This window comes from Anticarsia gemmatalis, chromosome Z (genome assembly GCF_050436995.1).
Source record: "Anticarsia gemmatalis isolate Benzon Research Colony breed Stoneville strain chromosome Z, ilAntGemm2 primary, whole genome shotgun sequence".
Lineage (NCBI taxonomy): Eukaryota > Metazoa > Arthropoda > Insecta > Lepidoptera > Erebidae > Anticarsia > Anticarsia gemmatalis.
In genome coordinates, this window is record NC_134776.1 from 9,287,389 (window position 1) to 9,562,444 (window position 275,056).

At 35.5% G+C, this 275,056-nt stretch overlaps 12 protein-coding genes across 25 annotated transcripts; 4 read left to right on the plus strand and 8 right to left on the minus strand.

Moving 5' to 3' along the window:
- The first annotated feature begins 10,269 nt into the window (after positions 1-10,269).
- LOC142986337 (discoidin domain-containing receptor 2-like) lies at positions 10,270-153,969 on the plus strand. Its single transcript, XM_076134791.1, has 18 exons — positions 10,270-10,447; positions 92,251-92,559; positions 108,985-109,096; positions 110,095-110,326; positions 111,273-111,420; positions 111,579-111,767; positions 112,224-112,360; positions 112,621-112,828; positions 117,130-117,448; positions 118,272-118,375; positions 120,006-120,100; positions 135,565-135,732; positions 142,401-142,519; positions 142,637-142,795; positions 142,918-143,010; positions 143,093-143,234; positions 143,316-143,420; positions 143,611-153,969. Exons 2-18 carry the CDS (start codon positions 92,256-92,258, stop codon positions 143,812-143,814), a joined length of 2,838 nt encoding a protein of 945 aa, XP_075990906.1. The 5' UTR covers positions 10,270-10,447; positions 92,251-92,255; the 3' UTR covers positions 143,815-153,969.
- LOC142986338 (uncharacterized) lies at positions 135,941-142,128 on the minus strand. Of its 3 annotated transcripts, none has more exons than XM_076134792.1 (4): positions 142,035-142,127; positions 140,957-141,059; positions 136,627-136,746; positions 135,941-136,248 (listed from the first exon to the last, which is right to left on the minus strand). In XM_076134792.1, exons 2-4 carry the CDS (start codon positions 140,982-140,984, stop codon positions 136,064-136,066), a joined length of 333 nt encoding a protein of 110 aa, XP_075990907.1. In that variant the 5' UTR covers positions 140,985-141,059; positions 142,035-142,127; the 3' UTR covers positions 135,941-136,063. The 3 variants fall into 3 exon arrangements, with proteins under 3 accessions (XP_075990907.1, XP_075990908.1, XP_075990909.1); XM_076134793.1 differs by lacking the exon at positions 142,035-142,127 and adding an exon at positions 136,993-137,145 and having other exon boundaries at positions 140,957-141,047; XM_076134794.1 differs by lacking the exon at positions 140,957-141,059 and having other exon boundaries at positions 142,035-142,128.
- Positions 153,970-160,337: 6,368 nt separating the features above from the next.
- Pgant35A (polypeptide N-acetylgalactosaminyltransferase 35A) lies at positions 160,338-177,821 on the minus strand. 2 transcript variants are annotated; one of them, XM_076134782.1, is made up of 11 exons: positions 177,417-177,821; positions 175,384-175,569; positions 174,290-174,431; positions 172,887-173,304; positions 172,561-172,801; positions 170,587-170,732; positions 167,936-168,088; positions 166,909-167,126; positions 166,116-166,245; positions 165,490-165,624; positions 160,338-165,070 (listed from the first exon to the last, which is right to left on the minus strand). In XM_076134782.1, exons 1-11 carry the CDS (start codon positions 177,511-177,513, stop codon positions 164,939-164,941), a joined length of 1,998 nt encoding a protein of 665 aa, XP_075990897.1. In that variant the 5' UTR covers positions 177,514-177,821; the 3' UTR covers positions 160,338-164,938. The 2 variants fall into 2 exon arrangements, with proteins under 2 accessions (XP_075990897.1, XP_075990896.1); XM_076134781.1 differs by having other exon boundaries at positions 175,384-175,668.
- Positions 177,822-179,515: 1,694 nt separating this feature from the next.
- LOC142986401 (cytochrome b-c1 complex subunit Rieske, mitochondrial-like) lies at positions 179,516-180,671 on the minus strand. Its single transcript, XM_076134889.1, has one exon. It carries the CDS (start codon positions 180,371-180,373, stop codon positions 179,549-179,551), a length of 825 nt encoding a protein of 274 aa, XP_075991004.1. The 5' UTR covers positions 180,374-180,671; the 3' UTR covers positions 179,516-179,548.
- Positions 180,672-181,771: 1,100 nt separating this feature from the next.
- On the plus strand, positions 181,772-187,463 carry LOC142986599 (uncharacterized). The gene is made up of 5 exons (XM_076135122.1): positions 181,772-181,929; positions 184,717-184,975; positions 185,231-185,371; positions 185,946-186,077; positions 186,764-187,463. The coding sequence occupies exons 1-5, from the start codon at positions 181,793-181,795 to the stop codon at positions 186,845-186,847; spliced, it is 753 nt and encodes a 250-aa protein (XP_075991237.1). The 5' UTR covers positions 181,772-181,792; the 3' UTR covers positions 186,848-187,463.
- LOC142986600 (uncharacterized) lies at positions 181,968-184,705 on the minus strand. Its single transcript, XM_076135123.1, has one exon. It carries the CDS (start codon positions 184,112-184,114, stop codon positions 183,611-183,613), a length of 504 nt encoding a protein of 167 aa, XP_075991238.1. The 5' UTR covers positions 184,115-184,705; the 3' UTR covers positions 181,968-183,610.
- A 1,402-nt stretch (positions 187,464-188,865) lies between the features above and the next one.
- On the minus strand, positions 188,866-204,647 carry DUBAI (Deubiquitinating apoptotic inhibitor). Of its 3 annotated transcripts, none has more exons than XM_076134419.1 (13): positions 204,532-204,647; positions 204,181-204,416; positions 201,187-201,359; positions 200,938-201,090; positions 200,573-200,796; positions 200,333-200,488; positions 200,084-200,254; positions 199,101-199,288; positions 197,572-197,751; positions 194,723-194,854; positions 194,313-194,383; positions 192,586-192,982; positions 188,866-192,440 (listed from the first exon to the last, which is right to left on the minus strand). In XM_076134419.1, the coding sequence occupies exons 3-13, from the start codon at positions 201,341-201,343 to the stop codon at positions 192,029-192,031; spliced, it is 2,241 nt and encodes a 746-aa protein (XP_075990534.1). In that variant the 5' UTR covers positions 201,344-201,359; positions 204,181-204,416; positions 204,532-204,647; the 3' UTR covers positions 188,866-192,028. The 3 variants fall into 3 exon arrangements, with proteins under 3 accessions (XP_075990534.1, XP_075990532.1, XP_075990533.1); XM_076134417.1 differs by having other exon boundaries at positions 188,866-192,455; XM_076134418.1 differs by having other exon boundaries at positions 188,866-192,455; positions 204,122-204,416.
- A 268-nt stretch (positions 204,648-204,915) lies between these two features.
- On the plus strand, positions 204,916-214,473 carry LOC142986268 (uncharacterized). Of its 2 annotated transcripts, XM_076134681.1 has the most exons (9): positions 204,916-205,266; positions 206,067-206,264; positions 206,844-206,960; positions 208,510-208,653; positions 208,891-210,173; positions 210,350-211,637; positions 211,890-212,011; positions 212,129-212,519; positions 213,101-214,473. In XM_076134681.1, exons 1-9 carry the CDS (start codon positions 205,110-205,112, stop codon positions 213,301-213,303), a joined length of 3,903 nt encoding a protein of 1,300 aa, XP_075990796.1. In that variant the 5' UTR covers positions 204,916-205,109; the 3' UTR covers positions 213,304-214,473. The 2 variants fall into 2 exon arrangements, with proteins under 2 accessions (XP_075990796.1, XP_075990797.1); XM_076134682.1 differs by lacking the exon at positions 206,067-206,264.
- A 1,276-nt stretch (positions 214,474-215,749) lies between these two features.
- Positions 215,750-221,440, minus strand: LOC142986321 (uncharacterized). Its single transcript, XM_076134769.1, has 4 exons — positions 221,280-221,440; positions 219,182-219,413; positions 217,836-218,689; positions 215,750-217,434 (listed from the first exon to the last, which is right to left on the minus strand). The coding sequence occupies exons 1-4, from the start codon at positions 221,304-221,306 to the stop codon at positions 217,006-217,008; spliced, it is 1,542 nt and encodes a 513-aa protein (XP_075990884.1). The 5' UTR covers positions 221,307-221,440; the 3' UTR covers positions 215,750-217,005.
- A 688-nt stretch (positions 221,441-222,128) lies between these two features.
- On the minus strand, positions 222,129-249,885 carry magu (SPARC related modular calcium binding-like protein magu). 6 transcript variants are annotated; one of them, XM_076134622.1, is made up of 12 exons: positions 249,619-249,885; positions 242,147-242,336; positions 241,321-241,539; positions 232,568-232,621; positions 231,637-231,839; positions 230,788-230,914; positions 227,800-227,901; positions 226,596-226,711; positions 225,749-225,941; positions 225,095-225,188; positions 224,447-224,703; positions 222,129-223,975 (listed from the first exon to the last, which is right to left on the minus strand). In XM_076134622.1, the coding sequence occupies exons 2-12, from the start codon at positions 242,202-242,204 to the stop codon at positions 223,896-223,898; spliced, it is 1,503 nt and encodes a 500-aa protein (XP_075990737.1). In that variant the 5' UTR covers positions 242,205-242,336; positions 249,619-249,885; the 3' UTR covers positions 222,129-223,895. The 6 variants fall into 6 exon arrangements, with proteins under 6 accessions (XP_075990737.1, XP_075990733.1, XP_075990731.1 ...); XM_076134618.1 differs by lacking the exon at positions 249,619-249,885 and adding an exon at positions 246,680-247,104 and having other exon boundaries at positions 226,596-226,696; positions 227,800-227,868; XM_076134616.1 differs by lacking the exon at positions 249,619-249,885 and adding an exon at positions 246,680-247,104 and having other exon boundaries at positions 226,596-226,696.
- Positions 249,886-253,269: 3,384 nt separating this feature from the next.
- Positions 253,270-263,408, plus strand: LOC142986259 (palmitoyltransferase ZDHHC16). The gene is made up of 5 exons (XM_076134658.1): positions 253,270-253,433; positions 253,517-253,664; positions 254,253-254,444; positions 255,020-255,275; positions 257,618-263,408. The coding sequence occupies exons 1-5, from the start codon at positions 253,387-253,389 to the stop codon at positions 258,118-258,120; spliced, it is 1,146 nt and encodes a 381-aa protein (XP_075990773.1). The 5' UTR covers positions 253,270-253,386; the 3' UTR covers positions 258,121-263,408.
- A 136-nt stretch (positions 263,409-263,544) lies between these two features.
- Fer2 (basic helix-loop-helix domain-containing Fer2) lies at positions 263,545-273,587 on the minus strand. Of its 3 annotated transcripts, none has more exons than XM_076134659.1 (6): positions 271,594-273,587; positions 271,147-271,328; positions 266,482-266,602; positions 265,567-265,687; positions 265,093-265,183; positions 263,545-264,532 (listed from the first exon to the last, which is right to left on the minus strand). In XM_076134659.1, the coding sequence occupies exons 1-6, from the start codon at positions 271,644-271,646 to the stop codon at positions 264,414-264,416; spliced, it is 687 nt and encodes a 228-aa protein (XP_075990774.1). In that variant the 5' UTR covers positions 271,647-273,587; the 3' UTR covers positions 263,545-264,413. The 3 variants fall into 3 exon arrangements, with proteins under 3 accessions (XP_075990774.1, XP_075990777.1, XP_075990776.1); XM_076134662.1 differs by having other exon boundaries at positions 265,567-265,684; positions 266,497-266,602; positions 271,594-273,585; XM_076134661.1 differs by having other exon boundaries at positions 266,497-266,602; positions 271,594-273,573.
- Between the last annotated feature and the right edge of the window lie 1,469 nt (positions 273,588-275,056).

A 275,056-nucleotide genomic window follows, 5' to 3' on the forward strand; every position in this document is an offset into this window, starting at 1 on the left:
GTGCATGTATAAAACTGTCACTAGTATACTGAAAAACCGAAGCAACGAAAGATGCAGACTAAACTAAAAGAAATCATGCTGAGTTTTAATCAAGGAAATGCCTTGAATATTGTAAAATATTTTTTTATATTCTGCAGCAGTTCGCTTTCTACCTTTTATACAAAATTAATATGTTTTTTATACGTCAATATTGAGCACCAATGTCCACGATTGTAGGAAAACAATAGTTCTGTTTTTTAGTGATGAATGTACCAACAATGTATCAATACTCGTTTTTATTAAAAATTTCCATTCTCACCTGCGGGCAACGATAGTATATTTTTATTTAACTGACAGACCGTTGTGAAATATATGTACGTATTATTTATTAATAAAAGTAAAGTAAAAGAAAAACATGTTACTACAGAAAAGAAAATATCGAATGTTTCGACAAATACCTTGGCTTATTCAATTTCACTAACCACTTGAAATACTTTTTCCCTTTCAGTGTCGTACTATATTAGTACTGCAAGGAAGCCAGAGAGACTGAGGAGTCATTTTTAACGTACGTATGGTATTTTTGCATACTACGAAGGGCTACGCGGCGCGTAGATTAGTCGGTACGTCGTAGCCACTCCGTAGCATTTGATTGTAAGTGCGTAGCAAGATAGCAACGGACACCGCGTCCCAAAGTAAATCACACTTACAGAGAAAAAAACACACTTGAAAAGCTTAAACACAATTCTTACTAGTGACTTTAAATCACACTTATTTGGAATGAAATACACTCTAAAAGTTTCGAAACAATTCCTAGTAATACCCATCGGTCGCTCACTTGAAAAATCGTTGAGTTTCTTCAAGTATAGTGATCTCTCCGAAGGACTCTTGCTCCAATTTTCTAATAAAATTATTATCATTGTGATTTGCGTCTTGGTTCACTTGAGTGAACGTGAATTGCAGCACGACTATAATCGGAGATATTAAATCCAGGGTAGATCGTTCCTCAATAATTTAATATATTTGTGATTGAGGGAACTCAATATTGCTAACCTTTCGAAAATGTAAAGTGAATTTGAGGGTGAAGGGAGAAGTTTTATATACACGTCAAATCTTCTCTATTAAGTTGAACGTATTCATCTTTCCATTCGATTTCATATTAATATGTTATCTACAACTGACTTCATCGTGGTCGCCACACCACTGCGTCAGTAAGTCGTGAATTTGTTTCTTACACAAAACATTTTTTTTTTCTACAACTACAACTAATCGTTATTCCTGTTTTCTACAAAATTGATGCATCCAAATGAAAAAAGCGTGTCATTTTTTTTACACCTAATTTTCGTGCCAAATCTACAAACCTTCAAACCATGGAAAGATAGAAAGATTGTTTGATTGATGATAGATTTACTGAGGTATGAGATGATTTAGCAAAACTCTAAACAATATTATGTTATTACAATATCAATACAAACTATAGGACTACACCTAACCGAGTCCAAAAAGAAAAAAAAATACAGAATGCCATCTTTCTCAAAATGCAACGACAAATCATTATTTAAAATATTCTTTTAAAATGTGTATGTATTAATTTCCCCAACACCTTATCTTTGTAAGGAATACATTTTTCGATGATTTCGTTATGATAATAATGTTATCTGGTCTCGACAGGAAATAGAATCTTGTCATGCGGATATTATACTGGTACACCTTTTTTGAAAGATGAAAATTCTAAATAAATATTTTGATATTTGAATGAAGTATTGGTGTATTGAACGATAAGACTGATATAAACTAGTTAAAGTATGTAGTTACTTTTAAAAACTGCGATTACAATTTGTTTTAGTGATTTAATATTCGTTATGCATTGATATGAACAATGACTAAAAGTCTGTTAAAATGCGGTCAATTCGTGTTTTGGTCAATATTAAGCAACAAAACCAGATCCGCGAGATTAGTCGACAATCAAACAAGATAAAATGTATATACTAAATTATTTACATAACGTAATTATTTAAGTGTATAAGTTAAATTGATATTAGTTAGATCTGTAGGCAATTTGCCGTAGCCCCCTCTACGAACACTAGCAGCTTCGAGAACGTCGTAGCACATTCGTAGCACTCGATCAAAATATAACATCTTAAATTCTGTAGTTTTACCGTATTGAATCTTTAGTTCTTTACTCAATAATAACTTAGAATTGGCTTAGTTTGATGCGATGCTATGATAGTCATTAGTGCGCCAGTAAGTTTCTTGCGAGTGTTCATCTCATTATAAGGTCTACAGTTCAGAACCGCACGCCAACTTCGATGCCATAACTTTTAAGGATCATGATATTCCGATGCAATTTAGTATCAAGCCATTATTTTCTTAGAAGTTTAGGTTTTAGTGATCGTTATTGGTGCAAAATATTGGGTGAAATTATTTTAGAGTTTAATTTTATAATGAAGCAATCATATTCCGTTGCACCTGTTTGAATCTTTGTAGATATTGTTATGCGAAAAACTGTTGTGGTTAGAAATCTGTTTGTTCTGGTTATAAAAATACTACGCAGACTTAAATATGATAGCGCAATACACTGATATAATGTTTCTTTTGTTTTCTCAGAACTTAAGCTCACGGCTGCTAAGAACACTCGTCTGTGTATGTTATAGTTTGCGAATGGCTATGCACTCCCATCTTATTAACTCTACCTCTAAAGCCTTTGAAATATTCAAAACAGAAATGTGATTTCCTGTTATGAGAATATAGTCGTAAAAGATTTTGCTAAGCGAATGAAAGCCTTGGAGTAATGTAATACACATATTACCTTTACTTAGTGAATACCAAGTAATATTTATTAAAGGAAAAGCACTCCATGCATTTCCAAGATTCTGTAAAGCCTTTGCGTAGAACACATTCGATTAAAATAGTTGTCTGCCATCTTGCTTTTACAAGCTTTCTTATTTTCATATGGTCGTGAAGAAACAGCAAAAGTGCATTTTTATTAGATTCGTTTGACGTTCAAGTTTAAGTGCGAGTACATTGAATTTTATGTTTTCTGGGATATGAATGTGTTGGTAAGAGATATTATAACTTTTGAGATTTGAATATGTAATTCTTTCGTATATTTTATGATTACAAAGTAGTCAATTTAATAGCAATATAATATAGCTAATAAAATGGCAAAATACTCTCGTTCATTCCTTACTTTCGCCAATATACAAATAATAAATAACAACGAATGAATGAAACATGTGACCGATATTTCACACAAATCGACATATCCGGGGCATCACATAGAAGTCAATAAATTCCATGGTATGTTCGTATTTAAGCAACTTTCTAGATGCTTTCCGACTTTAATGCAGCATGTTTGTGCGGAAAATTTTTAATATATTAGAAAAGTTTACCGTACGGGACGAGCCGGTTCGAAGCGCGGGCAGCGACTTTAAAATTTGTTGCTCTATACCCTGTTTTATTTTTATTTTAATAGGATTAGGAGAGCTTTTAATGCGGGAATATAAACAGTTGCGGCTTTAAGAGTTGGCTAAGAACAATCGTTAGGATAATGTTGGTAGTTCATTAGCAAGAGTAATTTATAGGATGGGCCATTCCAGCAATTAAATAGACAAATGCTATGAAGACAGATGGGATTAACATTGTAGCGATTTTTGGAGTTTATTTTGAAATAATGACGGAACGCAAGAATGATTTACGTTCATATACCACTCGATTAGTGAGCGCGTATCGATCGTTTATTATGTCTTTTAACAAAATAAAGACTATACGTATTAATTCCATTTGATACACCAAGGTAGGTTACAAATACACATGATTATAAGACTCGTCAATTAATGAGATTGTAAATTGACTGCTTGTTGACCACCTGTGCGTACCTTCATTGGTCAATTTACATGGTCATTTATTTTAAATATTTTTAGGTATATGGTTATTTCGCCGTCTAGACAAGTAAGGTGGATATTATAATACCCACGCGCCTTATTTCTAAGAAAATAATTATAAGTTCGTTTGTAGGGTCTTTCCAAGTGGCAATCTCTGCTCTCGGCCTATCTCTGGAAGAAAATAGCGTGATTTTATGTAAGTATGTATAAAAACCATGCCTGCATATACCATGTACGATAGTCAACACTATCACGAAATTAGAAATAACAAGATCTAGTTATATGAACAATTTAGAAGCAACACCGATATAAAAAAGTGTATTGACTGCTAGAACATATTAATAGTACAGTCAGGTGCATAGGTGACTACAAATTGCATTGATCTCAAATAACTTGAGCGCAGACATCAATCAAAATGCGCCGAATCTATCTCCGGGACAATATTACTTGTTCCTGAATGAGTTTTACGCAGGCTTTTCTATTACCTGACTGAAAAATGAAAGAAATGTTTATTATATGCTTGAATCAACAAGACATAAATACAGCATAAAAAATAGGTACTTAATCTTAAAATTATGATAATCATTAAAATGTCTTTATATGATAGATGGTTACAATAACACTAATCTATAAACAGTAAGGTTAACCGATAACAAAAGCAATCCAATACTCGTAGGACGCGCTCAGGTATTTTAATAGGCACACGCGGTACGCCGGCTACTAATAATTGGAGAGACTTATTGGATATTCCCATTACACCAGAACTAATCTGTATGCAGATGACAATGTAATCTAAGTTCAATAATCACGTGGCGTGCAATGCTGCCGTGCATTTTTGATTAAAACAACATTCGTGTGGCCAGTGCTCTGTAACCCTTTGATCGTCACAGCTCGGTTAGCCCTTGTCGCACTCCGGTATGTCAATCGATTGTGTTGACTTCAAACGCAGCCTGAGCTGTATGCACCTCTCATTTTTCCTCTTATTTCACTATTTTTACACACCGTATTGTCGCCGACACGTTGGAAATGATTTTGCTTTTACCAACTCAGAGAATTAACTGAAGCTTATTCGTTTCGCTTGTAAATGTTGTTTTTCCAACCCTTTGTCGCCTTTGATCTCTTTTGACATTTTATTGTGATGTTTAACATGGCGTATATTTTAATTCGTATGGTTGATTTTAAAATTGCCGTAACGCGTCGCATGTGTCATTTGCGTTGCTCAAAAGTATTCCTTTAAAGAGATACATTTATATTGTTCTGCAGACTTACACAAAGGTTTCGATTAATTGTTATAAAACTTGTATTTCAGTTTTACAAATCCGTGTCAGATTAAGTATTCATTTAATAAATAATAAACTTTCATGTTCGGAAGGCATTTGTCTACTTAAAACTATCTAACTAAAGTATTTATCAATAATTATGAACTGGAAAATTTACCGTTGTTCTGGAAAAGGTACTTTGGTGTATATTTTATGTAATTTGCGACTTTCCAAACTAATTTATTCCGTTGTCTTGTTCAGGATTCAACTTCTTCGGAGTTTCTTGGGAGAATTTTGACGAGGTAAAATATTACTTGTCAATTTATCGGCCCATTTTAATACGAAAATACGCCTATAGAGAAAATATTACTCAATAATTTTGCGATAAAGAACTTGTATTGAGCGGTAACACAATACAGATTGTGGACGTAATGTTTTTTAATAAAGTATCTCATTTAGGATTTATCGCTGTGATTCTACGAGAAATAAATGTTGTACTAGTTTATAAAGGGACCAATAGAGTACCTAACTTCGTGTACGTAACATACAATTGACATGAAAATTAAATCTTGCAATTGTAACATTAATTACACTTTGTTGTACTCTAAATGAAAGTAAATTATACTCGCAGGAACAATAAAAGCTGTGCCTACGAATTAGAGAGAATTAATATAGGTTCATATTCACATGCAAAAAAGCAGTTATGTAAATATGTTTCATGTGTTTAGAGTTACATTTATTAATATGTAATGGATACTAAGAACAACAGTTTTAATTTCCTACATCTAATTTCAATATTTCTCATTAGAACGTTATTTAAAGTTATATTACCTTCTATCTATCTATCGTATGGTTAGTGGTCAACATAGTGTCAAAGTTATTCAAGCCGCCTGAAAGGCCTTTTACATGGCTTAACGACTTCTACCTTAATTGACAACTACCGGGACCGACGTTTTACGTGTCCTCCGAAGCACGGAGATGCTCAGCTCAAGTACCACTATGCGGCCGCCCATCTATAGTATGACCGCGCCAACGTTTGCTTAACCCACAGATTGTTTAACGACCGGTGAGCACAACTGGCTATGAGCGCCTCTATTTTACCTTAAACAGGTTTTATACAGAAAATCATATCTTCAATATAAAAGGTTTACAAAGGGGTAGTACAGATTACCTTCATTCATATTAAATCAAAGCGGTAAGTGCATGTGCATCAAACTCAGACATAAGTTACTTAAGTATACTCTGTAGTCAAGTCGAATTATCAGGAAAAAATATAGTCTTTATTTTATAAACGTTGAACACGTTTTGATATTATTATATTATAGTATATCTTCTAATATAAGAAATTATCGCGTCACAGTTTTCGTTCCCATACTCCTCCAAAACGGCTTGACCGATTCTCATGAAACTTCGTGAGTATATTGAGTTGGTCTGAGAATCGGCCAACATCTGTTTTTCATACCCCTAGGTGACACTTTTTTTATAGGTATATAGCATTACAACGTTGGCCGGGTCAGCTAGTATATTTATACGTATCTTTACCTCGAGTAAAGCATCTGACATCGGAAAATTCGGAGGTTGCAGTTATTCATGAAAGTATAGAAGAAATTACTTATTTTCTGCAGTTAGTTCATGTAATTAAATAAAACGTATCTAATCAACGCCGTCTTTGTTCCGGTGCTGGAAAAACTATTAAAATATTATATAAATATAATAATTATCGCATAAATTATATATACTTATGGGTGCACGATATTTTTATAAAAAAAGTCTGAGAAAAACTTCATACAATGATATAATAAAAAAATGTTCATAATTTGTTTAGTAAAATGTTATTTACTAAAAAGAGCTTAATAATCGTAACGATAGTTGTGAAATCATTCAGATTTCATCACGCAGGAGTCTAAGTTTTCGATGCCGCCTGAACGCCTTTTATATAGCCTACAACTGTTATCTTAATTGACAAAAACCGGGTGCCTAGTTTTTACATACAGAGAAACTCAGCTCAAAAATCACTATGCCGTCACCCATCTATATATTGACCGCACTAAGGTTGCTTAACCCACTTATTTACCAACCGCGCAACTAGCTGTAAGTGCCTCCAGTTATGAAATATTAAACTGATTTTAGTTACCTATTCCGAATGAGTAATTCACACAGTTTCAGAGTAACAAAAGCGAAAATTAGTTGCTCCGTTACACAATCACGATGTAACTACTAAACGAAGTTGAATGCACAATTAATTACCACTACCTAGATAGAGTTGTTTAATGCACTTTATGGTTTTAGTTTAATAATAAAGTAACCAAAAGAAAAATAAATGTAATGCTGCTGAGCACTGCTCTTTTTGTAAAATTATTCACTAGAGTAAAGCGAAATTAGTTCGTTTCGTAATCATTTTGAAATACTTAGAACAAGTTGCTCTTCTAATCTCATAAATATACACAAAACTAATTTAGCAAAATTCACGGAAATAATCTTATTGGACAATTAGTTGTGACATGCCGATTTTCAATGGTGTTGAGGCACCGCAAGACATCTAGATAAAAATATAATATGCCACAATGCTTTTTTATAGATCACTTTTTATCACTAAACGGTAAAAAAATTCTTCACTGAAATTCATTTCAACCATTATTAACTCAAAGTGATGATAAAAGTTTTTTTTTCCAAAAAAAATATCACATGTTAAATTTAATCACATTTAGACGTTTTTATTTTCCTAATTAGTCAAAAGTTCGTATCAATTTGAATTACGAACACACTTCTGTGCTAAGATTTTCTCTTGCGATTACTTCTTCAATGCGTTAATAAAATATATTCGTTACTTATATTAATAAACAATTCTACTCACATAACTTAAATATATTCATAAATTTTATCATTAACTTTCAAGAAAAACATAATTTAAAAAACCGCCTTTGAAACTAACGACAAAATAAAATATTTTTATTTCGCAACTTATTGCTGGTCCGAAAAGCAATTGAACACCATAGGGCAATGACTAAGGCATATACAAACACAATATAATTAAAATTGATGGAAAATCTGCGTTAATTTCGATTTAAATCTCATTTGAAATTTTGAACGCGGCGTTTATAATGACTAGTGTTTGGACGCAGCGTTTTTTCAAACTAGTATCGCTCCTGAAAGAGAGTTTTCATGATATTATGCCTTGAAGATCATGATTTAACGTACTTAAAGTTCTTCTACAAGTATGCTTTGATTATTTCACTGCTTTAACACTATTTTAAAATACTATTACTGGTACAAGAGCTATGAAAATATTTTTTCGAGATGAGACTTGGACGTTTATTTCGTAAAGTTGTGAAAAGTCGTGTCTGTCACTCGTTTCACAACTATTTATTACTTGTAGACAAGATTTTATAATTTTTCCAACATTTTAAAATACATTTCAAACGTTTTCATGAAAATTTTAGTTTAAGGGACCTTAACTTTTTCGCCGTGATTTTACTCAAAGTCTGTCATCGCAAAAATTATGTTTCAAAAAATGATTGAACACTAAAAACAGTGTTTTAAAACAATTTATCGCTAAAACATGAGTTTGTAAGAGCTTTTTCACATAGTTATAAATTTTAAACGAGTTTTCATGAAACAATGCCAACATGCTGCCGAATATTGATGCTAAAACATAATTTCCGTGACCAACCAAAATGGCTTTTTTATTTAAGAGTAAAATGCCTCGACTGCTCTTTAATTTAATAAGTGACAATAATGACTTATACTATATTTTTGAATGTGAAAAATAAAGATTTTTATATTTTTATGACTTTTGTCACATAGCTTTATGCGAATGTTTAATCGTATTTAGTAATGAAATAATTTGAGTTATTTTAACTATTTTGAATTGCATTTTTCGAATCGGTGTTATGAATGGTGTGAATCATGGTGAATATTCTTTATTTAATTAATTCAGGTCAGCAAAGTTATAAAATCCATATTCGAGTGAGTCTCGACTTACATCAAATCATTGGCGGAGGGTTGCTTGTTTGCATCTGAATAAATGAAAACTCTTTGTCTTCTTATTTTAGCCCCGAGGTTTAAAAACCGGCAACGAGATTCCAGACACGTCTAAAAAATCATATAATTCAAACAAAAGCTCAGAACGGTAACGGGCACATTTTCACAGGATTCTATCTCGATAATTTGCGTAAACGTTTTCTATTAAGTTTAATATCAAAACGTTCCAGAGAAAATCTTCAGAAAATTAATATTCCGTCCCTCGTGTTTTCGTTCTACTCACATTGTCTCATAATCAGATTATGGCATAACTTTAAGGATCTAGAGGAGCAACCACCAAATATATTAATTAGGGAATATTGGGTGAGGCGACCACAGGGAAATTCCTGCCCCCTCCCTCGTCATTGTGGCAAAACTTGTAACGGCATCTAAGTTAAACATAAGTTTTTTGATAAGTCAGTGTTTAAACGATAGAAAAAGGAGGTGGGGTGTTACAGGTTGCCCGAATGCGTGGGGAGGACTTTTAGTGATGGCGGACTGCACGCGTGCAGATTTTATCGACAAAATTTAATTAATTAATTAATTTTAGACAAATATCTATCGATATGTATAGAAGACTGTATTTTGTGGTTGTACTAGTGCTGGGACGCTAAAAAATGTACTTCAAATTAAGTTTAAATTGGTTTCGTCAGTAGTCAGTCAGTAAATGTTTTAAAGCAAGATATTTCTTCTTTAAAGCGGTCATAAGCTTCTGGTTTAGGTTTAATATTTATAAAGATCGAAAATAAATCACGTTTGAAAAATGATGAAAACTGTCACTTTTCATAAGTAAATATTTAAGCGTACTGATGTTATCATAATGATGATTGCGCAGAAAAACAAAAAGGACAAAAGAATATTATTATGGCGAAACGGCCAATCCAAAAAAAAGATAACATTGTGGGCCTATTATATCATGATTATCATAAGGTGTTAGCATTATTTTTTTAGCGATACAAGACCTTCAAAAAAAATTTATAGATTTGCAAAATTTTTATCGATATCGATAATCGAATTTTGTCTTTACTATGAGAGCAACAGGGTGCTGGACGCCTGCGCGCGCTCTCCCCAGCCAGAATAAATGGGGCGGCAGGCATGCTTCAGCCTCAGATCCGAGTTTGGAGCCAGCGAGTTGGGACGGAAACCAACAGGGCTCCCCGACCCTCCGCGTAGAAATGTACTCTCTACCTGCATAAATTCTTACTTGAACATTGAAAGTTTTGTGAAGTGACTGTAATTTTCTGTGATGAAGACTTAAGTGGCAGTTATGACTCTGTTACGTGCTTGGCTGCTGTAGTTGTCTAACAGGTAAGTTTTATTTTTAAAAGTTTCGCTGGTATTAATTTTTAATGGTTTTCCTATATTTTAATGTGTGAAATTTCTTGTAATATTTTTTAAGACTGTAGAAAAATTAATGCCTGTGTTAAACTAAGTTTTTATATTTTTACAACTTTGTAAATATGTTATTTGTAATTTTCGAGTGATACAAATGTTACTGTATAATTATTTAAGAATGTTTGTGAATTTTGTAAGTTGAATAAAATTGTTAATGTTATATTTTAATATTATTGTAATAATTATAATGTATATAGTAATGTAAGTAATGTAAGGTTTGAATTGTAAAATTGTTAAGTTTTCAAATTTGTTAAGCTAAATACTGTAATTTAATTAAAATTCCGGGACTTAACAAAATTTTATTTCGTGACTGTTTCAATAAATTTAAATTGCAATTTTCGGCGGTATCGTGATGTGAATCGGAAACGGCAATTGTCAGCTGTACTATCGGATATCTGAATAAAATAATATTGAAACGATCATTTAAATTTGCATTTTGCATCCACGATATTACAGTGATTTCAGATAATATGTAATGAATTTTAGTGCAAGCTATAAAAATTATTAACACTTATTTTAAAATAAAATTAAAATGTACTACTATATTATTATTCAACTGATAGCTAAAATGTTATCAGTTATTTGTACAGAAATTTTATGAGTTTGTAAAAATCTCTACTTTTAACGAATATTACTCAGAAAAAAAGAAATAGAGAATTTATAAAAGTTTTTAAAGGCATAAAAATATTTTTTCATCGCAGTCACTTTACCGCTCGCATAATAAAACCATATTAAAATTCAATTTGGTTGATCGCAAACTTCCGAATCAGCAATGCAAATTAACGAAATGAGATATTGATACAATTTTAATATGTAAATTAAATAGCCTAACAGTACTAATCTATGCACGGATGATATTTAAAATTTTCAACATTGTTAATGTATTTTGCTGGAAGTAAATTATTATTAACATAAATTGTACAGTAACATGCTTTTTGAACTTTACAAATCATATTTATCAGTTGTATATTTTATTTTATGTAGTTTATAAAAGAAGATGAATGTGAGTGATGGATAATTCTTGATGTTCGTTATTTATGTTGAAATATCACGGAGCGTCGTTACAACGGTCAAATATGTCATACAAGTCCAGAAAATTTGCCTCATAAGCAAATTTTCTCAGAAATAAAAAAGCACGGGGAACTGACTTGGAAAATTATAAAAATGTAAATGTTTGGCAATGTATATGAAAAAAAGATGTAAGCCATAAATGTCGTAAGAAGACATTTTTATACGGTTTTCCGAAATATAAGACTCAGAAAGCACTTTCTGAAAAAAACATAAAGATGGAAAGAACAGAATTTAAAAAATAAGATATACAACGATTTTTGAATATCGTTCATATATTTTTATATGAAGTCCCAAAAAAAATTTGATTACGATAATTTTCAAAGTTCAGTCAAATGCTACACTGAACTAAAATAATACGGCAAAATATTGGCGTTGAAGGATTTTTTCCGACTTTGAGCAAGATTGCTTATGAAAAATTCTAAGTCTAATAAATTATATATTTAAAAAAACACACTGTAATTGCAAGTAATCAATGCACTTCTTATTACTTCTGAAATTACAATTGTTTGAAAGTCAGAACTTGAAAATTGAACACCTAAAATGATTTCATGTGAAATCTAGTCTGAAAAAGTCTAAGCCCGAAATCAAAAAAAAATTGCTTAATCGCAAGGTTTAAAAAATGCATTTATAAGCTTTTAATATCAGCCAGTAGATTTTTATAATTCAAAATTTAAATTTTAACAAAAAAGATAAAATTAGTAATAATCATATTTTAAGTTTATAAAATATACTTTTTTAACTTAACGGCACTTATAAAAATTATATCACAAACATACATACATAATATCACGTCTTTTTACAGGCGTAGACAGAGACCAAAGAACAAAAATATATATTAAAACAGAAAACTTTCAGTCACACTGAATATATTTCTTGTAGAAAGTACAAAAAGTAGTAAAATCACTTATCAAAAAATTACGAGGCACATTAACTAATTCTTTGATTTAGAATTAATTAGGGCCAAAATAAAGAAAAAAATATAATTTGATTTCAAATGGCAGACTTTCATTTGTAATAAAATATATTATGTCCGAAATGTATAATAATTTTAAAATACTGCCTCTGTGTCTCGTTCGGTAATGTAACCGACTACTAATCAACGGGTCCAATCCGGGTTGTATTCCCGGTTCGGGCAAATTGCTATTCATCTTTTCTAATTTATATTAAAGTATTTCTCAATAGTAGGCCGAAGTTTGGTAACGGGCCTGGTAAATCACTATAGGCTCGCTATTACATTCATGGTACTAATATTGTTCATGGCGAAACGAATGCGTATTTCAGACACCTCTATCTAAGTCTTCGGGTATAACAGGCGTGATAGTATGTTCGTATGTAATTAATAATTTGATAATTAATTTTACAATTACTTATTATCCAACGCAATAGACTCAAATAATTAAATCGATGATTAAAATTAATATAAGTACTAATATAAATAATTATGTACAAAATTACATTTTATATTAAAAAAAAAAACCATAAAAAAACTTTACTATAAATGAAATAAAGCAGCGTAGACGGAAACCAAAATATTTTTTCGAAACCGGAGTCGACTGAATACGGGCTTAAAAATAATTTATAGTGAAAAACAGCCATAAGCAGTCGAGAGAGCACCTGTTTCAAAGCCATATGAGCTATTAGCGAATGTGGCGTACGTGTGTTGGGCATTCATTGCTCCATTATAACTTTTCTGAATCATATTCCTTTGAAAGCCCGTATTGAATAAAAAAAAGTTAATTCCACGGCTGATGGGAGCAATTAGCATTGAAATTATTGTTTCGATACGGACACGATTCAAGGGATTTTTATGTGGCATTTTAAAACATGCTTTTCATAGCGGGTCAAAATAATTTGTTTTCATCCAATGGCTAATGGGGAATTGGGAGGTTGCTTATTATGCAGCTTGAGTTTAATTTTGCAACTTCATAGATAATTAACCTAAATATAATGATAATTATAATTAACTTAAAGTTATAATTAGCATGACATTTATTGGCACTGGCACAAACGAAAAAAAAATGTAATAAAAAAAAGTTACCGAGTTCGATTAGTTATTCATTAATATTTACAAAAAACCCAAATAATATAACTTAAAAAAAAAATTAAAATGAAGTCGATACTTTCTTTCCCTCTTTAATAACACTTCATGAGAAAACTATTAGAAAAGCAATTTAATTGCTTTTCATTTTTAAATAATTGGGCTCTTAAATAGTAAATTAAATATAACTTTATTATTTTATTAGATGCCGAAAATTTCAAACCTACTTTTTGGGGTTGATTTTATTTAAAGTTATTTTTACATCGAATTGAAACAAATTTTGGTATGATACAAATTAACATGTCTATAAAAAATAAATGCAATTTAAATCATTATAATTTACGGAGACATCACATAACTTAGCAAGCAATAAGATATAATGTCACATGCCGACAACCGATATTATTTTAACATCTTATTGTAGAGATATCAAATTAATTAATTAAGACTGACTGAAATTACTACTGAGATTTTGTAGTGGTTATTTGTCGCTAGTTATTATTACTAACAGTCAGCTAATGAAATGAGAGCATACCTACTAAACTATTTAAACAGACATTAAAAAAAAACTTCCGAAATAAGAATCAAATCTGTAACGGAACCAGAGACACTCTTAAACTCCACTGATAGTTTTCACAGATTACTGCTTTCCGTACAGTATAGTCAAACTACCAAAGTTGAGAGTGATAAATTTATTCCCAATTCCAAATTAAATAAGCCAGCACAAGTGAAATCGGGTGTCTCTGTATGAACGAGCACCGTCCTTGCTGCCCTAACTTTGTCTGACTAAGTTTCGGGCTGCAAACCTATGGCCCCGAATGCGAACGAACCAAGTTTCATGTCTATATCATGCCTTCTGCATCTGTGTAGCCACTCAATACGTTCGAGTAAGCTAGTTGTAACTAACGCTATTAAGTTTCTCACCAATAAGTTTCATATTAGGCAATAAGCCAAGTCCGCAACTTGTATGAGAAACATAAACAATGATCGTTAATTTTGTGTCTGCAACTTAGATCCTGCGAATGCTTAACTAGCTTTTGTGAGGAAATTACGACTCACTTGTCGTATAAATACACATTTCGTGCTACATTTTCAATCCCAAAACTTCACTTATAACAAAACGGAACATTTACGCCACAAAGTAAAATTTCATTTTCATAAATTTTAATCTCGATAAATTATTTTCAAGTGGATGAGAGAACAAGAGGCTTTCACCCCGGACAGACTGAGAAAGGTAAAGGAATTAATCTAATGTCAAAGCGGTCCCAAATACAATAGGGGAACCAAAACTTTTTCATTTTTCTTACCGACCTCCAAGTTACTAGAGGGAAAATTAGTTGAAACATTTCTCAACAAATATTATCCCGGTATTAGCACAGCCAATTGAAGTATATAAGGTAACTCGATTTTTTCCCTCAAGAATTTGCCAATCGGAGGAGGTAAAGAAGTAATATCAATAAGACGGGCAGAGTATAAAACCGCTGGGAATTCGGAAACAGCCATTAACTAAGAGCTAAAAAAACAGTTTTTTCAAGAAATTAGGTTCAACTAGAAAAAAAAAAGATCCTAATTAGATTGTAATATTCCCAGCCGCTAGTTTCGGCCAGAATTAGTTAAATGGTAAATCACGAACTTCATTAAGTCTCAGTTTTGTTAAATTTTAACTGAACATTCGGTTAAAAGGCTAACACTTGATTTGTTAAATAAATAAATTCAAATGTGATAGTATAATATACGGTTTATTGGGGCTTAGTTTAAAATATGAAAATAATTACACGAATTTCTTGTAAGTAACGCCTCACTTTCACATCTCACCCAACAGCGCATTTTCTACCTAATTAAAGCTTGAAACGCGAAAAGTTGAGCAGTTATCCATTTTTCCCCAGTGTCCGTGTTCTATACCCCCTCATTTCCCCCACTGAGGGCAGTGCGACGAAATGTGAAATTTCAATTCCACAGCAAGATTTTTATTAAAGTATCGAAGCTTGGGAACGGTTCGAATATAGTTTGGAAACAAATAAACGACTTTCTCGGTCTTTTTCCCTTTTTTATACATAAAAGCGTCGAGTTGATTTATCGTCAGAGCAGCGAGCGGCCGCTGCGTCCTGCCGCGAATCTTGATCGACGAAGCATTTCAATTTATTTTATGAGTCGACACCTTCACAAGAGCCAGCTCTGTTCTTAGTAAAACACCCCAATTCGGTCAGCTTGACACTTATTCAATGAGAACTATTTACTGCGCTCTATTATTATTCGTCTATTCGATGTGAAAGAAGTGGAATTCACTAGCTTTACGCACACTTTATCTCTTTGGCAAGTTCAATCCGTTATCATTTCAATAATGACGAACTTTCACGAATCTTTCCACTGTTTAGGTTCTTTTCTAAGTTAATCGAAATGAGTTTCTTTTTTGCATTTCTTCGCGTTTTTAGAAAGTATCCTACAACTTTTCAAAGTTATTTATATTAAAGACATTATGAATTATATTGTTAATTGAAATGTCGGATTTGAATTCAATTAGGGTTGGCATTGTATTTGAATACAGTGTTGTGACAAAAACATGTAATGGCTCTTTTTCAATGATCAAAAATGAGTTTCAAGGCAAATTGACAAAACAGTAAAAAGCAATGCATTCTGGCACACCACACATGGACAAAAAGTTCCGGGAAGTGCATCGAATGGTTCGACGGCTGCACAATCAATGCGCAATCAACACAAAACGCTTTTAGACTGTTTGGCTTTTATATTTTCGCAACACAATTTGCGCAAAAACCTTCAAGTTCAAATTGTGAATTGAAACCCTTTCCGCAATTCCTACGAAGGCTGAATAAATAAACATTGAAGAATTTGCCCTAAAGAATGGAATATTTTCCTAAACAAAAAGGGGCAGGGATGTAAATGCAAAACAAACATAATTATGCGAAAAAAAAAGTGTCACGCACGTTTCCTTCTGTCAACAACAATTGTATTATTTTTTTCCGTTAAATTTAAAATAAAATAGCAAAAACGATTCTGACTAGCATCACTGACCATCGATTAAAATATTTTTTCCAAAACATAAAAAAGTAGTCCCTATAACGAAATATAAAACAAAATTTTAAACTTAAAAACTCCAATGATAGAATATAATTAGAATAAATTAGTCTACTTACTTTTTTAATCATGACAGATTGCTTATTCTAACAAAAAAAATCATAGCAAAATAAAAACTTTTTGTTAGTAAATAAACAGCGGTATCTTATTAAATCGATAGTTTTCCAAGTCGGTTGTCCTTAGAAGGGTGGTGTTTAAATTTCCTCGGCTATTCAATACAACTTGAAAGTTCCATCATTCTTCTTCACAGTTAGTGTTCCGAGTTAAGGCCTTAAAGTGAGCGAGCGAGATTAATTTATCGCGTAAGCATTGTTTCGAGATACTTGCAGCTGTAGTTTAAAAGACTGCACTTTAAACTAAATATTACTTCGCCTACTGAGGTTTTGAACGTAATTTTTATTCTTTCATGAGAATAACCAAACTGTTTTGGTTCAACAACTACAATATACTACATTATTAAAAAACAATACTATTTGAAAAGAAACAATTGATAGTTTAGATTAAATCTAAAAAAAAAACTAAGTATTTTTTGACACTCTTATTCGTGCCTATTAAATATTAAATTACTTTATACAAAAGCTCATTCTACACAAACTGGTCAAATAGAACCGATTGAATGAATGAAATTAAGACGTAACGTGTTTATGGCCGCACTCTCGACTGTAGAATGATTTCCGAATAGTTCACGAAACGTCTAGAAGAGCGATGGAGTGAACGTCTACTTAATGTTCAGTGTATGTTGCTACATACATAGTATCTGTAGTCAGACAATGAATATGCTTACTCGATTTATACTTAAAGAAGGGGTTATTGCAGTATTTTTGTGGTCTGGTTTATAACGGCAAATTAAACTTGAATAAATAATTAAAACAACAAAATTACTTGAAGCAAGATAGTAATAATAAAAGCGGAAAGAAACAAAACACAGAAAGAAAAACGAAAATGATGATATTTTAGGTAATATAGATATTTATTTATGCTGATCTCGCATACCAAGTCATCTCATCGTATCGGCAAATCAATAGGAAATCAATTTGCAAACAATGAAATCAAAACAGTTTTATCCAAAGATTTGTCAGTAAAGCCACGAGTTTTGTTAGTTTTTCCTTCTCCGTCGGATTGTAAACATCGCGTCCACCGGTCCAATCGCACACGTTAAAAGTGTACAAAATCGTACAACTCCGGGTCCCAGTGTAAAAGTGTAAACAAGTTAGCACTTTTCAAAAGCAGCGTGAATTTTAAGCGACGCTCTGCCGGAATTCCGCCGGTGGCTGGCCCGCGTTACGCGCCAACCGAAAAGGTAAATGGGTCATAAAGGCGTATCAATATTGACCGCGCGACTCCCATCCAGCGTACATCATCCCCGTTATATTGGCCATATCTCACGTTATGCGGAGAAGCCATTTTTTCGCCACTAATTTATGTACGTGTCGCTCTTTTTATTTTTTTAAGCGTGCCTCTTTTTCCGAAATTCGATATTCGGATCGAGACAAACGCGTTGCGGTTACTCGAATAATGCGAGAGTGTACCAAATAAATTGTCCGAATTAAAATCATGAGCTTCGGATGCATTAAAGTTGTCATTTAACCTGACGTTTGTCGTTCACGTTAACGGAAAAGAAGAGTAACTATCGAGCCAAGTCGTCGATCACAACAGATCTTTTACGCTATAATTGATTGGTTTTCTTTGTGTAATACTTCCGTTTCTCTGCTCTATTCCATCGGGGATTAAGACATCAGGATATTGCGATAGACGTATAAAATATACACGTATACAAGCCTCGGCTACGGATATAATACACTTTCTTTGATTTCTCTAATTCGAATTGATTGTTTACTAGCACGAGCTCTTTGTTTTCGAAGCCAAATAAAGTGCTGTGATTATATTACCTGGCTTTTTCTAACGATTTAAGTAGGATAGTATCGTACAAAGTTAAAGTGCCGATAAGCCAAAAACTTAACTGGTACACTACGATATAAATGATAGCGTACTTTTTGAGCTGAATTAGTGGAACTAAGATCTAGGATAGTTTGAGAGTTTTAATTGTTATTTATTTTAAGTTGAAGGAGAATCAGAGCTCAAATACAACCTGCTAAGTTGCACTTTCGTTAAAGTTTGGGAAGTTTACAAAAATTAAACTAGTAAACAAATGAATTAAGCCAAAAACCAAAAACATGATGTATGAAACACATACTCATGATATAAAAAGTTCAAGTACATAGCGGGATGTTATAATCATAAACCAATAACAGGTCTTTGTATAAAGCATTAAAAAAACACTTTTCCATTACAAAAAAATCATCAAACATAATAATTCAACAAAATACTTTTGGGCAAGAGGTCCTATTTCCGATTCAAGCGGCTTGATTAAATTTCTTGCAAAGAAACAAGTTACCTAATTACTATTTCCGTAAACAGTTTTAATTATTAAGCTTTTGTTGTAATCCGTGCACTGGAACCCTTTTTAATTAGGGGGTGATGTATAATTAAAAGGGATGCCAATGGCGTTCGCAAACGGATAATCAAGGAGTGTTAAAGGCATCTTATTTCAATGAACGTTATTTTTAATGTTAAGTATCTACTAGGTCTAGGTTCCTTTTTTGAATGATTACTTTATTAGCGGCCGAATTTTCCGTCGCCAGATAATTTTATTCGAGAAATAATTTTGACAGATGACGAACGGATAACGTGGAAAAGTAGGGATCGAGTTTTTGAATCGAGTTTAAAACTGACATATAACATACCTACACATAAATAAATTGTTTTCGTATTGGTAACGTAGATTCATTAAAACAAATAGGTTATATATCTCGCATAGGTTTAAAGTGCTAGTCTATCTCTTGAGAAATTTCTAGCTTAACTTCCAAAAATTACTACTAAAACAAATAACGGGGGTCTAAAAAAGAGTAAGAGATTTAATAATTTTACTCGTAGCCATCGCTCTCTAATAAAAAGGTTACTTAGAGGTGAATAAATGAAATTATTGATTCTCACTTTAATTTAATAACTCAAGTATAAAGATCAGTGACGCGTAATTATTCTTTGGAATAGTTATTAGCAATTAGAAATTTTAGCTGTAATATAACAGAACTGAATCTACTTTGTATTAATCACTCGATTTACTAATTTGAAACGAATACCTTAGTCAAAGTTTTTGTTCACTAGTTCGAAATTAATATCATAAGTTTTACATAATATTTCAAATTCTTATTAACAGCGCCTTATCATAAATTGGTTTTAAAAATGATAGGTGCAAAGTAATTAGTACCAAATTTTAACTTAAGATGTTTTGTTGATAAGTTTTTGAGAAAAGACTGAGCAAATACGAGCTTTAAAAGAACCTAAGATATTTCTACCAATCACGTGACATTAATATTTTTACAAAACGGAAAAACATTGGTTATTGCGGCCACTACTTGCAGGCTTTACAACCAAAAAAATTTTTCTACATTATCTATCTACTATCAAATCTTAAGCTGCAATTAACGAGCCATTACAACGATACCGCTTTTTCAGGTCTCTCATAATACAAGTAGAGTTCTCAGGTCTATCGCGGCACAATAAATTATACATTCATTCCCACTAAAACTGACTAAGCACTTATCCATTTTCGTCGTGCTCCGAATTCAATTTCATTGCATCGAAATCTGAATATTACAATTGAAACAAATGAGTTTACTCCGACTATTGACTTCTAGGTTTCTCTCTCGTTTCGTGTATATTTCTAGAGCTGTAAAGTTCAGCCATTAGCCATTTTCTCCTGAGCTTATTCAGTTTCGAGACATCTATAACGAATTAGGAGAATGACAGTAATGTCTAATATACACGGGCGTAAATGGTTCTCTACAATTTATAGGCTTTATTTGTCAGAATAGCGAAATGCGTTTACATTCTGTTCTTAGTTTTATAGTCCAATATAAAATAGTTGATTTGAAAACATAGTTAGAATCTTCTAATAGCAACAAAGCAGTCAGTAAATTTTATTGAATTAACTTAAAAAAATACTTTATTTAATTAAGTATTATTAAAATTTGTTATTTTAACTAAACTCGTATATACATTGAAAAGTCTAACATAGTAACCAAATAAACTCCTTCGAATTACCGGCTTGAACAGATAGGCAACATAAAATGTTCACCAAGAGTTGTTTTAGGCCCTACTTTACATAATGATATGGATATAAAACACTTTAGGGTTATCATATATACTACGCCCTTTATATTTAAGGTGTGATAAAAAGTTAATGTCCCATATATTATCTAATAAAACCTAGTTTTAAAATACTTAAAACATGGATCGTTCGGAATTGCCGCTTTAGAAAATCGTCTAATAGCAGTAGTTGTAGAAGTAACGCGCGATGCCAAGTGTTGTTAACGACTAGGAACTGCTATTTGGCTCCGTTTGTTTTTGGAAAAACATTGATTAAGCTAAGAGCAATGGGGATTGCCCGCAGCTAACATTGGGATTTTTATAGTTAAGCTTCAATTATAAGTTGGGCAGCTTTTTAAACAAAATGTAATCTAAAAATTTTATTCATAAATGCTGGCCGAAAAACCGTTGAGTAAATCAGACCACAAAAAAGCTACTTACATTTTTAATCGTTCGTATCATTATACAAATTTGAATTTCAAATATCGGGTGTCAACAATACAGGGGTTACTTTTATTTATTTACGTTTAGCGGGGCGTTTGTAAAGATTATCCTTAGAAATAAACAATTGAGAGTGAGTGGCGAAGTGCGGCGGACGTCGCTGGCTCGCGTTGATAACGACGCTACGTGATTCTGAATATGTTAGCGATATACACACTTTTAGCTGATCTCCGCGATTATTCCAACTAGTGTACGAATTGTTTTTAAACAGTATTTGCTTCTCATAGTTTTGTTTGACTTTGTATTCGTACGGTTTGTTCGTTTTAATTTAGGAATAGATAGGGAAAATTTTTGCGCTGTGGTTTGGAATTCTACTGCCAAATTTTGAAGATACCATTTATTGATAATAACTACTGATTTCATCATCACGATCATTAGAATTTGGATCTAGACGACATTAGTAAAAATTTAGAGAGAAAATAAAATCTAAACCTACCAACTTAAAATAAGAAAGAATGCCTACTTTTAACTTGTTTAAAACAAAGGGCAAAATAATGAGATTGAAAACCAGAGGCCCTGTTTATACAACGCAATTAAGTTTGCATAATTCTCAACTGTTTTAAAACTTACGCACAAAGATTTCATGTTGAAATTTCTAACGAAAATAAAAAGAGTATTTGCTGTTGCTTAATTCATTTACTGGGGGCAAGACTATATGGAATATTATTTCCTTCGCCAAGCACTACTGTCTACTTTATATAACAGTCTTTTTAGAAATCAATCTTTGCACAGTTTTAGAAATTGTTAGCAATATAATTACATACGAGTATCTTAGCTCTAAATACAAACAAACGCGATAAAACCACTTAACCACTTCAGCCAACGTTTGATCTAAACCAATTTTTCAATCGAGGCTTACTTCATCTGTATGCAGACAGTTTAAAATCCATACACATTGCATTCGAAACGATTCTATTCAATGCAACTATTTTTCATTTGGTATCCTCGCTCTAACCGGTATTGAACCCTCATGAATACAGATAAAATTACTAATAAGTTGCTTCGGGCTTTACCTAGACCTGAATTTGGGTTTACGGCCACGGTCTATATCTCAACACCCTTTTGTGCTGAGTAAAACGGCTCGTAAAATATGCGAGATCTATCTAAAACGGTAATACTCGCTTGGCTTGCTTAATTATTCATTAGGCTTATTTACCCAAAAATTTGAATTACATTTCATTTAAAAGCTAAAAAATGTATCAAAAATCTTTATTCAGATAATATTTTAAGCTCTCCAGAATTCAATCCATCTGCTGGATAGTTTACCGAGAAACGAACTTAAAAGATGAGTCGGAGTCGCTCAAAGTCAGGTGCGCCCTAAAATGAGAGCAAAATTAAATTTTCCATTCGTCTGGAAAAAATGTAGAGAGCAAAAATTTTGCATGACTAGCAGTAACAGCATGCATTTTTTGACTACAGCTAAGATAAAAGTACTGCATTATCAAACGTAGGGGTGGAATATTATGTAAGGGAAATATACTTACTTCATTGTGTTCGTATTATTATCTGAAAGTTAAAATCATCTGAAGCCCCCAAACCTCGACTCGAGAAACAAATGGAAAGATAAAAGGCAGTAAATCAATTAGCTTCATATAAATATTCATCTGGCAAATTAAAAGATCGCATTGATTTGCATTAATGATAGTAAGCTTCCATTACTCTCGGTACTTTATTCTTTCTTATTTGTTATCGTAGATTTTTTTTACACATATTAATAGATTTCGTCACCAAGAAATTTTCTCGTAATTACTTTTTAAGAGAAAACAAAGCTTGGAAAGGCATGACCTACAAAGTTAATAACTAAGTCTCTATAAACTCGTTTTTAATTATAAAATAAGGGTTTGAAAATATCAGGGCGTTGTACTTGTTGTCGTAGTTCTAAAACACTCTCATACAAATTGATTACATTGCACATTAGAGTGGGAACCTCTTACAGGGTACAATACGAATGCGCGTTGATTGTACTAATATTGTTCCTCATGCAGTGTTTATGTTTTAATTATGAGAGCGAACTCGCAATTAGTAACAGATACATAAGTTACGGCGCAACACGATGACAACGGTACATTTTCATTAGTGAATAATTAACGCGATGTATGGTTCACTAAGCCCTGTACTGTGAGCGGTTACACCTTTTAGACTACATTTCCGAACGTCCATTAAAGGATTTGAGGGATTATACAAGTTCGCAAGCCATAGCCTTGTGCGTTTCGTTTTTGCACTCAAATGTATTACGACTTCGGATTATTGGAACGTATTTTTACAGGTACCATCTACGATATTGGCGTTGGGTACAGTTCATACAGTACCAGTGCTTAATGGATGAAGTGTTTGTTTTATTTGAAATTCGGCCAATAACTTAGATAGTTCGAATTGGCAAGGTTTGGCCACACGGCTATATACTAACCAATCAATATGGAGTTATAACAGCAACATTCTTTATTTTTAAATGAAAAATATTAATCAACTAGGTATCTACAAATCATACAATTCCTACAATACACGTGACGAAAACCATCAATCCAGAACAAAATAAAGAAGCGTTATTTCAGTAACTTATCACCCAGTGCCCATCATAGCATTATTATAAAAAAGTTACGTGAATTATTTAAAAAAACTCTCCATCAAATAAGGGAGAAATTGTTTGATAACAACCCCACATTGAGATTATACGGATTAAATTGAAAACGTAGCGAGAAAAATATGCAGACGCACGCGCCGAGCCCGCCTTATCGTAACCTCATTGGCAATCTCAAACCAAGAGAATGTACTCGGAATATTGTTCCGCAAAAAAACTTAAGATTTCCTCGGAAAAATCCGCTCGGAAAATGGCGACCATCCTGTAAACTCATGACAGCTATTTATGCTTCAAAATGTTTACATCATATTTTTACAAAGCAACGAGGAAGTAACAGAGTGACATCGCAATATTAATAACCGTGGAATGTAAATTGAAGCGTGCTTTACAACTCTCTTCACATACATTCAAATATATTTGACATACTGAATTTCGAGCGTGAAGTAGTTTCGCAAAATAAAACCTCCATATTTGTACACGTGTAACTTGATAGATGCTTTTTAGCTCAAGAGTATGAATGTGAAAATACTGTATAATATGTTAAAAGGAAACTCTTAGTACGTCGTCTCCATGTAAGTTACGCAAGAACTTTTTCTTGTATTACTTTTAGTACACAAACTTGTACGAATATGCCAAGTCGAATAAATGTAAGACCTTGTGTCCCATAATGTTCGGTTTTTCAAATTACATTACCGAGGTTGGCGTATTCGGGCATTCGGCAAGGTACATTGTGAATCGATTTGGAACATGCGGGTCGGACAAAGGATGCCTTGCGTTGCATTATGATAATGCATTTTAAAACAACGTGGACGTTGAAATAGCGAAAATTATCCGAGTGTTCAAAATAATTATCAATTCGTTTATCGTTGGCAAAGCATGTGAGCAGTAGCAGCGTCGTGACATTTACTTGGCAAACAGCTAACTTTGCTGTATAAGCCGTTCATTTGATCGAATATTCATCCATTTATAATTAAGGTATTATTACTTTTATAAAATAACAATCCTTTTGTTATATTTAAAAACCAGACCAGCTATTCAAACAATGTTTTAAGAGATACAAAACGAACATTAAATAGAGGAAAAATAGATACGACGACGATAGGACGATTTGAAGCGCAGAAGGTACATTTTATCTCACCACAATACAAAGGCCCATTCTACTTCAGCTTTGATCTTTAAAAGCACCCCTATACACGTCACTCCCCAGCAGATGTCATCTACAAAATGCTTTTATTTAGATTTAAATAATTAGAAAAACGGTCTCGGCCATAAAAGTTTTAAACAGATTTTATACAAATTTTATTTAATGAAAGCGTAAACTTTGGGTATTGTAATAGTGCCGCTTTGTTTATTTTTGCTTGTTTTAAAAGAAAATTAAAAATCTCTACACATAATTTTTTTATCACCTTTTATAAACCTCAAGTAACTTATAAAACACGGGAAACACAAGAAAAATCCACAAGTGGGTACAATTACAGATGAATAAATCTGTGAAACGGTGATAAATCCTTAAACCCAAGCTTCCCTTTTATCTCTGTTATCGTGGACGTGAGATGTGTCCTCCACGTGTTAAATGTGGTGGTATCAGCCACTCCTTTTAAATTATACATGCGTTTTTAAGTAACCGGACACCGGATCACACGGGACCTTCTATTTTCACTTATCTGGATGATTTCGCACCGATAACCTTTCGAATGATTGAATAATGTTTTGATTCGAACAAGTTTTTTCTACGTAAGTTATGGTACGATATCAACATCACGTACCAGCGCGATGGCGGGAGAATCAACGTGATCTATTGGTTGTATTTATAGAGTTCGTTCGTGTTAACGAAATATATTATTTCATAAACCTTTATACTTTTATATTACACGCTATAAAAATAATGGCTCACAAAATAATAAATCTCGTTTAATGTGTCGATGTGAAATGGTTTATTATTTTAACACGGTATAGATACATAGAATAATATGAATGTAGACCAATCAATACATATTTACGCTGTATAAATCCAAATGGAAAAGTACGTAGAATCGTTTGGAAAACATCTTGGAAATAAACAGAGAAAAATAACTGACAGCCAATATGTCGCAACAAAATGAAGAAATGACACAGGTAGGAAACGACGCGCAAAATTTTATTACGATTCTAAGGAAGAGAGCAACGTCATACAAACTGTGAACAGATCGTGCTGACATTGTATCGAGCCCAATAACGAGCTTCACAAAAGAGTGCATCGTTTCGCATTTCATACCGGCCGACTAGATCGATCCACTGGATATTGCGAGCGACTTGCTCTCTGCTATACTGACGATTGCTACATTAAAAATTGCACTATGAAAGGCCCATTCATGTGATCATACATCGCTTTCAGAACCCAGTACGTTCGAAGCGATGATCCAAACACAACATAAAAAGTCTACATGTTATTAAAATGGAACCGTATTATATCTATAAACAAAAAACTATTTAATTGGAAGGGACGTATTTACTAAGGAGAAAACTAAGAATTATTAAACTCTGTTCTAGAAAATACATTACAAAAACAAAATACAAACTACGTTCACATAAAATGAACGGCTAATGAGACCATCACTTTCCACTCACACTGAAACGATGATGCCAAGAAAGTTACCTACTTTACGACTGGTGAAGTTTTTTAATTTGTTCTTAATGGAAAAAATATCAAACAAGGCATCAAACCATTTGCGAACTCCCCACGGCACCGTAGCTTGCAAATTGACCGATATATTTTGGACATTTTAAAGTACACTAAAAACTTTTTACTGTTGAATCATTCATTGATAAATGCGCGTACATTTTAAAAGTGGGGAGACATGAAAAATAAATCAACGGAACGATGTTCTCTCGGGTTTTTACTTTAATGTCAATTTTATAGTAATGTTTCGATCATTGTCATTTACAAGTTCTATCTTAAATATTCAGCGCGACAAACAAATTATGACGCTCTTATTTCAGACCTTATCTGAATTGGAATATTTACAGTGATATTAAAGAAAGAAACTTTGAACGAATGCCCTGGGTAATCTATAAAAGTTGTCTAAACTACGAGAGTTTCAAACTACTTTCCTTAAGGATGGATATAGGCCGTAGTTTCTTTTGACGTGTGAAATGTCTTTTAGTAGAAGCCTACGAAATCAAAGAAAAGGCTTTGAAATAACGTAGTAGTAGTAGCGATTTGGTCGTATGAGGTTTTGCTAGATATGAGAATATTACCTTCAAATAGTTTTAACTATAAAATCTAAATCTGTTTTTTGTACAACAATATACGTTCTTATTCATGATTCTACATATTAATTTACACGTAAAACATTATACTTATTCTTGGATCCATATAAATAAATCATCATCAAAGTCGAATTAGTAGCTTGTAATTCATAAAATAACTACACTTGGAGGCACAGAATGTAGAAATAATTTCACATATTTCTTATGAACAAAATAACATGAATCAATTTTTTATACTGGGACATGTTACATACTGCGTGAAAGCTTTGGCACGCACTAAGTCCTTGTAGATCTAATGGACGCTCACCATGAGCCGTTGTTTAGAATCTATAAAAGCAGACTAAATAGAACTGTATTGTCTTTACTACAGAACGTTTTAACGAATTACCCCTTAAACTTAAGATTAAGAATTCTTTTACATTTTCTTGAATAACAAAATTCTACATTATTTTGTTTGATCTCGGATGTTTCAACTCTATTTTTAAAATAATAACACAAGAATTATGTCTACTTGTATATTGTGTGGATAATAAATAATACCTAAACACCAGTGGCCGTAAGCATATTCTAAACTTACTTTTGTTTAAAGTCTTTACAACCGCTTGCTTTTAGCTTTACGAATTTTTTATATTTTTAATTTATAAAAGGTTCGTCAAACTGACTGACATTAGCTTTCTCTTTACGAAAATGAAGGCCAGTTTCTTCACCAAAGTATAGGAGTAACTTACAGTCAAATTTGTTTCTTCCCGCAAAAGATTTGCTTTATCTACAATGTCAAGTAAACAATGGCTTTACCGACTACTTTAGATATAACAATATATGAAGGAACTGTTGGCTGTTTATCTAAACCTATAACTGCCTAGTTCCTCTAACTAATAATGTGATTAAACTCGTTAGTGTCCACGTGCAACTCACTATTAATATAACAACATGAATGGGCTTGATTGGAGATCATGAGTTTGCGCTTGAATAAGCAGCCATCAAGCTGATAAGCCATTGATCAATCAATGAATGCATATTAGAGACCGCTTATGCTTCATATCATCAGATAATTCGATGATTACGAATACCTAGAACAGGCGCCTGTGTATATGTAGCTCATGACAATGTTTCATATGAGGCACCTTAATATAAGGAACTAAAGAGCATACTTCCTTAAAATTTTGTTATAGACTTGCAATTTCCGATGTCATAGTGATGTGAAATAGTTAAATTACGTATGTGCTCCTGTAGCAGTTTACCAAAACCCAACGGATATAAGCCTCTTTCTTTAATGTACATACATAAATCCGAATTAAAACCGAAAGAGGGCTCGAATAAATAATGCTGGCTCGTTTTTCAGAGGTCTTAAGTCCTCCGTCCTACTTTATACGACCATGTTTTTATTTTTCGTATTTAAAAACTCTGGTAATTATGAGTAAGCAGATTCAGCGTGAGGAAATTTTGTGTCCCAGTTGTTTATTTTTTCTTTTATTCGTTTTTTTTTCATTTTATATAACGTTTACCTTAAACAGTAAAAGTGGGGTGGGCTGACGTCATCTCAAGATGTTTTGCGAAGATCGCGCTCAGTCAGGTGTATCTTTGCGTGTAGCGACTTGTTAACACATGCGTAAATTATTGTTTTTGTTCAGGCTAAGGAAATTCTTGTGTGAAACGTTAAATAAACCGTTAGCTAAAATATATTTTTAAGTTGAAATACATAATAGTATTCGAATGACTTCACGCTCATACAGGCGTAAAAATATTCTCTACAGTGTTCAAAGTGTGAGGTGTTTACCAATACGGGTTTGAATTTAAAACAATACTTCGTTACGATGCTAAATTTACCCTCCTCTCCTCACATTAATTAAGGAGAGCGAGCGCACAATGTTATTGTTACAAGGGAAAAAATTAAAAAACCCACCTATACACGAACAAAGTATATGTATATCATATGTTTGTTGTTATTGAAGGGGGAGCAGGGCCTTTTGCCTTTGTCTGCTCTGGGAACAAATTGTAATTAATTTTTGATGGTATGTCCTCTAAAAATAGAAGTTGTCCATTTGAATTCATATCTGAGTGGGCGTGAAACGTGCTATAAAATCTGAGGATTTATTTCTTTGAACTTTTTCATCGAATGAAATGGAACCATTTGAACCTTTGTGAGCGAAGCAAACCACGTATATTCTGCGATTACAAATTACATAACAGTTATTTTAAACTAGGCATCTTAATATGGTAATCAACTATTAAGATGATTTGAGTGATGTGAAATTATGTGTGTTCATTGCATTTATTATCTTCTATACATTTTGCTAAGGAAACATAGTTAAAATAGATAAAGATGGCATAAAATGAATGCTAAGGAGTTACTTCACCTAAATAAAGTGTTGGGAAGTGATTCAAAATAAAATATAACCTAGTTCTTCCTATTATTTACAGTAGCGTACTACAATCCGTAGCTCCGAATCATCGCAATTGAAATTTATAATTCATTCAACATAGTGCCTAATATTTCACATAAATATTCAATTCTATTTGATTTATGCCCACTTTGTGTACTCGTGCTTGTAAAATACTACATAGTATGTAATACTATTGTAGTAGTTCTTATAATAGAATCAGCTTTTATTGTATCCTTTATGACAAATACAGACCTTTTACCTTTACAGTGATTCCACGATAGAATTGCTTTGATTTTTATGGCTCCTTTCATTAGTCCTTTTACCATTCTCTTGGCAGTAATACGTATATCGCAAATTCATTTCACAACTTTACGGAATGCGTCTGCAAAGTATAGTGACAAAAAGGACATATTTGAATTCAAAATTTAATATACAGAGTTCTATCAAAGGCATATTTTGCACCAATGTCTATAAACTCGCCATGGCTACCTCGATGTCAAATGCGAAGCGTGGAATGTTGCAATATTGAAATTTGCCTAATACGAGAGCAGGTACGCGGAAGTTTGATTCATTTGAACACGTTGCAACTCGATGGACTCCGCTCATTGTACTATATCCTTTGATGCCCAGCTACGATGAGCGTTCCATATCGCCATGCATGCGTGATAAAAAGACAAAAATCTATTGTCTCATTTCATGGCATTGAGAGGTGCACGTTGTACGAAGGTTTTGTTTTCAATCATCCTGAATGTAATGTATTGAGACCGCTCATAGTTCTACAGAAATATTTTCTAGTTTCAATATTTGACGATGAAGTTTTCAAATAAAATAAATATTTTTTGCTTTTTATCTTACATTGTTGTGGGCAGATTATATTAGTAGCAAAATACTCACCATATTTAAAATCGTTGCAAAAAATCTACCTGGAGGCGTATGTCTGGACCTTAAGTAAGGTAATTTTAAACTGAAAGAATTATTCTTGCATAATTCATTCGGATGGATGATAAGACTGACGGCGGTACGTGATGAAACTGAAAATTTTCACCCGATTTCGGAGCTACACTTTATGATGAAATTAAAGATAATAAATTACTTTATTTCTTCAAGATTTAATAAAAAAAACCAGGCATGCTTTTGACATAAACATAAAAGAAAATCTAGAGTCATTATACAACAATCAATAAAACACCATCAATTATAATCAAATGCCTTATAAACCTTATTTCTTTATAGTGAAATAAGATACTTTGTGCAGCGCAAACGCAAACTATAAAAGAGAAAAGCAACAGCACTATATCCCAAAAGAGACGCAAAATCAAATATGTAGATGAAGCTAAACAATAGCGTATGAACATCAACGATTAATCTCAATCAACAATCGATTGTATGAAACCAAAACACTCGCGAACAAAACATTTGCGGTCCACTTCGATAACCGATAAAAACATCCATTGATTCAGCGGACAAATAATCGCATAACTCCGAATTACAGTTTGCAATCAGCGTTGATTGCACAATTCTTCGGTGTTTAGGCTCAGGCAATGCTTTAATACTAGTAATTACGGCATTCCGGTTAGTCGGAATAGGATAATTGATAGTGTGGCTCAGAACAATGCGTTGACATCGAACCGATTCCATTTCGGTTGCGGTGACACCGAACCGCAATTGCGATAACCGATTTGCCGGGATAGGTGTTATTTAAGCGTTAATATTCACATGTAAGTGTGAAACCGCTTCGTTTAGGAAATAGATGCAATTTGTGCAATTATACTACTGATTACAGACTTTCTATAAAGTTTATAGAATTAAAATAAAATCACAGATTTTACGAGTGGCTTAGCGGTTTGTCCCGTTCTAATTGACGTGATTATAACTTATTATTCTGTATAAATAAATTGACTTTGTTTTGTGATTAGATTTATAAATACGTGCTACATAGAAATCGCTTTTCGGCGTAATAACAGTCCCTATTACATTGAACTAACATTATAAGAAGAAAAGTCATTAAAATTAAACAAGAACTTTTAAAATAATTTACAACTGCTTAACATTCTGCAGGTGATTCGTTTTAACAACCCTCTCTCTATTACGTTTGACAATATCCGAATAATTACAGGATGTTTTCGTAAACCGGAAATGACGTACCGAATTGACAATAATCCGAAGGAGAGAATGTCGCGTTCGCGAGGCAATTTCCGGTTTTACTCCTCGCACCAGCTCCACGGCTCCAGAATGGAATACTAAAAATTTGAATAAAGATTAGTCACAAATACAATCGTTCTGACGAATCAAATACATTGCGGAGAGTGCTTTATGTATGTTCGATAACAAAATATAACGATACTATACAAAGTCAATTTATTTTCACAATTACGCAAACAATCAACATATATTTAGAACTTATCTCACAAATCCTTCTTACCACGTTTTCTAGATAAGCACCAAACTTACAAATTCCCGTCAGCCCACTCGCAAAACTAACAAATATTCTAGCAAGAAACTCCAAGTTTAACCTCAAAAAGTAGGCAACCTACTTCATGAAAGCTTGTATCTCGAAATCTCGTATTTATTAGGTCAGAAAATTAAGTGAACAGAGACCGAACTGGTTCCCAGCCAGATTACATCTTCACTACAGAGATATTGAACTGGAATTGGTAACATTCTCGATACACCTCTCTCCCAAGTACGAGACGTATTTTTCTCAATAAAATGCAATACCATTTTACGTTCAGGTTCATTCTGATCAATGTGCCGCGTTCTTACGGTTTAAATCTGTTTTTAATAACGCCTGCCAGTTATTTCCATCAAACGTTGGCAACTATCCAGCGATTTTGCAAACAAATAAATAACAACTTTATTAAAAAGTAGAAGTAGAAATATTTAAATAGCCCTCGGTTCGTTGAATACAAAAATTAGGCTGTTAACTTTTGTATTTTATAGTGTACTTTAGTGGTGCATTTTGTAAGGCGATGTAATCTACTGTACACGCAATATAGTTAGTGCAGTGGATTTCTAAATTTCTGCCAAGTGGCCAAAGTGAAATTAGATTTGGTGCAATTAATTTAAGGACCACAGCTAAATGGGGGCATCCTTACTGCAGCTTAGAAACTTGTAATCAGTGTTCTCTTTGTTTATCACAAACCAAACGTCGGGAATAGTTGGTATATAGTTAGTTATTGCCTCTCACAGGCGATTTTTTTTTCGAAAATAGGTTCCTATTACTTTAGCATGCCGCGTGTTAGAGGTCTACAGTGACCGGTAATAGAAGGCCGATGGCAGGTTCGCCTATAAACGCTTGACGTGTTAGTTTGCATTAATCACTCAAAGCCGGGATGCATGCGTGCATGCCCGGGATATTTGTGCGGCGGTGTTTAAACTGCACGTCATGAAATATCGAGGGCCGGCCGATCCTTGTCGCTAGCTGCAATCCCGCGTGCCTGCAATCCCACATGCTTGTCATACGTACCACACCGCCTCTATACGTAATGCAGCAACAGTTTTATTCAGACCTACTATGTCAAAGGAATTTTTAGATTAACAAGTTCTCGTGATACTACAACGAGTAACGTTGGAAAGTTACAAAAAAATATATCGCCTATAAATATGGCCTTTTATTCTATTTGCTATCAATTACCATAAAATAGCCACGGTAACAAAAAATCAAACCATCAAAAAACAAGATAAATATATCCTCATACAATATCAAATAAAAAATGCGAATAAATTATTTACGTTCCCGATTTCTGTATAAAAGCACATAAAAGCTTTTCGGTATTTATACACAAAGTTTACTTCCAAACAAGAATTGAGTGACGAACGCTATCAAAAGTTAAGGGTTCGTATGTGGTTGGTAATTTGTTGGCATCAAATACAAAAATAGCAGTGCATGCTAATAAGATTCCGCCGGAGGTTTTGTCAGTTTTGTCGGACTTTTAAACTCGCGTAATGCCATGAATATTTATTCATTCCATTTGGTTTGTTATTATTAGGGGCCTCTCACGAGATGAAGTTTTATTTATGAAAGACTGTTGCATTCGTACATATGATAATAGGAATAAACTTTATTTTTACATCGCAATAAAGATCTCCTTTACAATTATTGTCATTAATAAAAGTCACATTTGAATAAATAGGCTCGGTTATTTTTCGTCATAACATTAAGGAATTAACTTTAGCTTAAGTTTAACCTTAGTTTCAGTCAAAATATTATAAGTATCTACAAGATGAAGAAAAATAGCAGCACAGTTTCTTTTCTAAGTTTCTTTTTCGTAATGTAAGAACTGTCGGCGATACAAATTGTAGGGCCTTTAAGGGTCTTGAAGGAGTTAGGGTCCTATTGAACCTAACATTTAGGATAAAAGCGGCCTATCTCCCGACATAAAGTAAAGCATGTCTGCCGGGAAACCCAGCGGGCTTCGTTTACCTATACTTAGGATCCTTTCTTTTACCGGCTTTCAACCCACATTATCTTAACTTTATTCAATCAGCTCTATGAATCCACAACTGAAGACAATACCTGATCTAATTATAGCCCGTTATATTGTAATTTTCCAATAGAATTTTCGTTTCGCAATTTTACACGCAGCATCATTCTAAATCTCATCATCTAAATCATCTTTATGTCGCTTGTTTCGTATATAAATAAATGGTTCCCGGAAGCCGGTAATGTGATTTATTCAGACACTTCACACGTCATTTTCATTACACAACAAGGCGTTTACATGATCTTTTGTCGCAAAATACAATATTTGTACGGCGTATTTCATAAGCTAAGGAGAGGAGGCAAACTAATACAGGGCCGCGATATATTAAAGTATAAATATCTTACGTACGGAGCTGTTCTCCTCCGTGACGTTTTGACGTGACATGACGTGTGGGTAGAACGAAAATCGGAGTCAATGTCTGAATTACACGCAATTCGATTCCGTTCAACGTAGAAAAGCATGACGTGCTTCATGTCAATTTCCCTTTTGCTGTTTTTTCTTGTGGTTTTCGGGTGTACCGACATATGTTTAGTATTGCGTGTTTATATTACTTTGATCATGAGAGATTTATTTTCGTCGGTCTAGTTTTCTTTTGAAATGTAAGACAGCTACAAATTGACTTCTTGAAATGTGAACAAAGGTTTGTTAGGTTAAGCATATAATGTCGTAAATATGAAATAGATTTATTTCATTTGGAGGATCAAAATATAATATCATAATTTATGCAGAGTTACAAACAACGAGCTTTGCAAAAATCGCCAAATACTATTTATTCTAAAAGTATTAACGCGAAATACCTTCAGTGAAAATGTAACAATTTTAATTTTATTCGGGTGTACAACACATATATTATTTTAATCTGATGTTTACACACGGAGGCTTGCGTTGCGTTATTTTAAACTGCACCCTCTATCTGCATCGTATACGCACTGAATTTTTAGTGCACTGCGGTGCGTTGCGGGCAAAATGTGTCATTTGCGTTATTTAGCGCTAACGCTCTCTTGTGACACATTACCCTTTGACCTGCCTGTCAAACGAACGCAATAGAATCTCTATTGGTTTGGGCGAATTACGTAGCTTGAAACCAGGTAAACGAAGTTGTTGGCGGCAAATGTGGGTTATGATAATTATGCTTACTCCCGCTCCTTTTCTATGAAAGAGAAAATTCAAAACATTCTCAGTAGAAGGGTAAAAGAGTATCACCGACACTGTGCATTCGATAACGGTATCATCATACAAGGGAAGGAACAAAACACCACGTACAACAACGATCCGTACAGTGTATACTCATGCTTATTATACAAGCACATACACCAGGATCATTCTTTAGCCGGTCACATAAAACGTAATATACGTCATGCGTACATTTTTATTGACAACGGTTTCACGTTGCTCCCGTAAAACAAAGGGTGGGTTCCACAATAAATCGAATGTACTACATTATGTAACGGGGCATCAGGTCTCATTTGCATGTGGTTACATGAAGTTGCAGGTCCAATATTGTCAGGTGCTCTGTTTTGGAACCTGACCAACTTACGGCTACCTAATTAAATGTTCTGTGATGTGTTTCAAAGCTTGTGATTTTGAACGTTAACGGAGAAACCTAATATGTCTTGAAATGAATAAAGATGTAAGTAATTTTGTGAGGAATATTTGCGTCAATGATAAAAATAGGTAACGTTTGAGATTCGGAAATAGAATTATCCTTAGGGCTTTAACTACGTCAATGGAAATTTTACATCACTAGCTGTTTAGACCTAATTCCATGATCTTGAAATGAAAAATTTGTCTATAGGCATAGAATAAGTCCTAGACTTTGTCAAGTACTAGTATAATATAGTCAACATCTGTACATAGCGTTCATCCAGTTCAGTGGTCCCGACCTCTGTCCTTCCGAGTTACTGGCAGGCAATTTGTACAAGCCATCGGTCTAACGCAGCTATCCCAACATTATAATCCAAATACAGACGTTACTAGGCGTTCTTGAAAACTTTGTGATTACAAAGATTTAAGTTTACAAGAGATGATTACTCTAACTGCAAGCAAGAACGATTATAACTTGTTAATCACTAGTCGTTTGTTGGTTACAAATGTGATATTAATATCTTTGTTCTGTTGTCGTCGTTTCTTTCAAAGAGTTTTACGTCATGCGGTTATTAATATATTTTGAAATACTTATTTATTTCTTTATTTTAAATATTTATGTATTATTTCTATGTATGTACGAATTCCATTCATTAAATGAATATGTCAATGCACAACCATCGACGGTCCTTCCAAATTTATTTTGTGGTTGAAAGTGAACCAGTCGTATTTCAATTCGAAACCGATATGGAGTTGACGAAAGCAAGCAATTATTTATTTTAATTATTTCCAGAACGAGTTATATGTCGGGAAAATGGTAGGATACATTAATTAAGATAATAATAATATAGTATTTCGACATTCATTTGTCGAGATCAGTTTAGCGATACAAGAGGGGTACTTGCGAATGATTTGTACCTGCGATAGCCCTTAAACTGACAAGGCCTTTGATATGAACCTCCAATTGGAATGCTAATTAAATTTAATTAATAATAGGGCGCGTATCTTGCTGTGAATTCCTTTATGATGGGTACTTCCAATGATCCTTTATTACTTATCTATGCTATGTCTTCTTGTGTTATTCATGGTTGGTAGAGACATATATTTGAAAAGTATTTGTATATATGATTTACGAAACAAGCTCTTATACCGAGAATATGACTATAAGACGGTTTATTGAGTAGTAATAAATATAAATATCTAGAATATTTAAGTTTAAACATTTTAATGAAAAATGTATGCGTTCCCGAACACGTTTTCCACATTCCTGCCAAGCTTTTCGTGAAAAATTAAATAGTAAAATATTCAGGCTGTAAATCCGGTGACGACCAGTTCCATTACATCAATATGAACGACTCGGCAGCCAGTTAAAAGTATTTATATTTACATAATTGCACTTTATAGGCACATACGAATCCGAAACGTTTTCACGCAAAACTACGGTGTAATTGACAACGTTGTTTTATGTAGACAAGTGATACACTATTTTTACTCAACACGACGTTTCAAATGTAAAATTACCGTAGGCCAAAAGTATCGCACAATATGCTAATCTACCTCGTGATAGAAAAATGTAAATGTACCACAAAGAATAACATTACTACTGAAAAGACAAGCATTCATAGCAAAAGTGCCAAGAAATGTGTTGCCCTGTTAATATTTAAATATTTGATTATAAATAAAATACTAACTTTGCAAGCTCCTTAAAAAGAGGTTATGATTAATCTAATTTATTCTATGATTTCTCTAAGCAATGAGATATTAAATTATCGACAATATCTAAACGATGTAGGTAAGTGAAACGGTGCAAATCTGTACTACCGAGAATTTCACTGAGAAACTAACACTTTCTATGACCAAATCAATGCGAAGCAAATGTAAATATTTATTTGATGTTTACTATTCAATACCCAGAGGTATTCAAATAAACTGAAATAGCACAAACACTTGAATTAATTACTAAATTGCCCGCTTCTCTACGTATAATAGTAATAAGTATTATTTACTTTAAAATAGTGTGCCTAAGGACATATTAAATGTTTACTTTTACGCGACTCAATTTATTCAAACACTAATTGTTGTCTTATATAACATGAATATAACACATAAATCTTTTATTATTATGCGTTGAAATGATCTGTATAAAATTAGGAATATGATTTTCCACGTGAAAATCAGCCCTTACGACTATAAGCATTAAAAAATATTTTTAAGTCAATATTATGAAAATCTCGTATTATTAAAACGATCACGTTTAAAGTAGCGCATTATATTTAAAATCAATTTCTAGGGTACCTGTCGGTTTGTCTAATTTGCATGAAGACGCTCTATTATATAATACGCAAAGCACTGGCTCGAATGGCATCTAAAATGAATAATTGTGGTCGGGATTTGACGTGTGGTATTTTTATTGCCTTCGTATAAACGATATTAGAATTCTACAGGCGCTGTTTAAACTTTTATGGATTATCTTATGCCCACATAATCGGTTATCCTAACCGCAAATGTATGAGAGTAATTGCTCTAATTTAATAATTTATAAACAAATCTCCAGTGACATATTTTTTGCTTGGTTTTGAGCTTAATGGTTATGAGATACAAAACTTTACTGAAACATTCTATAAATAATCATATTGTGTATTTGACTTCTAACTATTGACCCCTCCAAGTACTTTTATTTTTTTCTTCTTTATAAATAAAATGAGAAATACATTTTGATTATCAAAGCGACGTCAATCACAGCCCGGCTTGATGTTACGCTTTCACTAAAACCCTAATAATAGAAAAACCATGTCGTCTTTGATAGTAGCACTTAACCCTGAACCAATACTCAGTAATCAAACTAAATTATATACTACAGCTCAATCGAATATCAATTTCAGAACACTTTTGATTCGAACTTTTCATAATGTACATAAGATTGCCTGTAATCATACCGTTAGGATATTAAACCCTGATATCTAAAATGTAGTCTAACAGGCTAATTTTATCAAAAAATTCCACGGTTCAGTACATCGATCGTGCCTAAGTATGTTTACCTGCGGTTGCCTAGCAACCAAAAGGTTTTATGAAAATCGCTTTTCCGAGAATGGTTAAACAATAGCTGAGATATTAATTCGTACTTATGTACTTTGGTTGAGGATACTCTCAATTACACCAAGTTTTCTTAGGTAAAGTGTGGTTACTCGATCAAAATCAAATCACCTGAGTATAAAAGGGCTACTATAACAGAATAAGTGATGTATAAACATTTTTAATCAAAACCTTTTTTTAACCTAATGATATCTTGCGAAACTGGTTTTTCTAATTGCTTAGACAGATATTGGTATTTATTTGTACCAGTTATATAAAACTAAAAGTATTTTTCATAACTTTATCACAACTGAAAACAGATGGCATAGATTGCACATTTTTCCGACCGAGTAGTACGAGTGAGTGCACTTAAACTAGAAATACGACAGCCCACTTCAGCCAAACATAGTTAGGCGCAATCCATGTACATATAAAATAAACCTAGAATTTGGATAAAACTGGACTGCTTTTCAAATATATTTTAGAAGTATGAATTTCTATGTCCACACAATAAATAACAATTTACTGTTAGAAAATTAATCATCACTGTTATCATCATTCACAACTTTTTTTCAACCCCCGCGGGGCGACAAACGGAATAAGCCCGTGAGTCCAAATTAATTCAAAATTAACGAAATAATACAGAAGTAAAAATGCGAAATTTTCCTTTTACATTTTCAGCCCAATATCTACGAAAACCTTTATATTATACATTTGAATTGCGAAGGTCGCAGCTTAATTAGGACTCAGTTGCCAACGAAACCCATACAAGTTGGCACGATATTTCCTCCTCTTTTCTCAAGTAAATCTTTTTATCACCATTATGTGAAAATCTCTTTAATATTATATTATTTCTTGAATGCTACAAAGCGGAAACTTCTGTTCGTATTCAGTTAGACTTTAGTTTGTAAACGCGATGCTTTCCATCGTGCTTGTCATGCATAATTACCAACACGAACGGCTTAGTAAAGTACGATAGTTTTCTGACAGTTTCTGCCACCTTTTTCCACCTTCTATGAACCAAACTATGAACTCTCGTTTCAGACGAATTTATTCCTTTTGTACAAAAATGATAGCATAGTTCTAAGTTTTTAAACACGGGATGTCTAATATTTATAAACTAATATTTTAAAACGTTCATGATTCTAACTAAATATCTGAATAATTGAATTTTCTATCTAATGATACAAAAAGAAAACAAAATAAATTATCTGCCAGTTAATTTAAGTGGTAGTAATTTTATCAGTAGAATTCCTGTAAGTGGCAAAACAAGTCTATAATCGCAATAATTGGTCCAAATAAGTCTATTCGATACTCACTTAACCTCTTCGCTCAATCAGGAAGAAAATGCACTAATTTAATAAACGTCGACCCTACTTCGATATAATTCTGTTCGATAGAGCTAAATGGCTTCATCGTCCAATCGTATCTAACTAAGTTACTTACACCAAACAAGTTTAACCTTTGACTACTCAGTCTCAACTCAAGTGGATTAAAAACGTAACACTCTAGACGTACTAGAGTACTTGCAGAAATTATTTATCGATATCTTATTAGTATCACAACCACGAAACACTTGCTTTCAGACTTATTCATGTTTAAGTATGGACATAAAACGAAAGGTACATCGTAAAATACCAATAAGGGATTTACTATTTTAGTGGCGAACCTTTTTAAAGTTTTCCGACGTACACTTGTGAAATATTTATTGATGAAACTAACACAAAAAAACAGTTATATAAACTGCTTTTTTTGTGACTTGGTATACTCAAAATTCTAGTCATTGAATTAATGTAACACAGAAAGACAACTCATGATCAAACAACATTGTGATTTTATTTATATTGGTATTCTAGTAACGTTTCATAGATAGCGTTGTTTTTACATGAAAACAACATCACGCAGAAAATTATAAAGTCCAACAGAACGTAGGAAATTGAACATATTTCAATAACATTATTTTGAAAGATCGGAAGTATGATTAAAATGACAAAGGTTCGACAGGGACTCGGCACTCGAATCGGAGTATTCAAACGAATTTAGACCCTAAAGATGCCCAATTTAACGATATACTGTATAATTTTCCCGCGACAAACGTATTTATAACTTTATTAACGTGTCTGTCTCGCTTCCACGAAAGCGGTTTCCTATATCTCGCCGTCAACTTACGCTACGCCCTTTATTACTTCCTTCAAGCTATAAGTTTAAACTTCTGCACATTCCGGTTCACGACGTTTGCTTATTTCTCTGTAATTCATGTCCTATTGTGAAACAGGCAGTTTATAAAGGCCTTAAACGCGCCACTAAAGTCCCTTATCATCTGCACAATAATCATATGGAGCACATACATAATTAACTCCGTGCTGTCAACCTTTTGTTCGCCTAATGATAAGAGTTCTATAATTATGTAAGTTTCGGGAACCTCCTCGTTTCTATATACATTTAAATTTTATTGCGTACGTGTTTACTCATTACACTTGAGAGAGCTGAATCATCCCAATTTTCTTTATTGTATGAAGCGACAAACCAATAACGTTAAATATGTTTTTCTTCGACACGCAATATCACTTTTAAGCATTGATATTTTGGGCCACAAAACAGCCATTCACACATTCATGTTAGTCACACGGAATTACTACGGAAAACGAAACGTGATTTCAATTTTCCCTACATTTATCATAAGGGAGTGGAGGGGAGCAGGGGGCAATTTGAACCACTTGACGCGGATTTGACGTGAAGTGCTTTCACATAGACGGCTAAGCTGGTGGCTTACTGAATCACCCTTCATTTGCCTTTGATGAAGCCAAATTTACGTTATTGAAAATATTTGAAATGTCTGATTGTTCGGTTGTCATCTGCCGATGCGTTTTTCCTTTCACAATCTGTTTATCCATCATCTGTGGCATTATTCATATTAGGATAACGCTTTACCATTTTATTTTAATGACAATCAAGTATGGTTTGTTACCTTTGGATTTAGCCATACTGAGCTCTTTTACAAATCATTGCATTTTGTCAACAAACACTATGTTTACTTTTATTTCATTCAGTCATAACCGCTTGGACTTAGCAGCAAAATTTTAATTAAAACTATCATTTTGCTAGAGTTTCAAACAAATGTTAACGAAGCGAAGTTAACGGTGTTAAAATAAAGTTTTATGATCGAACTTCCTGCGTAAGAGAACGGCATTGAACAATGTACAGCTACAACAATTGTTGCCGCCTTCCTCTAATGCACTGCTTAAATTATAAACCAGTTTATATTGGATTTTTCATTTATGTTTTAATATTTCAGTCACTCCATTCAAACTTTTTATACTGGTTTATTAATACTTTGATTTCTTGCAAATACCATTTTTTTAACTAACAGTAAAAACTTAAAATGAAGAAAGCATAAAAATTATAATTTGCGACTGACGACGACGACATAACTTACAAGCTACACAGTAATCACCGCTACGTATTTTCATTAGAAAAGCTGTTATTTATTTAATACTTCGTACAAATGAATACGTTGAATACAATCCCTAAACATTATAAAGGTTAGCTCAGCTTAGGCAAATCCACCAGAATAAAATTACGTTACCTTGGAAAAGAAATGCAAGCGAATAATATTGGTGGATCACACGAGGTTAAGCTTTTGATGTCTCCACGTAAATTCGTTTTTAAACCGGAGAGTTACGTCCCTTAATAAAGCTTAGTATACGTACTTTTTCTCTTATATTTTTACTCTTCGCCGAAAAACAAATTAAGTCCTGGATTAGGCACGTTTTGGCCTTGGGTTTAGAAAAAAGTAAATTCAGTGCAAATTTCAATAGCGACACCTTTTTCCATTTCTTAAGAAATATTCAAAGCATTTTTTCAGGAATATAAAGTAGTCATAACATAAAGTTTTCTAATGTATCTTACAAAGTGCAGTTTTTCGTTTTCCCCTCAGGGATCTCTTTGCAGTGCGATTGTTCTAATACAGCACCTTTATGAAATTCAAATGAAGCCTTTAGAGATGGAGGGTGCTTCGGTCGTTCCGTGCCGTTTATATTTATTTATTTCCCAAACAAGAATCGCAATGCTAACTTGTGTGATTTATGGCAGTCTACGTATTTCGCAGGCTCGTTTGTATTGCAATACTGTCCGCGAAGTTTCGCAGAACAGTTTTGCCCAGAGTCCCCAGAACAATGGCCGGTTGACCGCTTGTTTTATTTCGTTTTGTTTCGACGCGACAATAGCCCGGCTTAGTTGACTGGCTTTCCCGGTGTTAATTACCGATTCGTAACTCATTTTTTACCGATTTCTGTTCGGGAAAACCAATGAATCATATTGGAGTCGCTAAGAACGGTACCATCATCCGGGGAGGTGGCGTTAAGACGCAACAGCCGGTAAAAGGCAAACTTCATTAAAGCTTTATTCGGTTCGATCTATTCCCCGAAATTAAGGAGATTAGTTTGAAACTGACGAAAACTCATCGGAATAAAAGGAAAGAGACTAAGAACATCACACGTAATAAAACACGAGTCGAAAGGAAAAACAAAGGGGATTTTATGAATTACCTGTTTCGTTAATACAGGTGAGTTTTACTGTTCTAGTTAATGCGATTAACGTTTACCGTATATGTAGTAAAAAAGTAACGTTACATTAACTCGTAGGTTATATTGGATTTTTATAGGCGCATAAAATCACAAAACGCTACATCGCACTTTTTTAAATAATATTTTAAGGATGTTTTGTTAACGTATTAGGTTTGTGTTTAACTATGGTATCTGTAATGATAGACATTAATAATGATTTTCCAATAAAAACTATTCACTGTTCCATAATAAGAATTTCATATCACAATAATGTAGACAAGAGACTAAGAAACTAATTAAAAACATAAAAACACGGTAAATAACGAATAAATCTCCATGTTTAAATTAATAGTGGCACAGTTTTATAACGTTGATTTATAAGACGTCTGTCGCCAAGTAAATTGTGACTAGAATCTCTTAAATATTTTATCAGAATTAACATAATAACGAAGGCGAATATAACACTTTTTTATGTATCGCTGAAAATACTGTCTTATTCTCTCATAATCTTTTTTAGAATTATTCAAAAACGAGAATGGTGATTACAAAATATTGTTTTTTAGATTAAACAAACAAAAGTCATACTTACATCTTCAAAAAATTTTGCGTTCTAGTCGTTGACTTTGAAAAACTTAGCATTTGTTTTGGGATAAATAGTAAGTAATGCAGGCGAATAAATGTATAAACAACGTTAAGACCGAAGCATAAAGAAACATATAACCTAAACGTAGCCAAAGCACCAAACTTTGTTCACAATGTTTATATTCCACGAAGTCGGAGCGTGCTTTTACGCCGAGAGGGTGGCGCACCTTTACGAGAATACCACGTGCGAGCAACAGTAATTTTTGATAAAATTGTAATACACTACTCGCAACCGTAAGACCTGTAATACAAGCCAACCCGTTGCGGTAATGTTTTGAAGCTACAGATTTTATGAAACGGGACAGATGATACCGTCGCCGACGCGGTTTTGGTTTCGACGACCCTTTTTTACTATTCGCTATTTTGATACAAACTGAAGTTTTGTCGTGCTCGTATCGTGTTTTGTTCGAGACATGACATACTTATGTATACTATCAAAATGAAAATGACCTCTTGAGCATCTTAGTCAGAAAATAATTATGTATTATCTTTATCCAAAGTTTTGCTGTAATATAATAATATCAAATACCAGCAGTCAATATTACGACCAATTAAGTAACATAACAGGTATTTGTTTAGCCTCGAGCTTACAAATTAATCCAATTGTAATGGTTATAATGCTTTACGTGAGATTTATTTCATAGTTGTATTAAATGCTTGCGATATTACCTTCATTTGCGACACGAACGCCTGCTGCTAATACTAATTTATGTAGACGAATTAAATGCTACAACTAATATCGTTTACACGAAACTTGTAAATTCAAGAGTGTTACACAACCTTTTAAAAAGAAATTATACACGACGTACTTTCATTAACTACTAAAGCACTATTCATTTTTATACGGCAATTTAGAATTATTATTATGTCCAGAATATGAAGAAAGGGTATTGAAACATTTATTTACCTTAAAAAATATTCTGCCTTAATACAAATGGTCGAATGAAACAAAGCTTAAAGCGTAACTTTGCTAAACGATTTAAAAAGTAGGCTGTAGTGTTTCCCCGCGGGTACGCTTGCTCGGATTTCTGAGTTGAGACTAGTTAGACCAATGAAAAGTTCCAACTGCCATCCTTCATCGCACCGGAGATGAAATTTGGACAACTCCCCAATGTTATTCAGGGTTGCGACTATTAATATTATTTAGTGCGGCCTCCTTGTCCCGTTATTAACAGGCTAGTGTTATTGATGTTTTGTGCAAACTTACTTCGTTTAAACTTAAAGAACACAATGTCATTTACGAAACTTCGGAAGAAATTTGGTTGCTAAAAATATGTACTACGAACTGAGTTCTCGGAAATATTTTCTCTTTGCGATTACAGTCTTGTTTCGACTTATAAGAACTTAACATTAGAAACCAATTAACTTTTCTGCGTGAAAATGGAAAAAATGTTCTTATCTATGGTGTTTCTAAGAAATAAATTGATTTTAAAGATCATAAATTACGTAAACAAATTGATTGAAGTGCAAATCATACAAATCTTATTTCTTATTGACACCCAAGCACTTAAGGGGTGTATCACGGGTACGCTGCCTAATGGGGCAGGCAGATACCCCCGTAAATATAATAAAATTATGCAAATTGCATGTGCACACAGTTTCTAGTAATGTGGCGTTGGATTTACATATCATGGAAAACAACACTAAGTTATTTGAATTAATAATACATTTGGTTCAGAAAGGTGAATGTTTGTGCGCTGATAAAGCATGACTTCGAAAAATGATAATGAAAATATCGCCTACTAATAATTGTTTTTCTTTGTCCACAGGTAAGGTAACATCATCTTGGGAGACGGCAGAGATGTCCAGAAGCATTCTCAATATTCATCGAAATACGGTCAAAATATCGTTTTAGGTCTGTCATTAGTCTTACGGTAAGGTTAATTACGAAAATAAAATGGTTCTTCAAATACAGCTTAAACGTAATTCCAACCTTTTCTACTCTCATTAAACAAGAAACTATACAAACAGAGTCATAAGTCGTAGACTCGAGCGGTCCACATTATACACTGAAACGCCTGAGGCGTTTGTAAACGCACTTCATACTTACATAGCCCCTTTCTGTCTCTATTCTCACACAAAGGCAACCTTATTCAATAAAATTCTATCCCCCTGGGAATAGTTCAATAAAATGCCCTCACAAAAGGTGTTATAATGAAACTATCTTACAAACAAAACGTAGGGGTTACTTTATGAAGAAAAAAGCCTTTTCCCAGACGGTAATGTAGATTCAGCTCATGTCCTACTCCAAGCGAGGATATTTTTTCACTTTATTCATACACTGTGTTACCTTTAAATCAGTATTGAGTGGAGTAGCACTGAATTGAAATAGATACGGTAACATTATACTAATGAGACTTACTTATATAAAAGACGTTTATTTCTACGAAAGGATGGATTTCAGTCTACCAAGTTTAGTCTAAAGCAGCCAAGTTGTAACTTGTTTACTAGATTTCATTTAATTAAAGATTATTAATTAAACTTTCCAATTAAAGACGCCCGCGCCGATATGATATTATAAAAACTACTTACCTTATACATCTTTAACTGAACCAAAACAATCTTGTTTCTAAATTCAATCGTAAAATGCGTATTTAGCACTAAAATTCCAAAATCGGAACATACGTCCTGAGAGAGCGCAAACATATGGCGTCAAATGTTGCGTTATAATATCCATTACGTGCTCACTTTGCAACAGTTTGACGTTCGCGACATTATTCGCCTAATGTGGCGTGTCTTAGGCGAAAATCTATATCAACTTAATGCAACAGAACATCGGTCACGTCTCAAGTAAATGTTAGTGTGAGTTACTTCGTTGTTTGTACTTACTGTTTGGGTAAAAGAGACGGAGTGCACGGACTCTCGGGCCCTTGCAAATTGAAATCGCAAGGGTTCACGCTTAGCCCGTCAATAAACATTGAGCACAGCGAAACGTATCATTGTTCTCTGTATATTTTAATTATTAGACACGACCCGAGGGCCGGCCCCTCGGGTGCGAAGGGCCTTTAATGGTAGCGATCTTTCGTTCGCTCTGCTACGTGGGTTGTTTCCTTTTACCTTTGTTGTTTTATGTTAGACAAGCTTAATAATTAAGTACGGTTTGTAACTATGATTTTCACTAAGTTTGTGTTCAAAAAGGCGCTCGTCTAATATTCAACGCTTCATTTACTTTGTAATATTTTTTAAAAGAAAGGTGAAATTCTTAAATTAAACCTTGAAGATTGTATTTGTTAATAAGATCTGTATTAAGTTAATTTTGTTTTTTTTTAAGTCTGCCACGATATTTATACGAAAAACCTCAGCAAATATTAAACTTACATTTTCTATGGCAGCTGTTGCCAATCTACGAAACAATATTTCTTTACATTGATCAGAATTAAAAATCACGTTGTTTCCCGTAGAGTTGGGTAGACTAAGGAGTGCCACTTGCTACGATCCAGCACACTATAAATTATAATGGTTTCATTAACCTTCTGCCATAAATCTCATTTAAAATGCATTTCAGAATAACCGCTAACGCTATCCACAAGAAACTTTGCCAATAAAATACCGTAAGCTTTATAATGCATACGAGAAAAAATCGAGCTCCAGTGAACACACCGTTTTAAAAGGCTTCTTTCACACAGTCACATGCAAACATTATTATAATAATGATGTTCATGAATGTTAATAACTTCTTAAATATGCAGGGTGTTGTGAGGCTTGCTTTATATACATTTTAGATGGAACGTTGTACGCTACTTTTACTATTTTCTGTAAACCGTTTCATGTAGAGATTAGTTTGTTAATGAAAATATTTTATGCTTTACTAACAATTATAAAAAACGCAAAAGCTATTATTAGTAATGTATTCAGAATGATTAATCTTACCTACCGACCAGCATAATTATAAACGACATTCTAACTTATATTAATGCGTAAGGCAGCACGATTACTCATAGTGTAAAGGGAGGCTTTTTGTTGCACCACGTACGCACGCGACCGGCAAATTATATATTTTTTCACAAAACTTAAACCGCTTTTATCATTAAAGCTTAGCTTCGCCGCAAATGTAAATTAAATGGTCCTGTCCCCCCGGGACACAAATGGTTTGAATTAAAATCTCCACTAAATTAATGTAAAGAACGTAAGAGGATACTTTTGTCTTCAATTTTTTATGATAATCACTGAAGGGGTTGTACTTTCAGTGCAGATTTCGCTTTGAAAATATAAGCCGGTGTGGGGTGGTCTGAATTTTTTAAAAGAAACTTTCCCTTTTTAAAGAGAATAATATCCTTTTGAAAACGTCACTCCTTAATGGTAAATATGCTGTTCTGTCATTTTACTCTATTTCTTATTGTCCCCGTCATTATTTTCATGGGTTCAGTTTCTTTGATATTTCCATCTGCCTTACTTAACAACTTGAAAACTGAGAACAGAAATTCAATAGAGCAGTGCAAGAATAACTATTTTGAATGCACATACATTAATAGATCCGCGGAAAAAGAACGTTCAACAATTAGCATATGACACACAGAAGTTATTGATTGGAATAACGATCTTACATTTCCTGCATGCATCGCTTAATAGCGGCAATGTGCAGAATATCCTGACGAGACAATAACAGTTAAGTTAGTTTACAACGGGCCCGTAGTTTCATCTCGATAACACAATTTGTGACAAACATCGTGGGCGTAGTGTTCAATTACCGAGGGATATTGTTACATACAGTCACGTTAACAAATAAGCGAATGTAAACTCTTGAGTAATTTAATCAAGTATATTGAAAGTTTTGGAGCTTGGATCGTATGGAGTGGGCCAAGCCCTCGACACGTAGAACGTCTAAACGGCAGAGATAACTCAATGATTCATAAATTGGGTCGCATTTGTCTTGTAACCACGTGAGATTTTGTTATATCAATATTATTGTACTGGAAATTGCTAAAACGCGTTTTTATTACTGTTTTGAATTTTATGACTCAATATAATTTTGGTTATACGGATTCACAAACATGTCACAATTCACTCATTCACTTTGCAAGCCTTTTTATTAGATTCTTATAACTTAATTCTGGTGATCTTAATTTATGTCTAACAAAAGTAATATTTTTATACGCCAATTAACTTATTTAATCAACATTCGATCAACTCAAAAATAAATTATCAACTTATCTCTAAGTAAACTCTGAACTGAACAAAATTGTTCCAATCATTTCACGTAAAAATATAGCCTATCGTTATTACCAAGCTCTAAACGATAATAATGGAACCTAATACAAAAATAGTACATTCTCTATTATATTAAATTCCCGTACTAAATAAATAGAGGTTTGATAGAAGATAAAAAACCTAGTAATAACAGATACTGTTATATGAAAACATTAAGGTTTGGATAGGACTCAGTACGGTGGGGTAGACTTGATTACGTAAATAATACAATACCTGACTCTGCTGTAACTTACCTGGGTAATACGCATTGTGTATATTCCACTTTTAATTTTCTTTTGACTTACTTTTCAATAGTTTATCATACAGACTTTTAGCTCGATTCTCTACCACTATCAACTACCGACAATCGGCTAACCATCTAGAAATTTTGTATGAAAATCTGATCAACGCCTCTAGCGGGTGTCGTAGGAACTATTTTGGTAGTACATTTTAGCTGTCAAACTTTTTAAACTCGACTCAAATACTTAATAGAAAAGAAAACATCAAACATTGTACCTAAAGTTTTGTAACTAAAGCTATATACCTACCTGAATCCATTACATTATTACAGGCTCGTTTTCTAATCAATAAGCCTTAATTACATTGCATACCACTGGCATACTATCCCAAGTCATCTATATAATTTATAATTATGTATTAAATACCGTAAACAGCCAGAGCGGTAACTCAAAGCAGATTGTAATAGGATACTTATTTAATTATTCTTTTTTTATTATAAGGGTAGTAAAGTCTTAAAAATAAAGGATCCTGTTAATAAAAATACATATGGTTAAGATGTTCGAAAACAATCTTCTAAAACTGAAACAATACATTTTGAAAAAAGTCATTTAAATTGATAGGTTTAAGAGAATCACCTGAATTTAAAATTTCTAGTCAAAGAGTAAGAGAAACTCCGTCCAGGGATCTATTGTAATTACTTTTTTGCCTCCTACATGCAGGCTGAACTTTTAATTAGGTCACTGGCTACATTTTTCACCCGCATTTTTTGCGGCATAATGAATATTTAACTACCATTACTGCAGTTCAATTCTTGAAGTATTTGAACCTATATACGGCCAGTTACTTTAGCATGCAGAGTGCGTTCTCTATTTGCTTGTAGTCAGCTAACGTACCACGTTACTTAGCAGCAAATATGGAAGCATTTGCCGAAACGCGTGCGACTGAGAGGACCGAGTTTTAGTGAGGAAAAGGAAAGGGACAGAGGGATGATAAAGGGGGCCTCGAATTCGCAGCAATGTACGTGTTTATGAACCGATTGTGTGCACAAATCAATTAGGCTATGATCGCGTTATGCGATGAGGACAGTCACGACGTGCTTTTGTCATTATCTCAGTGATTTCGGGATTGCACTGGTGGTTTGGGGTTTTGGGTCGTGAATACGGTGGCTGCTGATAAGTGCTAGAGAAATTGGGGTTTATATATGGCTCTATGTTATCTAACTTGGCAAGTAACTAACGCCTATCCTCAAAACCGCATCGTCATTTTGCAATAGGCACAATTTCTTAGTTTTGAAGGGCCAAAACATTATTTTATGCCGGTAGCTATACTAAAGATTCAACCATTTAAAATGAATCAATAGCAAATCAGTTAAACTAATGACTGCTAATAAAAACGGATAGTGGTATTCAAAAGTTTCAGTAGAAGTTCATCGGTAAAGCGATTAGTCGCAAGTGTAGTTAGATTTAAATGGAATAATTAGTATTGCGGTTTACACAAGTAGAGTAGGTGCCGTTGTAATTACACCACACGCATTCCAACATTATAATAAAAAACTGACTACTTTTCCTTCTCGCTGCTAAGCATCCAATATGGTATAAATGTCAACTTTCCCAATGTTTCTCCTCCACTTCGCTCATTCCTCGACATCATCTTGGGAAACCTCACCCTTGTGTCTTTTTGCACTACAGTTTGTCATCTTGACTTGGGTCTTTCTCGTCAGAACGCTGACTACTGCTTGAGCTGCATAGGTATTAAACGCGCAGACTAAATCTTAAAGAGTTTGAAACTTTAAATAGCTGTGTAAAATGGAATAATAGGGTTAAAGTTAAAAAACTACAAATTCAAGCAGTGAGAAGCTTTCACTTGTGAAATCTTTATGATAAAGTTGCCAGAATGTATGAAATAAAAAGGAAGATTCCTAATTTTGTATAATTTTTAAAATACAAATAGAAATAAAAGTGCTATTGCTATTTATCTGAATCCTACTCGTAATATTAATGACGTGAACCTACTAAATTCCTCTTAGCAAAAGTATTTAGTTCAATAGAAGAGGTCAGCTACGTAGTTAACTAGTCATTATTCACCCACATTATAGCCGGTAGAGAATAAAAATAGAAGAATCAAAATAGACTTAGTGTATTATATTCTAAGGCATATAAATATTCATTTCATTATCGGTTTTCTACTTTTACTTCTGAAGTTTATGTAATATATCTATATATTATTATGTGTAGAGTGGCTACCGTAGTGTAAATCACCATCATTTAAATTGAATAAGACATCGGAATAGCTGTGCTGATTTTTTATTCAAACTGGACAAACAAAGATAAAACGCTTAAGCGCAATTCCAACGAACTAATTAAGTACAGTCGTTAACTTGTTAAATACCACAAAATGATTGATATTTTGCCTTGCTTCTTTTGTTGGTAATCGCGCTACAGATTATGATAAATGACGATCGCCACAAAACAAACAGTAGCCCAAAATACTTGCAGTACACAGTAATAAAACAAATATAATACGAAATGTCGTAAACTTTAGCCCGTCGAGAACATTTGCTGTAAACAAAAGTTACCAACGCTAATTATATTAAAAACCCAGCGGCAGAATGACGTGAGAGTCTACGACAAGGGTGCGCATTAATCATTTCAAGCCACGTTATCTCATACAGAAACGAACTTGTACCTTCTGTCAAACGCGCTAATGTTTTTGCTTAATGCTTAATGTACTGCGGCTTGTTTAGTTGTTTACTTTAACGTGCTCGGGTCTGCTTCTTATGACACGAAACAAAAAACTTTAAACACAACCCTCATACACAATTTAAGCTGTATTTGTACAACAATTTTGAGTAAAAAGCCATTGAAAAGGAGTTTAGTCGTGAAGAGAATTTCTCGTTCACAGTATCGTCTAGAAATAAGTACCAATAAATCACACATTGTTATACGGATACATCTAATGCAATAAAGGAACGGATGCACGGAGACCACGTCCTACGGGCAAACTCGGTCTCTTTTATTACTTAGACATCGTAGAAAGTCTTCGACATTCATTACATTTGCGAGAGTGACCCTTACACTTTCCTTTGTCAACGAATTATGATCCATAACTCTGGCTGTCATAAGAGCGAGCTGTATAACTTGAAAGCAACATCAAATCTATTGAGTAGTTCTCTATTTAATCGGTACACTACTTTTATTGAGGCACGAGTGTACTCATAATAAAGTGTGTTATGAGAGGCTCGAGTTGAACGCAACTACAATCTGTCCCACTATCAGAATAGAATTAGATCCCAAAAGTTGTTCGTTATAGTTCGTGTATTATTGTAATAGACTCGAGTATAATGAAGTGTTATATGAACAGTGGAGCGTTCGATTCCCTACCCACACCCCTAAAATACATATCGTGTTAGGAGAAAATAAAAAAAAAGTGACGTGACACTTTTTGCCGGCTTTAACGATCATTCCGCGGTTGTCGTTAAATCAAGGGGGTTTTCGTGCCATGAATATGCAAATATAACATTCGTGCTGACGATTAATGCCGATTTGCCGTCACGGATAAAGGATTCGATGGCATTTTTACGCAACCTGTTGACTCGTACGCGGCACGGTAGTCGCTACTTGCGCGACATTAAAATGGATTAAACTGGATTTGATGCGTCTCGTATACAACGATGTGTAAAGCTTAAGCGTCTATAGATTAAAAGATCGTACCGTTGAAATCGAACCACGATTATTTGTTGAACGCTTTGACACTATTAAGGATTCTTACCGTGTTTATAATTATCGAATACATTAGTTTATTTTCTATTCTATATAGAAAACGGCGAACGATTTGTATTTGTGTTTTAGAATGCACATTACAATGGTAATGTACGAATGGTCGGGTTTAATCACTACGTATAATAATAGGTGTAATCACGGCCGCATCCCATTGTGCAGTTGGCACAAACGTGAATACATCTATAAACGCTTACACAAATAGTAGTACCACGCTGCAATTACTATTATATACCTACTGACCCGGTGGCACGTGCGATCATGGCGTGTCAGGTTTGATTTCTAAATAAATTAGTGGAGATTTCCACCAATTTAATTATTCAGCGAAAAATTTTTTAATTGTCTAATTACAAAATTATCATTTACAACATGAATACACCAACAAAATCTTATAAAAATAAACAAAACACTGGGCTAGTTTGGATAACACTAGCTTTAGAATATTACATCCGAATTAAGCAAATTTTATCAAATTCATCCTTATTCACCGTTCAGTAATAGGTAGTGGACTTATTTGAGTGAGACAAAACCTCTCAAAACTTTTTCATCAAGTATTGAAATAAAGTAGAGAGAATAAAATATGTGTATTCTACTCAAAGTTAATGAAGGTATAAATGAAATTCGAAGTGGAATGTCACTCATTGAGGTGAATGCACTCGATGAAAAGTCTCTTGGTTTAGTTCCTTTCCCAGCCGTGAGATGGCGACACCGATCGTATTTTTCAGCACATTACACACGTTCGATTTTATTAGCAACGCGTGGCTTCCTGAACTTCCCTTTACAATGTAAGACGGCAGATTGGTAAAAATCGTAATCGTCGAACGATTCTTCCGCTCAATGTGAATGTTAAATAAATGAAAATTGCATTTCTTTTAAAAAAGTTTCTCTGCGGTTAAATTGATTTTATAGTTGAATTAAAAAGTGTAGTTTAGACACGTATCTATACATGTAAATTGCAATAACTATATTGCTAAAAACTCTTTTGAATTTCAAAATGTATTATGTCGTAATTCGAAAAGGTCCTAATTATTAGATTTTCTTTAGTAGTCCCACGAACATACAGAAATTATATTATGTGCCACATTAACATCACAATTGCTTAGCTGTATAACACATTCTATATACCTATAATAATATATCAAATTGACGACATATATACTACAATAGTTTCACGTTAATTCACGTAAACAACGGTACTAATCCCACGACTCATAGATTTCAAACAGTCTGTAACTCGAAACCATATTAATGATTATTGACTTCCAAGTCGTGTTGTCTAATATTACCACCAGTTACTTGATTGACTGCGTTAGTACGAACAATGGCGTATTATACCGTCATACGTAATAGTATCGAATGCTTGATAGATTTCATCTAATTGGTAAGATTGTATCCGTTACATGCTAGAGTTACGCTGAATAGAAGACAGCCGGCATTGGTAGGTAGGTCTGAGTCGCAGTTCCAATTGTTTAGCTATATATCAAACAGATTTACTATATTACACTATCGCTATTGCTTACTCCCCAGGGACATATCTGTAATGCAGCTTAATCAACTCAAAATTACGTGTATAATATATAGGATTTATATTGAACTATCCGAAAAGGCAACTTTCATATGTGAATTAGTTAGTTCATAATATCAAGGGTCAACACTTCTTAATCAACCCAACACGGACCCCGTAAATAATAAAATAAGACCCAAAATTTCAAAGCAGTAACAATGAAACCAATCCACTAACTAAACCATATGAATACAATAATAATTCTACCGCTGAAGATTTTTTATGACCGGCCAGTACGTGAGCTGCTACATAAGTTCACCACGTAGTAATTCAACCGAATATGATCCACTGAAATTTTCACTTGGACATTTTCTAGTAAATAACAAATATATATTTATGTACTAGATCTCTATCAAGCATAATCAGATAAGTTTGAAGTCACGAATTTTCTGAGTCATTTTGTGAAATGAAACGCGAAACACTTGGGTGAAAACGTTCATCTATTTGTCTGGAGTTTCAACTTCTATTCTTTTATGTTTAAATCGACTTGAAGCAATACTGTGGAGTAAATATTTAGCTAGTAGCTAGTAAATATTTACCTTCATCGATTATCTTAAACACAAAACTAAGTACATATATTAAAAGCTTATTACTCTGTATTTACAGCTTAGTCTCTTAATTTTTATTTTGTTATTTAGTTACAGATCAAATGTATAGAAAATTAAAATATCTAAAAAAATATCAGCCAGTATTGATAAAGCGTAAAGACGAAGACTTAGGCATAAAGACAAATAATATTTGGTCAACCTTAAACTAACATGGCTTAGTCTTTATTTTATACGAATATAATCAAGTATACTTGATCCCAAATCCTCAATGATTCGGCAATCCAATCTTAAGAACAGAAAACTCTTACTCACAAGTTTCTTTACCGCGTCTTCTGTCATCTTTGTTTACAAGTTCACGACCTAAATCGCGCAATGGCAAAGCGCCGGCTTCCTATGCTAATATTTATGTTATGTAATTTGTATATGCAGGTTTAGAGGAACACACTGAGAGACTGGAGTTGTTATTACAGTTGCTAGTTGTCTCGTACGAGTTGGTAACTAGTTGTAGTTACCGGTTATGTTCTGTAACATGTGTGCCCGCTGTTTAAGATCGTAAGTGCATCTAACTTTGTTCTTAAGAGCAACTACGGCTCCACTGTGAGAAACTAATTATGATACTCTTTATATTTTTTATATTTACTTTGACGTATCATTTGTAATGAATACCCTCTAAAACCTACATTTAAAATAGCCTTTCGACCCATAAGATTAAACCACAGTTATTTTCAGAGACCGTTATAAGCGGCCGTATACATAAACTATCCCAATTTTCAGACAAAAGTAGGCTAACGAGTTTAGCTATTCCAAAATGAAAATCAGTTTCTATGTTACATCAGAGCGAAATAATAAACATGTAGGAGCTAACAACAAAAACAGCATACATTGTTTATCAGAGGAAATCAACATCGCCGCATTTCTCGAGCGACGTCATGAAGGATTAATACGAGGCTGGCAAAGCCCCGCATGTAACACGAACGAATTAAATATACATGTAATCTGTTAACTTCATATTTCTGAGTCAAGTCGAGCCTGCAAGATTCATTACCCATCTCCAACATGTTTGTTTAGTTTAAAACGATACGATTTCGGAGGTTTCTTTCAACGTGATTCATTATGAATGAAGCAACTTCGTGTTTATTTTCCGTTACGCGCAATGTGCGGATAATACTCCACTGCCAACGCATAGATAACTGCTTTCTATCACAACTTCGAATTGTAATCAAAGTTTCCCAGTAATGTCTTCGTCTCTAACAATAGTCGTTCAATTTGAATCTAGAGTTTACTTTTTAAAGGCTTTCATATTGAGTCAATTCTTTGCAAATAAATCACGAAACACAAAAAGTTTAATTCCATTGAAAAACTACAAATCCAATATCCGTCGAAGCGAATTAAAACTGTTACAGCTTAAAGCTTAAACGTAGCCTACAAAGTTACTTTTGAATTCAACACAATGTAAACTGAACGACTTACATTTCTATTTATATTTTCCAATTAAACCAAAAGAATAATGTTAGTGCTTGTACAAAAACATTTGCATTGCTTTTCTTTTAAAAACAACACTACTTTTCTAGAAAAAAATATCGTATACGCATACAGTACTTACAGAGAGTTAAAAAAGTAAATAGCTGGTAGGAAAGCAATATATTTATTACCCACTCTGTTTTATTGCCCCGAGGCATGCATGCAACTGTAATACATTTCAAATTCAACGAAACAAGTGTGTGACTTGAAAATTGAACGCAATTCTTCGCAAGTTTGTTGAGTTAGTAATATTTGCTACGTGCCACAAACAAATCCTTCTCCAGACAGAATAAAGGAAATACATACTTATACTGACAGAACACTGAAGTACAGATGTCTGCCATGTTCCGCCATAACACACTTTATTAGTCTCGAGCGATCACGAATTTTATTGTTACACCTCTGCATAAAACCAGATTGCAAAACCTCTTTAATTAAATTGAATTCTTTCGTTTATGTTACCGAATAACACTACACATAATAGCGGATAACGCAATTCCCCCCTAACACGCGCGTAGAAAGATAAACAAAGCAATGAACAGCTTAATGGTTACTATTAACCACTAGAGGAGGTAATAAAAATATTTTATATCTCTGTTTCCGGTAGACACGCGGCCGTCACGCGATCCCTCCTGACGTGACCATTCGTCCTAATTTCAGCGGACTGTACCGTGTTTACGACCGATCAATATACCACCGTTCCACTCAAAACAACTGCTCGACGTCTTCCATTGCCGTAATCTCGACCCTTCACTAAACTACTGTCACACTAGCAATCAACGCTCGAATTTGTTTTCCAATACCGTCTGCGATAGCGCGGAAATATCTACGACGATAAACAAATACTCGTGACAGACTCATACCACCCGATCCGCTCTCAAAAATGTTGTTTGTAAGCAGCGCGGTCCGAGAACATAAATAATTCCGCTCGTGTTCGCTCGGTAACCGTTTCCTGGTCGCTCGACTCCTCTGGCGTTCTTGGCGGTGCAAAGAAATTAAATCAATTTATGTGTGTTCATAGCGATGCCGCTGATGGAGGAGTACGTTCTGAAATCTGACAGGTGACGTCAGGCGCGCCACAATGGGTACGCCGTCCTTATCGCTAAGAAGGAAATAAATGAGACGACTTTTTCCTGCTTTACGAGCAAGTCACTCTGAATTTCGTGTTTTGTTTCGTTCTAGTAAAAAAATATGTTTCTATATTTTTAGGTGCGCTGCCTAAATGAAATGTTATTTTTTACTTTCTTTAATACAACCGCATAAAATTTTAAGACACGGCTTAAGGCTTTTTTCATAATTTTGTCGGTAAAATTAGTCGGGTGAAAGGAGATAGGCTTCGGGCAAAGAAGCGTTGTGTATACGGGAGCAAAAACTACTTACTGAAAATTATAATGTAATATGAAAATCTGTTTAGCGCCTTTAAGCTTCAAACGTTATAAAGGAAAACAGATAGTAGGTGTATCTGCGAAGGCCTTATTGTCGGTATTGTGGTGCTTAAGGTAAATAGTGGTACCAGTATGTGCCTTGCTTCGTCTATGACATCCGTGTCCAATAATTCGAATTTATCGCACTGAAGCACGAAGGGGCTTCATTTTAAACGTCTCTCTTCTTATTCTTTCTTGAACAATAGCAACCCGTTAAAAGATTTCGAGTTAGCATGAAGGCGAATCATTTTGTTAAGACACGAGATTGCGGGCGGGTATTACGTTTTATTTATTCGTTCAGTGTATATTTACCGTCATGAAACCTATTGTGCTTCATGAAAGCATGAAACTGCTATACAGATAGGTGTTTCTTTTGTGAAACATTTGTTGACTATGGAAGTATATTGTATGGGTACACATTAAGTGAAGTAATTTTATTTTGGCGAAGACGTTGAGTAAACAAGTAGACATTATGGAAACTAATATTGCTTCCTGCTTTGAAACAGGTGCGTTTCATTATTATGTCTTTCCATTTTATAAATGCTCTCTAGAATACAAACTAGTCCGTCAATTCTTTGGCTACTACTTTCTTCTAATAACTATTCAATAAGATACACATGTAAACAGTTGTCTAGCAGTAAATGGGTAGTGTCGTGGGGTTGTGCAGTCTGATTCGTGTTAAGAGATAACCGACGTTAGTCGAGCGTCCGCACTAGTTAGTGAAAGGCAGGCTCAGACACTCCATATAGGTCTCATGTACCTCCTGACAAGTATACCCTCCTAATACCCGTGTATATCCTAACAATTACGAGATAATAACAAAAGCGATTAGGTATATTCTTTTTTCATTAAGAACCATTTCATAATCATGTGTTTGGCATAGGTATATTTTGCTTTTATTTAAGAGTAAACAGTCGTAATGCTTGACAGGGGTCGGTGTACAAAATTTTGGAATATCCTGTTTAAAAATAGAAAACACGTGAAAAATAATGCACAACTTAAAATATGTTTGCATGTAGTCCCGATGCGAGGTCATTACCCTTTACTACAAGAACGTGACCTTGCATTCTTTAACCCCACACAGATTTATTAAAATGGCGCGGATGCCCGATATTTATTACAAAAAATACTGCACAATACAGGTATAAATTACGATCAGTACACGTATTGTTAGCGCATTACATTAACAGGATATTAATTTCACTTTATAATGGCCACAAAATTGATTTAACACCGGCGGTGAATTCAAATTAAGTAACTATGATAAAATTTCATTATGATATTTTATGATTTTTGGTTGAACTATATTCGTGCCGCATTATCATGTGGCTATTGTGTATTGTAAATACATAAGTAGTTGTGACAACCATCGCAAAACGTATGTACAATAGTCAAACGACACTAACTGGGTCTACCTAACCGATTCTCTCGCGGTAATGTAGGGACGCAGATGTTTTTCGACTTACGTAGCCTATATTACCCTATTTAATACTAAGTATAAGTGGTTCGACAAAACAAATAATTCCTTATTACTTATATTATATGTATTTCGATTATTTTTTTCATTGATCTCCTCCATGGCCTTCACCAAAACATAATGTATCTGGACGTCTTCGTTTGTTAGATATTGCAATCTTCGGATAGATCTAACTCTTACTACACCAACGGGCATTTGGAAAAATATAAAATAGTCATTTGCCTCCTAAAATCGGCCATTACAAAATGCCGAACATTTCGGAAGTAGTGACGGCTCTTTGTATTTTTGTATTGTACACATTTTTGCTAAACGACGTACTAAAATTTTATTCGTGACTTCACAAACGGTCGCGCGATACATACAGATACAAAACAGGGAAAGATCTAGTCCACAGGCCTTATAGGAAGTTAGCGCACAGATGAATAATATTTTGTAGGCACCCATCCGATTAAATATTCTAACGTAGCGGTACATACGTTTCTTCCTGTACCATATTTCTGAAGATGGAGTGAACAGTACGGATGGAACGCGATACAGTCGTTGATACGTTTCTTCTGATCCAATGGAGCGTGTGCACTTCGGTTTTTACATTGACATATTTTCGTTATATTAAGATTGCCAAACGAAAATGATATTCATTGCAGCTTACTATTTATTTGAAATAGTCTAAGATCTGGTAGGAGCTTTCTTTGTGTGCTCATCCTTCCAAACTTGACGAGGAGAATGTAAAACACGTTTGGCACACTATAATGTTATTCTATTTACACATCGTTTCCTTATTCCAATTCTGCTGGGATTCATGTCCACGGCCTATAATAACAAAGTCACTTAATTCGCCTTCGACTTCGCCTACAATTTTGACATCGTCATACTACTTGTAAATATTTACTGTAGAGTCGGTGCTAGAATAAATGAATATGATCTAAATGCCCGGAGTCTAGGCACTTCTTCATAGCCAGACAGAACCAAAATTGGTAAATTATAAGAATTAATTGAGGGGCTTGTTTTTCTTTAATTCTCCGGTAATTAGAATACCAAAGATCACTTAGCTAAGAGATATTAACGTTTCAATTTTCGATAGCTTCAAAGAGAGCCAAAATAAACTATTACATTGGTTCACATTAAATGTACGGTGAAAAAGGCAAACGGCGCGGGAAGAATTGCTTTTTACGGATCGGCTAACATTCCGCGGTTCCTCGAGGGGTGGGGGTGAAGGTACGTGACGGAGGGGGGCACAGCGGTGAGGCACCCCGGTGGGGGGAGCGTTCGCAGAAATGAATTGTTTTCGGTTTACCGTAAGGTAACATTACATTATTGCGTACCTTTGTGGCTTTTTAAGTGTGTTTATAGGATTTGATCCTGGACCGGTTGGGTACGCCTTGCGGGAGAAATGTTGAGTATTTCTACCGGTAACAGTTTAATAAAATCTGAATAACACACACATTATCCATCAAACATTTGGCATTCAAGAGATTGTGTGTCTGCTCGCGACGTTTAATTACGCATTGACTTCCTCTCAGTTCATAATATTTGTATGTCACATACAGGCATTGTTTCTAACTTGAGGTAAAATCCGTTCGGTACGAAGTAATGCAGAAATTTCAATTTTGCTCACCTGCGTCGGATACCGCCGGCACAATAATTTAATTTCTCTCGTTACACGAAGGAATTATTCGAAAAAAGTGGAGGGAAACTCATAAAGCTATTACATAGCTTGGAAACGCCTGACGTTGCGTTCACAGATACGAGTACGAGACCGGAGCTCAAAATTAATTTCCGAAACCGTTTTAAAGTATCAAATTTTCTAAATTGTTCGAGCCCTTAGAGCTGGCAATAAAATCTTAATTAAAAGTAACGGTATAATACAACGCAATCAAATAAATTAATATCTTCTATAGACAAAAATCAAAAACGGATAAAGACTTGAAAAGATTACAAGAATGCTTGACAATTGTGTTGTCGAAACGTTATTTTGGGATTTATTCTTTGTTAGTACAGAAACAATATTAATTCGAAAATGGCTCTCATAAATATGACAAGTGAATAAATGATTTAATAACAGAAAAAAATGAGAGGACCTCTTAAGAATGCGGGTGGGGCGCTCAATTTGTTGTCACTTAAGGAAAATAATGTAATCCTGCTCAGAGTCAATAACAATGATTGCACGAGAATGGCCTTTCGGTTTTTCTTACTGGCTGACATGGAATTAACGACAGTGATGTCCAAATAAGTAATCCATAAATTATGCTGAAGTGTACTTGCAAAGTGACACGCAGTAAATATTAGAGACCGATCGACTTTGCAAAGGAAGTACTGTTACGGTAAACTTATGTCTTGTGACACTTGAAGGGGATATTTTAGTCTTTACAATTATTTATTTGTTCTGGATGAGAGAAGAAAGTTACAATGACTGACACTAGTATGAATTCACAAAGTTAGAAATACTGGCACACACATGGTTGCACAAACACGACTACATCGTATCTGCATAGCTAAGTGACTGGGCCAGAGAAAGTCGAGGGATCATTAATTTTAGTATTATACTCGCTGGCTGAAATAAAAGCTGGAGTAATGTTCTCAAAGTGGAGTAGGTAATGTGTGCTGAAATTACGTACAATGTTGGAACCGGTGTTAATTTAGTACTTGACGTTCCTTTGAAGGCAGTCGGTTTGTGTGTCTAGTCATCACTCAAAGACACGTGAGATAACTAGTGTAGGTGCTTCGTTTAATGTAACTACGTTTGTTACTCTGGAACCACGCTATTTCTATTGTTTACTTTGAGTTCAGAAAATGGTCGAGATAATAACGATAGCTAGAAAAAAGTTAAATTGTAGTGTGATAACTTTAACTTTTAAATCTTCGTTGTTCATAAGTATTATGAAAAACTCGTTAAAAAAAAATATTCGATAAAGTTAGATCGGTGACCTATGCAGGCCTACAGCTGTTAAACTGATATGGCTCTACGTCAATCTAGCCATCAAAATTTCATTATCCTTGCAAACATCATCTATGGTTCAATGTCCACTAAAATCATTTGCTAAAATGCTGATGGAACTTTATGTGACTTTGTACAATATGGGCTATATCAAGTGAGTATAATGGATTATGAGTTCCCCATAAAGTAGTTTTAGTGTCAATTATGCATTAAAAGAGAAGTTCTTAAAGTAAGATTTTAATCTCAAGCACTTTAACTTCGATTGTAAGAATAAAATTTCAGTATGATGTTTTCCTACCGCAAGTTCTCTCTAGGAATCTAGCAGCAGATATATTTTGATAACTTTTGAACGGTAAAACTATCCCGAGTCGATTTCAATACAATTTTACAGAGAAGTAACCGGTGAACCAAAAAGTGTGCTTCATGAAATTCAGACAGGAAAAGCCGTTTTATAATACATTAGGGATTTAGTTTTCAGTGTTTATAGTGTTTTACCAACAACCGCGGAATACACACTGCAATAGTCGGCAAGCTTTTAACTTAGATACTGCAATACATTAGGCTTGGCATGCATTCTGAGAGGTACTTATGCAACCGTTTACATACATTTTAAGATGTGGGACATTTGCGAATGAAACTAGTCGACACTCTGTTTGATAGCTCGTTACGTTGTAGCGTATTTAAATGTTATGATGTCTGATTCTTCAAAAAAAGTCTCCCTGATAGTAGAATATTTTTTGGTTCGCATCTGTAGCGAACAGTATTGAGAGCCTTTAGACTTTAAAGCTCTAACAAAGTTGCTAATTTGAAAAAATAAATAAAGAAAATATCTCATTTACCTTTCTCAAAACTCCACAATAAAAATGAAAACCTCGCAATCCCGTAATTCTAATTTATTACTACCCAGAGGTTACAAATTAACACTATATACTAAATTAAGTTGTCTCGAAGCTAGAAAGTTGAACACAAATTTCATTTACCTGCGTTCCTATATTTACGAATGGAAGGTAAATAAATTAGCAGAGATGAAATAATGTAGCAAGTAGCGGGATTAATACTAAACCAAATTAAATTTTTACTGTACGGCATGACCTGACCCACTTTGGCGATAATAATTACCCGACTTGAAAACCCGTGGGTTTTTCTTTTAGTTTGAACGTTAGCGCTTATATATGTGCCATAATTTTCTCGGTAACGAATGTTTATTATAAACGAAATTACCGTGCGATATATTTATATTTTAGAGAACCATTAAAATGGGAACAAATTCTAGGTTTTATGGCATAATCTGCTGCCAAAACTGTGTTTGGCAGTTATGAAAGGCGTGTCATAACGAGCTCATTTAATTCTCTAACAATTAGCAGTAACTCAATACGCCACATTGAATAATTCTAATGTTTATTTCACAAAAGAAAATACAGCATAAAGTATGACCCTATTAGAGAATACTCTTGTACTAAAATTATAGAGAGATATTCCTATTAAGTCGGGGTTGTTAGTAGTACTACATTGGATCGAGGCTTGTACGCCTCGGGGTGATCAACTCGAAACCTGTTCTTTCTTTCCTCGGAACCACCCTAATTTGGTTATGTACTTACCATTTAGTACATAGATATAATTTTGTTTATTTTCCCTGCAACTTTACATACTGCTTTATGGAAAGGTTGTTTATTGAATTTGTTTTTTTACCCATTAGGAGTAATTTGTAACTTGTGAAAGGAATCTGTATTTGATTTTAATTACTTTATCTTTGTAGCAACAGCGCACTTAATGTATTCATTTAAACTACAGCAACTGCCGGTGTCCGGCCAGACACCTCTCGCTTTTAAATAAGTGTCGGAAAACAAATTCAATCAAATTAATGTAATTTAACCCAGCAATTACTCAGTGAAAACTATTTACTGAACACGAATTCGTTCCTAAATACAAAGGCGAACATGATTAACGCCTGTATTTGTTGAGATTGACGAAAAATTCGATTTATCGCATTTTTGCGCTTCCCCTCGTTACTGCGTACAACGTTGTATGGCTTGATTTTTGACTACGTTTGCAAATTACGAAAAGCCTGTCAAATACGGTTAAGTGGTTCATCAGATTAGGCAGGGAGATAAAAAAGCTAAAGGTTTACGGTACTCTGCACTGATATATTCGATGTACATCAGAGTCTAGACTCCGTTGACTTTTTCTCGAGTAAAAAACGTTGTTGCGTGGAAAAGGAGACGAAATGTGCCCGATAAGGAAAGTTTTATACGCGACAAGTTCACGGAACCCGATTATCTGATTGATTTGGAACCCTTATAACTAAATGGCTTATATTCTTTGCATTGTGAGTAAACATGAACATTTTTGGACAAATTTTGAATGAATATACAACAAATAAAAATGCAATAGTTTTGATAGATTTGTTATTCAATCACGCCATAACAGCTTAAAGGATTTGCGTATATTTTCATGCCAGGATTCGCAAATAGTGTTTTTATTGATACCTGAAAAAGGCAATATTAAAAAATATACCTGTAAGCTAGAAGTTCAATCTATTTTTATCGCAAAAGGATATGAAAAACATGTGAATATTTATGTTTTATATTTATGTGTGAACTTCAATCAGCAACAAACCTTAATTATGTTTGTGTAAACGTATCTCTGATTCCGTTCCTCGGAAATAGAATGTAATGAGCTTTTTTAAAGCCTCCCTCCGAAAATATTAGCTTTTTCACGCGTGAATTAGGCGTTTTACAACCCCATGTATAAAATGGGTTCTAGTATCCCCCTCGCTTGACGGAAATTTTGCGAATGTTTCACATTCCACCTTTATTAATAGAGCGGCGAATTTAAATTGGAACGAATCAAATTGAAATTGGAAAGTTACTACATATATTGTTGAATTCTATACTATTTATATTAGGTAAGGTACCTAAAATGACGTAGAATTAAAATGACGTAACCGTTTTGGAACAGAAAACCAATGCTGCATCTGATCAAATCGTCTTTTTCTTACACGAATTTTCTGCCGCAACACTTTTTCTACAAAATAAAATTGAACACCAATTCCTACTTATTTTCAACTTCTATAAATATAAAATTCAGTATATTTATTGTGAAAAGCATTCGCTAAAACGTTTCTAACGCTAAGGAAAAAGTATTTTCATGGCGGCGAGTCTTTTTTCTAGAATTACATGCAACAAAACGTCTGAGCCTTTACGACTGAGTTTGTGGTGCTTTTAAAAGTTTGTAAAGGAAAAAATAGAACGGAACAGTTTGTAGAAGAGTAAATGAGAGACAAGGTACGCCAATTCACCGTTTCTTGCTACCATTGTGTTGGTTCGAATACCGCGAGCTTAGCACTGTATTTCTTTCGTATTTATTTGTTACCCGTAGACGTTAAGGTCTATGTCTTATTCATTGATCTATGGGTAAGCGTTTCCATAAATCTTCTGACTTAATTTTTGGCGAAAAGTCTTGGAATAGGAATTGAAATAGCATTGATATAAGACCAAGCTTTAATAGAGTTTTGTTTCATAAGTTGTTCAGAAAATACAAGATCTCTTCTCGAATTAAATTTTCTTAATCCTGCTTAATCCCTTGGGAATTGAGCGTGATTCTTAGTAACTCACGGAAGTCTATGGCTTTTTGTACGTTATGGGCTCAAGATGTATAAATCACCTTCACAGTCACGGTGACTATGAGTAAATTAAAAATAAAAAGTAATCACGTAAGTTTACCAAAACAGTTTTACTTCTTAGAAATAAACCACGTTTAAGGCACAGCAAGATTTACCGAACTTTTAAATTACTTTGTTACCGTATTTTTAATAACACAAAATGTAATTAAAAGTTGCAAAATTAATTATATCATGTAATCTGTTTGTTACAGGTATTCAACAAAGGGACTACTTATACGGTTAGCTTTAATGGAATTTACTGAATAAAAGGCATAAGACCTCTCCTTTTCTTAATAGAATTCCATCCAACCTCGTTTACCTTTTCCTTGAAAAGTCCCGCTTAATTTTGTGATTTGATTTTTTTATTTCATTTTTTTCACAAATATTTTTCCAAAGAGAAACCTTAAGGGTTTTGTTCTAAATAAATTATCAAATCTCCTTTATTGTAGCCATTTGCTACGAATATCTTTTTTGTTATTCTTATATCGACCCTCAGAAGGTAATATAAATTATTATACCTACAGCTTGACCACTTTTCTAACTCTTAAAAACTAGTGAATACTAGTGATATCCAGGTCATTTTCTCTTTCATAATACATATAATGTTTCAGTTATTTACCGATAAACTTTTAAGGTTCAGTCTTTCGTTCCCGGTGGCATATTAAATCCATTGAGATTCTATAACGTAAAAAAGTGTGGTTAATATTACAACGCTTTACGCATTAGCTTTCAACAGTCCTCTTAGATTGACCACCACCTTAAAATGTTGTTGTATTCTTTCCTTTATGTTTACATTTATTTATTCCCATGCCAATTTATTCATCAGCAACCAGCCAAAGGTAAAAAAACAGTCCTCTAAAATAATAATAAATAAAGGAATAAAATATAAGTAATATCGATTGTTAAAAGGTTTCAACATTATTCTCGTAACTTTTGCAAAATACATAGTTTCTCGATCAACAGAAATTAGTTATAGGGACGAAAAGTCACCCTATGTCTTTCAACAAATTTATTAAACTTGAAACATAAAGCTAAATGTTTTTCAAGAAACGTTGCAACTATGATTTATTTTAGCTATTGTGACTTAATTACAATGTGGATTTTTACTTGTCAAATTTTTGAAAACATTATTTTTTTCTCCAAGGAACATATTTCATGTCATACATTCTAACTTAAAAATGGAAAGTATGACACACAATCAAAAGTTGGTAATCATTTGCATTTTCCCAAATAATTCAGCACGCAAGAAACGTTGACGTATCGAAATTAAAACAGGCCTACAGTATTTATTATGAGCATTTAAGCTCGTCAGCTTTGTACCAATACGGAATTGGCAATAAACTTAGCAAGTCCTAGGGTTGCCTCACGGTTGTTTAGAAAACAAATCTCAAAACAGAACGTTTAGCATTCCAAATCCAAGTAAGTCCGGTTTAACCCTCGACAAAATCAAATCCCCATGGAGGGTTTTAACAAAAGCTTTTAAATCGTTTCTTTTACGCGCGGCTTCGCTTACGAAAAATCCTATGAAAAGTATACCATTGTTTAACAAACTAGACCTTATAATGTGACACAGGAAAAATACGAGCATTTCAATTGTTTGTTCAAATATTTTGTTTGAAATTTGATAGCTTCTAGGTCAAAAGATGCAAGAATCGCATTTTCTGTAGTTCTAAATGCAAAGGTTTTTGCGGTACTATGTAGCGATATGTAGGTCGTAATTTTGTAGCTCTGTTTACTAGCCGAGCCAAAAACTTGTCTAACATAGAGATAAGGACGTCGAACGCCGACCTAGTTTAAAGGCACATGCACAAGCACGGAGTTCACAAAGGCCCGGTTACCTACGTAACTGAAACCTCTCATTATTTTGTCGTGCCATCCCTAATAGGTATAGGGTGTCGTTATTTTACAATAGCGGTATAATGCAGTTTGATTTGACTTTTAATTGGAGCACCCCTTGAGTGCGAACGTTGGACTTTAATTTACTTAGTTCGTTCGACGGATCGCTCTTACTTATCCACTCGGATACACTACAAATTGTCCGGAAAAATATTGGAAAATACAAGTATACAGAGTATCGGTTTCTCAAGTACTGCTTACCGAAATAAGTATTTGTGTTTGCTTTCTTTGATTTAGTTTATTTGCCAATTTTCTGTATTGCTTGCTCTATACAGCATCCTGAGAATGATTGCTGGTAGGCTGGATTGCATATACGTGAACCGCTGCAGTGCCGTATCCCACGGGATAAGGCGGTAGCGGGCCGCGCATGCATCCAAAGCTACAAATAATATGTAACACTAACATAGTTTTTAAGTTTTTAATTACTAACAAAAATGAGTCTCTGGTCACTTGAATAAATAAATATTATTATTATTATTATTATTATACGATAAAGTACTTATAAAAATTGTGTTAAAAGTCTGTGATACTTCATACTATACATTTTAATACTTGTACATAGGTAAATGGTTCGCAAGTTTTTTAAGTCAAAGTTTTACGTATATGTTAATAATTTGAAATTTTGCAAGGACAACATACAATACCATGTCACATGCTATAACATTCAATTAGTTTATTTAGACGATGATAATTCAAACAACGGATACTCCAAAACATACACGTAATCTTGTTTCCCAAATTATTTTGATAACTCTAATATTTCAACCTTTTCTAATCCGACCAATGTTTTGTGAAACATTTACGGTCGGGGATTTGCCGCAGTATTTAACTACTTAAATTCAATCAAAGTGAAACTCCTGTCGCACGAAATTACGAACACCTTAAGTCGCCTGTTGAACAATAGGTTCGGCCGCAAAGTACTTAACTCGATCTCTAAGTAACTTAAAGTAATGACTAACTTCGATAGATACGAGAGCACAGAGACGCGCCTAACTTTAATTAATTTGAAACTGGTCGCCTATTCGGACATTCGATTTTGATTATTTACTTCACTCTGCACCGAGGGGCAAACATTGTACTCATATATTGAATTTTCAATGCTTAACTGGATCTTATTGCCCAGAGGCACACAGTACCTATTCGAGCAAGCGACTATAAATACTGCTATTTTATAATAGCACTGCGCTAGAAGGAGGCGTTCAAAGATTTGATAGTTCATTTCAGAACCTACTCAAGGCTGTATCATGACGATGTTTCCCAAACTTCGCAGCAAGAATAATTTGTTCGGCTCACGGTAACCAGTCATAATACGAAACACAAAGCCGTCTAATAATTTGAGCTGTTGTACAAAATATGTATTCATAAAAGTGTATCAAGGTTTTACATCTTCCCAACAAAACATGCCCTTAAAATAAACTAGTAAACTTCTAGGTTTTGAAATATTACAGCCGGCTTTTTCCCGCTCTTAGCTTTGGCTATAAAAAGGAACCTTGACGGCCGCGGCGTGAAGGTGAATGTGCTTATAAAAGAGAAGGTATTTTTTACTCTAACACCTTATAAATGCAGGTGAACACAGCGCGGTATCTCCTTACTTAGGTAATGAAATCAAGGTGTCATTAACGTAGGATAAAACTGCGGCAAATGAGCGAGGATTTATTTAATCGTCGAGCTTCTATAGGGTAATGATTTAATTATTTATCGTTGGTACAATCTGCACAATACTTCAGATCTTGTTACAAATAAATCGGACTAATATTATCGTTTTATTACTGCGCAACATTATTACTGTATTGGCATTGAAAAATAACAATAATTTTATGTATCGTTTTAAAACGTTTTCACCTCGGCGGTCAGGATAGCGGTCTGGGACACAAGCAACTAGCTATTTGAATGCATACACTGCAAGTTAAGCGTAATAGCGGGAGAGATCTAGAGGTTAAAGTAACCACTTCTGACGGCTCCGCACCATGTGTCGCCTCCCCTCATTGAATAGCAAAGAGCTGTGACGGCTTTCTTAGTATAACTTTATTGAAAGATGAAGATATCATACTATTCGACTTTTGTTGTTTAATTTGCGTTACGACGTCGAATGTTTTATTTCTACATATTATGGAAGTAGGTTTATGATGACTTATTATCCAAAAATGTGACTATGAAACAAATTATTTAATTAAGACGTAAGACCAATTATTAAACACACACGAATGAGGTACATTAACTTTCAGTCAAACTCGATTCTCTATTGCCATCGAAGTCATTGGTAATACTAGTATCTGTGCATCACATCAGAAACCAATATGGAATCGTAAGCGCCAATAGCAAACTGCCCTCTTTATTTCGAACTGAGAAAATTTCCATCCGAGAAAAATTGTAAACATGTCGTTTCGAATTTGTTCCGATTTGAATTCAAAGGAGGAACACGCGTTTTTCGAATCCCTAGTCAAGAACATTTGTGAAGTAGTATATAGTTTTCATGTGTTGTGTTATATAATTTCAATATTGTAGCAAACACGAAGTTACTGGTTCCTTCTAAAAATAGAATATTCCGACAGAATAGATTACTGAGTCTCTCGAGGATTCCACAAGATTAAAGCTGAGTTTCCACTGGGAATGAGAAGGAAGACTTGCGTGTTATGTTTCATAGTTTTATGTGACCATTGCCCCAGATAATATCTCGATTCGATTCCAGCTCTGGATTATTATATGTTTGGTACCAGCACCTATATTTATGGTTATGATTATAAAACCGAAACGTACATAATTTATTACTCAAAATGCAATGAATAATGCGTTGGCTTTCCTATGATTTATTCTTCACCTGATGAACTATAACCGCGTGGTTCGTAAATCTACCCGTATCTTTCAAACTTAATTTGGAAGCGCGTACAAAACACTAGTTACATTAAATGTTAGTGGATCACACATAATCGAGTTAAGGTCGGTGTGGTTGCCAAATAATTACCGTACACAGATTTGGGCATTCGCACCGTTGCTCCAACAACCTATCAGATTAGATTGGATACGAAATGGAAGTAAAGGGCACCGTCGCGGTGATAATGGCCTACCAAATACTAATCCTATCAACGAACAACGTTCTTCAATCATTTTGTAGGACGATTTTAATATCACATCTAATATCACTCACAGAAATACCGTATTGATATAAAGTTGACGAGTTAATTTTAGAATATCTATTAAAAATGCGATTCATATTCTAATGCCAAAGTTTTATTTCAAAAGCTATTTGATAATGTTCAAGAGCAGCCAGATAATTTCAATTAAGATTCGACATTCATTGATATCGAAATGGTTTAATAGTTTACAGTTTGAATCACATGTATGCGGCTAGCAGGAATTTATGAGATATCTCTCTCAGTACGAATAAATAGATTAACAAGTAAATGTAATTTATATCATAAAATTATTTATAGCGCGCTACGAGAAAGGTCCATTTGTATAAAAATTTGCTTTAACGCTTCGTATTCCAGACTTACTGCTTAAATATTAACTTAAATTGTGTATAATTCATGTCCAAAAACACGTCAGTTCAATGTTCTCAGTCAGACACGTGTCTCAGGTCGACGTAGGCTTGTCATCGCAGGTTTGTATAAAAAAACACATGCTACATTACAAGTAGGTAATCCTTTCACGCGTATTCCTAGAAAATTTTCTTATAAAATAAATACCGAGAGTGACGGGATGTCTCGCGCTCTTTGTTTGTTGAGTTCTAAACTCGAGATTGGGTCTACACTTAGGCGCAGGCCGCACTATAGCGGTCACGCTTACGAAACCCTAATATTACCTCACCGCGAGGGCAACTGACAAAGGGACACGAATACCTCCGTTTCGCCATAGTCTGAACCAGGTCTAACTGTGTAATTCCATAAAGGTATCTTTCCTTATGGTTTTCACATGTCCCGTCTAATCTCATAAAGCTTATTTTGTCCCGGGATGTAGGTATGATAGCGTGACGAGTTGCAACAACCGCAGGTAGCAAACATGGGATTATGTGACATGACGTTATTGTGTGGGGTATTAATGCTTCTTGTTTTTGTTTTGATGTATCAAGTGCTCGTTCTGAGGGCGAACGATATACAAATAAATGAGATTATTTTGTCACGCCTACATTACATGCTTAAGACTTAGCGGGGATCTGTTATTTATCATATTACAAGTTATACTTTAAGTGATCAAAAGCAATGAAAAGTAAGATATATTTGTACACATATCAAAGCTTAGTATCTTTACCGTCCATTTAGGATACTTTGTATCACCTAAACGTAGGAATTTTCCCACTCATTTCAATTACTCCGCGCCCCTTACCGCAAACACAAAAATAGCTTTAAGTACCCTCGCCCTATGAAACCTGTCTGAAATTTATTAGAAAATATTCTTATCCGAAGATGAAGCTGCGGGGGTGGGTGTACATGTAATGGTATGTTTTCGTTCGTATGTACGCGGCGTAATCTTCTTACACGTCGCTGTTGAGATGTAACTGGATTTACACGGGATCGTATGTATAACATACAAGTATTGTATATTAATTTGAGTTATAGACAAAATTTGCACTTAATTTTTTTTGTATTCTGTCAATTGGTTTGCCAGTTGTACGTTTACATACATAATGGACCTATTTTTAAACTTTACTGTACGATAAGATCTTAATACAGAAAGTATAAATCAATAAAGACCCCACTTACCTGAATTGCAATGGTATCAGATACACATTTATGGAACAATAATAACCAAGTAACGTAAATAAAACGGTCGGACTCAATAATACCCGTCGATTAAACTCGCGCTATAAAACGCAAAACATCGAACGATTACACTTTTTTCCAGTCCATTCTCGGAAGCAGGAATTAACGAAGCAACGACAGGAAAGCAAACAAGGCACAATGTATTAAACATTTTTCCCGGTTTGCTGTAAATTCTGGTTCTTTTTAGAGTGAATACGCCGTTCTCGATAATCCTATGATCCTTATTTACTAGCGCAGGCTCGAAGGGCCGCGAGCTTATCCGAACGCACTCGCCACGTGACATGTCGAACACTGTTTTCTCCTAACATTTTCCCCAAAAATAATATCGTTAGTCTAGGAGACAGCGACCGAAAACAGCACACAAATAAATTTCAATTTACTATAAAGAAACAAATATGCTAAAAAGACATAGCTTTAAAATAATTTCGTACCAAATGGAACGTAATATACGAACGCATTCAATTTTATTCAAATACGAGAAAAAAATCAAAGCGACTCTCATTATATTTTGCAAATGTCATCGTTACAGCTATTAAAGTCACCCCTCTGACTGGCATTATTCCAACGTGTTGCTCGGTTACGTAATTAAGTACGGAACTAATTCCCTTCAATATACCCTACTGAAGGGTTTTCGTACTTTTGGTAAAAATATAAATGACAGCATATTATATTCAGGCATTGTGGCTTAGGATTACGTTGCAATAGGTATATGTATAGGTATCCGTGCAGTTTTCATAGTGTTATGTCCATTTATCAATGCTAGAGACCCTGTGGAACAAAATGCTATTAACAACATAGTAAAATAATATGACAGATCATATTTCATGCGTCATTTCTCCTATGATACAGTGGTCTAGCTAGTAACGTCTGTATTGTGCCTCAATGCATATGCACCGTTCCCTTCTGAGTAATACTATAACGAGCAGCCCCAGTAATGCCTCAGCCACGTACGGCGCATCACTTACGACCACTATAATAGATCTTCTCCCTCGCTAGACTCATATAAATTGCGGAAAATACGCAGCTGAAGCCATAAAATAGCCTTGTTTTTCATTAATTTTTAAATGGCACATTATTTAGTGAAGTCTATGAATGAGCTCACATTTAGAACGCTTTTGTTTTGATTTTGTGGGAATGTTTATTTATTACTAACGTTGAAGTCTGTAGTGAATATAAATAAAAGTGTGAGTCATTCATTCGTAACCGAGAAAAACATTACGCAATATACAAAGTCGCTGTCTCCTAGACTAATACTTGTTTATACCGTATACTTCCGGCATTATAGGTATACACTCGCGGTTTGGATGCGCGAAGAGGATACATAACTCGTAAATCCTCAAAATCAAGGGAAAGGGTGTCAACCGCAGATTTGACGCTGTTGATCCTCCTTTAATAAGTAACTCAATAAGGGGGATATAATAAAGTTTCTGATGATTATAAAACAAAGGCACACTAAACCTTTACTTTTTGACTAATTACGTTTTTGTACAATCGTAGGGTGTCAATACAGAGAATAAATAAAAAAATAACATCGAATTATTCAATTTGTATATTACAGTTATTTACGGGGACAAAGTATCAGAGGCTCACAACTTTTCCGAGGCCCACGCTTAAAAACAGTCATAATAAATTATGCTGAAAACGTAACTAAGTTTTAGAGATATTTTAATGCTGAAGTAATTCCCTGGGAACAGTAAGTCTGCCAGTAAGGTGGTTGTTGGATGATTGGACATTGTTCGGGACCTCTGGCTGAGTTTAAATCAGGTGTAGGTACTTAAACAAGCTCCAGCCGTGTCCGACACGACTGAACGCCTGTAGGTATTACAGGGATTCAGCTATTCATTTTACGACTAGAATAGGGTGATAGCACGATCCGAACTCAACTTAAATTTTATTACTCAAAAAGAAACGCTCTCAAATAGATTTCGCTTTAGGATCAGAATACTATGTAATGAAGTCGAAAAACGTGTTCATAAAAGTGTATCTTGTGACTGCAGGCATTCTAACTCCATCAATCACTACATAATTCATACAAATCATTTATCAAATATTCACAAGACATCCTACAAAATGATAAAAGCAAGCGACGGGATCTCTCGATAACCGGAACCAGTGTCTTTTTTCACTGAACGAGGCGAGGGGTCCCCTCGGGAGGGAAATATCAGCATGTCATTTGTTTATATTGCGAAATTAATCCCCCAAGCCGGCGTGACTGATGAGTCGAGTCAAACGTCGCTTGCCAAACAAAGAAACACCGAGGTGTGTACTATAATCGATGCTCACTTAAACGACAGATGCTACAAACGGGTGCCATCAATCTATCCCCTCCCCCCTGCCCACCATCCGATTCGTACCCCTGAGGGCCGAATTGTTATTCACGTTCCATTACCTCAATTTTTTAGAGCCGAGGTGCCTGAAAAGAAACCCTTTCACTTATTGTGTCTCATTCCTGAATAGGTGGAGGGCCATCGTAAAATTAAATTTCTTTAGATTATTCATTTTTCCCTCTTTTCCCGAGTCGAGTGTTTATACAGGATCCGGTACAGATGTTGTACGCTACACGAAACTGCGGGAGTACCTTACAAATAGATTAGCTGATAATATTGCGGTTTACACTCGAATGTTTTCTACATTCTTTTTGTACGGTAGATAATAAAACAAACAATAAATTCAAAACGTTAGCACGCACGAGCGCGCGGTATGGAGTGCGCCACACGCGACAAGAATCATTCAAGAATCGATTAAAGTCCGCCGCACACGTACGGGAATCGAGCAAACATCGAGAACTCAATGGCCCGATCACGGGGTGCGTTGAGTCACGTCCCGCGGACCAATAATTCAATAAGAAGCGATCCAAGCGCCGAGCCACACCGTTCACTTGTATCATTGCAACTAAAATGTCATTGTGTATCGCAATCGTGGTAATAACATTACAGATCGCGTAAACGTTTTGTGATCTTGGATGCTGTGAATTTGGAGGCAATAATCCCTTTTTAAGGGGCCGAGAGCCGTACAGCCATTAAAGATATTAGCGACCGGTTGGTAATTAGTTAGATCTTTTAAACATAACAGTGTGTTGTAGAAATGTTATACGTTGGTTAGAGAATATAAAGGCGAGTGAAGATCAACGGCTTAGTTTGGTGAGCGCCGCAGTTCCCCTATCACAATGGGTTACCGCAGCTTAGAAGCTGGAACAAAGCGTCATTATGCGTTTGGCTCATTAAGTGAATTAATGAATTCGAAGGAAGGATTTTTGGCAAGCGCACCGCTGATGAGGCTCATCATATTGATGGCGGTAGGGACCCACTGCGGTGTTTTGTGAACCCGTTGGCCTTTCGTTCCGTGTGTTAAGCTTTCATAAATATTACATTCATTTATACATCATAAAATAGAAAATCCAAACCAAGACTAAACTTTATGACCGGCTTAGATATTTTAACGTTATTACATTTTCACCTATTATATTCACATAATTATTAAATAACAATCTTTATTTTTCAAACAGAATTTGGTACTTCCTTCACACAAACATCACATGGAAAACCCTTCATTATTTACCTCAAACCGTGTGTGGGTGATTATTATTACAGTGAGTTATTTTTAAACATTTATCAAACGAGATTACAAAATTTGGTTGATTTTATCACCAACCTTCCTACCTTAGAAGTAACTAAATTGGGATACTTGAAATTAAATCTGTGTCTCAGGCATTATCGGCAGCATACTATTCGTAATCGAGTGTACCGTTCATGCACCGCGGCAACACTGCGCCACCGTAACTTCATTTTAAGTAGAACACTACACGAGTACACACACTCGCGTAAAATAGATACACAATTATGGAACGGCTAAACCACATCTTAAGCCGTTCTGCAAGCTGGCTATACGCTAAATGCAAACGCTGTAGTGGCAATAAATGCAGAGTCATTGCATGTAGGCAGAGCACTTATTAGAGGCCGTTGCGTCGACGTCAAGAGCTCGTCGCTTGTGCTGGACACAATATTACCCTTCTATATTCAGCTGTGGATTATTGAAGAGTTACGTATATTTAGATTGCTAAAAAAAGCGTGTAAATAATTATCCTAACTATCCATCCAGTATATGACGTGGTAAAATACCGTTGTTATACTTAATTTACTCTACTAATATCCTACAAAAAATCTGTGTTTATTCAGTTCACAAATCTCCAACAAAACGCTTGTCACAATAAACATAACGTCATTCAAACTCAAATGCTTAAAACTCACAATGAGTGTTATCACGATGTGTCACAAAACACGTTGAAACCATAAGCAGTCTACTAACCGTAATAAAAATGTTGTTGAACATTCTAAAAGGACTTGGAAATGCACGGTAATGTTTTCAACCACGTAGATTTTCAAAGTACAGACCGCAACTGAATTAGCCTTGCCAGCCTTGCATTCGAAATAACAATATCATTTTATTCATGCACAAATTATAATGCACACGAATAAATTCATTTAACATCATGATGGTTTTAAAATTAAAAGGTGAAAGTTAAATCAGAAAGCATTCGTTGTAACGTAGTTACAAAATGTGTAACACATTTAATACGGATATCCGTCGAGCGAACTCTGCATCGAACTCAATTTCTCCAGTTAAAATATTAAATCAAATTACACCGAGCTCTCCCTCTCTCTCTGTAGCGAACATTATAGTGGACACTTAAAATTGATTGCACTGCAAACTAAGTTGCACTTAGGGCTTCAACTGAAGGTACATAAATTAGTCTATCTTCCCCCTTGATAGTGATGAGTGTCGACTGCACTAAACGAATTACTTTCTTAGAAATCTAGCTCGAAAATTGCTTGCTTTTTAATCAACTTGTTTAACTGTTTAGGTTTGCGATTAACTCTAAGAAATGCTTCATTCTAGATAGCTAACATTTTTAAGCTTTGCACTAAAGTCAAGCTTTTCTTCGCTCGGATACATAACGTGTTAGGTATGTAAAAAATACAAAAACAGTTTGCCTACAGAGTATATTTAAAGACGTCTAAAAGAAAGTTTAAAACTACATCCGATGTTAATTGCACAACAGTTGAGCAACTTTTGTTTATTTTGTAGATAAATTCAACGCTCTATTTAGCTCGATAAAAAGCTTTCCGAAGTCTCGGGCGAAAGGAATTCACTGGAAATATTGTTTACATTGTTGCCAGAAGCGCGATTTACCTCCGATATAAATTCAAAAGGGTGCCAGCTGAAAAGAAACGCCTTTTAGTTTAATGAATTTAAGACCAGACACGTATATGTAATACTGTTCACGAAACTCGAACACTGCATTAGCATGCCGACTCACCTGTACTGAGCTAAGTTAAAAATCGTGTAGCACTTGCGTCCCGTGTGGACGCCCGGCCGGGGAAATGGGGGACTCGAGGAAAATAAGGAAAACCTTCCGCTTTTGTGTAACTCGACTGCATGCGCTGCATGCCCACCGAGCGAGCTATCTCGATCACACCTCCCGAGTTTACAATTCCAAGCTTAAAAACCTGTTTCGGAACCATTCGAGCCGTGAACATTCGCGCTGCATCGCTTTTCAAAACGTTAAAAAAACACCGCACTGGGGATTTTTTTAAAATGCACTGTCAATCTCTCATGTTCAGTCAAACAGAAATAATGCCATTGTAACAGGATTTAATTTCGAAATGTTCAAACTAATTCCGTTTTCGTGTTGCGAGTGTTTCCGACGTCGGCGATATCATATACACCTGTACAATTCAATCTGCACAAAAATTACCCTTGCACGTTACTAATGATGTGCGGAACATTGTTATCTGTTGTGAGGCACGTAGGGATCACGTCATTGAATGATCGCCGCACCCAGATTGTTGGTTATCGTAACCCGAATTTTCTATTTGATCGAATCTAATCGTCCGGCGCGGCGCGGCGAGGCGGTGGCCGACATTACAACACGTCGAGGCGACGCGACGCCATCCCGACAGTTCACCAGAAAATTACGTTACCATTCCCTCGCACCGGTTCAGTCCGTTCTAAAATTCCGAAATCCCGTTCCAATTTCGAGGATAATTCTTGAGAATTCGACGTAGAATTGACGTCCTGCGATTTGAGATACCTCTGAAAGTCGCGCAGAGACTCAACTTTTTATAGTTACCGACAGTAAGTTAGTTTTGAAAGAATCGATTCTTACCTTGCCGCCGTTTCTTCTTTGAGACAGTTGGGTTAATGGAAGTTTGTTTCACTGATTTATTTTCAATTTTAAAACAACGCTTTGTTTAATAGGTTTCTTTTTCTTTAGTATATTCAGTACTTTTATTTAGTATATTCAAGTTTATTCTACTAGTCGTAAACCTTTAACGAAGCAAGCAGAAGAGTAAACAGTGATCGTCTGAAACTAACTTGAGTCTGAATGTGTTTTGAGACATCAAAAATTGCAGCTTAAATTTGGTAAAGACGTTAATCAAACACTGAGAGGTGAAGTTTGTCCGAAGATTGTATGAACTAAAATTCAGTGGAACCATGGACGACGGAAATTATGAAGTTTGCCGCTTCTGCTTGTTTGAGATCAATATGATTTTCTGGATTTAATTCACTGAGCAGTTCCTTTGACCGAGCTGTTTGAAAAAGACAAAGCTAAGGAAGTTCCGTAGAACTTCAGAGCAAAACTAATTTCGTTCAGGTAAAACCAAAACGTCTCGAACATTGATTTTGTTCAGATGTGACGAGTTAAAGTGTACTTAGGTATACTCGGTTTGCATTGCTTTTGAACCCACATCAAGGCAAAGTTGACGCATTGGGACCTTAATTACACATAGAGGGTCGGTCCTTTTTCGGGGCTACCTTGGCAAAGACCATCACAAAGTTTGTGAATGCTCACTGGTGTAGTATTTACAGGCATTTTCTAATATTACAGTTATTTCATAGACTGAGTAATAGAACTATTTGAACGACTAATTGACAAATATTTAAAAAAGTACTAAGTATTTAAACATGTAATAAAAAGTTTAATGAAGCTGATTGTCGGCATTGAACTATGCCCATCAAGTCTGAATCTGTCCAGTGATTGTAACTACTACAAAACCCCACTGAGTAAGCAATTCAAAATCCATTACCGTGAACACACGTGATAGTCCCGTAACTGTTTCAGCGTAGCGTGCGTGACACGACGCGAGCGTGAGCGACGTGCTACGCCACTGCTACGCGGATCTTTTGTTCTACGACGTAGCGTCAAATCGTTGCTTTGGCGAACCATGCTAGCTGAACTACTTTGCATCCCGGCACTATTGTTTTATTTCATTCTGCTCCACACGCATAAAGGTTTTATACTGCTTTTATAGCTCCACCTGAATATTGAAGCGCTCAGTAAGATTCTTTGAAAGCGTCCCGGCAGAAAATCAATACAGGTGCACAAACGAATTCGTCAAAAAAGACAATGAGTTTGCAAAATAAAAGTATGACAAACGGCAAAAATAAGTGACGTACCCATATTTATTCGATATCTGTGATGGGAGCAAAAGGAATATTGAAAATCGATGTACTGAACATCAGGTGAAACTGGAAAAACTAACGAAATTACGAGAGGAATTTGTTTACACCGCCAGACAAGCGTGTGCGCTGGTCTTAATTGCATTTTACACCGAGCGCGCTCAACTGTGTCGGCAGGCAAAAAAAACATTGTCAAATTTCTCTGAGTAATTTAATATGAAGAGCAACCCCGGAATACCTCTGTAAATATACTGGGGAATGTCGAATAACAACTTTCTATGTTTGTGTACAGTGTAGTGCACAGGGGAGTGGAAACGAATGCCGTAGGCATGCTTGCACCGGTACGTACCCACCGACCCACCGAGACAAAGTATGCCTAGCTGGGGGGCTCGCCAAAAATCCACCCCGATCATTATTCGTTTTTCTCCTGTGATGTACGAATACTGGAATATTCCCTTGTTTTATTAATTTAAAACAGATTAATATTCTGTTTGTACTTCTTATTAGCCAATGTCAGCCAGAGGGTATAACAGACAGGTAATCACAATTTCATACACAAATTTTACTAGCTCAATTTTGGCAAAAATGTTCTTAAATAGTAGGGGCATTAAGATGCATACATAAGCCACAAGTTGTCCAGTTATTATAGCGCAATTGGTGAATACAACTTGTGTACAGTTTGTAAGAAGCGAGTCGACTGGAGGTAGCGGGTGGAGTGTGGCGCGCACTTTATCCTCGCTCACCGACAACTTTTGCTCATTTGTAAGACGTCAATAAAAGTTTCAGTCCGCTGTCCCCGCTCCGCTAGTTTTAATAATTCTACAAATAACTTCACGCCAAAAATACATTACGAGAAAATTGAACTTTCCACTTCATTTTTATAGGTCGGACACCTTCTAATTAGTCTCCATAATACTAATTAAAAACAGTGACTAATGCCTTTTTTAATCTACTTAATAAAGGTGGCTGTTTTCCTTTTCATATTTCTCATAATGCTTGCGGAAAAGGTTTTTGAAGTTCCCTTTCGATTAATTACCCTCCCTGTGGAGATAAAACGTGGGTAAACTGTAACATTTTTTGCCCTGCGGGGAGCTTATTGATCAGTCTAAATAGGTAGGGCGGAGAATCACGGCAACGTTACCTCAAGCTTAATAAATGATGTGTTTGTTTCGTATGTTGTACTTGTTATACACTGATTTATTGTTTGTTTTCTATGTAGATATAAAGGAAAAAAATATTTGGGCTTTTACCCGATTAAGAGTAGTTTTTGGCAAAGTAGCAAAGAAAAACAAAATGGGACATGGAAAAATACAGCAACAATACTTGTTCACGTGAGCCGTATAACGATGGATTAAAGAGAGGAAGCTAACCGATACTTTCATATCGCAAGAAGAAGTCGATCACAATAAACTGGTAACTGCCTTAATTGTTCCCTTTTGCGCCAACCGTTACCTGATAGAATAGAAGAACGACATGGACACAATAAAACAGTTTAATGGATAATTGTCCGTCTGTACGTCCATTGTGCTGGCCGACGGGCACAGAATTGTGATTCAGTTATGCGTCCGGACGCAGGTGGACTTGTGGTACGAAGTTATCATCTGTTGAGTATTTTACGAAGTATTCATCCACTTTTATTCGATGCATTAATGCACTTTACTACTGAATTGGAATACAGATTTTTATGTAAACCCACTTTACATATTTCATATTATAATGAAGTTCACTTTGTAGTTTTCGACAGTGCCAAAACCGATTCTAAAATATTCACTAGTCTTTACTACTAGACTACTTTTGATTTCAAGTGATATTTATGCGGTTGAAACGGAAACCTGTTTAAGAAAAGTATCAAAATATACCCAACTACTTAATACAAAATCAATGTACTATAGTACCAACCATTTATCAAAGCGTTATCGTAGAACATTATAAACTTAACCTATACAAAGATGTTTCTATTACCACTAAAACTAAACAGGCAGATACCGTACATTGTTTATGAGAAACCAATTTTGACCGCTTAATACATTATATGGAGAGTTCTAGAATTTCTGAGAGCGGCCATTTCGCAACTAATGGATCAATTTGGATCATCTAAAAACTTGTAGCGGTTTTGAGGTCACAAGACCTCACTAACGACGCATATTTGCTCAAATTCCAAAGTCTATACATATATTTAGTGTGTATAACTAAAAACTTAGAAACCCGGATAGTTAAGTAACTCTGAGAATAATGTGTGTTAGAGTAATGATGTACTTCAATTATTACTGTGTTGAAACCTTTTAAGATCGAAATGGATATTCAATAAAAAGTCTGATCTAAAATGAAACCATAATAATCAAACGAAAATTAAAAATTATAATTTGTATTTTTTTCTCCTTTGTGCTTAACGTATTTAAAAATACGTGAGACAGCATTTCTTAAACATATTTTAAAACACAAAATACTTTACATTCGTATTTAACAAAAATACTTTGCAAGTCGCGCCTAAAAATAAGGGCATAAACAAAAATTGTTTTGTACTCTCTTTCATTGTTAAAAATGAAAATAATTGGATTCCTAATAAATATTCTACTATATAATTGTTCAAGTTAATTCGAGACTTAAAACGAAATTCTCGACACAAAAGGCATTCATAAAAAAGTCTAGGGCCAGATTTGTACTGATAATGGAATACATGAGTATACAAAGGACATTGTGTTTTAAACAAGCCTCAAGGGCATGCAAAAGCAAATGTATTGAATACACGACATTAAAATAACATGCATTTGAGTCTAATTATGGTGGTTCTTGCAAATTATAGTTTTTGAACAATCTTATTTCAAAATCTCGAATGTGTAAGTCTGGAACTTTTAAAAAACTATGTACTTGTAACGCAAATTCAGTTATGACGTTTAAATCAATTAGATAATAATAGTTTCGTTGACTGGAGAGACGTATCACATCTGCGATGAAAACACGGAATATGAAAGCAACTAAAATAGCCCATTCCGTCTACACAAATAATATGGCATTTCTAAATCATGCTCTCAAAAGCATACAGTTTCCCATTTATTATTCATTCCAGTCAATATCAAATGGACGGTCTCGATATCAACTACTTACGTGTAGGTATTACTATGAAAATTCATACGAACCTCCTGGGAGCGATCTATTCCTTTCTATACTAAATGCAAATTCAGTACTTTGACGTCTAGCTAATATCTTATTCTGTTTCAACAATATCGTAGAGTATGCATTAGGGCGTGTGTTCTTATTAGACGGGACCCTCGGTGATGGGGGCACCAAAATATAGGTAGAGTTCTGGTATAGCCATTGTATTGAAAATAAGCTTACGGCAACGATTGAAATAGTCATTTTTGAGCCGCAATGTTAAATCATAGATAGAATGTATTGGAACTCAAAAATTTGCTGTTAAAAAGCAACTCATTAGTAGCCATATTATGACAACTATTACACAATGAAATGTAAAACTAATTTCAATCCTTTGAAGTACAGATGTAGTTCCCTACAGAGTTCATAAGAATCTTTAAAATTGTTGCCTTGTGTAGCATATGTGTTAAAATATTTTAACATAAATACGTTAGGTGGCATATCGAGTGTGGGTATATAACAAGATAATTGCGTCGTCAGGTCGTCTGATTGCAGGAAGACGTTCGTTATTAAACAGGAGATGCTACCCTCTCTGCCCATCCATCCGTCGTAATGCATTAATTGCCTCTTAGGACGCACTTCAACTCTGTTATAATTGCAATCATAGGTTGAACTACACATAACTATGAGCAGGCTACATTATGGAACATACTTCAAATTATTTTACTAAAACAAATAATATTTCGAAAACCTCAAGAGCAAGTAGGATGATCAACTTAAGTTAGTTGTGCAAATTTTCTATTGGTGAAACCATCCAATTAATCTATAACTATATTTTTGTCAATTCTTGTATGGTATTAAACTATTAGGCATTATACAGCAATCATATCCGTCTTCAATAAAAAAAGAAGAAGAAGGGGAACGCCGCCGCTCCGAGTTCAGGAAACAATTCGTTTAAATCGTCCAGCCCCATAATCCACCTCCGGAGTTTTCAAACAACTTTTGGACTGTATGATCGAAAATTCCCATTGGAGTATTACACTGTATCCCTTGATTAGGAAGGCCTATCAGCCGTGAGAGGGACCATCAATCATTTTCGCCATTCGATCCCGCGTACGTGCCTTGTGTCTAACCTAACAGATTGTTTTTCTGCCTTTTCCCGGTATCTAATGCGTGTGTTGCGATAGAAATTGTTTTTTGCCGTTATATGGCAATGGGTGATTGATTTGTATCGTCTCTTCCAGTCTTTGGTGGAATTGCGATTGATCTTTAAATATTGTTGAATGTTTTAGACTACACTTTATCAAAATCTGCATAACTTAACCGATAACTTGACAGAAATACAATTTTGAACCGAAAATCTTACCTTACCCAGTGGAAAAAAAATAATTTAGTAACAAACTTAAACATGAAATCTTTAATATGAAACAAATTCCATATGAACAACAACAATAACAAATTGAATCTTTGACAAAGGGTGAATTTACGTTAAGATTCTGCTGACGCGATATGTTGTGAACACATCGAATTGCATTTGCAAACGCAGCGGCAACCGCACGGCTCGTATGTATAATTTGAGTAAACACCGCTGGTATTAGCACTACAAATAAATACAACATAGTACGCCGTGCGAGCATATAGGCAAGTAAACAAACACTCGTGCACAGAACTACCCACATACAGAGCAACAGGTTTGTCATTTGTTACAGAAATGTGGGCTTTTTATCTCATTTATTCTGATATAATACAAGCTCAGTCCGCTTAGAAGTTCAGCAAATAATCTGAAAATAATAGAAAAAAAACTTAATATTTAATCTTACAAATGGGTCGCCTAAGTCAAAAATTCTTTAACATTATTAACATCAATCGAAATAATAACACTGGCCTAGTCTAGTTCGGTAAATTTATCAAAATTTCATTCTGTTCTATATTTCAAAAGTTCAGCCAAAAAACTGGTCTGTATAAGAATATTTCTAAAGAAAATTTTCTAAGAGAATTTAGGTCAGGAGTCGATGATCTGAGTATTGGCATTAGGTGCGGTGTAACGAACCGACTGAAGTACAAATCTTTACGACGTGTACGAAATATTGCATACTGATAACTCGTAACATTTTATATGTATTGCTAATTTGTCGTAAAAGATAGAACAGAATTTATTTTTCAATCAAGTATTGAAGAGAATCGTAACACTTACAATATGAAAAGTCAGAATACTTACTTTTTTATAACTTTATCCCAAAAGATAATAGTTTTTGTTTCATAACTATTGAATAAAAAATGTCCATTGATTGCTCAAGTTCTAAATCCTCAAAGATTACAAATTTGATTTAGCAGAATTTCTAAGAAACAATCCAGTAATTGTTTGTGAACCACTCAGAGAAAGCTTGAGTTTGACAGATGGCAAGCGTTAGAGATCCTTTGTAACCGATGTCTGTAATCCTAGGGATTCCACTGGGACTTAGGAATAGCTTCGAAACGCTCTATCGTGGAGTCAAAACACTGTCTTCTTGCCAGGGAGGCTATTAAGAAAATATTCTTATATTCAGGCATAAAAATGTAAGATGTTATATCTGTATACTGTGTGTGTCTCGGTGACTGATTTGAATTCTGTAAATATCAAGAGAATTTAAGAAAGTAGAGTATAACCTTGGTATAGTTTATATGTGGTACAATATCCATAAGTAATTTTACAAATTGATTTTATAAACAACGAAACAATGGGATTTAATCTAATAAGAAAACATGGGCGAAAACAAAATTAACAACACCGACTCAACACAGAAATAAAATCAAGCCAACTTTTACCAAACTCATTTATACTAAACTTATATAAGAAATCTTCTGCCCCATTAACTAGGGTAGTTTCTCAAAGGCTATCAGACACGCAATTACATATACACATTCGCAATAAATAGATACTATTCAGCCCGCACTATCAACAATGGCCTATAAAAATAATATAAAAATATGTGGCACTATCCATCTCATTCATATTCCGTTATGAGCAAAAGAGAAAGACATATTGCATGACAAGGAGAGTGAAGAGGCCAGTAATAAAAGGGTGCCGTTTCAAGAGCATTTGAGACATTACGACGTATCGTTAGAACTGTAATAAGCGTTTGTTTTAGTACCTATATCTTCATGGTAGCGCCTGCCTATCTACCATGAGCAACATTTACCTCTTTATGCCTCCCAAAGAGTCTAATCGTGAAACAAAAAGTATCGTGTGTTTACATAATATTCTCGTAAGGCCAGAATTTTAGGGACATGATCACACTATAAACTAAGATTTAAAAAAGTTATGTTAAACCAACTAAACTCCCAATAGCAACTAGAAATTATTTTATTGTCGCAGCGATAAATACACGGAATCACAATTTAAAAATAATTCATCAAACTTAAAACTAATATTTAGAATAATTTAAATGTTGGCGGCGTGAAATAGTGGTCCTTGATCCCTGGCTGACTAGAAGCGCGGGCCCTCGCAGGCTCGTAATCTAGAAGCGTCACCAATGTCACATTTGCATTTTATTGCTAAAGTTTCTGGCCGCAGAACGCCTATTTTTATGGTAAACTTATTCAAATGCACGACGACGTCATAAATTGGGTAAAGGGGTGTCCTGGCACGGCAGGCACTGAAAAAGTTTGCGAATACCGATCGTACCTCGATGGACGTCACGTTTGTTATTCCACTTTTGATGTCCCCATTTAGGAATTGGCCACACGACAGCTCTGCTCCTATTAATTCCAAAATTTATCGAACAAGTTTTTTAGCATCAGATATTTAGCGTGGAACATAATAAAATGAACGGCGATCATGTCGTGACAAAGGTTAATAATAAATCAACCGCACAACGGAGACATCAAAAATTCTCCCGTGACATTAATTTTCCAACGATTGCTCTTTTGACATTTAAAAATGCGAAATAATAATAGCTCGTACCCACGATTGCTGTTATTTTTTCAGTGAAAATCCTTTAAATGTCCGCGACTGACAAATCGCGTATAATATTTTGACGTTTCGTTAAATGAAACGCCGCCGACCGTTGATAGACGTACCACAGAATACCTATCAAGTAATAAAGCAATCAACTGAAACTTTTTTAATTAAACCCGACTACCACACAAAGTTTATTTCGGCACGTAATTCAATACCACCCGTGGATATTTTATGTTAAAATAACGTGTTTTATCACCGGTGTTGTATAATGTTTGCAATGTGTCAATGTTATGCTAATTATTATAAAATAACCTTTATCGTTTAATGTAATTAAATGAGAATATCAGTACTATCTAAAATTATTTGAAATTATTAAAACGTAACTGTGATTTTAATCTCACTCTATCGTTGAATTTTAATCGGTAAAATCTAAGAGGTAATAATTAATGGTTCACAGTATTTATTAGAAACACTTTCATATAAATATTATACAAATAAAATTCGTCCACGTCGGCGACGTGGGTGACTTATTAATCAGCCTCCAGTCAACATGACGGTTTTGACACAGACTCGCTGTACCCTACATAATGGAAGGAAAAGCTACCGATTTTCTCCCACTGAATGAAAATCAATTTCCTACAGTTGGGAAAATTCATTTATCGACCACCTGCGCTCCGGTGCTCGATCAAGCGGATACCAATACAATGGAGCCCACGGTCTAATCTTAAGAAAGGCGCTTTTAAAACGTTGTTGTCAGAGATTACCTACCAACCTTATAGAAAAGTCTGTGTATCAACCCGAGGCGGTCCCGGCCATTCTTTGTCACAAAAACATACCGGTATAGATGAAGTTTGGACATCCGTCAATCGTTGACTTATTCATGTCACTACCTGTCGCACACAATGGAAACAGTTTTATTCGAGCTAACTGTAATGTAAATGTGAATCGGTAACTAACGTGTTTCGGCGAGCATGAATAAACAGTTCATAAGCATTGGCAATAGAGAAATAGTCCGCCGTATTGCTTATTACACTAAGTGCCCATAAATTGTTCGGCCCGCTGCCGTTTACCGTAGGCAAGGATATAATGAGATCGTATTACAGATATCCGTGCCACTGTAATATTTTTCAATAGAACCAATGCAATTTTATTTCAATTTCGTTTCCTATTACTTTTCTGCTTCGGCGTACAAATATCATTTAAATTGTAAGCACTCTGTAACGAAATCGTTGCTCTAGTTAGTTGTTTCACTCGGTCGCTGTACAGTGGAGAACAACTTGTGTATGCGTCACCGTGTTAGTTCATCTTGGTGAATTACATGAATGTTTAATCGGGGGAGTCGGAATAGCTCAGTGACAAGCAATGTATCGCGTTTGGACTACAAGTGTCAAAGTTTCGTTAGCCACGGTCTCGTGTTGGTAAACTAAACAACGCGAAGGTTGTAACTGTCAAAGTTATTATTACCCGCCCGTGTTTCAGTTGCGAAACGTTCCGACTCAGATGAAGGTACGTTCAACTCAGTATATTCAATGACAAATGAATTTAATTAAAGTTTGCGCGACATTGATCTTTCAGACGGAACTCGTTCTGAGAGCTGGAATTATTAATTTTAATACGAATAATTATTAGCAAGCTGTACTTTAATATTTACGACACTGTACTTTTACTAACAGCTCTTTGTTTTCCCTATTATAGAAAATACGATCGCCGGTTGGCTCGCGCGTCACTTGCACGGCCATTACAAACAAAGTGACGATTCATTTTAAGTTATGCTCTATAAACATAATTACTTGGATTCCTAAATAACGAGTTTATTGCATTCAGTGGGTCATTATACAACTTTGAAGTTAACACGCTAGACGTTGCTATTCTGAAAGGTTGATCGTACTCTACAGCTTTTAATTATCGATTCCCCAACTAAGAGAGCACATTGAACAGTGAAAGTACTTTTCGTTTAACAAAGCGGTATTTAGAGTTGAGTACTTCAGTTTAATGAGTATTTAAGTGCGAGCAAACGACCGTTGTATCGGACACGGCGCAGCACCAACTTATAAACACGTTATGTATTTCGCTCTCTACAACTTATTCGTAATATTTTTTCATTCAAGTACCATTAGACGAATAAAAATTGCTTTCATTAGTATCGTTCGTCTTTGGAATGTATTTTTTATGACACCAGCACATTGGAACGAATTGCAGAGAACTTTTTCAGTATCTTACACTAATTAGTGACCGATACGAAAATACGAGCTAGTGATTTTTATTTAGTTCTCCTTTATAACCAGTGAGTGGCGACTATCAATAGCTACTATATTCTCTCATCATAGTTGTACTCATTGTGTTCAGAATGTATGTCATTTAAAAGATGGCTTGAAACGGCGACTGTCGTTTGCGATCAAACATTTTCTCCATCTGTTTGTAAGTCTTGAGAATGGCGAAAAATAAAATGGAGAGGGGTTTGGGAACATTATCGAAGCGGATCGGTACCGGGGTGGCTTTCAGTCTTGTTCCCGAGGGATTTCGGTGAATGTATTCCATCCAGCTCGGTTGGAAGTGTCAGTGCTAGTCGGCTTTAGGGTATCACATCCCAGGCGATTAAACAACGATCTTTCTTGTCCCCAATACGATACATTTACGTTTTATTACCACCAAGCACTTCAGCCTTTGACGCTACAAATGAAGGGGACAAAACAAAAATATATACGCAAGGTATTATTTGTTGAACAGGTTAAGCACCTTTAGACAGGGGACACCAATAAAATTATTTTGAAATTTGTTCACATACGTGGAGATTAACATTAGCTATCCCTTGTAAGCCGATTTATGAATTTTAATAAAACTCGGCCATTTTTTAACACCTATTGTAAAAGGTGGATTAAGGTGGCCCTTTACACAATTTAGTTTTCGAAGCCAGAGCATTTGATTGATTGGTTTAGGTAAAACGAAATCGTAATAGAAATCGTGGTGTATTTTTGCGAGTGTTTTGACAGGGGCAAATTAAATATATGGTGTGAATGTGAAGGGCTGATGGCTTCTTACAGCAAAATTCCATTTGGCTGGCGAGGTGAATTGAATGCCATAAAGAATTTACAGTGGTCCTTTGACCCATGGAGCATTAACCGTAGAACGGGAACATTAGTGCGTTGACAGATGTTGGCTGCGGAGAATTCGAGGGGAGACTCCACTTACCCGCACATATAATAGTAGCGCCACTACGACGCTTCCTACCGCAATCAAATGAATAAGCTTGGGTTATAATGTTGATGTAATGTCCCCGGAATTCCATTAACACAAGTAAAATATAGTAAGGAAGGAATAAAATAATTTCTAGAGTAATTGCTGGTAGGAAGTGGAACTTCGCTGATGTAATAACATTGAAATCTACAAGTATCCGCTGATAACATTTTTTATTCTATCTGTTTATTACAGTCTTCTTATATGAGAAGAGTTTAAGGCTTTAACTCATATCCATCAAGATAAAAGATTTACATACTCAAAACAATATAAGCACACCTTTTCACCATAAAATAGCTAAGAAGTGTCACAATCATGGTTTATAGTCGTCGACCCTTTCTGAAGAGGCACTTTTTATTATAGCACTGTGAGTCTTTGTGGACCCTATTTACTTTACCAACGGCGTGTTTCCTTAGCTTCCCGTGACATCGAGAGGTCCCCAGTGCTACACAAATACTTCAGACCGTTTGATGATCATGTTGAGTAATGTTATAGCTACTTATATTATTAATAGATTACATGGCATCGTATGGTCCACGTTAGAATGAATTACTCTTAAATTAGTAGTGTGTCTATGAAAAACAAATCGTACACCGAGTTTAACACTCAGAATTTACATAAAAATTAATACTGACGGCATTCGCTACAGGCGCTGATGCGATTTTCAAACATTGTTGATAGCTAGGCAGTTCGACAGTAGAAATCGTCCCTCTGGTTAACGCTTAACAGCAGGAACACTATAATCTATTCTCTAGAATTTAGTAAATATAACCATACGTTTGGGCAAACGTTTCTCAGAGATTTTTATCAAAATAATAACAAAGGGCAAACACTAAACAATTAATATTCCAAAATATGACGCATGGCAGTCCAAACCACATCATAGCAGAGTAAATTATACATTTAATTGAATGTATTACCGCGCTATGTTTGACACATAACACTATCTCTTTTGACAACCCAATTAATATGGACTAATTGAATCCATTAACTCAAAATAATAATTTAATTAAATACATTAATTGTACGATGATTACTTACAAAATAATTTTTGAGTCTTCAAACTTACTGATATCGAAAATACATTCAATAAACTGTATTTCGCAGAAAGTGAGTTGATAAAATTGTACTTAATTAGCACAGCAAGAGGGCACATTGCTAAAAACTTCATCTGATCTAATTAAAGTTTTACATTTAAAAGTTATTTGATATCCTTCGTCAAGGTAGACGTGTTAAGTAACTAACGATATTAAGAAGGCACGATTATTTAAAAAGGTTGTTTTTATACGCCTTTGAGTTTCAAGCCTCACTAACGTTCTTAACGAAACAAGTACAAAGTTTAGTTGTTATCTAGTCTTACTTATTTGACTTCTATCTTGAGATAGATTGTGTTTTTAAGGATTATTAAAATTTTGCGTTTAAATGATGCTAACGTATTCGTTTACATTGCGCTAATATTTTAAAGATAAGTCGACACTGGAATATCTGACACTCGGCTAGGATCCACTTATATTTTGGCTTACAGCGTTTAGCTTAATAATAACTAACACAGAACTCATTAGCTGACTGTTAATTTTCTTTGTTCACAGACAAAATGTGGGGCATGGCGCCACTGGTGATACGGCTGGTGGCCGTGTCACTAGTGGCGCTTGTCTTTGCCGAGCCCGGCACTGGCGGCGACACCGCTGCGGCCCGGCAGCCGCGCGTGACGACCGCACCGCCCGCGCTGCCCGCGGTGCGGACCTCACCGCCCGAGCGCCGCAAACAAGGCCGTCAGAAGAACCGTCGTCGTACCACAACAACGACCACGACGACGGCAGAACCTGACGAAGATGATGATTCTGATCCTATTACCACCATGACAACCACAACTGTGGACCCCAGGACTTTCGACCACAGTACGTATCACTTGTTGTTTCTATATACCGTCACACGTTCGCAGGCCTTACATTGCAATCGCGGATTAAATATTAAAATACTAAAACGATTCGGTTTGGTAGGTTTTAAAGGAAATTAGGATATCAATGAATAATTACTTCTCAAAATACAATATGCCTTGACACATAAGTTTTGCAACACTAAATGCAGAGTGGAAAGGAAATGAATCCGATCGGCATAACTTTGGTTCTATCACAACGAGTATGTCCTTAAAGTTGGGTGCGGGGCTGTGGCGAGACGAATCCGATATCACTATTGAAACTCTCGCTATGAAAGTGCTGGAGAGCCGGAGTGCCAGCGAGGCACGGTTCATAGTTATTGTGTTGATAGGAGTCAAGTACATTCCCGACGTCGCGCGCTGTTAAGAACCACCAGTATGACCTCTTTAGACGTCATTTTATATACATTTTATACTTAAAGTCTTAGCGGGTTTATTGGAATAATTGTTAGTGATATTTCCTCTGTTTTAAACACTTTCACTAGAAGTTAGGTTTTAATGGCACCAATAATAATGTATTATACTAATTGTTCAAAAAAATACTTGCAAACGAGCCGCACAATAATATCCATTAATCACATAAAAGACAAATACAATCTCTCAAAAGTACATGTAATTTGTAAATCATATTCTATATTTAGATGAAGTCGGGATAACTCATGGTATAATTAAGCGCTCGTTACCTCGTACGTGAGTCGTTCATTAACTGATTAGCCCCCGGACACACCATGGCAAATAGAATGAGTTATTTTTGTTCATGGCCATTGCTGCGGAAAATTTTCCTCAACCAACCTTGTAAGGTGGACGAGCGACCTCCCTGTAGATACAACTGTTGAAGAAGCGATAAGTGATTAAACATAGTAATGTGTCCTCAAGTGTATTCCACGGTTTAGTTTTATTACACGCTGATGAAAAATAAATTACGAAATGAAATTATCACATCAGGCTCTTGTAATTATATTCGTTACTTTTTAGAACTTAATCGAAATTCTCATAAAAATCCTTCAGATATTTGGTTTAGCCTAAATTGTACAAATTCAAAGTTTCTCACAATACTCTACCAGCTCGAATATCGTCTTAGTTAAAGTCTAAAGGCGTAATTTTATTAAAATCCAAATTCTTGCAATTTCATCGTAATCCTTGCTCCTTCAAGTGTGAGGAGTATCAACGTCCATCGCGTTCTATAGCAGTTTTAAGTCGCATAGTTTAGCGCCCCCTCAAGGAATGCGTCGGATACGTGAGGACATCCAAATTGTTTGTCTCCAAACAACGGCCGAACGTAATTTGCGAGAGTTACTCCAGGGCACGGTCATCGAAGGAATGTGCTGAGTTAACGCGGTATGCGTACACCCTCCCGAAAACTGTTTTAATTTCAAAAATACCCACAGTTTTGGAAATATGTGGAGTTTTATAGCGGGTCAGATTTATCTATCTATGCTTAATTTAAATTTAGACGAAACCATACATAAGAAACAAGTGAAAGTCCATTCCCATAATTATATTGTATCAAGGTATAATGTGGGTAAATGAATACCCATATGATACGGTAGGTTAGCGCCGCTGCTTTAAAAGTTCAAAATTGTGTATTCAAATAAGAATATATGCTTCTAAAACTATATTTTAGGAAAGCGCAGAATCAATTCAGAGAATTTTTCGCCATTTGTCTTGTTGCGGTCACTAAAATACCACTTACTGGCGAGGGTCCATGGTTGTTGTTGCCAAGACTGTAGTAGGCTATTATTCAAGACGATCTCGAGTTTTGAATAAATATTGAACTCTTTCTTGAGCTGCGATTACTAAAAACTGCGCATAAATAAACTTTCCACATTTTCAAATCTAAATTGAAAGGCGTGGAGCGAGATGGGAGGCCGACCAGTGAGCAAAAACCGTTCAAGTGGTGACGTGAGATTGTTTCCTTCGATCATGCTGAAGGAAAATAAAAACAGTACAGGTCAAGTTAGGCTGGAAATCCCGTTCCCGTCGAGGCGGGAGAGGGGAGTCATTTCACGCCTCTTGAGCGCGTATCAAACCAATATTAGGTTTATTAGATAGATAGGCCATCGTGAAAAGCGATTTTTCATCTTTTGCCCTTCATTATTATCGGTCTTAGTTAGTTTCTCAAATAAAACGGTTTAAGCAGATTAGGGCTTATTGAACTGGAATAATTGACGATTTATTTGTGTTATTATTATGCAGATATTTTTTTCAGTCTTATGATATGTGTATTATTGAGAGAAAGTAGTAACCTACGCATATTTTATTTTCTTTTACTAGGTAACATTACGAGGTGCACTATTAAGTAAGCTAGCTCGAAACTACAAACAATAAAATACCAAATAAACCAACAAAATGACATAAAATGGTCAATAACTATTTAGATAATCTGTCATTTAATTCATTGATGCCAATAATATAGAACACCTAAAGTTAAGAATAAAGCGATCGTCTTTCATTAAATTACATTTTCAAAGTTACATTTTTAAAACAAATAGTTTGGTTTGAGTAAGCATTAAAAACAATATCCAAACACTTGATTTATGTCTGAAATAGCAAGTGTAAGTGGATTTATGCCAAATTTACGAGTATAAGCTCAAAAGTTTACAACTTCAAGAAAACACAAAAGAATTTCTTACCTACAATGATAATACGTCCTGAGCTACTTGGCTTGCTGCCATTTTACATAATACTATTTTTAAATCAGTATTGGAACGTCGTTTCATTCTTAAATGATGCTTGAATAAAAATTTCTATTACCATGTTTCCAATGATAATGACACTTAAAAGAATCTCGTACTCCCTTCGAAATTAGGGGAATACGCAATCAGAAAACAATAGCCGGTCGTGTTAGGACCCGTTACCTTATTTGCTTCCAACTGTAAAAGGAGGAAAAGATTACATTTTATTTTCGGTAACGCTCAGCTACTCATTGTAATCAACTACGGAAGAACCAATATCGGCTATAAACTGTAGCCCGTGTTGCTACGCCGTTCGTAGCAGTCTACGAAATATTGCTACGGTACAAAATTAAAACTTACATCACTTTTATGTGTTCTCCGACCATAATATCGTAAATATTCTGTTTTATATTTATTGTCCCCTGAATATATCAAGTATATTTTAATCCAATATGCAGATTCGGTTCGTCCATATTTCGTGCATGTGTACTAGTAGTTTCGTTGAGGCGTTTTTCTCGTAGCAAATTTATATCTTGGTGTAGAGTGAGGGTACTGGTTCTTGACATGATTTTTATGTTTTTTGAGTATGAGAGCGGTGGTGCGCTGAGCAACTGGCGTGGAATGAGGGACAAGCCTTTTTTCACGCTTCTGGGTTTGTTTCACAGACGGTAGTGCGGTGAACTAGGATGGTCGGACAGACGCGAGACGTCATGTAAATTGTATGAATGGAACGCGCCAACTATTCTCTCCGGTCAGATTTACGCCCGGCTTCTGCTTCTATTGTTACTTTGTTCACATAAATTAGGTAAAGCTAGTTTGGCGTTGAATGTCTATTCGATATTTAAAGTTGTTTTCCAATATTCTAGGCCTCAGAATTTATTACAGTTTTAGCGTTTTAGAGCGTATTTTAAAGGTATATTCTGGTAAAATTAAGCAATTTACTGCCAAGTATGAAGTTTTGATTAATAGTTAAGTCGTCCAGGACTAATTGTAACTAAAGCTGAAACATTGAGCTTACACAAAAATATACAGTCCGTAGAATTAACAAATTCAGAGACTTTAATCTAAAACAACTGAGGCAGCTAATTCACGATTGGCCCGTTTGAATAAAGAACTAAAAAGAACATGTGAACATTCAAACACGACTAGTGGAAATCGCTCTTGAGTGAAAAACACTAAACAAAAAAGTTACTACTACTCGGGAACAACCTCTTCAAACCGGTTCAACAAAGACCTGAAATTAAATTTACGTGGCGCAAAGAAAAAACTAGTTACAAGAGGAAATTGGCAGAGACAGTGACAAATTGTTCCCGCATGAGAACGGTATACCCATCCTGCTCCAACATACACAGGCGTGCATCTTCTATCCTCCTTACACTGTATGAACATGCGGTGCTGTAACATGAATGTACCGGAATAATTGTGGCCTTTTTCGGTAAATAGACAGCGTAAACAAACGCGCCTTTAGTGTCCGATTTTAAAACAATTTTGTATAGCAAACACTATTTTAATGGGCGATAAATAAAGTTTCGGAGTAATTATGAGGGAAATAAAAGTAAAAATACTGCAGAGGGAAAGCGATACACCTACAGTCCTACATCTGTAAAGCAGTGCTTTAAAATGAATAAACATTTTATTTTCATTATGCTTCCGATGTTTTTACAGTTGATCGTATTAAAGTAAATCTCGATACTATTTTTTATCATACAAGTTAATAACTTCTCTCACTTAGTAATGGCAAGCTTTACCGTTTTTATTTTAATCTTCGATTCAGATTTAATAACCATATCAAAATTGCAGCCAATAATCAACAATTATAGTAAAAACCGCTACATAAATTTATAAAGAAGTGAAAAAAAGTATTTTATCGTAATCTTCCTTCACAATACACCTCATAAAGTCGAAGGCATAAAGTCCCATGATTCTCATCTAAAATATTTAGTACTGAGAGCACTTTATCATAAGCACTAAACCTTACATGTTACCTACAAGCCAACGATAAATTGTATACGCGTATTATACGAGTGCTTAAGAAAGTTAGGTGCACCTGTCGCCTCGCTACAACCCGCAGTTCCGTGGACAAATCGAGCTGAGCACTCAGCCAAATGAATAGCTTGACATATTATATCTGCCTCACGAATACTGAGAACAATCCCTACAAATATGAACATGTATAGCTTTTTACTAAACACATGATTATTTGGTTAAAGTTTGCTAGTAGCTTTGAAGAAAAAGTAATAATTGGTTACCATAATCTTAAAGAAAAGTTTCATTTTACTCATTAGGAATTCGAGTTTTAGTTCTCTCTTGCTCATTCCCTACATTATTGATGTCTCATTTATCCTAATTAAATCAATCGTAAATGATTCAACAATATTTTCACGAAATTCAGCTTTAGTCTTGATTATGATAAGCGACCAGCTCAGTTTTCGTATCTAAATGGAAATTGAACGATCGTTAATTGCCTGTGTTGCAACATCTTGCCACCGGTGTCACGAGTAAACGTCAGTTACGAAGCAAAACCTCGCTCGCCATCCGAAGGATAGTATTTGCGGACGCCTCGAGCCCCTGCTCACCGACACTGTAGGAATTTCATCGTTATTTTGTCGCATATTTCAACAACATGTCCCATTTCCGTAAGAGGCTTTATTGTGTCCACTCCTGCTTTATTCGCCGTAACCATTTTTCGAAGCGGCTTGTATAATACATCTTCTCCTTACTGATACTTAAATGGCATTAAAAGCCAAGTGTTCTTGTTTATTCTTCGTTTTTATACCAGCGCTCCACGTGGATGAAATAATGGCAGCTAGGATTTCAATAGCAGAGGACAGGCTTTGTTAAGTTGTGTATTTCAGGGACAAAAGTTTTAATCCTCTTAGAGAACTGTTCAGTACTATTAAAGCACTTCAGCACTTATATTTAAAGATCGTTTTAATTCGAGAGACTGCCTTCGACTGTCGTGTAAATTTCACTTGAATATAAACGTCCTAAATCGTTTAAGAAGCAGCATCTATCGAACCGTCTTATTATTTTTAGTAATTGGATCTTTTGTCAATAGTTTTTATAAATAGTGCTTAAGTTTATAGAACGTCTTACTTTACAAATAAATACGAGAATCTATTTACCGATTAACAATTGAATCACCGCGCCAGACCCGCCCCTCGTACAAATTCAACTTTATTTTAATACAGACTACTAACATACTAAACTTACTTGGGCGAGCTCTCGTTTAATTAAGCAAAAGAAGTATATTCAATGAAAGTCGGATAAAAAACGAAAACAAAAGACACCTACAATGAGAATATAAAATCAATGGAAAGTCTTGAGAAGTTGGAACGTCGCTTCGTTTTTCTAACTTTGAAAATACTCGGAGCAAACAAAATTCATTGAAGTACATTTTCTTTACATTTGACCCTGAACAATTCTTTATAAACTATATTTTCGGATACACTGTTGAAAGTCAGTGAAGTAGAATAAGATTGAGATTTTATAACATGTTATCGCGGTCAAGAAAATATGCAATCGTCGTTGTAAATACGAGTAGAATTTCTGTTCAAAACACCTATATAACCACGTCTACAGTATCTTGAAAATGTTGATGTTATCAATGTCTTAAGTATACGGTTCTCTAGAAATACGGTTGCATATACTAAGAAGCATACAACCCTTTTATGCGTACGTATTAAATTGAACAACACTGCCTCGCTGGTATAATTCACACGTAGACGAGGATATTAGCCCGGCGTTACTCAGCATTAACACTTACAATTAAGTTTAATTCCGCGCCGACTCAAACAATGCGGGCGGAAAGGCGTAAACAAAAAGCCTTATAGCAACACGCGTTGAATCGTTTGACGTTGTGTTTCAACATATTTCTTCTTAGAACATTTTGTATATCTACACAATAATTACTGACAATAATATAACATAAGCAGATATAATAATAATATACGTTATAATACTTGTTACCGAAGAATCTTTTGTGAAGTAATCTTTAAATAACTGTAGAAATGTTCTTTCATTAGTTATTCTTAGTTAATTAGTGTCCGCTATCTATCTCCGGGTTGAAGTCAGTTATTATAAAAGATTCAAATCTTTGCAGTATGCAGAAATCTTAGCTAGAGGCGTTCTTTAATCTCTGTCTCTTCACTTTATTATTTTTTTGGTTTGAGATGATGAATTTACTCTTGCGCTTCAAAACGGGCTTTAGTTACGGTATTCAAATACTCAATGCTAAAAGTTTACAAAATGAGAGGATCTTTAATTTGAATTTGATAAAATAGTATATCTAGTTTACTATTAAGTATAGTAGTAAGTTTATCAGTTCTCTGGTTACTATAGTACAAAGCTTTGCTTAGTTTGAAATCAAAAGACATGTGTGAGTTGCCCAAATTAAAAAAAGTCAATAAAAAATACATTGTCTAGATATTGCTAAGTAATAATAAGGCGCTTTATATTATTATCCAAAGTTCATAAAACGAGAGCTAAACATTTACACACTCAGTAGAAGGTTACTATTTGAAACTTCTCCCAGCTTGTCCTTAAGTAACGTGACTCCTTGACAATAAATTCCACCGAACTTTGTATGTTTTAGGGTGCAATTTTAGTAATGGACGCCTTAACGAGGTCGAGGCCATTAATTTTGTGTGCAAGTATTTGTAGTACATCCACTAATTTATTCTAATTCAAAATGTTAATGGCTCACAAAATCCCGCATTGGATAAATATGTACCTTACTGAAAACTACTTTATAATAACAAATAGATACCCCTCTTATTTATCCGACTGTATACTTCGCAACATATAATTCTGACTTCACTTTTAAAACACAAATCCACCAAATAAGATGAAATCTTAAAATTATACGAAGCATTTTTTACTAGCCAAATAATTTCGAGGAATATAATTTCTAAGTCAAACTGTAAATGCATCCACATCAGTCAATTCGAAGGATCTAATTTCCTCCTCTTCTATTCATAATAAACCTTATTGAAGGGTTGAATCTGATATTCCAACTCGATGCAAATCATTCAAATCAATAATGCAAAACATTTGCGCTGTATCTGAATTTGCTCATTCATAGTTGCTCCAGGTTCATCACCGTCTTGACTTTGCAAAGATTCATTAACAACTGCATAATATTCTGATTGAATGTGTCTGTATTGACAGTTACTTCCTAAATTTCTTGGATACAACTGCTATTTATAATAGAGATTTTGTTGTACAAACGTCTGGCTCTCATTATCAATGCATACTTTTTTTCTGAGTTTTAAGTAATCTTATTACAAAATAAATATTATTTTTTCAAAGTTCATCAGATCCTAGTCAATGCAAATCGTGAATCTTGATCAGATTTACATATATATTTTTTTCCACAAATCAGTGTTTCACATCAAACGTGACGCAAAAACTGGCAGAAATAATCTCGTAAAGTACTCAAAATGCCTTTTCTAATTAAAAGTGTTCTAGAGAGCTACCTCCGCAAGAGATTTCTTACAATAGTTATTCGGCGTCCGAGTGTCTTTTATCACTGTGAAGTTTGAAAGTTTGTGTCGTTTGGCCGTTCCCTTTCCCGCTCCCGCCCCGCTTCCTACCCTGGTCCCCTCCCGCTCACCACTACGCCGTGCCCCGGCTCGTGTTTGTCAAGACAAGGTAATGAACCTCCAGCTAGATGTCTGTCAGAGTCGCAACGCTCGGTGCCACATCATTAATTTCTACCTAATGTCTGAAACGGCGAGACAACGTTACCTACCACATTTTGCGCTCACATACACGCTTATAAAGTTTTACTAGATAAGTCTCATATTCACTTAAGAAATGATTCTTAATACTCATACATAAACTCAACCTATGAGCATAGGTTATTTTGTAACTACAAAAAGTTTTCTGCTACTAAAATATCTTCCAAGCTTTTAGTTTGCTTTTAACTTCCCACAGTACTTGTATAATTTCGGTTTACTCAAGTAATACCATCTGAAATAAAATTGTTACACAGAAAGTGTAAATACACCGACCATTATTATTGAGTGGAACAGTACATTAGTACTTATTCCATTACACTTGAGTACAACAACTGACAACAGTAAAAAAACATGTTTCTTAAAGAAACTCTTGGAAGAGAATCTGAAGGAAATCCTTAACAAAGGCATTCCAGAGGCTTAGCGATTCCATTAGCTGTAGCATCGCGACACAAAGCTAGAGGAGGCTCTGTTTGTTTCACACGTTAAACAAGTAACCACATTGCGAGAATGTTCCAGGGCTTGGAGCGTTGTCTGCTAATTATCTATACCCCACACAACTTGTGATACATCATGTATACCCTCTTACGTCACATGTACTCTGAAATTTCAAGTTTGTGCGTCATAATATAAATATTTATAAAATGTTAATCAGCTTTCTTCAGGCGTAAACGAAGGATTAATTTCGGTTTATTATTTAAACATAAAACTTATCGAATATGATGATAACTCTCATCAAATAAACACAAAAATCTAATTATTATACCAAAATATAATCCTCAAAGTTTAATAACGCCGTCTGAAAATCCTTCATTAAGCTGGATTGGCCTTATTTTTAATAAAAATAGATTTATATTTGATAATAAATTCTTGGAAGAGATGCAAATATTTTCGTGAATGATTACAGATTGGGAGCTTAAGTAGTTTGATCGTTGTTAAATACATCTGGCAATACTTAGTAAAATCTAATATTTGAATTTAATGGATTACTGGCATCTTAGTGAACAAATTTCTAACATTTTTAACATGGTATTTAAATAATTATAAAAATATTAGTGTTAGTTACATGAAGATAAAACCAAATATCGTAGAATATTCAGAAGCGCTTAGTGCCAGTAGTAGTAGCCTATACAAAATGCACGTCAGTCTGATTCAAACCTTCAGTTTTCGAAACCTCATCCATATTTTAGCCAAAGCCGGATATACGGCCGAAGGGAGCACTTGATCGAGACCTGAAATATCGACACACTTAGGATTTATCGAGAATTGCAACACCAATCACGATGTGTGTTTAAGAGGCCAATGAAAACGGCTCTAATCTTCTTGATACGGAGACAATGGTTCAAGTTTGGCTATAATAAGTGATTTATACGACTTAGATTCACATTTGTGTCTAGTCGATGGGCACATCATGGAGACTTGTGTGTCTCTACTGGAAATCTATATTCTATACTACTCTTCTAAGGAGGTCAACTGTTTGCAAAGAATAATCTTTGAAACTACCGAACCGAATGAAAAAATATATTGACAATACTTTTTATTATGAGAATCGTTCCACGCCGACGAATTTTAGGGCAAAAGACGTTGGTACATTACCGAAATAATAACGACTACCAAGAATATTCTAAAATAAAATTTAAAAAGCAATTTGCCTCGAAACCGAATCATGGGCTTGGGATCAGTTGTTGCATTCTAGGGCCAATGGAGGTAGTTACGTATTTTCTACTTGATTTGCAATCCCCGTGGACGAGGTCGCGGTCAATAGCTAGTGCAGTATAGAATATGTACTACGCTAGAGCCTCTTCACGTTTTAGCGTAGTAGTAGGTTGTGCCGCATCGTACTGAATTATTCATTAATGTGCAATAAACATTGGAATATTGTTCAAGCTATTGAAAATTTAAAGGTTAGGATACCTTATTTGCTGCCCGACGTTTCGATCGCATTACAACGACCGTGGTCACGAGCTGACTGATGTGGCATCCTAACCTTTAAATTTTCAATCGCGTATAAGACCCGTTGCATTATAATATTATGTGTACTAGTCGCGAGAGTTTAAAAACATTAATTGTTCAAGCTGGTCAGAGATTGGCTAGTTAAGATCATACATGGATATACGAAATCAGGCAGTTAATTGTAATAGAGGTTTTAATATAAGCTCTATTCAAGGTTTTGTATCTACTTAATTCGTGTAAATACATCGAAATCTTTCTCATTTTTCCAGCGATTTATATTACTCAGAGATTCTGTTGCTTATAATTGGCGAAAGAATTCCTAGAACCGGCCGTTCAGCTTCGAAAATTACCTCCTATGTAGATAAACAAAGTTCGTCTCTCGCTTTATTATTTTAATAAAATATGCGTGTACATCTAATATGTCTAGTACAAGATATTAACAAACATTATTACAACAATAACATGAAATTTCAAATTACGAAGTCTGTTGAAAAGGGACAAAGCAACATAAAATTACAATATTGTTCAACCAATCCCGTTTAATTCATTTCACGTCACACTGATGAGCAGAAACAAATTCCTGCTCATTGAATATTCTTTCGATGTGCCATTTAAATTATTTTCATAAGCCACAAGCGTATTTGCGTAAACATTCTCTACGTAAGTAAAATAAGGACATAATATCAAGTGATTCCTACGTAACCAACCACCTACGTTCATCTAGTAAGAACAGATGCTACGTGGTTTCCACTGCGAAAATAACCTTTTACAGGGATTAAATTTTAGAGTATCCGTAGTTCTTTTGGTAATTTCATTCGATTTAATAGAATTTCTCGCCAAAATACAAATTCCAGTACAAATGCTCTAGCACATCATGTGAAGAACTAAATAAAAATTCGTACAATGAAGAAAAAATAACTAAAACCATTCTTTAAACAACTAACATTTCTAACATAAACCACAAATGAAAACATCATGAATAAATAACAACTGCTAATAATAGCTATTATACAAATGGACGCCCATTACGTTGACTTATAGAAAATTAAAGGCCCATTTTCCGACGAAACACTTAAACAGTTGATTGCTTTGATTCGAACACAAATTATATATAACATACGCATGCAATTAGCCCGTGAAGCGTATATTCTTTAAAGCTTTGCCTCATAATGGTTGTTTTATGAAACCCTCTGGTATAACGTTTATTGCATCATAATCTGTAGGCACTGTTTCTTTGTGCAGCGCAAGGCTTAAACTCTAATGGAATAATTAAAACTTCGCAGGTGAATTTATAAAGACTGGTATCTACATGTATGAAAACGTTCAAAGCTGTTTGGTGTGATCTATGTAGCTTTGAGGATGAACGGTAAAATGTTTAAACATTATGCGCGCTTCAGTCTGACGTAGCGATCAGCGTTCCCGATGGCCATATTTTGTGATGTAAATGCGTGTTGCTCTCAAGCCCACAGGCTATCGGTCAACCAAACGTTGGAATTGGATCACTAGTTTTGACGTCACAGAATAGCACACTAATGTACGTCGTATTAAGCAGGATGATATAGCAGGACCGGCTAGGTCAGTTTTGGATAGTCTACCAAACTAATTATGCGAGTTATGAGCTTGTACATGTACCTAACTTTACCAAATTCTCGGCGGATATTGTTATAGTAGAAACAACATTCTGGATTTTAGTAATTTTGCTCAAACAAGTCTATGAAACTGTAGAAGGGTGTAACCACCATGGCACTTAAAATCAGAGCGGACTAATAACTACGTGTCTAGATTTTATCGTTGAACAAAACCTTGCAGATTTCCCACATCTTGTCATACACGTGCAATGACGTGCATACCGTAGTAGCCGCAATTACAATTATAACGTATTATATGGTATAACAAAATACCATTGCTACAATATTTTTATCGGTTTCAAATAAAATGAAAGTATGTTACTTATACGACTTTCGCACAATTGGTCTAAAATATGTATAATTACTCTGTTTGATTAAACTTTGAATAATGTTAATAATTTATACGAGTCAAGACACTTTGAGTAAGAGTACCTAGTTGGAATAGGCTCTTACATGGGCGTGGTTGAAAGGGTGAATCATGGATCGAGTAAAATCAGAATTCTAAATGACGTACAACCTTCCGTAATATACTCATTTCATACATTTATTATCAGTCACATCGCAAACCACATTCGACTCATTATTGCGCACCCCACAACAACACATTAATAAAATAAAAAATATATCTTCATTACAATAACTACCATACCGCGCCTCATAAAGCTTCCATTTTTGTAATTTAATTAAAAAACTAAGTACACCAGTCACATCGTTGATAAATTCTATAGCAAACACTTTCATTGCGGTGGTTCATTAAAATAAGAGAATCTTTAAGTTCTTTAATTCCGACATGAATTATTAATGTCGGTTGGTCCGGCGATTATACGTTTCCAGCCAACGAATATTAATAGTTACACTTTGTTTGGCACACTTTACTCGCTATTTTGACGTTAAAAATCTGCTCAAGTAATTACTAGCTCTTGTGAATAAAATAACACTTCGTGAATTAGAACGTTAGTTGAAGTGGCTTCTGAATTTTAAACAAACACAACATTGAGAGTCACGTTTGTATTACCCACTCACTGTATAACCATAACAAAGCTTTTCGCCTTTCGCTCTCGGCGATGTGACACCCATATTTCATACAAAACAATAAAACTAGAAAGCAAAACGTGGCCAACATTATCTCATAACATCACCGAGATAATGTACCCATAAATAAAATATCTACTTATCATAATAAATAGGCGGCATTACGGATTGTATACACGCCTACTTACAGCTCGCACATATCCTATTTTCTTATTTGTGCGGCCCGCCTATATGAGGCGCTAGCTAATGTTCAAAATAAGGTCCGTCCCACATTTTTATTTGGCAACGCAACACGTTCGAGGTACGGACGTAGTTCCAGCTACCTACTGCGGTTCCGATGCGGTACCGACGGAAAATTTATATACCACTGAGCGTGCAAGTCTAGTCTCCTTACCGAGATACCCCATGTGAAACATTACCAACGCGGTATTCGAGCGCGGCACGCTCTCGACTGCGGCCCGCACGCCCGCGCTTCGCCTCGAGCCCCGAACTAACGCCGCTGTGTAAACGAAATAGCTGCGAACAAACGAAAAAATTGATATACTTTTAATAGGCATTCGATCCTTGGGGGGCCTGTCCCGCTCAAATATTAAGTTTGGTAAGAATTTTAAATTAAGAGCATTAGGCGGGGCGTCTCGGTAGAATTAAATATTAATAATGCTATTCGAGTGAAGTTGGTGGAAGGCTGAAAACAATGAATTTTTAATAGTTATTCTCCTTTGCGACGAGCAATTAATGTAATGAGGTAGTAAGTTTAGCTCACCCCCGGGAAGGGGCTGCAAACTGGAGTTAATTCTCCGCTAGATTTGATCACGCTAGGATTCATTTTCCACTTTATTGTGAATGTTTAATTGTTGGATATTACTAATAAACTTTATTATTTTCACAATTACTTTAATTGTGGTTGGTTGCACTCAACATAAATGTTTTATTCACTTTAAAACTTAGCCTGAAGTAGCAAGAATATTTTGTAAAAAACAATAATACACGAAGAAAAGGAAGAACACGGATACAGAATGGCAAACGCATGCATTTCACCGACGTCATGCTATTAAATGCAAAAACTTAAAAAGCGAGCTTGATCACCGCCGAGGATCACACAAAGCTTTAGCGCATTCATATAACTCACGAACAGCTGGTCTGATACTAATTCGACACTATCATTAATCAGGGCGGATGTACGACAGTTTTGACAAGTATTACCATGTTATAATTAAAATCACCTTGTGACACCTCATTTGTCTTTTTAATAAATTATTTGTTTTACTCGCGAGTAATTTGTTGGAGTAATTTATCACGTGTCGCCGGGATGTGGATTAGGCGAACATCGCTCACGGCTGCTGCTCAGATTAAGGCACCCACATATCCTTAATAATCCACAGACTTTGTTCTAGCTCTTCCGCGGCTGCTTTTGAATAACACGACACGGAAAAATTACTCATTTTGACAGTTGGTTATACTTTAAACTCTATTAGTTTTATTTTACATTGTTTATTACCGATTGTATGGTTTTCTGCCGGATAACTTTTCAACGAAACAGTCTTTCTTGCATTATTTTAGACATTTAAATAAAAGTAGATTACTATTCTATTCAAAAACGTACCAAAAATAGCTCAACGAACCTAAAGCCGTCGTTTTTTATATTACTCTTAAGACATATTAAAGAAATATGCGCATATTATTCCTGGCACTCTGCTTATATACATTCAGTACAAGGAAAACCATTCATTTGAATTGCCATATAAAAATAAACAAGTAATAACATGGACATTACGGTGTTATCCCGAACAAGGAACATTTTTTTATAGTCATATGCAGGACTGTAGGCATACAAATGTGTTCAAGCCACTTAGTAGTAAAAAGCTTAATAACTATTTCTGTTGGCTGAGCTATTAGCTCCAGAGTGTTCGCGGAACGTTTAGTTTTAAATATGAAACGTTAAGGAGTGAGATGGTATAAAAAGATAATTATAGTGAAGGAAGATGGGGAATATTAGTCAGGCATTTTCAATCGTTGAGCCTTTAATTACAATATATTACTACTGGTAGTTTTAATAATGATTAAAATATGTTGTGCGTTATTTGATTTGTTAAAATATCTAATAAAGAAAACAGAAAAACATTTAATATACAATTTCTCTAAAAACATTTTAGTAAACAAAAGGAAACGGAAGAAGTAACGACAAAATATGTATACGTATGTTAAAATAATGTCGTCCGCAAAACTGAATTTGAATTTTTCCCTTTGTGCCTCACCGACGTCATGTATTGTATTTTCGTTTTATTAAAAGCAGGAAAATAAACAAAATTTTGGGGTACTGGCCGCACCCTTACCTATTACTACCCTACTCATATAAAAAGAGGCTGTAATGTAGGGATGTTTGTACCAAACCGTGGCGTCCTCCACGTGTCGGGTAACCTGTAACCGAAGTAAAGGAAAATTGGAACATTTTAATAAATGCTACATCAAATACCAGCATAATGGCTAATTAACATGTCTTGATGTTAAAATAAGGTTCAATTCAGTTCATTAACTTTCAGTAAAACGCACAGTATGTTTTGTATAGCATTCTTCCATGTTAAACGCCAGTCTACTTTCACGGATGTCCTTGACAAAACTAAAGCCAGACAGCTATTTGTTTGTAGCAGACTTTATTGTTAATGTCGACTGCTGGGAAACAAATGCCTGGATTACGACTCGCCATACTGCTGCACTGAAACAAACGTTAAATACGTCACTTTAATGAATTCTACCCTCGGTTTTTGTTGTTAGTGCCCTACATTCTCTTAGGCATAATAACAGCCCGGAAATTGTTTAATAATATAGCGCATGGTAACCTAATACCCGCTTTACTTTCACATAATGAGCTGCTCCACTTGTACTACTTTGTATGTACACTCGGCGCAGAGTAGCCAAATATTCCCTCTTAAACACAAGTTTGTGTATTCTTTGAATCGTCGGCACAAACTACATAAACAAGTAAACTTTAACGAGCCCATGATTAAAGGAACAAGAATTACTCAAAGATCTGGTCCCTTCCTAATGAAACACCAAAACACACATTCCGACTGAAATGTTTACGAGCCATATAGTTTTGCGCCATACACCCTAATTAAAGAAAAACAATGCTTTCTACTTAGAACGAAACAATGGGATTCTGGACAACTCATTATAATAATTAAGTAGCGCAATTAAGGCCTGCGAACACTGCAAAAATTATGAATGACTCATTCTTTTTATGACTCCTGAAAACAAAGTCGAAACTAAAATAACGTATTCTTGGAAAATTAAATATCACCCACCCCGTTAAATAAACTGACTCAACGTTGTGCTGTTTAATAATGAAATATTTTTCTTACAGCCGAAGTGGGAAGCTGTGAAGTACCACTCGGAATGGAAAATGGAATGATATCCAACGAATCGTTGTCAGCGAGCTCCAGCTACGACCAAAGCGTATCGCCGCTGAGCTCACGGTGAGTTACTCAATATAAATAAACCTACACTTTTAAATATACTACGAACATGCAAACATTTCACTGAACACGATTTTATCTATCACATACCATATCTTACTTTGTAATACCATGTGAAGGTTTAAGACAGTGTGATTGAACAATTAGTCAGTGACAGCTTTATGAATAAACACACATTCCGACGAATCACGAGACAGAACAGCAGTAAATCGATATAATGTGTTTAGCTGCCCATTGTTAAACAACAATAAAGCGCTATGATACGGCCAAGTTGTTACAATAATTGTGAATCCCACGGCCGCAAAACGCTCATACTTAGCTCAAACAATTAACAGAGGGACCCACATTCGGGGCCTTAAGCCCGCATAAGCCCGACGCGAGACAATAACGCGAAAACTCGACTCCCGTTTGAGAAATTCACTAACAGAAAATTAAATTTTCATATGAATTCGGAACGACTGTGATCCTACAAAAGCCTTTCGGGGCTTGACTCCCCAAAGATAACAAGATGTAAGTAGGGCCGGATGTGCCGAAGTCTTATCATCTGAGCCACTTTACATAGGGTCAGAGGCGATTTAGCGAGTGCCACGTTAATTCAGCGCTTAGCGCGCTTTGTTCTACGTACATACTGTACATAGTGTTCATAGTATTGCCACTGCCGCTAGTGATGAGATCACGCCGGAGATATTCAAATGGAACTGCCGCCAGACGCCGGCACCGGCCCACCTCTGTTGTCAAACGAAACACAGAAACGTTTTAGTCTATTTGCTCAGACTATTACGCTAATTTTATTTGCTTATGCGCAAACGTGCCTCAAACGGCTACTTATAAATTTGCTGGTTAGCTAAGTACTTAAATGAACTTAAATCGTCGGTACACTGACAAAAATACACGCTCGCCTGTTCTTTATGTCCACTTGTTGCTTGGTTATTGTGATAAATAAAAAGACGGTTTACACAGTGCTTTTTGCTCGTGTTAAAGTGGCGTTTTGGTTACAGTATTCGGACGGAGATAAAGGGCGGCGCGTGGTGCCCTAATGGGCTTATATCGCCGCGCAGCCGCCAGTTCTTGGAGATCGACCTCCGCGCTGAATACCTGATCACGGCCACCGAGTCGCAAGGCAGATTCGCTAACTCCGTAGGAGTAGAATTTGTCGAGAGCTACTCGGTGGAGTACTGGCGCGCTGCATTGCCCCGCTGGGCTAAATACAAAGACTTCAATGGAACCAAAGTAAGTAACCGTGCAACGTTTATCAAAATATTTACGCAGATATATAGAATTTAAGGGAAGAAGAAGTGAAATAAATAAATGATGTAGCTTCTCAATAACAATTTCTTTTTTAGGATTGTGTACTCGATAGTAATAGGGAGTGAATGGATGATAAAATTCAGCATCTGTCAAGATATAAATTTTCAGCTTTAGCTACAAAGTTTAATTAGCTTTGATCCACTAATTAAACTCAGATCATCTAATCTTATTAAAGATTAAATGGCACCAATGCGTGTAAAGCTAGTGTAAAGTTCTCCTCGCTCGGATGTAGGTTGCGCGGAGACTCGTACTAAGACACTGAGCTCAAGTTACGTGAAATTAGTCCCCAAGCGGAGGCTAACGTTACCGTCCTATACATGCCCATCATACATACTAACTTGCAACGAGTGAACCATCTAAAAATCGAACATTTTAACCAAAGTAAATTTCACATGTACCTTAGATTGCCGTTGTGTTATATTCACGTGTTCAAACACATGTTCCAGTCTCGAGCAACATTTCCCGATATTTTTTACTCGACAATAACACTGTGTCTATAAAAAAGCTTTAGTGGTTTACATTTTTCAATTTCCTGTGATAAACGGCCATACATAAAATAAAATGTTTAAACAAAACATGCGGGACCGCTCCATGTGAAATGACAAAAGAAGATAAACGATTTCATTTTCTTTGTAGTGCCTGTATCGTAATAGGTAGGAAATATTTTCACAGAGATGGATTTGTCCCTTTCCGGAGTATTTATTCATCCGATGTTGCATGTGTTTTCCTCGTTTTCAAAAAGGAATTAAAAATACGAAAAGGTTTGTAGGAGACGCATTCACACGACAGAATCTAGTTTTCTTTGTAGTTTTTTTTATCATTTGACGTGTACGCTTTGCGAATATGAAAGTATCTCGTTTGTTCCCAGCTGATCCCCGGCAACGTGAACACCTACACACCAAGGAAGTCGATCCTGGAGGCACCGTTTATCGCATCAAAAGTTCGCTTCTTTCCTTACGCAGCTCATCCTCGCACCGCGTGCATGAGGGTCGAATTGTACGGCTGCCGCTGGAAACGTAGGTACAACAGGGTTAAGGTTTTATTGCTGGCGTCACCGTCCCGGGACCTGCAAAGCGACCAACCCTTTAGCAAATGCTTATGATATAATTTAATTTGTGCTGTGCGATCAAATCCGCCAAGAGGCGGTGTATTCATTATGTTATTGTTTGTGCAGAAGAGCTAGTTGCGTATTCGGCGCCCAAAGGCGGGGACATGCAGGCCATGACGGGAGGCGCTAGGTTCGAAGACCTCGCCTACGACGGACCGCTCCGCGACGGCCGACTAATTAATGGACTCGGTCAGATGACCGACTCCTTGGTCGGCCCCAACGATTTTGAACTGCCTGACCCTAACGACACTAGAGGTATGTAAATTTTAGGTCCTCAATCTTCACTTAAACTATCGAGCGTTGTGTTCTCAAGGGAATTTAGTCCGACCAAGTTGCTTTGAGAATAAAGCGATGTTCTACATGTTGTAAGCTATGTACGAAAACAGATAAAGAACAAAGCTTTGTAATACTTTACATAATCTGTAAACACATGATAGAATTAGATGTGTAACTATTAAAACATCACAAGTTAAAATATTCCGTAGTAAGTTTTAGTTAAATAAAGAACGTTTAAACAATTAACAATCTTAAAAGTCATTCACACGACAAATATCACCTTGTTAAGATATTAGAGAATTTAAAAAAAATTGTACAATAACGTTACTAAAATCTAATCTAAACAAACGCTTCGGTAATTTAAGGAGGAAAAAAAATACATTATTTATTAAATCCTTATCGATGAATATCGTTGAACAATATATTTTGGTACAGGATCTCGCTGGGTGGGATGGAACAAGACGATGCTGGGGGAGGAAGAAGAAGTCACGTTGACCTTCAACTTCACCGACACGCGGCTCTTCTACCACGTGGACATGCACACCAACAATATGTTCACTAAAGACGTTCAGGTAATCTCACTACATACTTACTACTTTATAATGCGTTTTATAAAAGCCGTAGCGATTGATTTTAAAAGTTTAATAATACGCTCTAAGTTCAAATAAACCAAATCGATTTGGTTTTACCTCCTACCAATTACACAGGAGGTTTATTTCTTTTTTACTTATTAAATTTGTTTCAACATTTTAGGAATCGGTACAAATCGTAATGGTGAAATAATGTAAGCTAATAATAAACAGATTCAAAGATTTATAATGTTTGTCATCAGCTATTCAAAGAGGCAGAAATTTATTTCTCTCTGGAGGGCGAGCGTTGGCAGGAGGATTACGTGTCTCACGAGCCGAAGCAAGACCGCGTGTCGGAACACGCGCGCACCGTGCACGTCGACCTTCAGAACCGAACCGCTAAGCATATTATGATCAAACTCAAGTTCCAACACGAATGGATACTCATCAGCGAAATCACCTTCCGATCCGGTGAGTACCACTCTTATATCGTTATTACATTACTCGCTTTTCAGTTCAATAATTGTGCCTCTCCAATGATCACTGAAACACGCCTCGACTACGTAGGTACGTTTAATCCAATCGAGAATTTAATGTGGCTGCTTAAAAAATAAATAAATCAGCGCAAACATCAGATAATTTGTTTGGTATTCGCAGCTGATTCTGCGTAGTCCGAATCAGCGCTCAATTCGCGGGATAAACATCTCTCCGACTCGTGAACGGGATCCAAAACAGTTTATCGAATCGAATGTTTTGTACAAACAAATTATTGGAGCAAATTACGCGGGGGTTAAAAGTGAACAGGAAAGATTCATAAGCACGATTGGGTGATTTTTCGCGCGAACAAAAAGAGCGCCTCCCGGAGGGCACAGGAGGCCCAGGCACGCTAATAGATCCATTACTCCTCATCGAGCCTCCCTTATCTGTTCAGAGCACTCGCAAGCCTGCGGCTATTTCACAAATTTTATCTTTCTCTAATTAATCCACAGCTCTTTTGAGGAAATCGCCTCTTAAGTGATAAATCGGCTCGCGCTAAATGAAGAACTTGTAATTAAAGAAAATCTTTGATCTGGATTATTTCGTTCCCCCAATTATATCGTGGAAGAGGCCGCGACGTGTAGCCGCACTCGCCGAGATATTATCCTCCCAACGAAAATGAATTTTGAGTAATATTGGCGGCCCTTTGAGCACACAATGTGTACACTGCCATTCAACATTTTGAAGGACGTCTCGGACGATCAATGCTATAAAGTTAATGCCTAATTCAGTAAGTAGTCGTTTTACCTTGTACTCAGCAATAACTGGTACATTATTTAAAAAAAAAATGTTTTTGGATCTAAGGATGTGTCATAATATTTGATCGGAATTATCGCGCCATATACAATATACATACATAGTATACACAACATATACTAAAATTACACGCGCTACCACAAGCATAACTCTGTACACTTTCATACAAAGGTTGAAGCGCAGAGGCGTAGCAACCATGTACTTCAGTAGGTTAGCAGGTTTATGAGAATTCTCGCTCTAAGAGCAAGATAGGGGAAGTGTACAAGGGGTTGGTACAGAAAATGAGGAAGTCTCTAACACGACTCGCCGCCGGCGGTGAGGGAGCTCTCTAAATCATCATTATTCCTAATCCACCCCAATTAGGAAACCATACGAGTATAGTAATAGGTGTCTAATTAAGGAAATAGAATACATACATAATGTATGTACATATTTTCCTTGGGGCTATTTCGGTTACAACGCAGATAAGGTTTATCTCCATAAAGGATAACTTATTTACGATAAAATCTCTTTTACAAAAATATGCTAAATAGGAAAAACTATTGTATAACTAAACAAGCAAAATTGATCCCAAAAAAGTAACAAGAGCTTGAAAATCATAGCACTTCTATACTTTGAAAACTCGTCGGTACCGAGATCACGCTAATATAAAGAACGTTGCCTAGACAGACAGATATCGAAACCTCACCATCATTCCTACTTTATACAATACCTCAACGAAAGCAAGATAGAAACAGCGTATTCCTTTTCTCGTAATATTATAAATCCTATCTGTTTTCGCGAAGATCAGGTGAACAATTTATCTTGAGGTTTCTCTCATGTACATACATATACATATCTATGTGTATATAATATTACATGCTAGCCGCATCTTGCGAGCTCATTATTTTCTAGCAAGTGCCACCGCTGGCTTTTAGTTAGAATATTTTCAAGTAACATTTTTCATAGAAAATGTTTATTGCTCGTAAAGCTTATACATAGTAACACGGTATTATTGTCTGATGTTATCATTAAAATTTGATAAGTAGTGAAGAATTTGAAATCCTCATTATTATACTTAATTAAATAATAAGCATTTCACACATAACAAAGTTTTTAAGTAATAATAGATGTTTAGTTTAAGTCGGTTAGCAAACAGAGTAATAACCTTAATAGCTCGCGTAAACTGAATCCGAGATACACCGGACTGCGGTCACTACAGAGCTCGACAACACCAAACCTACTGTACATACATAATACGAATACGAGATAGTGGTACTTTCATTACTATTCATATTATTTTAGCAACGTTTTATTTAAAGTAATATCAATATTATGTGTATTCCGAAATTTCCATAAATCTGAATACTCAAGGTCTAAGTATAACGTAAAAAGTAATTACGCACAAAAATGTAGCAAAAATGTTGCCAAGCGGCTATCAATGTAATTTCACTCACGGACCTACGTATTCATCTAAAACGTAATAAATTTTATTTTTCCATACATCAAACGATGTTTTCATAAACGCTTTTACATTTCACCAAAAATATTCGAGACACGAAATCCATTAGTAAATACGTTAGGTAATACATATGAACAGGCCTTGTGAATTCGATATTAGCTTAGATGTATGCCATATGAAACTCTTGGATATACACTAAGTGTAAAATATAACGATAGATTATTTGTCTAAGCCTTCGAACTGTCGTACAATAACATACGCAACAGTATAGTGAAAATACTACTAGTAAGAACTAACGTGAAACAAAATTTATAGAAAAATGTACAGTAACATTTAAATGGAAACGTTATTTCTACTAAAAAGAAACTATAGTACATCTCATTCAAACGAGTACGACTTAACTTAAAGCGCTGTTTACTCTAGGTAACTAGGGAGCAATTAACACTTACTTTTCCTTTAAACAATGCTACAATTTACTGGCAAAAAACAAGTTGAAAACGACTTAAGACGCGGCTAAGTAAAATGTTTTATTTTCATCACCATGGCAGGTTAAATGTACGTAGAAATAAATAAGACGTACAATTTAAATCTTTTTGTACGACTTCCTGACTTTGCCATTCTTTTTGCAGATTTCTTTATGTGCCAAATGTGGCCAGGCTATTTTCAGTAGTTTGAAAAAAGCTTAAATGAGTAATGACATAATTCAGCATACTGATGAAAGCTACGAGAATCTAACCATAATAGTCTAACGAACTAAGAAAAGCAGCTACTTTTAAATAAGAAGGGTCTTTATTTCTGAAAATCCGTACTTGTACTTTAGTATTATTTAGGTCTTAGCTCACCAATATTGCGCTAGCTTTGTACTCGGAGTGCATTGTGCAGCAGAAATTGGACTCAGTCCGCCTGTTAACCTGAGATACACTTCATTAAATGTACAATTAGAAATTAGCGCAGAATTAACTGACTCTTGGCACCTCCTCCGTATTACTCTGGCAAGTCGCCATTTGCCTCACCTCGGTTTCAGTTTAGACTTTAGCCCCAGTTTCGTGGTACGAATGCACCATCCGACCTATTTCACTTTATTTATATGTAACTTTGTAAACTTTGAGGGGAACGCTGCAGATATTTAATGGTAACGACTTTTTTCGTCTTTTAATGTTTGTTTTCCTCTTTCGATGGTAAATCCATGATATTTCAGCTCTTTTTCGTGTTTGTGGCCAATCTTTTGCCATTTTCTTAAATCACCTTAAACCTTTGATTTAGTTACTGACTCCGTAAATGATAATAATAGCTATTAACTTTTTGCGTCTCCTTTTTATATCTCTCACGAAATGTTCTACTCAGAAACGAGACGCTGAAAAATCCAGAAGTTTGTATAATATATATAATATTGGCGTTGCCTAAAACACATAATTTTTTTGACAAGTTATTAACGCGCATAAGCCCTGACCTAAAGTGCTCAGGAAGAAACATGGAAAGTGGTTTTTGTAACAAAATAATAATTAATATTATGGCAACGTGAAGATGACTTCAGTTCGTATACTGAAAAATAAATTTTATATCAGAGAGTATCAATAATTCATAAATAGTACGTGCATCTAATCGGATTTCATATTATTTGTAAGCCCGCCTACAAAGTTTCACTTGGAAAACAATTATTTTTAACGGTGTAATTACATAAACAATTTAACCCTCTGCAGCCGGGTCGGAAACAGCCTAAGATTACATCAAACAAATAAACTCAAGTGATTTATATTATTACCACAGATGAAAAAGTAAGTCACAAACAACTGAGTCGAGTGTAGTGCCGTACATCTTAAAGATTGAGAGCGTCCCGACCGCGGCCGGCATTCCAAACTAAATTCACTTCCTATTATTTTGTTTTAACAATTAGTTCTGCGCTCGACATCTATTCATTTTCCCCCATTGTCTTAGTCTTGCGTGAAGGTTGAAAGCGAGGTCTTGCTTCATTCAACTTAATTCTCTCCTGAAAACGTTAATTCATGGCTATTTTAAGACTTGACTTCTTTGTCTGTAGTTACGACCACGGTGAACGCATCGTTGGAGTTCTTGGAGGAGTACTATCGAACCGACACTCCACCTTCTTCGAGGAAGAAACGGAACTCTTCGTTGCGCGTATCCGTGGGGTTGGCGTGCGGCGGTCTCGTCGGTGGGGGGGCATTCATTGCGGCTGCAGTGGTGTTGCTTACGAAGAAGACACGCCGCAGAATCCCCAACATGCTGAAGAAACCGTTCTGCCCATCTTTGCGACACGGCAACTCTAGCTCTCGGAACAATCGCAGGGCACCGCGTTTGGCACTCGCACTGGCTAACTGTCCACCTATACACATGTTACGGTAAGTTTATTTATTTACGTCGCTACTATTCCAACATCATTTTGTGTACGTTATAAAACACAAAGCAGAGATAAACAAAACTTATCTGTCGCCAACATATAAGTCTGAAAAACCTAGAAAGTTAGCCGTCGTAATCACCTTGAGGCCGCACTTGCCCGCACATACGTTCCTAATATTTGAGTTTATACAAAGCTTTACCTTCGGACCAAATCTTCCAACTGTGCCATAAATCTGCTACCTTCGTCCACTTGACTTTGAGAAAAAATCATAAATCAGGTGCCTAAGTCCGAGCCTTTGAAAAAAGGTAAAATTCCCGAGAGTCTTTTATGTTTAAAACTTGATCACAGACAGACAGACAACCCTAAATAATGTATGGATTTATTTGCTCCCTACAAAAGCACAATTGAACAACAGTGGACTAAATAAATCGGTTCAATAAAAGTCGGGTCGCACGAAGTGCATCGTGCAGTTATACCATTTACCTGTAAACTTGAACTCTATCGCAATAGCTCGGAAATAAATGCAACGTCGCCGTCCGCTAGTTACGTGGCATACATTAACATCCTGAAGCGCTTACATACTTAACATTTTTATCGAGACCCTAATTATGTCCAAATGTTAAATGTAAATGAGTACTTTGATAGCATGAAAAAATACAAGTACCTGCAAATATTTGAAGAATCAGTTTGAGTCTGACATTAAAGGACTAATTTAATATTTAGACAACGATACTCTAAAATCTGTCGCCGAGGAGTAGTTAGGGTGAGTTTAAGTGGTAAGTTCGAGCACTCGAACATGTAATATATGAACGGTTTGCCTGCAGGCCGGCGGTGGTTGACGAGGACTATAGGGAACCCTACAACATATGGAGGGAGACCTTGGGTCGTCGTGATAAACGCGAATCCCACGATCAGCACGAATACAACGGTAAGTGTCATACTTTGATTTAATTACTTTACAGAAACTAGGTAATGATCAAATAAGTGTTTTTCAATAAACTTACCTTAATAAATTAAACGAACACTAAGTATCCTCGTAAATCAAAACACGATTGTCTCGTCAGAGTCTTGAGACTAAAACCAAAACGATCTAAAAATACAACGAACTCAACTCTCAAGCTCTCGTAAAATTGAAAATCGACGGAAAAAGCTGGTACAATAGGTCGCAGACACAAGTTGTAAAGTGCAATAAAGTCGTAGATATTTAATCCACGGGGAGCTGACCCTAATTGTAAACATGCCTACACTCACAAATGAACAAACTACTGGTGTATTTTTTGCTCTATCCACAAGGGTTATAGCATGCGTGTGTGCGTAACTTTCCCTTGCCTCGCTAATTAAACATAGATACATACTTGTCTAAATACCCTACAGCTATAAACTCTAGCAAGGAGAGATATAGATACAGGAGTTAAAATAAAAACACCGCACAAGAAAAATAGTAAAGCATAACAAACGATGTGCCTCTCACATTAATATTCTGCAACGTTGAACACGCAAACATAATAAAAACGGTTCAACTTCACAATTTTATTGTCGCTTAATAAAACACACGTAACAAAAAACCTCGGCAATAAATTGTAGCAGTGCAAGTGTATCGCTAAACGCTTATGTCATGTTCCACGCGCGCCGTCTTTGTGGCAGCCCGTGTTTTTTCCGAGTCGCGCTAGTTAGCTCGCCCGCGACACTCGACTCGCCACTCGACTGCACTCGTTAGGTTTTCAAGCACACTTGCCCCTAGATTGTTACTTTTCCCCCGCTCTCGCTCCTTACCGGTGCTTCTTACACGAATAGCTTGAAAATGAAACGACCTAATGATTTTCTTAACTACACTTTAGTAAAACATTCCGACGAACGAGTGCGAGTTTTTCATAAGTGCACGCAAATGATACTTGACCTTATTTTGCTTCCCTCGAAATGTGGAAATGTTTTAATAATATTTGGATACTTGTTGGTTTAATTAATATTGCGGAAATATTTAACTTTACACGAACATGCTTCGTTTTAATATAATAATTAAATTGTAGCTTATATAAAGCGTATTCGCATCAATAGAGAACATTTTTAAACAAACCAGAATTCGGCATTTGTGATACTGAATTCCCTTTTAAAGAAAACTCAAGATAGGGGGCGTGCTCGTTACCGGGCGGCCGGACGTCCGGTCGGAAAGCCGGCCATTGTTCAGAAGCCATATTGAAAAGATGATGCGCCCGAAGCACAGGATAATAGGTCCCGGGCTCGTGTATCTTTGGAAGAATAAGGTGGAGAAAATAGTGACGGGTTTTGCCCAAAAATACGCATTATTCGTGACTTTGACAGACATTTTGGACGCGGAGAGCCGCGACAGAGCGTGTGAGAGCGGTATTGTCATGGCGAAATAAAAAAGGAATAGAAAACGACGAACTTTTATGTGCCAAAGTAATTTCGTTTACAATATTTTGTACACGCGACAATTACAAAACCTTATATTAAAATGAAAACATAACAATCAGTGACAACTTTCTAAAACAGTCCTCGCAATCAATTACCGTTATATTGACATAAATATTTTGTTGCAGAAATATGCGAAGACCCGGAATTCCCTCGACCCTACATGATGAAACGACCTGACCCGCATGAAAGTTTCTACGCTGCCACGGATATTATACACCATGTAAGTAATTACTAATTAATTACATTACTCGTACACAAAAAGGTTATATTTCCTGTTCGTATCATTATACCTCGACAAATTACGTGGAACTACCTTTGGAGTATTTTTAGAGAATAAGTCGCTGAATTTAATATCAAAGGCCGCTCCTTCGAGGGTTTATTAACACAGGGAAATAAAAGCGGAATATTAAAAGATGGAAAATTAAATTATAGGCACATATACATTTTTATTTGCGCATAATAATTATGTAAAATGACTGTGAAAATTACACTTTCATAACGAAATCAGATCATAAAAGCGTGGGTGGAAAATATTTATCAAATCCAATAAATATTTGCCAGTTTTGGAATCTAAACATCTTTAACGAAAAAAATATAACATGTAATACTTACCATTTGCACATGTAGGATGTAGGAGTTTAGAAAATTAGCATTTCCACAGTATTTCTGTAATATATTAGTAGCAGTCGCGTCAGGCTGTTTAGTTCCCAGGTTTACATTTCACACTTACTAAACATTCATCAAATTATCATCCGAATTGAAACCGGCTCAGTAAATATACTAACATCCAATCAAATATCCAATTTGGGATCTAATCATTGCGCCATTCTCATAACTCTAAATCGGACAATCGTAGTGCATTTAGCACGCCAATATATGGTTTGTATCGTACGAATTTTGTGCGTAGAGGTAACGAGAAAAGCCTAATCGCTTTACTGGGATTTGAACGGGATCCGAACATCGTATAAATGATAGGATTACAAATATGCAATTGTTTACTTTAGTTTATAATGAAAAGGCAGTTATGCTTTCAATCAGATGCCGTAACTAATACTAAGCCTAAGAATCTGGAATATAACATTTCGTCTTAAAATATAAATGTAAAAGTCATTCTATTTTACAATTCATACGAGTACATCCCTCTTGCATAAATTCACCAGTAAATATAACGAGGGCATCCCGAAGAACGCCTGTAAGAAGATTATTTTAATAGCGATAAAAATCTTGCTTTGACATCAAAGAGCGTAGCATCATACAGACTCAACTGAAATGCAATACGTCGTTAATATGGGAACATGGAAATGGACCCGCATTTTTCTACAACTTAGGTCATATTTATTTTCACTTTTCTCTATATTTACCTCTCTCCTTCTCATTTTATGTAGTAGCTCCCGGCGGTTAAGAAAGCGAAATAAATGTGGAAATATAAAGTGAAAAACTAATAAAAGCAATGTAAACTCAATAAATGTGTAATAAAATGATACATTGCTCCGAGCTTTTGAACCTATAAATATTTATTTTAAATAAAATACGCTCTACTATTGCCTGACTTTATTATATTATTTGTAAACTAACTGTGCGCAATATTAAAATGTACATACATTTGAAATTATCATATGTACGTTTGTGGTAAAATCAATAAAATCCGATATATCGTAATAAATGTAAAAGTTCAACAGTCATTGAATCACCGACATATTTTCAACAAAATGCAGAAGCACTTACAAAAGAATTTTTAATTTCCCGCAACCATTTCATACGAATGTTTTTCTTAAGAGACGTCGCCGAAACATTAAGTTTATTACATTCATTATGCGAACAGTCTCATTATACAACACCGCGTACAAAGGAAACGGTACAAAAACTTTGTGTGAAGTATGCTAGCACGTTTTATCATTACGTGCTCAAAGGTTTTACTCAGGTACTACGAGATGCGCCTTTGAGACCCGCAGTTTTGATTAAGACAACAGAATAAATGAAAATAAAACTAATTAAGCTTTTCACGAACCGTTTGGGGGATTCCGCTTTAAAAATAACAAAAGCAACTAATTTAGACGTTAACTCAATTTTAAAAGGCGTGGTGGCAAATAAAAGCATTTGTTAAATTAACGAAAAGTACAAATGAAACTGGCTCAAGGTCTTATTTGATAAAAATATCGTATCTCGTAGTCTTAAAAACAGGGTTTCAAGGTTGTTCGGAACCCGCTTGCATTTTAAAGAGTTTCATTATGAAAACATTGAAATATTCAAGGGCAGAATCGGCAGTGTAAAGATGTAAACCCATAAGGCATGAACACGTAAAGTATTATACAATAATGTAGGGCGGGCGGATCGGCTGATTTCCCGAGGGACACGCGGTCACACGCCCGCGCTGCGTAAACCATACCAATTGAACATTAATACGTAATGAACATTATTTAGTTAACCTTAACTTACGGACTGTTTTTGTTTCAACAGTATATCTTCTTTATGTCGTCACGGAAGCACGGGATTTTGTAAAACTGTTGTCTTTTCAAATTGGATTTTTTCCTTGAGTGCAGTTACGATGCCAATCGAATTCCAAAGTGGCAGACGCGATGCGCTCTTGTTTCCAATTCCATGCTTATTAAAACAATGAACTGATGTAGGTTATTTTGCTATAAATAATAGGTTGAATTGTTTAACTCGTTATAAAAGTTTGTACTTACAGACTGTTCCCATTATGGCGTAAGTGAGAAATATCTGAAAATTAAGTGGGCACATAATACATGACATAATATATACGTTAATTTATATTTTTATAAACAATGGCTGAGATGAAAAACTAATTTATGACCGTCCTACAAAAACAGAATTCGCCTAAACCAACATGTTGCCAGCGAGAACTCACATTTCAAAAAAGCTAAAACATTATTCCACAAACGAAAACGAAACGTAGAAAGCGACGATTTAAAGTCGTACAATTGGTCGCGCGTGCATTCGGCAACCGCTACTTTAGTACGACACTAGTACAAACACTGCATGCGAACAATGCCGATGACAACCGAACTGACCTAACGAGACCAGAATTAAGCCGTTCAATCCGAATAGATGATCCAAGCTTGGCGCGAATTTGTAGCGCTTAATGCCGTGTTTACCTGACTATCGGACAGGTGAAACACGTCATTTGTCAAGAGTTATCTCATCTACCAGCTATTGTTTGAATTACAGTAATAAGCCCAAGGTTTGACATATGATGGCCATCTATAACGTACTATAATTGTAGACGTAAAAGTAACATTTACATGATAACGACTAGGACAAATAGTTGTATGAAATAAAATAATGGCATGGCAATTAGCGCACTGTTTCTCATATATCCAAGTTAAAAAATGTTTGTACGTATGTTTTACTGCACCATTTTGGATGTTTGATCGCGCAATATTTCGACATAGATAATAAAATTTAAAAACCGTGGATTTTATGCCGAAAATAACTGTAAAATTATTTGAATTTTGTACGAAAAATACACACATCCGTATCCGGGCGGCAGTTGGTTTGTAGACATTTTAAAATAGGACAGATTTTTAACGACGCCCGCTTTTCAAAGAGGCTTTGCAAACATTGAAATTCGAACACGAGTAAATATACCTAGTACACACTACATAACGAATATGTTTATTAATATAGCTGTTATTGAATGAAGCTGTGTCTGTTGCAATGCAGTTGTTAATTAAACAGATATTAATTATAATAGATAGTAGTGTAACGCAATCTTGCTACCATCATAATGGAATCTCACCTCGACGTTGTATTCGCGTCCTAAATGTATTTCATTAGAGGCAAGTACCTGCCACTAATCATCTTGTTGGTTACATAAACTCGGCGCATATTAAAGCATCGGGTAACGGGAATTACAAACTGCACTGCTGAGTGATTATTAACATGGCTGTGAAGTCCCTTTGATACCGAATTCTAAACATTTTTTTCCAAAAAAAATACATGTACCTACCTAAATTATTATCGGTACTTACGATACGACACGATAAGTCGTACGCTGCTGGACGATTTTATTAATTGTGGATCCAAGTTCGCAAGCCTAAAATTAAATATTCAAATATTACTTATGCATGAACTAAAAGACAATCAATACAAACATATTAAATAAGTAACAATCACAGCTCAGTTTATACAGCATTGATAACATAAATTAGCAAATAGGCAATTAACTAAATTATTCATAAACGGGCCATCACTATCACTCGTATTGAATGTAATGTAGGCACTCCCGAATAATGGATTTGATTGGCACGTCAAGTGGATATAATCGAGTAAGGCCTATTATGATATAGCCATATTTAGGACATGGTTTCGTCGACAGCGATAACTTTCTAAAATTATACCATTATTTCAGATTGCTACTTTGAAATATCAGTGTAGGAAAGGTCGTTCTACATTATTGAAGATAATTTTGTTTTGTTTTTGCAATACTCAGCTGCATAGCTCACACATGTAATAATCGTGTTTTACAAATATTTATGAGTGAATATCAAATCCTGTAGAAATCCATGCTGATGTCAATAACATGACTGTGGTTTAAAGATATACTGCGTTTGAATCTGTTTCAAGTTTTTCGAAAATAAACACTACAAAAAAAGTCAATACCTTTGACTGACACCAAAATAAAATTTAAATATCGATGCAATATCCTGCGGTATGTGCGGTATAAAAAATCTAAATATTGGACGTCCATTTGGCAGGCGTATTTGATTTCTAAACTTTTACAGCCCGCCGACATATCTGTCAAACCGCAAAATTTCATCTGTGAATTTCAATGAAACGTTGTTGAAATATTTGAATAAAAATTGTCAGCGTTTCACAGTTAACTGGTTAGAGAGAAAAAACGAAACATTACCCTTCAGTCAAATGTCCTTCTATTTGTCTATCAAGGGTTGTTCAGGTGAACATGTTTGTGACTTTTGTGTACTTTATTTACAGACGTGTGTCTATTTGCTTTTATTAAAGCAAACAATCACAGCTGTATAGCACGTACTTATTATGACGTCAAAACTATCACAAGATTAATTTGGACACAGTGTAACCCATAACCTGACACGGTCAGTGGGTCGCTGCATACACAATAACTGCATAACGTAGCTTGTTACAACAATATCTCCAAGAAAGCATGAAGATTAAACGTCAGTCGCAAACAAACGCTCCAATCTTCTGGCAAAGGAAGCCATCGCCACTCGAAACTATAACAGAAAGGGACAGACGTCATGGGCAATAAGCGTCAGAACAATGTTCGTCGCTCTTCGCCCGTAATAGCACCTCGCTCAAACACGAGAATGCACCTGACGGCCTATTGAACTAGGATGCAGGTATTCGGTGTTTGCCTAAAGGCTTTCACCCTACGGCCAGTGATTACGACAGTGCGGGCACACTTCCACGCTAGACTTGATGATATCTGACTTGCATTGTGTACCACGTGCCAATTATAGTTATGTAGCTGCAGATAATGGATTCATTAGGTGATTAAAGGCTGGTGTTCAAAGCACACGACGTGCCTCTGTCTTTGGCACGACTCCTGGTATTGATGCCTAAAGACAGTGTTAGTTTGATAGTGATCAACGAGTTACGATATCAAAAGTTCCAACCGTCAACAAACTAGGGCAGTTTAATTCTTTATTATTCGCTAGAGCGAACTAATTGTAGATAGCGACTTGATAAAAGTTTGCTAAAGTAGAGATCTAGCACAAACCCTTCAAAATGATTGAATAAGTATTCTCTTATCTCAACTGGTACTATAAGCCACTGTTCTATAGAGCAAAACTAGGGCAAAAATAATATCAATAGCAGGCTCTTATTCTCCTGTTTCCAGTCTATTCTAAGACCATCATTATAATCTTATCAACAGCAATATTTTAAGTAACCAATGTTATTATAATATACAATTAGGGGAACATGACGTTGAACAATAATATGGAGACTGGATATCCTCAGATTATAGTATTCAGACGTAACATTTCCATTTTTTATGCATTTTTCACCTGTATTTACCTGTTTCTTTAAAAAAATTTAACACGTTACGGCTGAAAATAAATAGTATGCGCTTCAAACAATACAAATGAATGAGTTAACAAAACTAAGTTAACCCAGATACGTAGTACGAAGTCCGTGAATACATAAACAGAGTTCGACCGTCAGTTATGAAGTTATATCTCTGCATTAACAGTTTGATTCAAAGCCAAAACATTATAATCCACTGTTCAGACGTGTCAGCAAATACATAGAAAGCCGCGAACTAACATTGACCCAACATAAGCTCAACTGACGTCGAATATCAACAGTTAGTTTGCAAGAGCAATGGACCTGAAACAGCCCGCTTCTTGACTTAATACCGCTAATTCAATACTCGCTATACGAATAGAAACTGCTATATAGCTGTTACATTAGCACATTTAGAGTTGTGCCGACTGCCGAAGGGTATTTCACCCGCCTAATGCACTGCCGTATCAAAACAAACTCTCGTACGTTAAAATACATGTAATTTTAATTAACACGTGTTATTTGAAGCAGAAACTTAATTACAGTTGTATTTTCCGCAGCTTTATAAAAGCACGTGAACAAAGAAAGAAATACACGGTACATGCTGTCGCAATACAGTCAAAGCCGGTTAAAATAAGAAAAACTCAATGATTCGATAGGGAACTTCGAACATAGACACATTTTTCAATTCAAACGAAGCCAAAGCAACGGTAATCGAAACATATTACGCTATTCTCCTTGCTGCGATTCAAAAAGATGTAAAAAGTCGTACATGTGTCGCTTAATCCGCAGTAGGGGTCAGTGCGCCCATCTCACCCGACGATACACGAACGAGAATCAAAAGAGAGACATCACTTTACAATTTTAATACTAACGTTGTAATATCTCTCTTCGAAAAGAAAATTGGCTTCGGTACATAGTTTTTTTAATGTAAGTTTATTTGTTAAAATCTAATAAAAACGTGTACGTTTATAAATGATGAGAAGTGATTCAGTCTTGTTCAGTCCGCCGTGTTTTGTTTACCTACATCTGTACAAACTCAGATAAATGTACATATCAGATTCGCACAATAAACAACGCAAGAGAAATACTCACTCATTACTATACAAATAGCTTCGTTTTGTACACACGTTTTTATTTTACTGTCGTGTTTCGTGTCGTTTATCCAAAACAGCCCGTTTGGCTCGACGTTAGTACAATTTATAACTGCAGCGGCCGCTCCGCTCCGTTCATTACAGCCCTCCCTCCTCTTTACCTAGAATTATTGTATAGCTTCTGTACTGTTGTAATAACTCTAAGAGCTGTATGACAGGTGTTACCAAGCTAACGTTAATTAGTTCAGCTGCTGTGACAATTACTCAAAGGAATCTAAGCATTCATATTTGAGGTCGCGATATCGCTTATTTAAGGGAGAAGTTCTGTATTTCTATTAAAAATAAATGACATTGGGCTCCAAGCAGATAAAAGGCGTGTACATGAATGCTCCACGGCGGACGCACGGCCGCGGAAAGCTCAGTCCAATCCGCTCCAACATTATTACACTAAAATATAGCCGCTCTCTATTTTTACGACCCACTCCGGTGATAATATACTCAGGTTCTTGTAAGAATGTAGGTATCCTTTATTTCCCCTGTTACGTAGGAACCAAAATATTCATTCACAGAACACCACCTGTGACCTTATTAAAAGTTGCCTGCCGACTGAAAGCGAGCGGAACACGGGTGTCGCATTCTAATACGATCCCGAGTTCCGTGCCCGCGATCAATCTTCACTACAAACAATAGCTTATTCTTTTACTACTTTCTTTAATGTGAAAGCAATAGAAACTTTTTCGTCAAGTGTCTCTCCAATCAACAAACTTTGGCAGTGTACTCGTTTAACTTCTTTTCCTGGGCGTTAATTTGAACAACAAGTATATTACATTAATAAAATTCGTAACTTTCGAATTTCTTTCTTGTAGTAACTTATCTTTAATATCCATTGAAGCTTGAAAACTTTCACGAAAATTAAATTCTGGGGTGATCCTTTTAAACAATGATTATAATACGGCAAGAAGAATTCAATAAACCGCCTGGTTAAACCACCCTGAGTTATTTCTCAACTAAAAACAATAACGTGGACAATTTTGGCAAAAATACGTGCACATTACTGAGCGAACACTTGCGAGACTCCTCGCGAACTTGCCGCCAGTGAATACCAAATAATATGCATTCTAGAGGTGTTTAAAGAAAATTCATGATAAAACGCGCCGCGGTACATTTGGCTCGAGCAAACGACACACGGTTGCGGCAAACAAATTAGAGAGAACCGTGTTTACGTACCCCGATGTATGTAGTAGTGGCGTGCCGACTCGACGGCCAATTGGGTTTTACCAAAACACGATTAAAAAATGTACCTTCAACATGGTAGGTCGATTAATTTTCACTGTTTGCAGATTCAATCTGCCTGTACATACAAGATTCAATTTGGCCTAAATATTCTTCAGCAAACAATGGAAACATCAAACAGTTTTGAAACACACATTCGCAGCTGAACAACGCGGCGCGGACGTGTTTTCCACAAAATGTCAGGCATGTGGATAATACCCCATCACTGCCGTGACCATTACAAACACCCACAATGAACAATACCCAGTGACGAACCGTAAACCGCATTGTCTCGTTGCACGATTCCGCCGAAAGGCCTTTGTCTATTAAGTCATCAATTGGTTATAAGCCCTTGGGCCCATTAGTCAATTGAGCCGTTCAGCCGTGGCTACATTTAGTTGGCCATCTATTAACATTCGTGTTAATGCCTTCTACGGCGAACAACATTTATCAAGTAGAGTACAACCACAATTTAAGTGCTGTAACCGTCACAAACACGCCGCCAAACAATTTTCCACTAGCGATTTTTTAATGTTCTCGACTCATTTATAATAGGGGCGTAAACTTGAGCTTAACAATACAAAGAAGAGAACCTCGACAAGCATGGAGCAACACATTATCCTATTCACTTTAGGAGAGTCGATAAATATAACTCGAGTGACTTTGCAACTTACAAAAAGGGGAACAACAACACTGTTGTACGTATATAGTTGGTAGCGAGTGGAGTCCCAGGTGTTTCGTAGCCCGCCCTCCATTTCTCAAAGTGAATCCACATTGCGGCCCGTATTTTATAATGACACTGGGAGTTTGCCCAAACGACGTATGCTCGCTGCCCACTCAAGGATTACCTCTAGGGCTGTGCCTTTTGTCGGCCGAATCTTTTTGTAGCTCGTGATAAAATAGTGCGGCTTTATGTGGCGCCTCACCGATATTATATAAAACGTTAGTCATTCGACGGATTCGTTTGTAGTCACTCTGTTTGATGTTTGCTTTATTGGAGCTAGACGATTTAAAAATCAAAAAGGCATAAGATAAACTTGTCTATAGAAAGACTGTATATACCGAAGTAACAAACTGAGAGATACGTAAACAGGCAACCTTATTTAAAAAGCTTCGAGCTAAAAAGAGAGCATTAGCAGTGCAGTCGTTAAAGGAGAAACCGCCAAAACCATGCGGAAAAACATAGGCTTAGTAACACGTACGTAATATGTACAGCGAAGTAAAAATTGCAGCTCTCTGGCACAATAGGAGGTAACGGAGGTAACTACCTAATTAGTGCTGCACATGCCTTATTTCAGGTTTTTCCCAGCGAACTTAATTAATGCATTTTGTTGAAGAACACCTGAGACAAGGGTACTTAATTTTTAATTACATTGTAGTGGGGAGCACGTTGAACGCTGTCAGTCTTCTAAGGCTTTGTCTACATGAACGCTTTAATAATGAAAGTGGTTTCGTCGGTAAAACTTGTGGGGAATTGATATACCTGATGCTTTTAAAATGCACTTAATTTTGTTGTTTTTGAAAAATTTAAACATCATTTACATAATCATATACCACATTATACATAAAGTTTATTGTTAGTTTTAGAAAGGGCACGATACTTTTAAACCAGATTCCTTAAGAATTTCCCACTCCCATTAGCTCTGGGCGTATTTTAAAATAAACACAGTTTTATTTAACTTTCAAAGAAGTGAAGTGAAATAGCTCTAGGCCTTGTCTAACCGACTTATATAAACATAGTTATTAAATGTCTCATGCTGAACCGCCGCAAACGATTAGCCCAGTCAGTTTTAATATTATTTTACAGAAGTTACGGGCATTTTTATAAGCCAAGGTTTTTCTTAGCTAGAGGGATTCTAAGTAAATAGTTTAGCGTTTGTATTCATATCGAACTTAGCAGTTATATTATATTATAGAAGCAGCTATACCCGTCTAACATTTAGGGTTTTTTTAAATCTAGTATAGTAATACTGCATAGAATTTTGTGACATGAAACTAATTATGAGAGTAATCATACAATAATAATGATTCTGAAAATAAAAACGCGCAATTTTTTTAAGAATTATAATTATTTTTTAAGACCTAAATCCTTCAAACAATAACAATGGAATTTTTCCTTTTCAAAACGAAGTATTTCCCTTCAATGTTTTGTAACAACCATGAGAGGTTCTTTCCTCTCCACGGCGGTTACGGAAAAATGAAAAGTTGACTCGTCTCACTTCTTTACAAGTGCGATGCTTTTGTCCTGATAGAGCTGGAGGTACCTTTGTTTTACCCTATCCCCGTGGATCCACTCCTTCCACTGAGTAAGGAACGCGCTTTCAATAAGGTACCTAGGATTTAATGTATTGTGTTTCTCGTTATTCATGACTTTTGTATTTAATATTAGCGTAAGCAGATTAATATTCAACATACGAAAACTAAAACATGACTTTTTAGTTTGCTTACTTACATTCTAGTGAATAAACAAACTAAACCACATCACGTTAAACCTATTGAGCCAATTTTCATACAAAAACCAGACTGCAAGCTCGAATTCCAACTTTAAAACGGTAGTTTTTGTACTAAATTCCCTCAGGAAGCTCAGTTGCCATCGAAAAATAATTGCTCGCGGATGGAGTCGCGGGCCCGAGCTAGGAACATAAAATATTCAGTGTTACTACAGCCGGATTTATTATATAAACTATTTCGCAACTCCGCCGGCAGTATGATACTCCATATGTTTTTCATGCAATTCCAGAGCTTTACAAACTACCGAAGTTTGTAGCGGAACTACGTTTGTTGTAGTTTTTCATTGATAAAGTCCTGCGAGTTAGAAAAATCGATTCTCATGCGGTAACATTTGCATTAATCGTTTTAGTTACCGTGTTGAGGCTGGAGCCGCTAAAAGCATTGCCGATGGAACTAGTACTTGGTTTAACCGTTATAGAGATATGGAGACAGTGTTGCCAGATGTCCCGTTTCCGTACGTCCCTATTATTTTTAATAGGGTCATGATTCGTTTTAACTTTGCAATGATATTCAGAATCTTTGAAAAGTTTTTGATTCTGGTGCGTATAGTCAGTATAACTAATCAACATGTAAATTAAAGATAAATAAACAAACTGCTTAGAATTTTTTGACTTATAACTCAATGGTCAAAAGTCATTGTCTTTATTTCCCAAACCTAATGAAGTCACGAAACGTTAAATAAAACCTTCGTTATTTTCCAAGAAATTTTAATTTCGATTTCTGTTTTATGTGGTGTTTTGTAACGTCCGTTTCCCGCAGTGTCATCAAAAAGTCGTTTGTAAAGAACAGTAAAGAACTGTGATAGTAGAACGTTATTTATTCTGTCGATAAAGTCAATGTTACCCAAATTACAAGGCTTAATTCAAATATTAGTTAAAAGTTATTACTACGAACGCTCTCGATATTTGACGTCGAACATTTAAGGCACTTAAACTTGGCAAGAACTAAAACTATAATGACCAAGTAGCACACCAGAAAATTAGGTTATTTTATGTAACTACAGCATTTTTCAAGTTGTCGGCGTCCACGCTAAAGTTCGTTCTACTTTAAGACTACGTGCGTAGACTTCTAAGCGTTACAGACGTCTGGATGCATCTACCAGATAGTCTTAAAGTGGTCAATGGCCTTTGCCAAAGTACTTAGTTTCAAACAAAATGCTAAGACCTGCCACCTTATTGAGCGACTTTTGCACTCGAACAGGTGAGCTCGTTGTAAAGGCGACTAATGCAACTTTATGATAAAATAATTTTGCATACATTATTCATCAGAAAAAAACGGTTTTGTTGCTTAATGATCGTGTGAAATCACCCTTTCAGACAATTAAATCATAATCATTCGCAACTTAAATTATATTTTACCGTCATCAAACAAATCAATCAGTGGGTCCCCCATAAATAGTAGACGTTCGTACTAAAAAGACTATTGAACAATGAGGTCCTTTTAACAATCTCTTTTAAACTGAGCATCGTCAATGACAACAATTGTAAAGTATGTACAAAAAATACGAATAAAAACTTTAACGAAATGATTTTCCATCATAAAAGCCGCGAACATTGAAGTGTGAAGAGCATGCTGCTGCTCCCGTCATGTAGGGTGAAAATTATTGACTCCCTCGTCGCGAGAACAAAAGTGCTCTATCAAGTGTCAGTCAAAGCACCCGCGGGTTTTAAAATCAACCACTTTGTTCAACAAATTATGCACTACTGGGAGCTCAGTTTAAGTGCAACGAGATAATAGAATTATGGGACCCGCTAAATTAATTTGCGCCTTAATGCTCTTATAGATGGAAGATCAATCGCTTCTCTTTTATCTTTGTCACAATCAATCACGTCGCTTTTCTGTTACTACTCCCTTTAATAGAGCAGTTATTGTGAAATATCGCAAAGATGCATCTTATTCTTGGTTAGCTCTTGAGACTTTCATAGCATTCCAAAATGGACCGTTAAACTTAAAACCATAAACTGCTTACATCGCCCGGCAACTTATCCCCACACATCCCTGGGTCCTACATAAATATCGGAGACGGCGCACGCGTCAATAAATCAGTTGCACGTTCCAATAATTACACCTCTCAGGACACCTTCCTCGCATATTTCGTGCATAATTCCTCTGCAACATTTTTGCCTCCCCATTTTCTGCGGGCACTCCATTACATGTAACACACGGTAACATGTAGCCACAACACTACCTACCGTAAGTACCCCCGAGTGGCACGAGAATATGTCACGTGTCCCGTAACAACCCCTCCCACCCCTCTCGCCCATCCCCCCCAGTCGTCCTGCAGGGGTGTCACACCGGAGCTGAATTAAATAATGGATTGCTTTGCATAGACGTCGGCTTATTCTATTTAGCCATAAATAAAATTTATGTACCATAAGGACTGATGATATGAATGCGTTTGCGGAAAATTGTTTTACTCGTTCATTGATATGATTGGTTACTTTGTACGGTTTCAATTAATTGATATTAAATTAAATGTTTATTTAATAGAAACATGTGCGGGGCGATCGCGTATGTTAATATCTCTGAATGTAATTGCATTTGTATATTATAATACTTGTTTACTACTGCTCTGGGTTGTAGAAACATATACCTATTAACGGAAAAACAACCATTTCGAGGCAAATCGAATAAACAAACAAATGTTGATGAAGCCAAAAATCCCTATACCTATCAACTTAAAGTTAAAGACGATTAATGACAAACCAAACATAGCAGGTAGATGACCTCAGCCCAAGATCGTCCCTATCAGTTCCCCTGCACATGAAGAGGTAGCCCTCTCACGGAGGGCAGGACTATCTACGTATTAACGACACCGTGCTGCAATCAACAGTCACGGGTCAAACGTCATTAAAGGGATATCGACTTGAGCCTTAATAGTATTTGAAGAACATTTTACTGTTTACTAAACAATAAAAATTGTTCTTCTAACAGAGATCGAAAGTTAATTGGTTAAACTGAATCGTTAAGGCTCATGTAATGAGAAGAAGCCTACAGCTTAAGGCAGTTTTAAAAGGTTATTGACCTTATTTTAAAGAGAAAGAAAAGCTGCGATAAATTTTTACTTTATTAAGACATTGAACTAGAGGGAACATGATTAAGAAGTAGGATTGTTTATGATTATAATTTTATCATCAATGTGAGTCATGTCAACATATGTTTTTAATACAAAAACATGAAGCTCAAATTATTTCCAATTATTAAACTTTGTCAATTTTCATATTTTGTCATAAAACGCGCACACGAGTGCATCCAGTTTCATCTACGAAGTAAGAGCAGTAAAAAAGTTTTAAAAGCGTGCCGTAAAGAGTATACAGCTAAAAGCTAAGATAATTACATGGTACACACGAGGCAGCACATCGGAAATCATGGCTCCCCGTGTACACGAAGCACTCGTTTATTCATTGAACAGAGAAAGTAATAGGGCAGGACAAGATATCGACTTCCGCATCATAGCACCGCAAGCACTTTGTTAAAATGAAGTAGATTCTGTAATAAACACGAGCAACATCCCTAAAAAAATAATTATCAGAAGCATCACCTGTCCGCGCCGCCCAAACATTGTCTTGTAATATTTATAGTGTCTATAAAGACCGTCGAATTTGTATACCGCAAGGGCCTTCAAACTAAAGTACGTACGAATCGAGGGGAGAGCCCGGGGTTTGTAATATTAATGGTATTGCCCAAGGTATGCTTGGATTTTACTCATTAGGGGTATTATGCGGTCGTTTACAAAATGATAAATGAGTGCACGACGATATTATGAGCAAGCGAATCGCGGACCCAATCGTGTTTTGTTAATGTTTTACTATGGCTTTGTAGGGCTTTCGCAGTAAGTCGACGGCTTTACCAACAGGCTTTCTATTGTGAATTAGGTTTGTTTTGTGTTAGCAACTTGGACCATGATGGTCCCGCGCTCGCGTATGTTTTAGGTAATACTTTAAGTCTTCCTAACTGGACAAGCAGTGAGCTCGTAAAACTTTTGTCCTGTAACTTACCAACACAAATATTGCTGAACAGCGGAGGAATAACACTAGTCGTTTTGTAGTTTATGTGCGCTGTGTAGTGTTCACTATTTCATCTCTAAGCTCATCTACTTTACTGTTCGGAGATAATGTATTGTCCCATACATATAATTTACAACCGAGACACAATACAATATCAAACATTCTTCATTTGTAATAACGGATATTATTAATGGCCACATAATAACTGCAGTCCACATATAATACACCTTCGTCTATAATAATTCATAGTACAGTATAAATTATAGCAACGCAATCTTGGAAGGGGGAATAGCAATTAAGCCGAGAACCTGGTTATTTAGTAGCACACATATAAAATAGTATCGGACTCAGTCGTAATGTACCAGCAAAAAGTGATCAATATAACACACTCATTAATAACCCTTCCGTTCCGTTCCTAATGCCATTGTTCTCGGAAACAGAAAAATATTAAATGTATTCACGAAAGTATCTTGTTTAACTTGTAGAACACAAGCAATTGAAAGATTTCAATATTGTCGGCCGTTATAAAATATACTCTCGAAACTAGACAGATAAAATAAAACCTATAGTTTTGGGAAACTGTGTGAAAGTTATACATACATTTGATAACTTTCTTTTGTAACTAAGATAGGTAGGTATAATCAATCACTAGGTACAAATAAGCAAATAATGACCAACAGACAGAATTCCACGGTTTAAAAATTATTCACTTTATATTTGGCATCTTTTATCTGTAAATCCGAATTTCATGCATAATATATCTCTGTCTAACTATTATTTTTGTTTGTACACAGACGTACCCGGAAGAGCGCACTTGTCGCCGTGAGAGACCTGCTCCAGGTCTCTTCACATCCATCAAACTTCCCGAGGCCGAGCCCCCAAACGGGGTGGCGCCCCTGCTCGATTTCCCGCGGGGGCGCATGCGACCAGTTACATTCCTAGGCGAGGGACCTCATGGCAACGTAAGTGTCTAGATTTATACATTTCAGAAACGTCATGATGAAGATACCAGGATATAAAACTGATGCCTACATTTTGTACCCATGAACCTGATCTTATATGCGAACGCGGATTATGAAGTCACATTGCAACATCGGGGCACAAAAACGTAATATCATGAAAGCAACCGCACCGTAAACTATTAAAAAGTACTAAAACAATTCATAATGCTATGAAGTTGTTTATTTAATGTTAAACCATATTATTGTAAATGGAGTGGAGGAGAATCGCAGTATCGTGTGTATCGCAGTGTATTTTGACGGATCTGGTTATAATGTCTTCAAGATGGTTTCTTCAATCAATGAAAGCAGTAACATTGTCTACCTTGAGATAGGGGTTCACGTCATCATCAGCTGGCTCATTACTGCGCTTCTGCAGTACATTTGTTCCAGACCTTTCGTCTTTGTCAGCGATCAGCAAGCCGAGAGGACTCTTTCTTTGAAATATGCTGGCACTTCCCTTAGCTTTAGCTCGCAAAGCTGTCAAATAATAAAACATTGAATAAGAATAATATTATTATCGCAATCATCTATTAAGTAACACTGCTAGGCAAAATATGAATTAAAGAAGTTTGATTATGTGATGATTCACGATTTTAATCTTCAGTCCATTTCAAAGGAGTTAGGGTACAAGTTTACTGAATAATATGTTTGATTATTACTTCAGAGATAGTAGAAGAATTATTAAAAATCAAGTTAATCAATGCTTTGTAGAGAAAACTTGTATAAGTAGTTCATGTTCTTTTTGTGCTATATTGCATATAATTATGTAATACTGGAGTAATATTTAAGCAGTCTCGCGCTACCGCTGTAAGGAAATCATTTCCATGTGTTCGTTAAATTTGGTCTCATGTTTACCTGCTTTCTCCTCCGATATTTCATTCATCTTTGTATGCATGTCTTCAACATCCACACTATCGGTAGTTTCCACCTTTTCTATTACTCTTCGAATGTCCTCTGACTTATTAAGGTCTTCAGCTGCGGAGAGAAATTGTATTTACTCTTATTATGGTTACAGATAATATCTTTTCTCCGCAAATACAAATCGTTCAAAAATATCGAGATACTATAACGCTAATAACAAAAAAAGGAGTATTCGCAACTTGGTGATGGGCAGCCAAACAAGTAGAAATAATTTATACTCAAGGGCATAATTCGGTCTCCTGATTAAATCCTGTAAAAGCTAATTTCGTAAATTTTCAGCTATAATAGTTTATTACTTACGTTTTTTGTTAGAGCCCATCATTTCGCTAATATTATTGTAAAATCTGCTCAAAAATACTAAGTAATTTTGTAAAAATATTTTCCGTTATATTTTTGTCGACAGCGTCTTTTCTCTTGTTTATTTTTTTAATTTGAAATTCTTTTTGGTCTTTGCTGCCAGAATAATTTGATGACTATGAATATTAAAAAGTTCGTATAGGTATAGATATTATAAATCTCTTTCTATATTTAGTCTAGTCACAATTAAAGACGATAGATGACAAATAGTTGTCGTATTTCATGTTTCAATAATCGCATTCTTTGCCCTAAAAGCCGAACGTTCGAGCAAAACATAACAGAAGCTTGGTTGTTAAATAAATCATATGGAAACAGTATACCGGCAGCGATACGAGCATCAATTGCCGAATAGTTTTAGCTTAATCTGGAGACCAGCTGGGTCTGCAGTAATTTGCTAGAGCAAGTAAATTAACAATACCGAGCGTTTACCGTGTAACGAGTTTCATAATGTGCTCGAATAACGGTCCTTGTAATGAATTGTTCCCACAAATCATTTAAATATTGCTAGGATTCATTGAATGGCTTGCAAGTAATATTATGAGATGGTTTTAAACAGAGAAATTTGCTAAGATATACTATCATAGCAAAATCAAAGAAAGACGCGCTACGGATATTTTTTTTAATACATACCTATACAAATATGAATTGATTAAAAACTTTTAATTATAAAACGTAGAATCATCTATCATCGGAACATTAAACCTATCTCATTTAGTAAAAAAAAATTGGGGATACTCCCTTCATACATTAGGTGTTTATGTTATAAGGGAATGGGTCGGACGCAGTCAGGGGTTGGCAATTACACTGGTAGTAGAGCCGCGGTCCTGCAGTTACGACCACCATGGCTCACCGCCGTGGATAACAACAAAAATTGTTTGTTACCCCACCCACATTGAAATAAATTGCAGTGGAATATCTAACTGCCCGGATATTTGTTTTTAAAACTGGACACACAGAACAAATGGTTGCGTCTCGTTTTTATTATCTGAATTATTAGTAAAAAGTCATTTAAAAAGTATACTTTGTAGGATACACAAAAGTCTTTCTTTAGGCACTCAAGACTTTGTTGTCCATGCAAAACGAATGTTTTTGAGTGATAACATTTAAAAGTATTCAACTATTCTATAACAAGGAAATCGCAGTGAAGTGGTATGGCATGGTGTTAGCACAAGGATACACAATGTGAGAAACTAATCACAACAAACACATAAGTGATTACAAGGGGATCTTACGTCTGTGCTGTCGGCACTTTAGAAAAAATACATATTAATTTTAAAGTGGGATTATAAAAACTTTTTCCTAAAAACTCATTTGTAACTAGAAATACTCAGTGCAAGTTTACATTACCAAAAACCGTCGCTTATTAAAGTAACTATTAGGTTAATTTGGTAAAGTTGCGTGTTCTTTAATTATTCGCTAAGCCACGATGTCATTACTATATACAGCTACAAGTTAACAGGTCAATATTGAATCCGAACTCCGGTCACGCACAAGTTGCGTGCAAACACGATGGCAAAACTTAAATATTCTGGTTAGCAATAACGTTACCGCGCCGAAAACAAGTTAGGAAATCTCGCAATTTGTCCATGAATAATAGAGAAGCTAATACATCAAATTACGTGACACGTTCATTCCACGAGGTTTGTGTTATAAATCTGGCGGTAAGCGAGCTGAAATGAAATCCTTCCTGCGACAGATAGTGCATACGTTGTTACCGGGAGCGATCTAATCAGGATCTTATCCGCGCTGATGTAGCGGTGGTGAGCGGCACGCTCGCTTACACCGGGAGTGGCGAGAGTGGCGGCGCGCCGTCGTCGCCAGCGGCTGCCTCGTTGAACAAACAACAGCGCGTGCCCCTGTTGTATTTTCATTAAGAACGTACAAACAGAGTGAATTAGTGAACCACGGCCACCTATATAACAGCCTCCCCGTGTTTGCAGCCCGCCTCACATGTGGCCTCTTTGCGTCTCTCTACAAGTACGTTTTAACATCTCTTAAATGCTTCGTTCCTCTTAATTAGCTACTGTTATTCCTTCCTCGTAATTTAAACAAAAGGAGCGTCGTTCCTTCTGTGACACGTAGATTCACACATATATTTCTAATAAGCATTCTGTTACGATTGATACACACTGAGGCAAATGATAGTCATATATTATTAAGATTATTTCGTTCGTATCCTCGCGCCAGATGGACGTTGATTATTGATATTGTGTGTAATATTGGTCCGGGATCTCATCTATCGGACAAGCATTCACCCGGTTTAATTACCTCCGGCAAATATTGCTCATTACCGCGACACTAGACTGATGAAGTCATTTATTAAGCTGTGTAGATGTAGATAATGTATTGCAATTAATTATTTATTATGTTGTTGTTTGTCATATAAACATATAGTCAAATGTATATCATGTAATACGGAGCATTTACATAATATGTTACGATATATAAACGGGGACATAAAGTTATGTTATCAGCAGAGATGTGGTTGCATTGCTGCAGTGGCTGGATCTGTGTGATATTACAGCAGAAATTGCGAGTCCAACGCTAGACAAATAGCTTAATCCGTACGTAGTGACTGCGGCGAGGCGAGGTATTGCTTATCAGAGGCGATTAGCTTGGAGCGGCAATCGCTTAGATGGACCATGTCTGATGACGGCTTCCAAGTCTAATTCAATACTAGGCGGTTCACGAGCGAGCCTCACATAACACGATTAATCACCTGTTTCTAATTGCCGTATTAAGTGTTCCGCTACTTTAACTAACGACCGGATATCGGAAGTTACGTAATTAGTTGATTGAGATATGATTTAATGGATTATAAAAATTTAATGATCGCGATTGTGCTTTCAATACTAATATCGTGGTTATAATTTTGGTTAGAGGTAAAGATTAATGGCTCTAAATAATTTATAATATGTACTAAACAGGCTACATTATAGTAAGTCTATTGTAACGCTAGAATTGTTTTATGAATACTAACGCCTATTACATATTTACGCAACTGTAGGCAAACGATAATTGAATATATTATCTACGATTGTTTTTTGACATAATGGGATCGTACTACTAAAACCTTATTACGCGAGTCAGTGTCCCGGAAATTAGGGAGTATAATTTTTGGGTAGTTCATGGGAAGCCCACTTCTCCAAAACTATCAAGTTATACGAAGACTTTCTCAGATGTTGAGAGCCATACAGAGCGTTGGTCTACAAAAATGCCCATAAAAATTGATTACTGACCGTAGCAAGAAAATGCAATCTGGCTCAGTGTCCCCCTCTCGCCCCCACCTAACTTCACGCTGCCCACCCCCCGCCACCAACACGGTTTAATAGCTTGGGGCGTTTATTTTTCATATTTTTATTATATTTAACGACGTACCTACTCAATGTGTATACGGGGCAGTTACTTAAATTAAATTTTAAATTACCTAGTCGACGCTCTGCTAAATTATGCTCTCAAAACATATTCAGAAGAAGTACATTTGAATTTTAAAGCCACGTGATAGCTATCCTCTTTTTATCATTTTATTTCTACTCCGTTACTACCATTATATTACTGCTAGTAGCAGAGTTTAATGATATCATACGCGACCGTTCGCACCTACATAGCAAAATGTTATTTGCATAAAACATTGCATTGTTGATCTCTTAATCCCGCACGCATTATTTAATTACTGACTACTGCATCAATTTACCATTTTTTCAGTTGACTATTCAATACGACAGTCTAATAATATTATTATAATTTATTTATAACACACAATGCCGGCTTAGTGCTATATCATGTCAGTGCCAAAATTATATTAGTTTTTTGTCCCCCGGAACGAGGGAGCAGATTAGGCACTTTTTCTTCCTTACCCTCAATTCTCAAGGACAATTATACTTGACCTAATGTAAACATAATTCACCGCAAAATTTAGGGGAAGACCGTTTCATGGGTCCGCTCTCCGTGTTAACATCGGATCTTTTCAACAAGTGTTCCGGTGTTGCTTTTGTTACTTTTTCGTTTCACTGTAAATTCAAAATAATTTTCTTATCTTGATTATATTAGAAATTGCGTTTGCTTTTAAAGATTATAAAGTGAAATGAGAAAAAAATAAGTGTATAAATTGTAAAGAGCTTGACATTCGGCGAAGTTATTTCAGTGTTGATGGAAGGACAACAGACGGTATCGAGGAGCGTACTGCGAGACTTTTAGAATTGGCTGTTTACCAGCGCGGCTTGTACGAGTACGAGGCTACGAAACCACCTGAACAAACAATGCTTTAATTCCATTAGTTGGTGGATTTACAGAGATTTGTTGCCTCCGTGCTTACTCTTTCGCTGCAACATTTTTGTTATTGGTCACGAAATACGGCTACAAGAGTAGACATAAAAGTAGTTCTGACTCGATCCAGTAAAAATAAAATCCTACTGGTAGGTCTGACCACATCTTGTGCTACAATATTGCATTTACATTCCTTTTGTAACATGCATTTCGGCGCATTGGCATTTCTGTTTTTGAAAATGGAACTATTCATTCATTCACATTCATAATATTCATTGAATCTCGATAGTTAATTGTCAAGTTGTATAAATCGTTTAATTGTAAACGTTCTAATACAACGTTGTGAGATAATAACATTCGTTGATTTTATCGTTCAAGCTCTAAACTAAGACAATACACCTTTGGAAATAGTTAACCTACTATCGACTTTCGTCGAATGCAAAAGCTCTTCTTTCTTGATGCAAAGCACTTTGTAACTTTCCGGCAGAGAAAGCTAATTCCCGTTTTGAAATATTTGAAATCAAACAAGCGCATCTTCGCTCTGAACAAGGGAAGGTAAGGTTTTTCCCGAGGCCTGTAAATCCGCAAGGCGCCAAGCCATTTTCCACGCTTGGTAAACTTAGAAACTGGGCCAAAGTAGGCTTTTGCGAAATATACAGGAAATTCTCTTCCCTCCCTCACTATATTACGTGCTTAAGAACTATTTCCTTGAAACTTACCACGTGCCATGGAATAAAAATGTAAATTTTGCAACCATTTTTATATTTTTTTTAATCGTTCGGCAAGTTTCCCATTTCATTACTGTTTATTGCGGTGCGATAACAACACTGAAATTAAATGGAATTGCCTGAGCGTGTATATTAGTAATCAGCATGAAAAACTACTAAATAATCTGAGAAATTATACGATTTAGTTTCATTTAGTTCCTCGATAGATTTATATTAGTCACACAACTCGATTTCGTTTAAATGTTATTACAAAATATAAATTAGTAGCAACGGTTGATATTAAAAAGCATTTTGGAGGCCGGAAAGAAATTCTTCTGAACATTTCGCATATTGAAAGCGATGTATGTTTGTCAACAGCTACAGATATGCGAGACCGACGGTATCGAAGAGCTGAGCGACGAGGAGTCCCCGACTGGAGGTCGACGCCGCCTTGTTGTTGTGAAGACCCTATGGAGAGGCTGCCATAACGACGTCAAGTGAGTACCTATTCACTATCACATAGTACATTGACACAAACCATATGAAATAATTTTTTACTATCTTTTAAATTCATTGAAAAAATAAATATTAATGTATGTATCTGTTTGCCATAGAGCGGCGTTTGCCCGCGAAGCAACCTGGGGCGCAGGGCTCAAGCATCCTCAATTAGCACGCGTGCTAGGATTGAGTTTACTAGAGCCCCCATGCGCAGCCCTAGATCGCGGCGATGCTGCTCCCCTACCCACAATACTGAGACAGGACCGGAAATTGAAGTGAGTATCTCAACAAATATGAATCTCAAACTGGCATTAAAATTGTTAAAAAACAATATCTCTGATTATTATTATTTATGTCTGTGGTTCCATATTCTAACCATTATTTTTTTTTGTTGCAGTTACTCGAGTTTGATTCACATATGTTGCCAGATAGCCGCAGGCATGAAATATCTGGAATCGTTCGAGTTAGTTCACAGGGATCTGTCGGCTCGGTAAGAATTGTCTAATGACGATATAACTAATTATTCTTGCGAAATGGAAGCCCGAAACTAATTCCCTATTTATTGTCAACAGAAACGTTACGGTAACGGAAGATTTACACGTTAAAGTATCTGACTACGCAATGTTTTGCGAAGAATTCTTCAACGATTACCACGTTATGGCCGATGGATCCCGACTACCTCTGCGATGGATGGCATGGGAAAGTTTATTGATGGTAAGCATAATTTCATCACTACTCTATCCTTCTTGTAAACAACTACTGCAGTTGTTATAATTTTTATTTTGTTTGTGACAGGGCATGTTTTCACCGGCAAGTGATGTGTGGTCATTTGGAGTGACCGTTTGGGAAGTACTCACCTACTGCATTGCTAAACCTTTCGAAGAAATGAACGACGACCAGGTTAGTAATAATATCTTTTATTCTTGTAAGTAGGTTGCCGTACTGGTAGGAAAATATATCGGATTGACTGTTCTTGATTGTATTGGAGATGACCTGCCGAAACAATGTTAGTGCTGCGTTGAAGTCTTTTGTAGGGCTGTTTAAGGAGAGTAGAGATGCAGCTTCTTACGCGTTGTTGTCGTTTGTTTAGGTGGTAGCCAACGCTAGTGAGTGGCGTAGCGGCGGCCGCGGCGCCCGCGTGCCGGCTGCGCCACCGCCGCGTTGCCGCCGGGAGCTCTACGACCTCATGCACGAGTGCTGGCGTCGCGAGCCCATGCAGCGACCGCGCTTCCACGATCTTCATCGCTTCCTCGAACGTATGACTCATGGCTACAAACCACCGATCAACCGCTAAGCATTAACTCTTTATCAGCGATGAACGTCGCTCTTCTCACATATTTCTGGACAAGTACGAGTAGTCGACGATTTTTCACGAGCGTGACGCTATGCGCAGCTGATAATAGCGTCGACTACACCTTCGTTAAGCCCGGCGACACCGTCGAAACCGAGCTTAACCTATCATTCCATAGATATACATGTTTATAGATTTAAGCTCACTAGCATATCGACAGCTTTCATCTTGTCCGGTCAACCGACAATTCGTAATCGGACAATTCGAACAGACTGCGTAGACGATACGATTAAAATCGGTCAGTATTACCCTACATACTAATTATACTATCAGTATTAATAATAAGCATTTAAATTAGATTGTAAGATTAACGTACGTTTTAGATAACGTACAGCTTTGCAACAAGTGATTACTCTGTAACGTTGGCCGCGTGTAGTAAGACCACGTAAAGAGAACACGACTAGCTGCGCCCGCAAGGGTCTCTATTCTATTATGATCTCAAAACAACGATCGTCCCGATATTTTAAAATCGGATGTCGATGTTTTCCTAACTAGAAATTGATTTCTGAACCGTAGCTTTCGGTAGATAGTATCGAATGCATAAGTATGTAAAGTTTGCAGTTAGGTATAGTCTCAAGTGTAAGGAGTCCAGGGCGGTTCAGAAATTAGGTTCTAGTCGAAGATTCCGAAGTCGCTGCCGATATTATTGTTTGCGGCATTCTAGTCATCTCATTACAGGCATCGTAATATTGGTAGGGACATCGTCGTCGCGTAACATTTCACGCCTATCCCCAGCGCCCTTCGCCTAGCGCTCCCATGATCTTCCACTATCACGCCTTTATGGCAAACCCCTAACTTATGGCCTCTGTTCAAATGTACGACGAAAACTATATTTAAACAAAGAACTGTGATGTAATTTATTGCCAACTCGGGCCTGGTAACATGTTGGGAAGTATGATTGTTTGTTCGTCGTACATTGGAGCCGGGGCCCCTAGATCAAAGGCTGGCGGTGCATTGTGTTTGTTCCTTCGTACAGGGGCGTCTTTAGTGCTAAGGGTAAAACCTTAACATTAATATATAGATCAATGTGTGATGAACGAGCGCAGTGCATTATCGGCCTCTGCTCTATAGTATATCCAAAATCTAACTCCTATTTTTTTAAACCTATTTTTAAAACCAATTGTTAAGGTTGTATACTTCAGGAGGTAGGAAAGACCTCCAGGGCGATATTGGCCCCCTGTGCTTCTTGTTTTCTTCTATAAGGCACTTGAAAGGTTGAGGTCACACTGCCTCCGTAAATAATGATAGTAAAGAGAGAGAGAGAGTACATATTTTAATAATGTCATCGGTCGAGATTCGATCGAAGTGGAGGGCCAATTTAGACGAAAGGTGATTTTACTAATTGCTATAGGTCAATATTTTCGGATGCAGCGTGTGATCAAAAGTCACAAACGTGACCCAAGCCGAATTACTAACTCATCTTGCCCGCGGGCCTTGTATTGTAATAGTTATTAGGGATACATATATTATACCATGGATGTTTAAATGTCACAGTATATCGATGTCACAGTATTATTACATGTAATAAATATAAGATCCACTAATCCCCTCGACACTTCACCCCGACCTCATTGACAAGAGCACCTCACTTCATGAGCATACATTTCGATAATAATATAAATGTACTGTACTTGTCTATCGCCGTTAGCACTATTCACTAGTAACTGTAATTGAAGTAAAACCTTAGATTTAAACTTGACGTCATGCCTTCTGTGACCACAACATCGTCAAGGTTAGCGTGAGAAATGAGCACTAACACCCGGTTTATTCTGGTGCGTGTCGTTAGAATTTACTCACCGGTCATAACTAGTCCGTCTAATAATGTGGACTTCAAGGCTCAGCCGACGGGCGTACAAAACACCTTGCAATGTGCAGTTCCAACCCTATCAATACATAAAGACCAATTTCACGGCGACACTTCGTCTGCTGTTTTTGCCTGTAATCTACGACATTGCAACTGTTCACACAATATCAGCAACTAACACCAGTGCTGATTCAAATGTCCGAAGCGCGTCGCGGACGCGTTTCACCGCCCCACAGCAGAATGCTCCGTTTTTACAAACCGTAATACATTTACGTTTTAAAACATGTAGAACATATTCTGCTGATAATGGGAAGCTCACGCTGACTTGCTAACGTAACACAAACACTCAGATTAATGAGAGGGCATGGAACAAACATAATATTTAAACCTAATGGGTTTACATACTTCGATGAAAGGAGGTGCTTGTGTTCCTTCAATTAACAATTAAGGTATAAGTTATGTGTCCTTCATGTATTCCCTATGGAGCTAGTGGATAACATAGGTGTATCAATTTCAGTAGATCACTAATTTTAACTCCCAATATCTTAATATAGCGGTTTAGGTTCTTTATCGGCCAAGATCTTTGATAACCCAAATCCTATTGCCCCTGTGATCCCAAGTCTTTTAAGATTTGACGCCCGTCTAATGTCCACCTGATTCAATGTGGATCTTAAAGTCCACATTAGTTCATGTTCCTGCAATCGAGGACCCCACGATTCAGATCATTTAGTGATCTAGATCTTTGGTGGCCTAGAGAGTAGTGGATGTACATTAGATTATCATCAGGGCTATTGATAAAGAAACTTTGACAAAAACCTTCTGTACCTACTTATCAAGTCCTTAAGTAATAAGCTTAGGGCGTTTTAAATACATCTTATTTTCGGCGAGCAGCTCGTATTCAATGCGTTTGATGACAAGCGATAAAATAAACTCTTTCACTTGTCGCATAGTCTGACAAATACGAACGACCCACCAAAAGCTCGTCGGGAAATGCCCTTAGTACGTCAGACCTTCAATTACCCAGAACCGCAACAATTACGATCATCAGTAGAATAAAACTTATAACTTCTTTTGGATCTTTAGCGATTCAGATTAACGTTACCACATAATAATTAAGTAAAACACTAAGCCTTAAACCGGGTGATAGCGGCACCACAGTCTGTTGATGGGGGAAGCCGGAGCATCTGGCGACGCGTTCAAATCCCATATGTTTGTATCGAAGTGATTTGTATGACGGCAGCGGCATCTATGTACTAGAAACGCGCCGCTCATCACGTCGCTATCACCCGGTTTAAGGCCCTATGTGTTACAAAGGCCCGAAGTGAGTCTTATATAGCGACCGGTATACCATCTCAGGTTAGTGTGCTAGTAGGCAACGCTAGATAGTAGAAATTTTTAGATAAGTAATAATTTAGTCATATAAGGATTAGCATAAGACATCCTGGGTTATATTTTATTAATTTCCACCCAGTTTTCGGTTCGTTGTGTGATATAATTTCGTAGATTAGAGTAGAGTAGCGTAGAATAAGTGTTAGACCTAAGTCTCATTTGCTCGTTACAACATTTTGACGCGTAGTTTATAATTTCGCTATCACCCGCATCGAAGCTACACCAACAGAATATTAGTAGTGCTCACTATTATCTGCTGGTGTAACTACGGTGTCCACAAAAACCAAATATAAAATAATAAAGATCTAAATTCACAGTAATAAGCCAGAAACATTAGCTTTGTTTTCAATAAGTTTTTATATTCAGTTCACTCATTTTTAGCGTATTCATTTAGCAATAACTTACATTTAAAATCGTAAGCAATACTAATTTTAGTGGATGTTTTATATTTGGTAACGATAATCATAGTAATTAGTGCAGTAACGCGTCTCTGTACGATGTGATCTCCCGGGTCGCAGTATTGCTTGCTCAGTGGAGCGATCTGCCTTGACAGTCGTGCGCTGAACCGATTGTTACAGGATTGTTTATACTGTAGGTTAGCTCGACGCGTCGCCTGTACGGTCAGCCGTGACCGTACGCTTCTTCCGAATGATACCTACTTTGATGTTGTGCTTTAGATGGCATCATACAGAGAAATCTTAGGCTAAGTTGTACATAGTTGCAGTTGACAACATGAAAGTCCTGCAACACCCCGTGTTACAGCAATGATTACTGTGGTTTGCAACAGCATGGTAGTGTATGCTCAAAAATATGTCGGGAATAATGATCAGTAGTAGAGATGTTCATAAACACTTGCCATGACGAGTATAACTGGTCACTGGTTAAGACATTATGTTTCTCGAGGCTCGATTGTTATGATACACCAGTCATATTTACGTGGGCGCATTCATCCGTGCTGTTATATAGATGAACGAAATGAAAAATATGAGCAACTGCCCATATTAAAACCATACCCCGAACCATTACCGCGTATATTCAACAAGGTTTTTCAAATACAAGTAAAACAGCAATAATCTCACAAAATAAATCTCAACTTATTCAAAATTGACAGTCAACCAACTTTCCCATATAAATTGCAATAGAATAAAAACGTTGCCTATATTTTTCGTAAAGTCATCTATAATAAGAGTGCGTAGTGCTCGTGAATATGAGTTACGGCTCTGATGGACACCAACATCCGGGTGACCTTCCACCAGAAATATGCTATGCTACGTTTCTGTGAATGCGTTTGATATCTACCAATCATTTTCATTGATGCATTTCATGCACTGATGGAAACGGTTTCAACTAAGATATGTTTTTGTATGGAAATATGTGTGCTATGGATGTGGGCTATAGATGCCTGCTATGGATGCGTGCTATGCGCGACGCGTGGGCGCCTCTCCCCTCTCCGCGCCGGCCTCGCCGCATCCCATCTATCGATACTTCGCACATCTTCATAGCACATCTTACTGGCACCGCTACATAGCTAAGTATCAGTGAACGGTCACATAGTTTCACAGCTTAGCTATTACATCCTCGCAGCAAAGTTGCATAGTGCATTTCTGGTTGAAAAGCACCCTATCCTATATTAAGCCGTAACGTATATGTAAATATAGGCTAAGTAATACTAGCAGTGATTATCAGACACTCGTACATCCATAGTCTCATGCAATACCGAAGACTGATGCCATGTTTGACAATCACTACTAGTGTTTTACATATTCACGAGCAGTACGAATATAGAGATTGCTTTAATTCAAAATACGTGCCGCTGAACTAATCTACTGTACCATCGTAACATCGTGTATGGTCACGCACAGTAGACACGCGCATATTTTGTGTTGAAACTATCTCTAAAAGTGCACCGGCTATTACACCAACTTATGCTTATGCATGAACATCAATGCACACAAAAAGCAATTCAGATTTCTGCATTCACTAATCTCACAGAAATCTATATCAAGTCGGCTGCATTATTAGTTCATAACCTAGATAAAAGTACCTACAGTCAAATAGTTACTGGTCCGAATAGATCTAATAATAATATTTATTAGGAACGGTAACTATCTGTCTGTTCCTGAAAGTGAAACATGACAAAATATAACCGTCTTCTGATCACGTCTGTTGATCTTTGCGTTCTCTTGAATGCGAATAATCGTCTTCGATCCCAATACCTGGATCTGTTGCTTAATAACAGCACAGAAGATACATATTTTATTAGGTTTTACTTCTCAGAGGGTACTTTTGTAGGTGTACATTTGTAGTGTCGTGAATAGGGGCACACGCTTAGAATTTGACAATTACCCAGGAAAAGCATAATCGTAGGTTGAGGGTCGATTCTGCTCTTACTGTGGCGTGGGAAGATTATAAGTCTGTGCGCGTTGAGCGTACAGAGTGGATCGGCGTCTTTTCACTAAGGATACCACTTCTGTTCAACCAGGTTTATTTCTCATTCAACTACATTTATTTTTTAACAATCCATAACGAGATGCTCGTACTGGACATGGGACTCCTAGAAAGCTAAAGGAGGTAATACCAGATTTTTCAGTTGAGCATTTCACAATAGTATATAGTTTAACAGTTACCACCACTTACAATCACCATTCGGATCCAATCATTCATCTAAATTCTCCATAGCCCTTGTCACAATATTCAAAAATATCGTTACAGAATTAAATATCCCCATAAATATGGCAATTAACAACAATGCCTACATCACTTAAAACTAGGGCGGTGTCGTGTAGAAATACACGACTGATACTAACGCCTTTGAAGACCATTTATAATATTTGAAACACGCATTGCCGCTGTGTTATCCAAAAGAGTGGTATCATTTTGTCCAGGTGCCGATCCACTGTGTAATAGATATATTTGGAACAGAACGCATCGTGGAGACGAGACAACCGTGCAATGCTCAATACGCTCACAGTATTCTCGGTTGGGCAGTCGTTTACCAATACAACGATATGCTGATGTCTCTACGCAAACAGTGCCTGGAAATAACAGATCGTCTCGACAACCATAGCGGTCTACCAGGCTCATCGAGACATCAACTCGGGCTACGTGACACAGATATTAGCGTCCCTGGCGCATTCTGTTCAAAATCTATCCTCCTCGACATAAGTAAACAGAGTTTTATCAGAGTGTACAAAATATATTAGGATAATTTCATTGAGGGATAATGACTCTCTTAGCACATAACTCCCTCACTACTAAAAGAGTTATAGTCCCTCGTCAAGTAAGTAATCATTGTAATGATAGTTTTTTAATGGACTATTATAACAATCTTACTTACACAAAATAAAAAAATATAAAAAAATGACAAAAAACTAAAAAATCCAAAAAAAAATTACAAAATAAAAAATCCCAAAAAAAAGGTAATTGATTATAATAACAGTTTAATGCCGCCTAACATACTGGCGGTTAACTGTGGGAGCGGCTAGCGGTTACAGTTTAGTATGCAACCGCCTGACAATTGATGGCAGTTAAGTGACTGCTACTGGCGATAGCAAAAAAACAAACTGCAACCGCGCGGTTGACCGCTAGTGCATCAGGGGGTAAGAGCTGTTATTATACAAATTATCAACCAAGGGTGCTACCACATCAATTAATTGATTGTCGACCAATGATCGAGATTAATAATAAAATATCGTCATTGGTCTATATTTTTACCACACGAATTGTTCAATTGAAACCTAAGAACAGCACTGACCGGCCGTCGGTAGATTGGTGTGGTGACACTCTTACTGTCTTACCAATAAACTTGGTGCAACCTCTCATTAGTGATGCGGTGTTTCTTCACGTTAAGAAACAAACGCTGCATTATTATTCTGAGCTATACACGATCTTTATTAGTGAGACAGTGTATTGCAAAAAATGTAAGCTGATTGGTTTAGCAATATTTTAGTTGATTATAACAGGTCGTCGGGAGATTAACCAGTTTTCAGTTAACCCTATATTAAGTTAAAAGTTTTTAAAGTGATGATTAGTTTACATTTTTTGGAATATGGCTTTTGATTTCAGCCGATATGCCGAGAAACAAACTCGAGATAAAAATAACAAAGTAGTTAAAACAATTGTAGACATACCGTTCCCAATATGAACACAATGTACCGTATTATATCAACACAAGACTTTGGAGGATTTTTATAACTACCGCAGATTTATTAGTTATCATCAACCACAAAATTTAGTTACAGTTTTTAATAAAACACCGAAAGCAGTACAGATTTTTACATAACTAGTATGACTAGTATGACTAGTGTACTAGGTTTTACTTTTATACTAATGACATTGTTTCATATTGTGGAACGGACCCTTTTAGTCATAGGCACTAACCGAGTATAGAAGTGGCTTAAAGTCACAATTACTAAAATTTGAATACGGCGCCTACTCACTTGGGTCTGGCCATGTCACACAAAGTCGCGTCTAGTAGATCGTCTACAGGAGCACCCGCGCTAACATTGTGTGATTATGGTCATACATATTATTACATGGTAATTGAAGGTTCTTGACACATTAACACAAACGAATCGATTTCGCGTAACCTTTGCAAGTAAGTCCTTTAAAAATATAATTTTATCGTTGATAGCACCTCCCTGTCACCACTAGCTCTGTCTGTCCCTCACTGTATCTTACACTTAACCGTAATATAAAGAAAACACAAGCTAAGGAAAATCTAGAGTAAGGAGTCGCTCCAAGAATATATTTCATTTTATAGAGTAAAATAGCATTAATGTTAATTGTATTTTAATCATTATATTGTGTATATTAATTGTACATTTATTTCACAACATGGTTTTTCAACAACGAAATTGTTTCTTTAAAGTGAATGCTCGATGGATGTGGCTCATGAAAACTGGATTATGTTGCATGAAGCGCCAACCATTTATGTCCACATATATCCGCCCAACATCAAGCTCTTACAGATTTTTGAATATTATAATATTGAATAAAACACCACAGTGTGGGCGCGTCAATTAATCCAGTTTTGATAATATATGTAACTGAGAGTAAGAGTGGTTTATGTCTATGTATTTACTTATTACGTAAATGTTTGGTGTTTATTTAATCGACATTCGTATTTTATAGTATTAATTAACATTTACCAAAACATTGTACTCGTATATTATTTAATAATAATTAATTAATCTAATTAATCCGTGCATTGTCTCAAGACATTTTATCCAAGATTTAGGTGTCATTGTAACGTAAGATAATAAAGTATTAACGCAAGCTCTTCTTCGAACTTTATCCATTCGGATCTGCTGTACTCATCACTTTAAGAGTAAGGCAATGTGCCACTTGTGTATCACCTACGCCGAGGGATTTCTTTTCAAGGCACCTCATAATAGTTATATGTTTCTATCACAATTTTACTAAACTCACTCGATAAACGATATCGAGAAGTGTAAATTATAAGAATCTTTCATAATCATTTGATCATATCATCTATCACAGTCTCACGTGGATACAATCTGCAAATCAGAATTTCCAAATTAAAAGTTATTTACTAAATTCTGTATTTCTATTTGGCCCGACTGGTGTATTAATAGAAAAGGGGTCCTATTGGCCAGTAGAATATTTAAAAAAATATTTGACGAACAAAATTTTATCATACGGGCACTGCAGCCTGAAGTAATTAAGGCCGGAACCTTAAGGCCGTTTAGCAAACAATCAGTGCTTACCTACTGCTGTTTCTATTTTAATAGTTAGATAAGGTTGCAGATGATCGCTGAAAATCTAAGACGTTAAAAGTATACAATGACGCCCGCTCAAACATTTTGTGATCAAAATTGCTAATTATTTCTGAAACAAAATGATTGTCAAGACCCCTTAGCAAAGCGATGGGACCAAACATGGATTAGATCTTTGCCTACATTGGTATTGATCTGTTGAGGCATAGCCAGGCTAAAATGATTGCATTTTCCACTTAAATCAGCCTTTATACTATGAGCGGGGGGGCCTGAATGGACTGAGATCCACAAATCGATGCCACATGAATAGTACTTTTACGCACGCAACAGAGTTTATTCAATTCCCACCCCTCACAGTAAAGCGCGGACTTTATTCTTTACTCAGTGTATAATTATTATAAGTACATTATTTGGGATGAAATTGTCCAATTATGTTACCATTTTTGTCTAGATGTATTAAATGTTTAGTTAGTTATTTGTATTACCTGATAATTTAAATAATTTTAAGTACACTGTGTCTAACTATAAGTTCGGAACAAACATTGGCAAACTACACTGATTTCTTGTAATGTGACATTGTATGAGCATTACATCTATTTATGTATACTTTGTAGCACTTGAATTGCAGAACAAAGTCCTTGGATATATCATTACTTCAACATATCGTATTGGTTCGTTATTCTAAGTATTTCAAATACTCGAGTGATGAACATGCTATCTTTTATGAACAGGCCTGTCTGTTTTCTTTTCTCCATGAAAAAAAGTCAATAAATACATTTACGTGTCAATCAAACTAATATTTTCATTACGAAATATTTTAATTCTATGCCCACAAATATCTCTCATATTTTGGAAATTATCAATCAGTTTGGCCATAAGTCACGAAATGTCCTTGAGTTCGTACATATAGCTTTCTCTGAAAGCCCGTAACAAGAGGACTGAAATGTGAATGGAGATAACATTAGCTTGTATAGCTTTCTCTGAGAGCCCGTAGCATATCTCCAATGTGAATTTAAGATAGCATGTTAACACTTCAGTATCTATGTATCTACTCTATAATAATGAAATAGTTCTATACGGAAATTATTATAAAAATTAAAAAGACTTTTAAGGCAAAATGCCTTCTTTTTATGTAATTTTAAATGTTAAAATAAATGTTGATTAACATATCAATTATTGTTGTATTATTTCAATTTGTACTTACACCCTTACCATACCCTCAAACCCTCAACACCTCTATACGTATAATTACATATACAAAAAACATATAGGTAGTTATAAAATGACTATTATTGTTTTACATATTTATATCAATTTTATTCATTACACATTACATTTATTACAAATGTAATAATCCGTCTATCTGTTCTCTTCACGCCTAAACCGGTAAAACAGTTAGCTAGAAAACTTCTTATAAAGAAAAAGAAAAATTAGCTCGTCTTGGCATGGTAACGCTAACTGTATGGTTACTGCACCTGATATATAAAGAAAAACTTACGGAGGCAGTATACCCACTATCCCGAAGATATTGGTTCTTTACTTCAAGGAAGATCGTTTTGTAAGGAAATCGAAATAATCACAATTTTTCCTGTAAGGAACATAGTGCCGGGGATTCCGCCCGCGTTATGGAAGAGGACTTAAAGTGAAAGTGATAAAATCATGGGCGCTATCTTGGATCAAAATCGAACCCTAGACTACTTTTGTGGGAAACGAATCATTTAAACCACTCGGCTATCATTGCTCTATTTATAAAATATACTTAAACGTGAATATTACAGTTATAAAATACTACAGGATTAAACAATAAGCTTAGGGCTTAAAATAGTTAAGGAGAATTAAGAAAAGTATAACTTATAAATATTCTAGACTTCCCTTGGATACTGTGTATCTTCCTGTCCCACCTAAATTAGGAAGTAGTCACATAAGACCAAGTAAGAGAGAGTCAAGGAAATTCAGAAAATGAATGGCGAATGACTGACGAAGTGATGACACTTTTTCAACCATAGCCGTTGGAAAGGCGGTGGAATGGAATTTGCAGTACCAGGTAGCCAGGTAGTAAAAAAAGATTTAGTGAAAATATAACCGTAGGTTTAAAAAGGAGAAGCAATGAAACAAAAGAGAAGCTTATCCACACTGGGAATGAGAACAACTTATGACTATAGTCTTGATTATTTCCTAGTCTAGTCAGACAAAAATATCTTATTGCTAGTTTGTATGACGCCACTACGCAGTGCCGGATTAGCCATATAGCAGGAGGCAGCAAATGCTACGGGCCCCGCGCCTTACATTGCACACACCTTAGATATTTTCAAAGTGAGCGTTGACTACACTGTACCTGACCATGTTGAATAGTTATCAAATGACAACCTCGAAAATTTGTTAATGTTCTGTTTTATTTAAGTACATCCTATACAACGTGTGTAACTCAAGCAACCCTGGTTTACATTTGCTAAGGGCCCCACACCGACTTTATCCGGCACCGCCACTACGCTAGGTCGCTGCATCAACAGCCACTGCGCCGTCACCGATTTGTTTTATTTAGATAGCCTATTCTGGCAGCTGTCTTAGTTTCTTGGACATTCTAAATACCTAGTTTCCTAGCTTCTTACATACATAAGTACTTAGCATAGTTTGTAACGTTAGCCTTCTTTTCCTACATCTATTTCCAGTGACCCATCCTAGCTTCGCACTGGTGGTGGACATTTATTTTATCACAGAAAAAGTAAAATTTAAATGGTTCAAGAATATTCAAACTCAGTCCAGTACTTTTTGAGCCAATTCGTTAGAAACATACTTACATACAATTCCTTTATTTCATTTAGAAGTATATGAAAACGCAGAAAATTGTGAGGTTATTTGCAACTCTTATAAGCAAAAACTATATACAGATTCTTACCACGCAAGCAGGCGCCCATAGCCAGTTGCGCTCACCAGTTGGTAAACGGTCTGTGGGTTAAGCAACTGTTGGCGCGGTCATCCCATAGATGGGTAAACGCATAGTGGTATTTGAGCTGGGCGTCTCCGTGCTTCGGAGGGCACGTAAAAAGTCGGTCCCGGCTGTTGTCTACTAAGATATAGTCGTTAAGCCATGTCAAAGGCCTCTCGGGCGGCTCGAACAACTTTGACACTGGGTTGACCACTAACCATACGACGAACAAACAAAAACCACGCAAGCAACTACCCCCGTGTTCAGCAGCACAGCACACAAGTCCTCGTACAGATGTGACGCCGCACGAAACACCTCCAAAACGACTTAGTGAAGGTCAGATTCAAACTCCGCAACGGTCAAGTTTCGTTTCCCAAACCATGACGTTTTAATACAATAAAAAAATTGATGAGACGAATTCGAAAATGGATGGATTTAATTTAGTTAAGATTAGTAAGGCTGACCCCACTACCACGTGAGATGAAAGAGGGATAGAGAGAATTTGAATTTGGCAAGACCATATCGAGGATAGAAGGAAATGGAATAAACGTTTTAAAAGGTTGACTAAACTGCCATGTGAAATGCATAGCGAGGAAGAGAGAGCTGAATTTGGTAAGGTTTCGAGTTTTTGAAAATACATCAATCTTTTCCTGGAACAGGCAATTGTGAAGCTTTGAATTATTAATGATTAGGATATCTTTCATCATAATAAGGCTCTCGGTCACTACAACCAGGCAAACGTGGACAAAGACTAATTCATAGCGAAGGAGAGAGAGAGAACTGAATTTGATAAGGTTTCGAGTTTTTAAAATATATCATCTCTTCCCGGAACAGGCAATTGTGAAGTTTTGAATTATTAATGATTAGGTTGTATTTCATCATAATAAGGCTATTGGTCACTACAACCAGGCAAACGTGGACAAAGACTAATTTAAATGTTACCTATAAAAAATATGTATAAATGCGGTCACACTCGCTACTGTCCACCTGGGAGGTCTACTGCAGGTATTCTTTCGCAGGAAGACCGGAGCGTGTGTGGTAATAGAACTTTGCAGGTTTCTGAACTGCAAGATCGATTCTCTATATTCGATACTATCGAGTACCAAAACCTGGCATTTAAAATGTACCGCAAAAATAGTTCCTTCAGCGCCCGCAGGTGGTCGATAGTTAATAGTGGTAGGCAATCGCACTACTGTACAGGTAGACTGGAGTATGTATGGCCGACATCACTTACACAAAGCTCAAAGAGGTATAATATAGGAAAAGGTACAAGTAATTTTCACGGGGAGGTTAAGAGGTATCTGCTAAGTTCAATAGGACATGGAAGTGAATTTGATAATATAATCAACTATACGAAAGACATCTTAGCATTAATCGACTATGAGTGTTTTTGTGTAGATAAAAGACTTTCTCGCCATGTGTAGAGAGGAAGTAGGCCATAGGTCATAGTCTAAACCAACTGCAGAACTGCCAGATTTCATTGTAAAAGCTAATATGTGCGTGTGCTCTGAGGGCCACTCTCTCGAATTTCTTTGAAAACATGTTCAGGATTTAGTGAACATTCCCAAAGAATTGTGAAAGTTGGAACCAGATTTTGTGAAAATCAAATAAGGGAATTATGGGCTTTAAAGTTGGACCCTCAATCCGCACATAGAGGATTGAGGGTCCACTTGTACCGGATAAACTAAGGGCACTAAAGAAAAAGTCTTTACGCCAAAATGTAAGATAATGCCAAGCAAAAATTGCGGACACAAGAAATTACAAGAAAAACATTGTATTATTTTCCATACCTGCGTTCAAAATGGACCCTCACGTGGAAAGATTATTACGCTTATAATAACAAAACCATTAACTTTTGGCTACTCTTTGAAACCCTATATTATAGTATATAAATTGTGACATTTTGTGAAAGAAATAACAGATCACGATATCATGTTGGTTAAAAATTATCACCTAGTTAAAATTCGGACCCTCAGTCGTCCAATTTTTGGTTTTCGTTTTGTTTCGCTTAACGTATGATAGCTAACAAAAACACAAAATTGTCTCCTTTTGTGGAAAAAAATGTGCAACAAATTGATATAATTTGTTAATAATAATAATTACGTTAAAACAACAAATTTTAATTTACACTGAATTGACTATTAATGTATGTGGGTAGGGTGACATTAATTTTGTTTTTGCCCACCTTTAATTTTTAATGTAGTGTTAATTCTGAGTGATGTTTTTGTGTTGCACAATAGTCGCTATTAGTTTAGTAAGCAATATCGTTTATGTGAGTGCATCGGAAGTGATTGGTGATAAGGATTTGTTGCGAGTTCTATGTAACAGTGATAATTACGTTAATGCATTTATAAATATTTAATGTGCAATCAGTGGCGGATTTGCAGTCCTAGCCGCTATAGGCCCCATGCCCTGTGCCGCCCCTTTTTCAGAACCCATCATACATGTAGACTGGACACATAGTTCTTTATTGACGATAAAGAATTGACTAACTATATCCAGTCTTTTAATTGTTTAAACAAATTAATTAATGTTAACTATAAGCTGCTAGTTTATAATAAGTATTTTCCGAGGTTTTAGGGATGATTAGATACTTACATCAATAAAACATTTGAAAAGGTCATAGGATTTATTACTTAATTGTTTACTTAGTTGTATTACGTAATGTTACAAAACTCGTCTGCACTTAAGCGCAGCAAAATTATTTATCAAATCTTCGCAATCTAATTTGGTTAAAAAATCGGCTTCTATGTTAAGCAGGGCAAGATCGTTTAACCTCTGCTCCGTCATTGTGGTGCGTAAATAGTTTTTGACTCTGCGCAAACAAGAAAACGATCTTTCTCCTGTACAGTTACTGGCAGGTGTACACACACACATACGAAGAGCAACGTCCACGTTTGGGTAAATGATTTCAAGACCTTCAGTTCGTAACCATTTCAATAAACTGACTGCACTCTTTCGCTCCTCATTTTTTATGCTGCAGTGAGAACGAAAATGAAGACATTCTTCTGTAAAATTTTCTTCTAAGTCAGTAGGATAAATTATTTGCAATGCTTTGGCCTTCTCTTCGACTTCTGAGATGCTTAGATTCGTCAGGTTAATAATAAAGTAAAATTTATCATAGAGCAGTTTATATGCATCCCGGCGCCTTTTTAGTTCTTCTGACAATGTGTCAATTATTACCAAAAAGGTAGTTTTAATAAATAGTAATTTCCAATGTTATGATGATAATAAGAGAAAAATCGAACCAAGTTTATTAATACCGATAACTCTACATTTATTAATCTATGCTGCAATTTAAAAGGGTAAGGCACTTGTCCCACCGCCAACGATGAACGAGTAACGAGTAGAGCTAGAATTGGAAACGAGTTGGCGAGCCGCGGGGAGCGAGTGCGTAGTTGTGATAGTTGTGTAGCTCTGCTACAAACGAGTGTGCGAGTGAGGCGAGCGATTACTCGCATAACTGTCATCATCGTAGAGAAATGACAGCTGGTTGCTCTCTCGACGTGTGTTCTAATCGCGCGGGTATCGCTGAGCGATTGTTATCTTTCATGGTTCTGCTCGCTTAGCAACAGACTAGTGAAGCGAGTGCTCGCCGTCAGCGTGAACAGTCAGCGATCAACTATTTGTATATGTGTCTCTTTTGTTTACATGGAATACATATCTATTATACGTTTCTTGAACGAGAAAATAGCCGATAGTTTGTCGTTTTCTCGTCGGCGGTGGGACAAGTGCCTAAATGAAGTCCAACGCTGCTTCCATTACAAATTTTAGACATTTAAAAAAAACATTCTGAAAAAGCAAGTTTATAGTTTAGTATAGTTTATTTTTAGTAAGTTATGCAAAATGTTGTCACCCTATTTCATTATTTTCATACTAAATTAAAATTGATTTTTTTATACAATAAAAGATGTTTTTATTAACCAATGGTACTGTATTTGTAGCACATTTTTTTCTCTACAAAAGGAGATAATTTTGTGTTTTTGTTAGCTATCATACGTTAAGCGAAACAAAACGAAAACCAAAAAGTGGACGACTGAGGGTCCGAATTTTAACTAGGTGATAATTTTTAACCAACATGATATCGTGATCTGTTATTTCTTTCACAAAATGTCACAATTTATATACTATAATATAGGGTTTCAAAGAGTAGCCAAAAGTTAATGGTTTTGTTATTATAAGCGTAATAATCTTTCCACGTGAGGGTCCATTTTGAACGCAGGTATGGAAAATAATACAATGTTTTTCTTGTAATTTCTTGTGTCCGCAATTTTTGCTTGGCATTATCTTACATTTTGGCGTAAAGACTTTTTCTTTAGTGCCCTTAGTTTATCCGGTACAAGTGGACCCTCAATCCTCTATGTGCGGATTGAGGGTCCAACTTTAAAGCCCATAATTCCCTTATTTGATTTTCACAAAATCTGGTTCCAACTTTCACAATTCTTTGGGAATGTTCACTAAATCCTGAACATGTTTTCAAAGAAATTCGAGAGAGTGGCCCTCAGAGCACACGCACATAAAGCTAATTATTACTTGGATTTGGGAAGTATCCAGCTTAACGAGGTATAACGAAGGCTATAGTCACTCATTCATTAAATAAAACAGAATATTATCATGTCCATCAGTTTATTAAACTATCATTATCTTAAATATAACATACATAAAATCTTTAAAAAAGATATATATAAACAACAAATACATATAAAAGTTTCTTTAACATGTCTATGCAATACGGATTGCATGTAAAATTGACATGAAGTCTTACGAAACTTGTTACATTTCACATAAAATGTAAGTATGAGATTCTGATATTCATACACACGTAAGGGTACATTTACACAGTAGAATATGGAAGTACGCAACGTGACTAAGAAGAGCGAAAATACCTCCCGCGAACTTATTATTTTGTGCTAACTCTAACATATCTTTCTTTCCTTTTCCACAAATAAATAATGTCGGTGTGGGAACGGGACGGAATACTGAAAAAATACTGCAGAAATAATGCTGTGTCTGTAAAACGTATCACTATTACTTTATTGATTTGTTGCTGCCTGTTCTATTTATTTGTACTAACATTACTTATACCTAATTATACTATTTGTCAATATTACGCGGTATTTAGAATAACACATTGGTCATAATATTACTTAACTTAGTTTTATTTATCGCATATTGTGTCGTGTAGTATTAATGTCGGTAAAAAATAAATGATTTTCTTTTAACTATGATTTTTTATTTATGCTGCTTGGCTCTTACCATCACTCTCATTCATCGCACTGGGAAAGTAATGAATAACTACAGACGTGGGTAGCGCTCCTCTTAGCCGAGCCGAGTATTACCTAGTATATTATGCTTATATTATTTAGAATATGTTGCCGCTTTAAAGCAAAAAAAAACAATAAAAAACACTTAAATTATATCATGACAAAGCTTTCTTAATAATTCCTATTTATGTAAATTTTGTTCAAATAAAAGCAGGCCAATTTATACATCTAACCTAAATTATTATAAAATACATACAACCTAATACTATAAAAAATAGCTAATACATTTACATTTTCAACAAATCGATAAAAAAATATACTTACTCTGTCACTACGTTGTATAAATATTGCAAATAATTTGAAAGAAGGACTACTTATTATGATCACTTAACACATTTTATTCTCATTCACTAACCGATCGTTTTGAACAAGGTGCTACTTCTACTTACTTAGGGAAAACTTGAAAAAAAACTAGGTACTTTAATGGGTATGTTTCTAATAGGGAATGAGGGTTCGTACACAACGCAATATAATCTCCGATGCCTGCCATATTTTGTCTTTAAGCAACATTTCAATACAAAACTTAAAGTTTGTTTTGTTGTGTACGAGAGGTGTAATTAGTAAATGTAAGTTGGGGGTCAGATTATCTACTTAAATTATATAAACAGTATCGATATATGCAGTTACAGCCGTATCTGGTCGTCAAGAGATGTATAGGTTAGTACCCGAATGTAATAACTAATGTAGACTAGAAATAGGTATATGAAATCAGAAAGGTATAGGACGGAAATGACTTTGTAAGGAATAAATGTTCGAAGTATAAGTACTATCAGATCTTTCTAACACAGAGCGAAGTAAACAGTTAAAGGCAATGTCATTTTAATAGAGTAATGTAAATATAGATGAGTTAGTAATATTCGAGTGGCTTGATTTTTTTATTCTTGTTTAGACTGACAAATCACCTAAATCGGTAATTTCTAGTTTTGTTAAAATACAACAGAAACGTTACATTACATATTTTTCGTAAATAATATATTAAATACACATCAAAACCTTCGTACAAACATTAAAATATTCCTTGATATGTATCCTCCAAAATTTTAGAATTGTATTTTATTAAAAATGTTTTATTATCTAAATGTGATATTATCTTACATCTGTCATCATGCACATTTGTATCGCTGAATGATAATAAGAAAAAATCGTCTTAGAATTAAAATAGCTTTGCCTTCTATGTGTATAAAATAATATGATCTCTTAGAAATACTTTTCAGTGGTATATGATGTGACAAATAAGTAATGATTTTGTAGTGTTAAAAGCAAGTAATACAGCAACAAGCTCTCTGTATAAATTTTATAAAAAATAAATGTTTAGCACATAGTTCTTCAGTCTAAATGCAACAAAATTTCTAGCTAACATACCGACGACTTTTCCATAGCAAAAATATATAGCGTCGATGTATTACTGCAAAGTTAAACCTAATGTAGGTACAACGTTTGTAATACTAATTACGTATTTTAGCAAATGATGTAAATACGTACACAATTCACTTAATTTATGCACTTAAACAACATTATTATATTTAGAATAAAATCTTCATAAGAGTATTGTCGAATAAAAACGTCAAAATGCCTAGTTTATAAATATTGCGTTCAAAATCAATTATCCTCTTTCCTTAAAGATACAGTAGCAAGTATTTTGCGCGAAATAAATAATGTCAGCGAAATAAGCTTATTAGATGCAACAGTCCAGCAGTTTGGCAAAGCGATAAGGATTTTAGAAATTCATTCTATCGCCTTCTTAAACATTATAGGTAAATCTACTAAGTTAGGAACAAATTGTATCTAAATATGGGACGGTATTGGTAATCACTCACACTCAAATAATATCGACGGTAAACCAAAAAGTTTGCAAAAGATATTAGACCATTGATGACATGATTTTTTTTTCTAGTCTGCCTTTACAACCATTCGGTGTATTGTTTTTTTTCTTTTTTGTTTGCTGCCATTAAATACGAACAACATCGAATTGTTATTTGCAATAAACTAAAGTTATTTATTCAGTAGCCGCTAGTCAAAATATGTTTCATCGGTATCGTATTAATCTTATTTAGTGCAGTCAATTAAGCTTAAATTAGGTAAGAATCTCGGAATTCGAGATACCCAGCTGTAAGTCTGTAAATACTTGTATATTGACACCCTAAAAGTTGTCTCAAAACCTACATATGGTAGGGTGTACGCAACTATAAAATTTCAAGGTCCAAAGTCCCAAAAACCGGTTTTTTGAGCTTTTTTTGTAAATATCTCATTTCCTATGGAATTTTTGCATTCGTATTCATTACCAATATTGTACAGTATAAAATTCTCTACAAATTTTGTTTGATTTTTTTTTTTACGGTGATCCGTTTTCGAGATAGAGGGGGGAGAGCGCGCGGTCACAGGATCATTTCAAGTCAACCGGTGCCTCCGGTCGAAGATGCGCCATATATATTATAGTTGATGAACTATCGATAAATCAATGATTAATAAATATTTGTCAATTTCTATTAACTATTACATTATTTTTTATAATTTTTTTCATAACCTATCCACTTTTTATGCAGTATTATTTAACTTATCAACACTTACCTGCCCATGTAATTGCAGAATTTTTCATGAAAATATAGGCACTATATTTGAATTTTAACCTAATTAATATTAATAACTTCTTACATGATGAAAAAAAAAACAAATAAATCAGTATTATTGAAAAGATATAGATTTAATATAATTATGAAGAAAATGATGACACCAATGACTTTTCGAAGTTATGTGTGTATTAGAAATAATTGTCACATGCTCCAACGGTGAAGGAAAACATCGTGAGGAAACCTTGCATGAATAAAATTTGTTAAATACAATTATTGAGGGCATGCAAAGTCCCCAACCCGCACTTGGCCAGCGTGGTGGACTCAAGGCCTAACCCCTCCCTCATTAATGGAGAAGACCCTTGCTCAGCAGTGGGACAGTAATGGGTTAAATTTATTTATTATTATAATCATTGATTTATCGATAGTTCATCAACTATATATGGCGCATCTTCGACCGGAGGCACCGGTTGACTTGAAATGATCCTGTGACCGCGCGCTCTCCGCTCTCTATCTCGAAAACGATTCAACGTAAAAAAAAAAATTCAAACAAAATTTGTAGAGAATTTTATACTGTACAATATTGGTAATGAATACGAATGCAAAAATTCCATAGGAAATGAGATATTTACAAAAAAAGCTCAAAAAACCGGTTTTTGGGACTTTGGACCCTGAAATTTTATAGTTGCGTACACCCTACCATATGTAGGTTTTGAGACAACTTTTAGGGTGTCAATATACAAGTATTTACAGACTTACAGCTGGGTATCTCGAATTCCGAGGTGAACTTACTATAATGACTGGACTAATTGTAATTTTATATACGCAGTTGCGTATTTCTACTGATAACCACTTATATAGTAATAACATATCGTCTACATCTTTACCTAGATCTAGAGTATTAGAATATTGTCGATGTAGATGTCTACTAATGGATTACGAAACGAAGAGATTCTGAGTCAATGTTGTCGTATTATGAGATCACGAGCCAAAAATATCATAGTTCGTCATGATTATGATTATAGAGTATTTTTGTATATAATTTCATGTCATGTAAGATAGTAACATTAAATTGTGATGTTAAATTTAGTATTGATTCTAGATATTTATAGTTAACTACGTAACGCGTATGAGGTCCACTTGCGTGCTAATCCACCGTTGAAAAAATATATCTCCGTGAAAAAATACACTATGACTTTTTTCAAAATATAAACTCAAGTGGACCCTATATCACGTATAGGTACATTGTAGACTACCGCTAGAAGCTCATAGCGCCGTACAAGTTGTCGAACATGTTCGACGTTGGAATGATAATATACTTAAGATCGTATGAAATCCCATTGATTGGTGGGTTGGTTGTCGCAGATAACCATCGTGAGTTGCTCTCCCCGGACCGCTTGTTCGACGCCGAGGCACATGCCGGCTGCGGCATTGTAAATTGGACTGCCAGCCTGCAAGAACATGAAATTAACAATCAACACCAAGTGAAAGTAAAGTTCTAAGAAGCTTCGATATGTTTGCAATCGTACACCTTTATCCCATTAGAAGAACGTACGCATATTCTCGTATTTTTTATTCAAAGAATATCACGGCCAATTTCCAAGATCTGAGCAACAGAATCTACCTAAATTTGAACCTGTTACATGAAAATATCAAATATTTTCATGTAACAGGTACTCCTAACATGATTAGTTAACGAGCTCCGAGCATGATTAAGCCCAAAAAAATTACCTTATCTGTAAATCAAGCATGAAATCGGAAACCTCTTCGTTGTTGAACCTCTTCGTTCTTTGTAGTTCACAACTACGAATTATATATATCGATTTAATAATAATTATCAGGAATGTAAATAGAAAAAGTAATTACTTACAGATCCCTTGTGCCTCCAGTCTTGTGATCCGCCGAGCTCATGACACTTGCCGAGCCGCGGGGCGAGGTTGTTCGACGCGTCGAGACACAGCGTGCGACCTAGTACCAACTCGTTACGAGCCGTCTCGAACCATACCTGAGAAACAATTTACTTATGAGAAAACTTTAGGAAAGTAAATGAAAATATGTTTTATATGCAAATAAAATGTAAATGCATACTTTGAAGTAACACAAGTACGCAATTTGCGCTTGCGAGTTTAACGCAGTCATTAATGGGTCCGTTCCGTTCCCGGCGGAAACCAGGCATCATTAAGAAAAAGATGAATATTTTGTAGATCTTAGTTGAAAAGATAGTAATCTCATTTATTTAGATAAAACAAACAGCCACTAAACTAGTACTAGGAGCGTTTCTATCTTTACGTTAGGTACACAATGCTGCTGTATACTTGACAATCCTGTTTTAAGACAAGTGCACTAACGTATACACACGTATACGTGCCCGTACTTTCGTATAATCTTGAATGGACATCATTTTCATAATAATGTTAATTAAGAAATACGTATATAGGACAAAGTGTCGGGAAATATGTTTGGAATAAATGCTGTAATAATATAAAATCAAGTTACCTGATTTAATGTCCTGATACAGTTAGATAGAATCAGTGAGCTGCCTTTTGTCTTGATGTCCTCAGCGCTTTGTACGCAAAGGTTCGTCTTCTTCAGCCTAATTTGATACGAGTCGGTGTAATTGCGTTTACTGAAAATATTTAAAGGATACATGTAGTATCTCTACGTCTTGAAAATTGGCTCTATAAAATCTGCATCAAGTGTTCGTTTCACAGGCCACACAGAAACCAAGATAACTTCATTTCAAGAACATTTTCGATGTTTTAAAGATATTGTATCGTCGTAGTTAATCTGTCAAACGCTAGAACTATTCATAATTTTGTCAATTTAGCCATAACAATATTGCAATGGTAAACCCTTTACGTAAATGTATCTCCCACAAAATTTAGATTATTTCAACTGTCTAAATTTACCGGACTCTCATTAAACAAACATATCTGGTGGTTGAAAAATCGTTCCAAAGCAAAAGTTTGGACTCATCAGCAGAGCATTAAATAAATAAATCAAATTTTTCACCCACGACGAAGCAAAGGAGTGGGTAGACCTGAAAACCACCACGGGGTGTTAGTGTAGGGGCATTGTATTTCTTTTGGGCTGTGTTAATGAACTCTTAGGCATGCATGATTTTATCACGCTTTTCTTCACCATTATAACAAGTGATTTGAAGAATTCACATTATTTGTCCTGTACGACATCCACACAGGATGAAGAAAAGGAAGTTTGTAAGGATCGAAGAAGAAGAAGGCGTAAATTTTATGTATGTATTATTTGTAGCCTGGTAAAATTTACTAACCGCGAATGCCACGGCTGGAACTTATGCTTCTCCACATCATTGAGGGCAGCAATCCTCTTGTTCTGTACATTATCGAGGTCCATCTCTAACTCCGGGTACACGTTGTCCAAGTACCACTTGAAAGATTTGCAATGCAGTCGTTTGCGCAGCTCGTGGCGTTCAGTCAGGTCACCCAATGGTACGTACATCGCTGATGGGTTCTTTTCTATCACTTTGTTCTGAAGAGAGAAGTTATTCCAATTAATTTACAATACAACATGCATCTATACTAATATTATAAAGCTGAAGAATTTTTTTGTTTGTTTGAACAAATCTCAGGAACTACTGGTCCGATTTGAAAAATATTTCTAATATAAATGATAAATATAAATTTTATTAGTGTTAGATAGCCCATTTATCGAGGAAGGCTATAGGCTATATATCATCACTCTACGACCAATAGGAGCAGAGTACCGGTAAAAAATGTTACAAAAACGGGGAAAAATTTTGACCTATTCTCTCTTATGTGACGCAAGCGAAGTTGCGCAGGTCAGCTAGTTAAGCATAAAGAAAGTACATCAAGCATTAAGACACAGGCTAACAAAATGTATTGATCTTGGTTGGTTAATACTTAATTTTAAGTTGGCTAACTTATTGATAGACATCTTTCTCCTTTCAAATTGATGATTGAGGGATGTAATTTAAAGAATAAGATTGATAAACATAAAATTGTTCCGTGTAGGAATAGAGCCGTCGAAATCCGCTGGCAGTGGTCACGAGGTGATAGACATGGCTACCTAGACGCAGCCTTTAATTGCCTGGAGAGCAGTGTATTCAATATGTACTCTTAAAAATATTTTCATGTTGTTTAATACTAATCTATTCAAAAAACTGACCTTAAAATACAAGTCAAATAACAAGATTTATGTAAGTGAATGAAGCGAAATTAGTTTGTAAGGATAGAAGCAAGTGGCATATCTTGATCACTCAAAATATATCATGGGGAAAAGGCTCAATTATATGTAAGTTAAGTATGTATCATACTAACCACATAGTCATCCATCCACACCCTGGCCATTCGCATGGAGTTGTACGTCATATAGTCTTGCTTCTCTCCTAGCGCGTAAGGTCGTCGTTTGCGGAACACGTGGCCCACGCGGCTGCAAGGTATCATCTCCAAGGTTCCACCGCACATCCATATCTAAAATTTGAAATATAAATCAGTATTGAAAAAGTAAGAAAGGAGAAAGCTAAGTAAAATGTATAGTTTTAAATTCATCATAATTCTTCCAAAAAACTTCGACTTCAAAGCAAACTGTCAGTTTATTAACACCACGAAATAACGAGACAGTGTATTTTTATGGACATTTCAAATTGTGTTATGAGATAACAAACATGGCCGAATTGAGAAACCAATTTTTCGGAAAACGTCGATATAAAGTCGATACTTTCATTCTATCAATGTGAGAATCGGAACATGTTACTAATTTAGGTTCCAGAAAACTGTATTTGCATACAAACTTATGAAGGGATGATTCATTTACCATGTACCTAAAAGCTTACCAAAAATGAAGATAACTAGTCAATAAGCGAAACAATACCATCAAAACCGGACTTTTCCGGGCCAAATTAAGACGGATGACATCTTTGTATAATAATTTCAACAAAACAAGATGTTGCCTTACAATCATGATTGTTTTTACCCATTGTTCTTCGTGCGAACACTACGCATCTTCAATACCTACATATAATTATTTGGTCGTATTGTTGTGAGAACATCATAATAATAACTGGACAGTTTACAAATACGTTTGTGAGGAAATAAAAACAAAGTCGAACAAAGATATTTTTGCAAGTGTTTTGTCTACAACGACAATACATTTTATTATGTAATGTTGACTACCGCTTGAATGCAAATACGTTTCTTAACTTTAAACCAGGGTTGTTGAGGATATTCGCATCCGCAACGCGGAACATCCACATTAATATAAGCATCTGTATCCGTATCTGCGGATATTTGGAATAAAAAATCTGAATTGGTATCCGCAAATTTCTAAAAATGGGCAACCGCAACTTTCCCACTTTAAACAACTTACAAATACACAGAGTTACTACTCACTTTCAGGTTATACCGTAGCGACAGATTAATCTAAAACCGGCCTAGTACGACTTGGACTCTCGCGTGAAAGGTTCCGTAAAAATATTTATAAAAGAAGGCAAACCAAGTAACTCATAAACAATTAAAATTGTACCTGTCTAACTATCACGGTTCATAAGATACCGTCTGGTGACAGACAGACACCACAGCTTCATTAATAGAGTCCCAATTTACCCCGTGGGTACGGTATCGGAATCGAAATGTTGGCGTCGCAAAAGAAATAGTATTTCGGCTTTTGGCGAGATTTGAATATAGGTCATATTTTATAGTCCGATCTCTATAATTCGTCATGCGAGTAAATGAGACAACATGACATATAATATAATCATCAGAAGTAAGGTCAGTTTGGGTAACTTTGAATCATTTGGGTAACATTGACAGTGGAAATATGAACTAGTTTCGATAATTTTTTCATATGAAACCAACACAATTGATAAAGGTTTATTTTAGTTTTGCAAACTTTTATCAATTGTGTTGGTTTCATATGAAAAATACCCTGGTTGACTGTAGGATCTCACCTAAAAGTATATTTGACCAGTGAATAGTGATAGATTGACTACTAATTCGCTTCATAACTACGTTAGAAACCACAGGACCATCATTAACCTACAATAATATTAGTCATTATTGATCATTATCATTATGCTTGTGCAAAAAACAATCTAATTAAATTATTTAAAAAATTACTGGTAGGCAATTACCGGAACGAGTTCTATAGATTCTTTCCTCGTGAAATTACATTGCGTACGTATGCGTTTGATTTTAACTAATCTGTCACGCTCCATTAGAAATCATTTTTAGATTCGCATTTTAATAACATAGAAACTGTGCGCTGCATTCAAGATCTCATTGTTTATGTATTTAGAAGAAACCTATTTGCTATATTAATCTCATTGCCGTCTCACGTAATTACTAATCCTTTTCTAATCTTGTCTTGTTTTTAAATTCCTACTTACTATATCGAGTATGAAGTCTGGACAAAACTGGAAGATAAAAATGTCCTAATAGCTGATATTAGAAATAATTATCAATTTTTCCATCGGTGAAGGAAAACAGCGTGAAACAAACTTTCATGTCTGAGAGTTTTTTATAACAGTTCTTGCAACGACACCAACCCGCATTTGGTCAGCGTGGTGGACTCAAGGTCTAACCCCTCCCTCATTACGAGAAGAGACTCTTGCCCAGTAGTGGGATATTAATGGGTACATTTATTAGCTGATATTTGGCTATGACAGCCAGTTTCATTGGAACCAGCCCGTGCAGGGTTTTTTTTGTTAATATTGACCACTGCGTAATAAACAGATTCACTCAGAATTTCATAATTCCCATAGCTCGATGGGACGGTAACTGATAAGACCAATGTAAGATCAGATGCGGTCTGCAATCTCGACTTCCTAAGTCCGGAAACTGAGAATTTCTTAACGAAGATTTTTCTCTTCTTAAAGAAGAGACCTCTGTACGGCATGCACATAAACCACGGACGCGACGAGGCGATCAATTGAAAGATAGGTACTTGTTCTATAAGTCATGTAAATACTCACTCTAAACGATATCTCGAGATTCTCGCCTCCCCACACATTCATTCCTGCGTCGTATTTGCCGATGTAGTTGAAATATTCGCGATAGATGGCGAATAGCCCGCCAGCCATAGTCGGAGACTTGATGGGCTTAACGAAGTCTTGTTCGGCTGAAACATTCATAAATACATATTAAAGTTACGCTTTCGAAGCTTCTTAGCGAGTCCAAGGTTCATGAAGCTAGCCTAGCTAGTACAAGTCTCTTTTATATGTATTTCAAATTATTACATCAGTAAACATCTTCAGACCGTACCACTCATAGTTGATTAGCGCTTACTATTCGGTAAATAAATAATATAATCAGTAGGCTTAGAGACTAAACCTTAGCCTTTCGGCGACACGAGAAAAAACTCGGCTAAAGTCTCTCAAATTACCTTTGTAACGCCATACGAATCATAATGAAGGAGAGTTAAATAAAAAGACTTAAAAAAGATACAATAGTAAGTTAAACAAACACATATTGAATTATTACAAAAGTGCCTCACTACCATTCCACTGCTAAATTATTCATGACAGACGATAATTTTAAAATTCGATCTTCACCTATTAGTACGAGATCCGACCGCGTGATTTATACGTTCACCTGTTTGATTGATGAAATATATTTTTTATCGATATTTATAACTAAACCAATGCAGATCCGCAAAGGTGGCCATCCAAATTTGGCCGCAATTAATTTTAATTAAAATGTAATTAATTATTTATTGTTGAACAATTACGTTCACTTGTTATTGTTAAAAAATATATTTCATTAGAAAGAAATATGCAGCAGCTGGCATGCTCTATCTTTATTCGACATGCTGTGTTTATCTTAAGTTTCTCTCGCTTTTATTTATCTTTAATCGTTGGCAGTCACTATTTGCGGGCATTTTTGCATAGGCACCTACATCTCATCATGTAGGGAAAGAATTAATCTTCAATTTGGTATGTATAACATGATAATACATTATGAACGGTATATATTTAACGAAATTATACCTGTTTACACCTGGCTGACATTAGGTTGCGGCCAAGTGAGGGATGGCACCTTGACCTTTCTCGGTATCTCAGGTAGGTATATTTCTTTCTAATGAAATATATTTTTTAACAATAACAAGTGAACGTAATTGTTCAACAATAAATTTGGATGGCCACCTTTGCGGATCTGCATTGGTTTAGTTATAAATATCGATAAAAAATATATTTCATCAATCAAACAGGTGAACGTATAAATCACGCGGTCGGATCTTAGACTATATTAAAAGCTTTTTATGATACAGAATACCTACTATACCTAGTGTTTGGATTCTACAACGAGAAAATTTCGATGAGCCTTTGCACACAGGAATCAGACTGTTTTGAGGAAATATCTTTTGAACAGTCTGCCAACTCCTGTATTCAACAATTGTAATCAAATTCCTCATACATTTATAAAGGAAACAAAGCTTTCAGTTGTTCGACTATTAAAATTGACTAAGCAGACAACTTCTAATAGTATTGCGTAAAGGATGAACTCTGAATACTTACTAGCTACTTTCTATGTCATCACCGATTGCGTTGTCAACAGGTATCGATGAACTTTAACATTTAACGCGACACGCGATCACAGACTTATGCTAATTATTCGAACATTCTATAAATATAATCATTAGATATAATAACATCTATACAATTCTGACTGAATGGTAGCGTGTGTGACTGTACAAATTTTAATCTTGGCAAAATAATAAGTATAATAAGCATAACGTTTAAATTAAATTGCACATATTAGCTCTTTCGTTACACTTTATGATTTTCATATAATTAAATAACTTTATACCTTAAAAATAATTATATATTATTCGATAGTGTTATTTACACACAAGAATTGTATGAACCTCACACGGACGAACATAATACCGCAAAAAAAATATTCCTAGCTTCTGAAATATAAGGAATAAGTGTATTCAGAATACTTACTCTTTAGCGTTCCTTTAGGCAGATTATCCCATTTGAAATGCAGGCCCCAATTGAAGCCTCCCCGGACCAGCGGCGTCGCAGTGTACTCAAATGTATCAGCGTTAATGACGTCAATGATCGGTGTGACAGCGCGATGTGAGAACTTCACTTTGACGCCATCGACACCATATGATAAATGCGCAAGTAAAGGAGGCAGCCAGTCCACGTTCACCTCTATATGAGAATCCAGGAACACTAAAACCTGGAAGTAGAACATTTTTCTTGCAGAATCTGTTACCCTCAATAGTTTCTGGAAATATGAGTGAAAACACATAAATACTACTCACGTCCCCAACGCTGTTCGCAGCTCCAAAGAGTCTCGCTCTAATTAGACCTTCACGCTTAGTAGTCTTCAACAACCTAACATAAAATCTATTTCTCGATCTTTCAGTCGTTTTCTTATCTACATTATTGTCATCATTTATATAGTCTACAATGTTTTCGGCGTCAATGTTGTTTGTTTCAAGCATCTCTTGTTCTATGCGCATCATGTCGTTCAGTTCTGTGACCGCAGCGTGCACCTCATCGTGGAGTCCAGGTATGTCGCTATAGTCATCGACCAGGATGATCTCTTTGAGTTGGTCTTTATCTGTTCGGTCTATTATCGAGTGAACTGACCTCATCAACGTCTCTAAGTGCTCATTATAAAAGCATATAATTATAGAAGTTTTTGGTAGGTTGTCAACGTATTTTTGTATTCGACACCTGGAACAGAGTCGGAGTCGGATTATATCATTCCCATATTTCAACGATATCGTACCAGGTTACCAAATAGTGCATCGCAGCATCTTTTCAAAAATATAATTCATATCTGAGCTAAGTCTACTCAACATTTTAGAAACGTATGCAATGAGAGTAAAATTATTAATTAGAATATGAAATTCATTAGAACAAAGGCACGTTTATCGCGAAACATAAACATCCGTGTCGTAAATAAGGTCAATAAGTATATTAATCGATAAGTTATATAACGTCAACCCACACCAATCAGTTCTCTTACATAACCAGCCTTTGTTTTCAGGCAAATAGCATTTAAACCAGCTTTCCGTGAAACACCTACGCTAGTTTCAATTCTCAGTACCACATTAATATTCTAGCAAAGGTGAGATTTAACTACGGCTGTTACGTGATACAGCATATCATTTGCCTACGCTATAAAAGGAAAAAAGAAATACTGCGACTTTAAAAGCATGTCATTATGTTTAATAACTAATGACACAGGTGAATCTAGTCCACATGCATGACCAATAGAAAGGATTTTGTAACATTGGTCATTTTCAGCCATAGAGATTTTAGATATGATTTTTACGATCATAGATAGTCACATAGGTTCCCCAAAACATCTGAGTCCATCACGCTGACACTACTCATGAGTTATGATTAGGACAAAAGATTTAAAAGATTAAGCTCAAACAAAAATCTAAATCTAAGGTACACTGGCTGAAAATAGCCAGTGTACCTAATCAAAAAAAAAAGTTTGTTTTCAGCTGCCTCATGAAAATTATCAAGGCAGTAAGTATACATAATTGTGACAAAATTGACAAATAGCACTTGCGTAAACTAATGATGAAAAGAAGTTTTCCTCCTCCAGAGCCTTGTCTATAGTAACAGTCCAATGAATAACCAATTTCTACAGTTTAATAAAATTCATAAATTTTAACAAAATTGGTGAAAGTCAACTGCAACTCACAATTTATTCCTTGTATCAGGCAAGCCCCTGTGGTATCCGATCCTTTTTGATATGAGTGTGTTGAAAGCATGCTGCATATAACCATTTATACGATACTTCATATCATCAGGGCTACGGATTAAGCCCAGCTGATTATCTGAGCCTAAAACAGTTTAAATTATTGAAACATATGTGTTGGTAAATTCATCTGTTACATTTTCTTTTAAAGAACCTGTTTCTAAGTCCTACTGCTGAGCAAAGACAAAATAATCTGTTACATAGAATATGTATATAATCAGAATAATTGCATAGAAAATCTTCCTCTTGGTTGCATGTTGTAGGTCCTGTGTAATAGGGGGCCAGCCTATTGCATGCTGCTGCTGTTAAGAATGGAACTATGCTCAAACCGGGAATCGAACCATAGACCTAGTCACCGACTGTTGTTCAGACCGCAAAGGCAAATCAGGATATTATAAGACTATGCTATAATATACTAATCAATAATAATATATTAAACCAGGGTTATTATTGCAGTAATAGTAGCAATAAAACCACAGTGCACGCAGTCATATAACCAGAGTAGTTGTGTTCAATTTATGCACTCCACTGTTAAATGATTGGCAAGCCTTGACAATGAACCCTCTAGGAAGTTCACTTGTGCCAATGAATACCAATTTATACTTTGTTTGCAAAAGAAATCAAGTGCAATTGCGTTCAAATGCCCCTTATCTTTGATTGAGCGCATTTTTATGAGTAAATAAAGTGATGGACCATTAAACAATCAACACTAATATATGTAACTGTATAAACAAACTTAGAAATTATTGTTTGTGGATAAGGTATACAAATATTTATGGGATTGGAACCCACAACCACACAACAAAATAACATTTCCATGGCAACCAGCTTAACCACTGAACCACATAATAATATGCAGCCAATTGCAATTATTCTGCGTCATTATTACAAAAAATATCTCAAAGCAGCTTAATATTTCCCATAACACTGATTATGGTATCGGTGTTATTGAAAACATTATTGTTGGTAATACCTTATTTTTTGTTAAGTAACATAAAAATCGTAGCAGTATATAGTAACGTAATATAAAAAATTACCCAGTTTGTCCAGCACAGACTTGTCTTGCACCACTGTTTTCAAATTCTCGAGATGCCTAGCATATTTCTCTTTAAGCAAAATTTTATTGCGATCATCAGACTTTGATCTCTGATATTTCCACATGTTACCGGAGAATTTCTCTTCACCCCTAGGTGCATCAAGGAGTAAATTCTTGCCTTCTAAAGCTGCAATAGATTTGTCATTGTTCTTTATTCTGTTCTTCTCGTCCGTGTTGACTAGACGATAATATGTCTTTCTATTTGACATAGTTACAACACTGTCACCTAAAACCGATGATTTGTGTTAGAATGATTATTTACAATGATATTTATGTTGGTTAAAACAAGATGCTGTTAAATATCCTGATACAGTATACACCATAACCATATTAGCAGGAATTTTCGCAGAACACTCTGTTTTTACTGTCATAATGAGTGTCTATAATGTAGATCCCAAACCCCAACACATTACAATTAGTTATCCATACTAATGTTACAAATATGATGTGTTTGTGGTTGTGTTTCAGTACATAACCATTAAGCAGAACAAAATCTATTTGGGTAAAATGTAAAAGCAGCTTATTGCTGCAGATCTATCTTACAACCTGCAAGCATAAATAAACTACTTAGTCCAAAATATAAATATATTTTGATTATCATAAAAGTACAGACTTTTAAGCAACAATGCAATAAAATTTGCATCCACTATACTGCTACTACACTTTGGGGGTAGTAATCATTATGATTTAATCTTATCCAATTGAGTGATTTGCTCAAATGCCCCCTATTATATACTTAAAAGACAGGCAGGTAGTTACTATGGATAAATACAGATAAAATGATGTATTAATATATTGATTTGGTTGATTAGTTAATTTAGGAATGATGACTATGTATAATTTAACCATCACCAATTAGACCTTCATCAAATTTCAATAGTAATAGTCAAGGAGTAGGAAATCAACCTATCTTATGTTTTAAGCCTGTTCTAGTCTATATTACCTAATCTTTTCATTGTGGTTACAAGTTCTATTTGACCCTTGTGTAGTCTTAACAATATTTAATGTGTGGTTAGACAGTTCACAAACATTATAAAATCACACCTTCTCCCCATAGGAAGAGGCAGAGACCAGAGAATGTGACACAATCCTTACAATCTTCCTTTGCTTCATTCACATCCATACATCTTGTCATACAGTACACATTCTAAAGTGGCCCATAAAACCCTGAACGTGTTTATAGCTGCAGCTTTGTGCAACCATACAACCATAACTATAAAATCAAAGATAGTATGTATAATCAAATGTTAAGAATTTGAGGCTCTGCAACACCACAGACAAAAGCAGCACCTTTTAGCACTTAAGGTATGTTTGCTTATATGATTCCTTTATCATTGTTTGGAGGACATACCTATGTTTGCCCAAAAAAGGAATATCGGGATTAGAAGGGAGCATTAGGAATAACAGGTACATAGAGAATGCTTATGTACTGCAGCAGGTGGAGCTGGGCTCAGAATGACATGCTTAGAGTGGAACCAAACTCTAACAAGCCTGTTAGTTTTAAGCTAAGAGGTCAGACACTGACCCATGGAGTTTCCAGAAAACTGAAATACTAGGTTGCTCAATGTACAAACAAATAATCTTGTTTCTTTCATGTTTAATATATATGTAATCGCAGAAGGGATCAGTTACTAGTTGAGTAATTGTTCATGGAATACAAGTCTTCCTGATGCATCTACCCAGTGGCTTTTTCGGCCAATGATTGTACATAGAATCTATATTATTTATAAAAATAAAAAAGGAAGGAGTTTTAACACAATACTTTCAAGGATGACTTTAAGCAGTAAATACTGACAATAAATATACCTCTGATACAAGCCCCTGATAGCTGATGCAGCCATTAATATTGTTTAGTATAGATATATCTCGAAGCCGAAAAAATATAGTTCCCACTTCCCAAATGTTAATTTTGAATTGCGAAACGTGTCGTAAATTTTTCCTCCATAACTTTAATTCAATACAAGATATACTTACCACTCATGTTTAGCAGCCAGTAGAGGTAAATAGAAATACTCCACGTAACCGACGCAAATAAAATACCCCATAGAAAGGAATTATTGATTTTACCCATGATTACACTGTATCACTAAACCACTGATATTGACGAAAAATATTCAACTCTTTCAAAACTTTACCGGTTTGTACATTATAGGTAAAAATGCGACCTGACTTTCTTAAGACTGAAGAATATTAAAAAAATAAACGCAGCGACTCTAAACAACACTACGTAATAAGTTCTAAAGTAGCACTGAATAAAACTTGAAAGATATTAAATAATACTCTTTTTGTTATTGATTATACACAATATGTACCAGGTGTAGGACTTTTTGTGTTGTATTGAGAAATGCGATTGATTTGATCTACAGTGCTGTCACTTTCAGTTGTGACAGATGGAATGACTTGAAACTAGGGATGCTCGGACGCATGGACAATGAATATCGTTTTCGAATCGATTCAAATCTAAAAATATCGAAACCAATCGATTTAATACCAAAGAGTTGAAGGATTAATTTAAACCTATTTTAGACACATTGTTAGATCGTACTAGTGCTTTCATCAAATAATTATCAGCAAGTTAGTTTTTCTTTTTTTGACAATTAAACATTGTGTAATAATAGTATACGATCTCTTCTACCGGTACTTAAAACTTTTAATGTGCTCATCCATGTGTGTTTACATCTCACCTCAAATGCTGGTGCTACTACAAAACTTATGTTTGAAAAAAGTCATGACATGACCGTGAACTCATTTTTTATGAACGGCTCTGATTGACCTATGTAGCTTCGCCTTACGTAGTTAATGTACCGATTAAATGTAATAATTAATATTAAAACTGTTTATTAGATTTTTGGATCCATAATTTGAAAACTGCGTAAAGCACTTAAAACCTATTTTTAGCGACATCGTCAAGAAAATACGATGAATTGCAATCATCGAATCAACTCGTGTTTACAAAAACTCGTCCCTATCTGTGACGTAGAATGCGCTGCCGCATGGACCTAAACGTTTTGCCACAGATAAAAAACATATTAAACTCATCTGTTAACGTCAAAATTTTGAATAAAGTGAAAATAGATGTCTTTAGGATTTCCATAGGCATAGTGGTACGTAAACTAAATTCATGACACACGAATAAACGAGAACGATAAACTCCTGGGTTTTATATTGAACTACTAAATGTTAGCAGGCGTTGTAATCAATAGGTGATACCTAACCCTATATAATAACCTCTCGAGCGCCCCACGTCAAAATTCAAATATACCGTTAAGCGTCCGGGCCAAAAATGGCGCGCGAAATTGAATTGGCGGTTGGCGTTTAAGCGCCGATTCCGTCATATTTTGATACTAACACCCTAGTCGTACCTTATATATTTGAAATCTACATAAAATTTGCTATATATAAAAAAAATAAACCACAAATAATATTTGATAGTGGTGGTACAATAGTCGGTTTAATCTGAATATTGTGTGCTTTAGGCATGTGTTTGAAGAAAGTCTAAAAAATATTTTTAGGCATAAAAAATAATATGACGGAAGGTCTTATCGTGTAGTTAATGAATAATGACATTAAAATCCAACTGTAAAATATACTCAAATCTTTAAAATTAGTTAAAAAAAGTATTTACAATATTGGTCATAAAGGAACATGTCGTTGGGTCAGATGTTGTTTAAGGTGCTCTCTGGCCTATATCAACCACTTATTCAAGTGTGTGCATTAGATCGTCGTCTCGTTTCATCAGCTTCAATGTCAAATATGTTTGAAAGGGATAAACATAGTTTTAGCATTTAATTTCTACGTTTTTTTAATGTAAGATCGTTTTGCCGTACCACGGTGGCGGGACGCTTGACGGGGGTAGCACATTCAACCGTGACACGGTGGCCGGGCGCTTGAGAGGTTAATAGTCTCGCAAAGAGGCTTATCCGATCCGGCGCAAAATCAAAATGCCTTTTTCTTATATTAAAAAATTAAATGGTTATCTCAAAAAAAAGGTTTACACTAATGTGACCTCGCGGATCAGCTCGTGTAGGTATACAAACACAAAATCTCGTAAACATGAATTTATTTATGAAATAAACGTTTTACAAAAGTCAAAATTAAAACAGGAACTATCCTACACGCACTAGTGTATCACTGAGATATGTATAAGGTGGTACAACTAAGTTCAAAGGAGCTGGACCTTTCCGTGCTCTTCCAGCATTATCAAAATGACTGCCGTGACATGGGCAATAGAATCCGCCAACAAAGTCACCCATACCTGGCATAGGGACACATCCTAAATGTGTGCAAATACCTATGACAATCAGCCACTCAGGTCTTTGAAGACGCTGTGCAACCGTCTGGGGATCTCGTAACGTAGAAATTGGTGTTGCTTCTTCTACTTCAATCTCATGGGGCGTTCTGTTTTTGATAAATAATGGTTTGCCGCGCCATTTAACCGTAACACACGTACCCGCTGCAACCTTCGATAAATCAACTTCAACGGAAGCTAGCGCCAAAACGTCTGCGGCTGCAGCCATATACATTACCAATTGGGTAACAAACCCTTTAGCCGCGTAGAGGCCAACCATCATCCCAAAAGCTCCAATCACATAGGTAAACCCTGGTTTACCATCTCCGGCGCCCCAGGAAGTCTTGCGCACATCTTTACAATCTTCTTTCCGATAGGCATCGACATTAGGAAATTCATAATCACGATGTAGACGGGGCGTATTATTTTTGAATCTAACTTGGGTCCACATTGTCGGTATGCATACAAGGCTTGTTCCTGTGCACAATTCAAATGGTCTCCGATTGTTTTTTGGAGTGTAAGGGCATCTCCTGCGCCGGTACTTATCGTCAATATCTATTGTTTGTGCGAACTTCACAACATCACGACAACAAGGGCTGCTAGCTCTTGTGATCCGGGACAAGCAGCTATTCAAAAAACTCATTCTTATGGATGAATATTTGCTAAAGCTTATTATAAAATATAAGTTTTTCCATTCCGGCAATAATTATTTATAATAAATTCAGATTTTTGAGTTAAATTTGGCATAAAGCTTTTTCTGTCAAAGACTTTTGTTAGCTGACATTAACTTCCAAATATAAAATAAAAGGTTGAATTGAAACCAACAATCCGTAAAAGTTTAATGAGTAGTAATATTTCTCATTTATTTTTGACTGTCTCTGTAGCGCGCTCGGCAGTGTAAGTAGGTCTGTACTGCATTCGAAAGGCACTACCTTACATCAAGTCCAACTGCAATAAAATATGTGCATTTAAAATGTTGTACGAATAATGTACGCGTAGGCCAGTTGCAGTAGGTAGGTATCTATATTCTTAGCATTAAGAATCGCTAATTTAAAATTATATTATGGTTAGAAGGAATATTAAATTGACAGGAGTCGGAATATTATAAATGGGACGGTCAATAATCACCGTATCTTTATTATTCCTGTCCGCCCTCCATCAATGGTTGAAACAGCATAGTTTCATTCAAATGCACTTTTGCACTAACACTACCTAATTAATAGTGGTTTTTACTCTAACGTCATAGAATAATCTAACATTCTAGCCCGCATGTAATCGAAATCAGTCGAAGAGCTAACATATTTTGTATGTTTGTGTAAATCCATTCTTAATGAATAACCCTTATATTAATTGTTGATACGAAAGTAGAGTGCCTATCGTCTTTTCTTGGATAAATTGTTGCACCGATATCATAATATTTTGGTTTAGATCACAATGAACTTGTGTCTATTAGGTATGTCTCGGAGAAAAAAGTAGACATTATAAGTAAACTTTACGCTTGCCAAGACTAGCCATTATCGCAGCTTAGGTACCTCATTGCAGGAATAAGCAAGAGGCATACGTCCAGCAGTGGACACATATATGCTGAGAAGAAGAAGAAGAGAGAGGTAGGTACAATAAAAGCTAGAATAAAATAGATACCGAGACTAATTAGACAAAAAGTGTGATTAGGCTGATTACTATCTTAGGTTAAAATTCGATTAATGGAAAATACCGTAGGTACCTATAATATTTTAGCAAGTTTCTATGCGTAGGTATTAGTGCATAAGCTACCATTAAGAGCATTAAGCTAAGACATTCCATCGATCTGCTGGGCCTTAGGTAGGTAGCAACTACGATAATACCAAATTAATTAAAGAGCATTCCTGAACACTCCTTATTTCTTTAAAAAGAAGTAACTAGTTAGTTACAAAACAATTCTAATAAGGACAAATCAAGGATAGATTGCTGCACCAAAGTTGCCGTCAATCATCGTCAATAGGTAAGGTCTGGGTCTTCGACTAATAGCATTTTGATTGTAAGTACGTGTTCTAAGTGGAGACTACACATTTGTGATGTGACTATGACCACATCCACATCACATTTGGTACAAGTGCCAAGGCTCAATGACGTAAGGCGTGAAAGTGTGCAAGCCTGCGGCCCATGGCAGTGGCCAATCGGCGCGCGCGCACTCAACACGACCACAGCGCGGCTAAACAAGTGAGTAAAAGTGACATAATATTATCTAACATCGACGATTTGCTATTGCGAATTTATAAGATTTTTAATGGTGTCAAAGAAACAAAAAAATATTTTTTACCGTCTCATATAATTTTTTTGTAGAAAATATCGCGTCTGTTAACAATTAATTCGATTCTTGTGTGCTGTAATAAATTAAGTAAGATACAGTGTATGTACGGCTTTTTACCCTTTTTTATTTAACTCACGATATAAAATAGAAATTAAGATGGCACCAAGCTGCGAAAAACAGCGATCCGTTTCCTACAGCTAGCAACTAGGTACCACCGGTTACCGCTCCACTTAATCCTAGATTTAGGTACATTTTTTTTCAAAATATGCTTATATATTCCGTAGTAGGTAGGTACCTACTTTACGAATAGAATGCTATACTATGTAGCTAATAACCTCTAGTAGCTATTAACAGTTATTACAAAGAATTAAGTTCTTTGTTAATGCCAATTTGCCAATGGGATATTGCCACAGCGATTTCATAATTAATGTTGAACTTTAATAAATTAGATTAACATAGAAATATGAAATATTTTTTTCCATTCGCGTAACACTGACTAAGTAATAGGTATTGAAGGTGAACCTATGCTCTTTCAAAACATATCATATCTACTTGGTTAAACATTTTAGAATGAATAAGTAGGTAGATAGAATCCAATTTATATCCTAGCTTCAGCTTATCGATTCAACTTAGGTACTTATATCCTAAAACAACCAACAAGTAAATTTTTTATTGAGCAAATTCAAGAGATATCATTTAAAAACCTTGTTATAGGTAGCTACCTACTATGTTTTATAGTCATCATTAGATATGTCAATTCTTATACTAACATGAATTAATACCAGAATTAAATTCAGTAAAACTCGCTTCCAACCGATGAAGTCGAGAAAGCGAACAATTTGTACGTATGTTACAAACATTCGTTTTACAGATAACCTGGTTTCAAACTATAAGCTCGTTGCTTGCCAAAGCTTATTGGCCTGCATGGAATCCTTGTATCGGTCCGGAATAATATCTTAGAAATCTAAGTATAAGGTTCTTACTAACAATATTACAATAAAAACTGCAGGTACTGTCATAGTGACGCATCATGTATGCGAAATGCGTCGTGAGTTCGAATCCCGCGTTGCGAAAGTCGCGTTAAAATGTTATTTCTGGGATTTTCGGTTAAGAAAATAAATTCTCAGTGAACTCCCGGAGTTAGGGAGTTCTTGTCATATACCTCCGTCTCTCGGAGATCGTGTTTCACTGTCCTGTGCTTGAACTCTCATTGTGCTATTATAAATAAATACTAAGTACAATAGTTAGAAACAAAGGATGTTATTAAATGTTACGATTATGTATTTTTTTTATTTAAAATACATAGATGAGTATAAATATGAGTGACATAAGATTTACATTATACAATACAACTTGAATAATAATTCTCTGTAACATCGCATAATACAGGAGTTATTATATTACAAATAACAAAATATAATTTTATAAGCACTTGTAGTAATAACAGTAACACAGCCAATACATGCTTTTCAAAATTTAAGAGTTATGTAATGATTTTATTTCAGTTTGAAGCAGTTGATATTATTATGTTAATCACTTTTCAATCCCTAGAGAAATATAATCATTTGATGCCTCTGTTTTGACTTATACTCAAACACCCAATTCTTCTATAATATTTGCATAATTATGAATTACCACCATAAAATACAGCAAGGTTTGTATAAAAATGCACAATCCGACATAGAACGCAAATATTTCAGCCGTGGTCATAGTTCTCACTGGACATTTTGGCAAAAAATAACATATCACTGGGAATCCAATACATAGTGAAATAAGAGTTATTGAGAGGACAAAAATGATCCACACTCCCATCCACAAGGCGGGTAATTTGCGTGTTGTTACGCCCAAGAACGTGAGAAAACTGCCGCAGAAAACGAACAATGAAGTAAACCCTACACTTAAAACTATACCCTTCTGAGCAGTTTCATCAAATTTGATGTCAAATACTCCCATTATAACTTCTCTTACGAGTGCGTACATTACAACTGCTGCTAGTCCCGTGCCACTCACAGCAAGCCCAAGTAACGCAATAAGGTAGGACGCGTATTTCACTGGAAATGTTCCCAAACATCTTGTTACGTATGGCACATCCATTATTGTTATTTGTTACTTGGAATTTTTTTATTATTAATTTTCTGTTTTGATTACAAACGTCAGCACATCACATGATTTTGATTTAAAGAATGCTCTTGTCATTATTTATGACAGCGTATTTTTTTTATTCATTGCCATGGTTCGTTGTTCATAATGCTCATTCATTAGATTAATTTTAACACACTAAAAGCAGCAAAGTAAAAATGGAAAGAGAACATTTTTTCAAAATATGTTTCTAAAAAATAGCACTTTTAACTTAAATGAACGATCCAGTTTAAGCAGAATATCAGGATAAAATCGTTAATATAATACCTAGTTATTTTTATGCAACCTATCCTATCCCATTGTTGGGCAAAGATCCCAAAATTCCTCCACCACCGTCGCAATCTTCGACCATTTCATCATCAAATCAGACAAGAATCCGAGTCGTTTTCTTAATCGGTTAAAGCTTATTATCAAGGGAATGGTTTACGACTGTCCCATAACCACTATGACATGAAAATAAGTTAATTTAACTAATCTAAATAAATAATATTTAATGAGTTGAGATGTAACTTGTGCACATTATCATTCATCAGTACAAAAAGGATTTTTTTTTTCAGAATGGGTTTCGAAACTTTCGTCATTCTTCTCTTTATCGGGACGTGTGTCTCCGCTCCCTATGATGAACCTATTCGCATAGATCTACCGGTCTACGACCAGCCTCAAATAAGCACGGACTTACTCTTGGAATCAGAACTGAAGCCGGAGAACTATCCAGGAGGCGAGCCTATTCAGAAGGCTCAATCTAACGGAGGAAACTTTCTTACATACAAGCTGGAAGCTGCTAATAATCTTTTGGGCAGCTCTTTGAATGCTAAGGTAATCGAGTAAATAGAAATTGAATTTGGTACACTTGGTTGCAAAAGCCGCTGAACAGTTTAATACGTAATTCGAAACCTGTATCCTGAAGCAGCAGCTAAAATTGGTTAAAATTATATTATTTGTAACTTTTTTCAGATAGGTACTACAACAAAGTAGATTCCGTAGTATAAAAAAATAAATTAACATATTTGATAGCAAATTGTATGCCAACTCAGTTTTAATTCTTGATAATAACCTGTTATGAATTTTCAGGCTAATTCTTTAAGCGAGGGTGGTATATTCTCTGCACCAGTCACTACTCGTGAGAGTGCCTTGCAAGAAGTCGAGGGCTACGGCAGCAAGACCTTGTCGGTCAAAGAGAACTTGGAAGGCTATGTAGCCGGCATATTCCAAGTAAGATATTTAGCTTTATTTAACAGATATTTTCTTATTTTAATAGCATAACAAAAACCTATTTAAAATTGGGCCAGTGTTTTGTGTAAAATAACCAATTAATATAATTGCATAATAGACACGGGCCCAATACACTTTTCTGAAGACTATTAAAATAAAGAAATGTATTTTACTTATCTATTTATTTTTATGTAATTTCTTTTCTTTTTTACTTTATTTACTTATTTTTATTTTACAACTGCACGTATGGCGCAGTGGTTAACCTCGCCGCAATAACCGTAGCGCCGCGTGTGATGGGTTCGAACCCCACCCGGGACAAATGCTTGCGAGATGAGCACGAGTAGGTATCTGTTCTGAACCTAGTGTTAATTTATCTATATGAGTATGTATTTAGAAGTAGGTATATGAGTATATTTATCAGTTTTTTGGTTAGCATACTACAAGATCTGCTTAGTTTTGAATCAAATAACGGTGTGTGAAATGTCCAATGATATTTGCTTGTTTATTTAGCTACAAATGCTTACCTGTCATGCATTTATCATTAAAGTTAAGCTTTACATCACCTATTTCCCAGCCGAAACCTATTGTGGACACTATAAGCGAATCGGAAAAGTATGGCAACACGGGTGATAAGTTCTACACGGCAGGCAAAGCTATAGTTGGAGGCGCAGCGGGCTTTTCCAATTTTGTCAACTCCGTTCTTGAGGTAATTATCTCCCGTGCTAACTGAAACGAGGTACGAAAATAGGCCCAAGAGGTTATCTCAGCTTGTAGTAGTATAATCAGCTATCCAGGAATTTGTTTATATAGGTACCTACTTAGGCCAAATGTGAACACAATGCACTGATGCTAACACGATTTATTATCCCACTTATTACTTTGTCTTTGGAAACAATATCCATCAGAAGGACAGAAAATACACATCACCATGACAAAGAATTCCGGATACGTAGGTACCTATTTTGCATGCATAGCAAATCTAGCAATATCGAATCCACTAGGGTGACGCCATAGAGGCTATCGATTACTATCTAGTTCTTTTAAAAACAGTTCATTATTTTTTTGTACCTGAGTACTTACCTACTCCTAATTACCTTTACTGCCAATTTATTATCTACTAGCTGACCCGCGCAACTTCGCTTGCGTCACATAAGAGAATCATAATTTTCCCCGTTTTCGTAACATTTTTCACTGGTACTCTGCTCCTATTGGTCGTAGCGTGATGATATATAGCCTATAGCCTTCCTCGATAAATGGGCTACCTAACACTGAAATAATTTTTCAAATCAGACCAGTAGTTCCCGAGATTAGCGCGTTCAAACAAACTAACTCTTCAGCTTTATAATATTAGTATAGATAGTTCTAGCCTATATACCACATTTATAATTACAGGTTCCAGGATCAATTTTCAGGAGCATCACTCGAGCAGCCACTGAGAAGCTAAATAATTTAGGAGGGAAACTTATCGGTCTATAAACCTAAATTAGAATTATGTTATAAAAAATATCTTTTAAGTTTTATGGTTTGCCTCGTTTTTTAGAGTCGACGCGATCAGGAATTGAATTAAATCGAATAGACGAGTAGGTAAGGTAGGCTTAACAGGTAGGTCGGCGGTAGGATATAGGTCAGCGTTAAAATCTGTTTGAGTACTTTAGAAAACATTGGGAGCGATGATGCCATGCATATCTCTACATATTTTTATATAATTGGCAGCAGCGACTTAATACTTAATAACTCGACATGCCGAGCCTCCTTCCAACTATTTTGGAGTCAGCTTTCAGTCTTACTGGATGCAGCTGAATACCAGTATTTACATATTTTTATGTAAACTGCTATTAGGTAGGATAAATAATGTCTAAAGTCACAGACATCATTTAATGTTCTTAAATGAGAATAAATCAAAAAACTTGGCAATCTATATTTTTTTAAGGTCGAGGCTAATCATATTATTCTTGTTTTTCTGTTGTTGCTCAGATTTACTAGAGGAACGAACCTTAAATACATAATTGTGTAAATAAATTACTTATGTACCTGCGCTGCAATGTACTATCATTGTTGTAGAACTAAATATAGTTTCATACTTTTATACCAACAGTAGTTTCATTTATCTTGTGTTTCCTATTTCCCCTCAAGATCTGTGAAGTAAGAAGTTTTGATTTAGGATGTCTTGACGAGTCGGGCTACAGACTGCTCCGGAACTTAAAACATCAATAATGACTTGTTTAAAAAAATTTCATTTTAAATATATTTCAATTTTAAATTCCACCGTCATATTTGAATAAATATGATGAAACATTAGGTACCTATAATGAGATATTTATTCTATTACCATTGAATGGACTAACTATAGATCAGATGATGATGATGATGTACCTAAATCTGTGTAAAATAATCCAAATAAAATACACCAATAAGACCTAATGTACACAACAATTACAACATCTATCTATCTATATAATAGGTCGGGGAAAAAGTCTTTTCGCTTATAGTATGTATGAACTTGTAATAAACTCTTTTTTCTACACAAAATGCTCGATATTTGAGTACCTCACGAGCTCACTGAAAGAAACCTAATGAACCGTGTACTCATTTCTAATTCTTGAAGCCAAAGAGATTAATACAAGTTCTTAAGTACATACTATAATGCGAAAAGACTTTTTCCCCGACCTAATAGGTATATAGAACTCAAAGGTGACTGACTGACATAGTGATCTATCAACGCACAGCCCAAACCACTTGAAGGATCGGGCTGAAATTTGCAGCCCGGCGAGCAGGTAGATGTTATGACGTAGGCATCCTCAGAGAAAGATGTTTGAAAAATTCCACCACTGGGGATAACATAGGTGAAAGTCTGTATGAAAGTTCTGACCTAAGTTACAAACCACGCGGACGAAATCGAGGGCAAAAGCTAGTTATTAATAAAATTGATTGGGATGTCCGACTACCATACCTGAGTCCTCTTTTCTAAGATACGGAATTATAATCCGGGTAACTCCGTAGATATAGATAGAGCTTTTAAAGCCAAAAAAAAGGAATGTGAGCAATATGTCATTCACACTTTTTAGATAGCTTTAAACCGCACTCAATAAATCTTAAGATAGGTACTTCCAATGCCTCCTCTATATACATATTTGTTGTTTATTATGTGTTTTTTTACAAAGGCACTTATTTTGCACAGATTTGGAAATAAAAATGTATAAAGCTAGTTATCAGAAGATGTTAGATTTCACATGATAACAGATCATCATCATGTCCTGGTATCAGCTCCTTAGTTCCTGTGGCCCTCCATGACTCCCTGACCCTGGCTGCTACCTAGTCTACTTGATGGTGTTGTATAGTTTAACAAGAGCTCCTATCCTTTCTGTTCCATCACCAGATCAGCTCAATGTCATAATAATATTGCATTGTCACTCACTGAAACTTACAACGAAATCTTGAAAGTTTAACACCAGATAGACATGATATTTTAGGATTGGGAGTCAATAAAGAAATACTTTTTTAAACTTTTAACGTTTATTTTATTATTTTAAACCAAAAACCGATTTTACAATAATATGTGTTTCTAACTACAAAATTAAAGTGATGTATATGGGGCTGATACTATGTCCCTGAACATTAACATATAGCTACTTAACTATGTTAATCAAGTAGATAGAGTACCTATCATAATATATTTTAAATGCTTTAATTATTTACAGTACGGAAAACTAAACATTTCATAGTAATAACATTATACGTAATCTGGATGATGAAGTTACGATTATTCATGAGATAAATCGACAAGAAATCGTATGAAACGCAAACACATATCAAGACTTCAATAAAATAAATACAAAAAATTGAAATAATATTTACAGAATAATTTTTGTCATGAGCAATCGTAACTCCATCAGATTTTAAAATCCTATTTTGGAAGAACTGTCATTTAGATATATAGTTGAATGAGCACCAGCCCTGCATAATTCATTGTGGTTTATTGCTTTATGTAACAAAGTCACTAACGCCTCAGTATTATCATACTATGATTCAATTATTATATTAACCTGCTCTTGGCTCTGTTATGGAAACTGCAACATTGCTTGGCATTTTATAAAATTATTATTTGAAGAAATATTTTCGAATGTAGCAATTCCAGTTGTGAGAGATTTAGGGCGGATATTTGGAATCCACTGCAAACGTCATTTGGTAAAAATCACGGAAGTAAGACAAACACAGTTACTGCATCAATTATAAGTAAAATCATTTCATAAATAAATGGAGAGTGGCTCTAACTGCTTGAATGCATCTAAAGTCTGAAACTGTTATTATTATTATGTGTGACTTTTTTTTGTAAAACAAAGTGACAGGTAATCTGTCGATATTAATAGGTAATGCAAATGCACAATGTAACACGAAACTTACACGATACGATTAACATTATGATAATATTAATCTGAGATAATTAGGATATTATTACAGAAGGGGTCACACGTGTCGACCCTCGCTGTGTCGTTAATCCTAACTTATTCATTTCATAAATACAGTTGAAACATCTTCAAAGATAAATGGTACGGTTATACCATTTACTTCGGCTCCCAACGACACAGATTATTTGCAATTTTATTGATGACTTCTATCTACAGCTAACTTTATAAAGTGATTAGCGAGAGTCGACACATGCAAACCCCTCACGAAACAAAATTGTTGCACAAACACATTCTTATATATATGTTGTATAACATTAAAATAAATAGTTTCAAAAATTTAAAAAAAAGAAAATCAATTGACACAATAACAAATTTTGAATATCAAAATTGATAGTTGGCACACTACTTATTTTATATAAACAAAAAACAGTAAAGACAAATATTTAAACCATAATGAAACAATGGAAGCAGAGTGTATAATCAACAAATTATTCAAAATGTGTTACTTACAAAAAACCTCGTCGCAAAGAATTTATGTTATAATAATATTAATTGTTAGGGAGGATTTCAGCGATTGGGTACTATTAGAAACATGTAGATGTTTGAATATTTATCATAACAAGTATAACGCGCAAACTTCTAGCTCTAAAGGCGTGTACATACGTAGGCGACGGCGGCCGTTATCTACTTATATTCTAACAAGTAAATCGTTACTCTTACATCTTAAATGTATAAGATATATTTTTAAATTCACTGAAATCTCCTTACTGTCCATATTCGCTCTATTAATACTATTCGATAATTGGTAATACACCATAAACATGACATAATATGATTATTAATAATTTTTATTTAATTCATGAGATATCGTCAACACCAAAAGTGTGTCCTATAATTAATAACATTTTAGAATTATTCTAACATCCATTAATTATGTAATTAAAAGCAACGAGGATTTTTGTAACTAACTACGGAAGGAAGGAGACCGCTTTATTATAACATTGGCCTTGGATTTGTAGGAGTATATCATAACTATCCTACGGACTGAAGATATGCAATAACATACATGTATAGTATTTTGATTTAGATTACAATTCCAAACTACTGATAGGAACTTAGCTTAGTTTTAGTTAATCATGTTAATCAATTATAGACATCAAATATTTCGCTGAATCTTTTAAAACCTTTGGTATGCTTTCAGTATCACCAATCTCTTATTATTTTATGCCCGTTTACAACCATACAAAATCCAGTACCAATTTTTGCATTTCCTTTTCTTCTTTCCACAATGCTTATTTTAAAAATATTTCCCTTATAAATACTTCATAAATAAGATATAGAAATACTTCTGTGTGTATATTTATAAATATACTGGTATATATGTTACGGTCTAGATTATATAAGATTACTTGAGGACTCAAGAAACCTATATTGTCAAAATTCCATAGAAGACATTTTTATTCGAGCACAACTTTGTTTGGGGTCATAAAATCTTGTATAAAAACTTAAAATATTGAGTGTTAAAAATTGTGATGCTTTTCTATTCAAAGTCTTTCTATATCTCAGAAAAAAACGTAAAGAACATAAAAACAGTGGGTCCCAGACGCACAACTCATTATTTTAAATAAAAAATGTATAAAAACAAGTAAATATATTATTATACATATTATTACAGTAGTATGAAAATGTTCTTCGATCTACGACGCGAACACACTTAAAGTGGCCACTCTTCGAGAATGACACTCCTTATTGTGATGAATTAAAACACTTGTGATGTTGCAAACTAAATCTGTCTTAAAAATAAATAATTTACTCCGATCTCGCACATATTCACACAAAGTTCTTCACCCTGAAACCAAGCGGAGATCGTGACATATGTCACGTGCTAGTAGCAGCGACCATGACACCCGTACAGTTCGCTTAGCAGCAATACACTTCTTCCTCGGTGTTAAGAAATGTTCTATCACACAAACAACTGAGCTTGAAGTATACAACAAATATTGCATACTGTCTATTCCGTTAGCATTTATTTTTTACAATCATGATCGCCACTTAAGTGCACCGACCGTAACATATATAATTAATGTTCAAGTTCAAGTTATTGTATCAAGATTTAGACGACGCATGTATTGTTTACTTTTAAAATTCCGTCGAAGGGTATTTGCTGAATTTAAACAAAAACTGTGTCACCCTATTCAGGGTCGACTATGTCCAACACGGAAAAATCGACATACTTGTCAGACCTTAAACGTCATGGACGAGTAAGGCGCATTTTGCGTACCGTCTCTACATAGTGCTTATTATGAGCCATGACCGACTCCTGGATTTTGGGAGGGAGTTCTTCCAAGGATGGCGCAGTGCTTTCCTCGATATCAGTTCGCCTGTAGAATAGGATGTAGGGGGTGCTCGAGCGCGTCAGATCGTTCAGTTGTTTTTCGTCGGCAGGCGATACGACGTCATCGTTATACATGTGCCATTGATCAGTGTCTTTAGCCATTGTATAGTAGTGGCCCGAGTCCAGCGTAGTGCCCGCGTGGATCACAGCCGCGTACAGGGAGTACGAGGAGTGGACCGCCTGAGAGCGCACCGTCGGCAGCGTTATGGTGTGGTTGTGATACATTGAGTGCATCAACTTCGTCTGCACCTGCAACTTCGGCTCGAATCTGTGGACAACGCTTCTAATTTCAGAATCACAATGACGTTTTCGGCCGGCGACACACAAACTGATACATAACGATAGCGGTAAAATAATGAAGAAGAAAGTCAAATCATAAAATTCATAACCTAATAGAGATTTGAAAAACTTACTTAAAATTTTTGAGCACGAGAATGAGATATTTGGGTGTGGTTTCGATCAGGACACTTCTTTCGGCGTCACGAAGCTCGCCGCAATCCCGGCATTGATACTGGTTGTCCCCAGTGAGATCTTCTTTGGAGCAATAATACTCGAGAAGGCTTTGGACACTGTGTTGCCAGTCGTCCGGTTTTTCGGGAAAAGCCAACTGAAGGTCACGGAACACGTCACGAGAGAGCGACGAGGAGTGGCACTCTACGCACTCGACGCGGGTGAGCAGCACCCCGCCGAACATGCTGTCTATGAACGAATCACGCCGCAGAAACGCTGACTCGTGCATACGCAAACGTTTCTTGGGGGGCAAGCAGTCTTTCTCCGGTGAGGTGCGCTTGTGACTACCGGAACTTGACCCTGTAATGTGTTATTAATAAGTCAATATTTTTATTATATAAAATTACAAACATAAATACATATTATGCAGACCGAGTAGCCAAGAGACAGACAGAGACCTTGTTAAAAGGAGTTTTCTATCTGGGTTTACCGTGTATCTATTACCAACCAGCGTGTTATTATAAAACCCTGATGACACCTTGATCCCGCTTATTACTAGGAAGTTAAATCAAACTTCAAAATACGAGACATCAAGTCGACACCTACCAAACAAATATTTATTCATGTTAACCTTACATGCTTTTACTTTTCTTATCCTTTCAAAAAGTATTTCTTAGTTGTATAACGCAATGAGTGGTCACGTGTAATATATATAAATGTGAATAAAGTTAAATATTAAGCTTGTAGGGATCGTGACAAGAGGCCTTCTGTGATATCTTTCTGCTTTTTATGCCTTAACCTTATCCTAGTGGTGTCGACAGATAAAAATTACTTGAATATTCCTCCAACACATCTTTATCAACCGTCTTCTCCCCTGTTTTTACTCCTTTCGTATCCCTATTCGTTTTCATACATAAACATGTCTACATGTCTGTCTCTTTATATGCAATGTATGAGAAAATCCTACAACATTCCCACCAATTGATTTAAATGACATTGAGCTGAAAATTGCATTTGATTGACGATCAAGTCTAGGTACTATGTAAATCATTCGTCCTTTTTTATTGTTACTGTCGAGGCCGAGTTGCATGCATATGTGATGTGTGCAAAACATTGACAAAGCGATGCAAATCGTTATCGTTTATCTTGCAGGGACCTTTTCCTATGCTAATCCTTTAGGGAACAATATTGCGAGTATATCAAAACGTATTGTTGTTACTCCTGGCCTGAATCAACGCTAGCTAGATAAATATCGTGGTCAGTAGCATAACTACTATGTCGCAATAAAAATGCACTAGATTATGATTGTAAGGAACAAAAAATATGTTTTGTTTAGGTTATTTGTTCTGCTTATAAAAATACATTATTTCCCGTAGCAGTACAAATGACATTGATTTGATATTGTCAAGACTAAATAGACAAAGAGCATAATAGTAAAGACAAGCTAAAAGACAGACTTGTTTTAGAAGACGTATAACCGTCTCAGTCATAGGTGTGATTGCAACATGCAGAGTGCCCTGAATGTTATTCGAATACTTTACGGTCGATGGATCGTTAACTAGGTACCTAGCTTGCCTAAATAAGTAAGAAAATAGTAAAAAGTCTTCCTGATTGGATGTGCCGTGCAGAAGTTTACTAATGTGCCATATCCGTGGTGCATGTTAGTTGCGCAATGTAAGTCTGTATTTACCTGCAGCGCTGCTACCTGGTCGTGGTGACGCTGAGCGTCGGTGTGGGCCTGCTTCAGCCGTATCACCCTCACTATAACAAACACGATATATATTTGCAATCAGTCAATATTATAGGACTAATTAGATCATTTCATGCATTAAATCATATGTTGTGCCATTGCATCTATGAAATGCCAACAAAACTTTAAAGTTGTTATTTATTTAAAACGTTATAATATATTCATTGTATAAAATGAGTAATTAATATTTTGTTTCTCGAAATCCTGTTGGATCCACTACAAGACTTTTTAATAGCCTCAGTCAAGTACCTTATTGTATCTAATTCTTTAAAATTGGTTAAAAGGACTTTGTTTATAATAAGTGTAATTAGGACAGTGGAAGAGATAATAAAAGAATGTGAATAACAAACCCCGAGTGTGATGCTTGGTGTGGATGATGGGCGATCATACGCATACGACTAGTGGCTAACACTGCAGGGCGTGTGTAATCGAAGTTGATGTCCGAACAGTGTTCGTACGACTGCAGCAACTCGAACAGGTATCTGTGAAGGAAATAACTTTATTAATATTGTTTGCTTTTTGTTAGCTAAATTCGAGGGTCCTTTGAGTTGAGATTGAGATAAATAAATATCATTGGATAACTCACACACGGTCATTTGATCCCAAACTAAGCAGAGCTTGTACTATGGTAACCAAATAACTGATAAACATGCTTATATACTTGTAAATACATATTTATATAGATACACTAGCTTTTACCCGCGACTTCGTCAGCCACCTGAATTTTCCCATGGGAATACGTCATTTTCCCGGGGGGAAAAGTAGCCTTATATCCTTTCTCGGGAGAATATCTCCATACCAATTTCATGCAAATGCATTTCATGCAAATTGGTTCGCTAGTTTTGGCGTGATTAAGTAACAGACAGACAGAGTTACTTTCGCGTTTATAATATAAGTACAGATTAACAACCAGGCTCAGAACAGATACTTGTGCTCATCACACAAATATTTGCCCCGGGTGGGATTCGAACCCACCACACGCGGCGCTATGGTTATTGCGGCGAGGTGACCACTTAAACCACTGCGTCAAACGTGCAGATTCTTTTAGCTTATGATTATATCAGAGACTAGAGAGACTAGAGAGATACAGTATCATGCAATCATGTTGAACACTTATTTGACGTCGTTTTATCACCAAAAGGTTATTTAATTGCTCCAAAGTCTATCGATTAGAAAAGTGATGTCAGTATTCATAATACGTAATAGCAGTATTCAGTATTACAAACACTTATGTAGATGCGTTCGCTGCAACTTTTCTCGGCCCTGCATAAACACGTGCATTCACCTAGTTCCATGTCATAAGTTGTAAATTCCGCTTTTGTGTATTATGGACAACATTACATTGTTTGTAAGTTATTCAGGTCGTATGAGACAATTGGTTTGGATTAAAACTGACAATAAGCCTATGCCCTTAAAATGACACCTCTATTTGTTTGTTTCAGGAACTTCCTTGTTTTGTTAAATTTTTCTTTGATTTTTTGATCATGTGGTATGTGTGGGTAGCAGATGATTTTGTGCATTTATGCAGAAGTACAGAAGGCTCTGACACAAAAATCGCCTAACTGCAAACGCCTTATAAACTACACATAGCTATCAAAAGTGGTAGCATCATAAAAACATTAATCATTTCTGTGAACATAACTGAATTGAAGCGCCTTAGATGTCAACACAAATTTATTGTTACTTCGGGCCGCCAAGTGCATACTATAAAATGTGTCACGTTGCATCGTTAGTACTATCACAACTAACGCAAGCGACAAACCGCACGTGTCATTTGAGGGGACTGGAGGTGTTGAATGCAGACAAGCTTTTAATATGAAAATGGTTTCTATTATTGCACGTTGCAGCTACACGGAAACAGTTTTAGATCAATTTACAACGAACAAATTGCTATTGAAGTGTGTATAACCAATAACCCGTCATTGTAGACAGCTCCAGGTGGTTTAACGTCTTGCCTACAAGGAGCCATAGTCCGTCTATTCAGGGTCAACAAAGTGGTGCCCTGAACACGTGTGGTAGCCGTTTCAAATACATATTGTTGTTATTTAAAATTCCAAACCATTATATTTCAGTAGTCCCCTTGTTAAACACAAAAGCTTACGAGATGGCCCTTTGACCCCGCCGTTTTAAAGATTCTTTCACATGGGAGACAGGCAACATGGACGTTATAATACAAAGCTATTCTTTGGACAAAACCAGTATTGTAAATATTTTGATACCAAGATATGTGAAGAAATCTACTAAGGTTTTAGCTGATACGTTGATATGTGTAAATAAGTCCATGTGACTCTCATGAAAATCAAATAGAGATAGTATGTTATGTGATACAAATCTATTAAAAATATGCAGCGATCAAAGAAGATTACGTCACATTGAATGCATTTTACAATGAAAAATACGTAAAGAATTACCTAGGGCGAGTTGCCAAAAGCCCTGGGAATGGCTTGACCAGTGTCTTTTAATTTCATTGCACTAATCATTCACACAGAATAATTGGTTACTCAATGTAAATTAGTTTATACTTATTGCACAAAGTACTTGCGTAGTTGTAATGGGTTTGTGTTACGTTACCTTTTTAAACAGTAAAATGTCATATGACCTTTGCGAAATATAATAAATAACCTAATAAAATTTATACTTATTCAACGATTGAATAACTTTTATCACTTTTTCTCATATTAAGCCATGAAAAAGAGAATTAAAAAGAGTTTGTGTCTTGTTGCTCGGCATTGTATAACTGCTGTTTAATAATTTTATATGAGTTTGTAAGTACTGTAAAACATGATGCTGTGGCGAAGTTCGAGGGGGATTTTATCAATGTAGTTATCAGAATCAAGTGACTCAAACCCGTTCCTTGCCGGCAGTCTGGTACAATTTCTAAAAAAGGGTACAAATAAAGCCCGAATAATAAAGGCCGAAACATTATATACAAAGACGAGCCGGTCGCTTTAAAATCGGTCATGTGGTCAGATGCTAAACATCAATCAACGTTAAGCAACTCATAATCTCTTATTTGTGTCTGTTTTAAGATAACACTCACAATAGTGTGGTCTTGAGACTATGCAAAGTATGGCGAGACCCGAAACACCTCTTTAATACATAATTGTTGGTTTTGTGTATAAATTTTATTTTGTCTAGCTATCTCTATAGCATAAGCGGCGTGTATAAAATATATCATAAAGGCCATGTTACTACTTACCCTAAAAACTCGGAGCTATCATGCTGATTGTCCCTGGTAAAGAACGGTGGTTTGACCACAGCAAAGAACTCGTCGGGATTCAGCTTGGTAGACACAGAGTGCATCATCTTGCCGAACAGCACGCCCATCTTCGCCCAATATGGCACTGCAGTCATCCTCAGTACCACGTGAGTACTGAACCTATGAAACAAACGAAAAGTATGTTTCAAAATTATGGTCGGACAGAATGTTTAACCTGATATTGACAAGATAACTCTATGATACAAACGCCAGCTATTATAAATTAAAAGAGCGTAGAACTCGCAAGCTTTTTCAAAGATTTTATAACAGAATAAGACATACATATTTTTTTTAAAGTATCGCATAGCTTCAGTTTTTTTTGTTCTTGGAAAATCTTGTTTCTATTACTAGAAACATATTAATGTAAATCTATTTAATTTTATGTAAACGTTTAGATATAATTGCAATTTAATGTTTAAAGCTTATAACCCATGCTCAGCCTTGTTGACATTTTTGAGAAAATTCAGGACACAGTTTATCATTCTGCAAAACTTCACGTAAATCGCTAGAACCGTAAAGGCTCAAAGAAAATAGGCAGACGGACAGACAGACAGTTACTTTCGCTGTTATCATATAAGAATAGATTATCATAAATATCTACGCAAAGAACTGTAACATCCCAGACGGCAGCTAATTTAAAAGCGTGATTTAATCGCATCAGCTTTTACAAACAACAAAAACTAAATATTTTTCAGTGTATTAGTTTAAAGTTTTTACAGGATTATCCATTTCAATGTTACAAAATAAGTCGTATCGAAACAACACGTTTGACTCCAATCAAAATTGTTTGAGTAGAATTAATACTCGCCATAAAAAAGCAACGCATTCATACACATAACAGTGGCACAAAAGTTCAAAATGGGACATCCAGTGCTGACCAATCAATGAGAAACTCTCACTTGGTAGAACATCCTTTTTGTTTAAACTTCGTGAATAAAAGAACAGAAAATAGCGGCCCACTACTCTTTTACTGTGCGGGTAAAGTTTCATTTTGCATAAACGGACGATGTCCACGAAGATGACGCCAGAAAATCATTTATAAATGCACACGAATATAAATCACAGAGCCACAAACCTTCGGCGAACAATATGAATTGCAAAGCTGTATGTTTGGTGTCAATTGATTTTCGATTTTGTATGGGTTCTGAAACACTTTTGGTGGATGAAAATAAACTTCTTGCGCAAACGCACGACACTTTTTTCTGTATAATTTATTGAAATACATAATTCAAAGGCATCTTCATTTCTTCAGTTTTGGTAAAAAAGTATAATGTCGCTGAAGCAAATTGGTTACTGTGCAGATCGAGCCGCTTCAGCTTTTCTCTTGTTTATTTACTTAACAAGATAAACACCGCGAAAGTGTTGTGATATTCTATCATATAAACACGTGGGCAAACTTAAAATAATAAGTAAAGTTTTTGAACTGTTTAACCACAAAACTTATATGAACAGTAAACAAAATAACTTACTGTCTGGTTACAAGCAAGGCTTGCACAACGCTGTTCATGTAGCAGGTGTTTCCCAAGTTGAGGAGTCCGACCTTCCTCATGGGAGTGTGGGTGGTGATGCTGGGCAAGCACACGTTCCGAGCTCGCCATGGAGGCTGCGCCAGAAACCGGCAACCTCGGGAAGCCATATGGCGCTCCAGGCACAGGATCTAAATAAACACAAAAATTTCTCACCATCTTCCCAAACGTTGCATGTTTATATTATTTATTAAACAATATTTCAATTAGTATTAAATGAGTGATAAATGCATAAAAAACAATAATATTTTGATAGGTAGCAATAAGTGCGTGTAGTTATACATCAGACTGGACTGCGGGTCCACCGCCGCGACAGCGCAACGACATCGCTCGAGCCGGCATGTTCCCGGATATTCCGCGATACAGACCGACCGCCGCTACGGCCGACTAGCTACTAAGCCGCGCTCTCGCCTATGCCAAACAGGGAATGTAGCCGACATTTAGGGGACCAAGTAACAAGCTTTCCTTGTTACAAAAACCTCCTTTTAAAATGTTTCGCTGTAGAATATATTTTGGATATTGAGTACTGTATGAATTTGTTCTTTTTAGTCAGCTATGTTTATAGTCAATTATTTTTATAACTGGTCTAAGTCAATATCTCTAAATAAATCTGTCTAAATGTCAATATCAATATCGAAATATGAAGATTTTTTTGACATATTTGCAATTTGCACATACAGCCACAGATTTCGTGACCTACTATCGCATTAGGGTTACCAGTTGGCCGGGATTTGCGGGATTGTCCCAGAATGAAAAAAATACAAAGCTACGATACTACATCGTTTTTTTTTGTCATTCCTACTTAGCGTAATCTCGGACCGGAGACCAAAACTCTGATTCCGATCGTGGCCCCAGAAATGTCCAGGAAATAGGCAAAAATAATTTTTGGTAGAAATATAATCAAAACGAAATAATTGTTGACTTACCACATCACGATATTTGTCCTTAAACATATCTTGAGCTTCACCCTTGAGGGAGTTCACCAAACCATCGACTGTGGCCTCGAGTATATCAACTACGTTCTGTAGCAATTGACGGCACCACTGACCACTGTCGCTAGCTAGCGTTGTTAGAATTCGGTCAACATTTGGGGCAACCTACATTTTAAAAAATCGCATTTAATTATAAATGCAGATAACATTCAAGTAATTGCGAATTAACATTCTTATAATTACCCGATCAAAAGCTTCAGTAGACTCGCGCAATGATGCCATGACATGGAAAATGACATCAGCCACAGATTGTCGTAGTGCCACATCTTCTAAGGCTAAGAAAAGGCGGCCCAGATTATCCACTGATACTTCAATTAGTATATCAAATCGTTCGTTTTCCTGTAAACAGTACAAAATAATAAATAATCAATCATCAAAATAGGAACGAAAAATAGCATAAAATTAAATTTACTTTGATTTTACCTCTAAAGCTTTTATAAACGCGATCACCCAGTCGCCAAGAGCTGGGGTTCCGTGCCATTCGTAGAGCCAGATGTAAAGGCATGAGAGCGAGGCCCTCAGGCCGGCGCCTGCAGGTCCATTATCGCCCTGCTGCACGAGCCAGCGTGCAGCGCCTAGCGTCGCCTCCGTATCCGAGCTGTCCAACACAACGAGCACCACGGAAGTAGCAGGACAAGCATCGGATTCTGTGTGGCAAATATTTGTTTAACAAACATATTATGCCCAACTATCGTGTACATATGAATGCACCTCTGTACGTGTGAATTCCAAAAAATATACATCGAAATTTAGAAGCATGCTTTTTGAGACATTTATACAACACTTACGGGGGTCTGAGATGTATGAATAAAACTTGTCTAAAATTGCCGTGACGATCTCGTGACGAAAGATGCTGTTTGTTGTATTCACGCATCGAAGAAGGAATTCTTCGACATTTTGCAACAGCGTCCATAATTCGCTCACGTTACCCGTTGCACGAGCTGCAATATTATATAAAATATATTGCATTTATCAGCACTGCATTGAATATGTAGTAGTATAAAATAATCTTATGCATTTACTTGAATGATACTCACAAAGACATTTTACGATATCCTGACAGTTTTTTACAAGCTCGTGAGGAGGTGGCAAATAGTTAGGTTGTTGATTCATAAGCTGAATATATTGTTCCAAAGCTTTTAAATCCAATTGATTTCGATTGTCGTGAACCAACTCATGCTTTTTGACTGCCATTGTGGGGATGCTGTTGCTAAGATTTTAGAAATTGAAATTAATATTGGGTTAACCACAAATAAATACATAATTTAATTCATTTCAACATAGCACAAAACTCAAAATATAACAAACTAAAATCTGGATCGGAGCATAATAACATAAGTAAAACCAAACCGCTAGCAAAAATGTTTCCATAAAGCCGAGGGGATGATAATAAAATCAAAAGGTTGATGCAAGGTACAGTCTTACTAAGCACAAGTTGACACCAAATCTGTATCAGACATCCATAAAATTAAATTGAATAAATTTATGTCTGTCTGTATCAGTTATTTTACATATATATTATATTGTATGCAGTGATATATCCCAGGCTCACTTGGAAGACCACATGTTGTGGTAACCCCTTAGAAAATGAGCTATGTATCTTGTGTTTCTTTTAATATTTTACAGCAAAATTACATATATCCAAACAAACAAATCATTTTGTTTACTTAATGGTTCAAATTTTGTTTTGATGTAAAGCATCAAATGGAACCAAAAAACACATAACCAATTTCCTAGGTAGCAATGGTTGGAAAAATTTGGAAAAAGTGATTGTGTTGTGTCTTCAAAGATTTTAATACATAGACACAGAATAGAGTGGAAGATGAGTGACATGAACACATATTGAACAAGTGCACATGATAGATTAGTCTGAAGACACTACAAAATATACTCAGTAAGAAATAGCTTTTGAAGAATAATCAATGGCAGTAACTTTAAATTTTCATGTTGATTTTAAGTATTTTATATAATTGTAGGAGTCTTGAAGAAGGACAAATGATAACATTGCATGGAAAATGGCACCAATGTTCTTTTTTTCAATTATAATGCCTTAAAGCAAGATACATGATTTCAATTATTATTTCCATTAAAAATCATATCCTTAAAAGGAGATTTTTTAAAAGACTGGTTAGTAACGAAAATGAATCTTTTATATCAATGTTAATCATGTATGAAATGGTAAACAACCACCACAATGAAGAATGGACTTAACCTACACAAATCACAATCACAGTAAGTTTTGTTATCACAATAATATGGCTTTTTGATATTGATAGCTTGTAAGAAAGCTAATCTAATAATCTCATTTTGATCTCATAACTAGATTTAACTAAGTAATTTACAGAACAAGATTGATTGATTCTAGAAGATATGTGATACAACAAGAGGAAAAGATGGATGGAGTTTTGAAACTGATTACAGGATATAAAAAGCAAAACATATACCATTATGCTATTGCCCAGTTCTGATTAGATTAGTACACTAATTACAAATGAATACAACTATAAATGAAGCATTACAGAAACCTAATTATAGCTAAGATATTGAATATAATTGTTTAATATAAAGACTTATACTTAAACTACTCTTGATTAGCCATCATATTATGCAAAGTAAATTTATTCCAAAGAGGAACAAGCTCACAAGAAGGAGCTCTTGATTTAAGCACTTACTAAGCTATCTGACCTATTAAAGTTACATGAAAATCTATAATGCTCTTTTAAACTTATGTATCGGGAATATTAGTTACTTCATACAAAAATGTTACTAGAACTGACAACTCAATATAATTGTTAAGTTCGTTAAAAACACAAATAAAATCAAAAAGTATTTTTTTCAGTTTCACTTTAAACAGAGCATGGTTATCATTAAAAGAAAATGGACTTGATTTCAACACAAACAGTCAGAGATGGATTGTCTGTGACTGTCCTTTGTAAATATTAAACACACTGAAACGCACAGCTCTGCTTGCATGTACTAAAAAGTAGCATATGCTAAGTGCTCGAAATGAAAGTGTAACATGGCAAATTAGGCAGATAAATAAACTTTCGCATTAATGACATTGACTGATTAGAAATCAATAAAATGCTTTCAAAGCAAAACTACTTTGTTGTTAATAAATTTTGAACTTTGTACACACATCTTACAATTTGATGCATACAATATGTGCAACTATATGATACTTGATCATTTTGACAGTGCTATTATGAGACTTAATTACTTTATTGCATGAGGCAATAACAAATTTAAGTTAAGATATTATAAAAGCTCCAAGTCAGTGAGCTAATGCACAAAACCAAATGTTAAAAAAGAATTCTACCCCAGGGATTAATGCACAACTTGTCTAAACTCTCGATATTAATAACATGGCCAGTATTACACCGAAGTCCCAAATATGTGAATGTATACAATGGACTAAAACTATAATTTTATTATGTCAAATGTTAATCTCGTTTAAACTTTATATTACTAAATATCTCTACATGATATGTTTGATAGTTTATTAGAAGTTCTGCAGGCCCACCAGTTAATCAATATGTTAGCTATATATTTCAAAACAAAATTGAGAAAAGGGTATGAACAAAGCGATCTGTGTGAAACGAAATTACACATGATTAAATATCAGAATTGGGCATGTGTACAGCCAATTTTCATGCTGTTAGGTATTTGAAGTGATTTAGTAAATATTTTGCTGTTATTATCAGCCATAATGATTCTGAGCCAATTTTTCATTGGACCTACCTGTAACATAACACTGCATAAATATAAATAATTGTTAAGTATTCATATATTATCATATTTAATGTCAAAATTTACTAAACAACGCATGTCTAAGCTTTAAAATGTTAGTAATATACGATTCTATGAAATACGCAGAGGTACATAAACTTCGTCTGTGCAAGACGATTGTACCAACGAAAAATATTATCTGTGCTATTCTGTAGCAAAATTTAGATAGGTAGCTATACCTACTTTAAGACCAATTCGCATGATTGAGATGGCGATCCGATACCATATTTCCGATTACTCACAATTTATAATATATGAATCCTTTATGACAAGTCTTCTCTACGCAAGAACACACCAATTCATATCAGTAATAGTAAAATTCATTGTCCTGAACACCACTTTAGCCTTTAGATACAAGATATATTAAAATTCTCATGGTCGTGATTCAGACAGGAGTACAAGTACAACCGATCTTTTTCATTCTTATAATATTGGAACACATTTCTTTTCGTCAACAAAGTGTTCACTGACGACTTCCCTGCAAAACCACAGAGATTAGCAACGCACGATCTATAATAAATATATGTTGTAAAAAAACGGTAGGCTTTTTTGTGAAAATAATATGCACTTATTTAATGCCACAATCACTGTACCTATTTAGCTAAATAAAACTGAAATTGGACTCCTTAAACAAACAAAAGATTGATTTTATTCCACTACTTCCATGAATCGCGCAACGCATGTAGAGATAGTACAGACTTTGATTGATATACTACAATTGTTTATGGTCTGCATTATGTTATGTTTAATTTGATTGATTTTACTGCGAACTTATAAATTATATTTATATAGTAGCAAGATGTATTTGCCCATATTATAAATCAAATAACGCTTTGTTACTTTAGTTAAATGTGAAAATCTTTTTATATAATTAGATTTAATAAAGAGATCATATTTTAGACTCTGTGCTCGGTGTCGAAAAATGTTGTCTATTGCTTAATTCATAGACTAAAAACCATAAGTTGTTTTAAAATTTATTGACAAGTAACTATTACTGCAGAAAAAAATCTACATACATGTAATAATAAAATTAAAACAATGTGAAAAATATTACCAAACAAAGCTTAGAAACACTGCGTTTAAGTTGCAATTCTTGATTGTTTTTTCAAGTATTTATGTAAAATGATCGGCATCATAAATTATACAGAAATTTTCTAGTGTTCAAAGTATAATGGATGCATCGGCATCGCCAAAACCAGATGCCGATATTAACAAAGTGTACGGTTTCTTTTTGAAGATAGAGGGTAATGAATACTCAGCGCCTCCGCGGCAAAAGAGCACAGTTATAAAATACACCAAGCTTCCTGACTTCGATTTTGACACAAAAGGTAAGTGTTTAGTATTTTTTCTCATGATATAGATATACAGATCGTCTGAATAGGATGACGCACCGTCTTCAAGGAGCTTTACGATGTAACACAGATTTAGATAATAATAATACTGTAAATTTGTTATTCGTTAACTTGTTTATAAAACAAAGCAATGTGTGAACCTAAAAATGTAGGTAACTGAGTTAGAAGAAGAGTGTATTTTGAGTTCTGTGACATAATATCCTATAATAATCATTTTCAGTTATAATACTAGTGTGGAAGCTTTATCCATTTGTTTATATGTTTCACATTCAAATTAAACAGATCTATGATAAAGCCTGCTCTATTTAGCACTATTTCTAGCATTCTGACTCTGGCTGAGGGTTTTTAATGGTAAAATGATTATGTTTGAACTTCCATGTGTTGTTTTTATCAAATTCTTATACCTTTTATTCTGTTTTCCATAATAGGATCAAAACTTTTCTTTAAGTAACAACCATTGACTTATAGTAGAATTTTATGCAAATGTAACTGTTTGCAAGGCTTGGAAATTCGCTGATGTTGTATTAAGTACAATATGAATGAATGTTATTAAAACTCAATGTGATCATGTGGGGTGTGTAAAAAGCTCAAAAGAGATTTATTAAAGTCAGAACATAATGCAATGCCATTTTTATTATATTTATCAATTGTTGTTGACCCATATCTAATCTAGTCGCCTTGAACACCCTTTGCTACACTCCAACCTGCAATGGTTGTATGCCTATTAAATCTGCCTCAGCGCATAGTTCTTTTGTTTATAATGAATTTGTTAACAGTGTCATGGCCTACACAAAACTACATGTTGCCACCGCGACTCAGGAGAATCATAGCCCTTGACGATGATGACTTGAAGACTAACAGGTCTTTAAGATCAAATGCAATTGCTCCACCTCAGGTCATGGCTGCTAACTGTACTAAAAGGAAAATTGTTACTATATCTGAAGATGATGAACATGACCTACATCCTAGGATTAGTTAGTATTACTTATTAAATTGACATCTAAACTGGCCTAACCTTCTTGTAAATACAATAACAAATAACAACAGTCATCAGTAAGTGAGTGAGCCTAAGTTAAATGATGAGTTACAAACTGCTTGTAACCAATAATATGTGTACTGAGAAATGATTGATGATGATGTAGCATTTTTTGTTCAATTCTTGGTTTATTAATGGTTTTCAATGTAGGAGGTTTAACAAATTTCTAGAGTGTCATTCCTATTCATTTAATAAAGGCTTAATACATAGTAACATTAAAACTAATTTAAGTATATTATCACTTATTTGTTTGCTTTTAGTTATAAATTATTTACACCCGGTTTCTGAGGCACATTTAGCCATAGTTTATTTATTCAATAGTATTTAAACTTAAATTAAAAAAACGCTAATGAACAAACAGATAAACTACTGCTAAATGTACCTCAGAAACCAGGCATAAAGCTGAACTATACATAGATAACTTAAGACTTACATTGCAACACTACTATTAATGTATATATTCATTGCAATCAATACATTGTAACAACAGCCCATCTAATAATTACTATGATTTCAGCCAGGGACATGAGAGCCAGTCCTGTCAAAATGTCAAATAGATCAATTGAAACTGATTTCAAATCAGAGAAGCATTCATCAAACAGAACTACATCTAGACTTACTAGTTTTTCTAAATGTAAGTACATTTATATTATCATTACATACTTATAGGCAGACTTAGAACAAAGAATGAGACTAACTATATTTGCAACTACCGGTGTTTGATTCTTATTCAACATCTTTTGGAAATTTGAATATTATGTTCATCTATATAAATAGAAATGAATCTATGAATCTTAATGTATTTATAATTATCAGGATAAAGTTTCAATCAGACCAATGGGTCCAATTTCCCTTGTGAATGCAATAAATGGGATAAAAATGTACAAATACAGAGTAGTAGTGGGATCACATTGCTAGGTTTGTACAAATTCTGATAGAAAATAGTCAAATTTGAAAGCAATATTTTATAAATACTCAGTTATATTCGGCCTAAAAAAAACTAAAGAGTTTTCTGGAAAGTTTTTCCACACGATTTACACTCTTACACTTTAATTTCTATTGAATGGACAGAGTGATATTCTATATCCTAAAGAGTCTCCTAGAGAAAATGACATATATTTGCTGCAAGCAAAAGCTAGTTAACAATATATTTGTATATAATGTTGTTGAGCTACAAATGCTGATAACATGACAGTACATTAATTTGGAGCATGATAACATGTACTTTAGCTTTACAAGGTCTAGAAACTTGCAACTTATTATCTGCTTATAAAATAATAGGCCTTGTTTGCAACATATTAATTGGACACCAATATTTAGATATACATATATAACAATTTATGATGTTACAATTAGAAGCAATGAGTTGACTACAATACAATCTGACTTGATAGTCGCAAGTAAGTTTATGGATAAGTGTCGGTTTTCTTAACTAACAGATAAAGTTACAGCAATTGTATGATAAAATTTGCCATATACTATTTAATAAGCTAACTAATACTTATTCAGAAGTTATGAAGACTGCCATAGATATATTTTGAGTTATTATAATATATGTCTTCCATATGTTAATAATATTTAGGATACCTATTTGATGTGCTAATTTGCAATAGGGTACCATTCTTGCATCAGTTGCTGATGTGTTAAAATATTGCATTTCAACATATTCTAAGTTGCAAAATATGATTGCCTAATTATATTGACATTCTTACTTGTAAAATGTATTGATTAGCATATTGCCAGTTTTCTTAGAATTTGTCAGCAATTGGTATTAGTAATGCCAGTCATTGGTTTTTTAATGCTTACTTAGAAAAACCGATTAAGCATAACAATTATGAAATTGCAATTTGCTACCTTGTTGTTTACAGTAATTAGGTTATTTAAAATAATCTGTAGAAATAAATTTAAAATTGTTTATGTAACAAAAATCTGAATTAAGAGAAACTGTTAAGATTTTGCACATGCAATTGTCTTAAAATAACCAAAATGTTTATTTGATTTGGTTACCTGGTTTGGTAATTAACATCATCAATGTTACATTAAAAAAGTGTTCCGTATTGCACTAGATTCATAATAAAGCTATTATTTCTGCTTATGTTTTGCTGTAAGCAGAGCATCCAAGATTGTTTGAACTAGATCTTGTCTCCATTAACAGATGTATCTATACACATTTTCTATTTCAGATACAAAAGAAACTAAATCCAGTGCCAAAACTAACAGTGCATATAATAAGAAGGAAGTGAATCTGACTCAACAAAATTATAGAGGAAGAAATACCTCCAGTGTGTCCGTGGAACACACTAAAACAAAACAAATTAAAGATAAAGGTGAGTATATGTTAGTAATAAGATTTCTTCCTAGAAACTGAATGGATGGATGTTTTAGTTTGTATCTAAGGAATTTACATATAAAATCCTGGTTTAAAACATGCTATCTAGTATGTATGGATAGCCCATGACCACCGTGCTACTTTTATACACTGGTGCTTTTACACACTGTGTATTAATTTAGGCAGAGAGACTTATCTAAACATTTCACATCATTAAATGTTATGTATTTTCCAGAATCAACACGATATTCCAAAAGCTTGAATGCATCTAAAACTAATGTAAGCAAACACATAGTAACGCCAAGTGAAAGTGAAAAAGAGTTAACCAGATTAAAAAATATTTTGTATGACAACCTTAAAACAAATGTGTGTAAAAAAGAGAAACCTAGACTGAGTAAAGAACCACCCCCACAGAATAAAAATAAGTTAAACTTCAAAGAAATGTCTGTAAAACATAAACCATTAACGGTAATAAGAGTTCCTTTAGATGAGAAATACCAAAAACCTAAATTAAGGGTTTTAAAGTCAGATGCTACTATCAAATCAAATGTTGAAAGTGTTGAAATGCTCAACACTACAGATTTCGGTGTAAATACAGATGAAATTATCCAGCAAATAACACATGTTAATATAGGCACTGATCCCCCTATATCAGTGGATCAAGTGACAGAAATCGATGATACTATTTACAAGTGCGAGAACACCGTGCAAACAGAATGTGTCAGAGAGATATTTGATAGTCTTGAAATACCAAATGTAACATTAACTAAGGAGAAGTGTGAACCGAGAGGAGGCTGTAAAGAAACTGTCAAGCTTCGGAGTGAGTCGTTACCTAATCTACAAGTGCCGCCTTTTAAAATATGCTCTTCAAAAGAAGACGTAAGCTCTAGCGATATTAGCTTCTGTCAGAGCGCTTCTTATATATTTAGCCATGCTACGTTAACATATACGACTAAACAGAAAATTAATTTCCACGTAGTTGATAATAACGAAGAGGTCAGTCCTAATATACCTCCTAGCTCATTGAATTATCCTATAAACGTTGTGTCTGTGTTTAACAACGAGTTAAAGAATAAAAACAGGCATGATAACGTGTCGTCGGACAATACGTACAAGAAGAAGAAGAATCACTCAAGGGACGACTATATAAACTGTCTAAACGAACTGAACTCACTTAATTGTTCCTACGTCTTTAATAAATTAATGAAACCGTCGGATATAATTAGTACAATAAGAGTTAATAACGGTTTATTACAGAACGACTACATCTGTGAACAGTTCCAACGGGAGCTTAACTTTATAGATTCGTTTTTTGAATCTTTACAATATTTAGAAAGTTGTTCCTTATCTGACAAATGTTTCACTGATAAAAAAGTTGAAAGTTTAGTCAATAATTCGGTGTTATTCGATTCCACTTTCGATGTCAAGAATTCAGAGTACGACAATTTCTTGTCGAAGCTTGAAAATGGCGCGAATATCGATGACACTGAAACAATGGCATCCAAGAGTCTTTGTCTGGTAAGTGTTTTTCTTTAAATTGTAAACATTTTGCTTAATGTGCGGATAACAGCGCAGTGCTTATGTCGTCAAGGTCTAACGACATACGAGCTCCCAAAAAATGTATTATGTATAATTTATTGCAGCAAAACTAACGTATCGTAATATAATACTTTAATTCTTCTTTCTTATTTCAGCTTAATTTACTCATTCGTGATGAGCAAAGACGAGCGAAAAATCTCTTGTTTGTGTTGAAGATGCGAGAGGATGCGCTTAAAGATTTTACTAAGTCCCAAATACTCTGGCTAGAGAAGAAGAAGAAACACGAAAACACAGATATATCCACGTTGAAGAAGAAACAACGTGGAGCACTGCTCAAGTTGCAGCACGAGTGTGGGGAGATGCAACGTATGCGCAAAGCTTTACTCACGCTTTCCGAGAAACGAAAAGTGGCACTTATGAAAACAAAGAAAAACATAGAACTCAAATTGAAAAATAACGTTGAGGTTGAACAAATTATTTTAGGAAAGAAAAAACTTAAAAGAAGTTTATCTGCAGACAGAAATTCTTCACCTCTGAAGTGTTTCGACTTATCGAGTAGTGGATGCGAGGACAGCACGACTTCAAGACTGAACTCGGACGCGCCGTTGCCACCGGAAGCGTTGGCAGTGACGCCGGTAGTAGCGCCCGCAGTAGCGCCCGCGGTGGTGAGTGTGTCGAGCGCCGAGAAGTGTGTTCAGGCCGGCGATGCGCTTTGTTCCATCTTCAAACAGCACGACTCCAACATAACGGCTGAGAACTTCGTGGCTGTCGACGGCGGATACTTAAACATTCTTTTCCATGATCTTACACTGCCACAGATTTTCAGTAGTGGCAAACAGTATGAAGTGAACGAGGAGGCACTAAAAAATATAATTAATTCGACTAACAATAGTCATAATAATTTGAGTGGAACCGAAGTTGTCGATAAACTAATGGATCAGATTAAGAATAGAGAATTAGAAACCAGCTCACCGTCGACCGCTCGCAGTCTCGTGGAGGAGTTCGATCAGTATTACAGGGGTCTTGCAGAAGACGATAAGTTTGTTCCTGATTCTTCTGAGGGCGAGCGCGACAGTTCTGATACTATAAAAGTGTGCGAAGTTAAAGACTCGAGTGTACAGTTTGATTATAAAACGGAATTACCGTCGAAACCGTCTCATCAAAGTATTTCGACAATGACGTGTGGTGAGGAAGACTTGTTCGGTAGTGATATGAATTTGTCAGAGAATAATATTCAGTTGTGTGATTGTGAGTCAGTAATCACAATGGAAAGTCAGTGTGCACAAGGGAAAGAGCCGGTGGTGTGTGCTTCTAATCAAACGCAGACAGGACTGCAGGCTGGACCTCTGCCGGTACCGGTAGGCGCTGCCGCCGTCGACGATGTCCAGCCTTCCGATGCTCCTGCGTGGGACCCGCCTAAGTCAAGCGCATCTACCGATTCTGGTAAGTTTTCTATCGCAATAATCGTCATTTATCATAACCATATTTAATTGTTTCAAGTCACATGTGAGTAGTACAATGACGAATATTTGTATTTCCTATTAAAATCGTCTGTAAAAAGTTTGGTAAACATTGTTATTTACCAAGTGAAAAATAGAAAACTAATCTGTAAATTGTAATGTTGGTTGGCCACTGCCTAACGTTAATAACAACGAAATACTTATTAATAACCTGATTTATTTCATCATTGTACAGACACAGACAGTGTCAGCAGTCAACCTCAGAGTGCCAGTGGCTCTGCAGTGACAACCCTCTCAACGCCAGTCCAGTGCGAAGCAGAGGAGCTGCGGAGACAGCAGCTAGCCATCGAGAGAGAGGTGAATATATAATATAGTACGGTGGCCTGCATCAGTTGTTATTATAGCTTGTTTCAAGTACACTTCGGCTACTTTACTTCGCCATTGTTTTTAATAGTCATTGTTGTGTGATTACAGATCAAAGCCTTAGAGCAGCAACACTGTCGGTTGCTGGTGGTCCGAGAGATTCCAGACAAACCGCCGCCTCCTTACACTCCGCCTACCGAAACTAAACCCAGGCCTCCGCGCATGTTCGCCCTAGAAGATGATACTGAACAGAGAATAGAAAACTTCTTTACAGACCCTGTTGCTCTAAAGTCTGAGGAAAACAAAGATGCTTTCGATGCGTTCCTAAAGGATTATTGCCAAGAATCTCTAGACAGGCATAAACAGGAACAAAGTGACAAACCTTGGGACACTTGTAATTTATTGCCTCAAAAACCACAGGTGGATACACAGAAACTAGTTCAAAACACTTGCATCGAGATCAAAGAAGTGTTAACCAACGTTACGCCTACGACAGTGTCTGGTAAGCACTTTATATTTATGTTTGTGCTAATTCTCTACTTAAAAATCCACTACTTTTGTATATTTTTGTCCCTACCACCGGTAAACATAGATCCTAAGGGTCGGTTCATATCTGACGGAACATCGCGTATTATCGGTCGCGTAACGCCAGAACAGACAAATGTATAAAAAACACTGGACCATTCACACTCAACCGAAATTCGAAGGATGCACTCATTATCGACGTTTCCTATTTCGGTCTTGTTGTAACACTGTCTAGTAGAAGGACGGATGATACGTTCGACGCATTTTTCACCTGATATGAACCGAGCCATTAAACCGAATAGTCGCCACCGATGATAAGCTCAGAGCATCATCCGATATGAACCGACCCTTATAATTTTCTATTAACTTGATTTCATTCTTGTTAAGATACAACAACTAGGTATAAGGGTACAAATTAATTGCGTCGTAAAACTATAATGTCAAAAAGGTGATGATAATTAACGTTGATTGATTTTCAATATAATTTTGTTGCCTAGGTACTACACTACAACTTAATTCAAAAGTTACAAGATAAATGTGTTACTAAAACTGTTTCAGGAGTATCGAGCCGGCGATCTGATCACATCGACGATATTCTGTTTGCGGAGTGGCGGCGGTGCGAGCCCGAGTGGACGACACTTCACACCGACGAGGCCATTGTCAAATATCAACTGTTCGAGAGCATCTTCCAGAAAATGCTCAGTGAAACTGTAGACGAATACAAAAAGACTGTAACCCCCGAAGTAATCACTACAGACTGAACACACACTCATTTGTCTCTCGCAATGTGTTGTCTTGATGGTATAATTATTATAAAACATAATAAAATCCGCATTTAACATATTTTTATGTACTTAGCTGTTGCGATTGCGATTACAGCCTGGCAGCCAACGTAATGTCAATGGTGTTTAATGTCTTGAATGTGTCGGAAATTCTGTTCAATATAATATGCTTGCGTGAATATGTAAAATTAAATAATAGTTTAGAATAGCATTTACTTTCATTGCGTTATTATCGTTTTAACGCCTGCATCGCCAAAAAGTAAATTATGTTCCAAATAATACGCTCTAAATGCTGCAGTAAGTCATACGTATAATATTATGGTTTTATAAATGTGTGATTAGTGATTTTTTTTTCAATAATAATATTTTAATTATGCTTCCGATTTTTACTTTATTATTTGCGCAGTTAGCCTGTTTATTGTTCTAACTTATTGTGATAGAAAGTTTTAAGGATAAACAACGTTGTAAGACATATACAACATGTTTTTCTGTAATAATAAAACCAAGATATTTTACTATTGATCAGAATAGGCAAATATTCACTAAAATCGTTATTTTTGAAGAGATTAGCCTAGAAAATAAAATTGTTTAGTAGTTGTTAATAAAAGTTTGAAATTTAGAATGTAGCTGGTCTGTTAGCTTTCTTCTGAACCGAAGGAGGGATTTCTAGAGTTCTGTAGGCTGCAACTGTACCTAGAATCTAAAGCAAAATTGCTACATAGTGATATTTTTTATTTATAATATGCAAACATTCAGGCGCAATGGCGGCGGATATGAAAAGACCTGAATTACTTAATAGTCGGAAGTTATACTCAATATTATATGCAAACAATTGCTTATCGGTGGTACTAGTAGTACCCACTATTTTGTACATCTAATTTTCCTAAAGACTAGGAAATTACAAATTTCTTTTGTATCCTGTATCGACAAAGTCAACTGATTATTTAGAATTCCAAGCTCGAAGTGTTCATATGTTTGAAAAACTCCGAGATTCCATGTAGAATAAGAAAAATAGGCTAAATAGGTAAATTTATTTTCAAAACAATCAAAACAAGTCTCCAATACCGATTTTGTAAATGTTTAAAAAGTTGTACCTTTTGTTATTGTTTTATGTGTACAGATTATTATAATATATCATTTACAAACAGCTATTGAGTTTTTATCGCATTACCCTACGTTTAAAGTATATGGGACATTTTAAGCCCCGTCGTTAATATAATTCAGGTTTATTTATCACCACAGTAATAGTATGACTAGAATGTCAATAATACCAACTCTTTTAAACAGACATAGCGTATAAATTAGTCTAAATGTACTTGGATATACGCTCGGATCTATAGAGTCAATCGCTTTGCAAAGGATTGTGTGAAATCTGTGCGAATTCCTCCCACTCCAGTATCATACTTATGATATAATAAATACATGCAAATCCATACGTACTTTCGATACGTACTTATTAATACTTATTAAGCTCTGTAAATGCGAAAGTCTGTCTGTAACATTGTCACGGCTTAACTACTAAACTGATTAAATAGCTGAGGACTCAGGGTTCCTCATACGTTTTTTCGGAAGTTTATAAGGTAGAAAGGGATAACGAATGACATTAAGTTGACTTAATTAAATAGCTATTCGTTTTGAGAACCACGATATGTTACAATTTAACGTAATTAATTCTAAACTGATGCTCAGTTCATCATGTGCTCCGATTGAGAAATGAATGTTTAATTACAATTGCAACTTAGCTGTTAATTTTTAAAGGCTAGTCTGTTAATCTGTGATAGATATTGCTACAGGCGCACTTCGAGAAAGCCGTGAGCACTAGGTAGGTCCCCAAGTACCATTACGTTTTTCACCCGTTACTGTCATACTCCTGGACAAGGGTCTGCTCCCGGGAGAGGAAAGGGTTGGGCTTTTTGAGTCCATTACTAAATAATAATACCATTACATTACTTAACAATTATTGCTCGTTATGACACCCGACTGTATATCTACTGCTTAGCCTTTTTTCCAAGCTATGTTAGAGTCGCTTCCAGTCTCACCGGATGCAGCGACTGCCTATCTGACCTCCAAAACCCAGTTACCTGGGATATAACGTGATACCCTTCGGCAAGACTGGTTGTCAGACTTTCAAGCTTCTGGCTACTGTTAACGACTGTTAAAGATCTTCGTAAATGACAGCCGGGACCCACAATTCGACGTGCTTTCCGAAACACGACATCATATGACACCCGACTCCAAACTCTATACTTACTTAAACCATTCGCGGTTTCAAAAATCCTGGTTCCCTGCCTTACTCCTAGTTAATCCTTAGCCGAAGCTGCCAGTTGCTCATTACAAACCATTATATCTTGTGTCCGCGTAGTGCAAGTGTGGTGTCAGAAGAAGGTGATAAAAAAGAATCAAACAACTATATCGGTGTCTGTAATGTTCGGGTTTATTTTGCACAGAATTACAATAATAATATGTTAATTACACATTGAGTAAGTTAAATTATTCTAAAACTTAAATACTACGCTAGGTTGCCACTTCTTGGGGTAAAAATATTTAGATCATTTGTAAACGAGACTCGACATAAAAATAGTCAAGAATTATAGGTTGAATGTCTCCTAAAAATAGAGTAGGTTAAATACGCCGACCTGACGCTGAATAATATTATCAAATCTTAAAAAAATATTTTCGTATAAAATGACTCATTGAATCAAAATCTTAACTTAAACGTAACATTTCTTAAATGTGAAACATTGACATATATTATGATATATTTAAACCTTATTAGTTAAAAGCAGTTATGCTTTTGTGGTGGAACTCCTCCATTGATGGGCACTGGCGTTTTCTTTCCTAACATACCTTTGACTCAGTCTATTCAGTACATTATACATAGTACTTCATCGTTCATCCCTGCAAATTGTTATCTATCCTTACCACAGCACCACATTTTCCAAATACTGTTAATTATATTAACTTTTAACTCTCACGTATGTAGTAGGTACGTAAGTACTAAACACCTAATTATTACATAATATTAAATCATTTTGTATTAATTCCTAGCTAGATATATGGTTTATAGAAAATTTTATTCTCTGGCCCGAGTGGTAGTCACTTTTTCAAACATTTTTTTTGAGTACTTATTTATGACGATTATTATTAGGTCTCACGCTCTTTATTAGGTAGTATTTGAGATAAGGTCTCAAATTAAGCTCGGAGGTTGAAAAGTATTCTTAAATCAAGAAAATACTCTTATGCGTAGTAGTAGAATAGTTATTTATAATACATAGGCCGTTCATGCCAAAAACGCACATGATAGGCACGTTCCCTTAATTCAGAATCGTTCAGACGTTTTATCTCTTTAATTATTTATATATTATTACCTAATCATTTCTACATTTATAAATTTTCCTGCTATTAAATTGTATATTGATTGTCTTAATACTCGATCAAAACCTTTAACACAATTTACATAATATACAATTATAGTAATAAATCACAACGTTCCCTCCACATTTATATTTAGGATTGTATAGTTATTACAAAAACTATTAAGTTCGTTCAATATAAAAATTGAAAATTATAAATTATTAATAACTATATAAAACGGGAAATATAATAAATGCAAAAAATATTAAGAGATGGAACCAAAATTGCCAAAATTCGGTAGGTACTTAAGTATCTTTTGCTTGTTGCTTACATTTCGTCGGAACTTGAGTCTGACTCTCTAGCCGCTGGCATTAATGCTTCGTGTTCCTGTTGATATTCCCGCGCTAATCTCAAGTGCCGTTTGCCTGAATTGTGCACCAAACTGCCTCCGACTGGAACCTGGACATTGCAGAGCTTACAAAATAATAATTGTTGTAGTAACCTGTTTTTCTCGTCCTTGTCTGGGTGTAAGGCCAAATATGCCTTATGTTGCGAACTATTTATATGTTCACTGATATTTTCTAATTCTACGTTCTCTCCGCAGGCATTGCAATACGAATGCAATGGAGCGTCCTCATTTTCAACTGTCACTTGTTCCTTTACTTCTGCATGTCGTGGTGTGTAAGTAGCGTGGTCATTGCCAGTCGCTACTATGTCATTGCATAAAACGCAATGACTCCACTCCTTATTGGTAAACTGAAACGAGTTATGTAAATATTAATTGAGTAAAAGAACTAATAAATACTAAGTTAACGCTTATATTTATAAGTCTTATAGGTATTGGTAGACAGAATGAAAGGTAGGTGATAATTATGTATTGTGGCTGACGCGCGCAAATTGGGTTTAACGTGTTAGAAGATCCATTTTAGTGCAAGGCATTTGTTAATATTTTGATTTCGGCTAAAAGGGCAGAATAGACTTTCTTAAACTTATTAATTTTGATGGTAAAGTTTGTAAATATCATAGCTTAAGTATATAGATATATATTATTTTATCATTCTTACTAGATATGCCCATTCTTTTAATCAAAGTAGGGTGCTTGCATAATGTAGACCTACACTAAAATGACGTAGTAATTAATTGAACATGTAACTTACTAGTTCTCTCTCGAAATTGCTGTTCAGTGGTTGCTCTATGTTCTTGACGTGTTTTTCAGTTTGAATGTGAGAAAAGTCACGGTCCGGTGGATACCAGTATTTACAAAGTATACAGAACTTTTGTCGAGGAGACATATTTTTTATGCCATGGAAATTATAAAAACTAACTCTCACTTCGCCGTTTGGGGTTGGAATACATATATGTTCATTTTTCATTTCATTATCAGTCTTATCTTTAAGGTTACCCTCTGTCCGAACCCCACCCACGTATGGCAAATATAAAGGAGTTCGACGTTGTGATTCGCACTCTGCTTCCTCTAAGTTTTGTGCCACACTCCCATTACCTTCTTGCTCAGTCATATCATTAATCTCATCATCAGTCCAACATTCAATGTTCTGGTCAGGTTCATGCCACTCAAAGTAACTATCACTCCAGGGCTCTAGTTCTTCCGTCGACGACTCCGACTCTGTCACGCTAGGTGGATACGCTAAATAATTATCTATCATATATTGGCAATAGAAGCGAATATAGAACATTATATTTTCCACGGACAGATACTGTTTGCTTATCCGACTCAGGTGCATAGCGGAAGTGTCATGTTGCTGCTTATTAACTATCTTAACAACTTCACAACAACTTTCGCAGAAAAAGATTGTAGGATCTATCGGATCCTCTATATGAGGATCATTAATTTCCCAATCAACATCGAATTCGGTTTGGAAATCTATAGGTCTTGCAAGCATGTCAGCCAGCATCGCATAATTTTTATGCATTTCGCTCCTTTCGTGCCGTTTATAGAATGGTAATGGCACGAACATATCGCATATGTTGCACTTGTAGTAGTTTGTTGGCTCTGAAAAAAAACATGCACTTCATTTATTTTTATTATTGATTCACAAAATTACAGTTTTAAGTACCCGTCTATAAAGTATTAAGTACTATAGGGAGCATACAATTATGTAGGCAGGTAATTACATAACAGGCTCCTTCCATAGCTACTGGGTAGTTATATACTAGTATATAGGTATATATAAATAAATAAAATATAAATATTAATGGACAACTCACACACGGTCATTTGATTCCAAACTAAGCAGAGCTTGTACTATGGTAACCAAATAACTGATAAACATACTTATATACTTATATACTTCTAAATACATAATTATATAGATACATTAACATCCAGGCTCGGAACAAATACTCGTGCTCATCACACAAAGATTTGTCCCGGGTGGGATTCGAACCCACCACACGCGGCGCCACGGTTGTGACCGCTTAAACCACTGCGCCAAACGTGCAGTTAAACATGCATTATTAGTTATTTATTACTATTTCCACTTACCAACACACGCGAAGTCGTGATTTTCTCCTCCAATCACTGCTTTAAACATTGCCTTTTTGCCATCCATTTTTCCGTCAAACCACATGGCTCTCTGTTCGAATGTCATCTCTACGTAGTCACGCATTTGTTGTATTTCGGCGAGATCTAGCCATGCCACGAATTTTGGGTAATCTCTCTTGTACCCAAAATAGGTTAATCGCTCGGAATCCTCGTCAACCTCAACCTCGAACGACTGAAACAAGAATCATGTGCTGAAATAAGATTAAGTACCTAACTATACATGTAACGTGCAGACATAAACATAAACTTCGATGGGTTGGGTTGGTTCCGACGTTTTATTTAAAAACATTACAGAAAATCATATCTAAGTCAAATAAAAAATCTTATAGACAGAGTTCTTCAACTTCCTAAAAACATACAGATAATATCCTTTGAAATCTACAAAACTATTTGGCAAATAGCTACTTATGTAAAAATAGATTATATATCTTGTTCGCCCGGTCAAGTACAAAAAAGCTTAATTTTAAGATTTTAAAGTATCAAATCTCCTAAACCCGCACTTGGTCAGCGTGGTGGAGTCAAGGCCTTACCCTTTACTCTCGTTTGGGAAAAGACCCTTGCCTTGCAGTGGGACAGTAAGAGGTGAAAAAAAAAATTGGGAGGTACTATACTATATTTACTTTTTAGTTTTATGTTCGCGATCGTTTTCGGGTCTGACTGTACTTTGTGTCCGTTGTTTGTATGTTTGTAAAAGTCCCCGCGACACAAGAGCAATTCAAGTGCGGGAGTTGTCTTTATAAGAGAAAAAAAAAACTGCTGGGCAAGGGTCTCCTACCAAACGAGGGGGAGGGGTTAGCCCTTGATTCCACCACGCTGGCCAAGTGCGGGTTGGGGATTTTGCATGCCCTCAATAAATGTATTAAATACATTTTGCATGCAAAGCTTCCTCACGATGTTTTCCTTCACCGTTAGAGCAAGTGATAATTATCTCTAATTAGTAGGTAGTACCTTTCGAAAGAAAAATTAGATATCAAATTACCTACTTAATATCGAGCCTATTTAATACCCAAAAATATCGAGCTTTTTTGTGTAGAGAAAAGGTTTTATTACTATTTTTTACATTCGTCGGGGACAAAGCCCTGACATCTACCCGTGGCGGTGGGTGAAGAAGTGCGACGTTGCCGGACATCTCTTAACATTATACTACGCTTCGTTCGACATGCTAGGCTTCGCTTATCGCTACGTACATAAGTCGCACTTCGCTCAGTCTAAATCAAGCTTATTAGAATATTATGAATTAGAAAGAATCGCCAGACTTAAGTGGAATGAGGCTCGATACATGTACCGATGCACCCAGAAGGGCGGGGTAGCATTGCAACAAAATGGATGCCGCAAGATGGCCGAACATCCCGGATGCAGTGGGGTGGAGTATGCTCAAACTTAAATTCAGTATGTATGATTTCTGTGAATGAAATTATTTTCCAACAAAGTCACTCTTCTAGCAGATAAACTTAACAAAACGTCGCGACGCGTGTGTTCCCATATTTGTCTCATCGAAAATACCTACTAGGTATTTTGTCGAACAATTGTTACCATATATGATATAATATTCTTGTTGAAGAGCTAAACGAATGAAGATGGACTTTGAATAATGAAAAATAGACATAGCTACCTAGACGCGTAGCAAGTAATAAAGAGTAAATGAGGCGCATTTGTTTTGTGATTTAATGTGCTAGGCTGAACATAAGCAGAATAACAACAATTACCAATAGAGTACCTACATCATACGCTATCACTTACTCTCATAGATAGGTACAGAAGGTATAGGTACCTACTCTAAAGTGCGCCACCAAACGCAATCGAACCCTATCGAAATTGAGATGGTATCGGCATCTATGCATATCTATAGGTACAACGCCCTACGAAGAACCCGATCCAGACAATCTCATTCGCGTAGTCCCCAATGCAGTGTATTGGACACTACTACTACGCGATAAATATTTAAAAAAGACGGTTTCGTTGGTAACTTAAAAAATTTAAAGAGAAAATTAATAAGGCAGACAGGGGAGACATTTCGTGATTCAAATTCAATACTCACTGGTGTGAATCTTCGCATAAACAGCATGGTTACCAATTTTCTTTTATCTTGCGGGTATTCCAACGATTAACTGATTAAAACTTTAAATCGTTTAAATCACTTGTCACTACTTATTTCGTCTCGCACAGCGGCAACGGCACAGGGCTATGGCGTTCAGAATGTGTATTGACCGAAGTAAAGCAACGCCTCCGCACCGCGGCTGCGCGGAATATAGGGTTACCATGAATATTCAAGAAAGGGCTGGATGTGATGTGACAATAAACTATGTTGCAAAAAAACCTGCACCTACGATACCTACCTACGATAATTAGGAATTATTCAATAATTAATTGAATGTTTTTTCAAATTGTGGCCTCACAAAATGTCAACATGGTTCAACATTCAATAAATTTTAGTCAAAACCATTACTATTACCAACCGTTCATTATAAATAACTCATTTCTAAAAATAATTTAAGTAACATTTTACAAAGAATTTTTCGTCTAAAACTATTTATCTAAAGTAATGCAAATTATTAGTAAAAAATTCTTTGACCCCTTTTAACGAAATAACCTATGTGCTCGTTTTTTTTGCAACATATAGTGTATTTTTAATTTTACTTTAGACTTTTTTTACTTTATTTACGTGTGGCTGTGAGGGTGTGATGCGATCTAATACTATTTCAGTACCCCAAGCCAAACTCGCCCGCTGGCGTTGCCCCCAGCTGACAAACGAAAGAGGCTCTGATATGCCCCAATATGCAATGGAGCAGCGTGGCCAGATTTGGTTCAAACCCCCAAAATAGACACTTGCGCAACAATGGGCATTATATAAGTCGGTAGGTATAATGTAAAATAACAACTTCAAAAATATATTATCAATTCATTTTATTCAGCAATAGTAATGAAGAAAAATATCACATAGTCCTTACAATTGACACTGACTATTTAAACTTTAAGATACATAAATTAAACACAAATAGGGTAGGAATATTTGGATTCATACCCTACACTATAAAATGCTAGATTGTATAATATGCCAAGACATGAGTAGAGAAAGCAATGTTATGTGGCTAAATGGCTGCTATGATATCAAATTTAACTTTCGACTTTAAAGTATATAAAGCTGCTCTTTTATTATTTGTTACGATTTTCTTTTATATTGGTGAGTTATATCTGATTTATAATTTCACTATCCACCCAATTTTTAGGTAATTGGGTGGATAGTGAAATTATAAAAAGCTCCGATCGTTTTTGAAGAACTCCATTCATGTGTGTTTTGCTAATATTTCATTGAATCTTTATGTAAAAAAACGCGTCATTATGTACCTTTAATTTTACGCTACATACAAGATACTAAATGACTCAGATCCAAATATGTTTGTCAATGTTAAGGAAAAATGAAACTTAAAACAAAGTATATAACTAACCACGTAAAAATTGTTTTATGTACATAATACATCATTAAATTAGCTATATAAATAACATAATTACATAAATCAGTAGACAATACAACTTGTTTAATATTGCTGTTCGAAACATATTCGGTAGATAATTTTCACATGTATTTGTAGGAAGTTCATTTCCTACTATTCATAATTTGACTGTTTTAAAATTGTATATATGTTGAAAATATGGTCATACATCGTATAGCCGGACAACATTTTCAATCCGTTGTAAGTACAACGGATACAAGGCACTTTAGACCTATTTCTGATTTTATACATCATCAATCGGGTGGAAATACTTACAAGTTTAGACTAGTGACAGTCAAAATGTATGTGTTCACTTTAATAAATTATAATAATAATTACTTAAAACTATACCTACTAATCTATGTTTGAGAATCTTTTAGAAACTCATATTAATAGCTATTTTAAGGCGTAGAATACTGCAGCGAACGTTAAAAGCACTTATTCGTTAGACACGGCGCACACGATTTTTCTATGCAATAAGAAAATACCCATTAGTTTGCCAATAGCCCCTTAGAATTGGCGTCGGCCGTCGCTTAGTCTATATTTAGGGAGTGGACGGCTCATGGAGCCATCATAGATTATCAAAAATATAAAATAAACAATCGACAGCCGAAGAATAGTTTCTGATTAAAATCAAATGCATGTGCGTAAAATAGATGCCTACTAAACACAATAACAATTTATAAAAGGTTAAATACATACATATATTATATGATTACGACAACTAAATTAACTAAACAATTTTGGGCATGAAATATCTCCTTTACAGCTACAGATCATTGATGTGGGTACCTATAAATATAATATATGGTACGTCAAAATTCCCATTTGGAAACAAGTGAGTTCAACTCTTTAGTTCTGCGAATGATATTAGTCTTACGTCCGAATTCGGAAACATCATTCAATTTTAAGTGATGCACAAAAGTATTTTTGTCTCTGTAACCGTCAAAGTGACAAACACAGCAGAATGCTTAAAGTAAAGTAAGTTTTCTCAAGTATTTACTTAAAGTTGAGGGAAGGTTCTGTACTCGGATGTTACTATATAATTTAGTGAGTAACGTTCATTGTTCCAAAGCCTTATAGTCTCTCCTCAGCACTGCACTGGACTGTCTCTTATCACTAACACTGGCACGGATAAAGGTCCTTTAAACACAAATAGAGAATTAGTCGTCAGCTTTTAGGAACGACTCCAAGGGATTGGGACCCTTTCGTCTCGGGTTAGCTGGAGCCTTCGTTGCTTCAGCTGTAAACAAATAAAGTATGTTTTAGACTTTAATGAATATTTTTGTATAAAGAGATCATAATAACATATTATGATATTATGCTCGGTTCACATTTTTTCATCAGAGGTATGGTGAGATACATTTAACAACTGAAAAGGAGCCCAGTAGACCCCCTCCTTGAAAACGTGATCCAGGAGTTTATGTGGGGTCTAAAGTTCTGACTGTCGAATTTTTCTATAACGCTAAATTGCTTTGTGTAGACCAGACAAAATTACTTTGTGTTAACAGGGAGGCAAAACATACGAGAGACGTAGGAGAAGAGGGCAGATGTCGTTGTTAAGTTTCTATCTCCCGCGTGTATGCGCGCCTAGAGGAAACACAGATGATGAAAAAGTAAATTCAATTGAATTATTTATACCTACAGGAAAAAATATCTGAACGTAAAGCTATCTGAACTGTAAGTAACATAGCAAAAAAAGTGCGATACATACTTGTGTGAGTGTGTGATCCCTGCGTGACTTCAAGACAGGCCATCCACTCGGTAATACTAATCTTGGTGTCATGGTTGACGTCACAATACCTCGGCAGCTTGCGTCCACAACGTCGCAGAGGCTCCACATTCGATATCAACTGGTGGAACGCCTTCCACTCTCGACGCTCCAAGGCCTTGTTTTTGTCCTTGTCTAACATCACGTATGTCCATGTAGCTGCTTGCTCTTCTTTTGAAGCTCCCCATTTCACCATATCCCTGGATATAATAATGAAAATGATTATATGATGATACTAAACTGACTCAAGGCCTAGTCCCTGCATAACAGCTCGAGGAAACTCTTTTCCAGCAGCAGAACACTAATGTGATAAAAAAAAAGAAATTAAGTATTTTTTTGGAGCATTAAGAATTGCTCTTGTGTCCGATCCAGAATTTATTTGTGGATCGCACAAACAATTCAATTGTTCCGAGTGGGAATCAAACCCACGACTTCCCGACGCAATGGTAATGTCCTGAACCACTACGCCACGGATGCAATCGAAATGGTGCACATGATAATGATTAATTGACACTTTGAGTGAATGCAATGTTCTGGTATCTGAGTAGGGTAGTTTTAAATGGTTGGAAAGGTTATAATAGTGAACGGTACCCTGGTCCAGTGCCGTTGATGGATGTGGTCATCTTGGATATGAAGAAGCCCATCAGATCACGAAGAAAGTTGCTCTTCATTGGCTCCGGACAACCTAGAAAAGCAATTTCATTTACTATAAGTAAGTATATTATAAAAAACAGTAGTTACCAGATTTCATTTAATGTAAGTATATTATAATAAACTATAGTTGTCTGAGCTATCAGCGGTCCGATTTGTAAGGGTAGCGTATCGGAATATTGTATGTTTTTGTAAAATTAAATAGTTGTTGGATGGATTAAAAATCTATTGGGTTCACTGTTAATCTTAAAAATATATTTCCTAATCGGAATAGTAGAAGCGGGCAAACTCATAAGGGGTGTTTTATGGTTAGTGGTCAACCTAGTGTCAAGGTTGTCCAAGCCGCCCGAAGGCCTTTGACATGATTTAACGACTGTTATCTTAATTGACAACAACCGGGACCGACTCTTAACGTGACCTCCGAAGCACGGAGGCGCCCGGTTCAGATACCACTTTGGGGGTCACCCATCTATGGAATGACCGCACCAAGGTTTGCTTTACTCACAGATCGTTTACTGACCGATGAGCGAAACTGGCTATGGGGGCCATAACTCGTACTTGAAAGTGGAAAATATTATTATTATGACGACGTACCTCTCATAGGGCTGGCATGTTGTGGAGCAGCATCGCAGTCAGGACGTCTGTCCTTGACCGAAGAGCCTGGTATTGGTTTGCCGGTGTCTTGATGTACGCACCAACAATAGCCCGTGGACCGGTAGCACTGAGCCCTTGCGTACCGGCCGTCGCCCGTACACTCCGGCACATAGAGGGCAGCACCACCCGCCTTCTGATAAACGAATATATACTTAATGATTAACATGATAAGATTGCTTTTTAAGTTAACTCGTCTTGTTATGATTTTAAATGTAACGAGTTTTTTCTGCAGCTGTAATGTTCTTTTCAACTTGCTGGTTATTCTTTAGTTTGAACAAAAGTATGAATAGTGTAGATGTTGTCCAACTGGTCCGAGCAGTATGGTATTTTGCAGTGAATACCAGACAATATGGCTTTGTGCTTTGTAAATAGTACCATTGACTCTGAACCTTTCAACAGCTTCGGTTTAGTTTAATTTTTAACGTCACCCCTGTTTTCTCTTTGCCCCTTGTGACCTTAATGTGGCCATAATGCATATCATGCTGACATCGGGGGCAAGATATGCTTATAAAAGTACTTGGAAACAATTTTTGTGATAGTTTTTCATTATAATTGTTGCATTATATGATTGCAGCTCACGAGGTTCTATTCCCGAGTCAGCCAAGTAATAATAATCTTTAATTTTGTTTGATAACATGCCGTGCACTAAGCTCGCCCTTAATACACTCATTTTGGAAAAGGCGAAACACACTTAACAAACCCAGTATTTCATACATTTTTGCTTACATCTGCACATGTAACAGATGTCATGTTAGAAAAAAAGATAAATATATAAACGTTATCTAACCTGTTCATCTAAAACTGCTTGTCTGTCTGTCAGACAATCGTTAGCTTCGTCCTCTCTCCTCGATTCAGCATCAGAGCCGTCTGGTGCAAACGAGTTCCTCACTATTCCGGGTAGTACTGTGGAAAGTAAATATATCAGTGCAATAAATACACGCGGATGGGTTCCCTAAGGGAGTTCTCTTTAGCAAATTTCTTATACGCATTTTAAAACAGTCAATCTATCAGTCTAGCCTTTCTTCCAATTATGTTGGAGTCGCCTTCCAGTCTCACCGGATGCAGCTGAATCCAATATTTTACTTGTAGCGACTGCCTATAAAACCTCTACAATTTAACGTGCTTTCCGAAACACGTGTTAATAAAGTATTCTCAAACGAAATATTAGTAAAAAAGACTAACACTGTATAACTAATTAGAGCTTAAACGACGTTTATTAGTAAGACAGCAAGTGTATAAGATTTGAAAACATCGCGTTTGTGTATTATTTATTATGTTACTGATTGTTACATATGAACAAAGCTAAGTTAGTAACAGGTTTGTGTATCACACATACGTGTATTTCCACTTTTATTTAGTTCAGTGAAACAACATGCAACGTTGCTAACGGTAGTGGTTTCTGAGATAGATAGTAGATAATACATGAACAGTCTCCATCGTGTCTTATTTCTCCATTTGAAAGGTTAGGAAACTGATAAAATATACAAAGAACAGAAAATGTTCATCAGAGATGGTCAAAGATATAGTGACACTATTTCCTTGCTTCCGACTGAAAAAACTTATTACGTGTTTATTTACAAGTCGTCTGTCTGGATTACTCAAAGGGCCGTGTAGGTATCATTGCACAGGCCTGTCTGACCTTGACCTCGTGTACAGCTGTGTCACCGGTTTATTTTGTTGTGTGAGGGGAACTCGTGCCCCCGCCGTTTATTCTCCCTTAGCGCCTATTCACCAGCGCGAAAAGCAACACAAATTCTGATGACACTCAAAGTTTTATTTTAATTCAATAAATTAAGACTTATTTTTGCATATCACGATTTGTTAGTATCGAAAGACGATCTGTGCGAAAATAAATCTTAATACAATGTGTATTAGACTTGATTTCGATGTTATCGGAATTTGCTTTGCTCTCCCGTCGTTACGAGTGAATAGACGTTAAAAGTAGTTGGTGTATTGATCTAGCGAGGGTTTTAATGTTGAAGTTTGGTCACCTGCGCTCGGGTCAGGGGGCGGTTCCTCCTCGTTGTAGTCGGGCTCGGCTTCCGGACCGCTGTCATCGTCTGCGTTCAACGACATGAAGAAACGGAGAGAGACTATATATTATTATTATGTTTGCACACACATTCACAGACAAATATAGTTAATAGGCGTCAAGCTCAGCTCAAAGGACACTATCATTATTTTATGACTCGTAAACTGATAAAATACGACAATCATTTTACAATTATGAATATCTAATAAGGTCGATATTAATTCCTGTATTAGTTCCTGTCAGTTTGAAGAAGAGTTCTTACGCTTTATGATGATCGAGTCCAAACTTTTAATAATGACCGATTGAGCTGATGGCATTCATAGGAGAAATAAGGCAGTCGTTGCAGGATACCTAAGTCAATAATTTAAGTAATATTCACATATCAATTGCCTTTGTATGATTGCCGCAAATGTGTAAAAGCACAATTTAAAACATTCCATGCACATAAAATTATAAAGGTTATATGATGTTGTTAATTTCATTTGGTATTTTGATTAGCTAAAAGTAAAGGCGATTTTGTCAAGTGACATTAGGTAATAATGCCAGTCTCACGATTTAAAGATAAGAGACGGATACCCTGTATACTGATTCATAAAGAGTCGGCACAGACGCATTAAAAAAATGCTTGTTTTCTACTTGAAATGTAAAGGCTGAGTACGTTAGACTTAGGTTTTTTGAAGAGCATAATAATTTAAATGCCATGTGGCTCTATGTTAAGGGTTGAATAAGACTAGCTGCTAAAGGTTCGCCTTTTTGGCATATCATTCATAGATTTATACATCATGAATACTTATCTATACTAATATAATATTATAAAGGTGAAGAGTTTGTTTGTTTGAACGCGCAAATCTCAGGAACTACTGGTCTGATTTGAAAAATTATTTTAGCGTTAGATAGTCCATTTATCGAGGAAGGCTATAGGCTATATATCATCACGCTACGACCAGTAGGAGCAGAGTACCAGTAAAAATGTTACAAAAACGGGGAAAAATTTGACCCATTCTCTTATGTGACGCAAGCGAAGTTGCGCGGGTCAGCTAGTTAGAACTATATACACAATACACATATTATATATGTTTTTTGGCTGATAATAATGAGAAATTATTTACAATCATTTTTACACTCCAATTACTAAGTTTATAGCTATGAAATACGACTTTAATCATAACAAAAACCTAATACAAAATTAAAATATTTACAATAGGTACATACAAATATTTACATATACATTTTTGTTAAGAGCAGTGATAGCCGATTGGTATAAGTTGACACCTCCCACGCAAGTGGTCGCAGGTTCGAACCCGAGGCAACACACCAATGACTTTTCGAAGTTATGTGTGTATTAGAAATAATTATCACATGCTCCAACGGTAAAGGAAAACATCGTGAGGAAACCTTGCATGCCTAAAATTTGTTTAAAAAACATTTATTGAGGGCATGCAAAGTCCCCAACCCGCACTTGGCCAGCGAGGTGGACTCAAGGCCTAACCCCTCCCTCATTACGGGAGGAGACCCTTGCCCAGCAGTGGGACACTAATGGGTTAAATTTATTTTTACATTTTTGTATCCGAAACATAAGAACTAGGTAAACAGGACATCAGAACAATAAACGTATTCATATAAAATTCAAAATATTTATATTTAACGTATTATTATCATGATATCATTAAAACAGAAGATATTGTGCGTAAACGAGGTGAATCGTAAATGAACGATGTTATGTTGATGTTTGGCGCCACAAGCACCGTAAAACTAACTAGTCTCGACAACGACCGTTAAGTTCAAGTCAATAAATTGTCTGCGGAATTCATAATCTATACATATAATAAAACAGTGAAAAAAGTATGTCTGTACATTGAAGATATATACAAAATAAGAATTGAGAGGTGTTAAGAAACAAACGAACTTGAGTAAAGGTACTACACTAGTGCGTCAGGAGGTCGCGGGTTCGTTTCGTACACGGAACAAATATTTGAATGATTTTCAAATAGTTGTTTCGGATCTGGTTGTACTTTGTGTCCGTTGTAAAAGAGTTTCTTCCATACTAAATGTACCTGGTGTTCAAACGCAACGTTCTTTTTATTAAGGAATTTCTGCGAGATCAGGATTGACGGGATTTTTCATGAATAAAGTGATGCAAACGAAGTTGCGACAGTGAACTAGTTTAAAATATACGTAAATATGAATATACACGTTAATAAATAGGACACTCTCTTATTCATCGAATATACTTTATTCATCTAATATGCTAAGTAAATGATCTTAATTTGCCTCCATGAAGCGGTAGTTCGGTGTCCTAATTAAATAAATAGTATAATTCATTGAAATGTTCGAGTAAATTAGAAACTTGTTTAATATAGACCTAGCATTTACTGAGCTACAAATAAATAGTGGCGGTAACTTTTTTTTATACACAAGTAACGAGCAATCAAAATCAACGCGACTATGACGCCTCACAAGGACATTTGCCATGAGTTTTTACTGATAAAATGAATTCCTTCAGGCAATGACCCGAGTGGCACGTGATTCGCCGGCCATTGATAAATCACATGACTCTATTTGGGTCCGTAGCTTTCTTCTAGCCTTGAAATAGAGTAGCAGCGACAAAGGTCGCCAAGTGCATTGAACAGTAAAAGTAAAAAATAGGTTATTTGGTTAATTTTTGATCATTCATAGATATTTGTACTCTCGTGGGACAACTGCTGCCCGCGTGAATGCCGTTTTGTTTGAAAGTTTTCTTAATCTTGTTCGCAGGCATTACATGAACACTCTTAGTGCTCTTACATTCCTCAAGGACTAAAGATACCAACTTTTAGCTTCCTAAGCGTATCGCAGGCATCTGTCAGTCACTCATTTTAGTTTTATTAACTAAATCGATAAAATAAGTCTTTTCTATAATTCGGCTGTATGTAGTGTGTCATTGCAGCATGCCCACAAAGGTACTCACAGTCCGGTGCGGGCGGCTCCGGGTTGACGAGCAGGCACGCGACCCACTCCTCGTGAGCGATGTCTCCGTCGCCATCGCCGTCACAGCCGCGGGCCCACGCGCGAGCACACCTCTTTGGTTTTACCACCTGAAATATCGTAGCATGATCCTTAACTTTTGACAGAAGTTCGTGTAATATTATTTTCCTTTTCAGTTTATAAGTCAGGAAAAAAGCTGGGCAAAGATAAAATTATTTTAGCCATTGTCGACAGATTAATAGAGACCTTACGAATCTATTCAATCGGTCATTCAGAAACATGGCGTTTTATTACTGTGACAATTTTAGAATAAAATTGTTTGGTCGGATCCTAAGACTACCTCTCATTGCAGTGCAAGAGATTTAATTAAAGACACAGGCGGTGTGGCAAATGTACGTTTGTCAGACGCGATCTGTGATGCTACCGTCAATGATCCAAATTTGTTACTATAAGTGTTTGACTTACCTTTACTAATCCTTTGAAGTCCCGTGATCCAAGAGTATTTAACAGTGCAAAATAAAAAGTAGGTAAATATCATTTGCCAACTCATACACGGTAGTTTGATTCCACACTAAACAAAGCTTGTATGTATTATAGTAACCAAATCACTGAAGAACATACGAAAACCGAAAATTAACAACTACATACTCGAGCTCATACACATATATTGGTCACGGGTGGATTCGAACACACACACGCGGCGCTACGGTTACTGCGGCGAGGTGACCACGTTAACCACTGCGCCAAACTTGCAGTTATGTTTATAAATGGCTCAAACAAAATTATTTTCTCTGTACTATATCACCAGAAAGTATAAAATACGAAATGATACCTTTTTGATTAGTCGTCTGAGTCCCCTGTACTCAGACTTTTGCAGCGCGTCGCTCCTGTCTCGGTCGAGCTCCCTAAACTTCCAATCGGCAACAGTCCTTGGTTCCGCGTTGCCGGCTGCCTCTGACCGGGCCCTCTCGTACTCCCCAGTGAAGATCTTGATCAGGTTACTGTTGAATTGAGCACGATCGGTCCTCGTACACGCTAGAAACATTGTTACGTTACAATTTAAAATTTGCTTTAGTGAATTTTTCTTCAAGTTTGTTTTGGCAAGATTTCAAGACGTATAGCTCTGAATGTTAAATGCTTTTGCTTTTTCTCCATAAGGACTCGGAGAGTATTCAATACTTAGGATAGTTAGGTCGTGTTCACAACAAATGCCAGACAGTTGTTTTGGTATTTCATATGTGTTTGGAACGTACCTCTGTAGTTGTGTCACTTTATGATATCTCATAACTAAGAACGTTGATTTAAGATCATTAACAATACAATCACACATAACCACTACAGTCACTAAGGGCTACCTACATAATTTGCAGACGCCAAAGATAAGGTTCTTCAAGATCATAAAATGGGCTACTAAACGAAGACACACATCCACGTGTATTATTATTATGTAGGTAGCTCGGTCTGCGTTTTGATTCAAGTCACGGCTGAGTATATTATTAGTATAATTATCTTATCTTTCGACTTGTTATGTAACCACATTTTATCTCAGCATCATCTAAGTTAGACTACAAGAACATACCTCTATACCTATAATAAACACGCCAACTAATTAAACATCTAAGTACCTACATAATATATAATAAGTACTAGTTATTAGTGTATTATTTTCTCAAGAGTGGCAAATTCAAATTTGCAAACGAAGCCATGATCTCACTGTATTATGAATAACAAAAACACGAATAATTACGATTATCAATTCTTACTTCTTTTATTGCGTTGACCGCGGACGGAGGAGCGCCGCCTCGTGTGGGATTTACCTGCAAGCAATGATAAACACACATCAGTCACAAAATAAATATACGTTTCAGTAAGTGAGTTATGCACGCACGCGCTGAATTATATCTGAGAATACGCATGCAGTAATCAGCGCTTCAATGTAGCGACGCATTAGGGCTTTTACTTAAACGAGAATCAAGCTTACTATTATGCCCCATTAAAATTATAATTTCTCAGATGATTGTTTAAAAATCTAACAAGATACTTTGACGTCGTTATCATTGATCGCTGCAGCAACAATCGCTCAATGCAAGCCAAACAAAGTTCATAAAGATGTAGGTACACGCGTCGCTATACCAATGGTTAAATAACAGTACAGTCCGCCGATAGAGCCATTTGACGAGAACTTTAAAATCCTGTGACCAAGGATTAGTAAATGGAATAAGGTTCCGCGTTATTAAAACCTATCTGAGTTGCAGATTAATCATTAGAGGAACAAATGACACCAAATAAAATGACCTGTTTAAAATATAGCTACTAGCATTATTAATTAAATATAAGTACCGCAAGTGACTAGTTAGATATAATCTACTAGCTGACCCGCGCAACTTCGCTTGCGTCACATAAGAGAGAATGGGTCAAAATTTTCCCAGTTTTTGTAACATTTTTTACTGGTACTCTGCTCCTATTGGTCGTAGCGTGATGATATATAGCCTTAGCCTATAGTAGTTCCTGATATTATCGCGTTCAAACAAACAAACAACCAAACTCTTTATATTTATTTTATTAAGCTTTATAATATTAAGTATAGATTAATTTAGCAACAGGTCAAAAGCCTTACAAGTTGAGATATCAACTTATTGCAATCAGAAATCGATTTGAGTATTAATGACTTCTATTATTCATTCATTACTACTTGTCAGCTAAAATTTCTAAATAAGTAAATTCGCTTCGGCATATAAAATCGCATAGGTTAATGAAAAGATATTTCACCTACTGTAGTTATGTAAAGTCTAATAAGACGTGTTCGTTAAAGGTTTATAATAGCACAAATCATTAATAATTATAACTACGTAAGCAACTTTGACAAGAACGGCTTTTTCATTATAAGCTGTCAAGTAAAAAAAATATATAAATAATTTATTTCATGTTAGTAATTAAAGTGCATTGGAATGGAAATATTTACTGCAACTAGTAAACAATCCAATTACTTAAAACCAACAATTATGTGTTAAAACATTACATAAAGTAGAGCGCTATATAAAAAAGCAAGCAAAGGAATGCAGTGGTTCTTGTTGTAATAAAATACATAAATACATAGATAGGTATACTACTCGCTTCGCGTCTGTGATTGAACTGTACTTATTCCAGATAAAATGAATCCTTTGTAGTGAGTAAAGGCCAAAAGCTTAACGTTTCTGATTCAATCTGTTGATTAGCTACACACAGTGGAACAAAACTGTGAGTGTGAGTGTGGTAGAGCTTATATTTCACTGCGGTACTAAAGTTTAATGTCAGTCCCGATACCATATTTTAAATCGGAAACCATTACTTCAATGCTACTGATATGTTTTCGCCAATAATAGGAAACACAATCAAATATCTAAGCATGTGCTAGCAAAGAGATATCTCCTACGCCACGGTACCCTATAAAACCTTACAGTATTTGTTGCTGCCGTCGGCGTAGGGTTTCGTAAAAAAAGTAAACCAAAAACCGGGTTTGGTCCCGTCAGACACATCGGCGCCACACCCAAATGTTCCGCCAGATTGTAACATTATAAAGACCCATAAACGTGGTCGGAACATGAGATAAAATTCTCACACAACGGCAAAATTCCACAGAACTTTTAATTCCTAAAAAAGTAGCTAAACACTGCAATTAGAAAAAAAAGTGTTGCTCCGTTCACACCCCAATTAAACTGTTACATTAAAAATAACGTCCGCTTATTAAAAACTATTAATCTTTAAGTGTTATTAGTTAGTTACTGTGTTACAAACGAACCGGTCTATTCTTTTAACTCTTTCTTAACGACTTCATCATCGCGCACAGGTAAGCTCCGTAGCTAAACATAAAACATCAAAGGTGCGGGCGATCTTCAACAAAGCTCTCAAATGATCTCTGGAACGTTTTTTTTTTCTATCGTCTCCGGCTCGAGACGAGTTCTCTTTACCTTTGAATGACAAAAAAAAGTGGACCCCATTGTGATCGGCGTCGTGCTGTCTGACGCGGACCGCTGTTTCTTAGAAAACCACTCGAAGGTTTGTCTCTGTTTCGAATGTAGAGACCACTTTACGAAGTAGCGTTTGACCATTTTTTTTACTTTACTAGAGCGTACCAGCATGCTTAATGTAGATTGTAGATTCATGTTTAATGCAGTGTTTAAAAACTCTGTTACTTATTCATATTAAGGTAAACCATTCATGTCACGCACGAGTGACATGAATCGTTTACCTAAATATAATAAAAATAAATAATACTGGATTTATTTCTATTTTCTCTCCACAAAGGTAAGCCTGTTCTTACTTAAGACTAAATAATTTAATAAATGAATTAGTAGAGCAAAATATGAATAAGTCCTAGACCAAGACCTAGGTTAAGGTGACAACCAAAATAAAATTCGATCAATTATTTTCGAGCTCAACCCTTATGCCTGCACTTTTAGGCTATAATACTACACGCAGCTGTTAGAAAGCACACAGCATCCGGTCTTATTCATGATTTCAAAATGTGCATACCCATGTTAATATCGGGTCAACATGAGTGGCTGTAAATGTTTAATTGCCTGACCAACATAGGCGCCACCGCAAGGGACCAATTATATTAGTAATCGGCAAGTAAAACAACCAACTAAAACTACGTAAATGGACTTCGTCAGGCCGATGAAATTATATCGACTATTAACTGAACCGAGGGACAAACTTCAATTAGTCAATAGCACGCCGTTTGTGATAATTCTTCACTTAGTCATCGAGTTACTGGTCGACACGTCATAAATGAAGCATTATAGTAATTGATGGGCGAGAAAGATGAGTGGTTTAAATTAAACCTTTTATAGTGGATCGGAAGACGAGAGTACGTGTTACGATATTTACGACTAGGTGCTGAGAAACACGAACATTAAGATATCGACGTTGATATATGAGTAATGGCGGAGCTGCCAGGTATTTTAAACAGATCTTTGTTAAACTATATTTATTAAGACATGAGATAACTAACTTTCTTTTTATTATAATTAGGTATGTTATTTTTACATAAGACCATTGTTTTAGTTTTAAATGATAATAAAGTTTAATAGCTTGAATAAAATAATAAATCTGCTGGTCGTAATAGAGATATCATAATAATGTTATGTTATTATAACCGCTAACTAACGACTAGAAAAACAATGACCCCGTACAATAAGTTATAACTAATGGAGTACAGATTAAAAATAACCGACAAGTCGTGTAGGTATTCCAAGAAGGTTTTGCTTTTATGGCGCCATTTCATATTACCACTTACGGTCAGGTTTCATACGGCTAAGTTATTACGGATGCGAATCGCGATGCAGCCGCACCTAACAAGAATGCTAAGTGCCTTTAGTTAGGGAAATTTATCGATCGGGATCGATGTATTATTTTTATTCAACCAATACTTTTACAATACATTTTATACTGTGCATAACTTTATCGAAAAATACTTTGTACGGCAATGCATCTAATTAATGAAACGTTATCAAGTTTTGAAAACATGTCATTATCATTTAGGTATCTCTTTTTATAATTGAAACATAACAATTAGGACTAAATTGGTTTTCTACTCATACTATAACATTAAATTGTAGGTACGTATTCGTTAAAGAGTGAAATCAATTGAACCATAACCGGCGAATTTCGCACAAAAAACCCGTGGCTAAACCAAACATAAAAATCAAGAAGGATTAATTTAAATGCAGATAACATAAACAAAACTGTCCGAATATCCAAACGTTTGATTAAAAAGGTCGGCACAAAATACATCAGCATATGATTTGGTACACAATATTTGGAAACATAGTTGTTTTTTATCATCAGTCCACATTCCTTAATAGAATTAAGTGCAAAATCAAGTCAACGCAGGTCTAAAGATATTGACTCACGCCAACTTTTTTACCTGAGTTTATTTTTATAACAAAAATCGTTCCATGTTAGCTCTTTTAAATAAATTCAGGTCCTGACTCATTTTATATGAAACAGATGTATCTACGCAGACTTTGTGAGTTATAACAATCTGGAATTCTATAATTTCCGGTGCATCCAAGAATTTGTGAACATTCTTTATTACATACTTAATACGACGTTCCATCTAAAAGAAGTAGGTAGGTTACTAATGCGTCAAAAAGTATACTAATTATTTTGAGATTAAATAAATTATTCGACAGAATTAGTTGTCATCGATATTTTGAAGACAGCTCGCTGTACAATTTAGATAACAAAACCTATTAGCATAACATATATAGAGGTGACAGAACTCTAACTAAAGATGCATGTACCAGTTTCGTCATCAAAAAATTAAATGACTACCAGGCTAAGATTCAGTTACGCAATCAAAAACTGGGGGCAGTCACACAGTGCCGTTGCTGACTCATTAGTGTAACACTTACGCACGTCATAATGTCAACTCGTGTGCTCTACTTCAAACTTACTCACTTAATGTGCCTACTGTGGAAAACCACTCGTATTAGATACACATGTCTGAGTAATTAAGAGGCAAAACTGGAAGGAATACAATCCGCCGATACAAATGTCTGACCACAATAAATTTGTAGTAGCGACCGCAACGTTTGCCTCGTTTACTACACTCTCTCTTCTAAAGTTTCACTAGCAGTCGATAGTCGCGGATCATATCGCCAGTTAGAGGTTACAAGGTGCATACTTGTATGAGGAAGCGAGCGGTTAGCCGAATAGCGGGCGATGCCCTGCGTAGGATGACCCTTTGTCTGAAGGGTATTAAAGTCCTATGCTCGATATTAAAACGTTTAAAAAGAGCTGACGCAATACGAGTAGATACTTAATGAGTTCACCCGTAGTTAATGCCATGGGCGATACCCCCATCACCGTGGTTTATTTAAAATCCAATTTACTTTCAAAGCATATTTTTCCTTAATTCCCATCTAGATATTTTGCGGTACAATTTAACTCTTTTAGTCCGTCTGTTAGACTCAGTTCCGAGCCGGTTTTGATACAATCAGATTAAAATCAGAAAACCGAGCAAATCCATCCTCTTAATTGACTTAGACTGGTTTTTATTGCATTCAGGATACATGCGCAAAATACTTGTTCTGTTTGATCATGCTTCAAATAAATGTTTGGTAGACGGATGATACTAAGGTATTTGATTTTAAAATTTACCTACAGACAGTTTACTCAGCATAATATGCAGATAACAGTACTACATCTGATAAACGCGGTTAACGTCTCTCAATTAACTTATGATGTCTACAGTAAGTACAGCAGGAACAGGATCCGGGTGACAAATATATTCAAGAACAGATCCACCCTTATGTTATTTAGGTATTTATTGTTTAAATAAGGTGCTTTAGGTAACAACATACTTCAATCGACAATTAATGGACATTAAATACGTGATAGACTTTGCACGAGTCGTAATTGGTTTTCTAACTTTCCATCGCGCAATGTTCAGACGAAAATAGCTCGGATTGATAGGATATAATATTTTAGAAGGGTATCAGAGTATTAGCGATACATTGAACACTAACGAGCGACCAGGAACACTGAATGCGTAGCAGCTGGTCAGTATCAATGCCGTTTGATTCGATAATAGGTAACTGTCTAGTAAACAAGCTGAGATTGCTGCCTTCCGCCTCTTCGGGCCCCTGACCCCTTTAATTTTGAGTTAACATACATATAGGAAATACCACAATACTAGGGTCCCAAGAAATAAATATAGAACAATAGACACCTAACAAAAGCTTGATAGGAAACGTTATGCGCTCCGTCGCCGAAAATAGTTGACATTTCTTGTATTGAGCAAAAAATTTTTTATTTGGTAAATTGTACTGATTTGTTCATTTATTAGATATCAGTTAATTATTATGACGATAATAAAGTTTATTGTAAGAGCATAGAAAAATAACTTAAGAACCAATATAGCTCCCATTAAAGTATACAAGTGCTGATAACTTACTTGACGCTAATGAAAAGACTTAGGCATTTAATCAAATCGAATAATACCGAGCTGTCAACCGTGACGAGAGGTTTCTTTTTCACTTGAATCGATATTCAACAGCAAGCAAATGAATTAAAGAGTTATGGACAGAACGTCTCTAGACGTGCGAGTGATCATGTGCGAGACGAACAGTTAGGCGGAATCTACACTCTTGACAAATGCTCTCTCACCGCAAAATTTCTGAGTAAATGCCGAACTTCTGACAACTTATGGTTAACCTCAAGATATTTAGGAATGTTCTAGGAGGTTTATGAAAAACAAATGAACTCTATCTGATACGTGACTCACGTTAAAACATTCCGTACACTTTGACCGTTCTCAATGACGTCCGAACCCCGAAAATATTTGAAAATATTTATTTTAACACACATAAACTAGTCTAATGTATAATTAATTACAATAGCAGACATAAATAGTAACGTTGATGCTAAAACGAGTACACCGAATGTATTTATAAGGAAAGCCTGGAGCATAAATGTTTAACTGATCACACGGCGCCAAAGATAATTGCATTCTAATCACAAAATACAAATGTACATAAATATGTATAGCGACGTGCAACGCTTACATAAACACCGTATTTATACATCAACGTATCATCATTGGGTTCTGCACTCTATCTCTCAGGCAAACAAACAATTATTCTAAACATTTTTCAATTGAAAATGCGCGTAAAATCTTGGCGCCGCTTCATAAAACATTGCTTAAAGTGAACATTTTGCTGGAATTATTAACAGTTTGTATTCTTAGCTGTTTAGGGACTTGAATGAGTGTCCAAACAAATGGTCAATTGACTCTACATTAGGTCAAAATGTTTTTCAAATGCAATATAGTTGGTTTTATTTTGCTGATTAATGTTATATTGTTAAAAGACTCCTCTATTTCCTTTCTAGTTATAGAAGGTGGAAGTCTGGTTAAAAAACAAAGGTATGTTATTTGACTATTTCTAGGTCAATGAACTTGACACCTATGGTTGAATTGAATGACTGGATTAAAGGGAAAGCTTGAAAACTTGACGTAGTGTAATAAAAGTAATCATTGACGGTAGAATATAGCCTCGCGTTGGCTCATGTCTGTGCGCCGGTGTAATGTCCACAGACATAATGTACGTAACATTGTGCATCTGTGATTAGGTCGGGGACTTGCAGACACTTGGCTCCGGACCGGCTCCGTCTACAAGTCCTCTTCAGTGTTTACGTGAACACGACGAGTAGGTACGACGACAGATATCAACGCCAATATACTTCAATTACAATGTACTATTGAGACGACCATCACTCACAATTGAACGTTTTATACTTTAATATAATGTTCACACTTCACACATGTAATTTTAATAAGTTAGATTTTTTAATAAACTATTTCTGTTCACTTTCACGATTACGTAATTTGTTGTTTGTTTACATTTCAAGTCCAGTAACCTATGCATAATTAGTTTAATGGCCCGCTGTATTTTATGTGAATCAGCACAATGTTTACACCACGCAGCAGTAATCTGTTTATAAGCATTTTTAAAGAATTGGGTGCGTTCACTGTGTTTATGATAATAATATGTACGTGAGACTTATCGATGGGTTCTTCCAAAAGCCGCTCTAGCGTAATGTAAACAGTGCTTTCATCTGGATATCTGTTTACAAACCACGTCTGATGTATATCCACAGAATTTAGTTTGTACGTTAGATAAAACAGATGTCTCGATTACTGGAATCCGGGTATAAGATCTCTCTCAACATAGACTACCTAGAAGTCATCTCAATACTTTTGAACTTCCAATGAATAATTGTAACATATAAATCATCATGAGTGTTGCATCGCCTACAACAACGTTTACTGAGATTTATTCACTAGGATTACGTCCCACCACTGTTCCGATCATACTCATTCACGAATGATTTATTTTGATTGAATGTAATATATATGATTATTTTTTCAAATTGATTAAAATGAATGATTATGACAATTCGCTTAGCAAATATAGACACCGACAAACGAAGTGAATATAATAAATCAGCAGAACTTTACGAAATAAAAATGTGACCAAGAGTACCAGGCACTACCGGCGAATTCTACAAAAAATTAATTAATAAACGTGCTTTACTGAAAGTTACCTGTTCAGGAAAGCTATAACCCTCATTTCAGAGAGATTTCGGTATAGATTTGCAAGTATTCATATTATTCGCATGGCTTTATTGGCATCAAGATTGTTTTATTCGCAAACGAAGCAACATTAGCTGTTTGACAATCTTCACTGACAAAAACTAAATACCAGACCCGGTTCTAATATGTCAGTAACACGCAACTGCCAAATGTGGATAATTTAGCAACATTGGCGGTAAAGTAACTTGATGTTTATGCAGCTTCGTGAACGAGGTACTAGTACAAAAACAGAGGTACAGAAAAACAGAGGATATGCATAATTTCAAGAAATAAAAATAGGTTGTCGAAATGATGTTTACGGTTAGTACTTATAAGAATGTTACAGCTATCAAACTAGTAAGCAGAGCTTTAGAAGAGACTTTGACCATGTCTTACCGGTTCTGGTGCAGTCTGGGCGGCCGTTTCTGACCGAAGTGTCAGGGAGTGGTTTGCCGTCAGGAGTGACGCACCAGCAGCCGGCAGCAGCTCCAGCACTGGCGCATTGCACTGCGGCATAGGTGCCATCAGCGCGACACCTCGGCACGTAGGCTGACCACATGCCGCTCTGTGCGTTTAACGCGTAGCGCAACGCTATCAAACACGAAGACTGCCCGTCTGTAAAACGCAATCTTGTTAACTACTTTCTACAAATTAACTTTATTGTAGAAATGTACATACTTGATAGGCAATTCTTGCAACAGCCATCCTGAACGGGTAAATACAAATCTGCATTATAGATTGTTAATCAATTAAGGAGGATAGTAGCAGTTTGAAATTGCACATAAATATCTTTACCTAAGCTAAGCTTATTAGTTAGAGTATCTATTTCAAAAAAAATTCTATCACTGCTGTAAGTAATTTGTCATCCAAATCAGTTCTGTAGACAATAGTAGACATGCACTGATTGAGTAACAAACAGCCGGAGCTATCGCCCTGGACAACGTTGCTAAACGATTGCATGTATTCGTATATAGAGCTAACAAGTTTCCATGACTTCATAAAGGACGATTGTAAATGCAAGGTCAAGTTTAACAAAGAGCCTTTTCATTCCAATATAGTCATGGGGGACATATATTATATTGTATATTGAGCTAGGTGAGACATGGTGGTATGAATGAGAACCTTTGTGGCTATCGGTTAGTGGTGTAGCAAAATTATAGATAGAAACAGAAGTCTTGTTCTTTGAGCGAATGCGTAGTATCGAGGTAGTTAGGTAACTTACCAACGCAGGGTCCTTTTCTGGCGACGGCGACTGGTTCTCCGGAGCACTGTGCTATCATGAGTTGACATCGCGAAGGGTAAGTGCGGCCGTCGGTGCCGCACACCGCACGCCGCGCATTCGCCGCGTTTGTCTCGCACGCCGCCACGCGAGCGTTGCAACTCTCATTGCTTTGTATACTCGACGTGGAACTCTTTAAATAATAACATGAACGACAACCAATTAGCCCTATTTAAATGCTCGAAAAGTAGAGTAGTAGTAGAACGTTACGACTTCTTTCAGAGATATTTAAGAGATTGATGTATTATTCAAATTCTCGTAGAGTTAATCCAAAAGTTGATGTTGAATATAATGTAACGTATTAAGTATTTTTTTATGTTTACTGTGTTCATTACGATTCCTCTTAGAGGTAAATCGTAGAGCAATATGAGATGGTACAATGATCAAATGTCTTATTGTTCCATACAAATTACTGACAAAGGTAACTTTATGTTTTCTCACCACTCGTGTTCAGTAAATGATGAAAACAATATAGCCTGACCCCGTGACTCTACCTTTCTTTATAAATGACCCTGTCTATTGTTTATCAAATATTTATATCGAATGTTTCAAATAAAATATATTTAAGATTCATTAGAGGCATAAAAACCTCCGGCATGTTATTTTTCGTAGCGTTCAAAAGGAAACGATGGAAGCAATACAAATGTAGTGGAATATTTGTGATATATGTTTAAATGATACGTGCTATGTCAACTAAACTTTGTTACAATTTATGTCTAATGGGCTGGTAATTACCCGCGGCTTCCTCGGTGGCATAAACTTCGTAATGTACTAAACTTACTTTTAATTTTTAATGAATATTTTGTTACATACATATAACTAAATCGTAAACGTAAAAAAAATATTTTTTCAAGAACTATTGGCGTCTACATGCCAAATTCACTGTACTGTCATAGACTCTACTTATTTCAATTATTTATTGTGGTGACCAAATACCGTTCTTTGTAACCTAAAGTGTGTAAAAATAAACCTGATTCTTCTGTGCCAGTTATTTCCTCGAATCAAAACAATAGCGACTTAACAATACGAGTAAGTACTCGGAAACATTGAATTTATTGTTATTCAATAGTTTTACTCGTATAACGATACAATTTATATAAATACATTTTGTACCCAAGATTGTTTTCATTGTTTTAAAATTAAATTAGCATGTTGGCAAAAATAGTACAATTTATTGTCGCATAAATATGTTTAATTGCATAGTTACGGAAAAGTTAAGTTACCAAATAAAAGTCAGTCTCAATTATTCCGTACCTACACGGAATAATTGAGACTGACTTTTATTTGGTTTAAATGCTAAAACAAATATTTGTTAAAAGTCTAAAGCCGGTGCAGAGACGCGAAAGTGTACCGTTGGTAAATGAGAAATCTCATGGTATTTTTTATCTAATTATTAAACAATTTTCACGAATACTTCCTTAAACGATCCTTTACTTTTTAGTGTACCTACTTTATTTCATCGGTGTTTCTCGCGATAATGATAATAAAATGTAGAGCGGTTTCAAAGTAAGCTCCTAGTTAAACCGCTAAATCAATTATTTATTTAATTTAGCGCAAAACCACACAGGTACAATAAATTAAACGAAATATTTTCTGTAGATACACCGTGTTTACATTCATTTCCGAACGTAAAGAGCGTAAGACGAAAATCTTAATACAATACTTACCTTACCATTAACAGAAGACACTCTAATAAACTAAATATAAACAAATGTACTTCAATCTGAACTTATCGGCAGATAAACATCTTTGATAACAGTGTTACAACGCCGCAGTGACGTTTCGGTATTGGTTGCTACGTCATAGCCAATGATGAACTGTCAAAATAGCAAGCATCAATCTGCTTTTAATGTTTGTCTATTATTAAACCCGTGTAACGTATGCCATAAAATACCTTGTAACACGCACCTTTGATTCTCAAACATTGAAAATTATTTTGAAAATTCATTTTATGGCTTTGTTAAATATTAATTATTGCAGTTTTGTTAGATTCGTTTTCTACTGGAGATAAGATTCATAATTATTGTCTCGATACACGATCGCATAGTGACGAAACAAATAGTTAGTTGTATAATTAAACTAGTTTTTACTAATATTAATTATATCACGAGGTGATATTATTGATATTCTAAGGGTACCGATTTATGTTCTAAGCATTGTGATTTGTGATTTATTTTATATCCAAAAAATATTTATTTCTCTCTATTATCTCATTTTGTGTGACATGATGTATGGATGCGAGGAAACATAGGGTTGTTGAAAGAACATTAGCCAGTATTGCATGTCTCTGGCTACAAAAATCTAATGTTAGATTAATCTAATACTAATATATACCTATTATTAAGGATGCATGTGCCTATTATTTACTATTGCTCAAAATAATTAGGTAAGCAATCGCTCAGCAGTGCAGTGACGTGACTTTGAGATAATAGATAATTATATTTTTTTAATCATTAATAATATCTTACTGCCAGTCTTACCAATCTGAGTAAGATAGAATAATTAACAAATTAATTCAAAAGTTCTAAAATGACTATTACCTATTAAGTTACTACGCTAATTGTATGCTACTTTGACTAGATTTTATTGAAATCGGCTCAGCTGATTTTGCGTGAAAAATGGACCATTTACATTTATTCTTGTCATGGGTATGGATATTGGATAGTACAGAATAATTTGCTATGAACGAAGCGATGTAGGCATTTTTCTTATTCTGATAATGAAGGTTTTGCTTATGAGCTCATTGACGATTAGGACAGATATAAGGCATACGATACTTTTAGCTTACGTAAGTATATGTAGGTACTCACCATTACATAGATGTTCTATACATAATACCTAATTTCTAAGTTATTTAACGTATGCGTGCGTAGCACAATCGTTTCTTGCAGCTTGCAACAAGTATAAGGGAACAATGAAATTTTATAGAGGCTGACATTTTAATAACGCAACGTGCCTGTGCAAATCTCTAAGTTACTTACCATGATTTATTGCGGATTATTGTGCCTTCCTCTCACTAGCTTGAGCATCGTGCATGGTGTATTTTACCGCTTTTTAAGTAAATAAGTTGGTGCTTCTTGTTACGTAAAATAGTCTCGTTAATAGACTATTTATGTGTACTTACTTTGGCTCTCAGCTATTATAATGACTGACAACTACTTATATACATTCTGAATATAAGTTACTTAGCTGTGTATTTTCCAGTGCATTATGAATGAGTGCTGATAAATAATGTCATTAATACGCTATGGTAGTCTTACCTGGTGACATGTTGATATGAAATAATTAGAGCAGGCCGTTAGGCTAGCAAAAAAGTTCTACAATCTATCGTAACTGCACAAAGACACACCTACCAAATTTAATCTATTAATTATCTCTAAAATTTGTGGCATTTATATGATTTTACGTACCATTTCATTGCAGCGTCACAAAAATTGTATTTATACGAGTAAAACAGATAATTTAATACACGTTAAACGTCTTGAGAATCAGAGCTCTGATTTTCGAGACCAAGCTTAGTACAATATTTTAATTTAAAATAATCCGCTCAACAACTTATCGAATTAATTAACGCCAAGTCTTATAAGATATGATTGTAAACAACGTCAAAATGTAGAGCCCTGTATTCGTTACTTCTAAATTATTAATTCAATACATAATGAGTTGAACAAGTTGTGGAAGTCCAACAAATTAATTATTATTTTATCTCTATAATTAAATGCAAATATTCTAGTGCATTTGTACATTTCTGGTCGGCGTATAATAAAGTCGTATAAGTGCCAACTGTGGTAGTCGCCAGTCCGGCTGGCTGCCATGGTGATAACGGCAAAATCGTTTGTCACCCGATCGTTTATCCCGTTGCCTATGGGGGAACCCTACAATTTATCCGTGGGCTCGTATAACCCACTGATAGGCTTTAAACTCAACTGTAGAGAGTGTAGAGACGAATATTTTAATGTACCTACTTAGAAGAGTTAAAAGTTAAGAGTTTACATTTCCACCGCAGCATATTTAAATTTTTGTGCTTGATTACGGCTGTCTACGAATACATACGTATTCGAAAACATTTGTTAACGCTATATTTAATTATTTATCGGTCAGTCGTACTCCTGCCTATAAACACAATAATATCAAACATTTCACGCGAGAGCTTCGTAATTAAACGTTCATTCGGTGATACGATAAGGAAGCTCTCTTACTCTACGTTACTTAACTACTGCTTTGCACTTAATTAACATTATTGACGTTATATAAAAGGACCTCCCTTTTAATATCGTCAATATTTTTATTTATTAACAAAAAATATGATTTAGTACCACTTTGTTTTACTTGAATGTACTAAAAATATAGCAGTAAAATAGTAAAAAAAAGACAAGTATCTAATTTATTCAATTATAACACAGCTAAGTTCTGTAAATTAATTAGGAGTTTAATTCAGACAGTTCGTTATATAAAAAAAAAATAAAAAAATATTACCTTGACATCGGGTGCAGCTCCATCAATAATGTAAATAATGTTAAGAAAAAATAAACGGGTCACTAGATTCATATTAGGTGGTTACTGTAGCAATTTTCTTAAAATTCTGCTGTTCGTCGCTATTATTATTTATTTATAACACTCGTTCACACAACAAAACTGATCGTCTATAGACCGGGCAAAGAATGACTGAGTTTTTACTAACATATTGGCATAATATGTTAGTTTGTTAAAAACTGGCTTTGTTACAATAAAACATTGAGTATTACAATAGGGATGTATGGCTGGGACGTTCGTCGGGACAGAGAGCTACGAACAGAATAAAATACAACAAGCCAACAACTAACAAGGATGAGATCCCGGTGCGCGTCCGCCGCCGCCGCCACCCGCGCCGCCGTCGCGCCGCGCTCGCCCTGCCTCCGCTGCCAGTTGTCACGTAGGGATGCACGCTGTTTCTGTCATGTCCAATCGATGTATCGATTAATCGATAAATCGGTTTATTAAGAAATGTCCAATAACAAGCGAACTAAGCAAATATTTATGTTAGATGTCGTTTGTATCTTATGCTTAATAATATTATGCATGGATCGTGCGTTTTGTGTGTGTTTGCGAATAAGTGCCGAGAGTCATTAAAACTAACTCATTTATACTAGGTACCTCTACTGCACTTACCCAATTATTATTGTAGAATCCAAATACCAGCATTGTTTTCAAACTAGGTAAGTAATTGTTTCTATAGACACAATACTGTTAATGGTCGAATTTAAAATAAAGAATGTGAATAGGTATAAAATACTAATAAGAAACCGGTTACAGTAACGGTCAAGTTTCAGCCAAATCCGCGCGTCGGCTATTCTCGGTCGCTTGAGTCTAGGGTAAATTAATAATAGTTAATATTACACTTGAAAGTAAGTCTTACTCTTAACTGAAATGTATTATGTGCGATGGACAAACATAAGGTCTGAGTCAAATAATAGGTGGAATGTGGACAGAAGACTAAACGCTGTACCGGTACTAAATCATTTTGGAAGAGATTTTACAGAGTTACACTTTATCTTAAAAAATATATATTGTAGCAAAGTCCAAAGTATTCCTAATAATATAAGAAAAAGGACTGTAGATGAAGAAGACAGGTAAATGATTATGTAGGTTTATGTGTCGACTGGCTTGTGACATATTTACTATGCATTGAAAAAGTAGCGTTGATTACAAGCCGATATAAGTAAGCAATACCACCTGACCTAATTCAAAGGATCACTGTATCAATAAAAGTACACATCGATAAAACGGAATACCGAATATTTCGTTAACAATCGACACCTTCGCGTCTCCGCCCTAATCCCGGTTTTTGATTCGCATTCTAAAGTTCCACGCAATTTATATTAAAAATATTTATGTTTTGCTTTTACCGCAAGTAGCTACCTATGATCTCTATACATATTATTATAAAGCCATGAATATCTAAGTCAACAAATAAGGTAAATTATTTTTTTAAGTGAGATGTGAACGATGAGTTTTTTGATTTCACAGGTCCTGAAGTTTTCCTGGTCGTATCATATACCGATCTCCCGGGCTATTAGGGTGAGGTAATAGAGATTATAGTAGTCTGTATGCACACACTTATAATAAACAAAGTCCTGCACAGTAGGGTGGTTAATTAAACTAGCCGCCGCGCACCTTAGCCAAATATCGGCTAGGAGTCTATAGTTTGGTTCATATTTCTGATTTTATAGGAATTGAGTAATTTCAGGCGAGCCAATCTGTACTTTGACTTTTATACTTAATTTGTATCTCTGTAACTTATTTAGAAATTTATCATACGATTCACGAATCGCCGGCGTTTGTTTGTTATTTATAATTATTATTCTTAAGTAGCAGATCTGAGGAAGACGGATAACGACTTAAAATATAAGTTGTTGCATAGTTTCTCTTCCATGTGCGCCATTGTGTCGGAATTGGATCATTTGCTTTGCATTTACCCCTATATTAATTACTCTGGTGTTAGCTGGAAGTGCTTAGTTAATCCATGTTTTGTCTTGCTCGTTGACAGGTAGTTTTATAATGGATTGAAAGAGACAAAGCATGGATTAACTAGTCGGACTAAGGCACTCCACGTTTGTCAATAAGGCGGTAAATGTAACGCAAAGGTTCCTAACTTCGAATTACAGTACAAGATAATGTCCTGCTAGAAACGCCATGCAACAACGGTAGCCATGCAAATATATACTAAGTAGGTACCTAATGTAAGTATCAATCTTCCTTGGACCTTATTTTCTCCATAAAGTTTATTATGAAATTTAGTTTAGGGCCGTATGGTATTGAATAACATTGAATTTAATTTGCTAACATTCACGTGTAGATTATTTACGTAGATTAGCTTTATTTAATTATATAAGTATAATTATTATCAATTATTTGTAATCAGACATTACCTCCTTACAACAAAATCGTAGCCTATGTTGTTATAAGATATGTAGTTAATATTTAATTAAATAGTTAATGAAATAATCGTAATAATTGTGTACTACTTCTATCAAAGTAAATAATAACGCATAAAGAACCAATGGAACATTGTAAACAACAAAATAATCTAAGAACCATCCTAAGAACATATATGTGCCGTCTCCATTACTACATATTTATGGACTATTTACGAAATTTCATTTACCTAGTTAGTTACAGTACTAGTTACTCATATGAGTATTATTATGTAAGTATATATACTAATAAATTCATTATTCATATTAATATTAGATTGTAATAATGATGATATTCAAAGTCAATGCAAACAAACAAGGGACATGGAGTGACTAGGTGTAGGTAGACTTGCGGAATCTAATCAATCAAATCAGTTTGTGATTTAACTTATACGCGTATGGTTAGTTAATTAAATTACTAACTATCTATAGCATATATCTACTATGAATAGCGTACAAAACCTCTTATTCGTTCACGAAGTTGCCGGAACTAGTGTGGTGTAGCGTCATCTGCTACAGCTTAGCTCGACGTCCCTGCTACGGGCTCCACTGCAGCGTTGGTTGACCGCTCGGCTGCAAGCTGCGCGGTTGATGAAGGTCCCGCCTCGGCACCCGCTGGATCTGGCCCATAGAGCACGCTACCTCCACATGGCGCACCTCTAACGATGGCATTAAGCTCCGACATCTCCCTAATTTTATAAGTTGGTCCTCGCGGCTTCTTTATAGTGATGACTCCGCGCTTCAAGGATACGTTAGGTCTTCCAAAGCGGAATCGTGCCTCTAGGAACGTTTGATACAGAGAATGCTTGACAACTGCGTCAATGCGCAATCCGGTACCATTAAGTTTATATCTCAGCTTGAATATAACATTTCTCATAAGCACAGATTTAAATTCAACCATAATCGGTCTCTTTGGTCGAGGTTTACCCATGCGGTGGGCAGAACTTATATCGCTGGGTGCCAAACCTTCATATTGTAGTGCATTCCGTAAGTTATCTACAACCGCAATTACACGGTCTATTTCATCTTCTGCTACAGCCTCTACCAAACCTCGTAGCACTATTTGTCTTTGGCTTATGACAGCTTCATGTTCAGCTTTGGTACCTTTGTTTTCATTTTTTTCCTTTCGAGCCTGGTCACTGTAAAGCACAAAGAGGATTAAGTGAGTTGTAAGTTGAGATACTAGTCAATGGATCATTAATATGCGAATGATGTTCACAAATTACTTTTGTTTTTATGCCAATATGACAACGGCGCGGGGTAATGTCACTAACTCAACCCGATAGCCTTAAACTACATATCTAGGTATATTAGTTAACGTCTAGAGATCTAGACGCGCTTGCTCCCAAGATAACTAAACAGTAGACACACGACAAGTAAATAATAATCTCCGAAATGCAAACAAAGTACCTATCCTGTATCAAGACATTAACCTTCTTAAAGTTAGTTAAAAAAAATATTAAAACATATTTAATAAGTTTTACTAAAAAGCCTACTAAGTAGTATTAAAAGGAACATCAACAGAGCAACGACGGAGTCTCGAAATGGATTGCTATCTTTTGGGTAAAAAAGAGTCAGTTAGTAAAATTCAACGAATTAAGACAACACTTCACACAGATTTACTTCATTCAATGTCAGCATTTTTACCTAAGTTTTTTTACCGTCTAAAAAATATATCTGAACTCTTCAACTTAAGTCTCAAACTGCGGCTCCAGCTATGGCAGCTATATGAAAAAAACTTTTAGCAAGTAGGTATGTGTATAACTCAAGAAGAAAGTAGGTAGCTAAATGAATGTAGGTGTTATATTAAATATGTATTGCCCAGGACAATGCCACCGAACTTTAGAGGACCATATTTAATGGATTAATTAAGATTTCCATCTAAGTCCAATTGCATCGCCAACGTAAGATATAAAACAATGAATCACAATAATTAAAGAGGTTATAGGTAGGTACCAATAAAGTCAGGCCCTTCAGTAAAATCGCGACGCGCTTCTTTGTCACCCCTATGCAGGCAGAGGGGTTGGTAACTAGGTAGTTAATAGTTATATACGAGCAGAGTTAAGAACATAGTTACGGCATTAGACATCGATTCTAACCCCAAACTCCTCCCCCACAATCAACATACCTACCTATAACCTTAAACCACCACTAAAACAGTACTATTCATATACTAACTTTGTGTTAGAGTTGCCTTTATTGCAATATTTCACATAATTTGGCAGCATTATATATATGTAACATTAACAATATGCAAATACAATGATATAATTTTCTGCTCCTCGCACTGACCCGCGACGATGCAACTGTCCAGTCCAATAACCTTATGCACAGTATTGATTGCACCCTACATCAATATTTATGGTGACGTCACGTGTCACGCTCTACAAACCTATCAAACCATCGATGTTCAGGGTGCATGCGATTTGGTTCGGATTTACCGCCGACCCACTGCTCTCTGATTGGTCGACCAATCGTCCACATGACATTTTAATCGTGACGTTCTCGAATAAACAAATTCACAGGAGTTTATTCATTTTCCCACTAGAGTTACCAGGTGTCGTGATTTACACGGATCGTACCGATTTTAGGTAGACCTTAGACACGCCCCGGTATACGCACTGGTCGTTCAGTTAGCTGTTATGTTGGGCGTTTAAAATATTTTAAGCTCCATTCGTATCTCACGTTTACTGGCTATACTCATTATTATCTACTTATTAAAGATACCCAGAGAGAGTGAGCTGTAGCTGATTGCAAAACTTTTGAAACTTTTCTCTGAATGTTATTATTTAAAAGCTGAGCATCAAACGATAAAAAAACGATTACAAGATTAATAATTTTCACGTTTAAAGCGCCTTAAGGCAGTGTCCATCGTATTAGTGTCTGGAAGTATTATTGGGTAGGTACCTGTAATAATAAAAACCAGCCACCGTACCTAGTTCAAGTCAGGAAATCAGAAAAGGTAGGTAGGTACCTCCATTACAAAAGAAATAAATGCAAATTGGAAAAAATTGGTCATGGACGAAATTAAATCTTAATAATATAAAGTTGAAAGTTTGCTTGTTTATGTGAACGCGCTAATCTCATCTATTGCGTGCTAGGAAGTCCTGGCGAACATGGAATCTTGGACAATAGGTTCGTGGTTGAACGGCATAGTCTGTAAATTCAACTATAAACTTAAATGTTACAAATTAATTTCAAACCTAAACGTTATGTACCCATTATCGCACAAATGGTATAAAACGGATTTATTGCCACATTAATACAATATTCTGTATATATATTGAAAATAATATGTCAGTTGTCCCATCACGAGACTTCTTGATGGGTCAAGCAAGTGGGATGGACCCTAAGCAAGCGAATTCATTCAAATAATATTAGGTACCTACTTTTAGTAGAAAGTAGCATACAAGGGTAGTCTCAAAAAGTCTGATGAGTACGATTAGGCAAATTAATTTGATGTAGTTGGCCGCACTGGGCAGGACCCAACTTATAGGGATGTGAATAAAGTGATAACTCGATTCAGGTATCGATATTTATGCAACTATTAAAATCAACTATGCTATCTCGAGAAAAATAATGTCTATCGATAATTAAATCGACTAAATAAATAAAACGCATAAGCAGTATTTTTTTCTATGCTATAAGTTTCAATAAACACTTTCCACGAAAATGAGTAACAAAATACAGTCAGCAGTTTTTATGATAATATGGCGCTTTTTCAGAAACCGTAAATTGTAACTTTGTTATTCATACAAATAATAAAAAAACTAAGTGCGTGAAAAAAACTTTGCCTCTGCTGTCTTTTACGGAATCCCACATGTGCGAGTCCAACCCGTACTTGGCCGGTTTTTACTTCTCTATGCTGGCGGGTTTGTGGCTTGCTGCTTTGGGTATTCTACCACACACACTTTATTTTAATATGTGGAAGAAAGATAAAACTATTAAGAATAACGAATAAATGAAAAAATATCAATTCCAACACTGAAATACTGAAGTAAAAATGTCGACTCCAGATGAACAAGGTATCGATACGAAGGAATCGACACTACACAAGTATCGATACTTTGCGGATCCCCACCGAAATCGAATTGACCAGCACTCAGTACTCACTCGCCAGGTGGTTTTGATTCGATAGGTTTGTTTCGGTCGGCTCGAAGTGGTTGATTTTCCTTGCGTATAAAATAACAATAGGATGCTGATACTATAAGAAGTTTAACAAAAATAGCCATGGTGGTCATAAAGTGGAGATTTCAGGGGGTGTTTCGGCGAATGAAGTAATATTATTTGTGTCATGTGATAAGTGAATAATTAATATTCCTAGTTATCGCGTAATATTTAAAGTTATTTGTGCTTTCAGGGGGTACTTACAATGGAAACTATCTCAGGCATCATTAACAATAAGGTCACTTACATATAACGAACACATGAGTCAAAGTTACGCTATAGATTTTCTATTAGAACCTATATTTTGGTTCGTCGATAACTTTGCCAAGCACCTAGGCAGGGTAAGCATAAAATCATTAAAATCTTGTAATATTTTGCTATTCGTGTAATGCAACCTGTCGCTATTGCATGCAGCAACAAGAAATTTTGGAGAAAGAAATATCCTGGATTATTTAATTTTAAGCAGTAAGTCTTGCTTGACTGGGAGAAGTTATCCTTACTGGCTTGAAAACATGATATCAAATCAATTAAAAGTGCAATATAATGGAGCATCATGAGAATTATATACAGATCTGTGTTCAAATGAGTCAATTGAATGAAATGTCTCACTTGTTATAATTTTTTGCATTGAATTGGGTAATCAATAGCAATGTGAAAAAAATTGCTATAAATTGATTAAACTAGGTTATTACTATGTTCAAGACAGTGCTAATATTTAAATGAAGCACTAATTTGTAATGCTGTAGTTATTCTATTGTTAATGTTGTATATGTGTTTAGGACTAAGTAAAGAGTCCATTTTAAAACAGATTGAGTACCATTTGGGCAAAAATATTACTCAAAATGTGGGGTTGGTTCCTGTTCCCAACAAAAGAAAAAAATTTCTTCTGACAGTAAATATATTGTTGTATAAATGTTATTGAATTTCAGGTATTTGTTTTCTGCGTGACTGTGTTAACTACAGCTGTAGTACTGATAGCATATTGGGTTGGCTTGCCATACTGGTGGCAGCGTTGTCCGTACACTGCAACATTTCTAGTAATCTTTGGTAACTGGTTGCTTCTCAACATTGTCTTCCATTACTATATGGGTGTTGTAACTCCACCAGGATACCCGCCACATGTAAGTTTCATTATTATATAATAACCTTTATTTCCCATATTTGATGTTACACATTTACAACAAAAATAATTTACACAAATCAACATTAGATTACAAAATGTCTCTCTGTACAATGTACCTCACAGAAAAGTCCTTCTCCAACTATTTCCACTTTTTTCTTTCTGCCACCATTCTTAGCCAGACAGGACACTTTAATATTTACATCTTTTAATAATCATTAAGGACTTACAAATCTAATTTTGGTGAATTATTTGTGTTTCTGTCACTGACACTAAGTCAGTGATATTTCTCTCTTGTAGTCCACCAACAAAAATAGAATTTGTATGATAATAGTATGAAGGATTTGTGTAATACCTTGCCTGTAAAACCCAAAAGTGTAGGCAGAGGTGTATAATAAATATATACATCTGAGTTTTACCATTATAATGTTATGGTTTAATTTACTTTACTTATTCATTCGGGTTTATTAATCTTAATGTAATATATTAATTCTAAACATCATCACATACAATATTTGTCTAGATGTAGGTTAGTTATTTTGTGAAATCATCACAGATATATTATAAATGTTCCAGGGAGCTATGATATCAGAAGCGGCAAGCATTTGTAAGAAGTGCATATCGCCAAAGCCACCTCGAACCCACCACTGCTCAGTGTGTGATAAATGCATCCTGGCTATGGACCACCACTGTCCGTGGTTGAACAACTGTGTTGGTTATTACAATGCAAGGTATTTTTACCTCTACATGTTGTACATGGTGACAGGAGTTACATTCATCATAGTTGCTGGCATAGATATTGGATACCAAGTGCTTTGGTTGAATGATACTGGTAAATATCTTATTCTATTTTTTTGCTTATTGTCATCTCGATTTACTGTCATCGCTCTGTACTCTCTTTACTGTCCGTCTGGTCGCTCCATGTAAAACAGTCGCTCCATGTAAAACACTGGTATCCAGCTGCATCCGGTGAGACTGGAAGCCGACTCCAACATAGTTTGGAACAAAGGCTAAGCGAATATAATAATATATCTTGCTTTACTGTCATCTTGCCTCTGGTAATGTTAGTATTGTGTTGCTCTCTGTTAACAACTTTCACAATGCTGTTTGACCTCTAAGTAGTCAGTGGAATCACTAAGATACTACTAATTATTGATTTTAAAGGTACATTATGGCCCAGTGACTTGTGGCTAATTAGCTACTGGGTGTATAGTAACTTCAAGCGAATGTTAAAGTTCTGATAGATTTGTTATATTAGGTTGCAGAAAAAGTCTTTTCGCATTATAGTATATATGAACTTGTAATAAATTCTCGTTGGCTTCAAGAATCACAAATGAGAACACATTAGGTTTCGTTCAGTGAGCTTGTGAGGTACTCAAATATCGAGCTTTTTTGTGTAGAGAAAAGATTTTATTACAAGTTCTTACATACTATAATGCGAAAAGACTTTTTCCCCGTGTCCGTCAAAATGGCGGGTGGAAAGTCATGAAATCGAATGAAACGTGCTCTATTATTTTGTAGTGTTTTGGTAGTATTTAGTAGCTAAGCAAAAATATTTAGTAGTATTACCAATACGATATGAAACGAAAAACAAAATCCGCCGCCAAGCTGATGTCTGGTTGGCGGGTGGTAATTGAACGGCGTGAAATGCTTTACATTTTTATATGTCAGATTTTAGTAGTCTATTGGTAGGTAAATAAAATAACATTAATCTTATCTACGTGCTAATAGTTTACAAATTAAAGGCATCACACACACTACATCGAGTACGCCTACGCATATTATCACAGCAATGTTACTTACGAGTGTCATTGTTATTAGTCTGGAGGAGTTTTTATATTGTATGTTACTGTTGTTAAGCAATAATCATAATAAAAAATATGTTCCCTATCCATTTGCATAAAATTTTAAGACCTAATATTACTTAGCATAATGTACTTTAGCATAATTATATTTTCGCATAATAGAATTACGCATAACAGTTTACGCATAATTTTTAAGGCATAATTTCTCTAACCATAATAATGATTAAGCATAATATTCTAAAGCATAAGTTTATTAAGCATAAAGTTCTAAACCATAACATTTTTAAGCATAATATCCTAAAGCACAACTTTTTTAAGCATAATATCCTAAAGCATAAATTTATTAACGCATAATGATATTCATACAGCATGCAGCATGCAAGTAAACTGTGCAATGCAAGTAAAATGCAACTGCACTTTTCCTTCCTCTCTGCATAGTTTACATTTACTAAGTGCACACAAACACAATGTAACATAAGGATGTTAACTAATTAAATGGATTTAATTCTATTGAAATATTAATGAGACGAAAAACCGAAACGTATCAGGTATCAAAAAGTTCAATAATTATGAGGGTAGTAACATTTTTTTACCGTCGCAAATTTTAAGAAACAGTCAATAATAGTTTACTTAACAGGTTTATAAGAGATTTCAAATTTAAAGCTCGTTCATTCAATGTAGGTACTATTTTTTTTATTTAACATTATTATATAATTTAATATATTCGTTTTTTATTAGTGTAAAACAACGGTAACATAAATTATAAAAAAATACTCCTCCAGACTAATAACAATGACACTCGTAAGTAACATTGCTGTGATAATATGCGTAGGCGTACTCGATGTAGTGTGTGTGATGCCTTTAATTTGTAAACTATTAGCACGTAGATAAGATTAATGTTATTTTATTTACCTACCAATAGACTACTAAAATCTGACATATAAAAATGTAAAGCATTTCACGCCGTTCAATTACCACCCGCCAACCAGACATCAGCTTGGCGGCGGATTTTGTTTTTCGTTTCATATCGTATTGGTAATACTACTAAATATTTTTGCTTAGCTACTAAATACTACCAAAACACTACAAAATAATAGAGCACGTTTCATTCGATTTCATGACTTTCCACCCGCCATTTTGACGGACACTTTTCCCCGACCTACTATTTATTTTCCATATTTGATTACTTTCTGCTCTGCTACTGCTGCAATCATTAACTTGAATCACAAAGTTAAACATATGTTATAGTCTGTGAAGTAAATAAGTTAGTTAAGTCAATTGAACATAAAATTCAACTGCTGATGAAACACAATTTAATAATACAGTGGGTGAAACATATAACTTAACCATATCTTTCCATTGTTTACAGGAGGTATTATCCCAAACAATGATCCAGACTTGATTGGACACCCAGTGAGGATTAACCAGACTGGTGCAATAGTTCCCATCAAAGTCATTGTGGAATATGACTCTATAAACTTCCCTCGTGAACACAAATTACCTGTACCACCGATAACCGAGACTCAGCGCATAGCAGCTCATCCATGGAAGAGAAAAGCTGTTGTTTTTATGGCTGTAACTTGCGTCGCAGTACTTTTCGCACTTGGAACGCTAACTATAATGCATGGTAAAAACATAGGCAGAGGAGAAACTAGTGTTGAAGCACATATAAATGCTAAGTTGAGGGGTTTACAGAAAGGGACATTTAGAAATCCTTATGACTTTGGCAAGAGGAAGAATTGGAGACTATTCCTGGGATTGATTCAAGGAAGGACTTTTTTGAGAAATGTGTTGCTGCCGTCAGTACATGCTCCACCAGGCACGGGGCTCACTTGGCACACTGTCCATAATGAACTTGAAGACTGGCCCTGAAGAAGATTACATTATTAACAGTTATTCGAGCATCGTAGATATAGTCGCCTGCATAAGTGATATATAGAATTAGTTCTCAGTATGTGGTGAGAGGTTTAGAAGAACACAATCGTAAGTAGTTTAGATATTGGATATTCTGGCGAAAATGTTCGCAGCAAAGCGAGTTGATCAGCTCTCCACATTAACAGTGTGCCAGAGTTCTTAATAGTTTTACGTGTTTGAATAATTGAGTTTTTGAGATGGTGTTTTAACAAAATAATTAAGTAATATTAGTTTACTATAAGTGCGCGTACGTATGGTCGTATGATCTATATTGAAGCGAAACGTCTTGATATGCCCATAACGTAGCAAGTGCGTATGCTGAAACAATCGTAGAGGCGCTAAATAAAACGCTAGTCGGAAATCGTTCTTAACGTATTCAATATTGATTAAAGTAGACCCTGCTAGCTCACATTCGCATTCATTATTAAACTCTAATTGAGGTCGAACTTACAAAATCGATAGTTACACATAATTTATGGAGCATTCTGGTTAACTGTGGAGCATTGACCAATTTATTCCGCTTGTTGTTAATTAGTAATAGCATAGAGCAATATTTTAGAAGTATGGTAGCTTCACCACACACAAATATTGTCATGTCATGCTGTTGTTACCTGGGTTCTCAGCCTTTGCCGTTGATTCCAGATGGGTTTAAATTTTATTCAAAACAATTAACCATTTGGTTAGATTGTGTCTGGTTGTCTTATATGTTGTACATTCGTTATAGGATGTATATATCAAAATAAGTATGTAATGCTGAACGCTGCCGTAATTCTATTAACAAAGTATTTATGTGCTATGTAAGTGAGAGTAATATAAGATATTATTATTAATGTATTTAATGAATAGTGTTATAGTTAACAACATTTGCTCAGTGTAGTCGGTGCTGTCGAAACACGAATATAGATGTCTCAGATTTATAAATATAGTATAGTGTCAATTTAAAGTGCATACTTAACTTAAATGTATTATGAGAAAAAGAGTTTATAAGAAGAATGAGCCCTATGAATGATTATCAATAATTTATCTTTTGGAATAATATTGGTTAGATTATTGAGAACAGTCAGTAGGATTGATGATTATCAGCTCTTCGCACTGATGGATAAAACTGTAGGTAACCCTGCATTGCTTTAATTTACACATACCTACATAAACATTTATAACAAGTGCTTTAAATATACTTAAAAAATACATAAGAGCATATATAAAATGCATTGAACTTACCTGGTTCTTTGTTTGTGTGAATTTTTTGTAGTTATTTACTTTAAAGATTTTAATGACATATTGTATAGTTTCTAGTTTCAATGGTAGTGTTGAACAATAGTTATCAATTTCATACGGAAACTTTTCGATTTTATGTGGCGATGAAATTCTTTACTTATCGCCTTATTTGATTGCAAGTGACCTTTCACCATGTGAAATATAAATAACTTAACAAAATGTCGTGATCATCATATTATGGTATTTGAAATACACAGCTCAATGACAGTTTTAATAGTAATATAAAGGTTTTTACAATTTTATATAATTTCATACATTTTGAATTCCATGAGTGGATACAGAGTTCTTAGATGTTGCTTTAATGAAGTAGAAGTACATAATATATTTCATTGTTTATTATCAATTAGGAAGATATAAAAATATAGTACATTGCACAATAAATAATAAGGAAGAAGTAAACTAACCATCTTGTAAATAAACGTCGTGTAAGCTGTGATTAGTTATACAGAGTTTGGTGTTTTCACTCATATTCAGTTACAAAATTCATTAAAAGTGACAAGATACTGTATAGCTAATCAGAAACATACACGACGTTCATTAGTTAAACAGTAAGATTGTAAACCCGTGCAATAAGTACTCACTGAGCTCACTAAGCCAAATGAATACGCAAACCTAGTCGCATAATTATGTAGGTATAATATTAGAACGTAGAACTTTGCTACAATCATATTAGCGATTATTTTATTCCCTGGGAATACGGTATTTTGCTACCAGTCAAATCAGCTACTCTTTATGAAACGTTAAAAACACATTTTTGTAGAAATACATATTGGCGTCACAATGTCGTACATTCGTTGACTTCAAATGTTTGACTAATTTAATGTTTCAGTCTATTATAAGTTTAATTCCAACAGTAATAACGAAAATTGCCTATGCATGAGAATTTTATATGCACCATTTGCTAGTACAAGTTCAATAATTTTCTGTTGACCAAGTCTATTGTTTAGTTTAGTTATAGTTCAAATCATCATCTAGTGACATCTAGGCAATTTTATTCTATGCTTTGACGATTAAATTATATCCCATTGAATTTTGATAATCGTTTATGTTTTGAAAGTAGCAATGGCTAGGATATGACTGTATGTGTATGTAAGGTAACTGATAGAACGATAATACAAGATGCAATCTGGAATCCAATCCTGGAATTAACATTCCAAAACTCATAGCCAAACAACTTAGTAGAGAGCCTTGGCAGGTACGATTTATCTAGATAATAATGCAGGGGCCGAAACAGGTCAGTAAAGTCAGTAAAAGTCAGTATTTTTGGACCTGGTCAGTAAAACTCAGTATTTTCGAAAATCGGTCAGTATAGTCAGTATTTTTCCAAACTCAACGACTTTTTTTTTGTTTTCCTCTGCTGTTGGCCAATCTTACACGCTCGATTTGCATAGTGATGATATCAGAGGGCTGCTTTGGATGCTCGATATTTTGTGGATGATCTACGTAATATATACATGTTTTGAAGCATCACATGACTTCAATAGAATAGCAAATTAAAATTTACTATTTTTTTTTAAATCAATATTTTTGGAGTGAAAATTCTTCAGCGCCGTTGCGCACTTTTTTGTAATTGGTAAAAACTTCTAAACTCGCGTCAGGACACGTGTTCTGATCGAAAATTCTTAAGACCTGATTGAAAATTCGTAAGACCTGATCGAAAATTCGTAAGACCTGATTGAAAATTCGTAATACCTGATCGAAAATTCGTAATACCTGATCGAAAATTCGTAAGACCTGATTGAAAATTCGTAAGACCTGATCGAAAATTCGTAATACCTGATCGAAAATTCGTAAGACCTGATTGAAAATTCGTAATACCTGATCGAAAATTCTTAATACCTGATTGAAAATTCGTAAGACCTGATCGAAAATTCGTAAGACCTGATTGAAAATTCGTAATACCTGATCGAAAATTCGTAATACCTGATCGAAAATTCGTAAGACCTGATTGAAAATTCGTAAGACCTGATCGAAAATTCGTAAGACCTGATTGAAAATTCGTAAGACCTGACCGAAAATTCGTAAGACCTGATTGAAAATTTTTAAGACCTGATTGAAAACTTTACTAACAAAGCTTTTTAGCTCAATCAAATCTAGCTTTAACCCAATATAAAGCCGGTGCTGCTTGACTATGGGGATGGTGGAGACCAATAACCGAAAATAAGCTTTTAACCGACATCTAAAAAGGATTTTGACTTCTCAATTCGACTGTATTTTTTTTATTTCACACCATTCACCCGAAAAACGGTTTAGAAATGGTCTGTATTTGGTCAGTATTTTTGAATTTTTGGTCAGTAAAATCAGTATTTTTGACCTCGGAACTTGTTTCGGCCCCTGTAATGAGTAATTCTGTAATCTGTGTATTCCTAAAATAAAGTGTTAATAATGTTCAGAATTCTGTATTTCGTGTACCTTCGCTTACACGACGCTTCGCTACCCTTGCACACAATGCTCTCTACTAAGTTGTTGGACTATAAAAGAGAAGCTTTTCTCAGATGTTAAACAAGTAAATGCGTACTACATCGTGGGAATGTAAGAAATAGGTGCACGAGTAAGGCCAATGTAAACTACAAACTTGTGACGTTCAGTTTCACAGCTTGTCAATTTAATAAGTGTTAGATAACCTTTCTGCTGGTTTAAGTGACAATATGAAACAACTGTTAGTAAGTTGTTAGTAAGTCCCCAACCCGCACTTGGCCAGTGTGGTGGACTCAAGGCCTAACCCCTCCCTCGTTACGGGAGGAGGCCCTTGCCCAGCAGTGGGGCAGTAATGGGTTACATTTATTTATTTATGGAACAACTGTTAAAATCATAACTTTTAAACTCTCGCGTTGCATGTTAAATATTTAATAGAATACGGGAATTAACGCGAACACGCATTTTACCTAAAAATGCCTAACGTTTCGGCGCAGGTTGCACTCCTGTATCCTAATTTATATTAAACTGTTAAAATACCATCGGATAAGTTATCTAACACTTATCCATAGGTGGTGAAACCTTGCCTAAATATTGTTCAGGAAACTTGCACCTACAGTGAGAGAGAGGATGTCAATAATTTTAGTAAATATAGGTGATTCAACTAGTGTTAAGCATGTCGTCGCAATAAGATGAGATATTTTTGTATTTAAAATATTATTGTTTTGATTATTGTTTATTTTGATGTACGAATATATATTATTATAATATGTAGTAAGGTTAATTTATTAATGAAAGGCAGTACTTGTATTGTAATATGTTAAGATCTTAAAAACCATTCCTTTTTTACTCAAGAACTATATTGATTGTGAATAGTTTATTTATATTATCAACTATGTAGTTTTTTCGACGGTATGTTTCTTAAGTCATTGAATTTTATAACGGCCTTTCTAGGGTTTATGTATAGTTTGACACTTAATTTTAAATGCTTTAGCAAACAATGTTTGTCTGTCCGTATTGGTATTGTTTATTAGACGAAAATAAAACAGTGATCTCGAATATGTCTTTTATTCCAAACAATAATATTCTTTTTTGTACATACAGCTACAAATAAATTACTTATCTACGTATTGCACAATAATTCATAATGATATTAAGGTTAATTTGTTTTTTGAATATGTAATTTCAAAGACACTTTTCACATCCCAAAATGTGAGATAACGAAATTGACATTGCATATTCAATTCATATAGGATAATATTTTTTAATGTAGATTAAACAAAGGTAATTGAAGACTTTGTAAAATCCTTTGTAGAATTTACAAAATTGATACATTGCTAAGATTTAAACTTTGACAGTGTGTTGAACAATTACTTAGTTGAGCCTATCCTACTAATATAATATACTCAATTCGCCCTTAAAATTCTGTTGTCGATGTATTCAAAAGACTAGATAAGATCGTGAACAGATCTGAAGATTCTTGATCATTTTAAATGATGTGTTCGTTTGTAAACTCCATGACTAGAATTAGTACCTTACAACTACAATTAATTTTAAGAAAAATACTGAACAATTAAATATTAGATAATGCTACCTATTTCTTCTCTCAGCTCGGCAGTGAGTTGCTAAATAGGACACTTTGTAGCAATATACCTATAATAACGTTTGTATCATCAGAAACATTTGAGCTTTTAACTTATTAAACAATGGTCATTTTTAACAATTTTTTATTCTTTGAGAAGTTTTGAGGAATGGGGATGAACTTGAACGTTACCTTTAACACTCTGCTTTATTATTTGGCAAGTTTAAAGTAATGAAAGTGTGTAACACAGTTGAAGGTTACATACTACAGTCGCCAAATAGTGGTAGTGGTCGGTAACACTGTTTTGTAGAGAGAGGTTTGAACACATCTTCCTGCTATGGTTCCTGTTCGTATAGATGTATAAGTATTGAGTAAGTTATTAAATATTAATCGACTTGATGCAGCTCATCAGGTACAAGATTGAAAATTATTGGAAATTTTGGTCAACTTTGGTTTCTAATCATAATGAATATGTAGCATGATTTTCATAATTAGTTCGAATAAATACTAATTTAATACCTTTCTGTTAAGTATAGGACGCTACTTATATTTACTTTCGACTGAGGTCGATGAATAAATTTTGTAACATATCTAAATAGTTAACTCGCGTATCTAAAATCTGGAAGTGCATTAACTAACTTATATAGAAACCTACGTGAAAGGAAAATAGCTATGTTTGTGCATCGGACACGTCCGGTATTTTTAACGTGATAGTTCCGTCGTTGTATTTCTCAATGTAGCATTTGATGTCTACATATTGGGTTCGTAATTATCAAGATAGTCATACCTAATTATTTTATTAATTATCACGATGTTTTAGGCAGTTACGATAATAGTCATGCATACTGATAGTAGCAGTGATATTGTCTTATCGTCGGTGACTTCGAACCCTGTCTACTTGTGAAGATGTTCTAGGACAGCCGAGGGGCGTGGTTTAATTGTGAATAAGAAGTTGGAAAAATTGTTGAAGTGGTGTTTAGTTATGTCCATACTGGAGAGTGTCGGAGCTGAGTGCGAGTGACGTCAGCACGCTGCGCCGCTGAGGGTTCACGCCAAGGTTCTCCCAGTTGATCCACGATAGCCTCGCTGTTAAATCTGTTGACAAATTTAATTATTATATATTATTAATTTGCGTTAGTGATGAACGTTTCTAATAACCATGTCCTAAGGAGTAGTTGTTTAAATAGGAGATATCAATACACTTTTTTTCTGTAGTTGAGTGGGGTGGGTTAAGTTCTTACCAAATGGGGACTTAGCACAATACATGCATTGAACAATAGGTTTGATCTAGAAGGGATACTATAGATAGGTAAGCACGTGCATTAGCAAATATCAGATTGGTGAATATTGAACATTCTGAAGTGTCCACAACAACCGGAATGGGTAGGTACCGGTCATAAGCAGATACGAACACATTTAAACAGGTACTATTAGTAGAATGCATATATCACTGACCAAAAGGGTCTCTTCACGTGTACAAAACAAAGCGCCCTTATTAAATAAAACTCTACATATATTATAACAACCCATTTTTGACATAGATCTGCCAGTGCACGGTTCAACATTTTAGTTGTAGGTAGGTATAAGGTATGATTGCGCCGTGAGTTTAATTGCGTCAGGAATGTCATTCAACTGGTAATTGAATAAATATTTACCGCTCGTGTTCCAATGAGCGCGGTCCGCTTTGATTTCACCTCGCAGACATTTTTCCACGTAAGTCAATGGATCGTAGTCAGCGTCAAGCACCTGAAACAATTATATTCTTTTTGTACTGTATCGTACAAGGTGATGTTAGGTAATGTCTTATTACCCCACCATGCCGTGATTTTCAGTTTGTATCATTTTTAGAGGCTGGCACATTTTTTTATTTTGTCGATCACCTTACTTTTAACCTTACAAAAGTATTTGAAAATGGTATTTTACAAGGTAGCAGCAAAACTGTAATATGAAAAAAGTTTAGCTAACTCGTTCTATGAGACACTAATATCCATTTTTAAGCTGGAGCCAATATTTTGATTCAATGAATAAATTAAGTATTTGATTTCTTAAAAAGGCATCTTTTTAATTACCCCTGAAAACCTTATGTTATCAACAGCCGGTTATTAAAAGGGTTTTCACGGTTTCCTTACCTCCCTAAGTAGAGCGATGTAAGCGATCGCTAGCCTCAGCGTGTCGATCTTGCTAAGTCTCTTCTCGTAAGGGAACGTAGGCACGTGCACACGCAGTTCGTCGAACGCCGAGTTTATACTGCTAAAATCACAACATCACACAAAAGTTATAGCTATTGAAACGTAATGACGTACTGCCGCAGGAGAGATCGTGTAACGACAGTTTCAAAAGATACTGGAGAATTCATGGTCCACCGAGCTGAACAAAGTATTTGGACCACGGGTAAAAAAACAATTTTTTTTCACAAATTAATTTAAGGGTCTAAGTTACGTCAGATGTCTGTCCATTGTGTTAAGGTAGGATTTCGTAGGCGAGGGTCACGTATCTGGCAGCTAGTACCGTTGCTGTGGTACGTCGTGGCGGTGCGGCGCACCTGGGGGGTCCCTCGGATTCTTATTAACGAACCGATTTTTTTATTGTACCACTCCACCCCTGACAGCGCGAGACCTCTGAAGAAAATCCCACCTCAACAGTGAACACGTCTATGTATGATATAGATTAAATTCTTGAAAATCGGCATGCTTATCAAGGACAAAAGCATGGAAAAGCAAAGACAAGCCAAAATTTTGTATAAACACGATCGAGCCGCGACGACGCGACGAAATTCAGTACCATACATGCTACTTCATAATCAAGTTTACTGGACAATTAGTCTGTAGTCTTGATGTGTACACTTGGACACAGGTTAGAACGCATCGACAAATGTCTCATTTGACTGACTTTAGACATGTTATGGAATGGATGCGGACAGGGACCTTCATAACATCCCGTGATCCCTGCTTTTGTAGATGTAGAGTCAACTTTAGGAGTTATCACACGATGTAGATTCTGTAAAGCTGGCAAAATGTGCAACAAACAAGGAACATAGAGGATACCCATTGGGTCCGGACCTCAGCATCCGTCTGCGCTCGCGCACGTTCGCGGCGGCGCGCTGCACGCGGTACGGCGACCCTCCGCACTGGTACTCCGGCTCAGCAGACGACTCCAGCAGCACATCTGTACATACCATACAAGTTAACATCACTGTATAACCTACAAAAGCATACGGCTGGTGGTCAAAACATTAGCCAAATTTCATTACTGCAAGTTCTTGGTAACGAAATCATTGTGCAAGCAAGTAGTGTCGTCAGTACGTGACAAAGACAAGACAATGACGCAGAAGCGGCTATGTAGGTTCCTAATTACTTGGACTCAATAGTCAAATAAATAGTCAATCTAGTAACTTTTTGAAGGAAATTATGATTATAGAATAATAATTCAATGTCATATCAGACATCAGTGTTCACGTTATTGAACCAGAGGAGGAATGAAGTTATTTGAAAAGAAGAAAGTAATTTATGTCCCTCCTCAACTCATAAAGTTTCACACAGCTTAATTTTAGGTAAGGCAGATTTGTTTCGTATCTTAAAAATGAATAATCGAAATGTATGTAAGTATAAAAAAAACTAAGTACCTACACCAAATTGGATAATTCTTTTTTTAACGTGTTTGTAATTGTCGGGATAAGATTTGTATAGGCAACGGGATAAAATTTTACTATAAAACCCGGACGAAGTATCGCGTCGCAAGATTAAATATTTATAGGGTATGCCATGTCTGAATAAACATACAGCTTCGTTATGGCGTATACCAGTCAGTGGCGTCACTACTGATTGACTGAGTTACTGAAGGTCCCGCGATACACCGTCCATCCATCCACTGTCTGAACGTAACTACATATTGACGTTCAAAGAGCTGTGATGGCTTTGGGGGAGTGGGTTACCAGCCCATCATATTGACAACCCGTCGAGCGTAGGCGTTGGCGTAGTAGCTTCTGGCGTCAGAAGGCCGTGGGTTCGAATCCCACACGTGATAATTATTTGTGCAATCCACAAAATAGATGTTTCGGGTCCGGTTGTATTTTGTGTCCGCTGTTTGTGTGTTTGTTAAAGTCCCCGCAACCCAAGAGCAATTCTTAATACGGGAGTTGACTTTAAAAACTAAACAAAAAAGTTCAGGCACTACAAGCTGAACCACGTATGTTTAGCGTTAAAGTATCAAGTATTGTAAGGTTGGTAATTCTTAGTATTTTAACTAACTACCGCTAAATTAACTATTTACCGCTTAGTCAGTCACAGTAACACAATGTGTAAGTGTTCTTCTTTTCGTTACCTATTACAATATATTCCAATTATGCCTTATTAGCCTTGTCTAATTAATTATGCCTAATAAGTATTATTATACTACAGGACGCGGAATCTGCTAGGATGGAGTATGCCGCCACATGACATATAATTGGTAATGTGCCCTATAGTTGAAGTAAGATGTGGTGTACACTACATTAGTATTAGAATTGTACCAACACAACTACATTTATGGATATATTTCGAAGCTCAAAGGACCATTCATTGCCGATGATAGATAGCAAGTGGCAGTGTGGTGCACCATTGATTTGCATACTATATTAAATGCATTATTGCGTGGATATAGGCCATAGGCTATTTTACACAGAGAGATTAAACCTACATACGCTGCAACATACCTTTCGTGTATATACCATTAGGTAGGTATTTGCATTGATTCATTTCATTAATTCACGCAAAATCTACTGCACGGTTTTTAATGAAATTTGGGACACAGATGGTTTGTACTGTGTAATAACCTGATTAACTCATATATATGGTACTATTTACTTCTGAAAATCTTTTTAAGCGAGTAGTATCTAGTACGTCGAAATTTTACAAGACGCTTTATAGAGGAAAACATTTAAATATGTCCCAATTCTGAGGTTACCTACTCGTACCTAAACTACAACCAGAATCCGACGGCTTCACTTGCTCTACGGAGAGCTGTTAATCTTCTTTATAATGGTCACTTATGTATCACATCATAGCACGGGTTAAGTATATAATTTGTCTTTAACAACCCTAATTCAAACTGAGTACCTAATATTATTCTAACTAAGTAGAGTAATTTTGCTTTATTTATAAGCGTAGCGTAGCCCGGCTCAAATAATAAGTATAATATTTGTTTTGTTTTCTATTCTGTTTCTGATCCATAGTCTAAAGGAGGAAGTGCAAATACCGCAGCTAATTATAGTGTTATTTTTTGTGAACCTACCATAAATGAGGATTATACAGACGGCAGCTTGTACGAGCGGTGCGCTACGTTGTAATTAAACATTTTAGCGTTTTCACAGATTAGAAAATATATTATATTAGCTTAGCCTTTGTTCCAAACTATGTCGGAGTCGGCTTCCAGTCTCACTGGATGCAGCTGGATACCAGTGTTTTACATGGAGCGACTGCCTGTCTGACCTCCACAACCCAGTAACCTGGGTTATAACACCATACCCTTCGGTAAGACTGGTTGTCAGACTTTCAAGTTTCTGACTACTATTTACGACTGCCAGAGATCTTCGAAAATGACAGCCGGGACCCACAATTTAACGTGCCTTCCGAGACACGGAGGAATTCGATACGTATAAGATGGTCACCCATTCACAGAACAACCTCGGCAAGCGTAGCTTAACCACAGAGATCGACTGCTTGAAAATTACGTTTCATTTTAAAGCATACTTAATTATTTATAATTTCACCGCTTACGGATAGGCAATCCTAAGTACAAAATAGCGGTTGATATAGCTGAAATTATGAAAAAGAAGATCGGCTAGTTAAGATAAATAATACTAATCGAACAGGAGCAAAACTGATCATTGACTTACCTAACTTTATTAAACAGACTCCTTCCTATCTTGTGTCTATGAACCAAAAAGATTTTATATTACTTTCATCTACAAATCCTATCCGAAATAATCGGGACGAATAACTTTTTTACTTCAAACTTTGAGCAAAATAGTGGCAATGAATAGCAATCATATAAAAACATGAAAGTTAAAACTGCAGTGGTAGAGAAACGCTAAAAGCGTATCGTTAGCGCATTGTTTTATTTTTCAGCTGTTTCATAAGTTTTATCGCCGAATTGCGAATTGAACGTATTGTTTTGAAGAATATTTACACACGAATTTTGTTTTGAAATCTAGTTTTTAACCATTTCTAAATAAAGCTTGCAAACGACTTTGATTGATTTTTATTCCACTAACGTATCGAATAAAAAGTGTTCACAGGGAATTTTGCAACTTAGATTTATTTTTTAATTTCAGATCGAAATTCCTTCCAAACTAGAAATGTTACACTTAATCAATTATTTTTAAGCACAATGAGATTCAGTTTGTAATATTCCGCTGTGCACGAAATAGTCCAAATATTATTTTAAATGTAGAGCTCTGCGTTAACTCAATAAATATAATAAATGTTATAATATTAATTTGTTAATTAACATAAATAAAGTGTTATAAAAATTTGCATACTTTCTGAAAGAATTTTCGAACAAAATAATCTATATGAACCTAATCATCAAATAGGAAATTAGGAAGCAATTCAATATATTTCAGCTAATTTATAATGCTAATTTAACTACTAGCAAAGACGCAGGTTGAAGTAAGCGAGAAACAAAAATATGTGGATTGAGAAAACTATAACTAGAAAAGGTGCTATACTCATGAGATTCAGTGAAATACAACGAGCAAATGAATAAACTGCTTTTTTAACTTGATTCACTTTACAATATTAGTGTTTAATATATAAAATAGATTTTAAATCATATTTTATTTTAAAATAATTGCCATATATTAATTACTAGTATGAACGCCGACGGCGACCTATTTATTCGGATATTAAGCACTGTTGATATTTAATAAGCATATTTAAAACCCAATTTGCTCAAAATATGTTTAAGTTGTAAAGCAAAACATTATAACAAATTAACTTATTCATACAAGGATTATAATTAATGCCAAACTAATTATTATCATGCTACTATTATTATAAATGCGAAAGTTTGTGAGAATAGATTTACGTTTCCTACCCTTTCAAGCAAAAACTACTGAATGGATTTTTATGAAATTTGGGATACAGATAGTTTATAACCTGGATTTCCTAATAAAGGAAATAGGATTTTCCCCGAGAAATGTTTCCACGCGTACGAAGTCGCGTCCACAATGAATATGGTTACAGGTATAAAATATAATAATCAAGTAACTTTCCTTTCTCAAAATAGCAGCTCGATATTACGAAAATAAGTTTTTCCACGACAATGTTGCAAGGTTTCTAAAAGTTGTAGATATAAATAGAAAACTGAGCGTCGATTTATAAATCACCTCTTTGTTGAAAATACACATCGCAAATGAAAATAAAATTTCAAAGTAAAAATAAATAAGACAAAATCACACAGTGAGCACAATTACCATTGAATATTAAAAATTGGTTCCTTGCTCAGCACAGTCAGCACTCACTGTATTTTTTTGTCTTATTAACACGATTTTTTGACAAATGTCGCAGTGCCAATAAATGTAAACTTTATTTTTTGACTCCCTATAGACATCAATGTATTTAACTGCCATAGTTTTAAGGTAAAACATATTTTGAATGCAACAAATGGCAAGTACTTAAGTATGATTGAGAAGCGTAATGATGCGCGCTATAAGTAAGTGCAGATCATACCTGTGTGTAATTGCCTGCCGTGTTGGTGGACGTACGCGGCCAGTGGGAGCTGCAGCCTGCTCCGGGCAGCCGCGTACACGCACGAGGGCAGCTCCGCAGCCAGCGACGAACCTTCGTCGTCAGACCCGTCCGCGTACGCAAACTTCAGCCCCGAGTAGTCCAAGCGGCGACCGTCACTCACACTGCCATCAAACACACACAGTGAATAGCTAAAGGTTCAATAATTTTCGAGAAACATTACTTTTTACAATTAAAATTTCACCAATTAATAGTTTCTGCTCGATTAATAAACAAACGACAAAACCAATTGCCGGAATGTTTGAATAAGTAAAGTTGCACTGAAACTTTTCCTATCACAAACTATTGCAAAATAGTGTTTGAAAGTTAGTGTTAATCGTTGAAAAGTGCAAATATTATAAAACAAGTAAAAGCAAGTGCTATGTTTACCTCAAAGGTGGCGAAGTTGATGAATCCGCGAGTTGAGTTCTTGTGCCCGACATTTTCACAATCAAGGAACCACAATCGCGCTCCGAAAATAGAATCTCGACTGGATCTCTGGCACCGCTTTAAATAATTTTATACCACAAGGGGTGGACACTTATCTACATCTAAACAAGAGTGCTGTGATACGGAAAACCGAAAACATAATCCAAAATTGACCTTAGCTCCCTCACAATAAGGTTCATTATATAACGACAACGATGACGCTCCTACGGCTCTCTGTCCAACATCCCCTGTAGCAGGGGTGGAGCTTTTGAAAATAAAGGCAGACGGGGGCGGGGCTTACACAAAACCTGGCAGAGACAAAAATATTTTATAAATGGTAGCTCATTAATTGCATGTTACCATATTTATTCTTGGGGTCCAAAAACTTTAGGATCATTCAAAAAACTTTTCTAATACCAACTCAAGAAAAATTCTTTGAACTAGATTAGAGAATGAAACAGACAAATCTGTATATTAAGTATATTGAACGTATAATTAATTAACAACACATATATATCTAACGTAGGAAACATCAAAGCAATTCAATTTGGTGCAGTGTTAGTTCAATAATCGGCTAATCAGTAGTTGATTGGCTGGTGTTACTGTTATGATATTAATTAGTCTGCAGACTGCAGCAAGCCTAGGGTTACTATGCGGGTTAATTTCTAAATAAAATATTCACTTATAAAATGCATCTTAAAGTTTTGTTACTATCGAAGTGTTACGAACGGCGTTAGTGTCATAATATTTATAGCCGTATAATATTTATGATATATTAAGTATTCTATAGGCATATTTGGCAAGCTAAATATTTTATGTACTTACTGTTGTTTGTGACCAAGTGACTCTGTTATTCAATATGAAGTGCTAACCGTGGTCTATCTATTCTATACAACTCTGAACAGCGTATAAATGTGTGTCCAAATTTTCTTCATTTTCCGAGGCTTGCAGATATTCTTACGTATTTTCCTCGGGCAAGTCGTAACCCTGTGGGGGTGGGTCGTGGATGCTTCAGCGGATCGATATTGTGCCCGTACTCCCATTGGTGGCCCCCCGAGTGTTTTTGACAGGTCCAAAGTTATAAAACACACTCAGCCTCTCTGCACGAGACTGGAGGTACTCTTAAACGCGATAAAACGAAAGCGAAAGCGTATTTTAAAATAGAATTGCTGACTTTTATGCACTGGGTGGAAATATACGTGAAGTAAGGAATAGACGCAAGTTTAAAGTTATATTTGCTTTATGCAGGAGAGTTTAAGTTCAGACTAAGTATTCTTTAAGCTTTATAGAGGACCTTTAAGACATACGAATATGATTATCTTAATTTTACACTTTCTTGCAAAAAAATTGAATCGTAAGACATAGCCAGACTACAGAAAACCTTGCTAGTAGATGTATCAACCTATTGCATAAACAAACCTTACACATATATGAACGTTTTGAGTGTTCGTGATTGTAATTGACCCAGCAACTGCATTGAAACGTTAACGTCACCTTCATGACTTACTCCGGACAATTGCAGATACATATCACACAAAGGAGCCTTACTAACCCTCTCCGGTGACCTCTTTGACCTATTGGAACTTGTTGCCAATTTCTACTAGGTATTTCGTTTCTCATTAATCAAAGAAATATTTTGTTTAATTGTTGTTTAAATAATTGGAGTACTTACGCACAAATGTATTATCAATATTAAATGTAACTTCAAGTTTCAAACATTAAAACAGTTTTTTGTATAAATATATATTTTCACAAAAAAGCATCGAGAATAGATAGATTTTCAGGTAAGAAAGAAGACGTTAAGCATGAATACTTTCCTCGCAGAATATGAAAATGACTAGTTTTCAACAACATGCCGTTACCATTAAATATAATTTCACGTTGTGAAACCGTAACTGCCTGTAAATAAAACACAAAAGCCCATCTGCCTTTGTTTCGCTTTTGCAGCAGCATTTCAAGTAATTAAAACATTTTGATGAAAACTGCCGGCGGCAACTAATGCACTTGACTGGTCATTACAGTTATTTTGTTTGATAAATTCAATTCAATATGATAATATATTAGACAATTATTAACTACCTGTAGTCATTATCATGAAACTGTCTGAAATATCTGCAACATTTGCGGGCTCTGAATGCGAGCTCGCTATATTGAGAGATCGCTACCATTTCAATTAGGTATCTGAGTCAAAGGGAAATACACGTGCGTGATGGAAATAAAATATTAACTAACCACGTTTCAATGCAGTTGCTGGGTCAATTACAATCAAGAAAGTGCTTATAAGAATACCACACATAGGTACTTACCGAATTGAAAACCTCCTTTTAAAGTAACTTAAAAACGACTATAAGTCTCAAGATTTTAATAAATCCAATTCAAATAACTAGTGTAGAAAAAATAATGTCATACCGTGAGAGTTCTATGAACATAAAGTGAATGTTTATAACATGGCCAATTTTATTAGTAACAAGCAGTAATTTGTCATGACTATAAATTAGCGAGTCACCCTTTACAAACAAGTTACTACTATAATTTGGTGGTAATTTTGCTCGGAAGTAATGCCCTCGTCACATAGGGTCGGCTCTGTAATTGATTTGTCGCGGAGCCGCGCGACCCCGCGACCTACGTCTGGTGGCGCGCGTCCGCCGCGTGCCGCGACCACGCCCTTCTACAACATGTTTGATAGTTTTTCGCGTGAGATCTCATGTCTGTTTGTGTTGGCTCTCAAGAGCAGCTACGACTTGAGTTGATTGCATTGCGGGTGACGGTGGTTATTCGCACCATTGCACGCTATGCTTATTTTAGTGAGGTAGGATTGGTTTTTCCGCTTTGATAACCCTCAGTCCAAAAATATGATAACATCAGTCTGCTGATAATATTGGCAGGTAAATATAATATTATGTTGTGAGAGATAAGTAACATAGGTATCTACATACTAGTACAATACAACAACAAGGTATCAAATCGCAACAAGCGAGCACGTCTTTCACGTTAACACGCTTCGGTATAGACTTAGTCAAACTCTATTAAAGACTCTACTAAAGCGTTGATTGAACATTTTTTATTCCCATGAGTCTTGGTTATAATCCAGTATTTAAAAACCGCTGGCTTTAGTTAATTTATTTATTTGGGTGCGTATGGTTGGTGGGGATTATCCCGGGAGTGGGTGCACGTGGTGTCGAGGTCCTTTGTGCCATGTGGCGCGTGGCCGGCGCGTGTGCGCCACGCGGGACTCAAAGTGCCCGGAACATACCGGCCGACGCCTTCGCCAAAACTGTTTCTGACTGCACTTAATTAATCCGTGTCGCCTGTGTCGGACTACTTATAAACACTGTTATCTAAGTTTCATCGATTCCGAAGCTCCGCAGTTTAATTTTCGCCTATAGTAATATGTTTATTTCACTAGTTCAATATAAGAACACAA

Excerpts from the sequence above, each read along its gene's own strand:
- LOC142986337 (XM_076134791.1), top strand. The coding sequence starts at position 92,256 with ATGTGGGGCATGGCGCCACTGGTGATACGGCTGGTGGCCGTGTCACTA. Across the intron at positions 92,560-108,984 it reads CCCCAGGACTTTCGACCACA|CCGAAGTGGGAAGCTGTGAA; the intron begins GTACGTATCACT and ends TTTTTCTTACAG. Across the intron at positions 111,421-111,578 it reads GTACGGCTGCCGCTGGAAAC|AAGAGCTAGTTGCGTATTCG; the intron begins GTAGGTACAACA and ends TTGTTTGTGCAG.
- LOC142986338 (XM_076134792.1), bottom strand. The coding sequence starts at position 140,984 with ATGAAACGGTCTTCCCCTAAATTTTGCG. Across the intron at positions 136,747-140,956 it reads GTCTTCCCCTAAATTTTGCG|CTGAAGACCTTAATAAGTCA; the intron begins GTGAATTATGTT and ends TTCTCTCCGCAG. Across the intron at positions 136,249-136,626 it reads AATATCGGAGGAGAAAGCAG|CTTTGCGAGCTAAAGCTAAG; the intron begins GTAAACATGAGA and ends ATTATTTGACAG.
- Pgant35A (XM_076134781.1), bottom strand. The coding sequence starts at position 177,513 with ATGGGTAAAATCAATAATTCCTTTCTATGGGGTATTTTATTTGCGTCG. Across the intron at positions 170,733-172,560 it reads GCCTAAAGGAACGCTAAAGA|CCGAACAAGACTTCGTTAAG; the intron begins GTAAGTATTCTG and ends TGAATGTTTCAG. Across the intron at positions 165,625-166,115 it reads GTATCAGGACATTAAATCAG|GTATGGTTCGAGACGGCTCG; the intron begins GTAACTTGATTT and ends ATTGTTTCTCAG.
- LOC142986401 (XM_076134889.1), bottom strand. The coding sequence starts at position 180,373 with ATGAGTTTTTTGAATAGCTGCTTGTCCCGGATCACAAGAGCTAGCAGC.
- LOC142986599 (XM_076135122.1), top strand. The coding sequence starts at position 181,793 with ATGACCACATCCACATCACATTTGGTACAAGTGCCAAGGCTCAATGAC. Across the intron at positions 181,930-184,716 it reads ACCACAGCGCGGCTAAACAA|AATGGGTTTCGAAACTTTCG; the intron begins GTGAGTAAAAGT and ends TTTTTTTTTCAG. Across the intron at positions 184,976-185,230 it reads GCAGCTCTTTGAATGCTAAG|GCTAATTCTTTAAGCGAGGG; the intron begins GTAATCGAGTAA and ends ATGAATTTTCAG.
- LOC142986600 (XM_076135123.1), bottom strand. The coding sequence starts at position 184,114 with ATGGATGTGCCATACGTAACAAGATGTTTGGGAACATTTCCAGTGAAA.
- DUBAI (XM_076134417.1), bottom strand. The coding sequence starts at position 201,343 with ATGGCAGTCAAAAAGCATGAGTTGGTTCACGACAATCGAAATCAATTG. Across the intron at positions 200,489-200,572 it reads CGTTTATAAAAGCTTTAGAG|GAAAACGAACGATTTGATAT; the intron begins GTAAAATCAAAG and ends TACTGTTTACAG. Across the intron at positions 197,752-199,100 it reads GCCTTGCTTGTAACCAGACA|GTTCAGTACTCACGTGGTAC; the intron begins GTAAGTTATTTT and ends TTTGTTTCATAG.
- LOC142986268 (XM_076134681.1), top strand. The coding sequence starts at position 205,110 with ATGGATGCATCGGCATCGCCAAAACCAGATGCCGATATTAACAAAGTG. Across the intron at positions 205,267-206,066 it reads CTTCGATTTTGACACAAAAG|TGTCATGGCCTACACAAAAC; the intron begins GTAAGTGTTTAG and ends ATTTGTTAACAG. Across the intron at positions 206,265-206,843 it reads TGACCTACATCCTAGGATTA|CCAGGGACATGAGAGCCAGT; the intron begins GTTAGTATTACT and ends CTATGATTTCAG.
- LOC142986321 (XM_076134769.1), bottom strand. The coding sequence starts at position 221,306 with ATGCTGTTTATGCGAAGATTCACACCA. Across the intron at positions 219,414-221,279 it reads TTATGCGAAGATTCACACCA|TCGTTCGAGGTTGAGGTTGA; the intron begins GTGAGTATTGAA and ends TTCTTGTTTCAG. Across the intron at positions 218,690-219,181 it reads TCACGACTTCGCGTGTGTTG|AGCCAACAAACTACTACAAG; the intron begins GTAAGTGGAAAT and ends GTTTTTTTTCAG.
- magu (XM_076134615.1), bottom strand. The coding sequence starts at position 246,751 with ATGAATCTAGTGACCCGTTTATTTTTTCTTAACATTATTTACATTATT. Across the intron at positions 230,915-231,636 it reads TCAGACGACTAATCAAAAAG|GTGGTAAAACCAAAGAGGTG; the intron begins GTATCATTTCGT and ends ACGATATTTCAG. Across the intron at positions 226,712-227,799 it reads GCCCCCTGACCCGAGCGCAG|TACTACCCGGAATAGTGAGG; the intron begins GTGACCAAACTT and ends TACTTTCCACAG.
- LOC142986259 (XM_076134658.1), top strand. The coding sequence starts at position 253,387 with ATGGTGGTCATAAAGTGGAGATTTCAGGGGGTGTTTCGGCGAATGAA. Across the intron at positions 253,434-253,516 it reads GGGGTGTTTCGGCGAATGAA|GGGGTACTTACAATGGAAAC; the intron begins GTAATATTATTT and ends TTGTGCTTTCAG. Across the intron at positions 255,276-257,617 it reads GCTTTGGTTGAATGATACTG|GAGGTATTATCCCAAACAAT; the intron begins GTAAATATCTTA and ends CATTGTTTACAG.
- Fer2 (XM_076134659.1), bottom strand. The coding sequence starts at position 271,646 with ATGTCGGGCACAAGAACTCAACTCGCGGATTCATCAACTTCGCCACCT. Across the intron at positions 266,603-271,146 it reads CGGCAGGCAATTACACACAG|ATGTGCTGCTGGAGTCGTCT; the intron begins GTATGATCTGCA and ends TGGTATGTACAG. Across the intron at positions 265,184-265,566 it reads ACATCGCTCTACTTAGGGAG|GTGCTTGACGCTGACTACGA; the intron begins GTAAGGAAACCG and ends TAATTGTTTCAG.